Source organism: Halictus rubicundus, chromosome 4 (assembly GCF_050948215.1).
Source record: "Halictus rubicundus isolate RS-2024b chromosome 4, iyHalRubi1_principal, whole genome shotgun sequence".
Lineage (NCBI taxonomy): Eukaryota > Metazoa > Arthropoda > Insecta > Hymenoptera > Halictidae > Halictus > Halictus rubicundus.
The window spans coordinates 2616707-2853215 of record NC_135152.1 but is presented as its reverse complement, the minus strand read 5'-3'; the positions used below and the strand labels follow the sequence as shown (position 1 = coordinate 2853215).

At 43.5% G+C, this 236509-nt stretch overlaps 5 protein-coding genes across 21 annotated transcripts; 2 read left to right on the top strand and 3 right to left on the bottom strand.

The window, feature by feature from the left end:
- The first annotated feature begins 31177 nt into the window (after positions 1-31177).
- LOC143353179 (uncharacterized) lies at positions 31178-44478 on the top strand. The gene is made up of 3 exons (XM_076786303.1): positions 31178-31733; positions 44192-44323; positions 44418-44478. The coding sequence occupies exons 1-3, from the start codon at positions 31625-31627 to the stop codon at positions 44444-44446; spliced, it is 270 nt and encodes an 89-aa protein (XP_076642418.1). The 5' UTR covers positions 31178-31624; the 3' UTR covers positions 44447-44478.
- Rept (RuvB-like helicase 2 rept) lies at positions 36649-47262 on the bottom strand. 3 transcript variants are annotated; one of them, XM_076786301.1, is made up of 8 exons: positions 47152-47262; positions 46706-46819; positions 46191-46625; positions 45640-46072; positions 45278-45546; positions 45097-45202; positions 44996-45031; positions 36649-37342 (listed from the first exon to the last, which is right to left on the bottom strand). In XM_076786301.1, exons 1-7 carry the CDS (start codon positions 47155-47157, stop codon positions 45006-45008), a joined length of 1389 nt encoding a protein of 462 aa, XP_076642416.1. In that variant the 5' UTR covers positions 47158-47262; the 3' UTR covers positions 36649-37342; positions 44996-45005. The 3 variants fall into 3 exon arrangements, with proteins under 3 accessions (XP_076642416.1, XP_076642415.1, XP_076642414.1); XM_076786300.1 differs by lacking the exon at positions 36649-37342 and adding an exon at positions 44538-44760; XM_076786299.1 differs by lacking the exon at positions 36649-37342 and having other exon boundaries at positions 44612-45031.
- A 1136-nt stretch (positions 47263-48398) lies between these two features.
- Glys (glycogen [starch] synthase) lies at positions 48399-54017 on the top strand. Of its 5 annotated transcripts, none has more exons than XM_076786287.1 (12): positions 48406-48872; positions 49466-49656; positions 49732-49916; positions 50593-50789; positions 50852-51044; positions 51115-51377; positions 51443-51653; positions 51736-51872; positions 52150-52282; positions 52377-52763; positions 52923-53129; positions 53423-54017. In XM_076786287.1, the coding sequence occupies exons 2-12, from the start codon at positions 49518-49520 to the stop codon at positions 53453-53455; spliced, it is 2085 nt and encodes a 694-aa protein (XP_076642402.1). In that variant the 5' UTR covers positions 48406-48872; positions 49466-49517; the 3' UTR covers positions 53456-54017. The 5 variants fall into 5 exon arrangements, with proteins under 5 accessions (XP_076642404.1, XP_076642402.1, XP_076642400.1 ...); XM_076786285.1 differs by having other exon boundaries at positions 48410-48872; positions 49498-49656; XM_076786286.1 differs by lacking the exon at positions 48406-48872 and adding an exon at positions 49041-49369.
- Positions 54018-54137: 120 nt separating this feature from the next.
- Wdr62 (WD repeat domain 62) lies at positions 54138-220573 on the bottom strand. Of its 8 annotated transcripts, none has more exons than XM_076786276.1 (24): positions 220405-220573; positions 190759-190866; positions 155679-155830; positions 112262-112353; positions 86100-86322; positions 74824-75039; positions 74012-74194; positions 73190-73350; positions 72282-73110; positions 71783-71993; positions 71451-71700; positions 68976-69432; positions 68196-68264; positions 67728-67841; positions 67097-67266; positions 66741-67034; positions 66490-66661; positions 66246-66342; positions 62504-62638; positions 61628-61776; positions 61341-61542; positions 61131-61257; positions 59534-59727; positions 54138-58100 (listed from the first exon to the last, which is right to left on the bottom strand). In XM_076786276.1, the coding sequence occupies exons 3-24, from the start codon at positions 155760-155762 to the stop codon at positions 57715-57717; spliced, it is 4815 nt and encodes a 1604-aa protein (XP_076642391.1). In that variant the 5' UTR covers positions 155763-155830; positions 190759-190866; positions 220405-220573; the 3' UTR covers positions 54138-57714. The 8 variants fall into 8 exon arrangements, with proteins under 8 accessions (XP_076642391.1, XP_076642390.1, XP_076642395.1 ...); XM_076786283.1 differs by lacking the exon at positions 190759-190866 and adding an exon at positions 59194-59285 and having other exon boundaries at positions 57965-58100; XM_076786275.1 differs by lacking the exon at positions 190759-190866.
- A 1534-nt stretch (positions 220574-222107) lies between these two features.
- Syt20 (synaptotagmin 20) lies at positions 222108-233399 on the bottom strand. 4 transcript variants are annotated; one of them, XM_076786271.1, is made up of 10 exons: positions 233259-233399; positions 231704-231848; positions 227242-227373; positions 226343-226434; positions 226134-226265; positions 225575-225772; positions 224132-224284; positions 223947-224067; positions 223691-223863; positions 222108-223181 (listed from the first exon to the last, which is right to left on the bottom strand). In XM_076786271.1, exons 2-10 carry the CDS (start codon positions 231843-231845, stop codon positions 222975-222977), a joined length of 1350 nt encoding a protein of 449 aa, XP_076642386.1. In that variant the 5' UTR covers positions 231846-231848; positions 233259-233399; the 3' UTR covers positions 222108-222974. The 4 variants fall into 4 exon arrangements, with proteins under 4 accessions (XP_076642386.1, XP_076642389.1, XP_076642387.1 ...); XM_076786274.1 differs by having other exon boundaries at positions 227242-227361; XM_076786272.1 differs by lacking the exon at positions 233259-233399 and adding an exon at positions 232936-233135.
- Between the last annotated feature and the right edge of the window lie 3110 nt (positions 233400-236509).

Here is a 236509-nt window from a genome sequence, read left to right as displayed (position 1 = left end):
ACGTTTTCTCTCGAAGGACGGTGTCCCTTTAGATGGAAGGGCGAGGTCGGAGGATTTCGAAGCGAGTCACTGTCGATCGTCGAGAATCGCTCTCTCGTTCGAGGTAGAAGCGAGGCGAGTGACGAGGGACGAGAGAGGAGAGGCGAGAGACGCTGCCGTGGAACAACGAACTTCCACTGAACGGGAATCTATTAAACGCGATTAACCCCGTGCAGGGAAAGAGAGATAGAGAGATAGAGAGAGAGAGAGTAGGCAGAGAAGACAGAGAGCAGAAAGCGGGAGGATAGAGTACAAGAGAGAGGGAGAGAGAGAGAGAGGGGGGGGGGAAGAGAAGCATTTAACGGAGGCAGTTTTCTCGATGAGACGCGCGTATAAATATGCAAGGAAAATTACCCTGAGCGTTATGGCGCGAGCTACGAGCGAGGACACCTCGCATAGAGGGGCACGAATGCAATATAGATCGAGCCTGGATGGAGGAGGAGGAGGTCGGAAGGGAGACGGAAAGAGAGGGACGACAGTCGGATGGCACAAAGAGGAGGGTGCAGGCCGAGGATCGATAGGTATATAGAGGCAGATAGGAACACAGGAAGCGTCTGACACCGGAAAGCTCCCGGGGGATGGCTTCTTACGAGCTGGTTCTGACCGACGGACAATCGACCCACCCGCCTTCTGTTTAGTTTTTCCGTCGACCCCGGCGTCGATATTTTACAATTTTACCGATTTCCGCCCGCTAGGCCGAACGATCGATCTTCCTCTCGCGCCAGATCGTAAAAAGAATTTTACGACGCCGTTGCGTCGTCACTCCGCCGGATTTTCGCGGATCGCCACTCGAACGAACGTCTTCCTCCCGAGGAAAATGTTTCCGAAAATTCTCCCCTCCTCGGAATCGGACGGCGAAAGTCAATTAATCTCGCTCGCCCGAACAAAACATCGGCGAGAGGGCGACGAAAGCTGTTCAAGCCGCGCCCGGAAGTCCATTAACCCGTTGGCGCTTTGTCGTTTGTAATTTCCTAGAAGAAAGAGAATCCACGTTCATTGTACTCCTGTATCTTCGCCGACGGTTAAATACCGGCAGCAGAGAAATGGATTATTATTTCGATTTGAAAGAGATGAATAATCTGCGGCTCGAATCCGATTCGGTACTATGGGGCAGAGGGTTAGCGTTCTTTCCCGAGGACCCGGGGCGATTGATTGTCGTCCGCCAGGCGGAACAGAGAATCGGTCGATCCGGTTAATTGTAGGTAAATTAACGGTCGGTTTCCCTTTGATCTCTAGCGAATCCCTCGGGGGTGGAAGACAACAGGGGCGGGGGCGTTTTTTATCGAATGCATTAGCGGCACTCTTTCCTTATCCGGCTGGTATTTTACCGATTCGTTCCGAGTTCCGATTTCGAGGAATCGAGAGTCCACCGACCGAGGCTTTCCCTCGGGTTTGGACGCCGATCAGACCAATTAATTCGGCTCTCCGTAGTCTCGATCCTCTCTTCCGCGGCAGGTAATCGTCGTAAATTTCGAAAAGACCCGAAGACCGATTCGCCTCGAATTAGAAGCTCGCGATCGATCCGATCGATCAACTTTGATTCGGCGCACCGTGCCCTCCGGTTTCCGGCCAACACGCGCCCCTATCCGTCTCTCGAAAGGCTCGAACTCGTGTCTGCGAGAATCTAAAGCCCGAACTTAAACCCCAAACGACCACTCGATCTCTCCCGCGCTATCCGAAACGCTTGTCATTGCCACCCAGCGAACGAGGAGTTCGTTCACCCCCGCAGACTCGAAATATCGTCGCGTTCTCTGCCGATCGATCAAAGGAGGACAGCTTTATTTTTTACTCTCCTGCTCGCCGAGACTTCTGCACGGAAATTCCGTGGAAGGACGCCGTCGAACCGACAAGGGCGGTTCGGTTAGGGTGCGGTCATGCTGCCTCTCATCTCGTCCGCGCAACACTTTCGCAATTTTTCATCTACTAATGTTCAGTGCTGATGCGCTCAACAGCAACCTTTTTTTGGTTTATTGTCCGTCAGCGATTCGCAATTTGTTTTGCGATCGCTGTCACACTGAAATGGAAAAATTGTTACTCTCGAAGGTTCATACAGGGTCTTCCGATGAGAGCGATGTATCTTTCAATTGTCACAGCCGTCGTGTTCGTTGTTCAACTGTCAGAGCCGCGTGACATTTGCATTCGATGTTGCTCGACGAGTCATCATGGATGGATACACAGTTGCTCGACGCGTTGGAATTATTGAAATTTATTATCAAAGTTCAGCGACAGGATTATTTCGAGAAGTGCAGCCGATCATCGACATCTTGTGACTTGACGCGGTGAGGCTGTTTCATGTGGGGCCAATAAGTGTCACAGGAGCATCAAACACCGACGAAAAATAGGCAAAAATTCGAAGCAAGATCGACTGAAACGAAATGCGACGTGGAATCAGCGAAACGGTTAGAGTATGCAAGTTTGCGGAGTACTCGGACAGTTTCCGATCAACAAAACGGCACATCGTGAAGCTCGCACGCTGGAAAAATGTGTAGAAATACGGTTTCCAAGGAGGGCATAGGTGACGACGCGACGCGACGACGACGTGAGAAACTCGGCCGAGAAGCCGCGATCGAGTGAGGAAACGCGCGTCGGTCGTTAAATCTCCAGGGTTTAAAGGTCGATGCACCCTGCAGACCGTGCACGCAACCCCTACACGCGGATCAGGTACATCCATTGCTCCTGGTTGATGGTGTTCGGCTCTCGCGCGGTGCCGCGCCGGTGTTTACATTATTCCGGGAGATTCGCTCATTGAAATCACTGTCCGGCGCGGCATTCATTCGTGGCTGGCTGCGTGGTAGACCGCCGCTACACGTATCGTGTGCCCGTGTACATCGTAGAACGTAGCATAGCACAGAACATATAACCTATGTATAACGTATCTCGCATTACCGCGCCGAGCCGCGCGCCGCACACACGTTGCTGCCTTTCCAGTTAGCGTCAGAGCTTTCGCTCTTCGCTATTCACAATCCTTTGAAGGACCCTCGGTCCAACCCTCCGCGCCCTGCTAACTGAACTTTCTCGAATGAACTTCGAACGGGAAAGTCGGCCGGATCGATTCCCTGCTCCGTCGACAAGATAATCTTAATAACGACCCGCCTTTATTGCATCCACAATCGAATCGAAGCTGCATCTGGAACAAACGCTCCACTCGTAAACTATCGACTAAGGGAATAATCAAGGCGCAAATGGCCGAGCTACGTCGGCTTCCACTGCTGATGAATCTGACCCTCGATATTTTCAAGGGAAAGACGCGAAACACGGAGAGACTTTCCTATCGCTCTTATTTTAACCCTTAACTTTTACTTACTGGGTCCAATGCCAAAAAAAAAAATATAAATATATATATAATAAAATATAAATATTTTCCTTTCTATACTTGATATAAAAATGTTGAGTCCATTAAAAATAGCTTGCACCTGGTGGGAAGTAAACTCGAAATACTTCCGGACCGTTAAGGGTTAATTCTGAAACCAAATTTTCCTTCCGACCGATTTCCGTTCGATAGGCCGCGTGTTCGATGAATCTTCAAATTAATCTTCTTATTCTCGACGTTCGTTTTATCTTCAGCCGCGCTATCTCCCCGAGCTCATTTGCACCGGGAATTTTGCCCCGTGCTGCAGAGTTGCGCGCATATTTGAAAACCGAGGCGAGGGGCGCGAGCGAGCGAAAATACCGTTCTACGAGCGAAAAGAGTGTTCGCACGGAGTCAGGTCGGCTGAGCCGCGTGTTTTCCAGAAGTCGGGGGAGGGTTCGCAGCAATTTTGTCCGCGTAAGCGAGCACGCGCGTGCACTCGAGCGCGATGGACGCGCAACGTGTTGCACCAGAAGGGAGAGACTGTGCGCTCGAGGCCGGACCAGGTCCGTGCACTCGTCCGCTGCGTTCGCCTCTGTCGAGCACGATGCAAGTTACGCGGTGCGGTGGAACGAGTAAACAAAGTTCGAGGTTGGCACTTCGCCTGCGAGGCCTATTCAACGGCGTCGCTATTCGCAGCAGCCGACGCAGACGACGCAGACGACGCGACGCAGTCCCGGGCGCAATACCTGTGCTCCCTGAGAACCGGAGACTGGAGACCGGAGACCGGAAACCGAATGCAGTCTGAAGCGTCCCGAGGAATACCGTGTCCCGGGATCCACATTGTTCTACGCGCGGAACGTGCAGTTCGCAGTCTGCGCGAGAGTTTAATAATCGACGCTCATCTACCAGCAGCCAATAGCGTCGTTCGCGAAGACTGGCGTCCTGCCCCCCTCCCCCCTTTTTTACCCAGTATCGAGAAAAGTTTTTACGGTAAATAATTTGGAACAGTCGGTTTCAGCGGTGGGCAACGATCAACGTGTAACGAGCGTGCGTCGGTGCGACCGAGCGCGTGTACGCAGAACGGGGTAGCAGTAGGTCGAGGCGGAAGCGGAAACAAGCCAGATGCTCGGCCCGATACGATGGAATTGATTCGGCGGCGTGGCGCAGCGCATGACCTGCCGGTGGTTTGACCTTTATCGACGAGCAGCCCCTGTCGCCGCACGAAGCAAACCGGAGCGAACACCATCGGAGCCCTCGAAACGGCATATCACGATCAGCATTTGCCCGCGGAACGGCCAATCGAAACGGACCACCGGAAGAAACACCGGAGAAATATTAGGTATCTCGTGGGCCGCTCGACAGGCCTGTTCCCTCCAATATTTTTCCACTTGTCCCGATTCCTGCGAGCTCTCGCTGCCGGCCTCCGATCTTTTCCGTTCGAGAGCGAACCGTATCGCGCCTCGATAGAGCAGCCTACGATGCCCCACAATTCCTATCTGCGTGCCATCCGGACAAGTCCAACGCCGACAACTTAACCCTTAACGACACACGCCATCGACCTTGTTCGAATCGCTCGCCGATTGTTCCCTGATTCGATCGTCTCGATAATCTTTAAGCCGAGACTCTACAAAGAACAGCGACGCTCGCGCACACGTACAATGAATCCGGAAAGATGCATCGGCGAAGGATTGTTCGAACAACGGTGACGCAAAGCTAAGCGTTACATTGTTATGTTAGGGGGACCCATAAGTAATCAATTATTTTGAAATCTAAAACAAACTTTGTAGTGTAGGGTTATGAATGAGACACTGTATTAGAATGATTGTTTAGAGTGACTGTGGACGCGACATCGTGGCGCCAGCGTGTTTGGGTCCTGCGTGAAAGAAGGTCTGTTTGGACCGAAGTGTGAAAGAAGAGTGTTTGGGTCTCGGTGACAAGAGTAAAGTGTTTAGGGGCGCCAAGCGCAGGGCGTACGTGACACTGTTTGGGTTTTCCGAATGGATGTGAAACTGATAGAGAGAGAATGAGAGTGCAAGAGAGGAACAATGAAAGTGGGACTTGGATAAAAGGGACGAATGCGAGGGATGTAGTGTCAGTCGGTAGAGAGTCAGTAGAGAGAGTGTCAGTCGGTAGAGAGTCAGTCAGTAGAGAGAGTGTCAGTCGGTAGAGAGTCAGTCAGTAGAGAGAGTGTCAGTCGGTAGAGAGTCAGTCAGTAGAGAGAGTGTCAGTCGGTAGAGAGTCAGTCAGTAGAGAGAGAGTGTCAGTCGGTAGAGAGTCAGTACAGCGAGAGTCGCGAGCGAGTGAGTCAATGAGATACCGAATATTGAATTGTCGTTTGAGAATCGAGTTATCGAAATAGAATAAAGTACTTTAGCGAAATCGGTATGATATCAGTCCACCCGATACGTCACACCTAAGACGTAGGAGTTTCTCTTAAAATATTCCTACAGTAGTAAATTCAAGTTTTCATTTCTTAATTTATTATATAATCTCCTAATCATTATCAAGGACAGTTTGCCATCTTTCCTGCCAAATTTGAATCCCCCTCTTATAGAAATCCAGGCTTCATGAAGTAAAATATGACTCAAGGTGCCTCCTTACATCTTCTACAGAAGTGAATGTTTTATTTCTTAAATAATGCTCCAGAGATCTGAAAAGATGATAGTCAGAGGGAGCAATATCCGGTGAGTACAGGGTTTTCCTGAGTTTTCCTATTCTGTGGATAAAAGATGCCCTCTTTTTCAATAGTTCTGAATACACCCATTGTAATTGCTGACAATACAACTCAGAAGTAATTGTTTCTCCAGGTTTCAACAACTCAAAGCGAATTATGCCACGACAGTCCCATCAAATGATCAGTAACACCTTTCTAAGTGATAAGCTAGGTTTAGGGGTTGATATTGCGATTTGATTTGCAGAAAGCCATTGCTTGGAACGCTTTATGTTATCATAAAGAACCCATTTTTCATCTCCGGTAACGATTCTGCTAAGAAATGGATCTCTACGAAAACTGGATAGCAACGAAGTGTAAATTGATCGACGAATATTCTTGTTGGTCTCAGATAATTGATGCGGTACCCATATTCCTTGCCTACATGCCTTTCCCATTTCGCGTAGGTGCCTTTGTATAGTTGACCATGCGAACCCAAGGCTTGTCGATAATTCTTGTATACTTAATTTTGGATCGGCTTGCACTAGAGATTTTAGGATATCATTATCAAATTCAACTGGTCGTCCACTTCGAGGCCTGTCGGAGAGATCATAATCACCGGCAGCAAACCTTCTGAACCAACGTTGACACTTGTTGACCTTCAAAACATCTCCATAACATCGCAAATTTTCTTTGTTGTTACCGTTGCATTAAATCCCGTATGAAAATGAAAAAGTATGCAATGACGAATATGATCCTCGGAAGGTACGGACGCCGCCATTTTATTACAGGTTTGTAAAAAAAATTATACTTTTTAAAATATTGAGAACACAGGCTGCTTTACCGAAAACTGTAAAAGAATACGTGTTTCCTCTTCAACGATCGGTACAGAACTAAAGGCAAAATAAATTCTTTGCAAATAATTGATTTCTTATGGGTACCCCTAATACGAAGCCTTTTCTTCCCAACGAAGAAATTAACAAGTTACAGTGAATTCTCGTTACGAGTCAGTGCCAACCTTACTATTTGGAGTCAGTGGAACTACCCACACAACCGAGGTGAGTGGCCGAAGCTCGAGAGCCGCCTCTCGAACTACGTACAACATTATATGGAAGAAAGACATTTTGTTAGTAGTCATGTTAGTAGTCCATAGGCTAATGACTTATAGGCGGATGCGACTCTTAGGTTTGCAGCGTGCTCTGTGTATTTCAAATGCGACGCTCGGCGAGAACCTCAGATTTCGTTTAAGAGTCAGTCGCCAGAAACCGCGCAACTGACTCCTAACGAGAATTCACTGTATTATGTTACGTATACGAGAATCGTCCCGTATAAGAGGACATCGTGAGTCTATTCAGAGTAACTCGGATATTCCGTTTAACAGAACACGAAAAAATCTAGAATATGTCTTTTATCAAATCTAAACGAAGCGAAAAGAGCGGAGGGGCCTTAAAATATTGACGTTGCATAAAGATCCGCGAGTCTAATAGTTCTCTTTCCGTCGATTCCCAAGGGTTTGGAATGTACACGAGCGCTCGTTTGGAATACGTTATTCCTCGGTCGGTAGGATCCCGCAGCGAGATCGCGCGGCGTTATTACGAGCTCGGCCGAACGCGATAGCGATCGATATTCGCACGTTTCACGAGTAGAGCAGTCTATTGGGTAACGGAACTAGCACGCTCGATCTGACCGAGATCTGAGGAATCGACGCGATTCGTTTGCCGTCCGTGGAATCCGGTTAGGCTAAAACACGCGGAAATAAAGACTTCCATCGCGTTTGCTGTCGTCCCTCGGAGCGTGCCACGCCGCTTGCCGGTCGAAACAGCTCCCATTCATCGGGCCCGAGTAAATCACGGGCTGTCGCGCCCGACTCCCTTTCATTAATCCGAGAGACGCGAAGAGACGCGAAGAGACGCGAAGAGACGGCGTCGCGGACCGTCAACGTCAGCATCTTCGGACGTTTACGAACGGAAGCCGTTTGGGAATATCAGAGACTCGAGGAGAAGGTGGAGGAGGAATCCGTCGACGAGCTAGACGGCGCGGCACGATTGCTCGGAGCTCGGATTCCGGACCGGCAATCCGATCGGCCTATTCTTCCTCCTCTCGCCTCCATTCTTCCGTTGGCGAAACCAATTCCCGAGTCTCTTACGTCCGTCAACATCGGCCTCGATGGACTCGAGCGTCCATCGGAACGAGTACACGTTTCGATAACGCACACACCGTTCTCTGCTTCTCGAACGATCGATCGGACCGGCTTTGGAAAAAGCAGTCGAAGAACAGGAGAGAATAAAGAACAGCGCGGCTTATGTAAATGAAAATTCGCGCGGAGTCTCGCAGTCTGGTTGCGCGAATGTTATCGACCGACACCGTTACGTATACGCGTGCCCGTTGCCTTCCAGTTTGCTACTTTGCGCTGACAGAGGCACGTCGCGTCGTTGCCGCACCGCGATTACTTTGATCGTCGGAACGAGAGCAACAAACAGCTTTATCTCGGCCGTGACCACGAGACCAATTGTTAATTCGCTGCATATAATCGACAGGCAATCCGTGGATCGATAGAGGCGGCGACCGTTCGCGGCCGTTAAATCACAACGAAAGAACGGAACCGGCTCCCGGAATATCGACGAATTCCTTGCAATTAGCGGTCGCCCGTGGATATTCGGCGACGGTTCTATCGCGATTCGAGCCCGTGTCCCGTGAAACGCGACGTCGAACTGTCCCACCGACTCCCTTTCATCCCTACAGCGACCGGGGAGGTCATCGATGGAATTTGACAGTCCGCTGCCAGTTGATTCTCGCGAACGTTGCCCGTCCCGTCACGTTTCGATGCGTTTCTCTCTCTCTCTCTCTCTCTCTCTCTCTCTCTCTCTCTGTTTCTCCCCCGAGTTGTGCAATTGCCCAAAAATCGATATCGAGAGGCCTTATCCTGTCGCCAATACCATCGTTCGAATTTAGAGATTGACCGCGGTATTCAGCTTTCATCGGACAACAGCGTGCTTGAGAAATTGTTCGTGCAAATAAATGTATCCGATCAAAATACGTTTACTAACTTTTCTAACGCGAGCCACTAGAAAGTACTGTGACCCATTGACTAATACAGAGTAGGAGCTAGCTAGCACGCGTTCCGGTTGATCGCTCGCCGATCGAAAAAGGAGCCCGTTCGATAATGCATTTCAACTCTTTTAATCGTTCGGCCGACCAATTGAAAGGTGTTCTTTTCAACCGACGACAGCATGAAACCGCAACGTTGCGCTGCTTGCGAAACGCAGGGAAAATTGGCGCGAAAAAGGGGACACAGTGGGAACCGTATAATGCGTAACCGTGAAAGCCACGAATCGCGAATTTCCAGATTTGCCGGAGAGCGGCAGGACGCGTGCGCGCGCGATTACGCGTATCCCTGACAAATAACCGAACACAGCCATTCTGGCGTCCCCTATGAGCGCTCGAAGGGCTCGCGAGGGGACGATTCGACAGAGAAACCGCGCCGCTAACGAGAGACGGAACGAGAGAGCTGTACAGAAACGATGACGGAGGATCGAAAGCGCGCGCGCGAGAGAGAGAGAGAGAGAGAGAGAGAGAGAGACCGTGCAGAGAGGAACGTAGGGTGGCGTAAGGAGGGTGTGTACTACCCCTTGCAAGAGCCGAGTCTTACCGCGTTAATTGCAAGTACTTCCCTCGGGGTACCGCAACGGGTATACAGTTCCACCCACCTTGCAGGTTCCACCCCATCCAGTAGGGTTTAAGGGTACGCAGGGATGATTCGCGCACCCCTTTTTCCCTTTTCATGCTCACCCGGGTCCTTTCATTCCTCGCCAGTGGTTAAAATATTAGGATATCCCCGAGGTCTCCGTTCTCTCGCTCGTGTTAGGGCTATCGCGCGCGAACAACCTTTCTTCTTCGCTCCCTCTATCTTTCTCTCTCTCCCCCCCCTCTCTCTCTCTCTCCTAGCTCTCCACTTTCCTCTCCTGTTTCTCCAACGACTTGTCAACCGCTCAACGAGACGCTGTTCCACCCGATTCGATTCTCGAAAACTCGCGCCCCTCCCGAGAAACCAGACCGGCCAAGATTCGAATCAAAGCCTTTATGGCTACCTTCTGCTACCACTCCTGCTCTCGCTCCTCGGTTCCTGCGGTCTCAATCTCCACCGGCGTCTCCCATACTCTTTAAACAACCCGCTCGAATGCCTTGAAGAAACAAATCCGGGAACAAAATTTTCCTGCGGCTCTTCATCTCGTTGAACCCTTCGGAGAGCTCTTCGGAAATCCCTACATCAAAGTCTCGAATATGGAAAAATAGAGAAATCAGTACCATCTTCGCGATGCTTAAATAATTCAGTCCTTCGTTTGCAACTCTGTAGGGACTGAATACGGGATACGTGACAATCGCTCAAAACGCGTGACATAAACTAACGGCCCCACTGGAATCGATGCGTTTATGGCAAAAATGAGTAGGTACAATTGAAAGCAGTAGACAGATTAAAAATATACAGGGTGGGGCAATAACTATGTCCAGTTTGAATATTGCCATTATTTGTAATAATATTCTTATTCTAGCACATGCTGCAATTATCCGTTCTTTCATATTTTCTGGTGTAGTGGGTACTTCTTGATAAACAGCATTTTTCAATGATCCCCAGAGAAAAAAATCTAATGGTGTTAAAACCGGAGAGGGAGCTGGCCAAGAAACTAATCCTCCACGTCCTATCCATTTATTTGGGTAAAGTTCGTTCAGTGCATCTCTTACTCTCCGAGTTAATGTGCTGCACATCCGTCGTGTGCTGTAACCACATCATTTGGCGAACGTTTAGTGGTACATTTTCTAATAAAGTCCCCAATCTACTTCGTAATAAAGTGTTCATATCGTTCGCCAGTAAGATTTCCATCGATAAAATGCGGTCCGATAAGTTCAGAAACGATAAGACATGCACGTGATGCAGGGATACGAAGATTGCAACGTTGCATTGACGCAAACAGTCATCAATTCGAGCATCTCCCGTAATGTAATAAAGTTCATTTTACTACCATATTTGACCTTGCATGACCTTCAATGATAACTCGCTGAATTCGTCTCAACACTGGCTATCACATCGTGATAAAAAAACATAGCATTCCATTTTAAAAAATAGAGTTGACCTTGAAATCTCCTCTATCCCTCCACCCACGCAGAAAATGTTTGTGTCACAATATGTCCCCCTCTATACCGTTTTTATCTATAAGTTTTTTATATAACATTTTTTCATACTATTACAAATAACGGCAATATTCAAACTGGACATAGTTATTGCCCAACCCTGTATAAAAATGCGAAAGTATTCATTTCTATTTTGATCCGTAGTCTGGTAATTAATATAGAGGGTAGCAAAATGATCGTCCAAGCTAGACCGACCAATAAAATAAAGATCGCGCGATCGGTCCAGTAAAAAAAATTCAATTTGAACGGTTCGAATGCATCGCGTTGAGCACCGAGGGCAGGCGTCCGAGCGCGTCGTGATTTATGCAGCTGTAAATGCGATCTCTATTAAATGTGTATTCCGCACATGGACCCGGGAGCGTGGTAAATCACGAGGGTCCTGCCGCGCCGGCCTGCTCCCACGGGACACGCTACATGGTACACGCGGCCGGTTCCTTTAAGTAGCAAGTTCGAGTTTACAGATAAATTACACTGGCGTGATTCCGCTCTGGAACAACGATCGCTCGCTATCAGCCGACCATCGCCGCCTGGACACTTGCCTGGTCGCCGGTTTAATTGAATCCTCCCAGAGCCGTCGAACCACTTGAAAAACTTTCGCCGGAGTCGGCGGATCTTAACGAAATATGAGCTCCTTCGTCGCGGCGGTATCTCCCGGCAGACAAGATAATTCGTCTCGACCGGCTGAACCCTTCGAGAAGTTTACTCGGGCCGAAGTTCCGAATTCGAGGGTCTGAGTTTCGAGCCCGATGCAAACTGCTGGAAATTAGCGAATTTCTAAGCGTAAAGGAAACGGAATAGCAAAGACACAGACTGCTGCGCTATTTTACGCTCTGAATGTCCGTTTGATCCTTGTGGAAAAATATTGTCTTCGGTTCGGAAGAGTTAAAAATAACGTTGCTACGGAATACAATGGAACTCGGCCAGCAATATCGCCGCGCTGGCGAAGACTATACGTCAATGTTCCAGCGGCGAGCCCTGGAGGTTTCTTTGAACGTTTCCCGGGCTGGCGCGTAATTTTTCCAGATAAATTTGATCGCAATTTGTTTCACGGGAGGCGAGTCAAAGGGAGTGGAAGCGGCGGCGTGGCGAAGGGAGGCGGGCCGAGGCGGATTAGCGAGAGAAACTCGCCGACGTTTAATCCCTCCGCGGGCTCGTTAAGTTAAAAAGTAAGGAGCCAGATAAGTTTTTTTTCGTAGCGGCGCCGTGGAACCAGAGAGGCGTTCCCAGCGTTTTATTTTTGTTCGAACCAAAGGAGCCCCGCCCCGCGACAATTAGTTCTATCCCGCGGACGCGACTTATCGGCGAAAACTCGTCGAAAACGCGGTTTCGGAGCGGCGCGGCTTTCCCGATAATTTTCAGCGGCGCGCGCGCCCGTAATTCTGTCGCAATTACGCTCGTTTTGTAATAACTCGATAATTAGAGGCGTGCGGGCGTAACAAGCCGCGAACGTACGGAAGAAAAACACGAGCACTCGAGATGAAAGTAATTTAGTACGTTCTACATTCCGGTATCTCGCATCCGCCCGCCTCTCCCCCGGTCCGGAGCACCAGCCACCCTTCTTCTTCTTCTTCTTCTTCTGCTTTCTCTCCCTTATCCCGTTCGTTTTACACGCCCCTGGCCTGTAGCAAGTGGGAAGGAGAAGTTACGTTTTAGCCTCGAGATTTTGCAAATTCCACCGCGTCTACGGACGTTAAACAATTTCTTCCGTTAGTAAAACGAGCATAAACTTAAAGGGGGAAGTCTTCTCTGTACAATGGCGCCAAAAAAGTTGATGTACGATATCTTTCTGTCGTTTTATGACACTTTTAGCGGGAAGTCGAAATCGAAGGGTTGAAAATTGTGAAAATTTAATCTGTTGTAACTTCGCAAAAAAAAAAAAATCGGACGACAGTCTACCTCGGCTCATTTCGAAGAGCAAAGTCACAACTTTTGACGTTGTAAATTGCTTTTTTGTGCGCCTGGAACAAGGACCCAGCCCCGCGGAATTACTTCCTGGATGTTTTCTCGAAATTCGAGTTCCCGTTGGCAAGATTAGCATCTCGGGCCATTGCGCTTCTCGCAGTCTGCGGTTATGCCATCGCCGTCGTCCCCCATTTAACCCTCCGCTGACGAACGCAAGCTCCATTACTCGCGCTTGCATACCGAAAATTATAGAGCGTCCCGTTTATTCTCTCTGGGCATTTTTCTCGAGCCCCTGTTCCACAAGAGAGTTTTCATAGAAATCTAAAGAACAGAAAAACTTCTCTCTGTCGCCAACATATTAGGTCAGTGCAAACATTCTTGCCGGATATCTTGTTGTATTTTAATACGAAATTCGGGGCACGAACTTTTGCACCGACCTGACACACTGAAATTTTCACTGGCCGCCTGTTCAAGGTAGCAAAATCTCGCAGCCGTAATCAGTAACGCGGAGGCGTTCCGTTGCGAAACCCGCCGCGCCGGTCCGAGTGGAACAAGAAGCAGCAGCATCCTTTTTCCGGGTCTGAAAGGTGCAAAATCATCGTAGCTCGCGGACCGTGAATGTCTAGCTGCTCTCTCGTCTTGCGCGGGTAAAAATTCCTCGAGTAGAGAAAGCTCGAGCGAGGCGTGGGCGGGGGTAACCTTTGGCAAAAACGTCGTTTGCTCCCGAAAAAGAAATATTAGGGAAAATGTAAAGTAACGGCAGTTTGAGGAACGCGTAACAGAGAGAGGGAGAGAGAGAGAGAGGGAGAGAAAGCCGGAGCCGGGGAGAAATAGATGGACAAGCAAAAAGCCGATGAGAAAGAAGCGTCAAAGCGGGTAGCTAGGTGAAAAAGAGGGCGGTGGAGGGCTGCTCGGGGCGAAACGGGAAGCCCGGGGTGGTTGGAGAATCGGGAGAGAGGAGGACGCCGAAGACGGGGAAGAAAGGGAGAGGATAGGGGGAAAAGAAGGCAAAAGAAGCCTGCCGGAGAATGAGGATGAGGGGTGCGTCAAGTGTCTGCTGCTGTTCTGGCCTGTGTTAACACTTCACGCCTCCCTTTTACGTATTACCATCCCCACTTAGAAACTTTCGCATGAACTTGGACGGTCTCTGAGTCATAAAATACAGCCGCAACTGCTCTTACGCGATACGCGGTACGCGCTACACGCTCCGCGGGGCCGTTCAAATGAAAAAAGTTCGAAACCGCTGAAAATCGTGCGCTGCGTTTCGTCCCATCTTCCTTGGCCGTAGTGTTCCTTCTCGAGAAATTTTATAATTGATTATTTCTCATTTCTCGAGAAATTCTAGGAAAATTCTTATGAATCTCATTTATTTTATAACATATAAATTCTTAAATTCTCTTAAATTCTTATTTAAAACTTCAGAAAAACTGAATACTGAATTGAGTAATGAGTTTCTTGTTGTTATTAAAGAAGAAATATCTAAAAGAAGAGACAAGATTGTTGTATCCCTTATGAAATATCTGCATCATCCAGAATCTCTGCAAAAAGATTCAGAAGATACATTTTTTTATTTAACATCCAAGTCAGATATGTATGAAATGGCAAACAAATCCTAAGCAGACTTTTTGGAAAATATAACAATGATTCTTATGAAAATAGTGAAAAACTTTCAGATTCTCAGAACGAGGAACAATCACTGGAAAAACAGTTAGAATTAGAAGTTGCAGATAGCCTTCAAGAATTTAGTGTCAAGAGTTTAGCGGCAGAAGAAAATAAATTCCGGACTCTAACAAAGGAATTCCAAATTTTTGAGTCCACTGGAAAAAGGACACCCAATCTTCAGCAACTTTTGGATGTTCTGTATACGATAAAGCCAACATCCACACAAAATGAAAAAAATTTTTTCTACGGCTACAGATTTTGTTACAAGAAAAAAAGAAGTAGATTGTCTGATTCTACATTAGACGCATTATGCTTCTTAAGAAGTCATTTCAAAAGAAAAGCGTAATGTTTCACTTTATAAAAGTTTGGTAAAAGTTTCCCAATATTTCTTTATTTTATTAAAAATTCTCGAGAATTCTCGAGAATTATCAAGAAATATAGTCTTATTTCTCATTTCTCGAGTCTCACTTCTCACTTCCCCTGCAATCTTCTTTATAACGACTAATCACACCTACAATATTTTCTTCGTCCTTCGCAATTTCCTACAAGAAGAAATTTCCTCCTACTACATTATTTTTACATTATTTTGTGATTACAGGGGTACGGGTTGATTCACCGACGTATCAAATCTCGGATGAAAACGATCGTTTCCGCGCTACAGTTTTTAACGTGCCGCCGCTGCCGGACGATTACTAGACGATCCCTCGAGTTCGATAGCGAAATCGCACCTCGGGCGAAGCAATCTGCCGGAAGGGACTGGTGGAAACTTTGTCGCGACGATTCGCGTTCAAATGCCGTTCGATCGAGGTGTCAACGCTCTCCGGCGAACCGGATGTTCCGAGTGCAGACTATCCGCCAACTTCCGTGCGCCGCTCGTCGAACGGGAGTCCTCTTCGTTCGTGGTCTCGAGAGAAAAATATCGGATAGTCGATAAAAATACAATAAAATGTCTGAGAACCCGGGATCGAACGACTCCTGGAACTTTTTAATAGGTTCTATTTAAAACGCGGCCCGTAGAACTTTCCTTACAGAAGCGTTCGCACATTATAAGTTCCGATGAAGGAACGAATAACGAAAAATTCTTGAAAGTAAAAGTTTCGGAGGGAACTCGTTTCGTTCTCGCAACTTTGTGCTGCTTGGGGTCTGCGGAATGTCGTCATCTTATTAACATCTTTAATCTTCAATCTTCGGGGTCGCAGCTGCGATTTCCATCATTTTATAATTCCTTTCAACCCTCGTGCATTATTCCGATCAATTGGTCCCTTGATCGCAAGTTTTCCTGCGCGAACATATAAATTGATTGAAATATCAACTGTTTCTATTGTCACGTCCGGTGGTTCGACCGCAAATGAATAAACGCTTAGCTAAAGAATTAGTATTAATTGTTATAGAAAAACCCGATGATGTCACGCGAAAGGAAATAAAGTAAGATTAAAATACACGTTAGGAATTCTACGCAGTTAGGTAGCGCGTAAAAAGACTTCAACTTATCTTCCTGCAAGATACGCAGATGAAGATCAGTTTACACCTTGGAAACAAACAGGAAGGGTATCCAATTATGCCGAATTATAAGAAAAGACGTTTACTTCGTAAGTAAAAGAATCCTGGCAACACACAGCTGACTAGTCAGGAGACATCGAGAAGATTAAAAGATGCAAACTCCTGAGCCAGCACTTTTCAGAAACAAAGGACTGCCCACCTTATAAAAAGGGAATCAACTCCTCAAAATCAGTTCAGTCAGTAAAAATCCGTACATTAGACGCGTCGCGGCAGTAATAATAACAGTAGTTCTCTTCTAAAATCCACGAGTTTCGGCGTATAAGTTCCGCGAAGTGCTTGTGAGAGTCCAGCGACTTCGACCTGCGAGCCCTCCAAAAATCAGCGACTACCACTTCCGAGCGCCCTCCAAAAATCGGCGACTACCACTTGCGAGCGCCCTCCAGAAAACACCAACTCGATAAATTAATATTATTGTTATAAAGCGAAATATACTTGTAAAATCAAACTTTGAATATCTGATTCAGCACCTAATTCTGAATAAATCGATAATTTTGTTGTTTTTGTAAAAATACGGGTACAACTTATTTAACCGATCCTCAATTTCCCGAACCGTAGCCGGTGAATGCAGGTAGGTTCAAAACTGCTCCTTGTCCCCTAAAAAATTATAATCCGCCCCACTCGGGACGTAACGCTATACATTTTTCCAGAATCGAATGTCAACTGTGATTCAATTCGATTCGGAAAAATATAAATGTCTCGGGCAGTGCACGAGGCTCGAAGAAATGTTTCCAAGGAAAACATTTTGCTTGCTGGAGGCAGGTTCCCCCGGCACGAATCTCCGACGGAGAGCGGGATCGATCGGCGTGAACGGGACGCGAGTGATTCATTAAGTACATCAGCGTACAAATGATGCAACGCGTCGCCCGTGGATGCACACGCGAAAATCGTACCGAGCGAGGGATCCCTTTGTGTTCGAACGAGAGGAACGCGTTCAACCTGGCTCCTATTTACGAGCAGGATACGGAGGAGCGCGACCCGGTGGCTCTGACGCAGCCAACTTTATCGTCGCAATCATCTTCCGCTCGTCGAAACTTTCAACTACACCGTTGTTCGCCGAATCTACGAGGTCCGCCGCGGTTTCTGCTCGAATTAACCTCCCGGGAGGCCCTCCTTCGAAACCCTCTAGGTTCCCAGCCCTTTCCCTCCGCGTCCAGAGAATCCAAAAATTCTCCGGCAAATTGGTTTCCACGTGAAAAATACGCGCTGCCGTTCTCTCGCGATTGGTTCGCTCCCGAAAGTCCGTGTTTATCGTCGAACTGCTAGCCACAATTCGCTGTTGTTGTTTTTCCGTAAAAATTTTATTACAAGAACTTCCATAAAATACTACACGCCGCGACAAAAAGATAGCACATAGAGATAAATGGTATTTAGCTTTTCAAGTAGTACATTACATTGTTTGGGATCTGTATACTGCGTAATAAGAATAACCAATTACTTCAATATGTTTTAACGCGTTTATTACGCGAAGAAACAATTTTATTGGAGAATGTGTAACATTAAACGAAAAATCGGTGCGTCAAAATGATAGCACAAATTTCTTAAAATAGCTAAAATATAAGAATATGTATGAAAAAATAATGTTTTAATATTTCGTATCTCCGCCTTTTGTCTGTATAACTGCCACTAAACGTTTTGGCGTAGATTTATATAGTTTTTAACAAATTTCCTGCTTAACGCTGCCCAGTTTCGTTTAATGCAGATTTTTAATTCGTTAAGGGTTCGAAATTGTCTTTCACCGGCATATACTAATCTGGCTAAATGGGACCAGCAATTCTCTATAATATTTAAATCTGGAGACCTGGTTGGTCATTCCAAAATTTTAATATTTTCCCGTGTAAAATATTCTTTTACAATCTTGGCTATCTTGGTATCTACACTTGCATTATCTTGCTGATAAATAAAGTTTGTGCCCGCAATTTTTATAGCATGTCTCTTCAATTGTTCGTCGACTAAATCAATATACTTTGCACTATTCATTTTACTACTTACAAACTTAATTTCATTGTGTCCATAGTACCCTATTCCCGCCCACACCATTACTCCACCACCACCGTATTGCCGACTACATAAAATTTGTTGTACTTTACGCAAATTGTGGAAATAACATCGGTAGCCATCCGGTCCATCTAACGTAAATCTCTTCTCATCAGTAAAGATAACTTTTCGCCATTTTTTCTTTCAATGAATATACTTCTCAGCAAATTGTAAACGTGCTTCTTTATGTTGCTTTGTTAGCGGTGGTGTGCGCATTAATTTTTGGCGTTTTATGTATTTACACTCTTGTATAATACCCCAGGGTTACAAATTAATCTCCTTTCAATCACTTATAACCTAAAACGCTCTTATCCTACTTACACCTAACTTAACCTATATTTACACATATATCGCCGCAACCTACTCGCCAGAGAGAGAGAGAGAGAGAGAGATATTTTTTGTCTTCGTTGTCCTAATCTTATCTTAAGACTTAAAACTTAAAACTTAAAACTTAAAACTACGCAGTCAAATACATAAATCCAATAAAAATAAAAATAGAATCATCATAAAAAAACAAAATGTACATACAAAATGTACATACAAAAAAAAACGTTGTACATTATGTATTTTGGTATTTACTCCAGCTTCTGCTGCAATCCCTCTTGCAGTAGCAGCAGAATTTGATGCAGTTCTTCAAATTGCACGCCGCTGACGATCAGTTGTCACTCTTGGACGACCTGTGCTCTTTTTTCCCATATTCGTCTACATTTTTTAATAAATTGTAAATAACCTTGCGACTACGATTCAACAGTTACGCAATTTTACTGATAGAACCATTTTCTTTACGTAAATGTATTGTTAATATTTCAGGGCCAGTCAATCTTTTACCGCGAGCCATTGTTGAAAATTTCACAATATTTTAACACCGGAACACGAACAATCTTAACTACTCGCCGATGTGAACAGATTGGCGCCTTGACGCTGACGGAAAATACATAATTTGGACTTTTTGCTATCATTTTGACGCAACAGTCAGCACTACTGTTTACGTTTTCGGCTTAAAGTTCAACCTATAAACAGAAAACGAGTGTTTACCCTGAACAGATACAACTTATTGCTAACTGAACAGTGATACATAATACGGGAACTGTTGTTATTCGATTGTATTTGCGAGAATTAACAGAATTAGATAATGTGCTATCTTTTTGTCGCGGAGTGTAGCTCGATCCTCGATAACGGGCGAGGTTCCTTCGAGCGATCTTCCGACTCGTCTCGGGGAACATTTTGCATTTTATTCGGCCGTTTTTGCCATAAATGCATAAAATCCACGGCCTCGTTCTGATTCAGGAGGCTCGCGGATGATAAGGTCCGCAACCTTTCGGGGCCGTTATCAACGCCGCAGGCAACGTAGAAGGAAGATGCTCGTAACGTGCGTTATCAGCGGCTACGAGCCTGCTCGGTAAACTCGCTCGTCGCTCGGCATTAGCGCCTCTAAGGGTTCGGTTGTTTTCCTTAATGATCCGCCGGAAAGACCCTCGACTACACGGCCTGTCTCTCACCTGTTTACCGCTGAACCACCGCCCGCCATTTATCAATTGCTGATTAGCCGCTCAACAGCCGCCTGCTCTTAATTAATGCGATTCCGCCGCGTCAACGAGCACGGAGAGTAGACTGTGGATTTTACGCGTTTCCGCGTGGGAGCACGAGACCGTGAAACGGAAAACGGTCTGGGAAATTTCGGAAGAATTTCCGGACGCTGTTGTTTCCAGCCTCGTTAAGCTATGTCCACACCGAAGCAACTTTTTCTTTTGCCGACTGTTACCTGGCCGTCATTTTAGGCATCACCATAACAAGCGAGTCTTGCTATGGAAAACGTATGCGCTTTATTAACCCTTCCAAGCCGATTGGTACTCATATGTACCATCAGTGCTTTGAAAAAAACTGACTCTTCTGTTTTGCATTATTGGCGGTTTTAATGTGTACCAGTCCGTTCGGTAGTGTTTAGTGTTTAATGGGATATGGGTATATATATATAAAGAAAGCACACTCTTTTATAGCACACGGAATAGAGATTATATTTCAACAAATTCTCTAATAGCACGTCGTCAGACACGTCTTTACGGTTTGAGAGAAACGTCGCGAATGAAACAAGAAAACGAAACAGAGGAGCAACAGTTCAATATGAACATCAGAGGATCGAGGGTTCCATGCCGGGGACAACATACAATGTATATTAACTGCAGATACAATGTATATCAAAAGCCGATTCAAACGATCCTTCCTTCTAAAGAAATAACAGATTCATTTTGTTCTGTTTATGAAATAAATTCCAACAGTGTTTAATACCGTCTTGAAAGGGTTAATAGAGGAGGAGCTTTTATGACAAAAAGTTGCTCGATGTTGCTTCGGTGCGTACGTAAATTTTATTTGGGAAGTTTGAAACTTGCTGAGCGGACACTCTGTGCTTGTCTAAACACATTCAACCGGTGTAAATTGTTCGAAACGATTAGAATTTCTAGCAGCAGTCAACAGATCCACGATACACGTAGCCGACTGACTTCTTTCGTCATTTTCTTCCGGGTGGAAGCAATAATGCTGTCACGGCCATTCGTTCCGTGCAATCTGCCACGCCCGGGCCATCGGGAGAACGTATTTACTCTCGAGCGTATTTCGACAGACTTTCCACCTACCCCACTTAGATCGTACTCCCTCCGTCGCGTAGTATAGTATACATTTCTGAAAAGCTTTCTAATTATCAACCGTTAATGGAAATACGATCTTCTTATCGAATTCCGCAGGGGTTGGTACTTCTCGAAATTATATTATCCGCCGGCGATTGTTCCACAAATCTCGAAATATTGCACGTGGCTGCGGATTTTTTAATAGATCCTTCAAACCTCGATCGTAAACCAACGACTCAACCTCGACGACGTAATCTAATAATTTAATTTGGAATAGTCTATTAATAGACTTCCGATAGACAAAGTATTAACCCTTTGCACTCGAGTGGTGACTCTGCTGCGCGACTAGAGATTGTTGTGGAATTATTTCAAGGAAATTGCAAAAAATATTACAAAATATTTGCTACATTACAAAATTTGTATTTCATAGATTACAAAACATTTAAATATTACATGTGGAAATCAGATCAGTTTCCTATGAATAAAATGAAGATATTCTAAGACGGAAGAAAAATTTAGTTTTAGAATGAAAATAGCGCCGAGTGCAAAGGGTTAATACTTAACACTAGAACTATACAAGAACAACAGGATTGAATTTGTTACGGTAACATGTACTCGAATAAGGAGGTATACTAAACAATTTCTCAAGAAAATATTTCTGCGACTTCGCAAACTGTAAAGAAAGTAATCTGAAATCCGCCATTTTGACAGGCTCGCTTCTACCGTGAAATGGAAGGGGCATATCCCGCGTGCGATAAATGTTTCATATCGTTCCATTCGACCGTCACGTTCGCACGTGCCGTGCTGATCGATAGAAATTAATCTGGCCGAATAGGTAATTGCGCCGGCAATGGTCCGTCCGAGGAGTATAAACAGGAATATATTAATTACTCAAACGGCCAGCGAGCGAATCGCTTTCGGGACTCGAGCGTTCCCGGACGGCTATCGATTCCGCCATCGCGCCGCGCCGAGGAGAAAGGAAAATCGAGCTCGAACGGGGAATTGAAAAATCTTTCTGGCAGGAATTCGGAGTGGGCCAATCGTCGGAGACCGAGACTCGAGGACGGAAGGAAGCGTGAATTAGGCCGGAGGATTTTCTCTCGGTCGCCGTTCATTAATCACGCGGTTGTCGGTGGGTTAGGACGAGCAAGAGGGGGTGTGCTCGAGAATGGAAGATCTCTCCCTTATGCCGGAAACGCGGCTTAGTCACCGGCCGGGTGTCCATTGTGTTCGACTGAGTGCACATTCGTGTAAAATCCGTGAGGAACGCCGAGTATACCGAGCCGACGCGACACGACGCGACGCGACGCGACGCGACGGTTATGATATCCCCCTGCGTGCTCTCGCGTGCTTTCGCATGACCGCTGGATTTCAAAGGTGCACGACCCATAAATGTCCTTTTCGATCGCCTCGTATACGCCTCGCGTCGCTCGCTTGAAAGGGGATTACGGTCCCGGAATCGTAAACCGCCGCGCTGCTAGCCGCTCTGACACTGTTCTTACTCCACTAACCCTTTAACCGAGTCCTCGTTCGGTGACTACGACGATCAACGTCCTCGATCACCGAGAGATCGACGGGCCGAGAGAACCGCCGGACGAGTTTGGCTTTGGGACGGATTCCCTTGTTACCTGTGGCCGGGGATAGCCACCGTTGCGGCTACTAACCACCAATTTACCATAGAATACCCGCCACCGTCGCTTCAACCTGCGATCGCGTGAATCAGAGATCGGGGAAACTGCGCGGAGAAAACGATAGGATCGTCTGAAACTTTCTATCGTAATAGATACCTTCGCCCTATTGTTAAGAGCACTGTTATTCTCTCGTTTAACGAGTTAATCACCTCCGGACGAGCTTTAGAAGGTCTCCATTATCCTCAAACAAAATGATAGAGTAGCAGCGTTCGGGAGAACGTTGTAACTTGAATACACGTTGTGAGAATCGTTATCACTCTAACCACCGAAAGCCTGTTAACACGTTGACTGCCACGTCGGTCGTATGTGGGTGACACGATTCTTTACCTATCTTTACAATTAATTTTTCTTCTATAATAACAACTGTTTAACTCATTTGCATCATAAGGAAGTATGAAAAGAAGGCCTTTATCACGAAACTTTTCTTTTTATTATATTTAAGTAAAAAAATGACAAGTGAAAGAACTTCATATTTCAGCATTATAAGAAAAAATCAGAATTACTACTTTCATCTCCAACAACACCCTCCATTTCTATTTTTTAGCTATAATGATAGCGACCAACAAAGTTGAGCGTGTGCATACGGCTCCGGTGACAGTGACCAGGAAAATTGAGCGTATATATACGCTAATGATGCAAATGGGCTAAACCGTAGTTCATTTTGTACGATCTAGAAGTAATCTAAGAGATTGCTGCTAGAAGCAATCGCTGCGACAAGCTTCAACTCTGCAGCTTTCAATGATGTGGGTAACTAAATCACATTGATTTTGTTAAAATTTTTGTTTCGTTAAAATCCTGCAAGATTACTAAGTCGGTAATTGTCCATACAGGGTGTCCCAGCTAACTTGACCACCTTGAATATCTCGCTTAGTGTTAGTAATAGAAAAGAACGTTATAGGACAATATTAACCTAACCGAAGGGGCAATATAATGATTCGGAAAAAACTTTTTTCAAGGTCATTTTTTTCTAAATATCAAGGTCATCAATTTTTTTTTAATGGAACTATATATTTTTTTATCGCGATCTAATAGTAGGGGTGAAGACCTCTTCAATGACATATTATGCAATGACCTTCGTGTGACCTTGGGTATGAAAAATCCAAAAAACATTTTTTTTACTACACTAATTGGTTTGATTGAACTACTCTATTTCAATAAATGTTCGAAATTATGACCATTGTTTGTAATACATTGTTGTATACGGAAAATAAATGATTCTTTGGCTCTTCTAATAGTTTCATTGCTAATATTGGAACATGCAGTTCTAATACGCATCTTCATATCTTCGGCTGTTGATGGAACGTGTTCATAAACAATACTCTTAAGTGTTCCCCATAAACAGAAATCTAACGGAGTTAGATCAGGTGACCACATAGGCCATAAAACGTTTGCGCCTCGCCCAATCCAACGTTAAGGAAACTTTTCGTCTAATATTTGACGGGCTATTCTTGAGTTATGTGCCGCACGTCCGTCATGAAGATACCACATCTCGATCCTTCGAGCTAATGGTATTTCTTCCAATATCTGAGGCAAATCTTCAGTTAAAAAATTGGCATATTTGTTACCATTTAGTGTACCATTAACACCAAACCAATCAGGGTGGTAAATTAATCACTGATAATACCTATAATGCTTTTTGGATTTTTCATACCCAAGGTCACACGAAGGTCATTGTATAATATGTCATTGAAGAGGTCTTCACCCCTACTATTAGATCGCGATAAAAAAAGTATATAGTTCCATTTAAAAAAATTGATGACCTTGTTGACCAAAAAAATTGATGTTTTTTTCTATTACTCACACTAAGCGAGATATTCAAGGTGGTCAAGTTAGCTGGGACACCCAGTAGATAAAGCGTTAAGAGTGTTGAGTTGTACTCCTAATTTCAGACTCTGCTGACATGACGTCACGGTTTTACAAACCATTTGGCCGCTCCCGTCACGTACACCGGTCTGATCGGTAGCCGACACGGTCCCCCGATTGGCCAGGCTGGGACGCAGGGGAGGATAGAATAATTTCGGCCGGTGTATTTCGACCGATACAAGAACAGAGAACAGTGGCTGGGCAGGAGGAAACGGCTAGATTATACGTGGCAAGAACAGGACGTGTCATCGTGCATGCCTCCACCTCGGACCTATCCGAAGCATTGTCGTTGCAATTTCCAGCGGATCCGACGCGATGGCCCGAATCGCTGGTTCCATCCGGGTCACGGGATCCTCCCGAACGATTCGGAATTTTCGCGACAGCTTTTCTTCGCGAAAACGGGGCCAATGACGAAACTTCGCCGGAAGCGAGAAATCACGTTAGAGATCCCTTAAGAATCCCTGGAAGAACGGAAGATCGGGAAAACTTGAACTAGAATCAGGATATTTCCGAAGCCTCGTAAGGCTCGTGCGAGGGAATTTTCGAAATTCTCGAACGACCGGTGCACGCCAGAAGAATAACGCGCCGCCCGCCAATTGGAAGGTTTGCACGCGAAAGTTGCACGGAAGTTCGCGGCGGAGAGAATACGGAATATTCATCGCTGGGTGACGGCATTGTTCCGCGCGTGTATTGTTCCGTGCAATTCTCCTTTGACTTTCGAATAAAGTACTCGCGAAGTAGCTCGGACTGCCGTGCGCTGCATCGCCTCGCCTCGTCTAGGCGAATAATGCGAATAGCTGCGAGCGAGGACGCCCGGAAAAATACCGATGATGCATGTTTGCGAGCTTCCGACGAATCCATGAGAATCCGAACGTCCGCGATTAGGCCGATGATCCCTAGACGTCGGCTTTCTCCGCCTCCCTCGAATCGATTCGGTTAGCCCATTCGCGTGTTTAACGTTTACTCGTTTCTTGGGAAGTCCCTGAATAGTTTACCGTATCGTATATGCTAGTTTACTGTTGCCGTGAAACACCCTTTGTCCTGGGAGCAGTTGTTCGGAGCAAACGATAGACGATATGTTTCTGTATCTAATTTCATTCTCCCTGTATAGAACGGCATGAGTAGGCGTGGCTTCGTTGCTCTCGATCACGACGGAGCCACGGCCCTGTTTCATAGAGCAATTTGTACCTGCGTCTAGTATATGGAATATGTAAATTAATCCAAAAGAAATAGTGGGAAGAGCAATTAGAAGAATCAGTGGGCGTGGCTTCGTTGCTCTCGATTCCGGCAGACCCAAGTAAATGCCCCGCAAAGCAATTTTTGCCTGCATCAGATGTACCAAAACCAGACACGATGTAGAGCCTTAAACAGCAAAATTAATCCAAATGAGTTATAGGGGACGGGCAATTAGAATTTGAAGAATCAGTGGGCGTGACTTCGTTGCTCTCAATTCCGACAGATCCAAGTAAATGCCCCGCAAAGCAATTTGTGCCTGAATCAGATGTACCAAAACCAGAAATGACGTAGAGCCTTAAAGAGCAAAATTAATCCAAAAGAATTATAGGGAAGGGCAATTAGAAATTGAAGAATCAGTGGGCGTGATAACGTTGCTCTAGACTTTGACGAAGCTAGACAAGTGCCCTACAGAGCAATTTATACTTGTGTCAGGTGTGAGGAATACAGAAATGATGTAAAGCCTAGGAGAAGAAATTTAATCAAGAAGAAATAGAGGGAGGAATAATTGGACAGTAGGCGTGGCTTCGTTGCTCTCGATTCAGACCCAAGTAAATGCCCCGCAAAGCAATTTGTGCCTGCATCAGATATACCAAAAACAGAAATTATGTAGAGCCTTAAAGAGCGAAATTAATTCAAAAGAATTATGGGGAGCGGCAATTAGAATTTGAAGACTCAGAGGGCGTGACTTCGTTGCTCTCGATTTTGACGAAGCTAGACAAGTGACCCACAGAGCAATATATGCTTGCGTCAGGTATGAGGAATACAGAAAGAATGTAAAGCCTAGGAGAAGAAATTTAAGCAAAAAGAAATAGGGGGAGGAATAATTGGGCAGTGGGCGTGGCTTCGTTGCCCTCGATTCAGACCCAAGTAAACGCCCCGCAAAGCAATTTGTGCCTGCATCAGATGTACCAAAACCAGAAATGACGTAGAGCCTTAAAGAGCAAAATTAATCCAAAAGAATTATAGGGAAGGGCAATTAGAAATTGAAGAATCAGTGGGCGTGATAACGTTGCTCTAGACTTTGACGAAGCTAGACAAGTGCCCTACAGAGCAATTTATACTTGTGTCAGGTGTGAGGAATACAGAAATGATGTAAAGCCTAGGAGAAGAAATTTAATCAAGAAGAAATAGAGGGAGGAATAATTGGACAGTAGGCGTGGCTTCGTTGCTCTCGATTCAGACCCAAGTAAATGCCCCGCAAAGCAATTTGTGCCTGCATCAGATATACCAAAAACAGAAATTATGTAGAGCTTTAAAGAGCGAAATTAATTCAAAAGAATTATGGGGAGCGGCAATTAGAATTTGAAGACTCAGAGGGCGTGACTTCGTTGCTCTCGATTTTGACGAAGCTAGACAAGTGACCCACAGAGCAATATATGCTTGCGTCAGGTATGAGGAATACAGAAATGATGTAAAGCATAGGAGAAGAAATTTAAGCAAAAAGAAATAGGGGGAGGAATAATTGGGCAGTGGGCGTGGCTTCGTTGCCCTCGATTCAGACCCAAGTAAACGCCCCGCAAAGCAATTTGTGCCTGCATCAGATGTACCAAAACCAGAAATGACGTAGAGCCTTAAAGAGCAAAATTAATCCAAAAGAATTATAGGGAGCGGCAATTAGAATTTGAAGACTTAAAGGGGCGTGACATCGTTGTTCTCGATTTTGACGAAGCTAGACAGGTGACCCACAGAGCAATATATGCTTGCGTCAGGTATGAGGAATACAGAAAGAATGTAAAGCCTGGGAGAAGAAATTTAATCAAGAAGAAATAGGGGGAGGAATAATCGGGCAATGGGCGTGGCTTCGTTGCTCTTCACAGCTCCGCTTTACGCAGTCAATTTTCGCTTCGTGTAATAAAACAAACTGTTGATCGCGTGCCACTTCCTCCCGATCGATGCGATTGTTTGATAACCAAGTCTTGCGCCGAAGTTCTCGGCTCAACAAGTACATTCCTATTCCCACAGTCGCCGGTCGTTCCGAGCCTTCCGGGAATACATGTTGTTAACGAATTATTGGCGTGTTAACTTCATTAGGCGGTCGTGAGCGCATCGAGAATATCCGTCTCGACTTCATACTTCGTTCTTCGATGCGTGTTTACTCGGACTCGCTCGGCGATTTCGCGGCGCGAAGTATGCAAATAAATACGGTGGCCTTCTCTTCGCGAGTCGTTACGAACGACAGATACTATACGGGCAGGGGATAGTTTGCGAAGCGCAATGGACTAACTCTATCGAGCCGAGCCGTTTAATGCGCTGGAATAAACCCGGTTCCTTTCCGTTGGCGCAACGCGACATGCTTAACCGCTCGAATCAAGATCTTGAGATCGCGAGGAACGAGAGAGGCTAGGCGTTGCGAACGCAGCATTCTCGTTCGCGTTGCAATCTACGGGTTACAGGCCTCGTAACAGGAGTCGCGCGACGCGTCGCGTCGCGTCGATACGCGCCGTTGCGTTGGAAAGCGAGCGAACGGGAAAGCGAAAGGAAAACGGCGAAACAACGTCAGCCGTTCTCCGCCGAGATGAAAATCCGCTTTGAAAATTCGCCAAACGCGCGCGCGCGCAACGACCTACAGCAGCAGTAGAAACAGCCAGCCACGCACGGACAAGCCGAACGGTGCGCGAGTCGAATTTTCGTACAAACAGTCTTCCATCGTTTATAATCGTCATTTGTCTACCTTCCCCGTAATTAATTTCTAGTCTATCCTGTTCAACCATCGTTTGCAAGTTGCCTTAGATTATTTTTGCAAAGCCATCTTATTTTGGCATGGCGACGATATTATTCGCAAGAACGGAGACCGAAGGTACTGTAAGATGACAAAACGTTTCCGAGTAGAATAGACAACGCTTGCGTTCCGTTGAGTTTGTGGCGACCATGGTGCGTGGGAACGTGGAATTTTCGGACGCGAAAATTCCATCCTTCTCAAGTGCGTACCATGGGAGGTCGGGTTGAGGGCCTGGTCATTTAAGTGACGATTGCCAGAACCTCGGCTCGACCGTTACAGTATCTTTAAGAGTGAAGTCCCCGGATGCAATGTTTTGGGGGAGGAAACTTTCTCCATGCCCTTGTGGGGGTGGAGAACCTCCCCTTATTTTAACGGTTTTTGGGGACATTACTTAACGCGCCTCAGAAACGAGAACCACAGAAAGCTTTGGACTCTCGCGGAGAACGATAGCTCCAGAGAGTTTAGTCCGAGTATCGCGACGGTTTTATACACGAGGTTAAGTTACCGTATATTTTGTTCGCGTTTTCTCATTGACTCGAGTTTTCTCGTTTTGTTTTATTGTTGTTATGATTTGTTGATCATTAATTGTTTTCGTTAATAAACTTTATTTTTGTTATCCGTTAAATATTCGTACTTCATAAACATTTCATTTACCCCACGTCACCTAAAAGTTCAACATTGAAATTGAATCGAACGTATGTGAATATGTTTCCTTGAGCATGTCTGCTCCCACGGGAGGAGAATTTTTGGGTCCCGGGGAGTAATGAAATTCGATCGGAAACCGATTGGCACGGACGGAACCGCCTCGGGTTCCGCGAGCCGAGGCTGTCGCCGCGCGAATAGCGGCTAGAGCAGAGCCGAATAGAAGCCACGGTGTCGTTCCTCCTTCAATCTCGGGATCCTTTCACTTTTTAACCCAGTTTCCATTGTCGAGCCGACAAGCCGACTCGGCTCGGCCGTTCCTGTCGCAGTCACAGGCACAGAAACAGACGCGCGGGCCCGCCCCGAGTCCCGAACCAGCCGAACCTTCCCGTAATCAACGGTACATCGTCGGGTTTCCTGTCCCTTCTCGGCTCGTTGCTTTCTTTCCGCGCGGTTTTCCTCGCGGGAACAGATTCCCGCTATTGCGGAATCCTCCGCGGTGCTCGCTGGGATTTCCACCTTTGCCCGGAAACCTTTCCATCCGTTTCGAATTAGTCTTACGAGGCTAATTAGCGGACTGCGGATCCTTGCGGGATATAAAAGTGTTGCAGCTCGATTGCGACTGGCTGGTATAAAATAGAAATCTATTTCCTCGCTTAACCGTTCCGATAAAAAATGGAATCCCATTTTAAATTCTAATGTGTTCACTATTCCCCGTTTCACCTGCCAGCTTCTCTCGTGATTGCGTAAAGTCCGCGGTGTACTCGGGAAACTCGGAAAAGAAATTCCGATAGCTACACTGCGGATTTGAATTCGTTCATAGGAAAAGTGCAATGATTGTGAGAATTGAAGGGTATCGATGCATTGTTTTCAGCTTTTTCAAGAGGGAGAAGAATCGTTAGTTGCTCCCGACGTCTTGCAATCGATGTAGACAATTTTTATTTCGCACGAAGATCCGCAGCCCACTGATAACCGAGAGAGCAATCGACGAGATTACCAAAATCGGATTAACCACCATTAATCTATGGCTGCAATTTTCCCGCATATCTTTTTATTTGTCTTTTTATTTGAGAAGAGGCGTTATCAAAGAGGAGAACGGAAGGCGAACGGAGGAGGAGCGGGTTTATTTCGCGACACCGCGTTTTGCTCGTGTTTCGCGGTCGTTAGCCAAGAATCCGCGAGGCGGATCGCGAAATGACGAACGCCGGCAATGATTAATAGAAATCCTTGACGCGCCTTCGCGATTCCGCGAGGCTACCTGTCCGTCTCTCCTTCGCCTCGCGATCCTGCTCGTGCTCGCCTCGCGACGCGTCGGTGTGTCGTGGGCGTGTCTTCGTGTTCGTTCACATGATTCACTTTACTCTCGATAGTCCTTTTATTGGGCAAAAAAAGTGAGCAAGGTGCTCCCTCGGAAGAAATCCTCGTTTGCAAACGTTTTATGCGGCGCGTGGGGTGGTCCCTTCGGCAACGATCGAATTTGTTAAGCAAACTAACCAATAAATTCTTGAAAAATCCGTTTACGTGGGAAATTTGCCACTGGGAAGCACGAGGAACGTCGTAAATTTACAATTCTTCCTCCGCAACTAATAGTTTTTGAAAGAAAAAGCTGACTTCGTTGTTTTTTTTTTTTACATTACCTATACAGTCCGTCCGAATTAAAATAGGTTCACTTGGTGTCAACTTTCCTTGCAATTTACATTACAGAAGACTTAACCCCTTGACATACAATGACGTTTCGGAGACGTCATTCATTTCATGTGCCATTGTAGACTTTGACGTCTCCGAGACGTCAAGAACTGTCTTCGGCGAACAAAAGCTAAATTAAATGGTATCCTACGGATGCGTCGACGCGCATTTCATTTGTATGTCAAGGGGTTAAACATGAAAACGAGTCTGAAGCGAACGATTTTTCCGCAATCACAGCAGTCTCTTTTTCCTGCCCCGATTATTTTATATTCGATAATCCGAATGTCCGATATCTATTCCATCCAGAGCAATTAAAAGAACATACCATCGCCTGGAGAAAGTATCTCCGAAAATCTCTCCTGAATAATTTCAACATGGCAGCCAACTGAAAAATTTTCAAGACCGTATCTCGGTGTTTCGAAAAGAGAAACTTGAAGCGAAGTAGTGGGAACAGGATGGTCGAGTATTGCATAACAGGTGGCAGTAAAAGATCGTACGATCTTCTGCGAGGATTTTTACGAGGGTCAGAGTTGAGGAGGATAAAATTCGGGGTTGGAAGATGAAGGGATAATTTGGAAAAGTCGGGGACGTTTCTCGATCGGGTCTCGCGCGTCCGCGCTGGATATCCGAAGGTCCGAGGCGGCGGAGAGCGGCAAATCCGTTGTTTATCCACGGCTTTCCCCACTCGTGGCAAGTGTTTTCACCTCTTTGGTCTTAGCTGCGCGTAGTGCCGGTCCAAACATCGTCAAGACAACCGCTGTCGCGAAGCGTATCCTCCTCCGAGCGGTCTCGTGTCCCCTGTGAAAACGATCCGCGAACCGATTTGTCCACTGCCGAACGATGTCTCGATTCGCGAGGATCCTGCTGGTCCTGTTCCTCGCGATGATCGCGATCGCGCACGCGAAGCCGACCATCTACAAACGGAATCAGGACAACGTGTTCGAGCCGGGTGAGTCTATTCAGGTCCACGTTTCAACAGCTTTATACGTCGCACGAAACATTCATTTCATCCGAGACTACAAAAGACAGCCTGCGATGATCGATTCGTAGGATCTAGCAATGTAGTTTACTCGCTAATCAGAGTAATACAAGCACATCGTCTGCCAGAAAATGTTCTTCAACTGCTCGTTCGTTGTATATTTATTATTATCTTGTATCATTCACTGTACAGTCACAATTTTCTATTTTTTCCGCCGGCATTCCATGAACCTTTTACACCTTCGCGATACGATTATTTCTGTCTACAACTAGATTTTAACGCTTTACTTACCGGAAGCCTGTTCATGGGATTTTCAATAATTGTACTGTATCGAAAGACAAGCTTAAACATCTTCTTCGACATTATAATCCGAAAGGAAATTATTAGATGGAGTTATTGGGGGTGACTCGCTGGTTCACGATTGAAATTGATGTTGCTGTTGAAGGATCTATTAAAAAGGCTTTAACCCTTCGCACTCGAAGCCATTTTAACTCTGAAACGAAACATTTCTTCCGACCTAGAATATTTTCCTTCTATATATATTTTTTCATGTTATACATACGGGAATGGTGCAATTTACTCGTACAGTATTGAAACGTTTAGTACCTTATTAAATACAAACAAATGTATTAATGTAAACAATATTTTGAATAATGATAACAATTTTTAGTGGCGCCTTACAGTCGCCATTCGAGTGCTAAGGGTTAACCGTAGATCCACAAACTTCGAATAATTATAAAATATTCGCCGGTAGGCAATGCGTTAAGCTACACCGTGCCACTTGACATTAATATTTTGTCCAATTGAAGCTAGAGAAGAATCATTCGTCACATGTCCGCGCGGCATCCATCATTTTTTCTTTAATTATCGCGTTCGCGACCGACGATTTCTGAAGTGCGCGGTCTCGACGAAAACTCGGTCGCCGTGCGCTCTCCCGCTCGCGCACGAATTTCCACGCGTCGTTACGTGCGATATTTTTTAAACATTTCTCTCGCCGAGTCCACATTGTGCAATCTCGCCGCGAGCTATCTCTCTCTCTCGCACGCGAAAAATTCCGTTTCCCGGTGCTCACGCGAAACTGTGTCAACGCGTGCATCAATTTTTCACGAAGCGCAGCCTTTTAGCATAATCTTGAGCGTCCGCGTTGCCCGTTTACGCTTCGCGACGCGACGCGACGCGCCAACAAACCGCGGAGATGGCCATCGAAGCCAATTATTCACGGTCCGTGTTTCGTTCTACTTTCGGTTTATTACATTTGCCCGTTCCGAGGAGGGAGACAATGGTTCCCGTGTCCCGTCGGATGCACCGCGGACGGGCGTCCTCTTGTTTTCCCCGGGTTTTTTTTCGCGGCGTGTACACGAGATGCCTTTTATTCGAGGCTTTCTCGTCGAAATGAAAATACGGGGTGGCACCGAGTAACCGGCGAGCCAGTGTCAAACAACAACTTCCTCTCGAAATTATTGTTCGTTCGATACTCGAGCATTCGTAATTGGAGAGAGAACGATCGTGGACCGGAATCGGTCGATTTCATTTAAACGATCGAGTACGCGTCAAACGAATGCAATTTCTTTTGAATTCGACTTTCCCTGAAACGAAACTTCGCACTTCGAAGGTCACGGTTTCGCACTTTCAGATGTCCCGTGGTGCACCGCGATTGTTAGGACACCCGGTGCATGTCGCGCACAGCTAATTTCTCAGGAGTATTCTCCGAATCCGCTTCCACCTCCAGAATCAGAGCTTATAAGGCACTGTAGCATTAATCTAGGCAGTTTCTGTTCTCTTTCTCTCTTTCTCTATCTCTCCCCTCCACTTGTTTCGCTGTAAAAAATATTATTCCGTCGCATTCTTTTCCCATCCGCGGTACACGTACATCTCTCAGCTCTTATTACGGAGCTTCTGTGCTAGGTATATCTATAAATACCGACGACGCCACCATTTTTAGCAGGATGCCTGTTTATTTAATAGATAAGTGAGTCATCTGTGTAATTAACGTGCTGCCACGTGCATGCCATTATGACGCAATCGGGGATCGGTCGAGCGAATAAAGAAAAACAGATGGATCCGGAGAGATACGAGCGATCGCGATCGACGAGCGCGCTCGATCATTCGGATTAACGGGTCAGCGTTGACGCAACGCTATCCAAAGGTGTTTCTTCGCTTCGCTCGCTTCTCGCGGATCCATCGTTTGCGCGTTTTTTTACTGAAATCGCGGTCTGCTGTTACGAGCGCGCACGCGCGAACCTTTAATCGTGATAACGAGCTGGAAGGAGCAGCGTCTTTAAAAGAATCGAAAGTTTCAGTTTCTCTTTCTCTTTCTCCGCACTCGCTGGAGGTGAGATCGAGGTCTTGGTCGCGCGTGGATCCACGCAGAAAAACTTTCACCGTGATCGATACTACGATAGAGATCAGCTCCGCGAATTTTCATCCTTGTCGGGAAAAGTGAAAATACAGTCGCTGGGAAATTCATAAATTTTATATGCCCTCGATCTGCATATTATTACGATGTCCATGGGGCAAAGAGGGTACGCCAAAACTCAGCATTCTCAGATAACAAAAATTTATTTTTAGCTATTAGGACCTTGAATAAGTTCTCGCTGTTTCTTTTACAAAATAAAAGCTTTATTTAAATTATAAGGAACAAAAACATTTCATTCAAAGTATTGCCCATCAGTAACGACCACTTTCTCCCATCTTTCTGGCAGTATATGAATTCCGCGTCGGAAAAACGACATGTCTTTTGAGGCTATCCAAGAATCGATCCATTTTTTAGCTTCTTCATAAGAATGAAAGCGCTGGTCAGCTAGGCCATGTGCCATCGAACGGAATAGGTGAAAATCAGAAGGGGCTATGTCAGGTGAATACGGCGGGTGGGGTAGAACTTCCCATTGAAGCGTTTCCAGGTAGGTTTTCACTTGTTTTGCAACACGAGGCCGAGCGTTGTCATGTAGCAAAATCACTTTGACGTGTCTCTGCTCGTATAGCGGCCGTTTTTCTTTTAAGGCTCGACTTAAACGCATCAATTGAAGTCGATAGCGCTCCCCCGTGATAGTCTCATTCGGTTTGAGCAGCTCATAATAAATTACACCCTGCTGATCCCACCAAATACAGAGAAGAAGCTTCGAACCATGGATATTTGGTTTTGCAGACTATGTTGATGCATGGCCGGGCTTACCCCACGATTTTCTACGCTTTGGATTATCGTAGTGTATCCACTTTTCATCGCCAGTCACGATGCGGTGCAAAAAACATTTTTTTTTCTGCCGTTGAAGCAGTAGTTCACACGTGAGAAAACGCCGTTCGACGTCTCTCGGCTTCAATTCATACGGTACCCAATGTTCTTGCTTCTGGATCATTCCTAAAACTTTTAAACATTCTGAAACAGTTGACTCATCTACTTGTAATGTTTTTCCAAGTTCTGCTAGCGTCTGACATCGGTCTTGATCGAGTAATTCCTCCAACTTTTCGTCTTCAAATTTTTTCGGTGCGCCAGAACGTTCTTTATCCTCAAGTTCAAAATCATTATTTTTGAAGCGTCGAAACCAGTCTCTGCATGTCGTATCCGACAAAGCATTGTCCCCATAAGTCTCAACAAGAATTCTATGTGCTTCAGCTGCAGATTTCTTTTGAATAAAGTAGTGCAATAAAATTCCCCGCAAATACACTTTATTTGGCACAAAAGTAGACATTTTCAGAACTAAGAAAAAATTGCTTTGTTTACACTAAAGTGAACTACCATACACTGAAATTTAAGGTTAGATACACTACTACCTTGCATGTGTGTTACCATTCGAAATTCCACGAACGGGGTACTGCTATTGCCATTTTTGAAGAAACAGCGAGAACTTATTCAAGGTCCTAATATAATTCTCTCAGTATTTTTCCAGCTACTGTACACTTGAACAAATTCCCATTCCCGGTACAACAGAGACAAGGATAAAAAGCATGCACAGATGCATACGGGAACGTGTTAAACTCAAAATTCGATAAACCAACATCGCCCCTTTTTCCCATGGAACGCGGAACTCTCGTGTATCGCTGTGGATTATACCTGAGTGTTAATATGCTTCGACAGTGTCGAGCCTGTTTATCGAGGAAAATGTAATTTGATCGCAAATTGTCGAAGGGCCATTAAAATCGGTTGATTCGATAACCGACTCCCGTAACCATGAATAATCGTTGACCTGCAATTACCAGGCAATCCCGATGCGTTAATTAATTAACAATCATAGAAGCTAGCTCTCGTGTGTCCGCATTAACAGCTACGTTTCAATCGTTGTCGATGTATAATCGCGCGCAGTCTTCGTACACGAGCGCAGTCCCCGAGTTCGAGGGACTTTAGCATAGTAATTCCGATTTTTCTGGAAAGCAAATTGCAAAGCCGATAAGGATTATGAGACTTTCTCGACCGGAGGTAAACAGTTATATCCAGTGACAAAACAGTTATAGCAAGTGCCGGTGACTAATTCTTGCGGAGCACTGGGCGTTGCTCGGAACTTGTTTGTCTTGTTACTCAATTACAAAATGAGTAACGCGAGACGAGGAGCCAATAAATAGATTACAATACAGTTCCGAGATCCTATAAGGTAAAGGGTACGGGTTACCGGATATTCGCTGACGACTTGGAAGTTTTTTGTTCATTTGAAGGTATTCCGTAATTTATTATTTGTGATAAACGATTGATTGCCAACCTTTTCTTTTTGCACCGTCATATTTTTCCGGACAATTTCGTTAAAGGTAAATTGAATATTAACTAACTTTCAATCCGGACGCAAGAAATTGTGCTAACCAATTTTCGTGCCCTAGTTACCAGACGCTTCAGCCATATTACCGTACCGTACCGTACTTCCTTTTTAAAATCCGTCTGTAATTGAACATCTTTTAGTTCCGCGGAACATGTACACTTGCGTAACATGAAATAGCAATGTTGTTGTTTTTCTTGATATTTTACATGCCCAGGTGCACTACTCGCAAGACCCTAATCATAAAACGTAATTCTCTCTAAAACTTCCGTCATCGAAGCCGACTAGAGACACCGAAAAATCGCACTCCATTCTCGCAATAAAAATTGCAGATCGATCTCCAGTCCTCGTAGCTTTTTGTTTACGATTTTAATCGTTTATCGGCACTCCTCTCGAACGGTAAACCACAAAGGTTTTTAATATAAAACGATCTGGATCGCAGCAATGTGCTAGCTCGAAGAAAGCCAAGCGTTCCGACAGTTTTTTCGCGGGGTGTACGGTGCAAGCGGTAGCGCCAGCATGACGAGGACTCGGACTTGCTTCGCCAAATAAAGAGCGATCTCGGATCGTCCAAATTTCCTTGAGGCGACGTTTGACAGGTGGGAATAACGGGAAGATGACGTCAGTTCGCGCGCACAGCGTGGGCTTCGATTATAGCGAGGCTGCTAACACGAACGAATATCGTAGCCTCGGCTCGCCTCGTATCTGCCTGCTCCCTCTTTCTCTCTGGGATCGGAAAATCTTTGGGAAACTGCTCTATCAAATTTTTCTTAGTTCCCCAAAAATTGAAAAGCCAGTCGTCCAACGTTAACTGACTCGCATCCGACTCTTCTCGATTGCCTGCACACAAGTAGAAGATAAACGTGAATAAGCATTAGACAGCAGTCTCGCGATTGCTAGGTAACTATTTTTCCTAATCGACAAAGCTTGATTTAATTTAATTCACGAGGCTTCCGGTCATTAATATTCTAAACTGGTTCGAAATCGGTACCGGTTGCTATGGAACAAGACGGGAATGACGAAGTGGTCTAGCGACGATCGTTGACAAGACACCGATAGAACGGATGCGTTTCGGTTGCGCCCAAGTGGAAACCTTGGACCGCTGCGAGGCCTCCAAGAGCGATTAGTTTGTTAAGAAAATTGAGTTATCGGGTCACTGGCAACGTCGAAGCTACTGGGTCATTAGCGGTATCGAGTTATCGGCTTCTTAATAACATCGAGAGGCTCGATTATCGGTAATGCAGGGGCGCGAGGTATTCACATTCCGGCGAAGAATTCGAAAGGTAGATTAACCTCGTCCTAGACGGCACAGCCGGTTCCCATTAATCATAATTAGCTGCTATTCAGACGATAACATTCTCCCATTACCGCTCTCGGTTCAGCGAAGATAGCCGCCCTTTGCAATTCATAATTTTCCATATTACAAACGTAATAAACCTAGAACCGACGGAGTGAACTCACTTTCCGTCGTTCAAGTGAAATTAAATGTTGCATCTTCCTACGAAAAATCGAAATTAAATCTTGATGCAAGAGGTTAAAGAGCTAACGATTTACCTGATAATTGGAAACACTGGACTATGGGTCTTTATGCAAAGTAAAAATTGAAATAGGAATTTATTTCTGTTTTTAGTGGTTTTATACGAGGGTGGACTGAAAAGTTTCCGACCTCAACATGAAGATGGCAGTATTCGTCGACAAAAGTACTGGAGCGTGTTTGTGCATGCTTTGACAGGTACTCACCAAAATTTCAGCCATTTCGGACGCTCAGTTATTGTTTAACAGTCGTTTGAGTAAGTTGCTGTGAGTGTTTTTGTGAAAATGGAGAAACTCGAGTATCGAGCTGTGATTAAATATTTATTTTTGAAAGGCAATACGCCTACGCAAATCAAAGAAGAGTTAGACGCTGTATACGGGAACTCTGCACCATCATTTACCACCGTGAAATTTTGGGCAGCTGAATTCAAACGTGGCCGTACCAGCTTGGGTGACGATGAAAGTTCGGGACGCCCAAAAACTGCAACCAGTGACGATAACATCGTTAAAATTCACCAAATGGTGCTAGACAACCGTCGAATTAAAGTTAGAGAGATAGAAGAGGCCATGAATATATCCAAAGAACGTGTTTGTCACATATTGAATGAAGATTTAGGCATGAGAAAGCTGTCTGCGCGTTGGGTGCCGCGTTTGCTCGCGTTGGCTCAGAAACGTGTTTGAATGAACATTTCGATCGCTCTTTTGGCGCAATTTAGGCCAATAAATCAAAGTTTTGGCGCCGGCTAATTACTGTTGATGAAACTTGGATACACCATTACACTCCCGAATCAAAAATGCAGTCAAAACAGTGGACTGCTTATGGGGAATCGGCGCCAAAAAAGGCAAAGGCTGTTCCATCGGCTGGGAAAGTGATGGCGACTGTTTTCTGGGACAGTAGTGGAGTTATCTTTATCGATTATCTTCGAAAAGGGAAAACCATTACAGGAGCATACTACGCATCATTACTTGACAGGCTGAAGGCAGAAATTGCGGAGAAAGGCCACATTTGCAGAAAAAAAATCTTATTCCACCAAGACAATGCGCCGTCACACCTCAACGATTGCCATGGGAAAAATCTACGAATTACGGTTTGAACTGCTTGATTACCCACCTTACTCACCAGATCTAGCTCCAAGCGACTTCTTTTTGTTCCCCAAGTTAAAAGTTTGCACTCGGAGGACAGAGATTTTCATCAAATGAGGAAGCCATCACCTTTGTAAATAGCTATTTTGCAGAGAAAGGCGGCAAGTACTATTTGGACGGGCTGGAGAGATGGGAGCATCGCTGGGACAAGTGTATAGACTTACAAGGAGTCTATGTAGAGAAATAAAAATAATTCTGAGGAAAAAATGCCTTATATCTTTGTTAGGTCGGAAACTTTTCAGACCACCCTCGCAAAGTCGTGAGAAATGCTTAAAATTGGACTCGGCTATTTTTGCTGCAGATGCATTAAAAGCGGAAGTCCGGTAATAACGTGCATGATTTCGGGCAAATCCGCCGTGGCAATCTGTGCGACGGTATTATTAGAGTCGATCGATGTCGCGATACTGGTACCGTACTTGCAATTCCAGGTGGCAGAGCCCATTCATAATTCTCAGGTTCGCCAGCCGGAGGTTGAACCCGTCCGACTGGACTCTGCAACTTTGTCCGTCCATAACTTCTGCCTTAATCTGTTATTCGACCGCGATGCTCGGGGTCCGGAAAAGCGAATCCGTAAATCGTTGTGAGGACGCCCACGCGAGAACGGTCCACCGGAGGATATAAACGGAAGAAGTTCGAGGGCGGGGTTGTCCTTGGCTCTGTCGTTACGATTCCTCGCCTCGCCGATGTGGGGAGGCACGGTAGAGACAGAGAGAAAACAAAAGAAGGGGAACCAGGCAGAGGCCGCGGGGACGGTTGCAGCAAAGTGTTGTTGCACAAAGTGCAGTCGTGCACGCGAGCATGCGATTCGAAAGGATTTACCCGTGTTGCTCGACTTCGCCGCGACACGGGAACGCAACGACGCCCGACTGATACTCGTGTCAATTCTTACGAGCACCCTTTCTGCTTTGCAAAATACCACTCGCGATCGCCCGCCGATACGCAGCGACGGTTTCGAGTCGCTTTCGGTGCAAACAAAGCTTCTCTTAAGCGAAATGCATCAAATGCGCGCCGAATCGACGAGATCTCAAACTACCCCTTTGAAATTTTTATTGTGTTTGTCACATTATATTTTTTGAAGGAAGTTGTCCATTTCGATCCAATCATTATCAGCTCGTAGCATACACGTACATATGTACGTACATGGGTAACAGAACTAAGAATGCACAAGTGTTGTTTACCTTCTTTCGAAAGGCAAGCTATACAGTGAATTCTCGTTACGAGTCAGTGCCAACCTTACGATTTGGAGTCAGTGGAACTACCCACGCCACCGCGGTAGAGGGGCGAAGCTCGAGAGCCATCTCTCGAGCTACGTGCAACATTGTATTGGAGAAAGATATTTTCTAAGAGTCAGATTTCGTCCAAGAGTCAGTCGCCAGAACCGCGCAACTGACTCCTAACGAGAATTCGAACTGGGGCCACCAAATTGGATATTCGAGAAAAACGGAGTAACCACAAACGAGGGCGCAAACTTACAAACTACAGACTTTACACATTTATAACAAAAATCCGTCTGTAAAATCTAAGACGGTAAAAACTCTGTATCTTCGAAACCCTTCAGACTGGAAATAAGATTGTCTCTGCGTGGAAGTTAGCAAACGCGTTCGAGGGAGCTTTCGCAGAAATCACGTTAGATCGTGATATCGGTTCGAATTGGCGAGCGATTGGAAACTCTTGGCCAGCAGTGTACATTCCAGGGTGCGTCGCGTCGGTTGCCCGATTTACCAGCCGGTATGATAATTAATCCGAGTAAATACCAACTCTCGATAGCGTTTCGAAGGGGCATTCCAGTTGACGGAATGTCAGCGCGTTCGGAAACGTGCCACGCTCTCGGGCTCTTCGTGCACGAGCCTCGACCTTTCGATTTTCCGCCGAGGATAATTCCTCTCGGTGCACACCTCGCGACCTCGCGTGGCGCATTTAATTCGCGATTTCCACCGGGCCGCTTCGCCGTTCGCGCGTTTTCGACGCAATATTACGCAACCGGTGCGGCCGTATCGCGTGTCAACCGAACCGTTCGAATCCACTGTTCCCAATCGCGTGCATCCGCACGTCGAATGCGTCGCCTCGCGTGCGTGCGGTTTCCGCCGCGCGAACCGTTTTTAACCCTTAGAGCTCCGCGCGTTTCTCGAGTACCGCCTACCAGCAACTCCGGCACATTTTTGCCAAATAGAGTTACTAGATATTTCTTTCAAGTTTAGAACATTTTCTGCGTAACTGTTGGTTTCTTTTATAATTTCATTTACCAATTCGTCCGTGAAAAATAATTGAAAATATTGTATCGGCTGTTCAATATTTGTAGGAACTTGTGGTCCAATGACCTGTGGCAATGAACTAAAAGGTATTCTATCTGGAATATGTAATCCTTCCGTAACATCACGCCATTCATCTGTCTTGTAACGAATCTTCGCTTTCACTTTCAATAATTCTCATTCTTCGCTCTTTGGTAGTATAATTTCGCTACTACTACTTGAAATGTCAGAATCATAACCAACATTGTCTTCCACAATGTCTTTTAAGGGGTTATATACAGTCAGGAGGCCCAAAAAAGCGATATTTTAAGAATTTTTCCTGAGAAGACTTTTACATTTATTACTGTAAAAATTTGTACACAGATTATGGTAACTTTTAACTGTATTTTAACATTTTTTATTTGTGAAAATAATAATTTTGAAAGCTGCTATTGCTGATCTCCAAGAGCTCTCAAAAAAGGCGCTTTGCGGTGACCACGATATCTCTGGACTGGATCATCTAAAATGAAAAAACCAAACGGATTTCGTTAAAGTAATGTACAATCTTGTAATTAATCGAAGGAATAAGCAAAATAAAATTTTTTTACAAAATGGCGGCTTCTCAAAAAAAAAATCGATTTTTCACCAAAATTTTGGCCTTAAATTGTTTATAAAATGAAATATTCATCGGTGAGAAAAAACCTTCGATTAATTACAAGATTATACATTACTTTGACGAAATCCGTTTGGTTTTTTCATTTCAGGTGATCCTGTCCAGAGATATCGTGGTCACCGCAAGGCGAGAGGAGCTCCTGGTGATCAGCTGTAGCAGCTTTCAAAATTATTATTTTTACAAATAAAAAATGTTAAAATACAGTTAAAAGTTACCATAATATGTGTACAAATTTTTACATTAATAAATGTAAAAGTCTTCTCAGGAAAAATTCTTAAAAAATCGCTTTTTTTGGGGCCTCCTGACTGTATACAATCCCTTAACTCTTCAAAATCAAATACGTCTTCAGTATCACTCAGCTCTAAATTCTCATCATAATATTTATTTTTCTCCATGTTGCTGACCATAGAAAAGGTCAAAATATGGTTTAATCGTAATGGTACAGACTTAGCACGTTTTAACTACAGATAACAATTGCTAACGCCGACGATAACGTATGCTAAAAACATTTGGCTCCGTAGCGGAGCCAACGGAGCGCTAAGGGTTAAACATCGAACGTTTCTCCGACGAAGCCGCTGCACGCGCGCGACGATAACGACATCGAACAATTTCGCTGGTTAAACAAAAAGATCGTTCAACGTTGATATTACAGCTCGCGCGTAATGAAATGTTAGAAAATTAAAAGACCGACGTAGGAAGACTGTTTTAACGATTACGCTGTACGCTCAGTGTGACACGAAAAGATTTCAATTAAAATCGTGAACTCGATCGTGGAATACCTGAAGGTATAAGATTCTTGGAAAAATGTCCTCCATCGTTGCATCATTACACGCGCCATTATGACCACCTTTAGTATTCCTGAACAGACTGAAGAGACTTCGCAACGCAAAACAACGGATAAAAGTATTTTATATTGGGTTGGCAACTAAGTGATTTTTTGACTGATGATGTAAAATCACATTTAATTCAGTTTTTTGCTGGCAAAAATCAGAAGTTTTATGAACGTGGAATTATGACACTGCCTGAAAGATGGCAAAAGGTCATCGGCAAAAACGGACAATACCTAACTGAATAAAGTTATATTTTTAAGCAAAAATTTTGAATTTTCCTTCTGATTTAAAATACGCAATCACTTAGTTGCCAACCCAATGGAACAACGGACGCTCGATCCGTTTGATCGAACGATCTCTGCCGGAGGTGTACGTGCGCGCGAAATTGCAGTTTCTGCGCACAGCAGGAGATTAGCGTGGGTTACGCGGTACATTGAAGTTTTCATTCAAGTTTTGATACGGTCCCATTGACGAGCGCGCCGCACGCAGATCCTGTATCCGATCCGAAAGAATAAAAGCATAGCGACGACCGATCAAATATCGTTTGGCTCGCGTGTAAAACTGCAAACACGGAATATCTCGTACTCTTTTATTCATCGGGGATCGACGGGGACACTGGTCGATGTATTTCCTTCGGTGTGTTTCGGTTACAAAGTGACAGTCTCGCGACCGGTCAATCGTTATCCGTGGAATCTCGTCGATTGAATCGAGACGTCGGCACGCTGCGGTGTTCGGAATAACAGAGCGAGAAAGAGAGAGAGAGAGAGAGAGAGAGAGAGACTCTGGTACGCGGCCCGATTTTCACCGGACTAGCAACGGCCCATCAAGAGCCAATAATTAAACAACCAGCGGACGTCGACACCATCTGTTTAATGGATCGATATTCGATTAAGAGCGATAAGCAAATATTTCTGGTTAATTCTGGTGCGCGGGTGAACGTTTGATAGCGATGTATCGTCGCGTTTCGAATAATGTCCCCCGGAAAATCTACGCGGAAAGCATCGTGCACGGTCCATTGTTTTACGATGCTTAAATTTACCCGAGCGTAAGACGGAGCATCGAGGATCATCGTCTCGCCGAGAAACCTCGCCGCGTCTGCGCTCCCAACTTCTACTCGTTCAATGCGTCGCTGCCGGAACGAATACGTAATGTGTGGTCTAAACTACTATGTGTCCAAGTTACATGCAAGCGTTCGGAGTCTGACGAGAGAAAAAGAAACGAATTCAGTGAAATTGTTAAAAATTTTCTGACCATATTGAAATCGATATTATTTGTGTTTCAGTGATGGTGCCAGTCTCGTCTACGGTGATACCCATTCCAGTTTACAAGGTAGTATACAACCTCGGAGTTCTCTCAAAGGATAAAAAGGCTCAATCCTCGTTCAAGCCGGAGGGTGCCGTGAAACTGATCACAAGTAAGTCGATAACGATTTGAATATTTTTAAAATTCAAGTTGCCATTAATTAAGCCGGTAAGAGAATCCGTCTCATGCAACGTTTTAATTTCCAGAAAAAAAGGGACAGGAAAAGAAAACATAAAATCGGGGTGGATAGAACGCGCGCAAATCAAACGACAAGTAGCTCTTCCGTCAGCGAAGACCTATCATGGACGAGACGTTGTTGTAAATTTATTAGCATTACGCTGTGTTATGCACGAATGGAAGAATGAGAGAGAGATAGAGAGAATGCAGAGAGAGCATTTCCATAGATCGTAAGTCATCTCGTACGGATTTTCTTCGAAAGTCGCGTGTGTTACCGGCAAACTTTACACCAAAAACTTTTTTACATATACCTCTCTGTTATCCGATCAACGTCGATTAACTACGAGCACCGTCGCGCCAATCGTTTAGCGACTGTAAAGTATAAATTAGCGAACTACAATCATCGGGATGCAGGCGAGTTATTCTGTTAAGTTTTCATTGTATTTAATTCGAAATATATAGCATCGTTCTCGAAATCGCATTCGCCTAACATTCGCCTCACATGATCGCGATGCATCGGGGATACATCATATGGAATCGTTTAATCAAAAATTACGAACGTTTATTGAACATTGGTATCAGGAATAAGAACGAGTCATTTATTTACCTATCTATCGTTACGCTATCTCCATGGCCTCTTCCGCTGGAAAAACAAAAGACACAAGATTAGAAAATGCAGATTCCTGACGCGTTCGCGAATCTACTTACGTATTTCGTTAAACATGAAGTCGTCTTGGTATTCTTTGAGAAACTGTGCAGATCTGTTTTCATCGAGGAACAGCGAGTACACGCGCTTCACATCTTCGATGTTCACCTGGCGAGCAAACTCTTAATTAGAATTTTATGTTGGAATAGCGAGGAAAATTCGATTACAAAGTTTTCTGCTTACTTCGGTGCTCTTCCTTCGTCGGCTAACGAGGGAGGCTGTAGTTATCAATTGAATCGCGTATCTGAGCGACGTTTCCAGCGCTATTCTCGTCAACACCGTCAAGGCGTCGTCGGCCATCTCGCAATCCTCCTCCTCGCACCTGATCTTCAAAATCTCCTTCAGCTCTTTCTCCTGGTACGGAGTCGTTGGGACGATGATCATGCGGTCCAGGAGATCGATGGGAATACCGTGAGGGCTTCTGTAGTTCGTTCCTCTGATTCTCGTGATCCCTATAAAATCCAGAAATTAATCGTCTCTATTTTAGCAAGAGGCTCTGTACTTTACCGCAAGTATGTTAACTTATGGGGTGACCCAACATGTACCTCTATTCGTGGCCATGATGACAACAGGTGCCATTTCGTTCTCCAACGCCCGGTTGAGAAACGAGAAGCACTCGATGTCCAGCATGTGGACCTCGTCGATGAACAGAACGCCTGGGACGATCTCCGCTTTTCCCTCCTCCCGCCATTCGGCGACCTTTGCGTTTATTTGATCTCGCACCTCCGACTTGATCTCTCCGGTGTCCCCAGAAAACAATGCCAGGAACCCATGAGTCCTGCTATTTATCACGTCGACCTCATGCAGCGTCACCGTGTGCACTACCTCCTTGCGTTTCTGCAGCTCACCTTCGGGACACTGCACGAATCGTGTCTGAGAGCCGGTCGCATCGTAATCGCGAGCTCTGGTGAACGACCTACCCAGCCTGTTGATCTTCCCGGTGGCTTTGTCGATCGTTATCACGTCCCCAGCTTGCACCTTGAAAATAATTCAGACTTGTATAATAGAGTGGCCCTTAGCTATAGAAATATAGGAGCATGAGGAAATTGAAAATTAGAGACCACCCTGCTGTGTAATTGCTAATCAAATTACTAACTTTCTCTTTCATCAAACTGTCGATCATTTTATTCCCCAGATCGTAGATCGTTTCCATTTCTGTCGTTTTCAGCGTTAATTTGCCGACTTTAGCGCCAACACCAGTGGCAGGTCTATCCACTTGGATCTCAACCACCTCTCCCTCTATGATCTCCGTTTCCTCTTTGATCCTGACTCCGATAGATTTTCTAATGGCCTGAGTCAGAGCTTCCGTTTTACCCATCTCCAAGGAGTAAATTTCAGAGCCTGCCATCGAAGTGAAAGGAGTGTCCATGCCTAAGGCTTGAGCCATCGCCATGGCTATAGCAGTTTTGCCAGTGCCCGGCTGGCCAGCTAGTAGTATGGCACGACCCGCTATCTTCCCATCTTTTATCATCTCCAGGACAACGCCGGCTGCCCGACGTGCCATGAGCTGGCCAACCATACCCTGAGATACCTAATCAATTATATTAGAGTAGTGAGAACATGAACAACCTTGAATTTTTAAAGATAAAGAACACGAAGAAAATTAATTACATGGCGTGGTTCTAGGCTATCGTCCAAGCCTAAACCCCTAATATGAGAATGAGCACCGATCCTCTCTATCCTAGTGATCTCACGGACTTCCTGAACTTTCGCAGCTGCGACAGCCTGAAATAAATAAACATCGACGTTAGCATGGTACTGTGGAAAGGATTGATCAAACGATTGGTTACCATAGCAACTTGCTAAATTTCTGTTACATAAAAATAAAATCGAAGAAAAAATTATGCTACAATTTAATCGTAATGCTTTTATCGTAAAAGTACCATTCAACGTGAAAATGGAATTTATTGTCACGATGAACAAGCACGTAGATCTAACGCATATAGGTTAACCGGTGCAGACAAAGCATGTTCATGCAATTCTATGCTCGATGTCATTGACAATTGCAGCTTGAGCTATTAAAGATATATAAGATAATTTGTATAAACAATATTTACCGCCATTATTGCAAGTCGTCCACGTTTTTATGCCACACAATGTCAATTATTTTTATTACGTACAGAGAGTACTCACGCCCGCGGTTTCGGCGTTCCTAATACAGTGCTGCCCCCTACTCTGATTTTTAGCACGGAACAGAACCATGTCTACTTTCAGCATGGAACAGAACCATGCCGACTTTTTAGCATAGAACAGAACCATACAACTTTTTGCATGGAAGATTTTTGCATACGGCATTTATGAGTAAGCATAGAAAAGGTAAAAGAATAGATCGCGCACCTTGTGGTAGAAAGCGTTCTCGGTTAAGAGCCCTCTGTTTTTACGGGACGCTATTGTTACGTTACAAAACATGTTTATCATAGGAACGGAATGGCTGAAATCTAATCTCGGCTGCATTAGTTGGCATAGCAACCGGTTCGATCCGATCTCCGAATTTCTGATAAATTCTAATTATATCCGTGTTATAGAATCCAAATAAAAAACGTCGATCCGACGTCGTTAAACCGTTTTATCTTTTATCGGTCGACGTTCTCATGTCTACCGCATACTATACACTGCAGCATTATGCAATAATTCCACGCAACTTCGAATTCAAATATTCGTAATACTGTAGAATAAGTACCTTACGCAGACAGTTAAACCAGAACAACTATTTTTAAAAATAAAACATTTCTGATTCGAATGGGGAATGCTTTGCCGGACATCTATCTCAATAACACGTGATTTTATTGTGATCACGGGCCGAGATTTCTACTCGAAAGGAACCCCTTGAACACGAGGTCGACGTAGATGTCCGACACAGCTTCTCTCGTATTGAGCACACTTCGTTAATGTCAGAGTTCGTCGCGTTATCCAATAATTGTACCACGCCCTTGTTACACACTCGATCAGGTAAAAATACGGTAGGACCTCGTGTACAGGATGCCTCTGTTAAATAGGATACAATATTTATTGTTGCGTGGAAAAGCTTCTAAGAATAAAGTTAAGCTATTTCGAAGGGTACATGTAAAAGTAGGAAGAATCTCAAGGTCATCTTCAATGAGATTTCAGGGTCACGGATATTTGTTGTCAATCAAAATATTCGAAATTTTCAGGAGTGTACAATTTCTGTGACTGACTGTAGGCGAACCTGTTTAAATGAGATACCCTATACCGCAATCATAGAATTGTTTACGTTCCCTCTATCGCGTTACGCGGTGCCAGTGGTAATTCTTGATAATAAGATTCCGAAGGGGTTTATTGTAATAATAGCGGATTTTGCGAAAGCAAAAGTAACGAAATACATTATGAGTGTCCATGCGTCAGAGACCGTAGGCGAGCGTGGCTCGCGCGTGTCGATCGGGAGGAACGGAGGAACAGATGAGGAAAGGCTGAAGCTGAACACGAGCCAAAAACTGGTGACACGGTCCCGAGGAGATATCTCGTGCCATCTGTCGTTGCGAAAGAAATCCGTGTGTGTGATGCGTTTATCAGCGGGCCGACGAAGACTCGTCCGTCGGCCGTACAAAGTAGGCCGAGAACCCGACTTCAGGCCCTTGTGACCTTTCGTAGTTTGTGGTGACCTTCAGTAGAGGTTGGTCTCGCGCAACTCTGCGCGTTCTCTCCACCCGCTTCGGCTCGCCTTGTCTCGACGACTTTTCCTGTTATTTTCTCGGACGAAACCGCACCAGCGAATTCTTCCCGCCAAAAAGTCGAGTGTGTCTTCTTCTGCGTGTCCCGAGTAAGTCTCTATTTTTTTTTATCTCTTTCCCGTCGAGCGTCGCACGGTTCAACAGACCCGGCGAAACCCAATAAAAATGGTAATACTTTGGCGCTGTCATTGACCTTTGATAAACCCGTAGACGCAACGTGCTCGTCGCCGAGAGAGCACGACATTATTTCCTCGTCGAACTTGACTCGTATTCGCGACGGAAACGTACCTCCCGACGAATTCCGATCACATCGAACTTGATCTTGATCTTGAAACGGCACGATCCCGGTCACCAGTACGATTTAAAGGTGAAACGACAAGCTCTGCGATCCCGTGATTCGAACTGTGCCGTTGAAACATTGTTCCGGATCTTTCCTATTTATTTCAAAGTGATCGGTTCTCGTATCATACTTACGATCTTGCTTTTGAATTTCCGTAGATTTTTGTGCGTTGATTTTCCGTTGTTACTCCGTAAGTATTCGAGTAAAAAAAGTGTGAAGTGTATTTCGGGTGGATAGACACACTGTGTAAGTTTAAAATGTGGAAGAAATTATTGTAGAATTTTAAACATACAAGGGACGCTTCCTTGGTATAATTATTATTCATTATTACCGTTGTAACAGGCATTTATTGATTGAAATCTGTACGAACATAGATTGAAGAAGAACCGGCAAAATGTCAAGGGAAAGGGCATCGAGAAGATTCTATCGTATGGATAGCAGTAATGATTTGACTGAATTTATGGATCGTGGGTACAGCGCTCAACATGAGAACAGATGGAATTTCGAAGTCGCGTGGGAGGCAGCCAACAAAGGTATACATGCAATTTGTGGAACTATTGTTACAGGAACAAAGAACATTGTAACCAGTGTGTACTTTGTATTTTCAGTTGGTGGTATATACACGGTAATACGTTCCAAGGCATTTGTCTCGACTGAGGAAATGGGTGATCAATACTGTCTCATCGGCCCTTATAAAGAAAGCTCTGCTCGCACGGAAGTTGAAGAAGCAGAATTTCCACGCAATAGTCCTTTAAACTTAGCTGTTCAAGTTCTCCGTGATCAGGGATTCAAAGTAATCATAGAAAACATAGAAAGACCACATGTTTGCACTGGGTCATTTCTCTGATTGATCAGTACCCATCACAATAACTTTTTTGAAATTGAACCAAAGGACTTGAGAGTTTTTAAGAAACCAGAAGGATTAGTCTACTAGATAATTTGTAAAAAATTATTTTCACGTTGTTAGTAGAATAATTTTTCTATCTTCATAGAAAAGATTCGAGTTGTTCGGTCTAATTTTAAGAAATGCATCCTTTGTTAAACGGTATTGATCAATTACGTGAATCGCTGTGTCTTGAATCATGTATATAGTTTTGTGCATTTATTTTGAGACAGAAGTGTGAAGCGTCTAAGAGCTCGTATATGCGTCACCCGGTGTAAATGTGTTAATAACAACGTAACACGTGTAACAAGGAAGAAATGTCAAAGACAAACAGCAAACCGATTCGATTATTCAAAACAAATCAGTCGATGCGGTAGCGACAAAATTGTTTATTCTGTGCCAAGAATAAAGATTTGGCTACAGACCAAGTTCGAGGCCAGAATTAATTCAAGGGCAGTTGCCCCATTAGGCGAATCACGTGGTTCTTCCTTGTTTTACCCTGCTTGCTTTAAGTGTAGCTAAAATGTAAACATTTTCTTTGAGCCTATGCCACCTATATTATTGTAAAATAAGAGTCCTTGTTGAGGTGGTAACAGGAACCTGGCTGGTGGATGGAAACCCGCAAATAATCCTATTCGACATTGGAAGCGCAGCCTGGAAGTTGGATGAGTACAAGCAAGAATTATGGAATACCTGCAATCTTGGTATTCCTCATCTCGATATCGAGGCGAACGACGCGGTCATCCTCGGTTATCTCGTCTGCCAATTTATTGCCGAGTTCAGGTAGGCATCGCCGCATCGTGTAGTGTCTGATCTGTTTTAATTGAACCGAAATTGTAATTTAGGAAAGCCGCCGAGGGATATTCCGATGTTCCACCCCGCGTAGTAGTTCATTGTCACGAATGGCAAGCGGGGGTAGGTTTGATCGCCTTGAGAACCAGACACGTAGACGTGGCCACGGTTTTCACTACGCACGCTACGCTTCTTGGTAGATACCTTTGCGCAGGAAAGATTGACTTTTACAACAATTTAGATAAGGTATCGTATCTAAAATCATCAGGTGATCCTGTAAGCGTGCAATTTTTTCACGCAGACTTCTTTCGTTTAGTTCAACGTAGACGAGGAAGCTGGGAAACGCCAGATCTATCACAGATACTGTATGGAACGAGCAGCCTCTCATCTGGCCCACGTGTTCACAACCGTTTCGGACATCACTGGATTGGAAGCCGAACATTTACTAAAAAGAAAACCCGACATAATCACCCCGAATGGATTGAACGTAAAGAAGTTCGCCGCGCTGCACGAATTCCAGAATTTACACGCTGTCAGCAAAGAAAAGATACACGAGTTTGTTAGGGGACACTTTTACGGGTGAGTACGAATAATAAGATCTGACGAGTAGGTTTTTGCAAATATTACATCGTGTCTCTTTCTAGTCATTACGACTTCGATCTGGATAAAACTTTGTACTTCTTCATTGCTGGACGTTACGAATTCGGAAACAAGGGTGCGGATATATTCATCGAAGCGTTGGCCAGATTAAACCACTATCTAAAATCGTCTAAACCCGACATGACGGTGGTCGCTTTCCTTATTTTCCCAGCGAGAACCAATAACTTCAATGTTGAGTCGTTGCGAGGTCATGCCGTGAGTCGAATGATTTTTACCTTAAACCGGAAGATAACGCATTAGAGTGTGTTTACCGATGATTTAATTTTTTCGTGTGAAGGTCACTAAAGCGTTGCGAGACACGATCAACGATATTCAACAAAAGATTGGAAAACGCATGTACGAGCTATGTCTGTCGGGACGTATGCCCGAAGCTCAGGATCTTTTACAGAAAGAAGACACTATCAAAATCAAACGGTACGAAAATTAGTTAACCGATCAGTGATGTCAATACTTGTGCTGTACCAAAAGGAAGTTTTAAAACTTTGTTTTACGTAATATTTTCAAACGAAATTATTCAATTACGTTACTGGGAATGATTTGTTTTGCGATTTCAATTCCTATTGCTGTTGAAAGATCTATTTAAAATTCCTTAGCCATGGACCATAGACTTTTAAAAATGATGAAGTAGTCGTCGGTAAATGTGTTAATGGAGTTAAAAATAATATATAAAATCCACAATTCTGCGTACTAGGTGTTTATACGCACTACAAAGGAACGGCTTGCCGCCAGTTACCACGCACAACATTGTGGACGATTGGAATGACCCGGTGTTGAGCTCGATCAGAAGATGCAATCTGTTTAACACTGTTCACGACCGCGTGAAGGTAACATGAGACGCTATTATTCACGGCTAGACGTCGGACACGATATACACGTGCTGGCCGTATCGATTACCATTGTCTGTTTCGCAAATTGCAGATAGTATTCCATCCAGAGTTCCTCTCGCCCACGAATCCATTGTTCGGTCTCGATTACGAAGAGTTTGTCAGAGGATGCCATTTGGGAGTATTTCCGTCCTATTACGAACCATGGGGTTACACCCCTGCGGAATGTACCGTCATGGGTATCCCCAGCATCACCACGAATCTGTCCGGATTCGGTTGCTTTATGGAGGACCACATAGCCGATCCAATGAGCTACGGTATCTACATCGTCGACAGACGGTTCATTGGCTTGGAGAACACCGTTCAACAATTGGCTCATTACATGTTCGATTTCGCGCGACTCAGCCGCCGACAGCGTATCATTCAGAGAAATCGAACCGAACGACTCAGCGATCTTCTCGACTGGAGGAACCTTGGCATCGTAAGCTTCGTTGCATTTGTTAACCCTTAACGGTCCAGAGGTATTTGAAGTGTAATACCGCTGGACCCCAAGCTATTTTTCATACCAAGAGAAATTATTGGATCGTTAAGACCCACGTGCAACGAGACGAAGTTGTAAATCGTGTTCATTTTCTCGCAGTATTATCGTCAAGCCAGATTAAAGGCTTTAATGAAAGTCTACCCTGAACTGGCTTCGGAATACGCGGAAGGTGGCATAGGTCGTTTCAGTTATCCAAGGCCCATCAGTGAACCACCATCACCCTCGTCTTCGAGACACACTACTCCGGCTGCTTCGATTCACGGATCCGACGACGAAGACGAAGACGAGGTCGACGAGGAGAAAGAGGTTCGCGACTAAAGGCTTCTTTAGATTTTCATATTATTACTTTGCACTCAAAGCTGTTTGGATTCGGACATTTCATTCAATCTAGAATATTTTTGTTACTATGAATGACCATTTTCTTTTTTGATTTCCACATGAAAGGTGTGCATTTACTCGCATCACAAGACACAAAGACACTTAGCAATGTTGTAGGCATTGTTTTCGATTAGAGTGTAGTGACTTGTAGTGGTGCTTTAGAGGGGATAGTCGAGTGCAAAGGGTTAAACTGATTCAACTAAAATGATTTTTATTCACAGCTGGAGGAGCTGCGCCAGACAGGCACCAGATAAGAGTCGAACGATATCGGAGGAGACTAAAGTACGATCAATAATTATTTTACGCTAGATAAGTGCGTGGAGACTTTGCAACAGTAGTGCCAAAAATTTCACCGACGCGACGGGGTGTTTTTTTTATCTCCGCGAAGAGTCAATCAACAGAGCCTATTCATCACATATTCTTTTTTTATTCAGTATATATTCAGCAATTCCGCACTCATATTCTCAATGAATTTCCGCACCATGCATCGATCATATCGACAAACGAGACAGTATGTAGAACAGTATTTACACGACACGCAAAATTATTACGAACAACAGTCTTCCACGAATCGAACTCGCACCGTATATAAATATGTTCCATGAATCAAATGATGTTGTTGTATTTTGAAAACTATATTTCATGTTATGCATATACATATATATGTAGTGAGTGGAATGTCCTATTGTATAGAGAACGATTATATTTTTATGAAAATCGGCAAGCGAATGAGAATTTCGTAACGTTTTTAGGTTTATCCAATCACATTGTTGATGCATTGTTTTCTGAAAATAAAATTTTTTCGATGAATGTGTATATACATATATATGTTTCTTCGGAGAAGAAATCAATACATATATATACACGCACACATACATTTTAATGGAGTTTTCGTTTTTCGAAAGAAAAGGGCTGACGCTTCAACTCCGTGGCGACTTTAGTTTATAAGAATTATTATATTATTAATCGTTAACATAATATACAAAACAAAGTGATAAAAAGTTACAATTCTCTTACGATGAAATTATTACACTTAACACGTTTCTCACGATTACCAAAACTGTCTTGCTCCTTGCGAAAGTCGAAATAAATATTTACAATAATTAAGTAAACGCGTAACACATTACATAACAATACGCCTTAATATAACAAGTACAACAATATACAAAGCCACTAATAATCTTTGCGACCGGTTAAAAGTATCTTATTAATGTCTTTGATGATTATTACACTGAGAGACAGGGAGAGAAAGAGAGAGAGAGAGACAGTGGAAATTTGGAATGGTTGATTACCACGCGAAGCTTGGGCAAATACAAGGTGATGCATGAGACGAGATTCGATATTTCTCTTCGCGTTCCGCGTTCGTGGTCGCTTGCACGATTCACACGCGGACGATGACAAACGATGGTGATGCGTTAGAAAATGCGGACATCGAATAGAAAATATTTATGAGTCTCTAGAGTATGAGATCAACACCTTCACCGTCGAAGCCAAGGGTCGGTCCTCGATTGCGTGAAACGGTTGTCGTCTAACCGATAAGGATTAAGCTACCTGTATCAGTTGCGACACGGTATTATACCTCTATGTGTATGCGTGTCTTTAACGTCGAATGCGATAACCGATACTTTTGATTATAAGCAAATTAATCTCTATTAAGCGACATCGCGGCCACGCTCGCGTTTTAACGTAACTTATTGCTTCGACTATCTCGTTGAAGAACACAAATAAGTCGTGGCGAAGGTGTTGACCCATTGTTCGTCGTTCGAAGATGATGAACGTCGTTCTGTTTCACTGAAAATAGCAACGATCCTTGCGAAGCAATACCGGACCAAGTCATTTCACTATTTATCGACCCTTAAGCGGACTCTCAAAATGGTCTTCAGACGTGCAACTGTCTTAATTCATATTGTTGATATTAATTTTTAAAGAATTTTTAAAAAGAAATTATCGGCTGCAACAACCCCAGTAGTCCACTTAAGGATTAGTTACACTGTTCAACGCGTGTCTGAACTTCTAACTTTGAGTACGCGTTTTCAAAAAAGCCTACAGAAATATCGGCGCACTCTGAGCGTCCATATTAATCGAATCATATCATTTTGTCCGGAACCGTATAGTAGTCATTGGTCATGCGGGAAGATGTCCCCAAATTTGAAAATTCACATGTTTCTTTTAAAATTGATTAGAGACGCTTACTCGACGCGAGAAGTCCGAGAACAAGTTACAGTGTGTTGTACAGCGTTGTCATAAACGAACCGAGGGTATGTTACAAGGTTTCGTCGATGAGGATGAACGATACGCTAAAGGAAAGAAGCGATGAACACGTCTCTCGCGGACGGAGTACGCGGGAATAACGATCGTTGTAAACCTAGATGGCACGTTTTATACATTACATACAATCCGAAGTAACTCTACGGAGAGGGGAGGGGTATGTTAGAAAAGTAACTTTGGGGGAGAGGAATGGGGGAGGAAAAGGAAGAGGATTCACGTTAAAATTCGTTAATAATAATACGTGTTCGTAATACTTTGATTCCTCGATGCAATTCCTTCCTTCGAAGTGTCCGTGTCGCCTTCGAACCCGGCGCAACGATTCAACGAAAGTGAATACGACGACGTTTTTGGAACTTTCCTTCTGTTTCGCGCTTTTTCCCTTTTGTCCTTCGTGTACTATCGACGTTTAATCACGGTGTAAAAATATTTGTAATCCCTATGACAAAATATGCGATCGCTATGTAGCACGGCTTCTATGACAAAGAGAGATAGAGATAGAGAGACACAATCAATCCGTCCAAGAAAACTGAACTCCCCGGCCACCTATTGTTCCGTAGTTCAACGGTCAGGGATCCTATAGTAATCCTACGACAAACACCACGTGTTTCCGCGAAGTAAAATTATAGCAAGAGACGATATTCGTTCCGCACATCGAATTGGAAATATAAAATCACACACGTTTGAATCCTACCCGCGACGCACCGAGCGTACCTCTACGAAGCCTTTCTTTTGTTTTCTTCTTCGTCTTCTTCTTCTTCTTCTTCTAAACAGCTAGAAATTCTATCTCTTTCGTACTGGCAAGTTTACACCGCGTGCTAGTCGCTTTTAATTACAGTTTTTCGTCGCGTCCAAGTGTTATTATTTTGAAACGTCGGGGGAAGGAAGGAAGGCTCCTTTTAGACCGTAGGTACAGACAGCCTTTGGTTACACAACAAGAAGACTAATATTATGATATAATATCGCGCAGTAGTCGATATATATGTATATATATATATATAATATATATAATATATATACTCGGTTTGAAAACTAGTCTAAGAGTCTTTAGTTAATTGGCATTTCACGGCGTATGGCCTCAAGATACGAGTGTTTCACGCAGCCGATCTTCCTGTTCGTTATTTCTCTGTCAACAACTCTGTCGGATCGCTGCGAATTATAACCTGCCTCAGCGCACGTCTGTCCTCTCCGCACGAAACTGCTGATAAATATTCGCTAACTTTGGCTACAGACACCGTTCCGGTACACGTACACACGACATTCGCGACTACCGATCTCAATTCGGTTCTAGAATAATTAGGAGTTCGTCTTTCCAATCGGAAACTCGTCTCAATGGTCCGAGAGCATCTCGGCGAAAGATACATACATCGACATCCGTACTCTAGCGCTCGGTTAACCCTCGAACAACTATTCCTTTTGAAAATTGCTCTTCTAGACCAGTGTCAGAAGTCTTTAAACTGTGTCAGCGGAAACCTGAAGTTGTACGATGACAGTATACAACTACCACCTAATGATTAGACCGCGGATCACTACGCAAAACAAAAATTGTCTACATTTTTTTCTTTCGTTTTCTTTTCTTTAACAATTTTACCAGGTCGAAAGTAATATATTGATCTCGACCTTTACACCGTGACAAATTGCATCTATTCACATTTTTGTCATAAATGCATAATATCCGCAGTCTATTAACGATATGTATGGAATATTGGAGCCGTAGTTACTCGATAGTTTCTTGAAAGAAACTTCAATTCACAGGAATCGGTCCCAGGACTTCCGGGTGACATCCGTGCGACTTGATTATTTATATCTTCGAAACTGACACGTATCTACAACTAATACTTCATACATATCATTAAAAATTGGAGTCCTTGCCTCCAGAGGAAGAACCACTGTTCTAGAGCAATTCGACTGATGTTTTGAAGGTCGAGTGGAAACAGAGATTCGGGCAAAGTGGTTCGAGGGTTAAGCCGAGCGCGGATCGACTATCGCGACTCTTCGACCCTGTGTTTCCCGCAATTCGTAAACATTCCTCGACGACAATCATCCTTTGTGTCCTTTCATCCTGCGTGATCGCGAATCGCGTCAGACGTCTGGTAGGAAAACCGAGAGAGACAGGGAAGGAGAAGGAGGAGGAGGAGGAAGAGGGTAGAGCTGAGGATCCTCCGGGCGCAAACGCGGAGTAGTTAAGGGGACGCAGGTGCGTGGACGTCTCCTTCGCCCTCGGAGAAACTCGCAAGATGGACGGATTTTACGTGTGGCTCGACTGCGGTCCCCCCATCCTCTGTTGCATCATGGTCAGCAGCAGCTCGGAGTATTGCTGCATCATGTTGACCATTTTACCCTGATCCTGGCCGGCGAGCAGCTCCTGGAACGTGGCGGTCGCCTCGTTCAAGGCCACGTTGTCGCTGCTCGTCGGCGACGATCCGTCGACGCTCGCGTGTCCACCAGCGACCACCAGCCGCAATGTTCGCATGGTCTCGTTCACGGAAGACTGTAGGCCCCTCAGCATCGTATCCCTGTCGATGCTGGCTCCTTCGTCCTCCTTGTCTATCGTCAAACGCTTGTACAGCTGCACCACGTTGTCCGCCGTTCGCGTCAGGTCGTCCGCGATCGTGTTGCACAGCTGCGTCGATACTGCGGCCGAAAACGAACAGATCTCAATCGTGGGGCAGAGGTTGTTGCGAGCTAGAACACGTTATCGACCGTCCAGGTCCTTTCGAAATCGAAAGAGACCGCTCTCGACAACGCGTCGCAGCCTCTAACGCATAGTTTCCCAACGCGAAATGTACTGTGTTCTGCTCTGCTGTTTCGGTGTACAGGGTGATTCAGCCAAGCGTAACACCTAAATTACTTGCAAACTATTTGGTATATGAACAACGGTTGTAACGAATATTGTATAGTTCTAACAGTGGCATGCAATGTAATAATTATATTTTCTCCGTCTTGTTGTTTTCTATAACGAGCATTACTTTACTACTCTTGAAACCGTACAACTTTCGTTTCAACCATTTTGTTACCAAATAGTTTACAAGCAATTTAGATGGCGCAGTTAGGCTGAATCACCCAGCACCGATGACCATAATGACGTTTTGTCAGATGAGTCCTACTTTTCTATAGGACAAGGCTTGAACTATGCTTGAACACATAAGATTGTGAAGAGGGTCTGCGAGTGATTGGGAAACTATGCTCTAACGGATGCTAACACGGTCCCAGGAACGTGGCTTCCGGTCGAAGACGGGCCAGGGGATCAATGGATGAAGATCGTGCAGCGTGCAGGTTACATCGACTCTAAAATCCGTAATGAGACCATGCTATTGCGATCGTGACTTAGAGACTCGGGTAGCGACCTAACGATGAGGCGACTATATTCTCGAGGTCTATGCGATGATCTAAGTTCTTTTGTTTTTGCGAGGGTCTCTAGGACTTGTCGAATTCGTATATACATGTAGAAAAGTATTTACAAAATGAACCGGACAAGCGTCGGAAAAGTATTCTAGATGACCGGTTTTCCATTCCGAGATGAGCACGTAGAAAAAGCGAGGGAGAGAGAACTGCAATTGACGATGCCAACGACAACGTGACACACTCGGCGAGAGACTGTCGATGGCACTGTCACCCGTTCTATTCGTGTTTTATGTACAACGACGACCTACAGACTAGACGCTAGTCTGCGCTAGTCGATTCAGTTCGAATGGTTGTTTCGTTTGGTCATAGCATGATCACTTACAAATTTTCTCATACACTCAAAGACTTATTATTTTCACAGGACAGCATTCTCAATAGGCGTCTTTAGTTTACCTAATGATTTATCCGTGCCTACTGCAAGAGTAAAACTTTGATTAGAGCACAGATCACAGACAACAACGATCGCAGATCGTTCGAACAAAGAAATAAGTTAATCGATCGATCGGGTTGTGTTCCGTTCGCACCCTGCGCGAACAGGGTGTCGGAATCGTTAAGGAACCCCGACGGTTGCAATCTTGCATGCTTACACTTTGATGATCGTGAATCGTGAGAACGGAAACGAACGAGATAAAAAAACGCCAGAGCGTGTAGACGATAGTTACATTCGGCACTGGCTACATCGATGGCACGATCGGTATCTTTGACTGGCAGCTCCTGCGGGCTAGGGTCCAACTGACTCCGGTTCGCCGTCGATATCCTGCCGGCGCTCTGCCCTATCGAGCTGCTTCCGCTGCGGCCGTTCGCGATCACAGTCGTCGATCCTGATCTCCTCACCGTCGTGCCAGGCAGATTTAAGCTAAAACAGGTACAGCATTTCAGCCGTTTATCTTTAAAGTGGCCTAAGTCCACTTATACTTAAATTGAGATATTTAAGGGTTTGTGTTTCAATAAAATTATAAATATACGTATAGGATACCAATGTGTCATACTGCTTAAGTGTATCTAAAAGAGTTAAATTTACAGTTCCTATTCGAATAATAGCAATTATTAATTGAATAATACGTGTTTTCTTGCCACACATGGAGTTAAGCCACTTTCAAAGTTAACAACCAGATTCGTTGCAAAATTTGAAAGTGCCCAAGTCCATTCGACATAATTTAAAATGCTTCAAATTGAAAAAACAATACTCAATTTACTTTATATATCTTTACAACACTTCAAAAACACAATTTATGCAATTCAGGACATTTTCTAACTACATAAATTAGTTTCTAGTGCATAAATCTTACTACATAATTAGTTTCTAGTACATAAATAGTGCTCTGGGTGGTATGTATCATAGTAAGTCCATCATGTCCTTGTATTTCGCTGTTGTCATTCGTCTTATATTTTTATAAAGTAGTGTCAATATTTTCGAACTTTCTTGGTCTACCCCGACATGGTAATAAATCCAGGATTTTAAAATTTGCATTCTCATCCATTGATATCTTATTGAAAATTTTATATGGTTCATCTCAAAAGACGCATCCAGCATATTTTTAACCAATTTATTGTTTCTCCATTAGAATTCTTTACCCTTTTAAAAATTGCGTTCTCTAAAAATTTTGTTGATATGAAATCCTCTTGTTCCATTTCATTTAGAATAAAGTTATTACCTTTCCAGCACTTTTTGACCGAAGGACATTATCAATAATGGATTGAACTTAGGCCACTTTTAAAGTGATTGTTTTAATTATTGAACTAACTGCAAAAAACTTATGTCTCCAAAATTATCGTACATACTCTGAATATACTTAAGCGCAAAATGACAGCTAACTTGAAGTTGTACACGTAATTACGGGCAACAAAAAATAATTGACAAATGGACTTAGGCCACTTTCAAAATAAACGGCTCATTTATTTAAACTAATTTCTTCCTTGCAACTACGCTCCCGATGAATCTAACGAGTAGAATCAGTGCTGGATCAACCAACGAGGAACCATAGAAATTTTCTGAATTTTACATCTTTTACACGGTAATAATATTGCTAAATGTTTATACGCACGCGTGAACGAGCAAAACTGCTAAAAACACTTTTTAGTCAAGTTATCGAAAACGTCTAAGAAATCGAACAAGTTTAATCTACATTGCGCTGAAGTGATCCTGTACGAGGGGGCCTCAAAGTTTTTTTAAATCCTTAGGGTCTCTCTAAAGGTCTTAATTCGGCACTGGGTAGAATCCTAGCTCAGGAAGACAATTGAAGTTGTCAGTACTCTTACTTTGTAGCAGAATGGTCGATACTGATGCTGCGAGGTCTGGGAGGCAACGCTGGCTTGCCTCCGTTCCCATTCGAGGACGTGTCCTCCGAACTCGAGTCCTCTTGATTACCCACTTGACTTAGATTTACTGAAACACAAAGGTTCAAAAAAATGATCGATCGAAGAACCGCTTTCGGGAGTGGTCAACGAAGAACAAGGTCGTAGAATTACCACTCGAATACGCTCCCTGCATGCCTCTCCTCCTCAGGACCGAGGGTAGATTGCTGCTAGAAGATGAGACGGTCTTTATCTGATGGTTGATCTTGTTCTGCGAGCTGATCGTCGGTCTCATCAATCCGCTGATCCTGCTATTCGTCGTCTGGTTGTTCCATCCTCTTCCGGTACCGGCACCAACATCCGATTCCGAATCGCTCTGGAAAAATCGCGATCGAACGGTGAGCTCGCTTGCACTCGATGGAATAACGGCGACTCCTCCCCTCGCGAGAAAATTACTATACCTGATTCAAAACGCCGACGCTGCTGCTTCTGGTTATGTGGGAAGAATGATTCTTCGTCGAACCGTGCCGAGACTGGTTTCCGCTATTCGCGTTTCCCAGTCCACTTCGCGCCGAACCGTTCGCGTTCTTATTACCTACTTTTCCTGAAACTATTAACAATCATTAATGAGAAGCCCGGTCGCCGGACAACGGCCGGAGATCGAGTATCGACTAATTGCAAATGGATCTTAAAAAAAAAAAAAAAGAAAAAACGACTTCGTTAACGAATGTTTGATGCATAGAAAGAAAAAAAAAATGATGAAAACGTTGCTTGCAACATGTAATTAAAGAAATATCAAGTAAATGGACACATTGAACATATATGTGCTTACGCTAATCGAGGGCCGTTCCAAAATGCGCGCTAATCAATTACAAAAGTGTTCCATTTTCGAACTTTATAATTGGCGGAAGAGTCGTCGCGAACGCTCTACTATTAACGCTACGTTTGACTTTCAGAATGAAGAATTTATGTTTCTGGCAAATTCTGAGATTTCTCTGAAAAATGGTAAAAAGGTACGTCCAGTTGAAGGTAAAAAGATTGTTCGTTTCTCTCGACCGCTCTGAAATAATTTCTGTGGTATTATAAAAAAGAAAGCGGGCTTCACCGGTTTCTCTGCGACGACAGTACCGGGTAGGTAATTAAATCGTTGAGAAATCGACGGGGCCCGGTTTTTATTTGATAGCAGCACGTATGGTTTTTCTAGGGTACCAGTTTGGATCGTGCTGGTGACATCGATGGACGATATAGTTAATCGAGCGTTAATTGTCCAGCGAACGTTCGGCTCGATCGGTATTGGAAAGACCCTGAAGAGATCGTGGTACACAATGAAAGGGTACCTTGTATCGGGCCATGCAGTAACCTATTTGGCGGGCTGACGGAAAGATCACTCAGCGAGCAGGCACGTCGCATGCCACCCCCCTCTTCTTCGCTGTCAAAAACTTTTGACGAGATTCGCCCCCCACTACTGCCAACTGTCGACAACAACACGCACACACATGCACTAAGCTACGGTTCTTTCTCGTTTATTCGGTGTGTGTGTTTCATTTGTACATGATATCTTTATTCTTTTCACTATGTGTTCTGTCTTTTGCAAAACTTACCTCGTCGGATTTACGGGTTAAACCTATCTTGAGATTTTTATCAAAAACAAATTAGAAACAAATGAAATTTTTTGCACTATAATACTTGCTCGAGTATCTTTTCGTATTAGTGCGAGAGAGCCGTGAGCTTTTTAGTTCAACGATTTCGATAGCGCAAGAACGAACTGGGCTTCGTTTGGCTTTCGTGCTATTGCGGAAGCAAAGTGTTTGACACAAAATGAGCCTGTTGCGTATTTAATATACCATCGAGTTAATTGTAACGAAAGCTCTTCTTTCCGCGTCATTAAAATCTATCGAACTAGACAGCTGCGTAGCTAGCAATGACGACGAGCGTTTTGGAAAATCGTCTCTCGAACAATTCCAAGAGTCATCGCTAACTGCGAAGCTCCGATAAAGTGTGTATATGTTAAATGCGACAAGTGTGTAGAATATTCTAGAATAAATAAGTATGATGATCGTTAACGAAACGGATCGTAAAAGGATCGATGAGGTAGTCTGGGGAGGAAGCGGGAATCGAACTACATCGTGAGGACAAAACATGCTGCGTCGGCCGCGCGTCATTCCAAAAAACGAAAATTAAACTGAAAAGCATTCAAACTGAAAAGTACATGATCGCTGCCGTTCTGAAATCAAAGATAAAATGGCGCCGACGTCTTGAAAAGAACGCTAACATATATGTACAACGCTATCTATCCGATAATCGTACGCATTCACATCGAAGATATACTGGAGGAAAACGTAAACAAAGATACATGTTCGATGTCTTATGAATCGTGCGGCTGAAAAGCGTCGTAGACGTTGTACGGTAGCATACTCGCACAGTCCGTAAACGCTAAGATCGCTTCGAGGTTGTCTCAAGGTCATTCACAAGCGAACCAATCAGAGTAATCGATCCTTCGATCGGTCTTATTGGACTGTCCGAGGATGTCTCGTGCGAGAAGACGCGTTCAGTGTCTTTCCTTGCAGGATCTGCGCACAGTTCCGCAGAATTACAATCGAATTATTCCGCTTACTATCATCGCAAAGCGGTTCAATTGTAATTTGTGATTGAAACCTTAGCAGATTCGCAACGACAATTCACAGAGCAGAACGATCGCAGTTCCGCGCAACCGTGCCGCAGAGCAAGCACTGAAACGAAGAAGAAGAAGAAGAAGAAGAACATCGTCCGCGTTTCAGGTACCTGCGTAGAGATGCTTGGATGGCATGATAGCCTGATTAATGGTGGGCAAGGTTTTCGTCCACCTCATGTGGCTGTGGCAGCGCGAGGCCGGCGGCCACATTCTCTTCGGCGAGTTGGTGCAACTGGAGGCGGACGTCGACGAGCCGCTTTCCATGACGGATCTATCGATCGCGGACGTGTCCGCCCAATCGCTATCCTCCCCTCCCGAATGCAGCCTGATGTCGCGCCTCATCGCGACCCTGCCGTCCCTTTCGGCCTCCAACTTGGCGAAGTTCTCGCTGCCCTCCTGACAATGCGTCATCCTCAGGCACTTCTCTTTCATGAAATATTGTTCCCGCCTGACCAGGTTCTCGAATTCCCTAGACAACAGTTTTACCGTGCCCTCGATCGCTCTGCTGATTCTTAGATCCACGTCCATATCGTTCGATCTCAAACTCTGAGCGGTCTGAGGATCCGCGGAGGCTTGGGGGTCGCAGGTCACTCCGCTGGGAGGTTCCAGCGAGTCGTAGGTCTCCGGCGTGTCCTTCGTCGGGATCTGGTTCTCGAAGCAGCAGACGTGCGAGTCTCTCTGATCGTCCCTCGCGTCGAAGCCGTAGTTGTCTATCGGGCCACCAGCCTCGTACAGCTTGCTCTTGTCCGAACGTCTGTTTTGCAGACTATAGAACTTGGTCTTCGGGTCCGGCTCCTCGTTGAACTGCAACGAGTAGGCCGGAGACTTTAGGAACTGCTCGATCCTCTTCGAGTTCTCGGTCGTGTTCGCCGGTTCGGCGTCGGATTTCGCATCGTCGTCGCTCCTAGCGGAACGATTCTCCGTCCTCTGCTTCCCTGCATGGTCCTCGGTCTCTGACTTCGGTCGAGAGGTCGGCGAGTCGACGCTATACTTGTTCCAGGCAGGACGAGCCCTGTTCCGCATGCTCTGAGTCCGAGCAGAGTTTCTCTTCGGCTTCGGCGGCTTGTGCGCCACGAAGTCGTTCAGGAACAGCATCGACTGCGGTTCCTTCGGCACCTTCAGGCTGTTGCTCCTGGGCATGGTGTCCGACTTGCTCGTAGCCATCCTCATTTCCACGTTCGCGTCGTTCTGCTCGTTGAAGTTGAACTCGTAGTAGACGCAAGTCGCGGGCCGCGGCGCGTTGTCCTCCGAGTAGTTGTTCTCGTTGCCCGCCTTGCTAATCCTCGTGTCCTGAAGCGACTTGGACCTGAACACCGCCCGGCAGCTGGTGGCGTCGTTCGCGGTGTCCTGAACGGAGCTCGATGGCTCGATCACGTTGTTAGGATTGCCGCTGTACGTCTCCGAGTTCTGTCTCTTCCGTTTGTAATGGGAGTCGAAGAGTATCTCGAGGGGCGCGGACTTGACGAGGGAATCCGAGTCGTCGGTCAGCACGCTCTCCGTGCTCCTGTGGTCGTTGTTCTCGCGCAAGGGGAACATCTGGTAGTCGGACTCGTCGGTCAGGATGCTTTCCTGGCTCCTGCCAGCCTGCATCTTGCGCCGGGACAGGAAGAAGCTCGCGCTCGAGTGTCTGTCGTTGTCGTAGTGGTTGTAGTCGAGGATCTCGGCGCTACCCTTCGAGAAGGACTCGACCGACGCGTCCGAGAGTATGCTCTCCTGCGAGCCGGTCAGGATCCGCTTCGAGAACGCCTGGTAGTTTGAGTAGCCTCGATGACCGTCCTGCTGATTGTCCACGTGGACGTTGATTTGGTAGTCGCTGACGCATCTTCGAGGCGGGTTCTTGAAGTCCCCTTCCAGCGAGTCGTCGCTGAAGTTCCCGTTCCCGTCGTCGCCGTCGTCCATCGCGTCGTTCAGTATCTCGATGTTCCGCTCGTTCATCGCCGGCAGGCTCTCGAACGACTTCGCTATGTTCTCCATGTCCTCCTCGTTGTCGTTCAGCCCGATGAAGTAGCTGCAGGACCTTCGTTTCTGCGCGAACCTCGCGAATCGACTGACCACGTTCTTCTTGCACTGCTCCTTGAGGAGCTTCAACTCCTCGCAGACCGGCGACTCCGGCAACGATTGATTCGGTTTATTCAGCGACAGCTTATACTTTTCAGTTTTTTTCAGGGTCAAGGTTAACGGGCGTGTCAGCGACGGTCTCGTCTTATCGCTTATACACGACGTAGTCTGACTTTTGGACAAGCAGTTCTCGGAGGTTGGGGTCTCTAGCTTAGGCAGCGCATTACCCACACCACCCGACACTTTGTTAATCAGTTGTTGAGGTTTTAACGGGGGCTTGGGGTTTGGTATCGGTTTGCAAGGATTAATCGGTTTCGAGTAGTGAGTCTGTTGACCGGGTTTGTTGTTACCTGTGCTCAACCTGTTCGAACGATGGTGCTTCTCCGGTATGTGGCTGCTCAAGTCTGATATGCTTTGGCTGGTCTTTAGCGACGACCTGTAGCCGACCTGGAACGCGAGACACAGGTACATTCAATTTGCCGTTGCCTAACCATTAACGAATAGACTGCGGAGCTTTGTAACAGTTGCACTCGAAAATTGGACATTTCCTATGCGAAGGGTTGAAATCTTTCAAATCATGAAGAGGGGGCTCACGCTTTGCAATTTTCTCCGGGTCTCTTCTATTCTCCTCTGCAGCTCCTCGCGCTTCTTGGTCACGTCCGCGTCTCCTCTCGCGTGCTTCGTCGCGTTCACCACAGCCTGATTGCGAACCTTGTTGTTGCCGCTGCCATCCGTGCCATTGCCACCGTTGCCGCCACCGCTGAGCCTAGAAAAAACCATTAAGGCGAAGCTCGACTACCGTTCCAATCAGGAACCGTCTCTACTTCCGAACCAATTGGAATTACCTTCCGTGAAACTGAGAGCTGATGCTGGTCGCCTTTGGGCTCCTGTTCGTGGGCTCCTCGGCCCCGCTCAGAGATTCGAACGCGTTCTTCAGGAACTTCTCGCGATGGCTCTGCTTCGCCAGCTGGTCGAAGCCTTCCGAGCTGGCCTCAGACAGCATGGACAGAGGATTCCTCTCGGCGCTAGGAGTCGAGGCTCCGCCTTCGGAATCCGAGTCGTCCTGGCTGCCGGAAGCTGTCAGCTCGCTGGTTCGGCCGCTCTCTCCGTTCCTGGGCTTCTTCTGCCGCCTTTGCGATCTGCAACGAAACAAGTTCAGATCGCATCTCGATCAAACCTCGAGTCCAGGCGACTCACGAACCTCCTCAGCTCTTCCACGTCCATAGCGTTCACCGTGAACTGATTCGATATCGTGTCCTCCGGAGCAGGGTAGTACATCAGTCTGTGATGGGACTTCTCGGAGCCGGTGGTTCCGTTCTCCCCTTCGGAGTAGTCCTCCACGTCCCCATCGTGCTCCGTGCTCTCGTGATCCTACATGACACGGACAAACCGTTAAACTATAGCTCCAGAGCGTTGGTTCTTCGATACTTTGTTATTCGAAGCCGGTACGCACTATCGACCAATCGCCAGAGATTTGGTCGACGAGACACAAGACACTGAACACGTCGGACATACAACATGGTCTGTACAAGTACATAGAATCTCGTTACATTGTCTTAAGCCTAATGGTCCGGTATCAATGATTTTACCGGCGATCGTCCGAAAGTGCATAACGGCCCTAAAGCGTGAGTCTCGGGTGTCTGAACGCTCGCGTTCAGGGTTAGAGTGACGCGACAAATGTAAGCAGCAAACAAAAATATGATCGAGAAGCGGTAATATACGTGTGAACGATCGTGTGTGCGTGTACATGTTCGTGTCTGTTGCGTGTCGCTGTGCGACGATACACGTGTCTGTAATCGTCGGGTTGTGTCCGAGGCGTCGATCGGATGTACCTCAAATTTAAAGCTGCCAAGGCTGCTATCGTCGGTATGGTGACGACTCCTCGACTGACGTGTCAATTCCGTGATATTGCTACCTCTAGTTACCGTCACGTTACCACCGATCACCTACGCCATATCGGTTCAAAAATAAAATAGAGTCAACGAAAAAGAAAGAAAGTCGCGGGCAAAATCATTAGAAGGTGCGAGATGGAGGAACAATAATTAGAGATTGTTAAAAAGGAGAGATCGTGTTGTATAACAAGAATATGCAAGGCTGCGAAAGAAAAAGCTGATCGAACGAGAGACACAAACGACAAACAACGAGCGACGGGTCTCCTCCCATTTCTTTCATTCTTTCCATCTCCCGTCGATGGTTTCCCGTTGTCTCGCAAGCGCACACTAAACACAACATTCACGGGTGGAGGGGACACGAACAGAGATTACTGTAGTTACTTTCGGTCACTGGGAATCGGTTAGTACCTGCTTCGTGTCGTCCGCTAGTTCTCTGTAACTATCCGGACAAGGCTGGAACACAGTCTCGTCCTCGTCCTAGAATGAGTTGTCGAGGGTTAATGTTACTGATTAGATGATTAATTGGACTGCGTTGGTCCCTGGATCGCTCGAGAGAAAGAATCGTCTTGCTACTGGGCCGATGCACTAGTTCGGTTGCTTCTTTCACACGCAAGAGGTACAATCTAGTAGCGAACGTACGAAGATAGTAGCCACGATATCATTTTAATACGTTACTCTTCCTCCTCGAAAATGATCTTGAATTTTCTACTTTGAAAGTTGTAAGCAAAATCCTATTGCTCGACCAAGGCCTCTAAATACAAGCAACCAATTTATGCATCAACCCGATACTCTGCAGCTACGGTCAGTCTCATAATTGATGGCACACACTTTAAGCGAGAACAACTTTTTCATAAACTTCAGCCTTTTCTCTCAAGTTAGATGGATTAGTTTACTAGTCGGTCAATGTTGGAAGACTTTCTTTTAGCTGGGATTACGGAAAAAAGTAATAACAGTTGCTTCGAAAAGTGTGTTTTGTACATTCATATAACTGATGCCTACTATTATGAACGATTAAAAACAAAAGAGTTGTGAGAAGCAACTTTTAACTATGTTTTCTCGCAGTTTAGCGCAATTTTTCCAAAAATCGTCATACGAACTTTCATCTATGAAAGAGTTATTCCGATTTAAAGTGTGCGCTGTTAATTATGAGATTGTACGTAAAGCCGGAAGGACAGAGAGCAAACCTACCCTCTTGATGATGATGGTTTCCCGCCGGTAGTCGCTGCTGCACTTGGTCTCGGTGCCGCTGTCGATGGAGCTGTCTTTGGAGCCGCCTCCACCGCCACCGCCATCGGAATCGATGGCACCTCGAGGCGGAGGGAACGGTATCACCTCGTCGCTGTCGTAGACGGACTTGACGGTGATGCCGTCGCCCTGTTGCACCCTCTGGGCCCACCTGCCCTTCGGCAGATCGACGCCGAGGGACCTAGGGTTCGCGGCCAGGGTCGTCGTTTCGTCAGCGTTCGCGGTGTTTATCTGCTTCTTCGCCCAAAGCGGTAGCTGGCCCACGCTGAACCTATAATCGACGCCCACGTTCTGCGGCGTGGGATTCGCGTTCGGATCTAGGAATTCAGGCGGCGGCGATCCGAAAGTCTCGTTGTCCAACTGGACGTCTATTCCTGTACCGTTCACCTGAGGCGGCCTCCTGCAAACGCGCAAACACGGTATCGAGATTAGCTATCGAATCGGTCCGCGAATGACGCATCGCGAATCTGTACGCTTTGCGGAGGCAGGCAGGTTGGCTACTACCTTTAGTGATTTGCTACCCCCGTTCTACGCACTTGTCCCGATAACAGGGCACTGTTTTTTATTGCTCTTAACACATCTTGCGTGGGCACTTTGCCGCCAAAGTCTTACCGTGTTGCATTCATTCTTGCAACGCACGTTTTGTATTTTTGCAACGCATGTCTATCCGATTTTATTGTAAAAACATCACAAAAACCCATCGATAACAATAATCCATCAATAATCCGTGAAAAACGACTTTAGTCACTTCCCGCGCAAGATGTGTTAACACGTTGACTGCCACACGAATTTTATGCGATTCACACAAGTTTCGCATAGTCTAGTTATTTTGAACGTTAACACTTTACCGACCGGTAGCCTATTAGTTTATTAGTTTGTTAGTCTATCAAATCTGCTGACAGAATGTGGTTACCCAACTTTTGTTTCTAGCGTTTGTACACCTTCTGACCTGCCTAGCATAATCTGACCCTTAATCAGCTGGCACGGCAACCGAAACAGAGCCGGTGTCAGGAAAGTATTAGGGGTATCAATAAGTAATCAATTATTTGCAAAGAGTTTGTTTTGCCTTTAGTTCTGTACCGATCGTTGAAGAGGAAACACGTATTCTTTTACAGTTTTCGGTAAAGCAGCCTGTGTTCAAAATATTCTAAGAAGTATAATCTTTTTTTACAACCCTGTAATAAAATGGCGGCGTCCGTACCTTCCGAGGATCATATTCGTCATTGCATACTTTTTCATTTTCATGCGGGATTTAATGCAACGGTAACAACAAAGGAAATTTGCGATGTTTATGGAGATGTATTGAAGGTCAACAAGTGTCAACGTTGGTTCAGAAGGTTTGCTGCTGGTGATTATGATCTCTCTGACAGGCCTCGAAGTGGACGACCAGTTGAATTTGATAATGACACCCTAAAATCTCTAGTGGAAGCTGATCCAAAATTAAGTATACAAGAATTATCGAGAAGCCTTGGGTCCACGTGGTCAACTATACAAGGGCACCTACACGAAATGGGAAAGGCATATAGGCAAGGAATATGTGTACCGCATCAATTATCTGAGACCAACAAGAATATTCGTCGATCAGTTTGCACTTCATTGCTATCCAGATTTCGTAGAGATCCATTTCTTAGCAGAATCGTTACCGGAGATGAAAAATGGATTCTTTATGATAACATAAAACGTTCCAAGCAATGGCTTTCTGCAAATCAAACCGCAATATCAACCGCTAAACCTAGCTTATCACTTAGAAAGGTGTTACTGTGCATTTGGTGGGACTGTCGTGGCATAATTCACTTTGAGTTGTTGAAACCTGGAGAAACGGTTACTACTGAGTTGTATTGTCAGCAATTACAACGGCTGTGTTCAGAACTATTGAAAAAGAGGGCATCTTTAGTCTACAGAAAAGGTGTAATACTGCAAATTGACAATGCCAAGCCCCATACAGCGAAACTCACTCAGGAAAAAATCAAAGAATTGCAATGGGAAGTTTTACTACAACTCCCGTACTCACCTCACTGCTCCCTCTGATTATCTTTTCAGATTTTTGGAGCATTATTTAAGAAATACAACATTCACTTCTGTAGAAGATGTAAGTAGGCACCTTGAGTTATATTTCGCTTCACGAACCCTGGATTTCTATAAGAGGGGGATTGAAAATTTGCAGAAAAGATGGCAAACTGTCCTCGATAATGATGGAGATTATATAATAAATTGAGAAATAAAAACTTGAATTTATTACAAAGCTTGTTTTAGATTTGAAAATAATTGATTACTTATGGGTCTCCTTAATATTTGTGGTGGAATGACCGGTAAGAAGTGTGTAGGATGTCCAACCGGCACCGGTCGGTAATGTGTTGATAACAAATAAAATTTGTAAGCAATTTCCAGAGAGAGGTCCATAGTTGTGGTCGGACTTACTTTCCAGCTCGCATAGCTTGCTGAGCCAGGCGGGCCTGCATGGTAACGACCATGTCGCGAGGAACACGCCAGACGAATATGCACCCGTCTCCGCTGGCGGACACCAGATTCCTGCAATCCGGACTGAATCGCAGGCCAGTCACCAATTCCGAATGGCCGAGCATGGTGGCCATGCACTCGCCGCTGTAGTAATCGTACACGCACAATGTCTTATCTGTACACGAGGTAGCTACGTAAATTCCCGATGCATCTGGAACGCGAAACACACAGGTTACAGCATCGTATTCGTGTGAAATTGGATGGTGCAAGGGACTGGTTGATTTTCTTGGTACCTAGGACGACTTTGATCAGAGACCCGTCCTCCCCGACGGATCCCTTGAACGTTTTGCTGTGTTTGCCGGTGGCCACGTTGTACACTCTTATGTTCCTATCTTGGCAGGCAGTTAGAACGTGCTTTTGCCCGGAATCAACCTCCATGTCGTACAGAGTGGTCTTTCCCTGAGCGTTGTGGCCTCTGGCGAACTGAGGCGTTGCCCCCGGCGTCTGAAACCAACGAATTTGTCCGTTAAATCTGTCTGTTCTACTCAACGATGGAGAAACTCTAGCCTTGGATACCCTAAACCCCATAAAACCCAATTTAAGCTAGTCGAGTGCATGCAACTTAATTAGCTTAAGCAACTACATTTAATTAAATATAATAATTAATTAATTTTCCACTATATTTTAGTACACTTTCGCGTTAAAGGTGGTCCGACTGTACTCTTGCCAGAGTGGCAACCTTGTCGTAACAATTGCACCTGAACAACGACGAGATGAGGTGCACACACTCACCGACTGCAGCTGTCTAAAAATAATACTCTTGTCGGCGCCGCAGGACACCATCTGTATCTGATTGCTCTGGTTGCTCTGATTGAAGAATCTGACGGCAGTAATCGAAGAACTGTGATCGTCGAGCGTCTGCGAGAAGTTGTATCCCTGGTCGACGTTGAACACGTGGATCAGCCTGTCTCTGGAGGCGCTGGCCAGCAGTCTGGGCGATTCCGCGGAGTACCTGGAGAACTTCGAGTACTCTAAACAGAGGACTTCGGCGTCGTGCGCTTCGATCAGGTACAGTTCCTCGAGGGAGGACAGATCGTGGATCCTGATGTTGCCGGACCGATCACCGGAGGCCAGGTGCTTGCCGTCGGGGCTGACTCGGATCGATCGGACGCCGTTGCGGCCGTCGTAGGACGCGTCGCTCTTCTCCGTGGATCCCGCGGCTGCCAGATCCAGATCTTTCAGGTAAGTCAGCTCGGGATCGATGTAGAGGACCTTGAGCAGCTCGTTGCTGTAGATGTTGCGCTTGTAGAGCGTGTCGCTCGGCGCCACGTCCTTCTCCATGTTCCATACGCGGATCGTGTCGTCGCTGGAGCAGGTGATGAAGCTACCGGCGGGCACTGCTCCTACCGACTCGGACCCTGTCGGATACATCTCGACGCCCCAGATGCACGCCGAGTGGTACAGGAACGAATGCGACTTGCCCACCCGCCTGATGTCCCTCACGTCCCACACGTAGATGCTGTGGTCGTTGTACACGCACGTCAGCTTGTGGTTCCGTTCGTCGAACGCCAGCGCGATCGCGTCCGGGTACCTCGCGTTCGCCGGGTGCTGCGACATGTGACTGGAAAACGGAACGCGGTGGTCGTTCACCAACGGAAATCCTGGTCGATACGCGAGTCAGAGATAGAAGGGAACGCTACCTGATCGACAAACCCTGAGCCACGTCCACTCCCAGGTAGTGCGTCCTCGGCAACGTGGTGATGAACTGGAGAGTGCTAGGACTGAAACACCTGACGATGCCCTCCGCGCAACCGATGAAGATGTACTTGTCACCCACGGCCATGCAGTTCGCGCTGGTCGTCTGCAAGAGGACGTTGCTTTGGCAAAAATCGGACACAAACGATTGCTAGAAATACATTCGACCGGATCGCCGTTCTTTCGCAGCAGGATTATCGCTCCTCTAAAAAAACCTTCGGGCACTATTTAATCTGTAGAATACATTCCCCATTTAGTTGGCAGCTTGACAATCCCTGAAGATAAAAACTAGGTGACCAACGAAAAGAACGCGTCGATGAATTCTCGTATTCGCGCTTCTAACATGTGAACATGTTGCTTTGGTTTTCCCATTTCGGATGCACAAGAAACTGCAATTACGTCGTTGCTAGTAAATATATGCGGTGAATTCTCGATATAAGTCGTGTACCGTCCAGGAGACATAAGCGAACCGTGTTATGTTTACAGTCCTCGGCGTCGGAGGCCTCCCGTAGTGGGGATAATTCCGCGACGTTTGTCATCCAGGCCTCGGCGACACATATAGAGAAATCACTGTACCAGCAACGAGCTATTACTGGCGACTCGGCTCGATGGTTGACAACTGCTAAATGTATTTCTGGCCGATTTATCTATGCTGGCCTCCTCTTATCGTTTCGAGTAGTCGAAATTGCCGTTTCGCCGGGATTTGTTCGCGACAATGCAAACGGCGGATCGAAATAGAACGGCCGTCAGAGTAAAAGGGTACTTACGCGAAGCTCCACCCATTTGTCGAGCAGCCTCCTGTTATTAAACTCGCACAGAAGGCCCGTTTTGGTGATCGCGTACGTGGAATCCGCCATTTCCCCGCGGCCGCAGGCTACGTCAACGAAATCGTTGTTTCTCTGTTCTCCTAATATGGCAGACCGACCCATCAAAGGCACAGGTTCCTTATACTGTGCAACAAAATTGCCTCTATCACCACCTTTGCGTTACCGTTACTTGCCTCTTCTTTCCCCGCTCTCCTCTCTCTCTCTCTCTCTCTCTCTCTCTCTCTCTCTCTCTCTCTCTCGCTATTACTTTTATACGCTATCACTATGGCCTGCAAGAACCATCCCGGAAACGTTGCCATTTCTACCGAAGATCCGCGAACGAGATTCCTCGGAGATTCGGAAGGAATTCTTCGAGATGCACGTGCAAATTTTTAATCGAAACGCGTCCCATCTACTGCTGATTAATTGTTTAAAACTACTATTAATTTGCGTAACGTTGACGTTAAGTTCAACGATCCCCTAACGAGAGTGTTAATAGTATCGATCTTGCGACAAAGTTCGATTCATCCTCGTTATTTCTGTTCGCGCATTAGGTCGGTGAAATAGTTCGCGCACGATTCCTCGTTGTATTTCGATCCGAAAACGGTCACGAACTTCAGTGCTGACCCGATTGATTGCACGCGAAGCTAAGCGTCGGAAAGCAGGATGGTCCTCGTTTATTCCGGAAAAATGGTATCCAGCGATTAGCTTGGATCGATAGTCGAGGGAGCAGGACCAAGAGAGAAGCTGTCCGAAATTAAGAGGGGAATTACCTTGGCGCTGCGCGAGTACTCGAGATACCAGAACTTGACGTGTCTGTTGCCCACGGTAACAAAGTAATTGCCGTTTTCCGCGAAGCAGACGGCCTTCACTTTGCTCGAGACTTTGTTCGACGCCACCTTAACATTGTTCCTCCAGTCCCAGACGTTGACGATCATATCGTGCTGAGAGCCCACGGACACCACGTACTTGTTGCTCGGTGAAAACGCCTTGGGAAGAGAAAAGCGGATCAAAAAAAAGGAGAAAAAAAGGAAAAAGAGAACAAATAAAAGAAGCGAGGACCGCGGAAAGAAATAGGGAACAGAGACCCTGGATACGGAGACGTATATCCGGCATTTATCTTGTTAGCGAGAGGCATTCTCTCGCGGAATACATCGTGCGTTTCCGGGTTTTCAGAGAGGCACGTAATTCTCGCGAACACGGCTACTCGGCGCGGAATAATGCCGAGCTACTCTGCCCGAGCGGAGCGGAGCAGAGAGGAGCGGAGTCGCGCGAGTAACGCGCATAACAAGCGAAATAAAAGCGTTCAGAAACGGAAACGCGGCTGGCTCCGGCGCGGAAGTAACGCGAGACGAGAGGATGTCGTATCGATCGAACGCCGAGAGCCCGACACGCGAATTTGACGTCGCGAAAACACTGTAACGAGACACTCGGCTCACCCCGAACGCTTCAACCCTTCAATTCTCGCCGCGAACGATCCCTGGCTTCGCAATTTTCCGCGCGACGGTCGGACCGAACGGAGAAGCCTGTCCGTTTCGAAAATCCTACCACAATTATTTCGCAACAACAGTGTCTCCAATTACCTCTTCGAGGATCGTCACGGCGATTGTTCTCACTTTCTACAAGTTCATTGTCAGAACCAGTATTAAAGGTTCCTAAGAGCCCAGACTCCGTAGATTCGCGATAAGGTAGAGTAACCAGGTTACCGACAAAAATAGGCGAAAAATGGTTTCACGTGCCTGAACTTTTCGTCCTTGTATGAGAATATTTTGTCGCTGGTAAAGGGCTCATTCGAAAGAGGAAAGCTGACGAGATTATGCAGATATTTGGTAATATAAGCGTTAGAAGTAGGCCAAAAATTGACGATGTGCGTGCCGTGGATTCCAAGCATTTTTATACCATTGGATGAAATTGAGCTATATTTTGTCTCGATTCTCTGCGAAATAAAGCGAAAAACTTGAAGCACGTTTCTGGCGTCGGAGCTCAGAATATCGATAATACAGAGCAAAAAATGTGACAATTTTAGTCACAGACTTAAGACCAAGATGGATCTTAAGTCAGTGGCTGAAGGTTGTGAACGGAAATTATACAGCAGATACCGACCTGCTGACTTTGCAAAAATCACGCGACTACCCTTGGCTCTTAAAACGGTTTATAAACCCGCTGCATGGTCCCCGAGGCTTTAATTGGTTCTTGTTATTTGGGCAAAGGTGAATCGATCCATTGAACTATCAGAGAAATCGGTAAGATCCATTTTATGATCTATGCTTTACGAGTGTTCGTCGGTGATTGAAGTCCGGCGGATGTTCTTCATCTACGAGCGCGTTTTACGCTCTGTGAAACGAGGTATAATAGTATTATACTTGGTACTATTGGTACTGTTATACAAACATTTTGCCAAGATTGCGGACCGCGTGCAATTTGAACGGATTTCGTACAGGATAATTTAATGAATAAACCGCTTAGGCAAAGATTGACAATGTTCGTGTATTACTTCTTCAGTAGCTCGTGGATTCTCTACGGTTATAATAATATAATATGATATCCAGGAAAACGCAATTCATGTGCATTACGGGCAAAGTTCAACAATGTAAACGCATCCTTCTTCGGTAAATTGAGGATTCCGTGCAAGAGTGGTGTATGTTTCAGGACCGTTGCAGTTGATGCGTGTGTTGGGCAAGGTTTAACAAACTACGGGCATTACTCTTTCTTAACTTGAATGATTCGTAGCGAAATATTAATAAATGTTCATACATTATTCTTTCTTAATTCAAGAATCTTGTAGGTGAATATAATAAATGTATAGGTTGGTGAATGTTTGACAATGTCCATGAATGATTTCTTCTCAGTTCCAAGGGTTTTTAGTAAAAAACGATAGACATACAGTCTCGGACAAAATGATATCACATGCGTGCTATCTTTAATTTCTCGAAGATCATTTAGAATTTTTGTATGTAACATACAATATTATAATTGTGCCCATAATTATGAAAGTGGTCTAAGTCAAAATTAAAAAAAAAATGAGTTTATCAGTTATCTCACACCACATTATTTTAAACTAAATTTATTCAATGTAATTTTTACGATATCGTCAAAAATGAACCATTAATATCAACATTATATGGAATTCATTTAGTGTTAATTATGAAAGTGGTCTAAGTCAAAAATTTAAAGAAACTATATAAACATAACTTGAAAATGGCGCGTGGCCCTCTGTGGCGCGTTTCACCGCGTTTCGCGTCTGTGACCGTGATGTTGGGTTGATACAAATGAAAATAAAAAAAGCAAATTACTGATACAACCCTGAGCATTATTATGAATTGATAGAAAAGTGTAGAAGAAGAAATACATTTCCACTAAAACGAATGTCGCAGCCGGATTTTATTTCAACGAAATCACTAGAAGAGTCAATAACAAGAAGAGTAAAAAATACCGCGGGCGAATCTGTCTCTTGGCTGCAAATTCAATGGATGAGATTCTTGAAAAATGAACCTTATAAAATGTTCTATAAAACTTCTTTAGATGATTCTAAATTCCACGTTTTGGATCTTTCACCTAAAAGAGGAAGACCAAAAATATACGGAAATATTAAATTACTTCCATTATACACCACCACTAGACCAGTAACGGAAGAAAAACATAAAGATATTATGTGTTTACTACCATACATCCCTCCAGTTTTTCAGGAACATTTTAAGAATCTTAAAAACTCGAAATGATAAAAATGGATTACTTTTTAAAAATAATTAATAAATGTTCATGAATTATTTCATTAAAGTTATTGTTTCAAATAAAACTCAGTTCTTTATTGCTTTAAGTCATTTATAGGACATTCAGTTAATTTTGAAAATGGTCCAAGTCAGTTCAAACTTTAAAAACAACATTTTCGTATGAAATTCACACAAAATTTCATATTCATAATAAATTTCCATTAATCAAGACTAATAAAATTATAAATTAAAATGTCGCATAATGTAAAAATATTTTTTAATTTATTCAAATGCCATTCATTAAATATCTCGAAACAAGAAATATATGACTTAGACCACTTTCATAATTATGGGCACAATTGTTATGACGCACAGAGACGAAACCTCTTTGTAAATAAGATTGGCCTCGCTAGCTTTCTGTGCAAGCAGAAGAAATATACAAATGCTGAGAGCGAAATGATAGCACAGTTACAAAATTTATACATATATTTCCACAAAGAAGAAAGTTATATAATAATTAACAGCAAATTAATAATGGGTGTATCCGCCTTTATTTTCTACTACTCCGAGCATCCGATTTGGTAACGATTTATACACCTTTTTAATTGTATCTTGCGATAGATTACCCTATTTTACCTTAATAGCTTCTTTTAATTGTTGAACATTATCGTAACTGTTTTCCATTCTTATATACAGCTCGTGCGAGTTCTCCCCAACAATATTCAATAATATTCAGGTTCGGGAAGCGTGCGGGCCGTGGCATAATTGATACATTTTCTCTTTGAAAAAATTGTTCTACGACTTTAGCTCGGTGAATGGTAGCATTGTCATGTTGACAAATAAATTTACCTTTGGTAATTCGTTGTGCATGCTCGTTAATTTATTGCGAGATTAGATTTATATATTTCTGATTATTCATTTTTCCTTCAAGAAACTGTACATCTGTTTTACCTTTGTATCCAATTGCGGCCCAGATCACCACACCACCCCCACCCATTTGTCTTCGTTTGTTCACAATTCTTTCGTTTCTTAAGTCGTGGTAATAGAATGAAAATCCATCTGAGCCGTTCATATCGAACTTCTTTTCGTCCGTAAATAAAATACGTCTCCATTTCTTTTTCCAGTGAATACGTTCTTTTGAAAATGTTAATCGCTGCTCCTTATGATGTTTTGTTAACGGAGGTTTTTGCTTTATTTTCAATCTTTGAATAAACTTACACGTCTGAAGAACACAACGAACACTTCGGACATTTGCAGTGATGCCTGCTTTTTGAGCAATTTCGCGTGATGTCACTGTTGAGTTCGAAGCAATACGAATAATAGCCCTTTTATCCCGTTCTGATAATGTTGGCGGTCTCCCACAACTTTTTTCCTTCCATAATTTGCAGGATCTCTTAATAAATTATATACTATCTCGCGACTTCTTTTAACAATCTTCGAAATTTCGGAAACAGTAACATTTTGACTTTTTCGTTCAATAATCCTTGCAATTTCAGTGCGACTTAATTTTTTCCCGCGGCCCATGTCGACGTTTAACTTTAAAACTTGACACTTGCTGTTATCTGTTGAACAACTCGCAAACTATTGAAAGATATCAACATAAAGCACAAGTGTGCTATCATTTCGCCCTAAGCATATTTGTATATTTCTTCAGCTTGCTCAGAAAGCTAGCGAGGTAAACCTTATTTACTAACATGTTTCGTCGTAACAATTATGATATTATGTACTACACTCAGAAATACTAAGTAATTTTCAAGAAATTAAAGATAGCACGCACGTGCTATCATTCTGTCCAGGACTGTACGATTTAGGCAAAGCAACAGGAACCGCCTCTAAATCTTCAAAGTACCGACCACGTTAGCGAAGCGTTGACCTAAGCTCGCCGAGCAATGGCTACCAAAGAGGAGAAGAACGCGTCGAAGGGTCGGAGGTGGGTTTCGAGGAAAGATCGTCGCACTCTGGAGGTATCGACGGAGAGCAAACGCCGGAGAACAATAAAAGGGGGTACCGTTGCAGCAGGTTCAGAGAGAAGGTTGTTTCGTATTCACGCGGTTCGGCCTGTCGTCGACGCCTTGTAAAACAGAGGTATGGCGAGGCGGTTTGAGCCGTGACGCGAATGCCAAAGATCGTGCGCCGCGACGACGGAGTTTGCTTTCGTTAGCGGGGCAAAATATTCGAGAAATATCGGGACGGAACGAGGAAAACACTCAGAGACGTTTGTCCTCGGTTTTCCAACCGCGCCGTTGTTGCACCGAGCGCGAAAGCTGCGAGCCGAAAGGACCGCGTGGGCGCGATTATTGTAAAAAGAGGTTACGATGCCGCGAATCGAACCGCTCCGTTCACAGCTTGAACTTTCGCATTTGCGGCCGCGACGCGTCGATGAAATACTTTGCCGCGTTCCGGACCGCTTCGTCGATTTTTAACATTCAACTTGATTCCATTTAGACAGTCGTCCGTCAATCCTTTCTTAAATATACAGTGACTCACGAAAGTATTTGAACACTTACCATGAAATACTTTATTTATTCTAACAAGTATATTATACAATACTTACAGAAATATTATTAACATTGTAAGTAGGTGTGACTCTCTAGATTATAAAGGTCAAGTTTCAGGTGAATCGAAATATGTATACAATAGTTATGAATTATTTCTCACAAACATAAACTTTACTGAATGAAAACAAAGTTTTTCAGGTACTGAATGTAAACAAAATGTTGGTAGTTGTTCCACGTGCGTCAGTCATAGTCTAACATTCATGATGTTAATATTCTATTGAACATGTGTTCCAAAACGTCTGAAATTTCTGAAAATGAGAGAAAATGAATTGTGAAGTGGCGTAACGAAGGAAAGACGTATGGTGAAATAAGTAAACTATTACATATAAATAAATCTACAATACATTATATTCTTAAACGATCGAAATCTGAAGGAACTGTAAAAAACAAGTACCGTTCAGACCGTCCAAAAAAACTAACGGAAAGAGAAGAAAGAGCTTTGATCGATGAAATAAAAAAAAATCCAAAGATTTCTGCTGCACAACTTGCAACAATGGTTAAAGATGGTTACTTCGAGAAAGATGTAAATCCAGAATTATTTAGAAGGGTGCTACGTGAAAATGATTGTCATGCCAGGTTTCCTAGAAAGAAGTCGTACAATAGTGATATTAATAAGAAAAAGAGATTAAAATTCGCCAAGGAATTTATTAGTAAAAATAATGCATTCTGGAATAAAGTAATCTTTTCAGATGAATCGAAATTTAACGTTTTTGGATCGGACGGACGCAGTTTTGTTTGGAGGCAAGCAAATACTGAAATGGAAGTGAAAAATTTGCGTGCTACTGTAAAACACGGGGGTGGTTCAATTATGATCTGGGGATGCATATCAGCAGGCGGTACCGGGAATTTGGTCTTCATAGAAGGAATAATGGATAAATACAAATATCTGAACATTTTACAAGAAAATTTAAAAAAAGTGCAAGAAAATTGGGTATGTACGAACACTTTTACTTTCAGCAGGATAATGATCCTAAACACACCGCAGGAATCGTTAAGGATTGGATCATATACAATACCCCTCACATGTTGGTCACACCACCACAAAGTCCCGACATTAACCCGATTGAACATCTATGGGCAATAATAGGAAAAGGATTAAAACAATTTAATATATCATCTAAGGCAAGTTTAAAAGAAACAATACTCGAAGTGTGGAATTCTATATCTCCGAGTGTTACAGAAAAGTTAGTAAACAGTATGCATACTCGCTTACAACATGTTATGCGTGCCAAAGGTGGACCTACTAAATATTAAAGCTTTAAAAGTTACCTGTTCAAATACTTTTGTGGCATCAGTAAAGTTTATGTTTGTGAGAAATAATTCATAACTATTGTATACATATTTCGATTCACCTGAAACTTGACCTTTATAATCTAGAGAGTCATACCTATTTACAATGTTAATAATATTTCTATAGGAATGGTATAATATGCTTGTTAGAATAAATAAAGTATTTCATGGTAAGTGTTCAAATACTTTCGTGAGTCACTGTATTTTCTATGGTATTTTATCTAGATCCATTGATCTTTCTATTGCACAACTTTCGATTGAAATTTATCGCCAGGTGATGCCTTCGAAATTTCTAAATGTATCCGGATCCGAGCATCCAAGTGTTAACCAATTAAAACCAATTCAAAACTCTATTGCGGTGCGGTTGACGTTAATGAATTGTTAATTTCTTATCGAATAAAAATGTAATTCTTTCTCATTTTGCTTCAATTTTTTTCGTAAAATTTATAATAGCGGCATTTGGCCTGCGTTCGACGTGTATACTCGTCATTGCTTGATTTTCATTCCGCGCCCGTGAGGGATTTTTAAAATTAAACTCCGCAGTTAACTGGTTAAACGAACAAATAGCACGTTTCCGCAAGGAATCGACGATTTTATTTTTCACACTGTCGGTGGTTACTTATGGAATCCTCTTCGGATAACCAATGATTAATATCAAATTTTTCTGTGCCGGTAATAATACCGATTCGTCGAGCGAGAAGTTATCTCGAGCACGATCTAATACAACTTTCTTTGGCCGACTCAGCGACCGCAAAGACCAGGCGAACTAAAAGCAATTTATATAATGAAGGAAAAACGAAGAGGTCGAGGTCGCCGATATTAACTTTTCTCTTAATCGTTTCGCATTCCGTGGAGCATAAACAAAAGTGGTACGGTCGATCTATCAACGCAATAACGAGCTTTTAAAACTCGCCCATTTGTTCGGCCAACTTTCTACGTATAATATTTATTCTTCGTAAAGCGTAGATTGTCTGTGTGTTGGAACAAACGGTGAAATACTTTCGAGGGACTGTTTCTAAAAGTGCGGTTCGCGCGAGAGTCGCAGGGAAACGAAATTGCAGAGTGTTCGCTGTGGTGAAAATTTCACGGTCGCGGAAACGGCTTGAACGACGGACGCGACCGACTCTCGGGATTGCAGGCGGGCGTGCCGTAAAAGTATAAAAGCCGCGGACCCTAATTAACATGCGAGCAATGGCGTAACCGTAAGCTTGTAAGCTCGTCACGGCCGCGCATCGGCATCGGGCACGGCCCTTTTTCGTCGCGAGTATTCCCGGGAATGCGGCTCGAGGGTCTGTTTTTGCGATTCGAAAAGTATAATAGCACCGCCGGCGTTACTCTGAATTTTTGCTAAACGCCGCGGCGAATATCTTTCCACGAGCGAAATTGCGCAGGCTGAAAGAACGCTTAGGGGCAGGGTCAAGAACGCCGCAAATAGATGCGACGCACGGCGGACTCGAATCAAGAAAAGCTACAGAAAATTTGCGCCCTCGTTAATTACACGTTGTCATCGCATTCCTGACCCGCGATTTTTACGTGATTTATAACGGACGCAATAATGCACCATATAGTCCCGGCACGTTTACCGATTCGTGTTATTTATTTCATGGAAATGACCCGGAAGTCTCGCGAAACGAAAGCACCGTGTAATTGCGCTTCGAAATCGAGTTTGACGGGAAGCTCGGAGGCTTTCAATTCGATGCTACCCTCCACAGCCAGACCAGCTCGTTAAACTTCTTCCGCTGAAATTGGAAACTGAAAAGGCGGACGAAAACCAAGCGCACCGATAAACTCGTTTAGAAACCGCGCTCGCTCGCGAGGCGCGCTGTAAATCAAATTCTCAACCCAGTTGCCTTCCCGTGCGTGCCTATCTTTTCAAAAGAACGCGCGTCCCTGTCATTTTCGCATTAAACGGGCACGGGCGCCCCGACTACACTTTTCGGGACAAAAAGATAGCACATTAAATATTTTTTTCTCGTTTCATACCATAAACTGAAGAAATTTAGTATTTTAATATGTCAACATTTTTGGACATGTCCATATGTATAATGTACCGAGTAGTGCTCCTTCTCGAGAATTTCTCGAGAAATTTTATAATTGACTATTTCTCATTTCTCGAGAAATTTAAATCTAGGAAAATTCTTATGAATCTCATTTATTTTATAACATATAAATTCTTGAATTCTCTTAAATTCTTATTTAAAACTAGAAAAACTGGATACTGAATTGAGTAATGAGTTTCTTGTTGTTATTAAAGAAGAAATATCTAAAAGAAGAGACAAGATTGTTGTATCCCTTATAAAATATCTGCATAATCCAGAGTCTCTGCAAAAAGATTCAGAAGATACACTTTTTTTATTTAACATCCAAGGCAGATACATATAAAATGGCAAAACAAATTCTAAGCAGACTTTTTGGAAAATATAACAATGATTCTTATGAAAATAGTGAAAAACTTTCAGATTCTCAGAACGAGGAACAATCACTGGAAAAACAGTTAGAATTAGAAATTGCAGATAGCCTTCAAGAATTTAGTGTCAAGAGTTTAGCGGTAGAAGAAAATAAATTCCAGACTCTAACAAAGGAATTTCAAATTTTTGAGTCCACTGGAAAAAGGACACCCAATCTTCAGCAACTTTTGGATGTTCTGTATACTATAAAGCCAACATCCACACAAAATGAAAGAAATTTTTCTACGGCTACAGATTTTGTTACAAAAAAAAAAAAAAAAGAAGTAGATGGTCTGATTCTACATTAGACACATTATGCTTATTAAGAAGTCATTTCAAAAGAAAAGCGTAATGTTTCACTTTATAAAAGTTTGGTAAAAGATTTCCAATATTTTTTATTTTATTAAAAATTCTCGAGAATTCTCGAGAAATATAGTCTTATTTTTCATTTCTCGAGAAATGAAAAATGTTGAGAAATCAGGAACACAAGTACCGAGTATCATCCACAACATTTATGTCATCAGAATTCTAGGGACGAAAACGAAAATATTGTGGTCCGCAAACGGGACAAAATGATAGCACACTTAACGAAAAACTTGAAATATAAAACGATTCATCAACAAAAATCAAACCTTAATATTTTGTAGAACCTCCTTTACATCTAATGACCTCAAATATTCTGTTTGGTAAAGATTTATACAATTTTTTAATACCTTTTCGCTAATATTTTCCCACTCGTCCAGAATACATTTTTTTAAACCGTTAATATTTTGAAATTGTCTGCTACTTTGGTACGCGGCTCTGGCAAGATGTTCCCAACAATTTTCGATAACGTTGAGGTTGGGGGATCTTGCCGGCCACGAAAACACGAATATTCTTCGAAGAAAACTATTTCTGTACTACTTTTGCCGTGTGGACTGCGACATTATCTTGTTGTAATATGTATGTATTTCCAGCAATTCTTACAGCATATGTGTTTAATTGTTCATTTATCATTTCAATATACACTTCGCTATTCATTCGTTCTTTTATAAATTTGATTTCTGTTTTACCCCGGTGTCCAATACCGGCCCAAATCATTATGCTATCGCCTCCCATGGAGACGGCTTAAAAATTGTTGTTCCTTTTTCAAATCGTGATAGTAATAGCCTAGGTCGTTTGGTCCATTCAAATTAAATCTTTTTTCGTCACGAAGAATCATCTTCGCCACTTTGTTCCCACATTTACACTTTCACACCAACACTTTCTGCGATTTGTATCGCAGTCATGCTCGAATTTGATGCTGTTCTTAATATTGCACGTTTTTCACGAGCAGTTAAATTTTGTGGACGCCCAGAACTCTTCTTTTTTTCATAATTTTCAGGATTTTTTAATAAGTCTATAATTACTTTTCGGCTTCTATTTACAACTTTTGATATTTTTGTAACTGAATATTGTTCTTCCTTTAACTTCAATATTGTATGTATTTCACATTCATTTAATCTTTTTCCACGATCCACTTCTAACACTGTACTATGTTTTTTTTATCAAATAAGCACAAATAAACGACGTACACACGTTGTCAATTAGGTTGTACAATGCATGTATCCACTTCAGGATCTTATACACAACTGAGAATCGAAAATCTGCTACTTGTGCTATCATTTTGTCCCGTTTGTGGACCACAACATTTACGTTTTCGTTCCTACAATTCTGTTGACGCAATTGTTGTGGATAATACTCAGTACGTTATACATATTGACATGTCTAAAAATGTTAACATATTAAAATATTAATTTTCTTCACTTTATAGTATCAAACGAGAAAAAATATGTGATCTGCTATCTTTTTGTCCCGGAGTGCAATTACCGGTTTTACTGTCGAAGCACAATCCTCAGTTCCTCGGTTTAATATCGCCGAGGGTAAACGTTGAATTAAGAAATCACAGAGTTAATCGATTTGTCAAACGAGCGGTCCATATGTTGATCTTGTCACCGCGCCGAATTGAACAGCCTTCAAGGGTGAATTGATTGTTTCTTTAGAACGAAAAGGGTAATCGACTCACCACACAGTTGATGCCATACTTGTGCCCGGAGAATTCTGCGATCTGCACGGCATTGTACGGATCGGAGATGTCCCAGACACGGACGTTCGGCATGTGGCCGCACTCGCCGGTCGCCAACAGTCTACCATCACCGGCCAAAGCCAGAGAGGTCACGGTTTTGCGACAAGCGTTCAACACGTGGGCCTGGGTGTTCTTCCGAGGGTTGAACAACACCACGGTGCAGCTGCAACAGTCAACGATTTCACCATTAAAACGCGGTCAAGATTAAACTTTTCTTACAACATCAGATACAGCGAATTCTCGATGTATGTCAACAACGCGGGTCTTTGCCAGCGTCGTGTATCGTCCAGGAGACATACTCGAGCCGCCTTATGTTTACACTCCTCGGCGTCCGAGGCCTCTCGAGTAGTGGGGATAATTCCGCGACACATTTTTATCAGGCCTTCGCGACATACATAGAGAAATCACTGTATTGCTTTTTCATTTTCACAAAAATCGAAGCACAGCATAGATTTCTCCATCGGTTCCTGTTACCCTTTACTGAATCAGACGAAGCTACATATTTTTATACAAACGACACGATCTTCTTACGGACCGCAATGTCCAATAAATTCTCTCGAAATGTACTTCGGGGGTTTGCTACAATTAGAGTACTCTTTCTCAATTTGAAGCAATCTCCTTCGAGGAAGAACGCCGCGGTAGCAAAGTGCTCGAACCTCTTTTGCTCTGCGGCTTAGCTTTTTGCGGAGATTACGTCTGTTATTGTTCCGTTTGGGTAGCTGGAACCCGTCGGGTGCGCAACTGCCGGTCTCGAACGCGGAAAGAGAGCGGTCGGCGTCGATTCGTATCGGGCCGTAATCGCAATTACTCTGAACAGAGAGTAGAGAGAAGAGGTAGGTCCAGCAGCCCGGCCAGTTTCGTGGATCGGATATTAATTATCGGCCGTAAAGGCGAGCACCGTGACACGCGAAATTGGAGTTTCTTTCGAAGGGGAACGAACGATAACTTAATCTTCGATCCGCCGTGCCGGCTGCCAACCCGGTGAAAGCGAGTCGAGTAATTGCGGGCTTTGATCGTCGGGATCCAGATCGACGATCCCCGGATCGGCGGAATTTAGGCGTGTCGTCCCTATTAGCCCAGATAGGAATTTTTAGCTTGTTCCTAACGCCATTCGTTCCATAATGATCTACATACAGCACGCAATTACGTTCCGCGGATACAGAGAGAGAGAGAGAGAGAGAGAGAGAGAGAACCGGTTTGCTGATTGAGCATTAACCACGTTTAATTAGCTGCTCCTCGCGAGCGGTAGTTAACCGGACAGCAATTGCGCGCAGGGATGCAAGGAAAATTGCAAAGAAATGTTGTTCCTCCTTTTACCGTTTGCTCGCCGATATTGTCTGCCTGCGTCGTTTATCTGGAGGTATTCGCGATCTCGAAGATCTCATGAAAAGAAAACGCATCACGATAACTGTATTCTTGCGTTACGGTATCATTAGGAGCTTTAATTGCCTGTCGATGCGTCACGTCGGAGAAACAGAAGCTCCGAAACGGATTCGATACACGCGCAACGACCGTAGAAATGTTAACACAAATCAGCATCTATTCTCTAACTGGCTGCAACGAACGTGAAATCGTACTCGTTCAAGTTTTATTACTTCTATCGTTTCAGGATCTTACACGATGACTCTAAACATTGCCATGCTCGAAATATCGTACTACGGAGGAGAATCTTCGCGGCGGGGCTACAAGATTTATTGCGAACCGTTGAGCTGCTGAAAAGGAAGATGACGGCCGAAGGAGGCGCAAGGTTACGCGCATCGGCGTTACGCAATCGTTGTCCCGCGGCGTCAGGTTTAATGACGCCGGGGCTCTGCAGGTTTACTGCGATATTATTCCGCGCATGTAGTTAACGTCGCGACGAATCAATTAACCGGATAATTAAACTGTTCGCTTCCAGGTGAGTACCACTGAGGCGGGACATATGCAGACAAGAGTCGGAGACACAAGCAGCACACGCTCGGGTCTGCGGTGCGGCGCGAAACGCGAAACGAGAAACGCGAAACGACGACTCGTGCGGATCGGCCATCGGACCCGATTCACCCGTCGCTGCCCGCCGAAACCGCAACGTGTCAATAAACCCGGCTCCAAGGGATTGGCATTTCTTTCGCCGCGGCCACCATTTGTCCCGATATTACGCCAGCAAAACACCGACGCTACGTAATCCGGCCGCAACGAGGTCGCTCGACTTAGCGCCCGTTAGATAACCGGACTCCTCACCTCTTCCTCTCCTCTCCCCCGCCCCAAACCTCTCTTCTCCTCTCCTCGCGAAACGCACTGTGCGTCGTCTAGAGAACGAGAATGGAAAACCCGACTTTCTTATTGCCGCTCTGCTTGGGGACGGCTCGGTGCAATTTAGACAACCACTAGAACACGAACGCGTTAAGTTCCGATCGCGTCGAGTTCACACCTTTCAGTTGTGTATGAGGTAACACAATTTTTATCTTATAGAGAAGAGTGTTTGATGATGAAGATCGAACTAGTAATAAACCTACCATGAAGAACAGTGATTTCTCTATACAGGATGCGGCGCAAATTAGTCCCCACGATTTTTCAGCCCCTTCGGATGGTCGGACAGAAAAATGTTTCTTACCAAAATTAATCAGTATTTAAAAAATCGATTTTCAACAAAAAATCAAGGTCGCTATCATATCTTTTAATGGAACTGGGTATTTTTAACTCCATAGTATTGTAGACGACGTCGAAACGAATTCAACGACCCGTTATACAATGACTTTCAGATGACCTTGAAAGATAATATCGCCATGAATCAATTGTCAGAATATTTTAAATGTTTCGACGGTACGTAATAGCAACGCCTCGCATTTAGAGGTAAACAAATGAACGGCTGCCTAATCGGACCATATTTTTACGATGGAATATTAACAGCACATCGATACATAGATTTTTTGCGATATGAACTTCCAACGTTGTTGCAAGAGATCCCGGAAAACATCAAAGATATGTATTTCCAACACGATGGCTGTCCAGCTCATAATTCTGCAATTGTAAAAACATACTTAACTACAGTTTTTGGGAATCAGAGGATCGGAACATATGGTCCAATTCGATGGCCAGCTCGCTCGCCGGATATAACCCCTTTAGATTTTAGAAAGACCTGTGGATAATATGGAAAATCTTAAAAAACGCATAATTCAAGCGTGTAGAAATGTAAAAAGAAGTTCTCTAATGGAAGCTACACATGAAACTTTGTTACAAAGAGCAGAACTTTGCATTACACAAGATGGGATACGGTTCGAAAACTTAATTTAATTATTAATTAATTACATGTACACGTTTAACATTTGTGTTTTCAATGTGGCTCCGTATAAATTTGGTTTTTTGTGTGTTAAGTTCTGAAGCAATGTTTACGTTCATTTGTTTATCTTTAAATGCGAGGCGTTGCTATTACGTACCGTCGAAATATTTCAAATATTCTGCCAATTGATTCATGGCGATGTTATCTTTCAAGGTCATCTGAAAGTCATTGTATAGCAGGTCGTTGAATTCGTTTCCACGTCGCCTACAATATTATGGAGTTAAAAATACCCAGTTCCATTAAAAGGTATGACAGCGACCTTAATTTTTTGTTGAAAATCGATTTCTTTTTAATTAAAAATATTGCAATTTCTTGACGGTTAAATACTGATTAACTTTGGTAAGAAACATTTTTCTGTCCGACCATCCGAAGGGGCTGAAAAATCGTGGGGACTAATTTGTGCCGCACCCTGTATATGTCGCCAAGGCCTGGATGATAAACGTCGCGGAATTATCCCCACTACCGCGGGGTATACCGTGAGGGGCCGCGAAGCTCGAGAGGCCTCGGACGCCGAGGAGTGTAAACACAACACGGGTACGTCTCCTGGACGATACACTACGCTGACAAGTGTCGTTGACAAATACCGAGAATTCTCATTACGAGTCAGTGGCAACCTTACAATTTGGAGTCAGTGGAACTGCCTCTCAAGCTACGTGCAACATTGTATCGGAGAAAGACATTTTCTCAGTTTTCTTGTCACTATCGGTTAGTAGTCATAGGCTTATGACTTATAGACAGATGTGACTCTTAGGTTTCCAGCGTGTCCTGTGTATTTCAAATGCGACGCTCGGCGAGAACCTCAGATTTCGTCTAAGAGTCAGTCGCCAGAACGGCGCAACTGACTCGTAACGAGAATTCACTGTATGCTTGGAAATAGAGAAACGAATGAATGCACGGTCAGCCTCGATTCTTTCGCATTTTCCAAGTCGAGATCGAACTCGTCGCCATTGGACATTCATGATCGAGAAATACCATCGCCCAAATACGACTGGCAGGGCAGTAAACACGTTAACGGGTCAGCAGCCAGTTAAAGCAAAGAGCGTAAAGGGCGAACGGAAAGAACTCGCGTCGGAAGTTGTCTGAAAGAGCGTCTCGTCTAAAAATGTCCTCCGCGAAAGGTCGCCGGAAGGTCTCGTATCCGACGACGTTTTACGACAGTCTCTCTCCCTCTCTCCCTCTGTGACAGCGAAGCGTCGTGACCAGGTATTTAACTAGTCGATATCGAAGTTACGCTCGCTGTACGCTGCCATAAAAGCGTCTAGACTACGACGAGACGGGACGAGACGAGGCGAGACTCGACTCGAGTCGTACGAGCGAACAAAAGACACAGGGCCGCGGAGTTTCGACGACTGCCTCTCGACATTCTGCTGGATCGGGCCACGCGGTACCTGGCGTTGGATGCTGAAGAACCGACAGAGTTTATTGACACGAGTCGCTCGACCGTGCAAACACGGTCAAACGGAATGAATCTAGACGAGCGACAGACCGACGGCACCATGTTCCGAGGAACGATTAACTCCTTGGTTCGTTCCGACGATCGGTCACGTTCTTAATATCGATGGATCGTTATTACTCTAGTCTGTGCCGGTATTCAACAAATCCCGCTCCTCGGTGGGATAATTATCATGCTTCTTGAAAAAGAAAATGTTCTCTACCGTTTACGATGCGTAGTAACATTCCCTGCAAGTTTTAGGAGAATACACCGTACAGGTTTTATAAGTGTTGAGGATATGATAGGAGTGGAGTTGTTCTTATCAGAAAGCACAGTCTTAGTGAGTGAAGGAACTTTAATATTGTTCAGGATATGATGGGAATGGTGTTGTTCTTATCATAAAGCACAGCGGTAGTGAATAAAGGAACTTTAATATAAAAACTTGGAACTGTAAACTTGCTGCATATACAGGGTGGGTCACCACATTTTGCCATCTAGATTTACGTCATTATTATTACGCATAGCAAACAATGTTTCAGATGAAGTTGAATGGTTTTGAGAGGGGCACATTCTGATGGTACATTTTCTTTTTGTAGGTGGACGTGTAAAGGACATATGAAGGTCATTAATGTTTTTTTTAATGGAATCATATATTTTTTATTGCATCAGCTGATGGTCCTTCATATTCTTTACAAAAAAGTATTAATCTATTTGTGTAAAAAAATCATTAGTTTAGGAGATATTTTAATTGTACTGTCTCTTTATAGAAAAGGTTCAATGTGGCGACCATTTGCATCAGAACACTTTCTGAATCGAGAAGTTAATGACTCACTAACATTGCGTGGTGTATCTGATGTTATTTTGTTACACTCATTGATGATACGATCCCTCGTATTGGCCATTGTAGTCGGAGACTCAGCGTACACTTTATTTTTTAAGCAGCTCCACAAGAAAAAGTCGAGGGGCGTTAGATCTGGTGATCTTGCCGGAAAATGAATGGGGCCACATCGCCCTATCCAACGATTTGGGAACATTCGATTTAATGTATCCCTTGCTATTCTTGAATAATGAGCAGAGCTGTTGAATCCACATTATTTGTCGTGTATGCAATGGTAAATCATCTAAAAATGTCCATAGAGCATTTGATAAAAAATGTGCATATTTTGGTCCGGTTAGTGATCCTTCGATAAAGTATGGACCAATAAGTCTAAATTTCACAATAAGTACGAGAACAAGAATTATCAACACAGAAAATGTAAATATTTACATTGATAATTCTTGCTCTCCTACTACATTATCACATTGAATTCATAATATTGACCAGAAAGTCGAGATTATCTAACAAATTAGAATTAAAATATCTCCTAAACTAATGATTTTTTTACACAAATAGATTAATCCTTTTTTGTAAAGAATATAAAAGGAGCATCGGATGATGCAATAAAAAATATATGATTCCATTTAAAAAAACATTAATGACCTTCATATGTCGTTTACACGTCCACCTACAAAAAAATGTACCATCAGAATGTGCCCCTCTCAAAACCATTCAACTTCATCTGAAACATTGTTTGCTATGCGTAATAATAATGACGTAAATCGAGATAGCAAAATGTGGTGACCCACCCCGTATACCAGGTATGTCCTGCCTAAATCGACTCTTTCGTCGAACTGACTCTGGGCGGACGTGCAACTAACGTTTAACTAACATTTCGACTTCCGATCGTCATTTAGACTTGTAACGAACACTCCACCAGGCTTTTCCAAATTGTGACATTGTAACAGCCAAAGTGACGCCGACGCCCCGACAATCCTGGATGTGAGTTTTACTTACAATTTGACTATTTCATTTCAACAATAAGAATAATGCCTAAATATAAAGAACGAAAATTCCTATCCTCACGATATCAGCATGAACGTTGAAAAGAAAATTTCTTTCACCGTGTAACAAAAATCCCAAGTGTTTCTATAAAGAATGAAAATTCTGAGCGCGTCGTATGCTCTTTTAAGCGTTTGAACTTTGCACTGTATCGAACTTGAACTTTGCCGTCGAATTTCGTGCCGCATTGAACTTGAACTTTGCCGTGGAATGGAGCACGTTCCACACAGTCTCGTAGCTCCCAAAAAGCTCTATCAACTGCAACATAAAATCGGCGGCTAAAATTTGATGACCCGTTTTTTTACGGGAAACTAGCTCTCTAGCACTGTCCCCAGCTCCGCGTCCGCGAAAACGGAAGGTTCAACGAACTGGCGCATCACGCGCAAGCTGGAGCGTACGCAGGATTGTTGTACAACGGAAGGGAGTGTCCGAGGTTACGCTGAACGCGCGTGCGATCGGCTTTGTCGCGGTAATGCCGGTGATTTCGCGTCGAAACGGGACACGGGAATATGAAACTTGGACCATCATCGCCGGAGATACGGAGAGTTTCTCTAAACGCTGGCTTGAGAAAAGCAAAATGTGTTTCGACGAGGGAAAGGTCCCTCGTTAGCGTTGGCGTCGGCTCGGCTCGGCTCGGCTCGCGATGCGGCGCGGCGCGGCTTCGTCGTCACGCGCGGCGCGGGCTACTTTTACGCGTCTCAAAAGCTCGCGTGGGAACCGCTCTTCGAGCACGTCTCGAATTGAATTCTAATCTGCCGGCTCGCGGGCTGCTCGATATGAAACCGGCACGAGGAGCGACACGCGTGGAAACTGCAGAGAAATCGACGAAAGCGAGCAGAGACTCTGCTTTCCCGATTCCTCTTCGACACGAATCCCCGATTGTCGACGAAAAACGCACGGAAGCACACCAAAAGATCACGCCTGACCTCTGAACACCTCTTCGATCCTCGACCTCTTCGATTTGTCGATTACCAGTTTCTATGCTATGTCTAGAAATCATCGTTCAACTGCCCGATTTCTGGAGCAATCCTCTACCGTCTCACGACGTGTCTAACATTGTAAAGCAAATCAATTTTTCAATTGTCAATCAACCTTAAATCAATCAAGTCAGCTGTTGTATTTTTAATGTCCGCTCGAGCCCCCTTAACACCTTAACTGTCACGTCAGTCACATCTGACTGACAGTGATTTTTAACTATGTTTACAAATTAATCTTTATTGTGACATATCCAGATAAAGCGAATTTTATTGGGATCTTTAGAATTCAGAAGGGTTGATACAGCATCCCCTATAATACATTTTAACCCTTAACGCTCGAATGGTGACTGTAAGGCACCACTAAAAATTGCTGTGTCATTATTCAAAATATTTTTTACATTATCAAATTTGTTTGTATTCCAATATATTGTAAGTATGTATGAATAACGTGAAAAAAAATATATATATAGAAGGGCAATCTTCTTGGTCGAAAGAAATGTTTCGTTTTGGAGTTCAAATAGCTTCGAGTGCAAAGGGTTAAATTTCTAGTTTCGGTTTGATTAATTAAATTACACTGATTTTTGGCACTTAACGTGTTAATACAGGTGTCAACGCTTAGGAACGTCAACTGTGCTAACTGTTACCGAAGCACCTTTGCCTCGACTGTTTTGGCACAAATCTATGTTACTGATTACGAACCAACGGAAGGTGTATCGAAACGATGCCCTCTGACCCGGCGTTGGTGCGAGGCGGTTGTGAACGCGGCTTTAGCTTTTTTTCTCGCGAGCAGAGGCCTCTTTCGCGACGAGAAGAGACTCGTCGGCGCGATGCGACGCGACGAGGCCGTGCGAAGGAGGTGCACTCGCCGTACCTACGACCTACTGAATCTAGCACGCTGGCCACGAGCTAGGAATCGAGCCGAATCGAATCGAAACATGCGAGCAGCGTGCCTGTCTTGCATCGCTGCGAGCTCGAGCCGGTCGAAACATCTGCGATACCATCAAAAACACACGGAACTTCCACGGTTTCTCCGCCAAGTTGTCAGATGAAGTTTAACGACTTCGCAGATCGCTTCTCCCGTACCCTCGTCTGTCTCTCTGCCAAGCTTCGTCGACCAGCGAGCAAAAGTGCGACCACTAGACTACGAATTTTATGCGTTTATGACAAAAATGGATAGATGCAATTTGAAAGAGTACAAACGTTGGCAAAATTTAAGGGTATCCACTGTTTTCAGCATTTTGAAGTTGTTGAAAAGGGAAAGAGGAATTTCCACTTGCTACCGGTGTCTTGCGATTCATGCTGATTTTGCGCAGTGATCCTCTAGCGATCCAGGAACGCCACAGTGTGTCCATCGCTCTGTCGATTTGTAATCGCATAGCTCCACGATGCTAATATCATCCCTCATTCTCCAATTTCACTTTTGGAAATGAAAAAAAGAAGAACCGCGAAGGATACTTCAACGTTTCGAGCATCCCTAGCCAGTGTAAAATCATCCCTCAAAATCCAATTTCACTTTTGGAAATGAAAAATGAAAGAACCGCAAAGAATAATTCAACATTTCGAGCATCCCTGTGCCAGTGCTAAAATCATCCCTCAATCTCCAATTTCACTTTTGGAAATGAAAAATGAAAGAACCGCGAAGGATAATTCAACGTTTCGAACATCCCTGTGCCAGTACTAAAATCATCCCTCAATCTCCAATTTCAGTTTTGGAAATGAAGAAAAGAAGAACCGTGAAAGATACTTCAACGTTTCGAGCATCCCTGTGCCAGTGCTAAAATCATCCCTCAATCTCCAATTTCATTTTTGGAAATGAAAAAAAGAAGAACCGCGAAGGATACTTCAACGTTTCGAGCATCCCTAGCCAGTGTAAAATCATCCCTCAATCTTCAATTTCACTTTTGGAAATGAAAAATGAAAGGACCGCGAAGGATAATTCAACGTTTCGAGCATCCCTGTGCCAGGATTTTTTAAATAAAAACTTCGCTGTCATCCGCTGTGTTATCAGCTCCGTTGCCAAATCGCATACTCGGCCGATTAAACTTCTACCAAATTGCTAGCAACTCCGGTGAAAACGTTCAGAGCTCGACGAGATTTGGCAAAAGGATACGCGCGCAGGCGGTGCGCAGAAGCGACTCGCGAAGTTACTATACCTGGTCCGATGGAATCGCGGAGAAATTAACTGAATCCTCTTTCTTTTCTGATAGCGGCCTACCGGTTTGGATCTTGCATTGCACCGTTCCGGTGCGTCGCCGCGTTATTAATTCTAGCTAAAGTGAGTGGCGGGAATAGAAACTATCGTTTTTGCTCCGTGTCCTAGAACCTGAACTTCGGGGGCGGCTATCGACAAAGCAACGATGAAGTACGCTGCTGCGCGGAAGCGGCCCACGAGACGATCGCTTTCGAGCGGGTTTCTCCTTTTAGCGAGACTGTTCATTTGATCCAATGACTTTGCCTTTCGGCGCCGCAAAACGTTTACAAACGTTTTTTATAACTTTCTCCGTGGAAGCGCGAACAACGCGTTCGCTGCCGGACCAATGCCCCGAGAAGCTCCCAAAACTCGAAGCAATTTGGTCGACGAGACAGCAAAATTCCAGAGTTGAATGACCACCACCGGTACTTTGACTCTTCTGGATCCTGTGAATCTTAACACGCCGGCGTCGCATTCGTGTGGCGATCACGATTTTGTATACAGTGAATTCTCGTTACGAGTCAGTGCCAACCTTACGATTTGGAGTCAGTGAGACTACCCACGCCACTGCGGTGGGGGGCCAAAGCTCGAGAAAGACATTTTCTCAGTCTTCTCGTCACTATCGGTTAGTAGTCATAGGCTTATGACTTATAGACAGATGTGACTCTTAGGTTTCCAGCGTGCCCTGTGTATTTCAAATGCGACGCTCGGCGAGAACCTCGGATTTCGTCTAAGAGTCAGTCGTCAGAACCGCGAAACTGTTTACGCGAATAAATACAATAGACAACGGTGCCAGTCAACGTTTCGACGCTTGCCAGTGAGAACTTGGATCTTCCTCCGTTGTAAAGGCGTTCGACCATTATCTTTCTCGAAGCATTGCAAGAACGATGGCAAGAGAAGAGAGTATGTATTGATGTTTCAAGTTCCAGCAGCCGTCAAAGACAGTGAACTGACTGCACTGCCTTCGACACTGTTAAGCCGCGCGATTCGTTCTCCGGTTCCCGAGCAATTAAGAAAACTTTATCGCCGGATCGATTCGATTCCACGGCGCCGGGGGACGATTCCACGGTGAAGAAATGGATAAACGACATTCCAGCGGTTCAGCATCGCGTCTCGGCGAACCGTTACCGCGCCATCTTCGCGCTCGAGATGAAAAATTCCGGAGGAAAATCGCGGGATTCGTCGCGGCGTCAGGAACCGTGGCGAGACTCGATGATTTTTAGCCGGAGGTTGCGTGCAAAACGGACACCTAAACTCGATGCAGGCGTAAAGGTCACTGGGTCGATTATCGAGCATGGAAACCGGTCGGTGGGTCGTTCGGTCGGTCGGTGTGTCCGATAAGTTGGTCGACGGTGCCGGAGACGATTTAGAACGTTCCCGCCTCGATCTTTCCTGCCTCGATGACAGAGACCGGTCACGATACCCACTTCCGTGACGAATAACCCGCGCAGCGGAAAGGAGGATCCTGCCTCGGTGATCTATCGATCCGCCTGCGGCTCCGTTTCCAACAGGAACTTCGAAACTCCGACAGACAACGAACGGTTCTCTGGTATTTGTCGAAAAACTTTACAGTCACGGGAGAATGTCGATGCCGCAATCCCGGTTATTGGGAATTATGGCAGCTGCCAGATAGGTAGACATGGGATACCAGTCAGCAGAGTATGTTGGCCAAGCAATTCCTTGACTTCGCTTCGTAGAACTGCGCGGAGAAATATTTCGCAGCGTTGAATGTCCTTTTGGGAAATGATTTCTATGTTTTCCGACCTCCTAAGGGCTCTCGTCTTCTGATTGTCTAGAATTTAATTCAGTTCCGTGCCAGAGTTTGGAGGCTTCCACTCTGATTGCTCTTTGCAACTTCTCCAAATTCTTGACTTCCCTTCGCAGCTTCTTCTCCAAGCGTTCTTTCGAAAGAATTACCTCAGTCCCGTTAGTGGATTTTATGCATTTATGACAAAAATGAGTAACGGCGATTTAAAGCGGTAGAAACAGACGAATTCCAAAATACAGTTACATTATTTTCAACCTATTAACCCTTAACGGTCCGCAAGTATTTCAAGTTTACTTCCCACCAGGTCGAAGCTATTTTTCATAGAGGAACAAACTCACAGAAGTATCCTGGCACAATGCTTAACGCGTTCATTATGTAAATATGACAAAAAGATTGATAAAAATAATAAAATGATTTTTGCCGCCAACAAAATACGCGGCATTGGACCCAGTAAGTAAAAGTGCCATGCTGCTTATATGGCGGCATTGGTCCGTTAAGGGTTAACACTTTGACTGTCAAACTAGGAACCTCGAAAATTCCATAACATCAAAGTAAGTTATTCAATGAAATAAAAATTGAAAAGAATGAAATGTATGACGTTGAGTAGTCCTCCATCTCTCTTGCATTTTACAGATCCTAATAAAATTTGGTACGATGAATATATTAACGTAAGAATTCATTTAAAAACCTGAACAAATAATTCCGTCGCCTACATATGGGTGACATGGCAGTCAACGTGTTAAACATATCAAGAAAATAATTTTCTATTTCGGAACACTCCGCTGAATACTCCTACTCATCGGTGTATAATTTTAGAATCCTGGACAACATTGTTCTCTTATTTTTTCTAGTCATCCAGTGCCAAGTTTGGGAAGAGTCTGCAATCGATTAGGACTCTCTCGAGCTGCAGGAACATCGGAGACGTTGAAGATAAGACCCTGGCAGGGTGTGGGAGGAGAGTGAAACGAGCCGTTGTTCTCGGAGAGAAGCGAACTCTCGTTTTCTTGCTCATCCCGTTCGTGCCGCGTAACACGTTTGTTCGCCAGCCGGAAAAGATTGTCCTGCTGTCTCTGATCCGTCAGATTCGCGTGGTCTGCGCACGACAAAAGACTCCGGCGGTCGACCGCACCTCCTAATTACCGATACGAGAGACTTTCTTCGTTTCTAACGCAGGGAAAGATCACAGGACTTTCCTTTGCTTCTTCGTGACCGAGAAGAGATCGATGTTGCCGTGCGATTCGATCGAATTTCAAGAAAAACCTCAATCTCCGGACCATCTCCAGGGAATCGGTGTTCCACGGAGCCTTCAACGATGCGTCCCGCTCATTAATTAATTAGACCGTGGATCTTTATGAAAAATAAAAAGTGTAAACAATTCTACATCAATTCTTTCAATAATTTGTATAAATTGCGAAGGAGGTAACAATTATTCTGAATTTTTTCCAACGGCTTTACACTTTGGCATTTTGTCATTTTCAGAAAGAATTGGCCCAACGAGATAATTTTATTTGTCACAGAAATGACGAAATAAAAAAGTAGTAGGAAAATTACAGGATACCAAGAACGTTGTTGTACCATGTTCAGCCTATTAGGATTATCAAAGTAAGAATGAAACTTTCCATTTAACGGGTGTCGCAATCGATGCAGACACTTTTTATTTTCCATACAAAGATCTGCGGCCTGATACGCGTAGCTTCATAGAAACGGGTTCAATTGAAAAAATAAATTCAAGATGAATTCCGAGTAAGTACACGGGTTAACGAAGCGAACGGTGAGTACACAGAACTCGCGAGCGTTCGGATTGAATTAGCAGAGCATCGGATAGCCGCGAGCGTGTTGCCGAGGACGCGCGAGGATTCGCCGAGGAAAACGGCGACCTGGATATCTTCCGGTGGCCTTGGAGGAAAGTTCAATCTCGATTTTGGGGCGCGCGGATGGAAGAACGCTCGAGCGAGCATCGCGTAATTAGCGTGAAATGAAACGCTCGGAGGTTTTCGCGTGCTGGCGAGCGATCGAATCGGTTGCCGATGTATGCCACTCGACCTCGTGTGCCTCGGCCGTGTTTGCACGTACCACGCCACGCACACCGTCAAACGGAACAACTTCCTAGTCGAAACGCGAGCCACGAGATGCTTTCAGAGATAGCCGGGCGCGCTCGGCGCTCGGAGAAGCCAGAAAATCCCGAACAAATTCCGGGACAAAGCGCGACGACCACCGGGGGTCCCATAGAAACCGGAAACTGCAGCACGCCGGCGGTGTTTGCCTCGCAAATACTTCGCGCAACACAGAGCAGAGAGCTCCCCGGCACCGGTTGCATAATGGCTTCCGAAACCGAGACGCGTCCTCCGAAACGAGATCAACTCGGTTCGCGTCCGACAACTTTTCCCCGTTCCAGTTTTTCCCCGGTCGAAATCGTCCGATTTTCTCGCCGCGACCGGTTTGCGAAAACGACGAACAAAAAAGTTCCTGGGAACCGCCGAAACAAATTGGACAACGTGGCAAGAGGAGGAATGCGATTTCGCGGTGGCGAATCCTCGCGATCCCGTGAGATCGAGGCGACTCGCGCGACCCTCGGCCGTTCTTCGATCACGACTTCTTCAATTTCCATCGGTCCCGCCACTTTGTTGCATCCCGAGATTCTAATCTTCCCACCGCAACGCGGGCTAGCAGGGCTCTGCTAAACGGTGTCTCGTCTCGGGTTCTCGGTCGACGACTCCGAGACCGCGGTTTCATCTCCTAAACGGCTTAACGCTCGCTCAACCGTGTTGCAACGAGCACCTATCGACCTCCGGTTTCCATGCAACTATGTCGACTCGCATTCGGTGTGTTATCCAAATTCTCAATGGCCCGGGATAGTCACGCGACTTTTTCAGAGTCAGCAGGTCAGTAATTGCTGTATAATTTCCATTCACAGCCTTCAGACACAGACTTAAGATCCGTCTTGGCCTTGACCCGACGGTTCTTAACCCCTTTAGTGCCAGCGGGCCGATCTATCCGTCCGCGGTCCTTATGCGAAAACTGCCACGGGCCGATGCGTTGTGGCGGGCTTACGTGTTTATCAAATCGGCCCGTGGCATTCTTCGCATGTACTCCGTAAAACGCCTGGCACTAAAAGGGTTAAGTCTGTGACTAAACTTGTCACATTTTTTGCTATGTATTATCGATATTATGAATTCTGACGCCGGAAACGTGCTTCAAGTTTTTCGCTTTATTTCGCAGAGAATCGAGACGAAATATAGCTCAATTTGTAGCTGCAAATATTTTCTAGTGCGCGCTGCTCTCGATTTCATCCAGAAAACTCATCCAATGGCAGAAAAATGCTTGGATTCCACGGCATGCACATCGTCTATTGTTAGCCTACTTCTAACGCTTATATTACCAAATATCTGCATAATCTCGGCAGCTCCTGACCAGCGCGCGCTAGATTGAACCTTCCTCTTTCGAATGAGCTCTTTACCAGCGAAAAATATTCTCATATAAGGATGAAAAGTTTAGGCACGTAAAACCATTTTTTGTCGGTAACGTGGTCACTCTACCTTATCGCGAATCTACGAAGTCTTGGCCCTTAACACTAGAACTACCGAGCAATAAATGCGACTGACGTACATTGCTTTGTAACAGTGACAAGACTGTGCCCATTCAGACTTCATACAACTTTTATTGTAATATGTGCTTCAATGAAGAGTGTTGGAATTCAACGATGCCATAGCACTATCATGCACAAACATAAGGGATGGCACGAGGGGTCAGGTATAAGGGACGGTGGGATCCAGTCGGGGGCGTAAAGTCGAGTCTGTCGTCAGTCCGACTAAAGAAGTTAGCCCGTGCGGATCGAAGTAAAGTTTAGTCCCAAAGTCGCCGTGTCATATGCAGCACACTTACTGTTCAATCATTATACCGTGAAACACGCCGATACACTGCGGCGTTATTAGAATAACATTGCCATTTGTAATAAAGCATATATATATAAAGGGTGTGTTGTTTATTTCTAAAGACGCTTACAGTATAAGGATCGTATCCAAGTCGTTAGTGTTACTGGATAAAGGTTATTTTCTAACAAAGAGGTTCATTAAAAAATTTCCGATGAAAACATTTTTACAATTTCAGTAATTGTAAAAGAAAAAATTAGGAACCAATCGTTTTGACTGGTTCGGTAGTTCTACGAGGGTGGTCTGAAAAGTTCCCGACCTCAACACGAAGGTGGCAGTATTCGTCGACAAAAGTACTGGAGCGTGTTTGTGCATGCTTTGACAGGTACTCACCAAAATTTCAACCGTTTCGGACGCTCAGTTATTGTTTAACAGTCGTTTGAGTAAGTTGCTGTGAGTGTTTTTGTGAAAATGGAAAAACTCGAGTATCGAGCTGTGATTAAATATTTATTTTTGAAAGGCAATACGCCTACGCCCATCAAAGAAGAGTTAGACGCTGTATACGGGAACTCTGCACCATCATTGACCACCGTGAAATTTTGGGCAGCTGAATTCAAACGTGGCCGTACCAGCTTAGGTGACGATGAACGTTCGGGACGCCCAAAAACTGCAACCAGTGACGATAACATCGCCAAAATTCAGCAAATGGTGCTAGACAACCGTCGAATTAAAGTTAGAGAGATAGAAGAGGCCATGAATATATCCAAAGAACGTGTTTGTCACATATTGAATGAAGATTTAGACATGAGAAAGCTGTCTGCGCGTTGGGTGCCGCGTTTGCTCGCGTTCGATCAGAAACGTGTTCGAATGAACATTTCGATCGCTCTTTTGGCGCAATTTAGGCGCAATAAATCAGAGTTTTGGCGCCGACTAATTACTGTTGATGAAACTTGGATACACCATTACACTCCAGAATCAAAAATGCAGTCAAAACAGTGGACTGCTTATGGGGAATCGGCGCCAAAAAAGGCAAAGGCTGTTCCTTCGGCTGGGAAAGTGATGGCGACTGTTTTCTGGGACAGTTGTGGAGTTATCTTTATTGATTATCTTCGAAAAGGGAAAACCATTGCAGGAGCATACTACGCATCATTACTTGACAGGCTGAAGGCAGAAATTGCGGAAAAACGGCCACACTTGCAGAAAAAAAAATCTTGTGCCACCAAGACAATGCGCCGTCTCACACCTCAACGATTGCCATGGGAAAAATCCACGAATTACGGTTTGAACTGCTTGATCACCCACCTTACTCACCAGATCTAGCTCCAAGCGACTTCTTTTTGTTCCCCAAGTTAAAAGTTGCACTCGGAGGACAGAGATTTTTATCAAATGAGGAAGCCATCACCTTTGTAAATAGCTATTTTGCAGAGAAAGACGGCAAGTACTATTTGGACGGACTGGAGAGACGGGAGCATCGCTGGGAGAAGTGTATAGACTTACAAGGAGACTATGTAGAGAAATAAAAATAATTTTGAGGAAAAAATGCCTTATATCTTTGTTAGGTCGGAAACTTTTCAGCCCACCCTCGTAGTTGTAAACTGCGGGATTTTATAGAACGTCCAGTTTATCGATCGTTCCGTAAAGATCGGAACAAGAGAAACGCTTGCCCGTCAACCAGCTTTTATCGATACAGTGATTTCTCGTTACGAGTCAGTTGCGCCGTTCTGGTGATTGACTCTTAGACGAAATCTGAGGTTGTCGCTGAGCGTCGCATTTAAAACACACAGGGCACGCTGGAAACCTAAGAGTCATATCCGTCTACAAGTCATAAAAGCCTATGACTACTAAGCGATAGTGACAAGAAGACTGAGAAAATGTCTTTCTCCGATACAATGTTGCACGTAGCTCGAGAGACAGCTCTCGAGCTTCGGCCCCTCGCCGCGGTGGTGTGGATACTTCCACTGACTCCAAATTGTGAGGTTGGCACTGACTCGTAACGAAAATTCACTGTACACCTTCAAGATCGACGTGACAACGAATATTCAATGAAGTGGAGGTTCTAATCACTGTAACCGTAAAATAAATTGTAGCGCATCGATCGATCGAACTTTTTAGTCGCTTCACCAGTCTTATATTGATTAGCCAATCAGGAGAGGTGACGGGACTCGACGCGCTAACGCGATCAAATCGCAGACAGCTCGGCGAGGAGCCATATAATCGAAAGTGACAAAATGATGGTGTTCGGGAGGGAGGTAGCGGCGAGTTTCGCGCAGCAAAGGTGAAATTTCAAGAGAGTCGCCGATTACTCTTGTTCGCGCGCAGCGTTTTCTCCGGCGATTAACGGACGATCGTTTACTGCTCGATCATCCCCTCTCGATTGTGTCCCGCGCGCATCCGGAGCCTATGCAACTGGGAAACAGAGTAGATCGAGAAACCGGGAAAGCGGAACTTTCCTCCATCGCTCGTAACACGCTGCACACGCAATGTCAAGTACTTTCTATCCTCGGAATCGTGTCGTCGACGGTGTCCTGTGATGCACGGTGCTGCTCGACGATCTCTTGTCCGTCGAAACGTGTTCGTGTTCGTGTTCGTGGTTTACGAGAGAAAATAGATTTTAAACGATTGCGCGTTGTCCATTGTGTGGGAGCGCTATCGTTCCAGTCCGGTGTAATAAATCTGAGAAATGTGGACCGTTATCCGGGATGTAGGAGGGGGGGGGGGGGCAGAACGTTGAACCACAGAGGCGCGATCTTACGAACAAGCGATAATTGGTTAGCTCGCAATTAGTCGGACCGTGACAGGGATGATTCGCGCGGCGTCGCGAACAACGCCGCGTTCCGGTTACCCTTAATGCCACTATGGAAACGAGAATCGTCGTGCTATCGATAATCTGTCTCGAGAATTAGAACGTCGTGACGGCTAATGAAACGCGAAACGGTTCGGTATTCGTGCCGAAACCGCTCCGAGAATATCCCTGTGTGCGCACGAACGCTATGGAACGGAAGGCAGAGCCCCTGGAAATGAAATTAACCCAAGGAAAATAGAAGAACTAGGATATAGGACAATTAAGGATCGTGGGCGTGGCTTTGGAGCTCTCTTTTTCGACAAACCGATTTACAGTAATCTCCACAGTGGCTCGATGTGGAAACTTCGGACATAGCTGTAGAGTCCAAGAGAACAAATGATTCGAGAGAAGAAGAAGGGAAATCGGAACAAGTTGGACTTGCAGAGGGTAGTGGGCGTGGCTTCAAAGCTCTCTTTTTCGACAAACTGATTAACAGGAATCTCCACAGTGCCTCTGCTCCAGGTCCAAACTTCGGACTTAGCTGTAGAGTCCAAGAGAACAAACGATTCGAAAGAAGAAGAAGGGAAATCGGAACAAGTTGGGGTTGGAGAGGGTAGTGGGCGTGGCTTCGTCGCTCCGGTTTTTAACGAAGCCAAATGCACTGCCCTACGTGACAAAATGAGCACGTTGCATGTCTCGAGCTCGGAAAAAGTGGGTCTAGGAAAACAAAGTGTATTGAACAGAAAATAATCGGATCAATTTGTAATTAGAGAGGAGTAGTGGGTGTGGCTTGATCGCTCCCGTTCTGCGCGAAGCGAAAGGAACTACCCTCCATGACAAAATGTGCCTCAATATCTAGAGCTCAGGAAAAGAAACCGTCTACAAAATCAAAACGAACTCGGATCAACGAAGAGCGTCAGATCAATTCGCGATTGGGGGAAGTGGGCGTGGCTTGATCGCGCCCGTTCTCCGCGAAGCGAAAGGAAGTACCCTTCATGACAAAATGTGGCTCAATATCTAGAGCTCAGGAAAAGAAACCGTCTACAAAATCAAAACGAATTCAATAGAAAACGAACTCGGATCAACGAAGAGCGTCAGATCAATTCGCGATTGGGGGAAGTGGGCGTGGCTTGATCGCGCCCGTTTTCCGCGAAGCGAAAGGAACTACCCTGCATGACAAAATGTGCCTCAATATCTAGAGCTCAGGAAAAGAAACTGAGAACTCGGTTCAACGAAAAGCGTCAGATCAATTCGTGATTGGGGGAAGTGGGCGTGGCTTGATCGTTCCCGTTTTCCGCGAAGCCAAGGGCAGTGGCCCGCAGACCTAACCCGTGCTCCGGTTCGAAGACATCGGATCCAAGGTGTAACGAAAGAAGGCGGTCGCGTTCACAGCGGTCCTCCCGAGGAGCGTTTACGCGATCGGTTGCATAACTGGCCGGGCGAATCCGCTTTAATGCTTTCCATTGAATGGATTCGATGGACACCGGGCGCTCGAAGACATGAATGGGACTCGTGAAAACGTGAATCGGCCCGAATGGAAAGCGGACTCGGCGCGATTCGAAAGAATGTTCCTAAAAGCTATGACATAAGAAGGCATAAGGCGGTCTGAAGTAACAGGCCGGAGCCATAATCGGGCGGCCGGTCCGAGGAAAACCGAGCACGCGACTTCCAGCTACTTTCGAACCCGTTGAGTTTGTTCACGCACGCGTAAACACGCGTATTTGCGCTCGGTTCCTCGCTGAATGTGTCCGTTCTACGGTCTGTACAATCACTGCGGCACCGACATTAGAAGTATCATAATTAATCATTAGCACTCGAATGGTGACTGTAAAACCACTAAAAATTGCTGTATCATTATTCAAAATTGGCATTATTACATTTGTTTGTATTTAATAAATTACTAAACATTTCAGTGTTGCACGAGTAAATTGCATATTCCTAGAAAAATTGCGTTCCTAGAAATATTCTAGGTCGGAAGAAATGTTTCCTTTTGAAGTTAAAATAGAGTGCAAAGGGTTAAACTTGAATTGTGCATGAAATACTGTACGAATATTTACAAACGTTCCGTAAGTTTAGATTTTGAATCGACGATGCTGCTTAGAATGACCGTTTCCCGCATCATGATCTCGGAACAATGCTCTAGTCTTCCATGCAGAAAGAATTAGTTTATGACATTAGGAGTACAGTTGGCAAAGATTTCAAGTTTTTGCAACCTGTTCCGTACAGGTCTGGAATCTAGAAGATCTGAGACATCGCGAAGGAAAGAAGAGGGTCGTCGGTCGATAGGTTACTTGTCGTCGATACCCAAGAATCGGCAAGGCGAATCTCCGGCACAGAATCTTTTGGTCCATTCACCTCTCTCTTGACCCGATTTCCGTTCAAGCACCGTGCACACATAGTTGCTTGCATTCGGCTTGAGCGTGTTGCCACGGTACGCGCCGCGGCGAGCCGTCTACCAAAGCTGTGCTACATCGAACGTCGTTACAATACGCCTTGGGAGGTGTCACCTGACAGCATCAATCAACAATTCCGGTTCAATTCCCTACTTAATATTAATTATTCCGACCTGTGTTCCCTTACAACCAGACTGCTCGGATCTCTGTGCAAAACAGAAATGTATTTCCACCTTTAACCCATTTGCATCATTAGCGTATATGTATATACGCTCAATTTTCCTGGTCACTATCACCGGTGCGTATATATACGCTCAATTTATTCTTTCTTATAATGCTGAAATATGAAGTTCTTTTACTTGCAGTGATAAAGGCCTTCTTTTCATATTTCCTTATGATGCAAATGGGTTAACATGCGTGACGCACGGGAAAATAGGTCAGTGATCACTAAAATTTCTCGGTTTGCTTTAAATTTTTCTTACAAATTCGTCTACCCTCATTATCACAGACTTAGGATATCTTCAGAAAAAATATTAATTCCTTTCGTCTGTCGCAAGGACCAGAGACGTTCTTTTAACATGGATGACACTATTTTGCGAACAGGTTTCGAGATTAATTGTTACTGTAACGTATAGGAGGTTCGAGGAGTATCGCTGGGATAAATTTGATCTTCTTAATATTCGAGTGATTCTCCGCTGGTTGCGACGGTTGAAAAACGAGTTTCCCTTGGAACAAAAGGGTCAGAAAAGAGTAAGTGGTGTAAAGCGAACCGACTAAAAACGACGGGGACACGTCGTAGACACGCGTCGTCGCTGCAGGAAGCGCATAAAAGCTAAGGCCGACCGCTTCGAGGGCGGTAGGGTAACACACCGGGACTTTTTCAACGAACTTTTTGCTCACGGGTACGTAATTGGCGGCAAAGCGAGCCGGAGAGGAAGATAGAATAACGCGACGCGGACGAAACGGTTTTCTCGGGACGGGGTGTACGCGATAAACCGGCGCGGCGCGGCGCATAATCTCTTGATCGCACTTTCGCCATTATTCCATTCACGCGGCCGAACGAGAAAAGAGCCGCGAGAGGCTCCTTTTGTGCCGTCCGCGTTTATCCGTGACCGAGAGAATCGCGCGAGCATTTTTTCATTCCCTCCGGCGCGGTGTCTGCAGCGAGTTCGCGAGCTAACGAAGCCGAACTTTCTTTCACGGCCGTCGTCGTCGTCGTCGCCATCTTGCAGTCGTCGACGCGCGTCATTTATCCGCTTCGTAGACGCATCGGTTGCTCGGCGCGTTTGCTGCGGCCGCGGAAAGTCGGCCAATACAGTCCTCCGTCGATCAACAAAATTTTTTTCCAAAGCAAAACTTCCAAAATTGAACGGAAAGAGATGGACTGCGAATGTGTCACTTGCAAGTTACAGGAGCCGAAGTTTCCATCTTTCTTCGGTAACCTTGTCGAGAATAATGTTCCAATCTGTCTAGTAGCTTTCTAGGATTATAAATTGTGCCGATTTCGTCGTGAACGCACAAAATCCGCAGTCTTGTAAAAGAAGTATCGAGCGTAGTTAGAAATAAATGTATTACATTTTATGAGTTTCTTCATCTACTGAATAAATTTTCACACAGTACATAGCACGCTTGCGTCCTCAATAATTGTAGAACCAGGTTTACGACTTGTGTTCTAGCGTCGATCGGAATCTCGATCATAGATTGTATATCTTTATGCAAATTCCCACGTTCATATCTCTGCGAAAACTAGAATAAAGGAAAATGTCTTGCAACAAGAATAAAATATAAAAATTGCACGGAAAACAATACTTTATGTTGTACACCAGAAATGGAACGGATCTAACGAGGCAATATGTAATTATTAGACTGCGGATTTTATGCGCTTATGACAAAAATGGGCTCATAGGCGCCATGGGCTCATGGGCGTAGGCTCATTTTAAAATGCTGTTACATTATTTTCAACCTATTAAACATATTAAGAAAGAAAATAAATTTCTATTTCACTCCAGTTTGTTGCAATTCAGGTAGAAGATTTTTATCGTCCGTGAAGATCCGCAGTCTAGTACACTCCGCGACAAAAAGATAGCACATTATACAGATAAATGGTATTCAGCTTTTCAAGTAGTATATTACATTGTTTGTGACCTGTATACTGCGTAATAAGAATAACCAATTACTTCAATATGTTTTAACGCATTTATTACGTGAAGAAACAACTTTATTGGAGAATGTTTAACATTAAACGAAAAATCGGTGCGTCAAAATGATAGCACAAATTTCTTAAAATAACTAAAATATAAGAATATGTATAAAAAAAAAATAATGTTTCAATATTTCGTAACTCCGCCTTTTGTTTGTATAACTACCACTAAACGTTTTGGCATAGATTTATATAACTTTTTAACAAATTTCCTGCTTAACGCTGCCCAGTTTTGTTCAATGCAGGTTTTTAATTCGTCAAGGGTTCGAAATTGTCTTCCACCGGCATATACTGATCTGGCTAAATGGGCCCATCAATGTTCTATAATATTTAAATCCGGAGACCTGGCTGGCCATTCCAAAATTTTAATATTTTCCCGTGTAAAATATTCTTTTACAATCTTGGCTTTATGAACACTTGCATTATCTTGCTGATAAATAAAGTTTGCGCCCGCAATTTTGACAGCATGTCTCTTCAATTGTTCGTCGACTAAATCAGTATACTTAGCACTATTCATTTTACCACTTACAAACTTAATTTCAGTGTGTCCATAGTATCCAATTCCCGCCCACACCATTACTCCACCACCACCGTGTTGCCGTCTACATAAAATTTGCTGTTCTTTACGCAAATCGTGGAAATAACATCGGTAGCCATCCGATCCATCCAATGTAAATCTCTTCTCATCAGTAAAGATAACTTTTTGCCATTTTTTCTTCCAATGAATATGCTTCTCAGCAAATTGTAAACGTGCTTCTTTATGTTGCTTTGTTAGCGGTGGTTTACGCATCAATTTTTGGCGTTTTATGTATTTACACTTTTGTATAATACGTTGTACATTACGTATTTTGGTATTTACTCCAGCTTCTGCTGCAATCTCTCTTGCAGTAGCAGCAGAATTGGATGCAGTTCTTAGAATTGCACGCCGCTGACGATCAGTTGTCACTCTTGGACGACCTGTGCTCTTTTTTTTTCCATATTCGTCTACATTTTTTAATAAATTGTAAATTACCTTGCGACTACGATTCAACAGTTTCGCAATTTTACCGATAGAACAATTTTCTTTACGTAAATTGTGTATTGTTAATATTTCAGGACCAGTCAATCTTTTACCGCAAGCCATTGTTGAAAATTTCACAATATTTTAACACTGGAACACGAACAATCTTAACTAGTCGCCGATAGGAACAGATTGGCGCCTTGACGCTGACTGAAAATATACAATTTTGACTTTGTGCTATCATTTTGACGCAGCAGTCAGTACTACTGTTTACGTTTTCGGCTTAACGTTCCACCTATAAACAGAAACCGAGTGTTTACCCTGAACAGATACAACCTATTGCTAACTGAACAGTGATATATAATACGGGAACTGCTGTTATTCGATTATATTAGCGAGAATTAACAAAATTAGATAATGTGCTATCTTTTTGTCGCGGAGTGTAATTATAAACGTAATAGAGTGCAATGGAATTAAAAACCGTGTCCTTTTCAGGGCCACGGAGGCCTGAAGTAAACTGAACCATAAAAATTGCGTGCGATTATAATATCCGCAGTCTGTTTCACGATTCCCAATCACCTGGACAGAATCGATTCCATTGGAAACAAAGAAGCGTTTATCGGCTGTACAGAGACATTTCGCAAGTGTCGATGGCGAGCGTCGCTATCGGCGAGATCTCGATCCGATCGAGATAGAGAGTCTCGCTTCCGTGTGCCGCTCGGCGTTATGCAAAGGCTCTCCTCTCCTCTCGTTGCTTCCCGCGGTCGTTCCCACGAATATCGGCCGGCCTTTAACTCGGCAGATTTGTAATACGATTCGTGCCGTAACCTCTCCCGTCTCTCCGTCTCTGTTCTAATTACGATCGGAGCTGTTTCGCGTTTAACAAGCGCGAGCGCGCGCGAAGAAAAATCACCGCGCCGCGCAGTTCGCTGCAAATAGGACACCGAAGAACAGGCTGAAGTCTTCCTCGAAGATTGAGACGAAGTCTTCTCTGTGTCTTCGATGTAATACCAGTTTGCAAGCATTTTAATAGGGGCCACTTAAAAGTAGCAAAGACGAATGACGGACGCGCTCGGCAAGAGACAGCGAGGAGAGTCTTGTGCAACAACGCGAGCAGGCTGTGTAATCTTTGAAATTTTACTTCCAGCGACTCGGGTAACAAGCTGCGGGACAACCTAACGATCCCCGGCCGGCAAAAAGTTTCGAGTCCCGTCCCCGCCGTAAACTCGATAAACAGGGATTAGCCTCTCGGCGGAATCAACTTTGTAACTTCTTCTCTGGATCATCGTTGAGTAACGGCTGCCCGCGCGTACATCGTGTAGCGGCGATTCGCGATTATCCTGCGCGCGCAACCCCGTCCCGCAAAAATCGAGTCTAACGAGGTTTCGTCGCGGGCAGTTCTTGTCGCGAGGGGATGACGCGACGAGTCCTCCCTTTGCCTGCTTCCTGCTCGCCAGCCAATTACCGTCATTTCGCAATCGATGGCCAGCCAGCCCGAAGGATGATTTAAAGCTCCGCAGCATAATTTCGCCATGAACCGAGGAGAAATTGCTGCGCGGTATTTAAACACCGGGTGAGTCGCCGTTCCGAGCTATGATGGACGTTTCATTCGATCCGCGGAAGTCTGACCTGTCAGGCCGCAAAACTCGATCTTAATTTTCGACGTTAGAAAATGATTGTGTTCGCTCAAACATGTGCTCCTGCAATGGGTCAGATGTTTTCGATTGAAATGCAAAAAAGAATCGACCGGATCGGAGTAACAGTCTCCGAGATAAAAATTCTTAAGCACGGCTTGCTTTCACGGAGACGAGGAATGGGAACGTTCAGGCTTTTGTAGTTTATAAACAAATTCGAAGCGGGATCAACGATGACTTAAACTCCCCTTAATATTACTTGTAGAACACTTTACAATCGCTTCATTTAGTCCAAACCTTTTAGGTTATCTGGGCAGCAACAAATTTGGCTGTTCCGTACAAGCTCCACGAAAGGTAGACAAAAATGTCAAAATTCGAAACGTCGTAGTTTTTAAACAAACTGGAATCCAACGATATGATGACTTAAACTACCCCTAATTTTACTCGCAGAACACGGTAAAATTGGTTTTCTCCAGTCGAACATTCTAATTTAGATAATCCCCGCCGCGAGAAACCTGCTGCACCTGTTCCCTTGGAATATTCCAGAGAAAGGGAGAAGCTGCGAGAAAGTTTGGACCGATAGGGCAACAAGTACGATCGGCAACGGATCTCGATCGACGGCATCGATCGAGGAAAATTAACAGACCGGTCTTGAACTCACCCAGCAGGATAGGCGACCAGCTCGCTGGTCGCGTCGCAGTCCAGGGCTGCATTGCTGGAGACGGTGACGCCGAGCACGCGTTCCAGCTTGATCTGCAACAAATCGAAATCAGACTGATCATTAGGACGCTCTGGAAGGAGGATCGTCGAAGGCGGTCGATCACGACGCGCTAATTATTGCCAATCTAGGCGAGCAAGATCCCAGATCCACAACCAAGGGAAATATTTCCTTCGCGACTCCAAGCAACTTTCAGACAGTAGCAATTTTCTCTAAATTCTGCTGGTAATCTAGTAGACTAATTAACCCTTAGCCCTCGAATGGCGGCTGTAAGGCGCCACTATAAATTGCTGTATCATTATTGAAAATAGTTCTTACATTATTAGGCCTTTTAGTGCCGGGCGAAAAAGAGGTGCCTATGCGAAGATAACCGGCCGAATTTCACGATTTTACTAGGGTTTGGAAAAAGGCTCATAAAAACCAAACGAAAAGTAATATAAAGCAATATAAAAGCAATATAAATTTATTTTGAGATAGAGTTCTCTCGCAATGCGAATAGTAAAGCGCTACAAGGTGTGGGCCGATATATTATCGGCTCTGGCACTTTCCGCAAGTGCAGCAAGGGCCGATATATCGGCCTCCGGCACTAAAAGGGTTAAATTTCTTTGTATTTAATTGTTGCGACGCGTAACGACCCCCCAATCGCTCAACGGATTTCGGACCGTCTTTGGGCTACCTGCGCCCTCACTTTCCGGAACAATGACCTAGGCGAGCCGTCTGTCCGCCACGTGCCTACCGAAACAACGTGTTAACGCCACTACCGAGACGGGTCCGTTTTACAACCCTTGCAAATCTCAATAAATTACCGTTTATGACATAGCTACAATAAATCCTCGAAGCCATGGGACACAACTATTTAGCGTCCGATTTTTAACTACAGATTTCGTTTCCGGGCCATCTGTTTGCCAGCCCGCGCTATCCTACTCATCGCGTTTTAACTTCAATATGTCTTGCCTGGTCCGAAGCGCTTCCTTGGTTTATTGTCTGCTACGGTCATCCTCCAAATTCAATTCCGCCAATGACAGCCCCTAGGCCGCTTTGAAAACTCCTCCCAAAAATGACGAAGGGAGGGAATCGCAGCGAGCGTAGGTATAAGTATAGCCAAGCACTAACAGATAGATCAGAACACCAGAAATCGCTAAAATCAACTGAAATCGTAACGACCATCGTAACTCTAACACCGGGGCTGTCGCTGTACGACCAATAATACCGTTTGTAACGCCGTATCAGTTTTGTAAACGCGAAGAATAAAACGGGTAAATTCAACAACGCTTCCATTTATTTCAAACAGTTCAGTTTTTCGTTAATTCGAAAACGAACAAGAGCAACGCGAAACGAAAGTCGCGGCATCGCTCAACATTAATAAATTACTAAACACTTCAGTACTGTACGGGTAAATTGCACCATTTTCCTAGGTATAACATGAAATAGAAATATATAGAAGGGAAATATTCTAGATCGGAAGAAATGTTTCGCTTTGGAGTTAAAATAGCTTCGAGTGCAAAGGGTTAATTTAGCTCCTTGAAAGAATGCAAGTCTTTCCGACCAATTTTAGAAGTTTCAATTTCTATTGAAAAATTTCTTAACGTTTTGGTCGACCAATGGCAAGATTATTTTGTACAATTACTAATATGCGTTGATACTATCGAATACAACGTCACTGAACATCGCAGAAAACTTTGGTGATCGACACAAGGGTTAAAATCGCTGTACGTGCTGTCGATGAACTTTAGCGTTCCTGCTACCTTTATTCGCGGGATAAAAATGATGCTTTATCGCCCGGTGATTTAAACAAACAATGGCCCACTATGTTCCCGCGTTGGTCACGGTGGCAGGATCGCGTGAAAATTGCGAGAAACGCTTCGGCGCGACAATCGGTAATTCACCGGCAGCGTGGCAACAGAAGAGAGAGAGAGAGAGAGAGAGAGAGAGAGAGAGAGAGAGAGAGAGAGAGAGAGAGAGAGAGAGAGAAGAAAGCATTTCAAAGCAGCCGCGGCGGCACGGTCTCGCGCGAGTTTCTTAATCACGGTCGCGTGGAAAATCGGTTCGCCAGTGGGGCATCGACGCATCCGATCTGAGATGCATCGGCGATCCGAAGGCTGGCCTCTCTTGTGAATGCAGGCGTGCTTCCGTTTTTTCTTCCCGGTTGGTAGCAGAGAAACTCGCCCGATCGATATCTGCAACGTCCTGGCCCCGGAATGCTGCACGCTCCTCTTGTTCCTTCGGCTCGAGAGCTTTCGTTCTCGAAGCGGATTCGTGACAAGGCCGCCAACGATTCGACCGATTATTCGCAGGACGCTGCGAACACAATCGCGCGCGAGTATTCGCAGAGTTTACAGCTCGAGAGACGCGAGCACCGTGCAACGAGAAAGCCATTAGCTTTTGAAAGGAACACGGACACGTTCGGGCTCGAAGCGTTCTCTCGCTCTCCGAGTTATCGCTAATGGACACGGAACGATTGATTTAAACGCGGAACGACTTTCCTTCGTGCCGCGCGCACACTAGGCGATCGGTTTTCAAACATCTGATGGAACAGATCATCCATCGACGCCGATCCGCTGCCTCGGAGCAAACGCTGTTCTCGTTTCGCCATTATTCCAGATGGATCTTGATGAATTCGCAGGAAGCGCGACGGGCAAACAAATTTCAGGAGAGGACAGTTTCGCTGAAAGATGTACGGCCTTGCGTTTCCGCGAGTGGAGCTACTTGCTTTCAATCCTTTGCACTCGAATGGCGTCTCCGAGGCGCCACCACAAACGATCATACCACAATTCAAAACGATCTTCGTGCTTCTAAACTTGTCAACAAATTGCTAAAAATGTGTGACATACCATCTCATTTTTTCTCGGTTATAAAATCCTTTTTAGATTCAAGTGTCTAGGTGCAAAGGATTAATTGTCCATGGACGCGAGGAACGAACCGATATCGGGTTGATACGCGAAAAAATGTTAAGTAATTAAAAGCTGTGCTAATGCTTTAGCTTATGCATCCGATTGGAATTCTCGGGGAACGAGATTCCACAGGAGGAAGAGAATAAAAATCGAATGAAATTGATCGCTCGTGTACAAATGTTCCCAACAAGGTTTCATCAGAAATCGGTCTTTCAGAACGAGCGCAATTGTTTCAATTACGATTGTAGGTCGGCAACAGCGAACGATTACACAGAGTAACAGGCAATCGAATTACCGGCTACATTTTAATCGTCGTCGCGAATTCCAGCATCGTCGGCGTACGGTTCCCCGTGCCAACGAGCCCCGGTCGTGTTCGCGTTCCTTTTTCCGCGGGCAAAGAGCTCGGTAATGGTCCGCTTGCTTCTCGCATAGCCAATATCGTCGAGGAGGTTCGCGATTCGATAAAATTTGAAAGCGGCGGCACCGTGCCGAGCAGAAAAAGTTTGATTGCCGGTGTAAAACGTTCGATTACCGCACTTCTAACAGGGGCTCTAGAAAGCGGCGTTGATGTCTTCGGTCGAAACGAAAAGAGCCGGTGCGCGCTGCCTCCGTCGCGACTTTCCTTCGAGGCCGCGACAGACGAAAAGACACTTGCGCTCTCCCTGGAACTTTCATCGATCATTCGTTCCTAATTACGACCCACTGAGCCAGTTCTCTGCGAAAGCGATCTATTCTTCCAGGTCTTTGCTCCGCCGATCGCGATCGATCATTCCGTTTACGCGAAGACCACTTTTCTTTCCGCGAAACGGATCGATAACTATTTTTACCCCGCTCGACTTTCAATCATATCTGAGAACTGCTACGTTACAATTAACTCTTCGATTTTTTTTCAGGAATTACTTAATTGATGATTTTATGCATTCACGATAAAAATAGCTCGGTGCCATTTAAAACGGTAGAGACATTAAAGGGATCTGAGAATGTCAATGTATCGTCTTCAGCTTATTGAGATTGTTAATATGATTACAATTTTCATTTCGCATAAAGATCCTCAGCCCAGTTATCACTGTGATACATGCGTGACGTTCACGATCTCATAGTTTACGTGAAATTAGTCCAATTAATGTTTGATGTACGCTGTTATTTAAGATCGTGGAAGAACGTTCAGGGAATCCGTGGCTTTCCACTGGTAAATTGTTTCGATATTTTATGAAGCCGGTACTCACGTGGTATTTAATCGAACATTTTAACGATGGAGATAGACAGCGAACGCATTAAATAATATTTCAAACGAAAAGTGGGTTGCATGCACGAAGTTGGACTAATCAGAAGTGAAAGTGGTCTTTATCTGTTCGGAAAAGGTTCACGTGCCGAGAAGTTGTACGTTAAAATATGTTTCTAGCTGTAGGATAAACGAGAAACGAAAGAATCGAGGAAACTGAGAAGGGTGCCGACGCACGCCGTTTCGCAGTGGCTCGCGTTGGAAACGAGGTTACGAAGCGAAACACGTTTAATAAATTAATATCACGTTAGGTTGCACAACGCGCGTAACATCCGCGATGGTGGAAAGATCGAGGAAAGTCCGAGGAAAGGCTGGAACGCTGGAATGTTAGAAAACTCGGGCAAACTCCATCTTGATCATCTTCGAGCTTTGCGAAGACCGAAGCTGGTTGGTGTAATCCTCAAAATCTGGACACCCGATTTTTGCGCCGAGGCACAGTGTGTCGTCCAATGGAAAAAAGTCCGAAAATCAAAGTGTAAGATCTGCAAATTTATGTATCCTAAAATGTTCGTAACAAAACGTAGTTTCTAAAACTGCCTTAAATTTTAACTGAATAAATCAATTTGTTATTAAAATTGAGGCTGAAACTTCACTGTCAAATTCTGCGCATTTTTGAAAACATGCGTCCCTCGCAAGCTATTTGGTTTTTTAATTTGATTTTTACAGGGTGTGTTTAGCATTATTAGACCTTCAATCTCCCAAAAAGTTTTTTTAAATTATCGCAGTTTGTCCTAATTTTTTATGTTTAACATTTATCAACTTTGATTAGAGTTTTAAAAAAAGTACATCAAAGTACACCCGTGAATTTTTTTACAGTAATTGGTGGCACATTAAACTTTAATTTCGCATTGGTTTAAATCTGCTCACATTTGCTCAAGCGGACAAAATAATAAAAAACCATATTAAGACGCTCGCGCACGGCGGCTTTCTGCGTAGTCTTTCGAAGAAATTTGCTGCAATTATTTTTAGACGCATGCCATTTGATAAGTACTTACATATGTGTTCAATTTTATTCTTATAAATTATATATTTAGTTTTCAAATTGTTTAAATATTTACAATCTTTCAATTCAGTATTAAAGAAAGTACCCCAAAAGGTTCCTTTGAGATTTCGTATTATATTAATTTAAAGCACATCAGACTTGATATGACGGTCGACCTTAAGTGCATAAATATACACAAATGTTAAAAATAATAGAAAATGTTGACGTTGAGACGCGTGCGTTCGCCGTCCACGCCTTTAACGTAGTCTATCGAGTTCCCACCTGCAGGGATTTCCGCCACAGGCCTCGTCATTCAAGAAGCTAGAGAATTATATTTAAAACATTATAATTGGTATGTGATGCCGGTAACTACGCATAAATTACTTTTCCATGCAGTTGAAATTATTAAAAATACAATTGTTCCTATTGGCAAATTATCCGAAGAGGCTCAACATAAAAATATAAAATATTTTCGGGAACATAATACCCGCAAGACATCAAGAGAAAATTCAAATAAAGACCTATTAAATCGTCTTCTACTGGAGTCGGATCCAATTATTGCCCATTATAAAAAAAAACATACGAAAAAAGAAAAAAAGGATTTTGCAGATATAAGAGACTATTTATTATTAAATGAAACATCCTACTTATCAGATTCCAACTCAAACACTTGTTCTGATGATAGTGAAGCTGAAGTAGTATAGTACGTACACGTATTATTTAATAACATATTATCTATGTTAATTTATTAATTAATCCATTTATTCATTTTATTTATTTCTAGGTAAAATAAAGGAATTCTCTTAAGGATTCCTAAGTTTTAATTCCTCCTTGTGAAGATTTGAATAAGTAATGTATACAGTATTGTACTTTTTTTTTAAATTTTCGTTAAAATTGTAAACTACGTTTTATGCAGTAAAAAAACATAAGAATTTATTAAAACATAAGAGTTATCGCACTTAAAAAAAAAATTTCTTTTTAATAATTAAAAAAAAAATTTTTATATACCAATCGATTCGCCTTTGCATTTTATTTCAAAAAGTATTAAGGTACTTTACTCGAAAATTTCATAATTTAAGAGTTATGACTTTTTTCCCGAATTCCCATATACTCGACACACTGTGCGAGGTCTTTAACCCTTTGCAGCCCTTTTAGCACACTTCTTGATGGTTCGAATGTGTCCACGATCAGTGAAAATTATTTTTATTAGGGGAACCAATCAATTATTTTGAAACCTAAAACAAACTTTGCGGTAAATTCAAGTTTTTATTTTTTAATTTATTATATAATCTCCATTATTATCAAGGACAGTTTGCCTTCTTTCCTGCAAATTTTCAATCCCCCTCTTATGGAAATCCAGTGTTCGTGAAGCAAAATATGACTCAAGGTGCCTACTTACATCTTCTACGGAAGTGAATGTTTTATTTCTTAAATAATGCTCCAGAGATCTGAAAAGATGACAGTCAGAGGGAGCAATATCCGGTGAGTACGGGGGTGCGGTAAAACTTCCCATTGCAATTCTTTGGTTTTTTCCTGAGTGAGTTTCGCTGTGTGGGGCCGGGCATTGTCAATTTTCAGTATTACTCCTTTTCTGTGGACTAAAGATGCCCTCTTTTTCAATAGTTCTGAACACAGCCGTTGTAATTGCTGACAATACAATTCAGCAGTAACTGTTTCTCCAGGTTTCAACAACTCAAAGTGAATTATGCCACGACAGTCCCACCAATTGCACAGTAACACCCTTCTAAGTGATAAGCTAGGTTTAGGGGTTGATATTGCGGTTTGATTTGCAGAAAGCCATTGCTTGGAACGCTTTATGTTATCACAAAGAATCCATTTTTCATCTCCGGTAACGATTCTGCTAAGAAATGGATCTCTACGAAATCTGGATAGCAATGAAGTGCAAACCGATCGACAAATATTCTTGTTGGTCTCAGATAATTAATGCGGTACACATATTCCTTGCCTATATGCCTTTCCCGTTCGTGTAGGTGCCTTTGTATAGTTGACCGTGTGGACCCAAGACTTCTCGATAATTATTGTATAATTAATTTTGGATCAGCTTCCACTAGAGATTTTAGGGTGTCATTATCAAATTCAACTGGTCGTCCACTTCGTGGCCTGTCAGAGAGATCATAATCACCAGCAGCAAACCTTCTGAACCAACGTTGACACTTGTTGACCTTCAATACATCTCCATAAACATCGCAAATTTCCTTTGTTGTTACCGTTGCATTAAATCTTGCATGAAAATGAAAAAGTATGCAATGACGAATATAATCCTCGGAAGCTACGAACGCCGCCATTTTATTACAGGGTTGTAAAAAACAATTATACTTTTTAGAATATTCTGAACACAGACTGCTTTACCGAAAACTGTAAAAGAATACGTATTTTCTCTTCAACGATCGGTACAGAACTAAAGGCAAAAGAAATTCTTTGCAAATAATTGATTACTTATGGAAACCCCTAATATATTTTCTGGCGAGTGATCATTTCTCTGAAAACGATTTCTAGTCACAGAATGGTAAATTTGCGTGGGCGACTGTGATTTTCATCGAATAAAAATCTGCTAGGACGATACTGTTCGAAAAGTAGGGAACCAAAGACGCGTGTTCGTTCGGATCTCGATCGAGAAAACGGTGTGTGGGTTAGAGGAACTGATCGACGAGTCGGAAGAAGCGGTTGCGTCATGCCCGCCGATGGCGGATCGAGATCGATTCGAGGTTCGAGCGATCGGCGGAAGTTACGCGGCGAATCGAGATCGGCGTAGGCAGAGACAAGAGTTACGCTCGCGTATCCACAAGCTTCGTCCGACATTGATTCGTTACGCGGTCGACCGGTTTTCTGTTACGGTGGGCGTCTAAACGATATTATTTACAGAGGCAAGCTGCGAAGGAAAGATCGTCGACGGAGCCTCGTTCGACTTTGCTCCCTGGTGCCCGCTGTTAACGGCTTGCCGGTCGCGTACCACCCGGAGAAGCGTTAATTACTTCGCCGAGTTGGGATTTCAGATTTCGGTTGCAGCGTCCGAGGTGCTAAATTTCAAGGTCCTTGAAATTCAACGCGAATCGCTGGCCCGGCGTCTATCTCTCGTTACCGACTCGTTACATCCGGCGAAAAGAACCCCTTGGGTGAAAATCTGATTAATTTCCTTTCGGAGAAGTTTCCTCTCGGCGTCCGAGCGGCCGATTCAACGCTGCAACGCGGCTATAGTTCGCCCGAATAGGATAACCTACCCGGTGAATCAACGCAATTCGTGTTAGATGGAAAAATAGCAAGCCCTCTTCGTGTTGAAATTTAGGCGGTATTGGAAATTCGCTGGAGACGTAACTATTTTTATAAACTATCAGCCACTGAACTCCTAATTTAACTCTATTCGTTCGTTAAAAATTGATGTTCATTCATCGGTCGTTCGGACCAGTTTTACAACCGTCGAATATTGTTAGAATCGTGTTCTGGAATGTAAGAACTTAACAATGCCACAATTTTTATACAAGTAGCACTCAGGAAATGAAATATTGCGGATACTGATTTTAACAGACAAGTGTTCGTTCATTGGGCAGGTCAGAACACAGAGACTGCATCGCCTGCATCGCCTGCATCGCGCGAAGTTGAAACGGGAACTGTACATACCGGTGTGCCGAATGAATTTCAGCATACAGTTGCAGCGAACGATTCTTATCGCGGAATTAAGTCTACGGGATTACTCGGCGGTCGGATAAGATACAGCCATGATTCACCTTAACCTTTTCGAGACGCCAACGGGACCGTACTAACTTTTTGTAAATGTTGCTGTCTATGTGTTTGCTTATCTAAGGTACCGTATCTGCGGTCTTGTTCCTTTTGCAAAACGTTCCGCTGGGATTCCATTCTCTACACCGCGGAGATTTCACATTTTTCCGCAAGACTTTTCAAAAGCGTTTTCCCCGCGCAACGAAAGTGTGAACAAAGTTGCAATCGGATCTTCGAGAGAGTCGACGGAGCGGAGGCCGGATCTGGCCTCGACCAAGTGCGACCGAGCAGTTGCGTATTTGGGCTACCAAATCACTTAATTGGCCGTGATGGAGCCGGCCAGCGGAATTGTTGCAACAGAGCGCAACAATAAGGTAGCCACCTAGAGACTGGAGAAGGCCTGGAGAACCGGGACGCGGGTTTGGCAATGCTCGCGATCGAATAGGAGAACCGTTTCGAAAGGCGAATAGCCGATCGCTGCAGACGTATCAAAACGCGTCAATTTAGAACGCTGTCTATCCACTTCGGTGCGTGAGAATTTTACTAAACGTGGCTGTACATGGTCCTGTGCATCGTCAACTTTTTAGCTGTCAGACAGATGCGTCGAATGACCGGTTTAATAGTTTTGCAATTATTGAAATTGCAAAATAATGGAATAAATTTCCTTGTTCAAGAAAATCACAGACGAACTCGATAAATTTAATGTAACCATTTTTGTAAGGCAACCGGACACTTTTAATGCTTGGCAGGTTTTGCGTTCAAATCAATTATTTCATGTTCTACAATTTTTCTTTCACTCTTTTGCACGTCCATAGATCTATTTTCTTCTTGCAGCTCTCGGAGGAATACCGATTCGAATGAATCTCTAAAAAGTGATCACATTTTTAACTGGCAATATAGATACTCTGGGTCACGGGGATTAATCTGGACTCCTTCTAGAATCGATGGTGTTTGCGGGGCAGATCGGATAGATCGGATCGACGGCAGGTAACAACAGCTAATGGAATCGACCTACACCTGCCGACGCAACACGAGATCCTTGTCCAGCGTGCGTCGCCGCTCCATGGAAATCGTAACGCGCTGGATGTGGGCACGATCGCGCGTGCCACGGATTTCTGTGTATGTACATCTATGGTCGTTGTACGGAGTATTTCGCAACGAGCGCCGTTACGGCCGCCGTTTCGCGGAACACGCGTCGTTAAACGCGCCCGTCGGGTTTCGCAAACCGCGCGAGATCGAGTGCGTTCGGTGCCATAAAATGGCCGCTGGCCATCCTATCACCGGACGATCCTGATGACCGGACATCTGTGCGCGAGAAGGGACGACGAAGTTATCTCGTTAGGCGAGTCGGAGAGACAAAATAGAACCATTATCGCCTGCTGTTCGAACAATCCTGACGCTTCTATAGAAAATTGTATAAAATTTTGCTCCTTTAACACGTTGACTGCCATGTCACCCATATGTGGGTGACGGAATTATTTGTCCTGGTTTTAAAATGAATTCTTACGTTAATATATTCATTCTACCAAATTCAATTAGGATCTGTAAAATGCACGAAAGCTGGAGGACTACCCAATATCATACATTTAATTTTTTTCAATTTTTATTTCATTAAATAACTTGCTTTGATTTTATGGAATTTTTGAGGTTTCTAGTTTGGCAGTCAAAGTGTTAAACAAGCGTAAGCCAATATTTTCGTTTAACACAGTTCAAACGCGGCTGATTTTCAATGACAAGTGCACTCTCAACATTCTTGCATTTTGTACAACCTAACCACTAGCTGCAAATAAGGGTTGGGTAACCACATTCTGTCAGCAGATTTCATAGACTAACAAACTAATAAACTAATAAACTAATAGGCTTCCGGTCGGTGAGCGTCCGGGACAAAAAGCCGATTAATAGGCTACCGGTCGGAAAAGTGTTAACATTAATAAGATGTTCCAAGAATTCGACTGAAAAAGTTGTTGTAGTTTCTTTAAGGAGTTCCTCGGGAATGTTCGCGTTTTAATTCGATGTTTTCCACGCTGTATCGACGTGGAGCGAAACGGGTGATCGTTGAAAGAGGGATCGGCATCCCCGAGCGATTCGCTTCGGTGTTTGATGGCTGGAGGATATGGAAACGCGGCGAGATCTCGCGCAGTCGATTAACGATCGAATAACTCGTGTCCGGGGCGGAAACCGGTTGCGACGCTTTTAGCGATGATCCCAGCCGACGCGACGTCCTTGCGCGAGGATATCGCCGGCACGCAGCTTCTCTGCTCCTCTCCGCTCCATTCCGCTCGGACCCGCTCCGAGACGATGCACATTAACCGAGTTTTTGCCGCGTTTCCGTGTTCCCCGAGTCCGCGAGAGAGCGCGTCGCTGGCAAACCGGCGCGGCGGCCGACCCGCGAAGGGTGTTACGCTCTCGAAGGATGTTACGGCGGCGTGACCGCGCGAGTTACGCGAATTTTTGTTCGCGCGAGTGCGTGCGCGCGTTCAGCCACGCGCGATTTCCGAACGAAAGCGAAATTCCCGCGCGGAGATTCGCGTCGGTGATTTTTCTGCTCCTCCGCGAGCGTTCTCGCGTCGGACCGATCGTCGATGCGAAATTCTTCTTCTCCCGAGAAGGGGAATTCTCCTTTTCAGTCGGACGAAGCGATCGCTCGTTGGGCGTCGATTGCGTTAGACTGCTCGTTGCAAAACGCGGCAACGCACGCTCCGCGCAAGGACGAGGCATAAACGCGCCGCTCCAAGACTGCGGATGCATATGCAAACGCTGCTTCGAGCTTGGCCAACCGACGCGACGCGTAGCACGCTCGTGTCGTAAATTCGACTTTACTCGGCCTTAAACTATCCTTGATGTCTCTCGTCAACGATCCACTCGCCATCTGTGATTTACAGACTGCGGAGGTTCGTGCAAAAATTGTCAAAGTCAATCGTACGAAACAGGACCTAAACCATAATTCGTTTCCTCTTTTAATCATTCGAATAAGTCGAAAATAATCTAACAACATCTTTATTCTAGTGTCTGTACGGTTTTGTATTCTGCTAATCCATTTTTGTTATTAATCCACAAAATCCGCAGTTACGGAATAACGATCTCATCGCGGAGCATTTTACTTTCTCCGTGAATTAGGGGTGCAGGGTTCCTCCCGTCTTCTAATCTAATTATGGCCACCCTCGTCGCGTTACCCTTACTAATTTTATGTACTGTTACCAGATACTCAGCTAACAGAAAACCTCGAAAGAACTGTAGGGGACGGCTGCCCGTGAAAGCCTCGAATCTCTCAGGCTAAGCAACGTGCGTCGTCAAGTAAAAGTAAACGTAAAGTAAAGTAAAGTAAAGTAAACGTCCCAAAATGATTTTGTCCTAAACGAGGAGGTAAGAGTCAAATGTCGAGGCCGGGGGTCTAGGTCGCCTAGTATGCAGACGTGAAAAACGTCCGCTTTCCCAGGGTTAAAGGTTCCCGAGTGTATCTGTGTACATAGTTGCTCGCAAAGAGGCTGAGCCGAGCGAACTATCGATCCTAGCTTCGGATACATCCACTTAAAGAGACTCTTTCCCAGAGAGGGAGGGATAGAGAGAGTGAGAGAGAGAGAGAGAGAGAGACATGTCCAGTTTCGTAAGTCGGACTCTGTCCCAGAATCTCCGATGAAATATTTCGTAAGAACATCCACGGTACAGCATCTATTTTGTAGTATTTGCTCCAACATTGTTTCTTGCAATCGTCGCAGTTCGACACTTCGAACTCGTTCAAAAATTCTCGTCGACAGAGAACTAATCAATGATTCATGTTCCCAGGGGTCTGTATTCGTTGGCGCGTTTGTCTTCGGTTTTACTGTTTCCTGGTCGAACTGTCCGGTCGCCTGTCCAGGTAATACGACAGTTGGTACCGGAATCTTGACCATCGCATGTTTCAATGAATAAATCCACTGCTAAAAACGTGACTGTTCCATTCCATGTGCCTATACCGTCTCTTTGTAAGGTTAAATATTTTCACTGTGGAGAAGAGTTCAATGATATCAGTGTTCCTAATTGGCGTTGTCATTTGCATACGCACATGACAGCTCAGCTAGGATTAATCGTTCGACGTTTCTGCTCCACTTTAGCGAGACAATTTTTGCTTCCATCTCGAAGCTGAAAGCTCTTTTTCTAATACATGATAGGAATTTAATTATTTATTTGAGGCACGAGCGACGATGTTATAGTCGAAACCGTTCATCCGTTTCGCGAGGCTTTACTGAGGACGATCCTCGGCTAGAGCGCGGTGATCCGAGAAACGACTGTTGGCAAGGAAATCGGGTCCCGGTAACCGATAGGCAGGCATCGAACATGCGGAAACTGTCCGGGAGGATGCACGAGAGGCTGAAGGATAGAGAGAAGATTCGCGAGCGGCTCAAGAAGAGAGAGAGAGAGAGAGAAAAGATGCCGGAGAGAGCTAGGATCGCGAGTCGCGCGCCGATTTCTGGCAAGCTGGCAATCCGTTTGCGCGCTGACCGAGATAATGACGGGCTCGGGGAACGTTTTGTCGGTCGATACACAATGAAAAGAATGCAGAAATGCACGGTCCGTTGCAACGAGGCGGTCGCGTACCGCTTGTACGTCGGAGGTAAGTGGGCACGAGCCAAGTACGGACCTCGAGCCTTGCCTTTCCTGTCCTGTCCTCCGTGTACTGTCCTGCACCGAACTGTGTCGTCATAGAATTTCTTTACCTTCGCGAGAACGCGCGCAATCTTCGCGAAATTCCTCGACCGCAAACCGCAGATCGGAGTAACCAGATTCCTCGAGGATAACGCGAACGATCCTTCGGGACCTGGAGGAAAAGACCAGGTGACCGTTTCATTGCTACTGTGATCGTAGGACTTTGAGAAGCTGTCGCCAAAATTTCCTGCACTTCTCGATCCCCAATTTGCCTTTTATTAGCCACCTGACGCGTTAAACGAACGTAATTCAGAAATGAAAGAAAGTTCAACAACTCGTTCGTTGAAAATACAATCACACGAGCAATCCTGTTGGATTTTGTGCTACCTAATTTCGTAAGCCCTAAATTGTCCTACAAAGTAGTCCGATTGACTGACCCTTTCGCCTAAAATAAAGTGCGATCTGAAGAGGATTGAAGCTCTGTTGATTGCGTCGGCAGTTGCGTTCCGCTTAACACCGTCGGCCAGCGACCAAGGCGCAATAAAAAGAGCGAAAACGTTTCTGTTGCGGAAGCGTTCCCAGCGAGAGGAGGAGAGCAAAAACAGGAAAGGATAAAAACCGATTGAGACGCAATTCGCCGGACTAACGCGAGCGTCGCGGTAGCAGTTGGTGCAGCAGTTGGTGCACCGCGGTAGAGTCTCCGAGATGACGTAACGTATGTACGACCGATGGAAGACAAGGTCTCCTTCGCATAATACGCGAGACCTTACGTAACACCGGTTAGGGTTCGTCGTGTCTGAATGAAACGAGCCGAGGAACTCCGACGACACGTTTCAAGGGTACGAGCTCCTTCGCGCAGGACGCACAGAGAAATGCAACTTTGCGCATCGAGTTCGCACAACTCATTCAGCAGAGATCGACACGCGTTCGCCGATCGAACGTTTTCGAGCATCGCCTGCATGTAATTTTCTACACTATGGAATTATTCATTCGCTACGGGTATACATCGCCGTAATGAGAAATTCCTGCATTCGGAAATATGGAAACTAACTTCTACCAGGTATATAAGCAGAGCAAGATGCAACGACCAAGATGCAAATTGCATTTGTCTCAGGACTTCGTGGAAGTTCCGACGGACTTCGAGGACACTAGTTGTTTCGCGAGCTCTCGAATCTTCCTCCCCGGCTTTTATTTTCGGGATCGATACACTTTGATCCGAGTCGGCGAGAAAACTCCTAACAAGGTGTTCCGGAAGAAAGACAATTTTCACGGATGTTCTGGAAGAAAAAGAATTTTTATGGTAGAAGAATGGAATTTTAAAATTCCCTTCTAACTTCGTTCATACTTTCATCAGACTTTTTCGGCAAAATATTAGGGGGGCCCATAAGTAATCAATTATTTTGAAATCTGAAACAAACTTTGTAGTAAATTCAAGTTTGTATTTCTTAATTTATTATACAGGGTGTCCCACGTAACAGTTTTCACGATTTTTTAAGTACTTGCGATAATCTGACAAAAAATATTTTCAATAAAAGTTGATCAGTTTTCGATTGGCTATATATTGCAATAAAAAAAGTTCGAAAAACATTTTTTTTTTTATAGTATTGTCAAGATCAACATCATTTTTTGAATGGAATGTCCCATTTTTTATACAACAGATCGATAGAGTATTAAAATCTGAGTATAAAAGCGTTGACCTTGATAAGTCCTAAACCTAATAGTTAACGAGATATTGTCCAAAGAAGAAAGAAAATTATTTCGGTAAAATTATACTTTTTAGATTATTTTGAACACAGGCTGCTTTTCCGAAAACTGTAAAAGAATGCGTGTTTCCTCTTCAACGATCGGTACAGAACTAAAGGCAAAACAAATTCTTTGCAAATAATTGATTACTTATGGGTACCTAGTGTTCCTGATTTCTCAACATTTTTCATTTCTCGAGAAATGAGAAATAAGACTATACTTATCGATAATTCTCGAGAATCCTCGAGAATGTTTTATAAAATAAAAAAATATTAGGAAACTTTTACCAAACTTTTATAAAGTGAAACATTACGCTTTTGTTTTGAAAAGACTTTTTAAGAAGCATAATGCGTTTAATGTAGAATCAGACAATCTACTTCTTTTTTTTTTTTGTAACAAAATCTGTAGCCGTAGAAAAATTTCTTTCATTTTGTGTGGATGTTGGCTTTATCGTATACAGAACATCCAAAAGTTGCTGAAGATTGAGTGTCCTTTCAGTGGACTAAAAAATTTGGAATTCCTTTGTTAGAGTCCGGAATTTATTTTCTTCTGCCGCTAAACTCTCGACACTAAATTCTTGAAGGCTGTCTGCAATTTCTAATTCTATCTGTTTTTCCAGTGATAGTTCCTCATTCTGAGAATCTGAAAGTTTTTCACTATTTTCATAAGAATCATTGTTATATTTTCCAAAAGGTCTGCTTACAATTTGTTTTGCCATTTCATACATATCTGCCTTGGATGTTAAATAAAAAAATGTATCTTCTGAATCTTTCTGCAGAGATTCTGGATTATGCAGATATTTCATAAGGGATACAACAATCTTGTCTCTTCTTTTAGATATTTCTTCTTTAATAACAACAAGAAACTCATTACTCAATTCAGTATTCAGTTTTTCTGAAGTTTTAAATAAGAATTTAAGAGAATTTATGAATTTATATGTTATAAAATAAAAGAGATTCATAAGAATTTTCCTAGATTTAAATTTTTCGAGAAATACCGGAATTTCTCGAGAAATGAGAAATAATCAATTATAAAATTTCTCGAGAAATTCTCGAGAAGGAACACTATAGGTACCCCTAATAAAAACGTTCTGAACCGATTACAGGAAACAGGTGCAAAGTGAAACTGCGTAGAGTGAATGTACTAACTGAAAGAAAACCTATCAAATCTAACGTTGATCAGTGTAACGTTAAATTGAATGGGAAAAGTTAAATGAAATATGGATTTTACAGTTCGCAGCGCGGCTCGACGGGAGGGAATAAAAGTTAAAAGAAAAATGGAAAAGCGCGTGTCTCGAGGATTAAAACAACGGGCGTCTAACTCGTCTCGGAGGCGAGATATTCGACGAAGGACGTCCCAGAATAGGGAGCTATCCGCGATAAATATTTATCGTTAAACTCGTTCCAGGCGTCGCGGCAATCGCGCGCGAGAGAGACAGAGAAGGAGACGGCGAGGGGGGATGGAGGGGAAGCTAATTAACCTGGGACGTGCGCGGCGAACGACGCCAGATTGTCGCTGAAATAATTCATCCAGCGAGGTCTCCTCGAAACTGCGTTTCGAACAAGCCACCAGACGTAAAAAAGTCACGGACAATTTCCCGCTCGTTGCTCGTTGCTCGTCCTCGAAAGAGATCCCCCGCGTTTTTCGCTTTTAGTTCGAGACCGATTAATCGGCGAACCACTTTCCGTCGTCGATGCGCCATCGGATCGGCTAAAAAGCCTTTTCGCTTTGCGCGAGAAAGTTTACCAGGCGAACTTCCCTTCGCCCGTTCCTTCGGGAACAGAGTTTCCCGGCCTTTTTTGACTCCGCTGACTCTGTATCTCCATTACCGGCGTTCCCAATTCGGTGCATCCTAAAAAGTTCTCTACACGAGAATAAAGTAAGACAACGGAGAGCGGGAATGTTTAACCTTAGGTGACACTGAAACTATTACTATTGTTCGAAACAATTTTTACATTGCTGTATTTTCTATTGCTTTTTTATTGCTGTATTATCCGAGAAATTAACCCTTAACAGTCCGGAAGTATTTCAAGTTCACTTCCCATCAAGCTATTTTTCATACGAAGAGAAACTGTGGACTCAATATTTTTATATCAAGTACAGAAAGTAAAATATTTATATTTTATCTTTTTTTTTTATTTTTGCCGCCACATACGCGGCATTGGACCCAATAAGTAAAAGTGTCATACCGCTTGTATGGCGGTATTGGTCCGTTAAGGGTTAATATAAAATTGAAGTGTTCGAAGTACCAGTAATAATTCTATTTCTTTTGTAAACAGTTTAAATCATTAGCTATTTTATTCGATACAAGGTGGCTTCAGAAATATATAGAAAGTAAATGTATGCGTGGAGAACAATTGTAAGGACGCAGACCACGGCCAGGATTAAAAGCATAATTGAAAGCGGAACGTAATGTAGAACGATAATACGAAAGGGGAATTCTTCAAGTTCGAAAGAAGAATTTGGTCGAACAGAATGAATTCTCGCACGATCGGTCTCTGGGGGCGAATTAGACGGGAGAATTGGCATTTTCCGAATTTCCTCTGTGAGATAATTAATGGTGGTTTCTCAGGCAAGATCCTGTCCCTGTTTAAGGGGCGGCAAAGGTCGCGACTCGCGGTGTGCAAGCCGTTCGCGTGCATACATGCGTTACCATAGCAGATCGATCTAACGGGCTATTATGAGTTTCGTGCAAGACCGTTTCCGACAGGCGTGGAGTCTCGTCGCGTCTCAACATGTAAGCCACACCCTGGTACAGTTATACCGCATCGACGAAGGGAATAAGAATAAGGGAACCGTCGGTTGTCTGTTCCACGGCTACGGGAGAGGAAGCCGGTCCCCAGGTCTCGGTCTCGCTTCTTCGCCAGAGGATTACCGGTTAAACTAAGATTTACGCGTGCCCGATAACCACCGGTTCCCCCAGTCCTCTCGTCCACTCGTCCTCTCTGTCTCTCTCTCTCTCTCCCTCTCTCTTTCTCTTTTCAGACGTCTATAAACTTCCGCGACCGCTAATCGCCGTCAAACGAGACGCCGCACAGCGGTTTATTTCGCCTTAAACGCAGAATATGGCTTGCAACGCCCTGCGGATCTTGAACAATCCGTAAACACGTCATTGAAAATGGGTTCTATTAACACTACGGGTGTGCGAGAACCCGAAAATTTCGAGATTCTCGAAAGTGTCGGGATTCCCGAAAAAGTCGGGATTCTTGAAATTATCGGGATTACCTAATGGGAAATCGAAATGATTGGGATTCGCTAAAGGGAAATCGAAATTTTCGAGAATCTCGAAATTTTCGGGAACCCGACCCGACCTCTTCCCGACTCGCCCCGACCATCGGGTTCCCCTAGTTAACACATTATCGCATAATTTTTTAAAGTCTATGGCTTCGGGAATTTTTCAACATCAATTCAGGCAAATCAATCGCGAACCAACAACTTAGCCCCGATAATACGATCTAATAATTTCGGTATAATCGCACCCTCAATTTTTCGAGGACCAAAGTTTCCGGGAACGGAGATTAGGCACGCGCCTATTTAGTTATCGGTGTAGAACCGATCGAGCGCGATCCCCGGCCTATAATTAGCCACGAAAGTGGGAAGTCTTTCGATGAACTTTGCGACGCGCTCCCGGAGGACCGTTTACACGGTTACGGTCGTGAGAATGGCTCGGTCGGGTTAATTGCGAGCACCATTCGCCATCGAAACCCCTCTCGCGCAAGACAGAGAGAGAGAGAGAGAGAGAGAGAGAGAGAGAGAGAGAAAAAGAGCCGAGGTTTAATAGTAATCGAGAAAAGAACCTCTTCTTTCGGTTCCTCTGATTATAACCCGCGCCGGTTTTCGCAATTATTATTAAGAATACCGTTACGAGAGATCAAGACTTTCGCGGAGCCGCGAAATCGAGCGGAACACACGTCGATAGGAAAAAGGAGAACACGGGTTATTTGTTCGGGTTCGGACGATAATAACGGCGAGGTGCCGGTGTAATCGGTTTAATTTCTGCTAAACAGCCGTATACGGGACCGAACTAATCTCGTGCAACCCGCATGCGTTTTCTACCGAACGGATTCGATTCAACTATCCGGGGATTTTACCGTTCATAGTGCATATGAAATATTTTTAATTTAACCCTTACCACTCGAACGGCGACTGTCAAAATATTTTGTGCATTAATAAATTACTAAACATTTCGGTATTGTACGAGTAAATTGCACCATTTTCGTGTATAACATGAAAAAAAAATATATTGGAGGGAAATATTTTAGGTCGGAATGGAGTTAATTGGAGTTAGTTTCGTTTTGGAGTTAAAATAGCTCCGAGTGCAAAGGGTTAAGTGTCGAAGCACTTGGCTCAGTCGTATGTACGTTATTTCATCACATTTCTCCACTTTCTGTTTTATGCAGTTAATCGTTTTGGCAAGTGAGCGGCTCATGTATACGGGTTGCTGCAGCATACATTATAGAACGTGTTAATTTATCTGTAACCGACGCTCGAAATGATCATCAGCCGATTGCCCATTGTTCCAGCCGAGGTCAGGATAATCGTTTTACCTGGAATCAAAGCGCGTGTCCCCGAGCTAGGTTGCAAGGCTGAATCTAACGAGGTGCCTGCTAATCGGCTATCGATAATCCTAGTTTGCGAAACTGTTAATCATCTGCTAACCATTGATCATCTGGAAAAAAGGCGTGCTGACGACTTCGTTCGTCATTCAGAAAACTGCATGCCCTATAAAGAATTATGCGAAAACACGTTAACTGCCATGTCAGTCACATATGACTGACAGTGATTTTTGACTGGGATTAGAAATTCATTTTTATTATAAGATATCCGGATAAATCGAATTTTATTGCAGTCTTTCGAATTCAAAAGGGTTAAGACAACATCCCCTATAACATATTTTAAATTTCTAGTTTTGGTTTCGTTAATTAAATTACTCTGATTTTGAAAGAATCTCTGGGATTGATATTTGGCGCTTAACGTGTTAACGGTAATTTTAACCATTTTCAACGACCTAACGACACCTTAACGGCTGAGTTAAAAAGGATTGCAACTCCGAATTATTGAAATTAGCTCAGTTTATCTGGTCGAGGATAAACTCGCGGCTCCACCCAACAGATTTGTCACTAATTTCGCGGTAGAAACGTAGCCGAGTAACTTTTCCAGTCGGCCCCGTTGCAGCGACAAGATAGCAGAAGGCGGAATGCAAATAACGCGATTGTCTGCGGTAACAATGCGCAGGAGAGCACGCAGCGCGTGCGCGCGCTTTAAAACCGGTACTTTCTTTATCATCCCGGGAGAATAATTAAACCGGCACCGCTTCTTTCCCAGCTTATCGCACGGTCATAACTAATTGGAACTCCATTAAACCAGTTTTTTATCCCGTGGGGTCAAGTTCGTATCTGATACTTCTTTCCTTTTCTCTCTCTCTCTCTCTCTCTCTCTCTCTCTCTCTCTCTCAACTTTTATTTCTCGGATCGCAGGGAAGCGCCCGCCGCGCCGGGAGCAGAAAAAGGTGAACAAGCCTCCGCGGAAGGAACGATTAACCCACTAACCAGCCGATTTCTCGACCGGTGCGATAGCAACCCGTGTAGACGATTATAAAACGATCGAAGAACGATCGCCGTCGACGATTCACGCTGCAATAAAGCCGATTCGAAGTCTAGCTAATTAGAACATAAATTACGTCGTAGGCTCGTAATGCCAATAGCCGAGCGCCGGTGTCGAATGAAAATTGTACGCGCTGGACAATTATTAATTCTCCTCTTTTGACTTTTATCGTTCGCTGGTATCCAGCTTGAGAAATGCTCGCGTTAACTTCGGCGCTAAAATCTCAAAATCCACAGCCTGTACAACCTGTATTGAACATTTATGTTCACAGCCTTCAACCACTGACTTAGGATCCGGCTTGGTCTTGATCCGTCGGGTCTTAACACTGGAACTACCACACCAGTCAAAATGACTGGTTTGACAACTTTATTTTAAAATTCCTACTCCATGTTATATTTTTTCTCCGCAATGATGTAATGACTTCTGCAGGGATAGCTAAAGAATAATATAATAAACTTTAATTTTGTTTTATTCATTTAAAATAAAAGTAATTTTTTGTCATGGCTACTTATACCAGTACCAGTCAATTTGACTGGTGTGAACTTATTGAACCGTATAGTATGAAGGGAAGGACCATAACAACCGACAATTTTTTTACAAGCTTGTCGCTGGCATATAAATTATTAGCCAAAAGAACCACACTGGTTGGCACAATACGCGGAAACAAAAGAGAACTCACAAAAATTTGTAAAACGAAGAAGGATACCATGGCTCGCTTTTCGTCGCTGCTGTATCGATCAAATGAGATTACACTCACAATTTATAAAAGTAAGCCGAAGAAGAAAGTTTTTATCCTGAGCTCAAAACATAAAACCGTCAAAATTGGAAAAAGCGAAAAGGGCCTACCTGAGACGGTCGAATTTTATAATAAAACAAAATTTGGGGTAGATATAGCAGACCAAATGGCAAAAAAATATAGCGTGAAGTCGGGATCAAGAAGATGGCCACTTCAAGTATTTTTTAATATTTTAGATTTAGCTGGCATAAATGCCCGGATTTTATATAAGGAAACCACAGATGAGCAAATATCGAGAAAAGATTTTATGTTTCAATTAGCAGATGAACTTGCCGCTGATTATGAAAAATCTCGGATAGAACAAAGAGCATCTGAGATTCAAAGTACGTCAAAGAACTCACCTTATTCACGCAAATGGCGTCGGATAGGGTACTGTAATAATAATAAGACTACCACCATTTGCAATCTTTGTAAACAATATGTATGCGGAAAATGCACGCAGAAGACACTTTACGTTTGTAAGAACTGTGACGAATGATAACTTTTGTACCTAATAATTTAAGTTATATTTGTATTTGATTTATTCTATTACGTTCATTATTATTATTATATTATTATATTATACTTCTTATATTTGCCAATGGAGAGATTAAGATTATTGTTATTATTATAGTTGTTATTATATAGTTTTTATGATCTCAGAACATGCAGTTCCTTTTGTAAGATAATAATAAATCAATAAATATAAAAATATTCTACTATTACGTATTTTTTAAAGACCAGTCATTTTGACTGGTTTTGGTAGAGATAGCTACGTCTCAACTGTGTCGGTAATTCTAGTGTTAAGTCTGTGACTACACTTGTCACATTTTTTGCACTGTATTATCGATATTATGAATTCTGACGCCAGAAACGTGCTTCAAGTATTTCGCTTTATTTCGCAGAGAATCAAAACAAACTATAGCTAAATTTGTAGCTGGAGATATTTTCCAGCGCGCGCTGCTCTCGATTTCATCCAGAAAACTCATCCAATGGTATAAAAATGGTTGGATTCCACGGCACGCACATCGTCAATTTTTGGCCTACTTCTAACGCTTATATTACCAAATATCTGCATAATCTCGGCAGTTCCTGACCAGCGCGTGCTAGATTGAACCTTGCTCTTTCGAATGAGCCCTTTTCCAGCGAAAAATGTTCTCATATAAGGACGAAAAGTTGTAAAACCATTTTTCGCCTACTTTTGTCGGTAACCTAGTCACTCTACCTTATCGCGAATCTACGGAGTCTCGGCTCTTAATCGGTTTAGCTTGCGAATCGACTGGAACTTACAGCCGCGATTAGAATGAAATTAAAGGAAGTATATCGCGGCAGCAGACGATCGAAACGAGCAGTCACGCGTTTCCTCGTACCGTTGCTTGTTACGCGGAACACGAACACTCGAACCAAAGCAGGCGATACCGAACGAACGATGCATAAATCGAACACGGTCGAATTCGCAGCTCGGAAGTGCACGCGGCGTTTACGTAACCGAAAAACGTCGCGATTAGAACAAGCCCGCTATCTCGAACGTAACCGGGCGATACGCAAACAATGCATCGCTCGTGACCAACAATACTGTAGTTTTTTTTTTTTGCGCAAGAGATTGTTATTCTTTTTTCTCTCGATAGAATGCGTTTTACCGGTGGCACACTTCACGACCCGAGAGCAATGGCAGTCGAGTTTCGAATTATCGTGAAAAAAGACCGCGTTACCGAGATCGAGGTAAACGATCCGCACAATCATGGGAAGGTCCTATTATTCAACCTCTTCCCGGTGAATTGAATGCAACGCTAATTTCTACCGCTGGAAATATTTTTCACCGTGCGCCGAGCGCCGACTTCCGAATACCATTCGCCTCGGCGAAAGAAGGTCGCGAGAATCTGCGCGTTTAGATACTTGCGAAAAGACCGATACCAGCCGATCAGGATGTCTTCGGACAAACCGTCTCTCTTCGGTAAGAATTCGAAAAAATGTATTCATCGTCATCGGGTGACCGGCGCTACGAAATTACTTCGAAACGATCGTCGTAAAATTAATACCATTGAAATTGACTAGATTATTGCTATTAACACGTTAACTGCCGTGTCGGTCACATATAACTGACAGTGATTTTTGTCTAGGTTGAGACATTCATTTTTATTGTGACGTATCCAGCAAAACTGAATTTTATTAAGATCTTTAGAATTCAAAAGGGTTAAAACGGCATCCGCTATAATACATTTAAAATTCCTAGTTTCGCTTCCGTTAATTAAATTGCTCCGATTTTGTAAGAACCTCTGGGAATGATATTTGGCACTTAACATGTTAACTATTGCAGCTATTGACAACAATGATTGCTTCCACAAATAGTCGAATCGCGTGAAATGCATCAAATTCTCGTGGCAGTGGACGTGTTCAGTTCGATATTAAAAAGGGAACTCCGTTTCTTACGAATACGTGCACGAACACGAAAGACATTGATAAACGCTGATCCGAGGTATCCATTGTCAGCCACACCCACGCAATTACTCGAACCACTAACCTTTGCGCCTTTAATTAACGAGTTCACCTCTCGTTTTACCAAACCGATACTGAAACTGCGGACCTTTATGAAAAATCATTTGATTTGACATTTTTAATTATACGAATGCATAAAATCCGCGGTTCGGCAATAGCGATGAAAAACGACGGGCGAGAACACGGGACAGGTGTTGCAAGGTGTGCTGTTGCATTTGCCAATGGGCAGCGGGCATCGTCGAGGGGATAATCGCGAGAGAAATCGCGCCGCGTGCGCGTAAATAGGACTCGCGATACGTACGTCGTAGGCCGGGATGCTCTCCTTGTCCCGAACAACGGGCGAGCTGTTCCTGGACGCGTTTAGGGCCATGGTTCTCCAATTTTTCCAGCTGGTACGTCACGGGTGTTCACGGTCACGGGCCGACGTTCTCCAGCTGGCGCATCTCCCTTCGACTCCCTTCGATCTCCTTCGGCGATCCTCACTTTCGCTCTCGACTGGTTGCGGACCGCTCCGGTCACGAAACGACGATCGAGACCGCGTGTCTCGCGGCTCCAGAGATCCTTGCGACCGGCGACAGCCTCGATCTCGACGAAGGATCCAGCGATATCATTCTCGACCCTCGGAGAGCAACCGGAAGCAAGACCACATCCGACAGGACACTATCGGTTCATCGTAGTCCTTCTTGGGGTATACGCCGCGCGTGCACTTCCCGGCGAGAAGAGTGCGCGCTCCACATCGACGCTGCGCACCGTTCATCCAAAGCGCAACCGGCAAATGCAACGATGCTGCGTACGTGGCAAATGTTCGGTCCAACGGGACCGGCAAACTTTCGGACGATCCAGGAAACCTTTGGGGATCGCGCACTCACATTTTTCCGAGAACCTGTGATTTCGGTGCAGGAAGTTCAGTGCACTTTCGATTTAAAAAAAAACCGCCGCCTAGGTTGCGTAATCGAACGGATGATAAACGGATGATGGATTTGCAATGCAATTCGCGGAAAGAAGGACCGCGACGGTGGACGTCCGACTCTGAACTGAGGTGTTCCACCGTCTACTCGTCCATCCGACTATCACAGACTCCCCACTCCGGCGCATTCGACTATATCCTACCTGCCGACGCGCCACATGCCCCAGCCTTAGGCAGCCTAGGCCTGCACCACCCCCCTAATCCCCCTCGATAGACCCCCCCCCTCCACCCACTCACCCGTCGTTCGATTGTCTTTCTTCTTGTCCTTCCGCCGGAAAGTTTTGTTCCGGGATCCTCTCATGAGCGTATCGCGTCTAATGTGCCGTCAAATGTTGGCAAAAAGCGACCGCCTTCGAGCCTTCTTTTGGACCGCGGCCGACCAATCACCTTTATTCTCGAGCATCGATCACTGTTTCGAGACTATGCCTCTTTAATTCGCTGCCAGTGGCTATTAGACTGGTCCGTGTTCCTGGTATGATACCAACACGTACTTTTACGAATTTTTTCGTAGAAGTATTGCAGTTTCTCCATTTAGGACACGAAAGATTTCTTTATAAAAATTGTGTGTCCGTCCAACAAACTTCGTCTTTCCATCGCCTGTCTTCGACAGAACGACATTTCAGGTTTCTCAGACGCGATAAAATTTCCTTACAGCTCGAAACGCTCTCGCTCGCGCGTTTGTTTATGCCAGAACGGTACGTGGGCACTCTCCACTTGTCCTCGATCGTTAAGGTCGGCGAATACGAAATTTCCACCCACGCCACCGAGACGATCTCAGCCTTCACGGACGCCGGGAACAATTGGCGAAACGATCTTGGAAGCCCGTTAACCGATTAACCAGGCGAGACGTGTCGGGTTTCGTCGCTCTAATTATTCCGCACCTTCCAATGATCTTTTCGTTACTTAATCCTCCGCGTTCGATACAACAAATTCCATTGTACACAGAAATTTTATCGTACTCGTAACCGTTGTTGAGACGCAACGCAATGCGGGACCCACGAAAGGGTCTCTCGAACTTGACACCGAGTCCCAATCACTTCGACCACCCGACTAGAGGCAATAAATTAGCCTAAGAATCGAAGACTCTTGAGACCCAAGCGACGGGACTCGTCCCATTTTCTCTGCAAAGTTTCCGGCACGAGAACATAACAATTTAAGACAGCATCTGAACAACCTCTAAACACTCACCCCCAATTTTCTCCCACTACTATTTACCACCTCCACCACCAATTTCACATCCCTTAAAAACCCATTTCTGCGTGCGAGTCTTTCGTCTTCAGTTTGTCTTCAGTCAGTCTTCAGCTAGTCCGCATTTACACCACATCGTTGCACAGTTATCATTAAATTCAAAGTTATTGTTATCAACAAGTTATACTATTCATTGTACCGCTCAAAACACCTCACCCTTTAAAAAGAACTACCTCGCACGGTTTTAATTAACCAAGCAGGAGTGATAGATGTGAGAAAAGTCGACTTAACTGATCTTTTCCATCTACGCACGTACATAGAACCGTCATTCGCCAGGAATTTAAAACAATTTTTCACATCAATGTACCTAAGAAACTGCTGAGAATCTAAGTGCTGTATGTGGGAGTGATAGTAATAAACCTCGTGCGCATAAAAGGAAGTAAACAATCGAAATATGCTGAGTGGCAAAATGTCTTGTTTTTGGAGCTATGTCAGCTTCGAGTGCAAAGGGTTAGAGACACCGACGAGCTAATTGAGACGTTCGCAGCGCATCGTCCGGGTATTCTTTGCTCATGCAAATGGGGCTGATTGGCATTAGCATTATTACGCGACCCGGCTGGCTCCCGCGAAATTCACCGGCATCGATTCGGGCCCAGGAAAGTAAAAGGCTCCGAAAGCGAGATCGCGATCCCCGATTGAAACGCTTTGAGCAACCGGCGCGGAGAATCGCTCGCGGCCTAAGCAACCGCCGAAAACGCTGAATATGTATGTCCGAAAAGAGCCTACGAAAGCGAATCTGAAATTTCTGTGTATCTCCGCGATTCCGAAGAATCGTAATCGCCTAGGAAACGAGCAAACAGCGCGTGAACGCCGCTCCAACGAGACGGTACGCGCGATGCAATTCGAGAAATACAATTTTCCAACCGAGGATCTCTAGGAGCTGATCGTTTCCGCGTACGGAGATAAAACAGAAACGCAGCGAAACGATTCGGTGAACACTTGTCGTGGTTTTTAAGCGCGTTCGCGAAGGAAATCCGTGGGAAATTAAATCGGAATCATGTTCGTCTGTCGTACAAATAGTAGCCGTAAAATATAGCGATTCGCGGAGATGTGGAGAAAGTAGACGGCGGAACGAAGAAAAATTGATTCGAGAAGCTGATTATTTTAATCCTTGTGGCTGCCATAAAAATTGAGCAAAATCCGAGCAATGTTTTTTTGATCAAATGAAAACCGAGTAATGTACATAGACCTTGTCTATCGCTGCAGGAATGAATTTTTAAGTCTCGAGAACTAATTCCGTCACTGAAACATGGACGACACGGGAGTCAACGTGTTAATCTGCTTCTGTTTGTGAAGCGAGTCCGCTTCTTTAATTTGATGGTCTAAAATGTATCGTTTTTCAGGTCTACGGATAGATTCAGCACGGTAGAATGTGAAGGAGTAATATTGTAATTCGCGCCTTTATACAGGGTGGCCCACATAACTCTGAACAGCTCAATATCTCGAAAACTATGTCATCGATTTTACAGTTCTTAGCCTTAAATTGCATGGAACTGAAGGGCCTTTCTGACTACATAAACGTGAAGTGGCCTCCCTTCCCCTTTAACGGGGGAAGGGGAGGTACCTTTGTAATTTTAAATGGAACCCCCTATAAAATGTTACATATTTAGATTCTACCGGATAAAACAAGTCAATTTTGTCTGAAACTTTTTTGTCAGATACTTCCATGATGAGATATAACAGTTTGAAGTTTCGAGTTGTAGGTACTTGAAGCGCTCGGAAATAGCGTTATGGAATTATACGCGCTTGAGTCCTTTGCTTATTCGTGACGAAATAAAATGTACTTTAAATTAAATGTTCAAAATGTCCACCACGGGCTTGTAAACATTTATTTACTCGAAACATCAAAGTTGTTCTAACATTTTTTAACATTTCGGGAGTCACTGAAGCGCAAGCGTCACGTATATCATGTTTCATATCCTCTTTTGTCGTCGGTGGTTCAAACATAACTTTGTCCTTTACATATCCCCATAAGAAAAAATCTAATGGTGTTAGATCGGAGGATCGAGGAGGCCATTGACGAGGTCCCCCACGACTTATCCATTTGTTCCCAAATTTTTCGTTCAAAACTTGCCTGGTGATGATTGCAAAATGTGGAGGAGCGCCGTCTTGTTGGAACCATATTTCTCTTCTAACGTGCAGTGGCACATCTTCCAAAAGCGCAGGCAAATGATTTTTTAAGAAATCACAATAACTTGCAGATGTTACAGTTTCTTGAAAAAAATAAGGTCCAATCACAAAATCTCCTATTAGGCCACACCAAACATTTAAAGACCATCGATGTTGAAAGGGAACACATCGCATCCAATTTGGGTTTTCCACGGCCCAATAATGCAGATTATGTCTATTTACATGCCCTGAATTCATAAGAGTGGCCTCATCGGAAAAAAGTATTTTGCACAAAAAGTCATTTTCCACAACACCCTGCAGTCACTCACAAAATCTTACGCGGTGATCGTAATCTGCTATCGAAAGCTCTTGCGATAAAACCATGTGATATGGATGATACTTTTGCCGTTTCAACATTCGTTGCATTGATGAACGACTAATATGTGATGTTTGTGCAAGTGTACGTTGACTAATATGAGGATTTAATGTAATTGCAGCAAGAATACTGGTACTATTATTTTCATTAGAGACAACTTTAGGTTTATTGCGAGTTTTTTTACACAATTCACCGTGCTCGCGAAGCCGCTTTTCTAAATTATGAAATGTTGCATGACATTTTTTGATCCCATAACGTTCAAAAAACATCACTGCTGCACGCCGATAATTTTTTTGGCATTCACCTAACGTTAATAACATATTCACGTCTGTGTCAAAAGTAGCCATAATCACAATGTTACTGCTTGAATAACAGCTCTAAACTGAAAACGTTTTCATAGATAAGTGAGTCAAACTCAAGAATTGTAAATATTATTGTTTGTGTTTCTTCATGAATAAGCAAAGGACTCAAGCGCGTATAATTCCATAACGCTATTTCCGAGCGCTTCAAGTACCTACAACTCAAAACTTCAAACTGTTATATCTCATCATGGAAGTATCTGACAAAAAAATGTTTCAGACAAAATTGACTTGTTTTTTCCGGTAGAATCTAAATATGTAACATTTTATAGCGGGTTCCATTTAAAATTACAAAGGTACCTCCCCTCCCCCGTTAAAGGGGAAGGGAGGCCACTTCACGTTTATGTAGTCAGAAAAGCCTTTCAGTTCCATGCAATTTAAGACTAAGAACTTTAAAATCGATGGCATAGTTTTCGAGATATTGAGCTGTTCAGAGTTATGTGGGCCACCCTGTATATTCGGCAGTCATCTGACGTGAGCCCCAGAGTGTAGCTAGTGTGTAGCTAGATGCGTGCGCTAGAACAATAGACGACTACTCAATATGGCGATTTGTAACGCGGAACGTGCAGAGCACGTGTTTCTGTAATCTAATTTAATCTTTACTAGAATAAACGCATTCGTTAAAATATATATCCACGCATAAACTCTAACATAGAACATGAAGTGGCCATTCGATGAAAGGCCTGTCGCTGGGATTAAGCCACTGGTTTCGCTTCGATCTCGTTCCAGGCGTTTCCAGGTCTGTGTACCTTAGCTATCTCGCTACAATAAAACCGATATCGCGACTTTCCTCGCCTCTGAGCGTGTTGCACGAAGCAGATTATTCTGTTTTAACAAGCAGCAGCAGCAACTCGAGAGAGAGAGAGAGAGAGAGAAAGTCGGCTCCGCTAATCTTCCGTTTAAAATGTGGGAGTCGCCCAGCCACCGAGCCGATAAAATTTCGGTTTGCCATGCCGCACACGTCGCGCTATCTGCGATTATATTTTATAATACAATCGACGATGCGGGCGAGATGATGTAATATCCAGTTGCGTCGGTGGATCCGTCGAGTCCCGATTTCATCGGTATTTACATAGCAAGACGGTTCTCGACGAAGTAACGCAGAAACGTCAGGATAACGATTGACGCACTCTTTCAATCGTTCGTCGACGCTCGGGAAGCGTGTCACGCAACCTCGCGCGTCATTGTTTCATCCTAATTGGAAAAAGGATGAATAACGAGCGCTGAAAATTTATCGGCTTTTTGCGGTAGGCGGGCATAGTTCTTCTCGAAGGCAAGGAGATGTTTAACACTTTGACTGCCGAACTAGAAACCTCAAAAATTCCATAAAATGTAAGTTATTTAATGAAATAAAAATTGAGAAAAATTAAATGTATGATATTAACCCTTAGCACTCGAATGGTGACTGTAAGGCACCACTAAAAATTGCTGTGTCATTATTCAAAATATTTTTTAAATTATTAAACTTGTTTGTACCTAACAAATTACTAAACATTTCAGTATTGTAGGAGTAAATTGCACCATTTTCGTATGTATAACATGAAAAATATATATATATATAGAAAGGAAATATTCGTTTTGGGGTTAAAATAGCTTCGAGTGCAAAGGGTTAAGTAGTCCTCCAAATTTCTTGAATTTTACAGATCCTAATCAAATTCGGTACGATGAATATACTAACGTGAAAATTCATTTCAAAACCTGGACAAATCATTCCGTCACCCACATATTGGTGACATGACAGTCAACGTGTTAATAGACTGTTCTCAGCAAAGTTTGCTGCAGACCTACGCAATGCGATTTTTTATGTGAAATTCCTTTTCGAAATCGAATTGAAATCTGATCTGAATGCTGAAACATTCTGATCTCTAGGTGGGACCCAACTTGAACTCTAAAGAATATCTGTTTAGATGATCACTGCGTTTGCGTATTGAACTTGCTATTGTACATCAATCGTCAAAGACAAAAATTGAAGTAATAAAATAATGAAAAGAAGGAGGTTCAAAATTTAGAAGAACTTACACACGTTTTAAAGACGAGATCAAGGCGAAATTGTTGGAAACATTCGAGTAATAAATTTTGAGAAATGATTGCGAAAATATATGACCAGCTCGAGATCGGTGATTGAACCCACCCATATTTAATTATAAGAAGGCAGTGTATGGAAACCGCATTTGTTTGTTTTTTGTGAAGCGTTCGAGCAAGCGACAGATTTCCCGCGAATTTCCGAAAAACGAAAAAGTCGACGGTTCGACGATTCATAACAGGGCAGCGGTTCTACAAACCTTTTAGGCGTTATTACGTCTGGGGTTAATGGTTAATAAGGGGCGCGCCTTTGCTTGCCAACGGCCCTTTCACCTCCCTTCGACTATAACACGGTTTTACTATAGCAGCCAGGTTGCTCGCGCGCCGGCTTTTAGCAGAATTGCTTCTTATCACGCGACTCTCGGCGCTCTCCGATTTTTATTTTCCATTCTACGAAAGTCCGAACGTGTTTTACAAACGAAGGAATTCTCCGTGGTAATTCGACGCGTCCGTTTAACGGGTTCGATCTCGATTCCCGGGGCTCTCGAACGGTTCCAAATTGGTCTGCGAATTCGACGCTCCGGCGGAATACATAATTAAGAAGCTCCAGTCTCGACGATGAATCTCTCGCGGCTAACAATTTCCGATCGCGGAAGCGGAAGACGGACGCCGGAGATCGGCGCTTGAATGAATTATTTCGTTCGCTCCGTTTTGGTCGCGCGAGCTGGAACCATAATTTCTAATGTTCTCGGCCGAGCCTTCCGAACGACGAATGTCCCCCGTCCGTTAATTGACAATTTGACTGGCAAGCCAACAGTCTCGCGAATTTAATAAAATGCGAAATAATCTGTAAAGACTGAGTAGTCTAATATATTAGCACAACAAATTTATTCTATATAAATCCGAACAAGGAAGAACGGTCAAATTTAAACCAGCCCTTAGACATAGGGTTGACGATAACGATCACAGCAAGCAATTTCCTTCTTCAAGACCCACGCCGGTTCAATCCAGCGCTAACACGGATTTATTCCGATTTTTTCCCGAGCAAAAGATACTAAAGACACGCACGCGAAGCTCGTAAAACGCAAGGAGTATCGAAGCGATTGGTGGCTCGGGTTTAGTACCATTATTAGGGAAACTATTGCTGGTTTGTGTAATATGACGGACCGCGGCTGATGGAAACAGGCAAGAGAAACGGTTTCCACGTTGTCGAGTCACGGGGCAGGCCCGTAAGCGTTCATCGTACAGCGTGAACGCGATAAAACCCGGTGCACCCTGGTCTGACCCCGCCCAGAGGCTCGCCCGCCGACAACGCAGCATTAAATTAACGAATCGATTCGCGGGGAGATCAAAAGATCAGCTGCTGGGAGCGTCGAGGAAGAACCCACCGGTGTGTCGTACCGTTAGACAAAACAGGAAGTCGTGGCCGGTGACGATGGTCATCCGATTCTCTTGCTCTTTCTCGATTTCTCTCCCCCTACTCGCCAGACCGTTTCCTCCTTGATGTAAATTTGTTCGACACGATTCTCGCGCAATTTCCATCATTATAGCAAATGGCACGTCAGCGGAATTTATTAGCTGTACAAAAATTCATTCACACCTCTTTCCTCGTATTCCTCCAAAATACAATCAAGTTTTAAAAATGATTTTGCACTTACTTACCGGATACTGATCCGATCAGTAACCAATCTGAATTTTAAACGAAGTTGCAATTGATTGATTGTAAAGCGGTATAAAAGAGTCCAGTGCGGTTTATTGTACTCTGTTGAGATGTATAATTGGCGAAGCGTCTCTTAACACTAGAACTACCGAGCAATAAATGCGACTGACGTGTATTGCTTTGTAACAGTGACAAGACTGTGCCCGTTCAGACTTCATACAACTTTTATTGGAATATGTGCTTCGATGAAGAGGTTCATTAAAAAATTTCCGATGAAAACATTTTTACAATTTCAGTAATTGTAAAAGAAAAAATTAGGAACCAGTCATTTTGACTGGTCCGGTAGTTCTAGTGTCAAGGTTCACTTTGAGGTAGGAAATAAATTGAAAGAATTTCGCGTGAAATTTGTAGTGAAAGACGAAACGACAGAAATAAATTGGTACTAATTTGAATTTGAAAGGTTAAGCATTCGCGTGCCAGGAAACAGCCAAGGCACGGTTTGTCCTCGTGTCCCGGCAAAGTGGAGAATGCCACCGGCCCTTTCGAGAGAAAAAGTAAAAGCAGAGGGTTGTCTGGCTAAAGTGTGTCGAACCCGGTCAACGACCCGCGCCACCTGCGACCCGTGCACACCTGTTCTCCGCGACTGCGACGCAAATGAATTTCGCCGAGGTCTCGGCCAGAGCCGGGCGGCCGTTCTCCGAATTCTGGACGAGTTTCCAGTTTTCCGGGCAACGCTCCGGGACCTCTCGATTCTATGGAAATCGATGCTAACCGAATCGGCGAACTTCGACTCCTTCTCGGTTCAGAATTTCCTTTAATAAATTAGTTATTAGATGCTCGACTCCTAAATGGACCCGAGTGTTACGTACAGATTGCGTCTTTTGTGCATTTACTAGCGCCTTCAACTTCTGAAACGAATTTTGTCTTCCTTTTTTATTTGGTGAAAAGAGTAGCGTGGACCTTTAAAAAATGATCGCGAGACTTTGATCTTCTTCGGGGTATCGCGAATTAAATAAATTCGTAAAGTGTTGCGAAGTTGCGGATTCTGATCGAACGATAGGCTCGCAACGTATGTACAGTGGCGGCCATATACTTACGTACAGTTAATAAAATTAAATATTATTTCCTGTACACTTATACGTTAAACAAGTATACGAAAATCGATGATATTTTTTATAAGTTTACAATATATGTAATAAGATATCAAAATAGCTTTCCTTAATTTACTATAATTAAAAAGTTTTTTATATTTTTATACTGAAGTGTCAAATTTTCTGCGGACACATAGTTAAGTACACATCGATACACCTATCTTTTCACATGTTTCTTTAACTAATAATTGTAATACATCAATATTTCGTATGTAGACCCTTATTTTTGATAACTGCGACACATCTTCGCGGCATGGATTCGATAAGTCTAGCACATCTGCTAGCAGGTATGGAATTCCATGCTTCCTGTACAATAGTGTGCAATTCATCAATATTTTTCTGTTTTTGTTTATTTATATGTTTGTCGACATCAATCCACAGCACCTCGATTGGATTCAGATCCGGAAATTGTGCTGGCCACTTCATTACGTGAATATTACTGGCACTCAAGAAAGTCTTGACGACTTCTGCGAAATGTTTCGGATCATTATCCGCTTGATAGATCCATTCTTTTGGTATGTATTCTTTGGCGAATGGTAGCAATGCATTTTCTCCAATATCCAAATACACGTATCTGTCCATGATTTCAATTATTCGATGAATAGGACCTGTACCTTTCACTGCCATAGCCCCCCAAAGGAGTACCGAGCTACCACCACCTTTTACAGTCGGTTTAATTCAATTTTTATGAAATTCATTTCCTTTGCGACGTCTCAGGTATACTTTACCATCAGATCCAAATCGATTAAATTTCGATTCGTCTGTAAAAATTACTCTGCGCCATTTCTGGGGCATCCAGTTTAAATGTTCTTTCGCGAAAGCAATCCTAGCCCGACGATTTTTTTCTGAAATGAACGGTTTCTTTCTGGCAACGCGTCCGTATAGTTGAAACTCGTTAAGTCTTCGCTGGACAGTTCTAACACTTATTTTTTCATGGAGATCTATTGATATTTCATTGTGGATGGCAACTGCAGTTTTGAATCTGTCCGCTTCAAACAATCGGTGAATCATGCGATCGGTTCTTTGATCAGTTTTTCGAGATCTCGTTTTACGAGGGACGTTGTCTGGTGTTCCATGAAGTTTAATATGTTGTATAGAATAATGGCAAGCCATAACGAATATTTCTAATTTTGCGGAAATCTTTCGGTAGGACATTCCATCCTTCCGAAGCTGTTGCACTAATCGCCGCTGTTCTGGCGTGATATTTCTACCTTTACTCATCACAGCACAATTGTAATACATCTAACTGTAAACACTGCTCAACAAATATTAGTAAATATTGTTTACATTTGACTTAGTTGTCCGCTACAAAACCGACAGATCGCAAAAAAATATTTACAAAATACTTATTTTCTCGAAATAAGTCAAAGTTCTACTGCAGATATGTACACCAGGGTCTAACACTCTTAGAAATAAATTGTTGATACTACTATCTGAGTTCCGTAGAAATAAGTTAGGTTTTAAAGCTAAAATATGAATAAGTATATGGCCGCTACTGTATGTACCCGCCTGACGAATTATAGTTCTGTCGGAGATAGTGCTGAACTCGCCTAACAGGGAGCGCACGTTGTCATACGCGAATAGACCTAACGTCCTATGGACTATCCTAGCCGCCTAAAATCGACTGCCTTACCGACTTAGAAATACGGGACTGATTAGAGCGTCCTCTTCCCATGGATGACAGTCGGTTCGAGAACTATTGGTTGAGGTAGTATGCGAACGATGAGAGTGCCCGTGGAAATGAATGGGACTTCCCCCGATCGCGAACTGTGAATCGCGATACACCATGTTCTCGCTGACACCTGTTCCAGCCGCATCCAGAACTCGTGCGCCTAATCGTCTTCACTTTTCCCTCGCTTCTTTCATTCCCTAATTCCTGCTCACTATTTCCTATATCCAGTTTCTAATTTTTATTCGCTACGGACTTATTAATTTTTAGGAGTTATTAAAATTTAAATATAAATTATATTAATCTCGAATATAAATGAGCTAATATTTTATTTCTATTCTCCACGTTCTAATTCGTTTTTATTTCAATTTATCTACATTCTTTACCATCTCCTATTTCCTACATCTACTCTTCTATTTTCTGCTTTTATTTGCTATACTCTTCTCTACATACAGTGACGAGCAAAAGTGTAAACACACTTCGCTAGCTTTACATAAAACGTGATAATACAATCTATTTTTCAATTGAATGATAAAGATTAGGTACTAATAATTACAAAGTGAATAGGATAAACAAAATACAACAGTTTATTGTCGTTAATGTTAACAATATACGGAATATTTATCGAAAATAGGGATTGAAGACAATTTTTACAGTTTTGCACTTTAATTGTGCTCGACGAAATAAAGCTTTAAATTCATATTTTGTCCATTTTCCTTTACTTTTTTGTATCGCTTCTAGCCTGCGTGGCATACTATCTATTAAATTTTGTATCATTTCCGGGTTGTACCATTCTTGTTCCGTCCTTTTCCACAATTCATGAACACCTGAAGGTGGATTGTCATATTTTGCTAGCCTTCTTTTCACAATTGACCACAAATTTTCGATTGGGTTCATATCTGGACTTTGTGCTGGCCACTTCATCACAGAAAACTTTTGATCTCGTAGCCAGGTTTTTACTATCTTTGCGGTATGCTTAGGGTCCCCGTCTTGTTGAAATACTACTTCGTCTTCAGCAAATTCAATAGAATTAACAACAGAAGGTAAATTATTTTGCAACATATTTAAATAATGCTCTTTGCACATGATACCTCCTATCCGAACTAGAGAACACCCTTATGAGTAAAACAACCCTAACACATAATCGAACCACCCCCGAACTTCATAGTTTGTTTCATGCTACTTGCTTGATTACTATTTTCCGATGAAGTCCAGTACCAAGACCTTCCATCAGATTCAAATCTATTAATTTGTGTTTCGTCAGACCATACAACTCTTTCCCAATCTTCTGTTGTCCACTCTTTGTATGTATGAGTAAATTTCTTTCGTAGTTTAATATTTTTGTCTGAAAGAGCTGGTTTGCGTTACTTTTCTTTCGCCTTTAACCCGATTCTCTTTAAGGAGCGGCGAATGGTCCATTCGCTTGCATTTACTCCAACGTCTTGAGCCGCGATTTTTCGAGTTTTATGACTTGAAGGCGATGACGAAGACGATGTGCAATTTCACGCGCAGCTCTGTCAGAAACAAGTTGCGGCCTACCGTTTCTTGAAGAGGTTGACACACTACCATAGGTTTTCTTTATTCTTGCAACCATCGTATGACTTACACCACATTTTACTGCAATTTGCCGTAGTGAAAAACTTTTATCGCACAATGATATGATACTGTTTCTATTATCTGCACTAAGTGGTTTCATCTTGACTTACGCGTGTCAACTAACTTTCAAATAGGAGAAAAACTGTGTAAACATCAGTCTAAACGTGTCTTACTACAGTTGGCTACCGGTGTTTGTTGACAATTTCATTTCCCTAGCATTTGTGTACTATCTTAACGTAAAATATTATATGTATATAATAAGTTCATCCTTTCGTTCTTTAATTTATCTTGAGGAAATAATAACCAAACTGAGTTTCACTGTAAACACAAGAAACGACATTAAAAGCTATTATTCCACAAAGATTTAGGTAAGAGAGTGACACTTTATTCAGACAATCCTAATCAATTAGATTTTGTAATGCGCATCGCTTTTCTCTCTTTTGTCTCTACTCTTATCAGCTGTCAGTCCGCCATCTTGTTCTACAGACATGCGCAATACGTATCTAATTCAAAATGAGTTTTAAAAGGAATACGATAAATTTACATAACTTCTATCGTATTTCTTTTACATGTATTGTTAATATTTTCTAACATAAACTGTCATGTTTTGTTTATAACTTTCACCATACAATTATTATTACCTAAGCTTTATCATTCAATTGAAAAATAGGTTGTATTATCACGTTTTATGTAAAACTAGCGAAGTGAGCAGAGGCAAGATTTCATACCCTTCCTTATATCCTTTCCTTGTATCCTTCTCTATATCCTACTCTATATTCTTCTCTATATCCTTCCATGTACCTTTCAATATTCCCCATTTCCTATATCCTTTTCTGCGCGCTATAATATAGGGCTCATACGGTTTCCTTTATACCTTCCCCTTCCACCATTTCGTTCCCTATTCTTCTCCTTTTATTGCTTCATTTTCCCTTCCCGACTTCTTTATTACTCCACTCGTTCCCCCTTACCAAACACGAACTACGAGCTATGAACAATCGATCCAAGTTTCACAAACAGAACAAGCCGTCCGCTGATCCTAATATTCGAAACATGAATGAAAACTTCTACTTCAAGCGTACAGTGTGCCATACCTAATTCTCTAAAACCCTATTATTTTAAGTCGCTCGAGTTACAACAAACAACCTTTCGAATGAACTGGCGCAGAAGGGAACATTTCTCGGGGGTTGGACACAAGTTTCGTTTTGCAAATAAGTCTGTGTCGAATTACCTGAAAAACACGCCGGTGCAATCAGTCACAAAAGACTGCACGCGTCAAATTTCAGGAGGAGGAAACACGAACTTTGAACTCATTCGTTACCTACGTAACGCGACACAGCCTCTGAAAGGCTAATGACGTTCTTTGGCAGGGCGCGCGAAGGAAGCTGAAGGCGCACCGCCGTCGGCGACGCGATGCAACTGCAGCGGAGCAAGCAGTGCGTCAAGAAGCTCGCGCGCGAAGCGGTTCGCGCCGCGCGGATAAGTAACCCGATCCCCTCGGCGAGAAGCGTCGTCGAGAAGGGAAAGTGGTGCGTGGAAGCGAGCAATGAATTTTCTGCAAAGCTCCCCGACGAGAGACGACCGCCGTCGCGAGAATCGGTCGTGCGCGGTACGCAGAGCGCAGAATGCAGAATGCATTTCTCGCGACCCGTTTCGCCCACGTCCTCTTTGTGGCTCGCGAGGACCCCGGGTGCTGTCGGACTTCGATTTTAACGAGCTTTTGTGCGATGATAGCAGGCGAGTCCTTAACGACTCACAGTGGGGTATTTGGCCCGAAAAGCCGGAAAAAAGTCAATTTTTTTTTATTGCTCGAAGTTGTTGAATGTGTGGAGAACAATGTACTAAATTTTTTTTATTCATTTGTAAGTTTATGAATCTCTAAACATAATCGAAAGTCAAGAGATTCTATGACTTGTATTGCCTTTCCAAGCATGCTATAACATATCGTACACTCCCAGACAAAAAGATAGCACGCGTGTGCTATCTTTAATTTCTCGTGTTAAAATTATGCTAGCGTGGAAACTCTGTGCAGTATGCAAAACATACCTTCCGCGAATATGTAAACAGAACATAGATTGACTTCAGTTCAATGACGTCTTTTAGTTGAGAGGGAAACACATAATCCGACGCAGTCAAAATGATAGCACACTTGAAAAATAAAGATATATATTTCGTACAACACAACTGTATGTTTCATGAAACAAAAGTATACATATTTGTTATAGCAATATATACGCCAAACTACATTTTTTTAATAATGTGTGGAACCTCCTTTGTTTTCTACGACTTCCACCATCCTTTTAGGTAAAGAATTATATAGTTCTTTAATTTTTGCCTGAGCTAAATTTTCCCATTCAGTTGCAATGCAAGTTTTTAATTCATTTATGTTTGAAAATTGTCGGCCTTCAGCATACACTGCTTGCGAAAGCATTGCCCAGCAATTTTCAATGATATTCAGGTCGGGTGAGCACGCCGGCCATTGAAGAGTGGAAATATTTTCGTTTAAAAAATATTCCTTAATAATTTTAGCAGTATGTACTGCAGCATTGTCTTGTTGGAATATATATGGCGTTTTCGCAATGCGTTCCCCATATGTATAAATTTGATTTTTTATTAATTCGAGATATCGGACTCTATTCATTGTTCCTTGAATAAACTTGATTTCCGTTTTTCCTTTATATCCGACACCAGCCCAGACCATTACTCCACCTCCACGCATTTGACGTCGAATTTTTGTTATTGGTTTCTGTTAAAGTAAAACGTTAGGCCTTTTACCGTACCCTGTGGAAAACCCCACATCCTATGGTTATTGGGAAATACCTGATTCCCCGTTATTTTATTGAAGGTCGTCCTCACTTCAGGTATGAATGTACGCATCGCCGCCCTCGCGTTTGGGCATTAGTTCTAACTGTGCGCTCGTCTTGTAGACACCTCCGACAACGGCTTCTTCCGTTTAAATATATTTCTTCCACCGTCTTCCCGTATAATTATTTCCACATAACCCCTCAACAGTTTCTTACGAATATCATGATAATAATATTTACATCCGTCTAGTCCATCAAGATTAAACCTCTTTTCATCCGTAAAAATTACTCTTCTCCAAGTCTTCTTCCAAAGCGCATGTTCTCTTGCAAATAACAAACGTGCCTCCTTATGTTTGGCATTTAATGATGGTTTCGCTATTATTCTAGACCGGTTTATAATGTTACTAGTCTGAAGTACACGACGAATAGTTTGTATATTTCTTTCGACTCCAGCTTTCTCAGCGATCTCCCTCGCAGTACCACAAGAATTGGAAGCAGCACGTATAATTGCTCGTGTATCGCGTTCAGATAAAGCTGCTGGCCTTCCTGTACTTTTCTTCTTTCCGTATGCACTTGTATCTTTCAACAAATTATATATATCTTTTCGACTGCGACTAACTTCTTTTGCAATTTTAGTAATAGACAACTTTTGTTTTCTCAGAGCTAAAATTGTGCTAATTTCACTTTCACTAAGTTTTTTGCCACGACCCATTATGAGAATAGCAATACGACAAAGCTCTAGATACAACTTGAACACTGTAACTCCGTGCAAGCTCACGAAACACTGAAGAATATGTAAACATAGTTCCAGTGTGCTATCATTTTGTCTGCGTCAGATTATGTGTTCCTTTTTCAACTGAGAGAACTCATTGAAGTAAAGTCAACCTGTGTTATGTTTACATATACGTAGAAGGTACATTTTCCATATATTTTAGAGTTTCCATGCTAGCGTAATCTTAACACGAGAAATTAAAGATGGCACACGCGTGCTATCTTTTTGTATGGGAGTGTACATTTATGAGTGATTTGTACATGCTTTAAAACAGCTGTGTAATTTTTTGCATTATGGATATCTTTTAGGTAAGTATGGACTATGCTTTCAGATTGTTTTCATTTTTTTATTATACTTATTTATAAAGTTATTAATATCTGTATATGATCAATAATACAGAAATTATTTTTACAATTATGAGACTTCATTAACGATTTTATTATGGTTCTGAGTGAGTCCCGATGGTCTTTTTGGTCTCATTATATTCGGTAGAGATTTGTGATTCCAAGCTAATAAAGTTTGGTTCCGGATTTGTCCGGATTGACGTTTTATAGCTAATTTAGTATTAGCGTTTACAAGTGTTTTACGCACGCCTATACGTTCGGCTTCGTTGGGCCTCCGCCCAACGACTATGTGCATTAGTTTAGTGTATGTTTAAGTACTGTTCCTTTTCTCTTAGTCAGTCTATTATTATGTGTGTGTCATCTGAGGAAGACACTTCGACTATATTTTCTGATGAAAATTAATGGTAATAATTAAAAAATATTCGTAAAATACATATCTACTTATTAAAACATTTCATGATCTACATATTTTGTATTAAAATAATAATTTACATCATTTTAACATAATTTACGTGTAAAAATACTTTTTCCAGCTTTTCGGTGCTCGTACTCCACAATCGCCACGATTTTTCAAGGGTTTCCGATAATCTGAGGGAAAAAAGGTTCCAACAAAAGATTAATAGTATTCAGATGTCTACAAATTTCAATACATAAAATTTCGAAAAAATTTTTTTCTATAAAAAGTGGGGATCAATTTAATTTTTTAACTGTTAAGATATATTTTTGATTTCATAATGTTATAGCCGATGTTAAGACGAATTCAACGACCTACTAGATTATGGCATTGAGCCTATATGTAACGCTTAAATAATTTTTTCCGGCTTTTCGGGCCAAATACCTCACTGTGCGACGTGCAGGGAATATCGGTCGTGCTCGCTGGCTCTAAATAATTAACTCGGTGAGTCGACAAGAAAGATAAGTAAAATTTAGGCTAAATCTTGCTTGAGAAAGTGATACAGAGTCCTCGAAAAAAGAAGAACGCGCGATGTCAATCGCGAGGCTGCATCCGCGGCTGCATCGACAGGGACGCATAATGCGCATCCGGCGAGACACGGTCGAGCTGCGACCATTGTCTACCGCTGAACTCGCGCAACCGCTCCGAAACGCTCCGAAACGCGGCGCGAGTGTCTGAAAAGTCCGATCGGACTTTCCGATCCGTTGCTTTCTATTCCCAACGATCGAATGGACCGTCGATTCCGTCGACCGGCCACGAAATCGGAACACCTTCGAGTTTATATCGCCGTATTCCTCGCTCGAAAGTTTCCCCAGGACGACACGGGAATGCTAATCAGAGTAAAATGCCGCGAGAAATGATTTACGTCGCGATTGTTCCTATATTTCACGGCTTCTTCCGGCACCGGCTATCCCCTGACACATGCTCCAGGAAAAAACGATCGCAGAAAGAAATAGGAGCAAACTGACACGCCAGGCTCGACTGCTTTTCTCTTTCATGAACCTGGTCGGGAGCCTTTCGCCGCCAGCAGGACATAATCGCACAAGTCTACGGTGCTGTACCGACTAATTTTTAACGGTGAAGGAAAATTATGGGTTTGTAGATTTGATGAATGTTTGCTCGGTACTTGAAAATGTAATAGACTTCGACCAGGGGACAATGAATGGATTACTGTCCATAAACCTCTGCTCTTTTGCGTAAAATATCAGAAACTTCTTAGGCGTATGTAAACTGACTGATTGACTGAACGTATGTGTGTCGCATAAGGATCTAATGAATGAAGCTAATTAAAACACAGAGTATGCAAAATAAAGGCTGTCTGCGTCAATTACCCTCATTCAGGATTTAAATAAAACAGTACCTCTCCTCTTAACAATTTTAATGACTCGAGAACACAACATAACCCGTTACTTCTTCTGACGTTTTCATTGTTTAGCGTATCGTCTATTCATTGTCGTCATAAACGCATAAAACCCGCGGTCTGCTAATTAGACAACGTAACTTTCCCTGGTGGGAACTTTGAAATCTGAAATTCGTTCGTTCGGGTTGCGTAACGCCGCGAAGGTAATTAATTGGAACGGGAAGTTTAATAGGAAAAACATTCGCGATTAAACCGACGTGTCCGTCCGCTACCTTGTACATTCCGCGAATGGATCTAATTGAAAACCGATGAGAATCGAGATCGTTCGTTCGCCCACTCACCCTGTCCTGGATCCTGACGTTCTCCTGTCCCCTTTTCAGGCTGGGAGCCCGCAGGACCTTGCTCGTGACTGGTGGTTCCATCATGGTGATAGACTCTGCTCTCTCGTCAGGATTTCATCCCTGATGGAGACTCTGCTCTCTCACTTCATCTTCTGGAAAAACGAACGACAACAACATGGTCAGATTGGAGACATAAAATAAATAAATGTGGGAAAAAGGAAGGCTCGAATTTGAGATCGAGTTTCAATTGACCGTGAGAGTCGTCGATTAATTCGTGAACACAGAAAAAGTTAGGCGTTTTACTGTACTCTGTGGAAAACCCGACCTCCTAGGGTTATTGGGAAACACCTGATTCCCCTTCGTTTTATTGAAGGCCGTCCTCCCTTCAGGTATGAAGGTACACTCCCAGACAAAAAGATAAAATTATGCTAGCGTGGAAAATCTGTGCAGTATGTATAACATACCTTCTGCGAATATGTAAACAGAACATAGATTGACTTCAGTTCAATGACGTCTTTTAGTTGAGAGGGAAACACATAATCCGACGCAGTCAAAATGATAGCACACTTGAAAAATAAAGATATATATTTCGTACAACACAACAATATGTTCCATAAAACAAAACTATACATATTTGTTATAGCAATATATACGCCAAACTACATTTTTTTAATAATGTGTGGAACCTCCTTTATTTTCTATGACTTCCACCATCCTTTTAGGTAAAGAATTATATAGTTCTTTAATTTTTGCCTGAGCTAAATTTTCCCATTCAGTTGCAATGCAAGTTTTTAATTCATTTATGTTTGAAAATTGTCGGCCTTCAGCATACACTGCTTGCGAAAGCATTGCCCAGCAATTTTCAATGATATTCAGGTCGGGTGAGCACGTCGGCCATTGAAGAGTGGAAATATTTTCATTTAAAAAATATTCCTTAATAATTTTAGTAGTATGTACTGCAGCATTGTCTTGTTGGAATATATATGGCGTTTTCGCAATGCGTTCTCCATATGTATCAATTTGATTTTTTATTAATTCGAGATATCGGACTCTATTCATTGTTCCTTGAATAAACTTGATTTCCGTTTTTCCTTTATATCCGACACCAGCCCAGACCATTACTCCACCTCCATGCATTTGACGTCGAATTTTTGTTATTGGTTTCTTACGAATATCATGATAATAATATTTACATCCGTCTGGTCCATCACGGCTAAACCTCTTTTCATCCGTAAAAATTACTCTTCTCCGAGTCTTCTTCCAAAGCACATGTTCTCTTGCAAATAACAAACGTGCCTCCTTATGTTTGGCATTTAATGATGGTTTCGCTATTATTCCAGACCAGTTTATAATGTTACTAGTCTGAAGTACACGACGAATAGTTTGTATATTTCTTTCGACTCCAGCTTTCTCAGCGATGTCCCTCGCAGTACCACAAGAATTGGAAGCAGCACGTATAATTGCTCGTGTATCGCGTTCAGACAAAGCTGCTGGCCTTCCTGTACTTTTCTTCTTTCCGTATGCACTTGTATCTTTCAACAAATTATATATATCTTTTCGACTGCGACTAACTTCTTTTGCAATTTTAATAATAGACACCTTTTGTTTTCTCAGAGCTAAAATTGTGCTAATTTCGCTTTCACTAAGTTTTTTGCCACGACCCAGTATGAGAATAGCAATACGACAAAGCTCTAGATACAAATTGAACACTGTAACTCCGTGCAAGCTCTCGAAACACTGAAGAATATGTAAACATAGTTTCAGTGTGCTATCATTTTGTCTGCGTCAGATTATGTGTTTCCTTTTCAACTAAGAGAACTCATTGAAGTAAAGTCAACCTGTGTTATGTTTACATATACGTAGAAGGTACATTTTCCATATATTTTAGAGCTTCCATGCTAGCATAATCTTAACACGAGAAATTAATGTATGGGAGTGTACGTACCGCCACCCTCGCGTTTGGGCATCAGTTCTAATTGTGCGCCCGTCTTGTAGACACCTCCGACAACGTCTTCTTATAATCAAATATATGTGTTCCACCGTCTTCACATATAATTATTAGAACGGTTGTTGTCTAGCGAAACGAAAGTGAAAGAATTGAAGACGGTTGAAAGGGCGAGGCTGGGTGCAAAGGTGTCCGACAACGCCGAAACCTTGAATCAACGAAACCGAACTCGACCAGAGAGAGCTCTCGCGATTGGCGGAGCACAGGGGCGAACGACCGTGAAGCAATCTGGATTAAAAAGAAAAGCGAAACGGTGTCACCATCCTCGCGACTCGATTGGCAATAAATAGCAGGTCGTTGGGCGAAAGTAAGAGTAAAGGTGCGCGAGTGCGAGGCGCGATCGTTTGATCGCCCTCTCTCTCTCTCGCTCGCGATCGTGGGAGATCGAGACCTACGCGAATTCCTGCTCTCGGGCTCTCTCGAACAGGCGCACAGCTGGTCGTTGCAAACGCGAGGAATGGATAACGGTATGCAACGGGAGTTAACGGAAGATAATGCACGAACAGGTACAGGTACAGGTACAGGTACAGGTACAGGTACAGGCACAGGGAGCCAGCTCGCTCGAGAGAGGATTCCTCGAATGTCGACCCCGCCTCTCTCGATTTCCTTTGCCTAACGCCTCCGAGCATTGCAACCGGGAGACCCAGGGGAACTTAGGGGGGTCCAAGAGGACGGGGACGGGAATATCGCAGCTCGGAATCGAACCGGTGCAGCCTCCAGGGCTCGTGACATTCTTATCGAGCTTACGTCAACAGCCCTTGCCGTCGGGACTACCGATTTTCCTAGCCGACACACTCGACTATCCGCGTTCCACAATCGAATTCACCGAATCACCGTGCACCGTAGACATTCTCACCTGCGAGATGGAAATATTACAAATACGTCCAGCATCGCGATATTTACCTGGCCCCATCCTTGTCTTCTCTATTTACTCACCCAGAGGCAAACGGTGCACGGAACAAGGCTCTTTCATTGCCCTTTTCGTAAAAATGACGATCGGAACATTTGAACAATTTTTATTTCGCATAAAGATCCGCAGTCTAATGATAACTGTTCGGTATGTCAGTGTTCTTATTTACAACAATTGACTTCATCAATGGAAAAATCATCTTTCTTTAGACAGAGGCTCCTCTATTTCTTCTCGACAATTTTCTTTGAAAAATTCGAGCCCTCCGGCTAATTAACTCTTTGCGGCACGGGATTTCAGATAAAAAATAGACCCATGTTGCACAGGAATTTTATCGGGTTTTAAATGAAACGAAATTGGTATATTTGTATTAACATATTAACGTTTTGTGCGGATTTCATATCTTGAGCGGGAAGCGACTAAAGTCGTTTTTCACGGATTATTGATGGGTTTTTGTGATGTTTTTACAATAAAATCGCGTTGCAAGAATGAATGCAACACGGTAAGACTTTGGCGGCAAAGTGCCCGCACAAGATGTGTTAATAAAGGCGTAACGTCATGTAAAAACATAACAAAATAGTAATAGTTAATACACAAGTGAATACATTTTTAACATTGCTCGAAGACATTACCGACTGCTGTACGTAAATAAGACGAAATACAAATCTATGCACATGCAGCTATTGCAAGATTTCGAGGTGGGCCTAGAAATGTCGCACCATGCCGTAAAATACATAAAAAAGGTTTTAATCCTTTTAATCCCACCGTGTCCCAAAGGGTTAAAATATTGACACGACGCACGGTTTGTTCTTTGAGGAGAGGAAATCTGGTCGGCTCTTGACAGGGGAAATTTGCGAGTTGGGATTTCCAACGAATTCTAAAGGTGTTCGCAAGCCGGGCCGCGTGCGACACACCGTCGACCATGAACCACAAGAAAAGTTTCGCGCTACGGCGACTGCGAGAAGGGACACGGATACGGCTTCCATCGGCGGCAGAGAGCAGTTTAGCATGACACGAAATCGATAAAGCACGATATTAACCTCTCGTTTCTTATAGCCCTGTCAGCAGCTAATGGTCGCCGGGGCTGCCGTCCAGGAATTGCCGAGATAGGATCGGGGAGAGATCGAGCGGACGAAAAACTTTGTCTCCGCGAATATAACGGGTGACCACCAACGAAACCGCGAACAAAATACTCGAGAATTTACATAAACGATCACGTATACAACCTTTTCTACGCGAAACTCCGTGTCCGAGACAATTTCGAAGATTTTCCTCCGTTACATCGAGTAGAATAGGTCAGTCATGATCAGACAGCACTGTGACTAGTGTACCTCCTCGAGAATTCTTTCTCGAGAAATTTTATAATTCATTATTTCTCATTTCTCGTGAAATTTCAGTATTTCTCGAGAAATTTAAATCTAGGAAAATTCTTATGAATCTCATTTATTTTATAACATATAAATTCTTAAATTCTTATTTAAAACTTTAGAAAAACTGAATACTGAATTGAGTAATGAGTTTCTTGTTGTAATTAAAGAAGTATCCCTTATAAAATATCTGCATAATCCAGAGTCTCTGCAAAAAGATTCAGAAGATACACTTCTTTTATTTAACATCCAAGGCAGATACGTATAAAATGGCAAAACAAATTCTAAGCAGACTTTTTGGAAAATATAACAATGATTCTTATGAAAATAGTGAAAAACTTTCAGATTCTCAGAATGAGGAACTATCACTGGAAAAACAGTTAGAATTAGAAACTGCAGGTAGCCTTCAAGAATTTAGTGTCAAGAGTTTAGCGGCAGAAGAAAATAAATTCCGGACTCTAACAAAGAAATTCCAAATTTTTGAGTCCACTGAAAAAAGGACACCCAATCTTTAGCAACTTTTGGATGTTCTGTATACGATAAAGCCAACATCCACACAAAATGAAAGACATTTTTCTACGGCTACAGATTTTGTTACAAGAAAAAAAGGAGTAGATTGTCTGATTCCACATTAGACGCATTATGCTTCTTAAGAAGTCATTTCAAAACAAAAGCGTAATGTTTCGCTTTATAAAAGTTTGGTAAAAGTTTCCCAATATGTTTTTATTTTATTAAAAATTCTCGAGAATTTTCGAGAAATATAGTCTTATTTTTCATTTCTCGAGAAATAAAAAACGTTGAGAAATCAGGAACACTAACTGTGACCAATTCTACTGCCCCGGAAATGGAGATCTTGATTTATCGTTTCTTTGTTCCTCGGTTTTCTCTATCGACACGTTGCGCATTGATTGGCGGATCTCGTCGGCTAACGAGTTTTTAATTGCATCGAGCACAGCGCAACTTTCGGCCCCGATAGTTCGACTGGAGACCCTTAATTGCGAGACCTCGGATCTTTCCTCGACAGGCAAGGTCGACGGACTCCGTAAATCGAGTGCCGTGTCCGGAATTCCGGCTGCAGCGCGTTACGTTCGACGAAATAAGAAAACTACCCTCTCCGCAGCCTAACAAATTTGCGATTTGCAAAGATCCTGTCGAACCGTGTATCGGATTCCGATAATCAATGTATCGACTTCCGTTAACCCATATTTCACCTAACCGGCCTCCGTTTCGACTCTAAATATTGCAACGTAGGGATTCGAGTATCCGGTGGAAAAAGTCTGGCGAGCGGAACATTGCGGTTCCCGTTAATGAAATTTGAGTCGAACGAGTGATGCGAAGTTCTCGGATTGCAGAATGATTAAACTTGCCGGCTGCTATGATAAATTTTCTAGTTTCGGTTCCATTAATTTGATTATTTTGTGAGAACTTATGGGATTGATAATCGGCATTTATTTGAAGCATTTCATATCACAAGATTTAAATATAGATCAGCTACCCTGAGCAGGGTTAACCCTTTCGTCCCGAGCGGTACACATGTGTACCAGCCTGATTCAAAAATTACTGAAAGGCCAAGAAAGCAATGTGGGCATATAGCGATTGTACCATACCAGTCTTAAAAAAAAAACCCTGGTGGTGTGTACCACCTTTCAACCCCTACCCTTACTGTGATAGGAAAAATTTGAGGGTGAAAACTTATTATTTTTAGTCTAACTTACATATCCATTACACTGTAATTGTTAAAATTTCTATATTCAGGGACGAAAGGGTTAAAGCAGCGAATGGAAAGTTGTGGAGTTTACGGTCGTTCGGAGCGAACGCCGAAAAATCGAACATGGCGAGAGGAAAATCGAGAAAGGAGCAGGAAGACCGCGCGCATACCGAGCCAATTACCGGTCGCATTTTAGCGTACGCGTTGCCGGGTTCGTTGTCGAGCGGATTTATGGGCTGCGGAGCCTCGGGAGCGAATGAACCGCGTCGTTTTGGCTCGCGGCGTCGTTGAACGCGTCTTTAACAGACCGTTGATGAGGTTTGTCCATTAATACGTATCGGATGTCGCGGGCTCCAATGGGAAGAAGGGCCTTGCCTGCTCCCGCTCCGTCTTGTCCTGTCCCGTGCTGTCCTGGCGCTCCGCCAAATATTCGAAAATCGAGGGGACGAGGCTGCGGTATTTCGACGGGATCGAGTATCGTCGATTCGATGAAAGTTATGCCCCCGTTGGTTCGCTCCTTCTATAGCGTCGACGGTGCAGAGGATCGTCAAGGATCCCGAGGACTCGTCTAAACGATAAATCATCGGTCCAGTGTCGTTTCCGTCTTAAAATTGCGATTTCGAAGAATTTTCCCAGAAGGAGTTCCGCTTGGTGAAACGTGGTTCCGAGTCCTCTTAACATTTTATCCACCGGATACCATAATTTTTCGAAAGTTTATGATCGATAGACACGACTTTTTGCTCATGATTATTATATAGAGTTTCATTCTTAATCCTTAGCACTCGAATGGCGAATCTAGGGCGCCACTAAAAATTTCTGTATCATTATTAAAAATATTTTTCACATTATTAAATTTGTTTGTATTTAACAAATGACTAAACACTTCAGAATTGTACGAGTCAATTTCACCATTTTCGTATGTATAACATGAAAGAAAAATATATGGAAGAGAAATATTCTCGGTCGGAAGAAATGTTTCGTTTTGGAGTTCAAATAGCTTCGAGTGTAAAGGGTTAAGATTCCTTTCGGTGCAGCACAGTTCTTTAAAATCTTGTTAACAAGCTTCCGGTAGATAAAGTGTTACAATAGTGGTTCTACTAGAACGGCAAATTGCGATTGCAGTGACCTCCTTTTCTTGAAGCAGCGATTTCCAGAGAATTGTTCCAAGGTACAAAATTGTTCCCGGATAGAATTGTACATATTATGCGGGGGAAGAATGGCTCGTATTTTCGAAAGCAGCTGTTCGAACGGTTCCGGGTATCGTATCGCACTGGATGTGTTTAATCTCCAGCGTGAATTGCTCCTCGAGGAGGACTGATAAGGAAAGCAGAGCGGAGAGAGAAGAGAGAAGAGTGAGCACGCGACCACGTACCTATATCTATCGCGCGTGCCAAAGCATGCATGAGAAAGAGAGAGAGAGAGAGAGAGAGAGAGAGAGAGAGAGAACGACCCAGCGAGGAACACCAGCTGTTCGAGAAATTTCACGCGAAACTTTTCCGCGAATCCCTCGTTCTCCATTTCGTCTCGGTTGGAAAAACGGCGGAGTCACGCTGCTGCGACAGGCGTCGACCAAAATAAAGCGTCCTGAAAGCTTCTTCTTTCGGCTCGACCACTTAGGCGTGCGCCGAACTTCTTCGGTTTGCAACGAACACCAACCCTGGGCATTGTGCAAACAGACTATTCCAAAAGTAATCCCCAAAATAATATACAGGGTGTTTCACCTAACTCGTGTTTTTTATGATAGAAAAAAATGTCAGAGCAAAATATTAGTTGGTTCAGAGGGTCAATATTATGATAGGCAAAAAAATTTTTTCAAGGTTATATTTTTTGAGATTCCAAGGCTATTGAAAATTTTTCAAATGGTATGATATATTTTTATTATCGCTATATGATAGCCGAGGTCAAGACGAATCCAACGACCTGTAATATTATGACCTTCACATGGCCTTGAGTATGAGAAATTCATAAAAGTAGGGCACTTTATGTAAATAGTGAAATAACGATGACATGATCCCCCTAGGGTTCCAAGAAATGTTCTTGAACCTTGAATAATGACTGTAAACACGCTTACAATGAATTGTAAACACTGATACAAATTCTTCTCCTTTCGGTGACTCTAATCAGTACGTTTAAGAAATTCATCGGGATTTATTCGATTGTGAAAGATAACGTTACTTCTCTGAAACGATGGTGTACAGTGATGCAGAAAAGATAGAAATGATTTTAGTTTATGGTGAGGCTAAAAGAAACTCGGTACAAGCATCTCAACTGCACGCAGAACTGCACTCATCTTTCTCAACAAAGTTTTGATCGCATAGTTCAATTGTTTTGTAAAACGGGGAGTATTAAATGACTGGAAAGAAAACGATCAAAGCCTGCTACTGGAGAAGATGCCGAAACTTTTGTATTGGCTACAGTCAATATTGATCCTACTACAGGTTGTCGAAAAATTGGACGTTCTTTAGGCATTTCCGAAGCAAGTGTGTGCCGAATATTGCAACGTCATAAATTTCATCCATACCCTATTTCCTTACATCAGGAGCTTCATGGCAATGACTTTGAAAATCGTGTTCCTTTTTGAACATGGACATTGCAGCAGATACAAAGAAATGAACATTTCTTTTATGACGTTCTCCTTACTGACGAAGCTACTTTTGCTAACCATGGACAACTGAATACACATAATATACATTATTGGTGAACTGAAAACCCGAAATGGCTTCGACAAGTTGTACACCAGCGTCCATGGAGTGTAAATGTATGCTATGGAATCGTTAGTAATAACAAACTCAAGGTCACGCGAAGGTCATAATATTACAGGTCGTTGGATTCGTCTTGACCTCTGCTATCATATAGCGATAATAAAAATATATAATTCCATTTAAAAAACTTCGATGACCTTGAAATCTCAAAAAATATAACCTTCAGCAATTTTTTGGCCTATCATAACATTTGCCCCTCTGAACCAACTAATGTTTTCCTCTGAAATTTTCTTCTATCATAAAAAACAAGCTAGATATTTTAAATGCTCGAGTTACGTGAAACACCCTCTATATGTCGCCAAGGCCTGAATGATAAACGTCGCGGAATTATCCTCACTGCCGCGGTGTGTACCCCCCGAGGATTGTAAACATAACACTTGGCTTGTATATGTCTCCTGGACGATACGCAACGCTGGCAAGACCCGTTTTGTTGACATATATCGAGAATTATATATGGTAACAAGTGCACAGTGAAGGTATAAAGAACTGTGCACTTTCTGCCACAGTAGACAATAATTCTAGTCTGAAAAATACAATTTAAAATCGCATACGACACAGATTTATGGTGTAAGTAGTTTAAATATTGCTCTTCAATGTGTTCATAGTTGCCATTCAATTCATAGTTGTAGTCAGTTTAGCTCCCATTAACTGTTTGCATGAAGACCCGTGGAAGGATCAAAATTGACCTGAAGGAATTCATCATCACTGATCTCAAAGGAGCCAAATCTGTAAAATAGCTGCCCAAGGGTTTCAACGTAACCAACTATAATTGCTATCAGATCGTGAAAATGGTCGGTCGCGCGCAAGGGTTAATTATCGTTAAAGGGCGTTTCCATGGAGGCAGCAGCGTCGGGGAGGTGGTGCTCGTTATTGACGCGTGGCATTATCTAATTAATTATACGGCGGGTTAACGTTGAACAAATTAATTCGTCGACGGGCGACGTAATTTATTTCGCATTGTCCCGTAATTGGCCGGGGCTGAATGAAAGGGAAAGCTTTCCGTGAATCGCGCGGGGCCCGACGATTGAAAAAGGGAATGCAAATCTCGGTGTCTCGATCCCCGGTCGCCTTATACGTCGCACAACGCGCGCGCACAGAACCGCGCCGTCGAACCTTGTCGGCGACGTAATTAATCGATGCGGTAACATCGGTCGATTAATCAAACGGCGGAATAAGAGCGACGGTATTAACGACTCGTTAACGTCGTCGGTTGCGTCAGCGACAATCTTCGCGGAAAGGGGATGGGGTGCACGGAGGAGAAAGTGGACGTGGGTGGCCGACGATTGCGCTCGTCTCGTAAATCTCCGCGACGGTGACACGATGCGTCGCTCGTAAAATTACGAGTTCAAGGATGGCCGCGAAGGCCGTCGACGAAGAAGCTACGACGAACGAGACACCATCTTCGTCCCCGTGCGAATTCCTCCGGAGGAAACGGAACACCGTAAAACCCTGGAAAGCACCATGAACCAGTCAGTCTCGTTCACTTCCTATCGGGATCGTTAAGGAATCGAAAGAACGAACACGAACATATTAGAGGAAGCATTACCTGCACGAAAATTGGCGAAAGTAGCCGCAATTTTATTGGTAATAAGATTGCGTGTGAGACCTTAGTACCGACGCACAGTGGGGTATTTGGCCCGAAAAGCCGGAAAAAAGTCGATTTCAAAAATTTAACGTAAACTGTAATTTTTTTATTGCTCCAAGTTGTTGAATCTGTGGAGAACAATGTACTCAATTTTTTGTATTCATTTGTAAGTTTATGAATCTCTAAACTTAATCGAAAGTCAAGAGATTCTATGACTTGTATTGCCTTTCCAATCATGCTATAACATATCGTACATTTATGAGTGATTTTTACATGCTTTAAAAAAGCTGTGTAATTTTTTGCATTATGGATATCTTTCAGGTAAGTATGGACTACGCTTTCATACTGTTTTCATTTTTTTATTATACTTATTTATAAAGTTATTAATATTTGTATATGATCAGTAATTCAGAAATTATTTTTACAATTATGAGACTTGATTAACGATTTTATTATGGTTCTGAGTGAGTCCCGATGGTCTTTTTGGTCTCATTATATTCGGTAGAGATTTGTGATTCCAAGCTAATAAAGTTTGGTTCCGGATTTGTCCGGATTGACGTTTTATAGCTAATTTAGTATTAGCGTTTACAAGTGTTTTACGCACGCCTATACGTTCGGCTTCGTTGGGCTTCCGCACAACTACTATGTGCATTAGTTTAGTGTATGTTTAAGTACTGTTCCTTTTCTTTTAGTCAGTGTATTATTATGTGTGTGTCATCTGAGGAAGACACTCCGACTATATTTTCTGATGAAAATTAATGGTAATAATTTTAAAATATTCTTAAAATACATATCTACTTATTAAAACATTTCATGATCTACATATTTTGTATTAAAATAATAATTTACATCATTTTAACATAATTTACGTGTAAAAATACTTTTTCCCGCTTTTCGGCGCACGTACTCCACAATCGCCACGATTTTTCAAGGGTTTCCGATAATTTGAGGAAAAAAAGGTTCGAACAAAAGATTAACAGTATTCAGATGTCTACAAATTTCAATACATAAAATTTTGGAAAAAACTTTTTCTGGAAAGTGAGGATCAATTTAATTTTTTAACTGTTAAGATATATTTTTGATTTCATAATGTTATAGCCGATGTCAAGACGAATTCAACGACCTACTAGATTATGGCATTGAGCCTATATATAACGCTTAAATAATTTTTTCCGGCTTTTCGGGCCAAACGCCCCATTATGCGACGGATCTGCTGATCCTCGTCTCTCTTCTCCAATATCAAATTGATCCAACAAAATTTCCTTGTTAACACGTTCGCGGACGCAAATGCTGTAGCATTCATTTTCATAGTGATGCAAAATGACGTGAATGCTATAGCATTCAAATTTTAAAGCCAATTTTTATTCATTTAATTTTATACAACCTTAAGTTTTTCTAATTACTATACATTTCAAATTGAAATTTGTTTTTGTAATTAATATACATTTCATTTGTCATTTGTTGATAATCAAGAGTCAATGGCCGTCGGGCGCCCGCGGTGTTAATGCGAGCCAAAAAGGGGAGATGTCGCGGCGTGCGATTCACTGGTCGAAAGGATCGAGAAAATCTATTGCGATCTGTATGCGGTTTCTTTTCTTTGGTTTTTTACACGCGCTCGTTTTCGAGAAGCAACAAAAGTATCAGTTGTATCTTTTCCTTATATGTAATATTGTAAGAATAAAACATAGTTAATAGTGCAATCTAAAGCTGCCTAAAGGAGTGTTAATCACATCCGCTAATTTAACCACCCAGATCCAACATCATTACTAATGACAATTAACTTATTATTACTGTTTATTTCTAATCAGATTTCGGATAGTACAACTAGTTTCAAGAAAAATTGCCTGTCGATTTTTGCAGCTCACTGAAATTTTTACTGTCCGTGAACGTGTTAAGTGAAAACAGAGTAATCAGAGGGCAGACCTACTGGCTCGACTTTGCCTGACGAATATAATCCCTTGCTAGCATCTAGAGGGTCAGTAAAAGAAGGATATTCACTGTCTATTGCAAAATAGAATTGTCTTGTACCTACGTGTATTCAGGCAACTGCTAGATTAATATTCCGCGAATCAAGTTGGAACAAATTATGGGAACTGCAGGGTCAAGTTAAGAGAACTGAAGAGCGAAGTGAGCACGAAACAAATACCTCCTCGAAATACGGCAGAAACGAATCCACGTTTGCCCAGAAGGATCTCAGCAATCAGAGAAGGATCAACCGCCAAAGAATCGATCAACATAAATTCTATGGCGCTGAACGAAAAACCAGAATAGAGCCTCGGGTCAAGTATTCGTCGCCTTTCCATCGAAATAGCACCGGTAGGGTCTTATCTACGGCACAGCGAACAGAAGGTAGATGACACGTTTTATCGCCGAGACGGTGGCAGCGATAAGGTGACGCCAGCTCGCTGATACAATCGAGAATATCCTGGGATCGTTATGTAAAACGTCCGTATAGTTTCGGCGAGAGGAACCGCGAAGCAGCAGCCGGAATTCGAGCGGATTTTTCAATTTCCCTCCGGCAGTCGAAGAGCGAGAAATAGAGAGAGGGGGAGAGAGAGAGAGGAAATGATTGTCTCGTGCCAGAGGAATCGCGTCCCAGCTCGAATTCGATACGAGATCGCGGCACGTGATCCAATCTTGTCGTCCGAAGAGAGTCTCAGGAGAAGTCCTCCTCCGGATTCGAAGCACTCGGTTATAAATCGATTTCCGATCGGTTCTCGCTCGTTTTTCGTCCTTTTGCTTTCTCTCTCGATGTTTCGCGAGCCTTTTCGGGGACGACGGGACACAACAGGACACGACGGGACGCGACGAAAAGACGCCGTGATTGAACATCGGCAAACACCGACCCATTTCCTTCGAACCGAACGATCTTCCCTGCGGCGAAGCCCTCCGTTCAATTATGGACGAACTGGGTTACCGACGACTGGAAACATGGCACACGAGGAATTAGGTTGCATAAAAGAGACCCCGTTGAATTTTGCGGTGGTTGGGCCCTTCTGCTGAGAACAGGCTACGCTAAGGAATTTTTCCTCAAGAAACCACTGCTCGCGTTTAACCCTTCGAGAGCAGGGTCTCCAAAAAACGGGAGTCGAATTTGTTTGTCTAGATTTATACATTAATTCATCGAGCGTAGCTAAGATCAGCCGAATGCAAGGAGGAACACTCCCAGTATCGTGAATCTTAACATTTCAGGGTGTTCACCCTTTGAGTGCCTACCCAGCAGCCTGAAAGATTCCGTAAAATTAAAGTAATGTATTGAGAGGAATGAAAATCGAAAAGTGAAAGAATCGGGTACATGTACATACCTGAATGAGTAATTCTATCTACCATATCTGACAGACGTGGCGCTGAAAGTGTTAATTGAAGAACGAATTGGTAACAGAGATAATGTCATTATTACGGAGTAACGAACCTAGAAAGTTCCGAAGGGAAGGGAAGGGCGAGGACCAAGGAAAGATGGGTATGTTTTCAAGGCCGCAGGTGGCCTGTGACCGATGATCGGTCGCCGGTCATTAATTACACCGTAATTCGAGTTGGCCGAGTCATCGGAGAACGGATTGCCTCGAATTACGTGGAATCGCGTGAGCGATCGCACGCACGTAGGTGAAACGATCCGCCGCTCGGCAATTCGTCGCGGCTTTTCCCGTCGACGTCGACGTCGACGTCGAGGACGACCACGGCGACGATGCTCTGGGTCATTACGATTCTCACGCTCCCTTTACGACATTTAACTGTACGCCGCCGCGCTGACAGCGCGGACTGTGATAGACAACCGTTCACCAGGCGTCGTTTCCAGCGATACGCGAAACCACCGGTGTGTCGCGATAGTAAATCGTGCGATCGCGGTGCATTTACGCCCGTAAATCCCGTCGAAATCCCTCGCCGTATACTTTGTCCGCCGTTGACTAATGCATCGACGGTGGCTCGCGGCTCTCGTAAATTGGAATCGATAGGCGAGCGTAACTGGGACGAGGGAATCGTTTCCACGATCGAATCTCGATCCGCCGATCGAGCCTCGGACGTGCGCGCGATCCTAGATCTCGAAACGGTTTCGAAAATCGTTGTTTAACACTAGAACGACCAAGCAATAAATGCGACTGACGTATATTGCTTTGTAACAGTGACAAGACTGTGCCCATTCAGACTTCATACAACTTTTATTGTAGTATGTGCTTCAATGAAGAGGTTCATTAAAAAATTTCCGATGAAAACATTTTTACAATTTCAGTAATTGTAAAAGAAAAAATTAGGAAGCAGTCATTTTGACTGCTCCGGTCGTTCTAGTGTTAAAACTGTCGGCGAAAAGGGCAACAACTCACGAGGCAATTGTAATTACAATTACGAATACACTTCGGGACAAAAAGATGGCACATCACATATTTTTTCTCGTTTCATACTATAAACTGAAGAAACTAGATATTTTCATATGTAAAACGGGACAAACTGATAGCACACTTAACGAAAAACTCAATATTTTGTAGTACTTCCTTTACATCTAATGACTTCAATCATTCTGTTTGATAAAGATTTATAAATTTTTGAAATACTTTTTTGGCTAATATTCTCCCACTCGTCCAGAATACATTGTTTTAAATCGTTAATATTTTGAAGTTGTCTGCCATTTTGGTATACGGCTCTGGCAAGATGTCCCCAACAATTTTCGATAATGTTGAGGTTGGGAGATTTTGCCGGTCAATCTAAAACACGAATATTCTTCGAAGAAAAGTATTTCTGTACTACTTTTGCCGTGTGCACTGCGGCATTATCTTGTTGTAATATGTATTTATTTCCAGCAATTCTTACAGCATGTGTGTTCAATTGTTCATTTATCATTTCAATATACAGTTCGCTATTCATTCGTTCTTTTATAAATTTGATTTCTGTTTTACCCCGGTGTCCAATACCGGCCCAAATCATTATGCTTTCGCCTCGCATGGAGACGGCTTAAAAATTGTTGTTCCTTTCTCAAATCGTGATAGTAGTAACCTAGGCCGTCTGGTCCATCCAAATTAAATCTTTCTTCGTCAGTAAATATGATTCTTCGCCACTTTGTTCCCATATTTATAAGCTTTTCGGCAAATTGTAAGCGGAACGCTTTATGCTCCTCCTTTAACCAAGATTTGTTCTGCAATTTCCTTCGCATTAAATGCTTGCATTTTTGTAAAACCTGGCGTACACTTTTTATGTTAGTGTTCACACCAACACTTTCTGCGATTTGTCTCGCAGTCATGCTTGAGTTTGATGCTGTTCTTAATATTGCACGTTTTTCACGAGCAGTTAAATTTTGTGGGCGCCCAGAACTCTTCTTTTTTCCATAATTTTCAGGATTTTTTAATAAGTTTATAATTACTTTTCGGCTTCTATTTACAACTTTTGATATTTTTGTAACTGAATATTGTTCTTCCTTTAACTTCAATATTGTATGTATTTCACATTCATTTAATCTTTTTCCACGATCCACTTCTAACACTGTACTATGTTCTTTTTATCAAATAAGCACAAATGACGTACACACGTTATCAATTAGGTTGTACAATGCATGGATCTTATACACAAATGAGAATCGAAAATCTGCTACTTGTGCTATCATTTTGTTCCGTTTGTGGACCACAACATTTACGTCTTCGTTCCTACAATTCTGTTGACGCAAATGTTGTGGATAATGCTCAGTACGTTATACCTATTGACATGTCTAAAAATGTTAACATATTAAAATATTAATTTTCTTCAGTTTATGGTATCAAACGAGAAAAAATATGTGACGTGCTGTCTTTTTGTCCCGGAGTGTATCAACACTAAACCTACCGAGCCTTAAAAGTAACCGATACATGTTGTCTTATACAAATGGCGAGATTGAATTTATTTGAATTTTCTGCGGTTATAATACATGCTCTGCTAAATATATTTATTTAATAATTTCCCACGAAAGCATCTGTATACTTTCAGTAATTGTAAAATAAAGAGTCAGGAACGTTGTTAAGCAGAAAAAGTTGCGGACACATAAAGGGTGCTAATACAATCGAATCTTCAATACGGTGTCTTATCGTCCTGCTCCAATGGAAACTGTTATAACTGTAACTTCTAAATAACTGTTACGGAGAGCCTAGTTTCCCAACTACCTGTTTCAGTTCTACATATGTGAAATCGCTGTAGCAACAGATTTCGAGATCGGTAACGAGCTTTCAGCAACGCAGAGTGCGTCTTTAGAGGGCTCCACCGAAATTGCGAGCTCGTCGCCGGCTTACTAAGCAGACTCAACAGGTTCGCCCCGATAGGCAAACATCGATCTACCGTAGAATCGTGGAAATGCTATTCCGAATTCAGGGTTCGACGTCAAAGTTTCGTCGTCTGGAAACCAACCTCCCACGTTCTCCGAATTGTCAAGTGCTAACTCGCTGACGCCAATAGAACTACATATACAGACTGCGATCTCGAAACGATTTCGAAGCAATTCTTCGAAAATAATTTTTTAATCTGTGTCAGTGAAGAAAGAAGCAGAATCCTGCTCCTTGTAGGTAACTAACTAATTTTGATTGAAGCGGGTGCGAGGCTAGCTGTCGAGAGACACAGAATTGGTTCTGAAATCGTCGACCTTCCGGCGAACCGATAACGACCATGATTCGCGTCGCGTGCAGGGAATTGGGTTAGCCGCTTCCGGTTCCGGAGAACGGTGAAAGCCTTCACGAGTGATCTCTCGTTCGGCTTGCCGGTGTTCGCCGAACTCGAGGATTCCCACCAGCCGGAAGACCTACGCGCGACTTCGTTTTCGCGTTAACTTCTGTTCGGATCGTCGTTGCCCGAAAACTTTTTGAGGGATTCGTTCAAGCTGCTTCCCCTGCAAATACAGTGAATTCACGATATATGTCAACAACTCGGGTCCTACCAGCGTCGTGTATCGTCCAGGAGACATACCCGACCCGTGATACGTTTACACTCCTCGACGTCCGTGGCCCCTCACGGAGTATACCCCGCGGTAGTGGGGACAATTCCGCGACGTTTATCATCCAGGCCGTGACGACATATACAGGGTGGGTTGCCACATTTTGCCATCTCGATTTACGTCATTATTATTATTACGCATAGCAAACAATGTTTCAGATGAAGTTGAATGGTTTTGAGAGGGGCACATTCTGATGGTACATTTCTTTTTGTAGGTGGACGTGTAAAGGACACATGAAGGTCATTAATGTTTTTTTAAATGGAATGATATATTTTTTATTGCATCAGCCGATGCTCCTTCATATTCTTTACAAAAAAGTATTAATCTATTTGTGTAAAAAAATCATTAGTTTAGGAGATATTTTAATTGTACTGTCTCTTTACAGAAAAGGTTCAATGTGGCGACCATTTGCATCAAAACACTTTCTGAATCGAGAAGTTAATGACTCACTAACATTGCGTGGTGTATCTGATGTTATTTTGTTACACTCGTTGATGATACGATCCCTCATATTGGCCATTGTAGTCGGAGACTCAGCGTACACTTTATTTTTTAAGTAGCCCCACAAGAAAAAGTCGAGGGGCGTTAGATCTGGTGATCTTGCCGGAAAATGAATAGGGCCACCTCGCCCCATCCAACGATTTGGGAATATTCGATTTAATGTATCCCTTGCTATTCTTGAATAATGAGCAGGGCAACCATCCTGTTGAATCCACATTATTTGCCGTGTATGCAATGCTAAATCATCTAAAAATGTCCATAGAGCATTTGATAAAAAATGTGCCTATTTTGGTCCGGTTAGTGATCCTTCGATAAAGTATGGACCAATAAGTCTAAATTTCACAATAAGTAGGACAGCAAGAATTATCAACACAGAAAATGTAAATATTTACATTGATAATTCTTGCTCTCCTACTACATTATCACATTGAATTCATAATATTGACCAGAAAGTCGAGATTTCCTAACAAATTAGAATTAAAATATCTCCTAAACTAATGATTTTTTTACACAAATAGATTAATACTTTTTTGTAAAGAATATGAAGGATCATCAGCTGATGCAACAAAAAATATATGATTCCATTTAAAAAACCATTAATGACCTTCATATGTCCTTTACACGTCCACCTACAAAAAAATGCCCCTCTCAAAACCATTCAACTTCATCTGAAACATTGTTTGCTATGCGTAACAATAATGACATAAATCTGTATAGAGGAATCACTGTATCGTAGCTGGACACACGTTGGCAATCGGCAAAACTTGGTTCGCATCAGAACCAGGAAAATTCGGTTTCAATTCGGACAGGGAGCACCCGTGTGCTATTGCATTATTTTCACATTTAACTCGGTCAAGTCGCAATACGCAGAGGTACAGTTGCGAGCAGGTGTTCCGTAAAACTTGCGCGCGAGCGTCTGAAAAGTAGAGGAAATTGGCTCGGAGCAATTTCGAGCGAAGACGGTATTAGCGCGATGAATGGGATTAGCAGCGCGGAAAAATATATCTCGTGCATGCGGCCGCATGCGAGTACGTACGCATAGATTATGGCACGCAGTGTTTAACGAGTGCGAAATTGATGCACTCCGTTTAACCACTGCTCGACGTTTGAATATTAATATGGCGGAGGCTCGCGATCGGGATGTTCGAGATGCTGTATCCCTTGCTGGAGCTGGTCGGAACAAGCTGATGTACATCTCACACAAATCATTTCGTGGTACAGCAACGTGCTCCGAATATTACAAGCGGTTTGTATGTACTCTCGACTACTTGGGAATCGAATGCGCGATTCAGCTAGCGATAGAAAAAAGGGCCCGGTCTTTGTAGATTCGCGATAAGGTAGAGTGACTACATTACCGTCAAAAAATGATTTTACGTGTCTCAAGTTTTCGTCCTTAAATAAGAATATTTTGTCGCTGGTAAAGGGCTCATTCGAAAGAGAAAGGTTCAATCCAACACGCGCTGGTGAGGAGCTGCCGAGATTATGCAGATATTTGGTAATATAAACGTTAGAAGTAGGCCACAAATTAACGATGCGCATGCCGCGGAATCCAAGCATTTTTATGCCATTGGATGAGGTTTCTGGATGAAATCGAGAGCAGCCCGCATTAGAAAATATCTCCAGCTACAAATTGAGCTATATTTTGTCTTGATTCTCGGCGAAATAAAGCGAAAAACTTGAAGCACGTTTCTGGCGTCAGAATTCATAATATCGATAATACAGAGCAAAAAATGTGACAAGTGTAGTCACAGACTTAAGACCCGTCGGATCTTCAGTCTGTGTCTGAAGGCTGTGAATGGAAATTATTAATTAAAAAGTCACGTGATTATCCCGGGCCCTTAAGAAGATTTCTACAAATATCCTCGTACAGCGATGCGCTTCAAGATCAGGCCAGCCCGCGCCTAAATCTGGACCCCCTACAACAACGGAACACCAGAAGCACCAGCGAAGACAGTGACCGATGGCATTGTCGCGTTCGTCTCCGTCACGCTGTCGTCCGAAGCGCCGCGAACAGGAAGACGTCTCGCACCGAACAATATTTGACCCATTAATCCTGTACACGCGTTCCGAGAGAGCCTCGGTAACGTTTGTCCAGAGCATCATTGTCGTCGGTTTAATCCGCATCGTTCGCGGAGCGAGAAGTCTCTCGTCTCTCCGCGGTCGGATTAGCTGCAACGCGAATGGAGATCTGCCAAAACTCGTGCTAATGCGGGACCGATCCGCGAACTAGGCCGGCGGCCATTATCTTTAGTAATTAAAGTCGTTGAGTCCACGTCCGCGCTCGGACGATTCGAAGCCGGAGATTCGACAAACTGCTGTGATTGCTTCTCACGAGCACCGTTTGCCATGTTCTTTCTTGACCTTGGAGCAGACTTCCTTGGACAATATTGTGCAATAATGCCTAGAACGTTGTCGATTGTTTTTTAAGGACCTTCTTGAAAGCGCGATCTTCAACCTTTAACCAGTTAAGTGCGGAGTTTAATTTTAAAAATCCCTCACGGGCGCGGAATTAAAATCAAACAATGACGAGTATACACGTCGAACGCAGGGCAGATGTCGCTATTATAAATTTTACGAAAAAAGTAAAGTAAAATGAGAAAGAATTACATTTTTCGTTAACGTCAACCGCACCGCAATAGAGTTTCGAATTGACGTGTGCACACGTCGAACGCAGTTACCTGGTTAATCTAAGCCGTCGGAAGTTGATAAATTCCTGAAGGAATACATTCTAAAGTCGACTCGAAGAATCCTCTAAAAATTAAGTTAACCCTTAACGGTCCGGAAGTATTTCAAGTTTACTTCCCACCAGGTACAAAAATATTTTTCATACGAAGAGAAACTGTGGACTCAACATTTTTATGTCGAGTATAGAAAGGAAAATATTTATATTTTATTTCATATATATTCATATATTTTTTTATTTTTGCCGCCATATACGCGGTATTGGACACAGTAAGTAAGAGCCATGCTGCTTATGTGGCGGCATTGGTCCGTTAAGGGTTAATTTCGTCTGAATTCAAGACCGGGTTTTGTAGATTTTCGGACAGGATTTCGAGTTTCTTTTTACACCGAAGTGCGCCTATCCAAAAGTCCGATCTTTCGTCTTGAGTTTAAACCGTAGAGCGTTGAAAAGTTCCATCGAGAACAAATGTTAAAATCTCCTCGAAGCATCCTGTTAAAATCACGCGAATTCAACCGAGGAGCGATCGGCGTCGATGAAATTCGCTTCCACCGCGCGACATTTCGATGAATCCGCGAAACCGTGTGTTCACGGTTCGCTGGCGTGTCGCGGCCGTCTCCAACATCGTGTTCCCTTGACTGGAACCCGACAGAGCGACCGAGAACCGGCCTGTCTCGATATTATATTAGATTTCTACTGTCGGGTTGCCGGGAATGCAAATACGCTCCGGGTGAAAACGCAGACGAAACGTAACCACTTTGTCGGGCGACGGCTAGAAGGTTCCGGTCCTGGTGAGGTAATCGTACCTGTTTCTCGCGTCTCCCACGTTGGCCAAGCGTCGTGAGACTTTGGAGAACCGCGGACGCACACACATCGCGACTGCCGAGAATTGCGAAACCAATCTCGCCGTTTCGGCCAGGTCAACCAGGCGACACACAGTGGGCAATTTGGACAAAATCGGATTCAAAATCAAGGAACTTTCGATAGGAATGAGGTAGAGCGATGAAATCTTTTTTAAATGAAAGCTGCAACTTTGTAGAATATGGGAAAAATAGAGAGATTGTGGTAGGAACGTTTTTTAACCTCGAAAAAATTTGTTAAACGCGCACAAATTCAAGAAAATTTTAGTTTTTCCAATACCACGCGTGGAAAAATTTTTTTTTAACATGCTATACATCATTTCGCATAGATTTTTTCGCGCTGATTTGAAATCTGGTCTCAAAATTTGTCTACGACCTCAGGATTTTGCAAAAAATAGATTTTTGTGACAAAAACTAATGAAGTCATTTTTTCGTTGAAATGATTGGATGGTAATAATCTCTCTATTTTTCCCATATTCTACAAAGTTGCAGCTTTCATTTAAAAAAGATTTCATCGCTCTACCTCATTCCTATCGAAAGTTCCTTGATTTTGAATCCGATTTTGTCCAAATTGCCCACTGTGCGACACCGCGGCGTTTCTCGTTCGCTATTTTCACGCCGTCCCGGCCGGACATATTCGACCGGTTCGAGCATGAGCAGCTGGCCCGATGATCGGTCATTCGACACGCCACTGTCCGTTCTGCGATTTGCATTATAGCTTGCCGTCGCGTAACATCCACGTCATCCGGAGAAACAGTTCCGAGATCCGTGTAATCGTCCGACCGCTTTGACAAATCGGGGCAAAAACCTGCGAATCGAAATGCCTGCTTGCGTAATCGGTCAATAGCGGATTCTACGATTTCGCTGGAACTCGTTAGGCGCGCGGAAATGTTTGCAATTTCGCCGTGAGCGTCAAGAAGACGCAGACTTTGTAAAAGTCGAATTCATGGAGAAATCGTTGCAGCAACTTAATGGGAAAATCGATGGAACTTCAATTGAATCCGTGAATTGCAGAAAATTAAAAAATTGATGAAATATGTCACTGTCGATTTACTGGATAATTACCAGCTGCCAGATTACCAGTGCCAAATGGCCAAAAAGCGGCAAAAAATCTGTAAAAACGACACTATCCAACGAATTTGTTTGAAAATTTGTGGCGAGATTGCCACAGGTACGACGCTTATTTGGCAACACAAATTTTTGTAAAAACTTGTTAACATTAAGTAATATGGGTTAATCGAAAATCTCTGTTTTCTGCCCAGTTTTTATTTGTGGAAGCATACAACAAATCCTTTAATCGATTTTGGTCTGGAACTAATAGTTTTGGCAAGGTGTAATATTGATCTAACTTTGTGCAAAACATCATGAAACCCTTCGAGACCCTTTCGCCACAATTTAAGTTTAAATATCAACGTTCAGAATTTCCAAGAGTGAATCGTGCGGAAGTTACGATTATTTGATGTTTCAGGTGAAATTTTTTAGGAATATTTCTAAATAATAAAGAAAAATGTGAAGTGCATATGATTTATTAATTTTTTATATATAAAAAAATATTTAATAACAATTTTTTTTATCTTGCATAAATTATTTTTATAGCGTTCATTGGAGCACTACCAAAAAATACCTGTTGCATTTTTGCGACAGTGGTCCAGTAAACGAAAACTTTGTTTATTTAACATAAAAAATTGTTATTAAAAATTTTTTTATATATATGAATGTCACTTTTTTGTTATTCTCTGATATGTATCCCTTTAAAAATTTCACCTGAAACATCAAATAATCGTGACTTCCGCGAGATTCATTCCTGGAAATTCCGAAAGTTGATATTGAAACTTAAATTGCGGCGAAAGCATCTCGAAGTATCTCATGAAATTTTGCACAAAGCTAGATCAATATTATAACTTGCTAAAACGATTAGTTCCAGATCGAAGCTATTCAAAGGATTTTTTGTATTCCTCCGTAAATAAAAAATGAGGGTAACGCAAAGGGGCTTCAGGTTAGTCCATATTACTTAAAGTTAAACAACTTTTTTTGGACAATTTTTTTTTGCCAGTTGATAGTTGAAGCCATTTGCAATAGCCCATATGATTTGTAGACCCGTAAGTATTCAATTATAGGCGGAGTAATTACATAACTATCGCACTGAAAACTGATGAATTCCCAGGAGCGAGGAAATGGTTATTTACCATGCGTATATCTGCGTAAAAAAATTTTTCTTCATAAATCTGACTTTGGCACATCATGCACGCACTATTAGGCTATACAAAAATAATTTTTTTTTTATAAAAATCGAAAATTTATAAAATGAATTTTTCGCCGCCTTGGCACCACTGTGCGCCGTTCCCTCTCGAAAGGGTGAAACTTGGCGCGCATCGTTATCTCGTGAATCATAATGAGCACAGCGCTTTATCCCCGCGTTTGGCACCGGCTCAAAAAATCCCTTCTTGCCGATGGGAGAGCAACGCGACGCTTCTGTTACTTTTCGAGGGTCGGAGGATGGTGAGCTTCCTTCTGGCTGGCGTACAGGACTCGCGAATAAAAAAGGATGTTGTTTCGATATCGCGAAGTCAATAGTCGGTTGAACTGAGGGTGCGTGTTCATATGCAAAGACTGCGAGCAGCCTGGTTATAATTACCCGAAACTACATGCAGTTGTCTAGGGGTAACAAGATCTACTTGCGGCTACCTAGAGTTAGCAAGAACTACCTGCAATCATCTACGGCTAGCCAAAGCGACCTACAATTAACCAGGGTTAGCAAGAACTGTCTGAAATTACCTAGCCTAGAACCACATAGGAAAGTGATTCTTCTTCGTGAACAGACTACTGAGTTTAGAATCACCACTGTGGCAAACCAACTACCTAAAAACCCCCAAAATCAAAGTAATACATTCAGCGAAAGAAGAACTTGAAGAGCTATGATACTGAGTAGAAGATACTCTTTCAACCTTCTTCCATTTTACAGATCCCAATTAAATTGTATGCACAGAATATATCAGCTTACAAATAATTGAAATACTGAACAAATAATTTCGTCTACCTGCTCCGGGGAACGCGGCACGCAAAGTGTTAATTGACGCGAGTGTAAACTTGTTGAGAATCGTTTTATGTCATCGTCTCTCTATCTCCGTGAAGAGGGATCCGACTACGTTCTCTTTTAGCTCTCCGGTAGATCATACTTGAAGTCTCTCCATCCAGCGATTCGATTTTGCAGAAGAAGAAGTTCTTTTAGTACCAGAAGCAGTTTCATTCCCTTCGGACAGTTTAAGCCGAAGAAAGAGTCAGATATTCCACGCTCTAGTTGGAGAAGTGTTGCGAAAGGACGCGTCCCCGTTCGAGGAGCAAACCGTCGGACAAAACCAAGGAGAGAGCGAATATCTTCGGGGATCGTCTTCCTGTTCGATCCCCGACGACGACCAATCGAGTTAACGAGAAACCGTCGACCTTCGATTCCGAATGTCATCGATGCCTATCGTCACTCAATGCTCGGAACGAGCGGCGGCGTCCCTCATGGTAAATGGTGCATCACCGACGCGCAGCGCCGCGCCGCGCCGCGCGGCGTCTATTCTTTTGGTTCGAGAGACAGGTCGTCGTACCAGATACGAACCAGCCGACGTATTTACTCGATTCACTAGGCCAAGTAATAGGCGGTCTATTAATTTCGATCCGATGCAAGCGCACGCATACGATGCGCCAGATGCCTAGAACTATATCGATTTCCGGTTTCGACGATCCGCGGCTCTCGGCGTCGCATCCGTTTCGCGACCGATCCCTTCGACGAAAATCGTCCTGGGCTTGTCACCGAGACGGTTCTCGATCGATTTCGATTGTGCCGCGAGATCTATCGGCCTCGTTGTTACGCGACAAGGCGAAGTATGTCGATTCAGGGAGGAGTCCAGGACGCGACGGATATCCTCTTCCATCGACCCTTCGCTAAACTGCTCCGTCAGACAATGGATACTCTTCGCTGGCGGACCGATTCGATTCTCTGCGTCGAGAACAGACTCTCTCAGCTGACTCCGAGAAATGAGAATCGAATGGAAATATATGCTTGTTCCCTCGAATAAATTGTTATGAACAAGCACGGCGGAAACTCCGCCAGCAACGAACCAGAAGAGAACATCGGGGGTCGATTCGTTTCGTTAATAAAGAAATACAATGGTAACCCGTAAATGCGTTCGCACACAGGGGCGAAGTATATGCAATTTAATTTTAACACATTCGCACCGGGTCATTTCTGACACAATGACTCTAATGAATTTCAAACACTTCGTAAAGTTATAACTATTTTCAGCCTCTGTAGATCCAAAACAAATCAAAATCGTACTAAATTCTATCGAATTTTATATTATAACATTTTTTGAAAATTTTCATAAGCCATAAGTGCATAAGGAGCCGCAGTCTAATAATAACATATCTCGAGATAAATCAAATTGAAGGCGGAAGTTCGAGGAATATAAGAGGTTCATCATCGTTGAATATTGTCGATGAAGCCAACGTATGTAAATAGTTGTCGTCAATCCAAAGTTAATGTACACATAGACGGAGACCATATGGGGTGTGCTTCAATTGTTCCTTATCGTGTAAGAAGGTAAACAGGTGAAACAGCAACGATTTTAGCGTCGCGTTCAATATTCAGTTACAATCAATCGAATAGCTTAAAAACTTCACTATGTCCATTAAAGACGCATAAAAATGTGATTAAAAATTGATTTAGAGTTAAATCGGACGTCCCGCAGCTCGCTGGTTACCAGCTTCCGATTTCTAAGCAGAACACGCTTCCGGAGATGCTCGGCAGATTGATCGAATAGGAAAAGGGACGGAGGCGGCAGGGATTGAATCGCATCCTAGGAGCATAGTTAACGAGGGCGATTAGAAGCCTCGCGAGTTCCGAAGTTTCGTTGCGTCTCGTTGCGTAACGAGGCGGTAAATCGACGACCGCGTCGAAGAAACCGCTGCTGCTGCTGCCGAGCTATGAGAACAGAGATAGACAGGCGTACACGACCGCCGATTGTCACTGCCAAGGTCCCATAGGGGAGAGACCGATTGCCAGTCGAGCGGCTAACAGCTTGGTTAGCCGACGCCTTTGATCTGCTCTCTCGACCGCGCTGCTTTTATAGGACAACCGGCCGCCACCAGTTTACACGCTCGCGAAAATCTCGGCGCCCACATCTGTTCCCCAGAACGAGCCCAGAAGAATCGATTCGAGTTTTTCATACTAACTTTCCTGTGAAGGGCCAAGACTCCGAGATTCGCGATAAGGTAGAGTGACCACGTTACCGACAAAAATAGGCGAAAAATGGTTTTACGTGCCTCAACTTTTCATTTTTCGCTGGAAAAGAGACAGGTTCAATCTAGCGCGCGCTGGTTATGAGCTGACGAGATTATGCAGATATTTAGTGATATTAGGAGTAACCATAGGTAATCAATTATTTGCAAAAAATTCGTTTTGCCTTTAGTTCTGTACCGATCGTTGAAGAGGAAGCACGTATTCTTTTACAGTTTTCGGTAAAGCAGCCTGTCCTCTAAATATTCTGAAAAGTATAATTGCTTTTTACAACCCTGTAATAAAATGGCCGCGTCCGTACCTTGCGAGGATCATATTCGTCATTGCATACTTTTTCATTTTCCTGCGGGATTTAATGCAACGGTAACAACAAAGAAAATTTGCGATGTTTATGGAGATGTATTGAAGGTCAACAAGTGTCAACGTTGGTTCAGAAGGTTTGCTGCCGGTGATTATGATCTCTCTGACAGGCCTCGAAGTGGACGACCAGTTGAATTTGATAATGACACCCTAAAATCTCTAGTGGAAGCTGATCCAAAATTAAGTATACAAGAATTATCGACAAGCCTTGGGTCCACGTGGTCAACTATACAAGGGCACCTACACGAAACGGGAAAGGCATATAGGCAAGGAATATTGCCTTATTAATAATAAGGCAATTATCTGAGACCAACAAGAATATTCGTCGATCAGTTTGCACTTCATTGCTATCCAGATTTCGTAGAGATCCATTTCTTAGCAGAATCGTTACCGGAGATGAAAAATGGATTCTTTATGATAACATAAAGCGTTCCAAGCAATGACTTTCTGCAAATCAAACCGCCATATCAACCCCTAAACCTAGCTTATCACTTAGAAAGGTGTTACTGTAAGTTGTTGAAACTTGGAGAAACAGTTATTACTGAGTTGTATTGTCGGCAATTACAACGGCTGTATTCAGAACTATTGAACAAGAGGGCATCTTTAGTCCACAGAAAAGGTGTAATACTGCAAATTGACAATGCCAAGCCCCATACAGCGAAACTCACTCAGGAAAAAATCAAAGAATTGCAATGGGAAGTTTTACCTCACCCCCCGTACTAACCGGATATTGCTCCCTCTGACTATCATCTTTTCAGATTTCTGGAGCATTATTTAAGAAATAAAACATTCACTTCTGTAGAAGATGTAAGGAGGCACATTGAGTCATATTTTGCTTCACGAACCCTGGATTTCTATAAGAGGGGGATTGAAAATTTGCAAGAAAGATGGCAAACTGTCCTTGATAATTATGAAGATTATATAATAAATTAAGAAATGAAAACCTGAATTTACTACACAGTTTGTTTTAGATTTCAAAATAATTGATTACTTATAGGCCCTCCTAATATGATCTGCGCGGAAAAGGACTCTGCAGGACGCAAATTTTAAAATTGCAAGGCAGTAGGTAGTGTTCCTTCTCGAGAATTTCTCGAGAGATGTAAATCTAGGAAAATTCTTATGAATCTCATTTATTTTATAACATATAAATTCTTAAATTCTTATTTAAAACTTTAGAAAAACTGAATACTGAAGTAAGTAATGAGTTTCTTGTTGTTATTAAAGAAGAAATATCTAAAAGAAGAGACAAGATCTTTGTATCCCTTATGAAATATCTGCATAATCCAGAATCTCTGCCAAAAGATTCAGAAGATACATTTTTTTATTTAACATCCAAGGCAGATATGTATAAAATGGCAAAACAAATTCTAAGCAGACTTTTTTGAAAATATAACAATGATTCTTATGAAAATAGTGAAAAACTTTCAGATTCTCAGAATGAGGAACTATCACAGGAAAAACAGTTAGAATTAGAAATTGCAGACAGCTTTCAAGAATTTAGTGTCAATAGTTTAGCGGCAGAAGAAAATAAATTCCGGACTCTAACAAAGGAAATCCAAATTTTTGAGTCCACTGGAGAAAGGACACCCAATCTTCAGCAACTTTTCTAAAGCTACAGATTTTGTTACAAAAAAAAAGAAGTAGATTGTCTGATTCCACATTAGACGCATTATGTTTCTTAAGAAGTCATTTCAAAACAAGAGCATAATGTTTCACTTTATAAAAGTTTGATAAAAGTTTCCCAATATTTTTTTATTTTATTCAAAATTCGCGGGAATTCTCGAGAATGATCGATAAATATAGTCTTATTTCTCATTTCTCGAGAAATGAAAAATGTTGAGAAATCAGGAACACTAGCAGTAGGCTAGTGACCGATACATGATACGTTGAAGGGCTAAAATTATCGAGGAAAAGTTATCCGAAATTTGCACTACGAGTACAAATGATTTGTATGTCATATTGTTTTTGCCACCTGCAACTTTGTTATGTAAAGTATATAATGTACAGTTGAAGCTGGTGAACGCAACCACAATTTTCGACAATGTTCGAAGCACTGCAGTTTCAGGGTAGCATCTTCCACGTCTCTCGCGCGTCTTGTCCTGCGAGCCCGAGGCGCAATAGTCGGCGTCTGCTGAGAAGAAGCTGCCGCTTCTTTTCAGCAACGGCGATTATTTTAACCTTGGCTAGCCGACGAAGAAGAGGTGCATCGGCTAGTTGGCTCGCAGGTCACGTTCCTGGTCTCGTCTGGCCTCGACTCGATCGACTCTCGGCTTGTCTTCTCCCGGCTCTGACAACGCGGCTGCTCGACGGAGACACCGGTCCAGCCGACGTAGATCACTGCCGTGCCGGATGGTCGGTGCAGCCGGTGCATCGGCGCATCCTATGGGACCTTGGCAGTGACAAACTGTGCGACCGTCGTCCGGCTCCGCTCGGCACGGCTCGGCTCGGGTCAACCCGAACCAGGTCTCGATGCTCTCCTGGAATTCTTTGTTCCGCGTTGGGCTGCAGCGACGCGCTCGTTTCCGCGGGGTCAACGAACCGCCGCACATCTGCCACGCGATAATGCTATCGATCGACGACTCCAGGAGATAGCGGGATTTTTGATCGACTGTGTCCACCTGCTCTCGAATGTCCTACTCGCGAATAACAACAGACACTGTCACGAGCTTCGGACGTTACGAGCACTCCTTAATCCTTTCGTCATTATCTGCGCTTCTAATAAATCGAGGAACGCTCTCTGTCGCGCGTCAATCTTTATCGGAAACGATGAAAATCCAAGCTGTAATTAACCAGTTAACTGCGGAGATTAACTTTAAAAATCTCTCACGATGACGATGTGTACACGTCGAACGCAGGCCAAATGCCGCTATTATAAATTTTACGAAAAAAGTGAAGCAAAATGAGAAAGAATTACCTACATTTTTATTCGATAAGAAATTAACAATTGATTAACGTCAACCGCACCGCAACAGAGTTTTGAATTGATCGAACGCAGTTAACTGGTTAAAACGTTGCGAAGTCTGCGTTGTCCAGCAATCGACCAAGGAATGCCCGACATGTTAGGCGAAGATAGTGGTGGAAGTACAGTAGTGCATTTGTAAGATGGCAGAATCCCTTGCGAAAATAATTGCGGTATCACTGGGTCTTTGGGGTCACGGAAGCTAAGGGATCCACAACAGCGGATGATGCGTCGTAAATCTCGAGATGCAACACGTAATAGGACACGGATCGCCTAAGCGCGCGTCCCTCTTCGGTCGAGCACCCTTGCGGGCCACCCCAAAGCAGATTTCACCCTCGCAAACGGCGTGGATTAGTAAAGCTGCGGCCCACACCGGGAAATTCGATTTCTGGGTTGTTAGCTGCAATCGGCGCCCGAAATCACAGCGGTGCAATCGTTCAGACTTTCAAGCGGTGCAAGCGTTGGCCACACGACATCAGATGCTCTTCTCGTGTGGTTAGCTTAATGAGACGTGATTACGTTTCGTAACGGTTTTCACACTGATCCAATTCAACCGTGTGTCTGTCCACGTTGGCGTTCATTTTCTTTAAGAAGCGTTGTCATAAAAATAGAATTTCATTAATTCATTGAACAGTTTGACTGTCAAAGCATCGGCCCCGAAAATGCCATAAAATCAAAGTAATTTATTTGGTGAAATGAAAATTGAAAATTTAAAACGTGCGGATGCCGAGTAGTTCTTTAACCTTGTATTTTTCTACTGCAAGTTCGGTATAATAAATACATATGGGAAATTGCTGCTCTTTCACCGATTCGTTTGCTTTTAAATGACTAGACCAAATTTCGCTTTCCTCTAGAAATACGTTCCCTGAACATTCGTAACGATTACAGAATCATTTCTAACAGGGGCAACGATCCAGAAGATTGCCGCTCTCGAGCGAGCGAAGCCGAGAAACATTGATATCCTTTAACCAGCTGACGTTGCAGTAATTCCAACGACCACCAACGCGAACCCGCAACGTTTCTCCGGACAGGTGTGTTATACACAATTCGTGCGAAAAGAGCAGCAAGCCGTAAGCGAGAGTGCTCGCTGTCGGAGCGCGAGCGCGCGCGGTCATCAATGTGTTAATTATCGCTTTCTCCGAGTTTGTATCCCGTTTCCGTTGATGATCTATAGCTCTCGGACAATGGTCGGGAGACGTTGAGGGATTCCCCTCGGATCGTCGAAAGAGACAGAAACTCTGTTGGTCGATCCTCGAATGCGAGAAAGCGCTCTCGTTCTTCCGATTTCGCGTGAAATCATCGGCTGGTAATCTCCTCGTCGAGATTACGCCATCTCGTCGACGATACGTGTACGGCGGTCCTCGGAAATTATCAGCGTTACAATTATTTATCTATTTGCCTGTTAACGGGTAAAGAAACCCTTCGAGACTAGACTCACCAATCAGATACCGCCGGTGGACTTTGTATTCCGAAAAGATAAATGTTGCGACGAGAAACAATCTTTTCCCAAGGTCGTGCCTTTCCAGATTTCATGGTCCTCTCAAAGTAACTCGTAATTGCATCAACAGCAGTGTAGGTTCAGTGTCGATACTCTTAAGAAATATGGTTTTGAGTTTGTTTGGTTAAATTCATTAAAAAAGAAAAAAAAACAAAGGGAGAATTACCCATTTCATTTTCAGCAATAGCGTCCCATACTCTACTCCACTCGATTTGCGAAGATTTCGATTACAAATAGACGGTTCTGTTATCTCGATCACTTTTTGCATGTCTCGCGATCTCGGCCACCGTCGTACCGGCTCGAAATAGTAATTAGGCGAAGGAAACTTTGATTAGCGGCGCGAGAACGTCTCGGAGAAACTTCGCCGGCTGGACGAGATCCAATTTGAACACCGGTGTGCCGAACAGAAGCCTCGCGATCGCGATAATCGCGATTGTTCCGCGCGCTCGCGATTATATTCGCGATGGGGAATTGTCCCCCCTCCCACCCCTTCGTGCGATGCATCGACGTCCGCCGCCGCCGTCACGATTTAACATAGTTTCCAGTGAAAATGCTCTTTTCGGTAACGATCATTAGCATACTTCCTCGTCCTCGGCGTGCGCATCGGTTAACGCTCTGATTAATCGGAAAATCACCGACAGCTTTTGCTTCGAAACGGTTCCGAAACTGGTTGCGCGTTCCTTTCGATTCGATGGGCCTATCGAACTAACTCGATTATCCCCGTCCACTATAATTGCAGACTGCTATCGCGCGTTATGGCGTTCGCTGATAGTATTTTCGATTCGCGTGATTGTGTTCCTAGTACCGATAACGCGTCGCTGATAACGCGCTTAATATTCCAGTGATGTAACAAACATTTCTCTGGTGGCGTGTTTTCTAATAGACGCTCTTAATATCGGTATTGGTAAACCGTGAATTTTATGCATTTATTAGAGAAATTTCTGGACTATAAGGTCACCCTATTTTTAAGCGATTGAAATCGGTAAGAGAGCAAATCGATTTTTATTTAATCGTTTTATTTTATTTATCGTGCACAGTCTCGCGAAAAGCACTCGAAAGTACAGAAGAAAGGGTCCGGGCAGGTTGAACGCTTGTTAAATTATTACCGGCGCAATTTTCTTTTCTACGAAGAAATGCCAAGGGGCGGAAGGGAAGAGTTCCGTTTCACGATTAAATAAAGAGTATCCGGAGAAGGGAGAGCGTAGTTTTGGGTAATGGAATAGGAGAAAGGTTGCCGTGATCATGGAAAAGAGTCACGTAGAACCAGTCAGGGTTCTCCGAGTAGCTACAGCTTCCTCGTGTTTCACGACCTGAAGTTCACACATTCGGGTTTCACTCCTGGAAACTACTTTTCCAAACCTCGGATAAATATTAGGGCGAGCAACCGGTCCGAAAATATTCGGATCTACGCGTATTTATTTTGTCTACGATTTTTAAATACACAATTCTAATAGTTAGAATGTTCTTCCAGCTCGAATAGTTCCTATTCGAAAGCAAATGTATCGTTGACAGGTAAGAATTCCGAGCACAATTTCCGCTCCGATCCCGTTCAAGCGACTGTATTTCACGAACAAAATTACTTTTCAAAGATACGAATTGTGTCGCGCATGACGTTCGCAACGTGTTAATAGGGGACGTATGTTATACAGGGTGTCCCGGGTTTTAATGGACAAACTTGGGGAGCATATCCTACAAGTGGAAGTTTGCTCAGAAACGGTTTATTACAAAGTTATAAGCAAATAAAGTTAGAATTGATGACGGCGGATTTTACTTTACTGAACATTGAAAGGTCGAACGCGTTTATCTTATTTGTCTATTCATGTCATGTTTACTATTTTGATATGATTTGCAGTTAGTGTCAACGACCAGTTAGATCAAGAATACGTGGTGAAAATGCCTGGAGTGTTTTCAAATGAGGAATACGCTGATATTCATTTCATCTACGGATTTTGTGCAGAAGTTACTTCGTGTGAAGAATTAAAGCAACGGATTAATATCTCCGTTGCTGAAATGCAACAAAATAAGGAAGAAATTTATTCTGTAATAAGCTCCATGAAAAATCGATGTCAAGCTCGTATTTGCGCCAAAGGACGACCTTTCAATGTTCAGTAAAGTAAAATCCACCGTCATCGATTCTAACTTTATTTGTTTATAACTTTGCAATAAAGCGTTTCTGAGCAAACTTCAAATAACATTTTTTTCTTATTTCCACTTGTAGGATATGCTGCCCAAGTTTGTCCATTAAAACCCGGGACACCCTGTGGAATAGTCGAATTTTTTTAGACTTTCCGTGCAAAGCGAAACCGTGTCATTCGTCGTACTACGTGCAATTTATTCGAGCGCGAATCCGATAGAGAATCCGAAATTCGGGTTCTGCTCCAGATGCGCAGGCGAAAATCCCGCGAACCGGTGGCTCCGGTAAACGCAGGTCGAAAACGAGAGTAAAACGAGTGCCACTGAAAAATTACTCGTTTCGACGGACCGGGTGAAAGGAGATTAAGTGGCGTAAAGGCTGCACGAGTGGCGTCGTAGCTCGTCGGTGAGTAGCACTCGACACCGTCGACGACGCACGCACCTGGAAATAGCTGCAGCGTTAAATAACAGCGTCTGCTTGCTACACAAGCGCTTCTACTCGGCTCTGCTCGCTTCTGCACCTCGTCTAGACTATCCGAGCGATCGGGGACGATCTCTTTTATTTTTCTTCGCTGGTAATCTCCTCGAAAAGAAGCCTCCCATCGAGCGAGGCAGATTGCTTCGAGACGAGACGGAAATCCAGTTCCAATTTCACGAAATTCGGAGAATATCTACCGCAGAATTTTGTTCGTTTTCGTCTCTTTACCTCGGTTATAAGTACACTGCGGATTTGATGCATTTATCACAAAAATGGGTGAGCACAATTTAAAGCAGTGGACATATTAAGAAGATTTAAGGGCACCAGCATGTTGGTTTTAGCTTAATAAAATAGTTAAAAGAAGAAAGAAATTTTTATTTCGCTCCTGTGTCTTGCAATCGATGCAAATATTTTTTATTTTGTATAAAGATCCGCGGTCTAGTTATAAGAACTTTCACGCACCCGTGACAAAAATGGGTGGGCTCAATTTTGGACAAGAAATAGGTTCCTAATGTCTTGTAATCGATGCAAACAGTTTCTATTTTGCATAGAAATTAGCAGTCTAGTTTGAGCCGAATTGGTTATTCTGTTTTCGTTATCAGAACATCTGTACTCCCATTATCACTCTCCTGCTCCACGGCAACGCTCTTCAATTACACGTTAGCATTTTTCACGGGAACGTTCATTGTTCCCTTTGTTCTGTAGAAACGGTTTGCTAATGGGAGCTCGGTGTTGCAACGCGCCGTTCAAAAATTTACCGTGAAATTTCTGGGGACGCCACACGGCGACGGACGCAATATCCTACCGTGGTCCGAGACACGATCGAAGCAGTTATGGTTGCCTTATTCCATCCGGCAAGCGGGGTATGCTCGTCATGTTCATTCCAGGAGAAACAAAGTCGTATCGCGCGGCGACCTGCCGTGAAACTGAAATGCAGTAGCCACGTCGCGTCGCATCGCTAACGGAGAAAAGCATTTTGGCGTTCGCCGCGATTTATGTCAAGCCTTTAATTAACGTCACACTTTTTTACCCGCGCCGGCCCGTCAACCTCACCTCGAAATAGCCGGGGTCCAATCTATCTTCGCGAAACCGTCGTTTCCCATTTGCCCGAGACTCGGCTTCGAATTTCTGCTTGTCCCTTCGCCTTGCGATCGACGTTTCCTGTCGGAAATAATCCCATAATTTCCCGTTACTCCGTGTTACCGATAGTGCAAATTAGTTCGCTTCTATCCGCGCTAATTATATCAAATTTGTTAAACCTAACGAGACTGGAATCTCGGACGAAATTCTTCGAGTTGGAAAATGTCGAAGATACGTTATTTCTCTCGATTTAAAAAATTTCATAAATTTTTCTATCGTCGCACAGTGTGGTATTTGACCCGAAAAGCCGGAAAAAGTAAATTTCAAAAATTTAACGTAAACTGTAATTTTTTTATTGCTCGAAGTTGTTGAATGTGTGGAGAACAATGTACTAAATTTTTTTTATTCATTTGTAAGTTTATGGATCTCTAAACTTAATCGAAAATCAAGAGATTCTATGACTTGTATTGCCATTCCAATCATGCTATAACATATCGTACATTTACGAGTGATTTGTACATGCTTTAAAAAAGCTGTGTAATTTTTTGCATTATGGATATCTTTTAGGTAAGTATGGATTACGCTTTCAGACTGTTTTCATTTTTTTATTATACTTATTTATCAAGTTATTAATATTTGTAAATGATCAATAATTCAGAAATTATTTTTACAATTATAAGACTTCATTGACGATTTTATTATGGTTCTGAGTGAGTCCCGATGGTCTTTTTGGTCTCATTATATTCGGTAGAGATTTGTGATTCCAAGCTAATAAAGTTTGGTTCCGGATTTGTCCGGATTGACGTTTTATAGCTAATTTAGTATTAGCGTTTAGAAGTGTTTTACGTACGCCTATACGTTCGGCTTCGTTGGGCCTCCGCGAAACTTTAACAGATTCTCCTACGGAACTGATTACATTATTGGTACTCGGATGTATATGTGATGCACCAGATAAGACATCGACTCTACTTCCATTTGAATTCAGTTGAAATTGTGTTGTCAGACAGTTCAGAATGAGTTATCCAAAGCATTTTTCCCATTCTTCTGTACTATATTTTAGTTTTTATTCAGTTTACGTTTTGTTTTATATTTTTATTATTATTAGTACTATGTGCATTAGTTTAGTGTATGTTTAAATACTGTTCCTTTTCTTTTAGTCAGCGTATTATTATGTGTATGTATTTCTGATGAAAATTAATGGTAATAATGGTACTTATTAAAACATTTCATGATCTACATATTTTGTATTAAAATAATAATTTACATCATTTTATCATAATTTACGTGTAAAAATACTTTTTCCAGCTTTTCGGTGCTCGTACTCTACAATCGCCACGATTTTTCAAGGATTTCCGATAATTTGAGGAAAAAAAGGTTCGAACAAAAGATAAACAGTATTCATATGTCTACACATTTCAATACATAAAATTTCGGAAAAAAATTTTTTTTATAGAAAGTGAGGATCAATTTAATTTTTTTAACTGTTAAGATATATTTTTGATTTCATAATGTTATAGCTGATGTTAAGACGAATTCAACGACCTACTACATTATGGCACTGAGCCTATATATAACGCTTAAATATTTTTTTCCGGCTTTTCGGGCCAAAAACCCCACTGTGCGTCGCTTACGTCTCCAAGATCGCTGCTAAATTGTCGATTTTGTTTTTCCCACGGTACTGTTGAAGATATGGCAAAAATGTTCTGCCGATTGCTACAAACGAGAGTTAGACGCGTACCCATTTCCGTCAGAAACACACACCACTCCGGCAATCTAAACGTCCCACTTACGCCAGAGACGCGAATGCGCATATTCTCATCTTTTTAGTGAATGAAACAAACAAACGCTTACCTTACGTAACGAACGATATTCTATCGTAACGAAGCTTATTTGTACGATCGTGTTTCAGCCGAGTACCTTCGAACGGATGCTTTCCTCTCGATTTTCCGTCAAACAAACGAACCCGTGTCTTACATAACAACGCTGTTATAACCTAACTAAGCTCGATCGCGAACAACTACTTCAGCTGTTCAAACAACGAATAAAATGACGTTGCACGTCGCTGCGAGCGACGCAAGGCACCGTTTTCCGGGGAAAAGCAATTTCCGCGGTTCCCGGCGCACAAAAGGTGGATCGCTGTTCTAAAGGGGTCACCGCGAGACACGTCCGGGCAAGAAAGCAAGCGTATTTCCTTCGGCTAGGATGTTCACATGCACAGGAAAATTATAAAGACTCCTTGGAAAATTGTAGGACCGGCTACAACATTTTGGAGGCTTTTATGAAAATTCTAGGACCTGTAGAAAAATTGTAGGTTCAATAGAAAAATTATAAAGGCTCCTACAAAAATTGTAGGACCTACAGAAAAATTGTAGAAGCCCTTAGGAAAATTATACGACCTATAGAGAAATAGTAAAAGCCCTTACAACGATTGTAGAACCTATAGAAAAATTGTAGAAGCCCTTACAAAAATTATAGGACCTATAGAAAAATTGTTGAAGCCATTACAAAAATTGTAGGACCTATAGAAACATTGTTGAAGCCTTTTAAAAAATTGTAGGACCTATAGAAAAATTGTAGAAGCCCTTACAAAAATTATAGGACCTATAGAAAAATTGTTGAAGCCATTACAAAAATTGTAGGACCTATAGAAACATTGTCGAAGCCTTTTAAAAAATTGTAGGACCTATAGAAAAATTGTAAAAGCCATTACAAAAATTGTAGGACCTATAGAAACATTGTTGAAGCCATTACAAAAATTGTAGGACCTATAGAAACATTCTTGAAGCCTTTTAAAAAATTGTAGGACCTATAGAAAAATTGTAAAAGCCATTACAAAAATTGTAGGACCTATAGAAACATTGTTGAAGCCATTACAAAAATTGTAGGACCTATAGAAACATTGTTGAAGCCTTTTAAAAAATTGTAGGACCTATAGAAAAATTGTAGAAGCCCTTAAAAAAATTATAGGATCTATAGAAAAATTGTAGAAGCCATTACAAAAATTGTAGGACCGATAGAAAAATTTTAGGAGCCCTTACAAAAATTGTAGGGCCAGCTAACAAATTGTAGAGGCCCTTAAAAAATTGTACAGGCCTGTACAAAGATTGTAGGACCAGTTAGAAAGTTTTAGAGGCCCACACAGAAATTCTTGGACCTGCGAAACAGTTCTAGAGTGGGCGGTTTCCTGCGAGATCTCGTCTCGCGGTTCCCAGGGCGGTCTTTATCGAGCAGAGGAAAGTGTTTCCCTACAGGGCCGCGGGATTATTACGCAAGCGCGTAAACCTGCACCATAGAGAATTGAGCGGAAGCTCGAAGGGCTGGGTGGCGCGATTGAGAGGCGAAACGCGGCTCCAGCTACCTACGCACATTGGTGCGACACAGGGAATACGTTAGCGTGTCCGAGGATACTCGAATATACCGTCGAAATTCGTTAAAAAAGCTTTCGTATTCCTGGAACGAACGCGCGCGTGACCACTGGGAACACGACTTTATGGAGCCGACTGGTTGAACAATGTTTTCTGCGTCCGACGTGGGAAACCTGGTTGGTCGATGCACCGGGGACGTTGACGGAACGTGTTCGGGTACCCTATCAGAAATTTTTGGCTCTTTCACGACGCGGTATTATTGTAGAGTTCTTGCCGCCCGAGCTGCAAGCCATTTTCGAATGACTTCTGCAACGTTTTGCAAGCATGCAGCCTCGTCAGGAGTTAGAAGACACACCGATACCGACGTGTAGACGACTGCGGATTTTTCTGCAAAATTGTTTGCATTGATTCTAACAGGCGGGAGCAAATTAAAAATATGCTGCTTCCTTGAAAAAGTCTCCACATATTCTCACGTATGCATAAATTAACTGTTTTAGAACAGAGGAAAATAAAGCGTATATTATACACGTTAATAATGCAAACGGGTGAAGAGCAGAGTCTGCTCGAAATATCCGACTACCAGGCTAACGATAGACGAATTAGAAGAATTGTTCATAAGCGAATGTCTGGCACTTCCAAGTCGGAGATAAGAAGCAGAGTGACTCTGTGCGAATAGGAGAGGGAGGTCACAGCAAGGTTGCGGAGTCGGCGAAACCAGAAGCCCATGATAAAGCTATAAACGGCAGCAGAAGGTGTCTCGCGGCGGTGGCATCGGGCTTGCGAGGAGAAGGAAAAGCAAGCACAGGTATCGAACGTGCAAGCACGGACAGACGGACGGACGTTGCGACGGGGTCGAGGGAGAAACGTAGGCATGGCAACCACCATCCATCCATTCCATCCCGTCCCGTCCCGTCCCATCCTATCGGGCCGAAGAGTGATACGCACCACCGAGTTTACACTGTATCAAGCGTACAGGAAATCCGACACGGGCCTAGCTAAAAATAGGGGGCCGTTTATACACGGGTGCACCGTACGGTGTATACACACCTAGGCGGTCTCTCTAACCGTCTAACGCGATTCCGCGATTCCTGCACTTTCCCTTGCCCGGAGAACTCGATCGTTACCCTTACCGTTAGGGGATGATGGACGTTCAACTCTGTCCAATGATCGAACACGGTCATAGAAGAAACAGAGTCGAGGAAAAGTCGGAACCAACGGTGCAACGGTCTTCGCCAGCCAGCATTTGTTTCAACAACAGCCTACCTGGTGAAATATGAAAAATTTATTGTCACAGAACCGGTTATAAATTCTCCTGATATCAGTCTATGCGTTGTAATTGTAAACGGCGACGCGCATAAAATTAATCTGATTTTCTTAAAGTGATACACAAATCACATCACAGATTTTCAACGATGATAGTTTGCCGCTCGCGGAATCAATTATCCGCGCGCAAACGGTGCGTTCACGATATTGCAAGCGTATAGGAACTCCCGCATAAGGTCTCGGCGAAGAAGGAACGCCATGGACCGCGCAGGGGTGCCGTTAAACGCGGCCAGGAGAGCGAAGGCTTTACGAGCGCAGTTGTTCACGGTTATTCACCTCGAGGAGGAAGACGGTCTTCTCGCGCGTTCGTATCAGCTTTCACGATATATCGGAATCTCGTCTGTTTTTCCAGCGGACGGTTCCCGACAATTTACTAGCGGGACATTCTGCGAAGATTCGGATTAAAAATAATGCGCCGCGTGGGGAGCCGTGAGACACAGCTGCACGAAGCGCGACGGTGCAGCGGCACGCGCGGAAAATACGGCCGACAGTATTTACGAGCAGCCGGAAAAGTAATTGCGAGGGCACGTGGGTACAGGGGAGAACAGAAGCTGCCAGATTCTAACCTGTTAACCCAGTGTCTCCCAACCTTCTTCGAATCGCGAGCAAGCGTTCCCCTCTTCACCGCACTCGCAGTCTTGAAATTCTCGGAGATGGTCGCCAGAGAGATTCTAGCGTAATGCTGTCAATGTGGATCTAATCAGACCTTATCTAACATTATTCGAAACGTTTTTAAATTGATTCACCTACACAATCGAGCATGTTTATTTTTTTTTTTAGTCATTTGTTTCGATAAGCTTTCCGAGGAGTATCTTTTCACTTCACGACAGCTGTCCACAAGCAAATATGAGAGCCACGGTAGTCGGCTCTGTCCCGTTTGTCTCTCGGTGGTAACATTTTTCGATCATTTTACCAAAGTGAAAGGAAGACGTGTGGACCCTTTTAGAAAGAACGTTTGACCCTCCGTCTGCAAGCTTATTTGCACGCTGTCTGTATACTGGGTCGTTTGCTAATTTTTTTACTGTTCCAGGCTTTGAAGGATCAATTTGAAGCATTAATGGGAAAAAGTAAATATTGGAAAGAAACAGGTTCGAGAGTGAAATTTCGCTTCGGACATAAACGCCCGAGGTTGTGGACGGAGGGTTCAGAAGCACAAACACACTTGACACCGCTGAAAATCTGCAGGCTGGACTGTACCGAAGAAATGGTTTAACCCGTGACTGTGCAGAGATGATACTGATTTGCTTTGGCGTTTCTATCCGCCGGTCTAGAATTTCGTTCCGCGACGCGGCGGCCTCTAATTTACTTATCATCGCCGACTGCGTGACGCGAGGCGCGTCGGGATGGATCTAGGCGAGTCTAGGCGTAACCGTATCGCGTTTAGCTCGTTACCCGAGGACGGGTAAACCCCGTCGGGTGGTTGGGTCTGCGCAACGAGGTAACGTCAACATTACCGGGGCCGTTGCTTCAGCTCCTCTTCTGGCGCTCTCTCTCCCTCTCTTTCTCGACTTCGTCGTAATCTTTGCTCAGCAAACACTTCTTGCAGAGATACGCGAAGAGATCGCGTGTCTCCTCTCTCCTGGCCGATGAAAAAAGAGGCTGAGAGCTCTCGGTCGGCTAGATGGTAGTTCTTTTTTCCCTCTAGAACCTCTGAAAAGGTTCCCTGGGACTCCCTGGACGGCCACCCTGGACTCTGTCGGTCCTCCGTATTTGGTTTCTCATCGGCGGAAAAGTTTGCCCTCCTCGAAATGAACTTTCTCGCGCGCGTCCGCCTTCTCTCACCGTCTTTGCTCTCTCTATTAACACACCCCCGCTCTACGGGCCTGGGTCCACCTTGACCCAGAATATCGTTTTCTCATCAGATTATTGTGTTGCTTCTTCGCGTCCGCCTGCGAAGCTGAATTCTCGCCGATGATCATCACCGCCGTGTGGCCAACGCAATTATTTTTTAGGTGTAGCGAGAACTGTGACTATTGAAATTATTTCATTATTTTTAACAGCCCATGTGCGAAGGCTGAAGGGGCCGATTGCTCCAACAAAGCTGAATTTCTCAGCTTTCGTTTCGTTTCCGAGAGAACCAGTCAATTATTAGGGGTACCCATAAGTGATCAATTATTTGCAAAGAATTTGTTTTGCCTTTACTTCTGTACCGATCTTTGAAGAGGAAATACGTATTCTTTTACAGTTTTCGGTAAAGCAGCCTGTGTTCTAAATATTCTAAAAAGTATAATCGTTTTTTACAACCCTGTAATAAAATGGCGGCGTTCGTACCTTCCGAGGATCATATTCGTCATTGCATACTTTTTCATTTTCATGCGGAATTTAATGCAACGGTAACAACAAAGAAAAGGGCCCAGCAGGATAGGAATGGTGCAGCAGCCCCAGCAACGATCTTTATCAGTATTGTGTGAAAAACAATGGTCTTAGGTTGAAAGATAATCCCCCAAAATTTTAAGTCGCTAACCCTTCATTTAAGGATAATATGAGGGTAAATGACTGTAGGGATGTGAGTGTGACTAAGTCAGGATGTATGGTTGTAAATGCGACTATGTGTGGTGTGAGACGCTGAGCCGCGTCGATAGCGTTTTGCTTTTCGAAGGAACGTTTTTCTTCGTCGTAACGTTTTTGTTCTTCGTAACGTTTTTGTTCTTCGTACCGGAGCAGGTGCAGTTGAGCGAGAGTCGCGAGCGAGTTAGTTGTCGAGACCGCGAATATCGAATTGTAGCTTGAGACGTCGAACTAAGATAAAGTATTTTAGTGAAATCGGTGTCAATCACTTCACCCGATACGTCACACCTGAGACGTAGGAGTTCAACATATTCCTACATGACTGACAACGCTGTAATGGATTTTCCGGAAATGACTGAGAAAGATTTGAAAATCTTATTTACAGGTAAGGACATGCTTTAACACTAATTTTCACCCGTCTTGTATATGTATAACATTACCACATATAAAACTATATACTACTTATGTAATATTACGTACAGGTACCTATCAATTAACCCAGGCAGTATGCTATCTAGCGGAATTAATGAGGGATGACAACATTTTAAATATTGAATATTTAAAGGAAACTAACAATATTATAAGGGTGAAAGTTCATTCGAGGTATATTAATCGCAAAAGTTATCCATGCTACATTGAGTATGTACCACATTCGATTAGTAGTGCTAATGGTAACAGAACAGTAGGTTGCTGTTCTCATGTCGCTACAATTATTTACTATTTATCTCATGGGCGATTTAAATCGAAAATTGTAAAACCATCGGAGATATTAACCAAAATATTTGATGTAATACATACTGTACCAGTAATTGAGGAAAATAGTGACGAAGATTGAATAAATCTGTATTTTGATTCCCAAAATTATCTTTTACACCTACTCAATGTCTATTTATGAATTCGGGAAGATAAGAATAGAATATAATACGATGCGTCGAGTTTAAAAAGTAATAATTGATCAAGGAGGGACTTAATCTCCTGATAAGAATTATTAATTAAGGTCGTAAGAAACACTACACTAAACATTATACTATTATAATGGCGTAATTTCATTTGTTTTTCAATATCTAACTAAGTTCCACCAATCTCAGGATCTTGAAACTTTTGTATATATTAAATAGGTAACAGAACATTGTTCTTGAATTTTTTGGAAGTGATCACTCGAAGGGTTGCTTGCAACCTCCACCCCTAAAAAATTAAATAATTTTGTTCTACCCCTAATAATTTGATCACAATTGTGAAAAAAATATATGATATGAAGGAGGTAAGTTCGAATATTTTCGTTTTTGTTCCATCTGAATATCTTAATTAACAACCGAGAAAAAAAATGATACAGTTAAGGGTATTTACCCTCATATTATCCTTAAATGAAGGGGCTAGCGACTTAAAATTTTGGGGGATTATCTTTCAACCTAAAACCATTGTTTTCCACACAATACTGATAAAAATCGTTGCTGGGGCCGCTGGACCATTCTTATCCTGCTAGGCCCTTTGCCATGTTTATGGAAATGTATTGAAGGTCAACAAGTGTCAATGTTGGTTCAGAAGGTTTGCTGCTGGTGATTATGATCTCTCCGACAGGCCTCGAAGTGGACGACCAGTTGAATTTGATAATGACACCCTAAAATCGCTAGTGGAAGCTGATCCAAAATTAAGTATACAAGAATTATCGAGAAGCCTTGGGTTCACATGGTCAACTATACAAAGGTACCTACACAAAATGGGAAAGGCACACAGGCAAGGAATATGGGTACCGCATCAATTATCTGAGGCCAACAAGAATATTCGTCGATCAATTTGCACTTCATTGCTATTGATTTCGTAGAGATCCATTTCTAAGCAGAATCGTTACCGGAGATGAAAAATGGATTCTTTATGATAACATAAAGCGTTCCAAGCAATGACTTTCTGCAAATCAAACCGCAATATCATCCCCTAAACCTAGCTCATCACTTAGAAAGGTGTTACTGTGCATTTGGTGGGACTGTCGTGGCATAATTCACTTTGAGTTGTTGAAACCTGGAGAAACAGTTACTGCTGAGTTGTATTGTCAACAATTATTCTGTATTCAGAACTATTGAAAAAGAGGGCATCTTTAGTCAACAGAAAAGGTGTAATACTGAAAATTGACAATGCCCGGCCCCATACACGAAACTGACTCAGGAAAAAGCCAAAGAATTGCAATGGGAAGTTTTACCGCACCCCCCCCCCCCCTACTCACCGGATATTGCTCCCTCTGACTATCATGTTTCCATATCTCTGGAGCATTACTTAAGAAATAAAATATTCACTTCTGTATTTACGAACCCTGGATTTCTATAAGAGGAGGATTGAAAATTTGCAGAAAGGATGGCAAACTGTCCTTGATAATGACGGAGATTATATAATAAATTAAGAAATAAAAACCTGAATTTACTACAAAGTTTGTTTTAGATTTCAAAATAATTTATTACTTATGGGTCCCCCTAATATTTCATTCGCGTTTTCTTCGGCCAGAGATATTTCCTTACATCGGCGTGGCGATAAGATATTGCGAGCAATTTTATGGCAGCGGGAATATGACAGGAGCCGGTTAAACGACCCGTGCAATCTTTCCGGGCGGATTAGCTGAATCGCGTTCCCTGTTTTCTGGGCTGTCGGTCTGAAGTGTCTGAACTACCGAGACAGTGGCGAACGTTGTTCGCCGGGCCGCGGGGCCCGCGGGAAGAAACCGGCTAGGATAAATCGTTCTCGAGGATCTTTATTCGACCGTCTAGCCGTGTAATTGCTCAATTAGTTAATTTTCTCGGCGTTTTGTTCGCGGCCGATTCCGTCTGCCGAGCTGCCTGTCTTGGAATTAGGAACTGAATCGAAGGCTGACAAGTGTTTCCACTCATTAGCTCCTTGGACTCCGTTAATTAATGGGACAATGGCGAAAGAATCACGGTCTTCCGATCGTCTCTCGTTGGGACCAGGGTCGCGTTTCGAGTTTCCGCTTTCGTTGCCAATCGAACAGAGAACCTTCGACGATAATCGATCTTGTACAGAGCATAACAGGCCACGGAGGTTTTGTGTATCTGTACACGAGATTGTAAATACGAAATGTACTATTGATCGTATATTTGCGAGGTTCGTGTGTACAGGTTCGTGGATTTGTTTACAGGAGTTAGAATGGAACGCGTATTTGTTCGGTTCAATTAAACGGAGCGGCAATCTCGTTACGATCCATTAAGGGTTCGAACTGTGCGCGATTTCGATCAAGTCTACAATTGACTAGCAATCTGTTTTTGCAAACCCCTTCGTTCGTGATTCTCTTTCCAAATGATTAAAAAATGAACGAACAAAATTGCTAGAACTCTTTGCAGGCGAATGTCGACAGAAATGATTCAAAACATTACCGAATTAGTTCGTGTCTAATAAATTCATAAAAAAATGATATACAGAAATATTGTAGATCGGGAGAAATGTCTGGGAAAAAATGCGTGCTGAGGTTAAAATAGCAAAGAGTTAGCGGATAAAAAGGTTCAATTTCACTGCGCCTAAAAGAATCCGCTTCGATATTAATTTAAAGCACATTCAACAATTTTATTCTCATCGGATAACGCGTGACCGTTTTTTAAAACAGTTGCACGGTCCACGTCTCGAACAGAATCTCTTGAAACACCTGCAGTATAACTCTTTCAATCCCAGTTCGACACAGCAGAAAGATTCGCGCAAGTCGGTAGCCGTCGCAACAGTAAATCGCAATAAATCCGTTAAACGATTCGCGGGAATCGCGTCGTTAACGGCGTGACTCCATCGGCGAACAGGGTGCGGGCGATGAACAGGCATAAAAAAAGGTATAAAACGAGATAATTGACCGTCGCGTCTCCGAGATCTACGTTTGCGTAAGAGGACGGACGCTGTGTGTTCGTTTGCCGCAAGGTTGCCGGGAAATCGAACGCGAACCGATGATGCGATCGGGGGACTTTGAGCCAGACGCGAGCGCAAATACGCGAAAACCCACGCGCGCGTTACACGGGCGCTTTCTAGCCGAAGGTTGCCCGCGGCGGAAACGCAACTGGATATTACGACGACAGTCGTTTATTACGTTCATTACGCGCGGTGCTATGCTCAGAGGAGGAGCGCCTCGCGATTAGAAACGACCTCAGAGCGATACGCCTCGCGCTTCCTTATCTCGAGGGACGCGCGACCACTGTTTACGTTGATAACGACGCCCGACTCGAGGCACCTAAGCTTGCTTGCACCTGTTTCCACTTCTTTGTCACGCACCAACATTCGCGTGTTTATTTACCAGCCGAAAGTCGACATCGACGACGTTTGCCTACACCTCGTTTGAAGACCTATTTATAGAAACACGCGGCGGATCAATTACTGGACACTTTTTCCATTTTTAACCCTTTGCACTCGAAGCTATTGTAACTCTAAAACGAAACATTTCTTTCGACTTAGAATATTTCTCTTCTATGTATTTTCTTTTTTCGTGTTATGCATACGAAAATGGTGCGATTTACTCGTACAGTACTGAAATGTTTAGTAATTTATTAGACACAAACAAATGTAATAATGTAAAAAATATTTTGAATAATGATACAGCAATTTTTAGTGGCGCCTTATAGTCGCCATTCGAGTGCTAAGGGTTAATAACCCTAACAAGCTGAAAATGGTACATCAGCATCCTTGAACTCTCCGAGTCCTCCTATTGTTTTAAATTGCACAGACTCGCGTTTCTCGTAAACGCGTAAAATCCGCAGTCTACTAATTAGATCGCTGCGAGATTAACACGTTAACTGCCACGTCAGAGTCACATATGACTGACAGTGATTTTTGACTAGGTTTAGAAATTCATTTTTATTGTGTGATATCCACATAAACCGAATTTTATTGGAATCTTTCGAATTCAAACGGGTTAAGACAACGTCCCCTATAATACATTTGAAATTTCTAGTTTTGGTTCCACTAATTAAACTACTCTGATTTTGTAAGAATCTCTGGGGTTGATGTTTGGCGCTTAACGTGTTAAAGAGTGTCGAAGAAACTAAAGCCGAGGTCTAACGCAAAATGTGCATCGAAACGGTTAAAGATGGTTTTCGATCGGATGTAACAGAGGCAAGGAACGTAGGCCGACTCGCATTCGTAAAAGTTGAACAGGTGGAAGGTATTGCGCGATGACACAGTTTCTCCTTTTTCTGTCCGTCGATCGCCGGGACTGGCAGTGTAGCAACAAGCAGGCGAGCAACGCGATGGAACGCGGCCGCTCATACTTATTCAATAAGGATTCCCTTGATCGTAGATCTCGCGGGCTTGTCCTTCCGCGAGCTTCCGAACGGCCGGGTAAACACGCGGCGCGGAGTTAGCCATTTTCGCGAGTACACGGGCCCAGCCATCCCGTTTGTCGGGGCAAGGTGAACAGGAAACCCAAGTAAGCGACACGGTTTCATACGCGTTGCGTCGCGAGCGATACACTTCCTAGACGGTGGCCGTCGAAAGCGAGCTGCTGCACGCGTTTCGATCGCAGTTCGATCCGTAAAAGGGAACTGCAATGTTCCCTGTTCGGGGGACATTCTGTGGTTCCTCAGGCTTCAAAACATCGACCCCTACCCATTATCTTGACCCTCTGCGAGTAATTCATACTGATTAATTTTTTTGTTTTCGACCGGTAAAAAAACTAGAATCGTGGCGACCCATGTTTCCGGAAACATACTCCATTAAAAAATATGTAACTCGCGTAATATTAATTGTTTTTACTTGAAAAAAATCACACTTGTACATCAAATACCAAAAACTATGCGTGTAAAATCCCAATGCAAAGAGCCTAACAGCTCCCAGAGAAAAAATTCCTAGAACTTGGTAATAAAATGGCATTCGAAACCAGAACACTCCCTGGAAACATACTCTATAAAAAAAATATGTAACTCGTGTAATATCCATTATTTTTACTTGAAAAAAATCAGACTTGTACTTCAAATACCAAAAACTATGTGTGTAAAATCCCAATGCAAAGAGCCTAACAGCTCTCCGAGAAAAAATTCCTAGAACTTGGTAATAAAATGGCATTCGAAACCAGAATGCCCATTTGAAATATACTCTACAGAAGGATACATAACTCATGTAATTTTGATTACTTTTACTTTTAAAAAATCACACTTGTACTTCATATACCAACCAGCATGCGTGAAAATTCCCAACGCAAAAGGCTCGATACGTTTTCTGCAAAAATTCCTAAAAATTCACGCAAAAAGGCCTTGAAAATAAGAATACCTAAGCTTAGTATAACTTAAATCATCATTGCATAGTGTAGTCCTCTTCAAGTTTAAGAGGCTCTTCGAGTAGACCCTTCAAAGGTCCTTCGGGCCTAGACCCTGCTCGCAGTACAACATCGTTGCTGCACAAGTTTAGGATAGTTCGGATCATTTTATTACTATAGTTTCCCGTACATTTAAGTGGCTCTTCGAAACTATTCGTTGGCATCCCTCCCAGGACTTTACAATGTAAGATCGTTGTTTCTGTAAGACACGCGTTTGCCATATCGACCGAAGTATCAAGAATGCAGAAAAGCGTCCAATACACACCTCGCCTAGAAAGATGAAAATTTGCATATTTGTGGCTGCGGTATAAAAACGTGACGCGAAACAAAAACTTTGCAACAACGTCCAAATACCGTGTAATTTATACAAGGATAGATTCTTCGAAAGTGAAAGATTTACCAGTTAAATAAAGGGAATGAAGAGATCATGAAAGGCGATTACCAACACGCTATCTCGTGACTAATCAGTGTTTTGAACATTTCCTTCGAGACGCTATCTTTTAAACATAACAAAACTTTGACGAATTTACGTTTCACTGTGTTGAAAACTATTAAAGCACTCCTTAAAGCATTCGCTATAAATATGTGCGTCATTAATCTCCTTCGAATCGAAATAAAATTCCGCTTTGTTGTTTTCGTTATGCTATAGCTATTGCAGAATGTGCATTCTGCTGGCATGCAATAGACTGCGATTTTTCTGCATTCATGATAAAAATTGGTACATTAAATTCAGAATAGTGAAGATGTTTAACTTATTTCAAATACTCTGATATTACAGCTTTTACTCTGCATAAAAATCCGCAGTCTAGACACGAATTTTCTTTTCCTCGTAGGAAATCGTAAATGACAAAAAGTTTTAATGGCAGTACAACCATAAAATAAATGAATGGGTTCACGGTTCAAGCGTTTCGAAAGTATCAAAGGTTTGCGGGGAACGTTAAAGATTCCATTAGAGCGGACAGGAATCGAATTTATTTTGATTTCGAGACTCTGGCAACGTGTACGGTCGCGAGAGTAGCTACAGACCGGAAAAGAGGGAAAGGAAACTGAGGGAAAGGGAAAGGAAAAGGAAAAGGAAGGGTCTGGAAAACGGGTCGATAATCCGTAGGTTTATATTCCTCTGCAGTCTCTGGCCGCGCGCGTCCGGTCGTAGGAAATTTATTTGTCTAGCCCCGGGCTCGTAACGCTTTTACACTCGGACGGGATCCACCAAATAATTCGTCCCGCGTTTAAATAATATATCGCGATACATCCGCCGAAGCTATGCTGTTCTCTCCCGTGACACGAGGTTAGGCGAGTCTCGCGCGACTACATATGTACATATACTTTCCGAACGGTAATCCGACTCGACTGCGCCAGTAAACCGTAGCTCGCTTTTACGGTTCTCCCTCGACGCCATGGTCCCCCATAGGACGTAATGACCACTCCTATGGAATATATTTTTCCTCGTGTTACGACCCCGTTACGCCAACCACCGAGGAAACTCGCGAGTTCCCACCCTTAGGGGAAAACTACTTTTCGATCATACGCCTCGGCAATTTTCTACCTTTCTCGTTCGCCAAGAATTTCGTTCTTTCCGTCGCATCTTTCGGAAACCGAGACGCGAACTGCACATTAATTAGAGTTAGAATTTTTTCTTCAAAAAATTCGATACTCCTTTTCCAATATTCTTTATCCCTGCAAAGTAGAAAACTCAACGACCCTCTTCCATTTAAAAGATAAAAAGCTTGGAAATTCGAGGTAAGATGGCAAGAAAATCGAGTGGGAGGAACATAAAACAGTGAAAATGATAAATGTCAATTTTTATTTTGCCCGAAGATCCGCAGTCTAGTGATCAGTTAACCACAAAAGTATTAAGCCACTCCAAGCGTTACCTTGAGCTTGAGACTCACCTAAACACACTTTCCCATAGAGTTTGGTATTTTTAAACGAGAAGTTTCTAGACGTGCACGACGGTGATCCATTATCCATACGCCAAGATATTTTCTAATTTCACTTGACAAACTTTTTTATTGTCCATCCGTCCCGTTCGTTTCCGCTCGCAGCGCATAAAAGTAGTCGTGACATTTGCACGGCGAACCATAAATCTACGTGCCGCGCGTCCTTGCGCTTGTTTTACCCGCGAGTATAAATCAATTTTTATTTTAGCCGACGCGAGCGCGCGCGCGCTGTCGATTGAAATGCAGATAGTTCGATTTGTATGTAGCGTGAAACAGGGACGTTAGTTCGGCGTCCATTCGAAGAAGACGTTGCTGGCCGAGCGCGACAACAATGGGGACGAGTCGGATTGATTGTCGCTTACGTGAACCTGGCATTAACCTATTGGCTGCAGGCGGTTGTTAATCCCGACGTAGCTATTGTGCGTGCCTTTTTTCTGATTTGTACTGTTTTTTAAAACGTTCCTTCGACCTGTACGGTTCGGTCTTCCGGTTGTCACGTCGCATTTTTATCCGGAAATGCTGATCGTAGAAGCTCGCGTGATCGTTTGAACTTTCAACGTGCAATTTTTGAATTTTGAAGCGGACGTTGCGCTATTATAGTAGTACTCGGCCCGAAGGATTCCAAAGGATTTCTCTTCTTCCCAATCGAGCCAGCACAGAGGTTCCACGGCTCGCGGACGCATCCACGAGCGTGGAGAACACTTTCGCCGTGTGTTTTGCCGCGCGGAGAACCGGAAGACGGGACGGAGAAAGGGCGTAATTTAGAAACGAGAGGAGCATTCATCAGCATTCAGCCTGGATCGTAAGTCACGTCTGTCGTTTCGCGGGCAATTGTTCTTAGCCGCGGAACGACGCCGAGTTTCTGCGTGTTCAACTCGCGTCGCAACTCCGCTCTCGACGAACGTGGCTGTTCCGCGTGGGTAAAATTGCGTTATCGGTGTCCTAACATTTTCAGAAAACTTTCCAAGAGACCCTAACGGCTTTTAATTTCCAGCCTCTGCGCTCTTGTAACCCTTACGCATACTTTTATTTATCTAGACTTTACCGGGATAAACGATCTTCTTATCGCTCGACACTTTTTACCTGCCCGGAGATTTACTAACGCACTGTATGCCGAACTGACACGTTTTTCGTAAAGAGGAGAATTTAGTTTATCTGTGCCTTGTTTGTACGAGCAAGATTTTGTTTGCCCTCAGTTATATGCTATCTGAGACCTCTGTTAGTTGGAAATTGCTGCACAAGTCGACAATTTCTGTCACAGGCAAGTAACTCGCAGTGATAGGTGTTATCATAGGTCATTATCATAGGTATTATCTAAACGGGTTTGTTCGGAACAAATTTGGATAAACAAGGCTCTAAAGCGTTGTCAGTTGAAACACGCATATATTATTCCTCGCGGCGAGGAATTAAAAATATCAAATCAGATTTCACAGCGCGTTAATAATCGATAGACGATTGTAAAACAGCGTAAAGAATTTAAGAACATCTGAGCACTACGGTGAATTCTCGATATATGTCCACAACACGGGTCTTGGCAGCGTCGTGTATCGTCTGAGAGACATAGCTGCGCTTATGTTTACACTCCTCGGCGTCCGTGGCCCCTCACGGAGTGGCGACAATTCCGCGACGTTTATCGTCCAGGCCTTGGCGGCATATATAGAGAAATCACTGTATTTCCAACTCGCTGGAATTGCTAAATTGTGTTCCATCTGGCTGCCGTTTGCTAACGGAGAAAATGTTATACGCGAAAAAGAGGATTGGCAGAAGTTTGAATGGCCGATGTGAGTACCGAGTGTCGAAAGCGTCAAATAATATATAGATAAGTTGTTTGATAAGGTGAATGAAATTTCTATACCGGTGCTGGTCAAAGGAACCATGTATGGATGCACAAGGAGCTAACGGAGCGAGCCAGCGCGGTACAGAAATTTTTGCATGTTCCTTCACGCACCGACGACTCATCGCGCAATAAAAGAATTCTCGTGCTTTCCCGTTTCTTCCGGTCGAACGTCTCTCATTGTTTCAGCCAGTGAAACACGTTTCGAGAAGATTCGTGCCCGCCTTTTATTCCGCGTACGACTCTCTCGGCTCGGCGTTCCATTCGGCCTCTCGATCGCAAACAAAACCTTTCTTCGCCGTAATATTCGGATAGTACACTCTTGTCGCGCACGTTTGAAGCCTCGAACGTTGGACAAATATAAAAAAAAAAAACGCCGCGATACACGCGAGCTGGAGTCCCGCTATTCTCCGGTTGCGCGTCTATTGTCACTTTTCGCGCTCCACGTCCCGTAAAATGGAACTGCTACGATTGCGACTTTAATTTCTCGTATCCCGGAATCTTTGATTTCCACGCTTCTACCTAAATGCTGGATCTCCGTTACGGTCTTCTTTCGAGAATTCGTGACATCTAAGCAAGAGTGCACACATCTACGGAAATTAGGCATTTCGATGTAGGCAAATCGATGAAACAAATTTTCTCACTGCGAGGCGGATTATTAAAATTGGAATTTGCAGAAAGATTCGCAGTCTACGAGCTTCCAACCTGTGCCAAAAAAGATTCTGTTACAATATTTTTGTCCCTGCAATTTTTAATCAATCGAGATTTGTAGCTTGCGGTACGAAGGCTTCAAGAACTGATCGAACAATGTACCGATCAAATAGTTAATTCGTACTAGGATTGAATGCACAGATTGTAGATGATTTCAGAGATTTTCTCGTCGGCGGAAACGAGTTGCGACATGATGCGCATAATTTCTGTCCGGTTCGGAGGCTGCCTGGATGATGGTTCGGCGCTTAATTAATTGCAACAGTTCCTATTACCAGCGAGAGACTAAAAAGCGAGCTTACCTCTCGGATCTTTAGAGGAGACGAGAGAGAGATCCCGAGGCTCCGTCTGCATCCTAATTGAAAACTTCGACGATTAATTCAACTGGTCTGCGAGAGCAACTCCCGTTCCCGGGGTTTTCTTTTACGGACCAACTGCACGGCAAATACAATTTCTCCGCGTTAAAGGAGTTATAAAATCGTAGGGGATGGGGGCCGGGCAGCAGACTTGGCTCGAGAAACGTGGAAAATGAAATCGCGAAAGGGATACGCCGAGGGGGGAAAAACTCTAAACGACCGGTCGGTGCCGCCTTCTACGGGAATAAAGCGACTCTTCTCGCGAAATAGCGAGTTAGAGTCGAACACGATCGATATAAGGAACTCTCGTGGTCGTCCTCGTCGTCGTAGAGTCTCCTTTTTCCTTTCGGTTTTTCATTGACACCAGCGGGGAGACCCGCTGACGCGTTATCCGCGTCTACAAGTCTACGAGCGCACGTGTGCAACGAGGAATGCACCGGGCAAACGCTCTATAAGGATCGGCGGGTTTTCTAATTGCAGAAAAGACGATCGACGGTGCAATCGATTCGCGGCGAGAATCGAAAGCCGGCCTCTCTCGGTGGTTTCCGATGCCCTAGAATTCGGTTTTGCATGCCGACGTTGCGGAATACTTGATCACTCTTTTTAACGACGCAATTAACGGAGAAGTCAGAACCACCAAATTCATTCCAAACTTCCAGAATTAAGAAGGCCGTTGTAGTGTAAAAAATATCTTGAATAATAATATGGCAATTTTAGCGACGCCTCAATAATACACGAGAGCACTGTTGATTGTTTCGTAAATATTAACCAGTGAACGGCCGATTAATTATTAAAGAGATAAAGTCTGAATAAATGCACATTGTACTTTTATCATGAAATCGAGTCTACTCACTTTGATCGTCCACTGATTCTAATGTCAAACTTTTGTCTCCCTCAATTATGTCCACAATTATGTCTCCGTGTGCGAAAACGTGTTAATTCCTCAGGGCCTTTTTTGGGCAATTCCTCGACACACTACTCTAGTTCTTCAACGCGCGTGTAAACAGTCGATGTAAGATACGAAGCACTCGAGAGATACCCGACGACGCTCGCACGCATTGCTCTCGATCGCGAGGCGTACTAAAATGATTCGGTAAACGCGCGAGCTTATCGATGATACAAATCGTGACCTTCGTTTCCCGAATTAGGTATTCCAATGTTATTTCCGAGCTTATCGATGCTTATCGGCTCCAAACGGCTGGCGGAGAACTCAATAATTTTCGCAACGAATGACTGTACCGTCGTCGTTTCACCGGAGAAATGTGAATCACCGTTGTCAAGGTGTCGTAAGTTATCGCTATCGTGCAAGACACCTATTGTCCGAGCGCTTTCCGAACATCAACAAAGTTTCCCTTTAAGCCCGAATCACTATAAACGCTAGGAAACATAATTACTGTAACGGTTACCTCGCGCGACACGCCGGTACTATCCCCAACGATATAAAAGCAATTAACAGACGATTTTTAATATTTAACCCTTAACTTAACAACGTTCCCGCTATTTTTCATACAAAGAGAAACTGTGGAGTCAACATTTTTATATCAAGTATAGAAAGGAAAATATTTATATTACTTTAAATATTTATATTATTAATTAATTTGATTTTTGCCGCCATATACGCGGCATTGGACCCAGCAAGTAAAAGTGCCATCCCGCTTATATGGCGGCATTGCTCCGTTAAAGGTTAATAGAAATTTAATAGATATTTAATAGAACATAATAAAGCATGTGACGAACTTGTTCCTGCGTAACACTCGGTTCACGGAGCACTAAAAGTGACTATTACGCATTACGTATACAGCCAAAGAAATAAATTTGTTGAATTCATCGTTACACCCATCAAAAAATCCTGTGAACCTATATAGTGTTAAGATAGAACATTGTACACCCCGAAATTCGAAATAGAGTGCTCCAACTTCCTGCGAAAAATTGACTTTTCCTGCCGAGAACTGACGCAAAGCGAGACCAAAGATGGAGCAGGGAGCCTCGACTAGGAAAACTCAAAGATTTCCCAGGTTTCAAATCGCGAGATCTGCGAGACGCTTCCTGGAAGGCGGTTTCCCCGACGGAGATTATCGATAATGGATCGATAGAGCCTCCCGATAGCGCAGCTCGTCTTATCGATGCCAACAGCGCAGCAGAATCACTTGTTCCCGGCATACGTTCATTAAGACAGATAGCCTGGACGTGTTTACTCGAACACGAGGCGATTTGCAATGGAGATCGAACAATCTTCTCCGTGGATCGCGACGGCGGGAAGTCTGCGTCTTGTATCGAGAAACGGCCAACGCGCGTCCTCGTATAAGGAGGAATTCGATGCGATTCGGTGAAAAATATGGGGCCATACACGCGGACAACGTTCGATGAAATCGGCGTTGCGCCACGGTACACCCCGTAAAACGCGTATTATTTATGGAGCCAGAGAATGCAGAATGACTGCCTACATTGAAAACTGCATTCTAACCAACCTGCCCGCCGACGGCGACCCAGTTATGCATCGACGTACTCGAATTTCTACTATGCTCTCCGTCTACCGATCAAATATTACACCCCGAAACGATCTCTCAACCGATCCTCCTTACAACTGTGATCGAGATCCGACCAGGTGGACCAGAGGAACAATGAGAACACGCGAATCCGAATCTTGCGAACAGAGACAAAAGACCACGGAAGATGTGAAGTTCGACTAACAAACGCTCGCGTATAACGCACGAAAGCTCAGAACATGATGAAATTATTAGGACAACTAGAGCACGCGTACAACTAATTTTATTCTATAAGCGAACTGTGAGATTGTAGACGCCACATATCTGTGACTGTGACTGTTAACACTGGGTTCACGGTGCGCTAAAAGTTTTACATTACCTTATAAAAATAACAACGATATGTCTATGCAAATTTTTAGACTTCTGTTTCATAACGTATACACAAAGAAATAAATTTCTTGAATAATTCCTCACGGATGCATCTTTAGTATCTCATGAATCGTACATTAAAAATCTTGGAACCTAGCCTCGTAAACTTATAGTTAAAAATTTTGCTCTGTGAAGGAACACGAGGAAGTATCGATTAGGCAATGCACGAACGATTCGCAGATTTAACGAACTCCCTGGAATGTCGCCGGACGGTCCGGAGAGACGAGATCTCGGTAATCGCGAAACACAGTTGCTGCTCATCTGCATATTTTAATGAATTTTATTCGTCGTTAGCGCGGCCGTTCCACGGGACCGGAGAACAGCGACACGAAAGTTCGGATTTAGCCTAATGGCCTCCGAGGCAGAGAATCGCTCTGATGTTGGAGCCGTCGCCGGTCGATTCGAGCGTAAACTCGAGGAAAATGGTTCGTGTCTCTCTGCCGAGGAGAGCCCCTAACACGCGTGCCATACTCATCGACAAGCTGTGCAACGGGAACTGTCAGCAAACTGCTCGAACGCGCGACAACTCCGCGGGACACGGCTGTTTCGAAAGTTTAGCCACGGCAGCGTTCGAGCGAGCACCGAGTCGGTTCTAATCGATCGACACGGGTCCCAGCTGCTTAGATCATTTCGGAGCTACGGTCAAAATTTCTAGCTCCGGATCCTCTTTGATCCCTCTCGAACTGTGGTTAATCCTTCGGAGAGTTTCCGAAATTCTCGCTCAAACTGTCAGCTCTATTTAAGCGACCGTCCGAATTTAATTCAGGGGCCTGTGTGTCTGTCGAATTGTTAACCCTTTATTAGACAATCTTCACGGAATGCATTTATTCGAATAAAGTGCAAAATGATGTAAAGCTGGAAATGATTGCTGCGGGAGACTTTGATCCTTTAAGTGGAATTTGGCATTAAATTGTGTCGGTACAATTTTTATGAAACAGGAATTTTCATGGCGCCTCAAAGAGAATTGCAAAAATTTTTATATCGTTCAAGACGATCCTTAAAAATTATAAAAATCTGGTCAGTGGGAAAGTTCGATGTCTTGTTGTATTTTAATACTAAATCGGGCAGGAACTTTCGCACCGATACTTAATATTTCCTTGACGATATACGAGAATAATTCGAGACATAATTGCAGCGAAGCAATCATGTTACGATTTTTTCCTCGAATTTCGCAGAGCTCGGTACCTCGGTACAGAAATTACGTAAACGGACGCCTGCAGCGAAGAAACACAGCATTACAGCTTGGTAAAAAGTTGATTAACCGGTGAAATAAAAAGCAGAAGGTCAGGGTTATGTCAACAGTCCGCGCAACCGAACGATTTCCACTGCATTCGAGCCGGTGCATCGTGCATTTTAGAGCGGCGGCTCCGAAAGAGGATTTCTGATTACGACTGAAAGGTTCCCGGACGAGCGGCTGAATTTTTGTTCCTCTTTCTCGTTCTCTCTCGCACTCGGTGAACCGACGCGGAGAAATTAATTACACCGATGCACCGGATGCAGTGAATGCAACGGCCGCATCGACGATTAAGCCGCTATCGAGAGCCACGCGGGACACGGTCGGCTTTGCTTTTTACGCTTCCCTCTCGGCTAACCCAAATAAACATTATTTTCTCATGCCAGCGGATCGTCACACCGAAATAGTAACGGTGACGGTCTTGATCCGCGAACGTCGATCGCGCCAATCATTGTTCGATGGTATTTAGGAGACCAACTATTTACAGACCACTATTTTTATTTACACGACTATCGAGGCGTTTGCAAGGCCTGTCTCGGTTTCGATCGGACCGGTCCTCGAACCGGCACACTATTTCCCACCAATAGGAATTAATCAATCTTCAATATGTGTAGCATCATTGTACTCTTTCAAAGGGTTCTGTGCAGTTTCCACAATTGCCACATTCGCTAAATTAACACTGGAACTACCAAACCAGTCAAAATTACTGGTGGATGATTTCTTCTTTCACGATTACCGAAACTATGAAAACGTTTCCACGAGAAATTGTTTAATATATCTCTTCTTTGGAGTACATGTTTACCATAAAAATCGTATAAAACCTGAGCAAATTCAATCTTGCTGTTATTATAAAGGGATAAGTCTAGGTCACGTTTAGGGCTCGGTAGTGCTAGTGTTAATCGCAAATATATGACAAAATACAAGTCAAAGAGCATTTTACAGTTTTCAATTTTCTGGTGAAAATTGAATGATACCGCAATGGTATAATAGTATTTCGACGTTTGAACGTATGTAATAGAGAGCAAAGGAATTGGAAACCGAGTCCTTTTCTGAACATAAACTAATCTAACTACATGACAAAATATACAGAAATCGTTTCCGAAACGTACGATGGGTGCTTTCGAATGATGTATCCACTGTCTCGTCAGCTGTTTGGATAATCTGCAGCATGGTTTATAAAGTATGCTAACGCCTGTTATCGATAAAACAAGCCCAAGGTCCTTCGTCGACGGGAAGGGTCGCAATAAAAGTGGTATTACCGGGAAGAATTCCATCGATACAGAACAATGGGATTACACAATGGGGCTCCATTTTTGGAAGATTTCTCAACGGAATCATCGATCGCTGTTCCCGTTACGTGATCCCGGTGATTCATTGAAATTTTATTCCATTAGAGAAGCGAGCGAAGAGACGCGAGATCGATAACGATTGCATTAACATTCGAGCAATTTTCCGCAGCATCTCGCGTTTCCAGAGAGACAATGCGACCCCGAATCCGTACACCGGCAGAGCGTCGTTAGCGGCGTGAAACGAGTCGAATTTTGCCGTGGAATCGTCTATAATTAAGAGGGATTCAACGGGCGTTGCATCTCTCGCAGGGAAACAACAAGTATAATTGCCGGTTCGTACGATACGTTTATTTGCCTACGAATTTGATGGCGTTCCGCGAACGCGGTGCGCGAGCAACGGTACAAGTTCCTGCTATTGTTGAAAAACGCGAGGTGTTTCTCTCGGATCGATTCGACGGGGCCTCTCTGCGTCAGACAACTCGCCGACGACGGACACCATAAACGTCACCACGACCGGGCCGGACCCATAGGAAAATCGCGAGGAATTCGATGACGCGCGACCATCCAAAAGGAATCGACCGGGCGTGCATCTGCGACGTTGAGCAACCTCTATTCGCGATTAATCGGAAAGACAGCGAAAGATTGTATAACCGCTAAAATCACTCGAAAACGCGCAAGTTTTTTTTCTAGGATAATTAACGAAGCCCTAATCAATTCATCCTCCGTGCCAACAAACTTCTGCGATTATTACGACAAATTGCTAAAATCTACGCGCAGAAGCAAGTTGAAGATTTTCTCCTACGATGTCTTCGTTCTTAAATCCATCAATTCTTGATGTTAGCTTTTATTTACGATCGATCGAACAGACAGATATCCAACAACAAATTGCCAGAGTCTGCCCGTAGAAAATGCGTGGAAAACAGTCAGTTGAATATTCTTGCACGATGCTTCGCGTTCCCGAGATAATGGAGATTCAAGATTCATTCGACGCGACGTGTCTGTTCATAACAGTTTCTACTTCTTGCGTCAGCGCGTCAAACATTCGAAGCCAATCGCGGAGACGCGTCGCGTGAAAAACATTGTATTCCACGTTTGCGACAGAGTTTCGCATGCGGAACCGTTCCCTTTGCAGTTCTACCGTCGGATTTGTCGTCAACCTGCACGCAAATGAATTCGCCGAAGCCGAAGTTTCTTCCTTAACCCTTTGCACTCCGAAATTTTGTAAACACCTGTTAAATGTCGCCTCAGCCTCGACATAGGAGTGCAAAGGGTTAACCCTCGGACGACGGACCTTCTGCGCGATTGTGCATTGTCGGTGCTTACAACCAGAGTCGCCAGATCAAGACTTGTTCCACCACTCTAATTTCCCCTTCCACCGCGGCACGGTCACGTGACGCGTTTCGTCTCTGTCGTGCATACTCCGGTGCTGGCAGAGAGGGGGTAACTTTTTCCCCTCGATTCCTTGCTCCCTCCCCTCATCTGGCGACACTGCTTACAACCCTTCGCAGATTTAACAATTTTTTAAATACGGTTTCGGAGGCACCTCGATTCGTTCAATGAAACCACCAGAATTTGGGGCAATTCAGCTTTGGAACGTAGTTAGCTGGCGACGTTCGGACGAACGTTAGCTGGATAACTTTGCCAATGTTTAAATGTATTCTCCGCGTTTACTTCTTACAAAAATTTTCATCGAAGCGAATAACGAACGACCCGGGGAGAGATCGAATGTCGGAACCTTGGGATTAAATTGCAAAACCTCGAACCAACAATTGCACGAACGGTCGCGCACGGGTTAAAAAAGATTCAGGTTTTCAGGACGCGTCAGACAATCGCAGACTATTTACGTCGGCTGAAACGCATCCTGAAACGGCGCGCTGTAATTCTAAACTTCGTGAATCGTTGAAGTTCGTTGAACAGCGAGCACGGTAAAAATGATCGAAACACGGTTTCCACGAGGGAACAATCGAGGTGGGCGAGGAAAGGAGAGCGAGAGCCCGAGGATCCAAATACGCGGAGAAAGGGTTACAGGCGTCTCGGACATTCCGGAACCTTTTCCCATGCACGTGCGCCAGCTTCTATGTCCGTGTCCGTGTCGCTAGGCTCTTTCGTGATTGCGCAAAAATCATTTGCATGACAATGAAGCACGACGCTCTGTGTGCTTGGATAGTTTAGCTCGTCGCCCGAAATGAAAAAAACGCGGCGAGCAACGCCTGAAACTGTGGGAAACCGAGCGTCAACGCATCGCTCGACCGACTCTATTATTTATATAAACGGTATGAACAACGACACGCGCCAGCCTCGCTGTTCCGTTTTTACTCGACGTATTTACTATCTCGGGATTTATAATTGGATTACGCGATGATCACTGCGATCTGGAATTCGAGAATCACCGGTGATCAATTGTGCCTATGCGTCATGGAATTCTGATTAAGCGGAGAATCCCGAGAGGAAGCGGCTCGTCATGCTAATCCTTCCAAAATGACTGAAATAGCTTATCCGATGTCTATTCTTGCCAAACTGATCAATGGAAATTAATTCTGTATTATTACCGCTACAACGAGACAATAGAGAATTGTGGCTTTAATACTTTAAATTTCGCGTCTCCCATTCAATTATTTATTGATTTCTAAAACCACGGAATTATTCATTTTGAATTTCACCGTTTCAATCCAAACCGTTTCAATTAAAACTTTCGAACGCGGTATTATTGCCACATCTTTTGCGCGTACTCGGAGCGATCTCGTTTTATCGAAAGTGTTCGAAGAGTAACTCGATCCTTTGCGGAGCGGATCGAAATTCAGAAAACAAAGACCGAGGAAGATAAAGCGTTCTAGATTTTTGCAAACGTCGGACTCTTTATTCTCGGCTTTGCTCACGAATCGTGTTCCATTATCGAGAACCGTGCGAGGACGCCTATCGTGTCGAATCAACTTGGCCGATAATCTTCGACAGCGTGCGATTACTCGTTAAAGCTACCCGGTTTCGGGCAACCGAGACAAGACGTCCTTCGAACAATATGCAAACGAATCGCGTTTCAATAATTTTTGCGATACTCGAACGACCCCGGGACGCGATTAAACTCGGAGTCTGTTATTTCGAGAAATTTTCAGAAAACTAGAAAAACCGGATCGTTAACCGATCAGCGAGTTTCGAGAGTAGTCATATTAAAACGAGATGGAATAATCGTTATGGTTGCGTGATACGGTGTACATAGGAGCTCGCCAAGTTGCTGCGAGAGGCTATACGCAAAAACTTCAGCATGAGTTTTTCTGCGGTGCTGATGGCATAGCGAAGTGCTCGGTGACCATATTTGCGAGACGGATTCTAAATAACGAACGCGCGAGTATGTTAACGATATGTTTTTTTAAACACCTGCCGGAGAAAAATACACAAAAGTTTCTACTGTGCTCGGAAGAAAATTATAGCAATTCTATTTCACCGAGACTTGGTATGCGCATCGATACACAGATTTAACCTTCAGCAGTCGAATGGCGGCTCAGGGGTGACACTAAAAATTGCTATACCGTTATTCAAAATATTTCTTACACTATTGTATTTAATAAGTTACTAAACATTTAAGTATCTTACGTGTAAATTGGATCAGTTTCCCGTGAATAAAATGGGAAGAATTGTATAAAGTGGAAATAACCTAGGTCGGAAGAAAAAGGTGTTTCAGAATAAAGATGGCTCCGAGCGCAAAGGGTTGATAAATGAAAAATTTTATATCTTGCGAGTACCATAATTGCCAGAAATCTTTGTGCGCCCCTCGAAAGGGACACCGAACTGGTAATCACGGCAAAGGGTCAATTTACTCGATTCAAATAATTGGTTGGAACATGGCGGAGGCTGTAATTTTTTTATATAGCCGACGGCCGGTGAGAACACGGTGAACGGAATATTCAGGTGGTATTTACAAGGAATTTGAGGGAGCCGTTGGAGAACTAGGGGTCGAAGGCGCGCTTCTAAATTCACTTTGGCCCCACGGCAGCGGGGCGAGGGGATGGCAACAGAAAGAGCAGGTTGAAAAACTCGATTCCATTGGGGATCGACCGGCAGGTAGTCGCCGCCGTCGCGTTCTTTCTTTTGTTGGCGGTCGGGACTTGACAGCGAACCACGTGAACCGAAGAACACGTCATGGCAACGAGCATCGAATTTCAACGGGACACCGGAATATCCACCAAAACCCGAAAGTCACTGGGAAGAATGACTCCATCGGAGACGAGGCTTAAGTCAGCAAGTTCACTTCCGGTTAACCGGAAAGTAATGCCCCCAATGGCCTATCAATCGTTTTAATTATAGAAAAATTTCGAAAAGCGGAGGAAATCTTCATGTTTCAGCAATTTGTATACTCGTGCACTGTTTACTCAAGAGATTGTGGCACTGAAGTAGATTAATGGCGTCATTCAATTAAATAGAGTATTCTATCGCAATGTTATATACATTGAAATATAGGTACATAAAGTGGTAAAATTGAATTAAACTTCCTTTCACCGTTCTAGGTTTGAAATAATTTTTTAAATATTCTGGAATGCGTATTTAAGACCCTATTTTAATATAGTCGGGATGTCAAATGTTTAAAGGATTAATAGGGAAAAGTAAATATTGGAAAGAAAGAAATTCAAGAGTGAAATTTCCCAAGTTGCAGTCGAGGGGTTAATAATCGGTGTATTCTGACCGCACGGAGTGTGATTCAGAATAAAAGTGCACTGTTGGGCCATATTGACCCGCACACTGCACGAGGGTAGTCCCCAGGCTCGAAGCGGTGGTAGGATCAAGTTCAATATGCACTCAGGAATCTGAGTCAAGTTCAATATCAAAGTTCATCGCGAGCTTCAAATTCTACTCGAAATCGATACGGATTTTTTAATAGGAGTACCCTTGCAAGTACTCTGCGATGATACTATGTATCCTCAAATTACAAAGTATCACGTTGGGATATTCTAAAAACACTATGAGAATGTACCGAAATGCTTTTGGCCACATAACTCAACTACAAATGTTCCAAACAAACTTCGTATTACATTGCATCACAATAACGAACATCGATATAAAGAAAATTGTTCTAGGATCATGAGAGACGCCAGAGTAGCATTGCAGGGCTAAAATCACAGTGCATCATGGGAACACCATGTCCCGTCGGAAAGAACATTATAAAATGCTTTAATATCGAAGCCAGTCATTGTCAACCAAATATTACTTCTCGGTAGAAATATATCAATCATTCAACACGCGGAATAAATAGAATAATTTTCGAATTAACTAAGTGAATAGAAAATTGCCCGATGTATTCGCAAAACGATCGAAAGTGCCCGGTCGGAGACGAATAATGCTTGCAAGTTGCCGTCACCATTTCCCGAAATGTTTCTAAAGGATTCGGGTCTACTTCAAAGCATTACTCTTCCGTTAATATCGAAGTGATATTCGAACGGTCTAATAAAATACACTTGAGCTCGGCGACTATCCGAGTGCAGACCCGAATCGAGGCTCGGAGCGCTGCTATTGGCCGATATTCAAAAACGGTTGACACTGCCGCCGAGAAACGGTTCCGGCGAAGCTTCGTCCTTGTTTGAACACACGGGACACGTTCATCGACACCGGCTGTGCTCTATATTCGAGGAACAATCAGGCGAAAATATCGATAACATCGGGACACGATACATAAACCAGGGTGGGAGAGATGGAGAACAGAGCACGAGTGAGAGACAGAGAGAGAGAGAGAGAAAGAGAGATAGAGAGGAGGTCCGTTGTACGTGGAAGGACCTCGAGCGCCTTTGGAGGTTACATTTTCCAGCTCGCGACGCACCACTCTCCGCAAACCGTTCCAGGACCGTTTCGTACCAAATCGAACGAAATCGACTACTCACCGTTTCCGACGTGGACTCGCGACGATGTCCCGCTGCACTCCGGTACACTTCCTTTTGGTTCTCGGCAACTCTAGAAAACTCGCGCGGCGGAACGAAAAAGGATAACCGAATAAACTGAACACGACGAGGACGAACACAACACACTCACGAGTCACAAAACAGACTGAAGCTCGCGAGCTGGCCGGGCCACCTCTCCGGAGACGTTGCTACGAGACCGAGCGAAACTGCTGCCCTCCGCGCATGTCACGGGAACCTCGCCGGCGCTGCACCTGGACGCGCCAAAATTCAAACCGCGATTTCTTCCGCATCGCGATTCAACACACCGCGGTGCGTATAAATTCGTCGTATTTTAATAAATAACGTCATTCTCTGAATACAATTGACTATGATGCAAAATGTAATCAATTATTTGCAAAGAATTTGTTTTGCCTTTAGTTCTGTACCGATCGTTGAAGAGGAAACACGTTCTTTTACAGTTTTCGGTAAAGTAGCCTGTCCTCTAAATATTCTGAAAAGTATAATTGCTTTTTACAACCCTGTAATAAAATGGCCGCGTCCGTACCTTGCGAGGATCATATTCGTCATTGCATACTTTTTCATTTTCCTGCGGGATTTAATGCAACGGTAACAACAAAGAAAATTTGCGATGTTTATGGAGATGTATTGAAGGTCAACAAGTGTCAACGTTGGTTCAGAAGGTTTGCTGCTGGTGATTATGATCTCTCTGACAGGCCTCGAAGTGGACGACCAGTTGAATTTGATAATGACACCCTAAAATCTCTACTGGAAGCTGATCCAAAATTAAGTATACAAGAATTACCGAGAAGCCTTGGGTGAACATGGTCAACTATAAGAAGTCACCTTCACGAAATGGGAAAGCCATATAGGCAAGAAATATAGGTACCGCATCAATTATCTGAGACCAACAAGAATATTCGTCGATCAGTTTGCACTTCATTGCTATCCAGATTTCGTAGAGATCCATTTCTTAGCAGAATCGTTACCGGAGATGAAAAATGGATTCTTTGTGATAACATAAAGCGTTCCAAGCAATGACTTTCTGCAAATCAAACCGCAATATCAACCCCTAAACCTAGCTTATTACTTAGAAAGGTGTTATTGTGCATTTGGTGGGACTGTCGTGGCATAATTCGTTTTGAGTTGTTAAAACCTGGAGAAACAGTTACTGCTGAGTTGTATTGTTAGCAATTACAACGGCTGTATTCAGAACTATTGAAAAAGAGACAATGCAAATTGACAATGCCCGGCCCCATACGGCGAAACTCACTCAGAAAAAATCAAAGAATTGCAATGGGAAGTTTTACCGCACCCCCCCTACTCACCGGATATTGCACACTCTGACTGTCATCTTTTTAGATCTCTGGAGCATTATTTAAGGAATAAAACATTCACTTTTGTAGAAGATGTAAGGAGGCACCTTGAGTCATATTTTGCAGGAAAGATGGCAAACTGTCCTTGTTAATGATGGAGATTATATAATAAATTAAGAAACAAAAACTTGAATTTACTACAAAGTTTGTTTTAGATTTCAAAATAATTGATTACTTATGGGTCCTCCTAATAAAATCAAGTAGCTTCAATGTGAGAACAAGTCTTTTTATTGAGCACATACAAACGTTATAAAATAACAGTAGGTACCTGCTTTAAAAAAATGAGACTTTATTTACATTGACCAACCATAATCAGCATGTTATAAAATTTATTCATTCTTTCGTTGTACATTTGTTGAAACGACAATTGGGAACTACTCCATGCTGTTTTGTTAATTGGAGAACACACACGACGTACATAAAGAACGAGCAATAAATATGAACACAAATGTATTTCCTCCGTGGTTGCATGAATAAAACATGAACAACTTTTGTGATACATTTTTTAGAATAACGACCGGGAGCTACTCGATATTCGTTTACTAATTGGAGAACGCACACGACATACAGGAGGAACGCGCAGCAAGTGTGAACGCAAATATATTTCCACCGCGTATGAACACAAATATATTTCCTAGCTCTGTTACGCATTAAATAATATTGTACACGTGAACGAAGATAAATATAATTATAAGATCTACAATCTTTGGTTGCGATCGAGCGTATCGATAAATTACAGTATTACAAGACAAAAATTCGGAGATGTTCGAGGTAGAACACCCTAACGCTATCGCTCGGATCTACATTTTTATTTTCTGCATTGTGCAATGATCCTTTCCGGTCACGGCATTCCTTGCCTTCTCGTTTGCAGTCCTTTGCGAGAGGACAAAGGCACATAATCGAGGACAGTTTTTTACCTGTCGCGCAGGTATTATTGTTAGGCCCTTGAGGGCAAACAGATTTGTCGGGCAACCGTAGTGTCCCAATAACAAAAGCGCTCCAGGTATATATCCGTGCACGTCGAATACCGACAGTGGTATTTGAAAAACATCTCGTATACGAAAGTCGTCAGGACCTCTGAGGTCGTGGATTAGTCTATAACATTAGCTATTGCATTCATAAGTTAACTGTTTGTAAGTTCGATCACAACGGAGCTTGATTAGTTACGAAACATTGTTGTTACTTCAATGTATGCCACACGGTTACGAGTTTTCGCGGATTCTGGAGCACGGAGAACCAGTGCAACCTTTCTGTTGAGCCTCTGACCCCTTTTCCGAGGGCTACTTTGCCGATTGAGACGTCTTTGGGCCTGTGCACCGAAGAAACCGAGTCTTCGCTGTCGCTTTGGTGCTCCATCACGCACGCAGGAGCTTCGGCAGTCACAGACTGGAACATTTATGGAATTCTGTTAGCATGAGTACTCGTTTTTACCTCAACTTCGTTAAGGCTAGGGTAAGGGACCCAATTACTGTACCTATATTAATTATACTTTGCTTCTAATGCACAATGAATATTAAAAAAGAGATATTAAATCTTTTCATTAAAATCAGTTAATATATATCTTATATATCTCCTTATTAATATTCGTTATGTTTTAAAAATAAGTATAATTAATACAGGCACAGTAATTGGTACCTCCACAATAATCGGGTCCCTTACCCTAGTTGACGCTTTACATTGAAGATTGATCGATAATTATTTTGTACATAGCAATTTTCAGATCATGTGTTATCCTCTTTCTGTTGGTGCTCGTGTGTTTTTCGCAGTCGTGCACTTATGATAAAATATATGTTTCGAACGCGTATTTGTACACCTGATTGACAAGTTTACCATGTGTCACCGATGGCACACGCGGCACTTAACGCGTTAATTGTTTTAATTATCCCGTTCGTTACCTTGCTGCACAGTATCACCAGAAATTGCACGATGTCCAACTGATTATACGTCACGTCGAATGTCAAAGTCTCGTTGAATTCCGGCTGCGAGGTCGCACAAACAAATTTTGTCTTCCTCCGCTTCATTTTCTGGCCTGTCCTTCCGTTCAGCATCAACACTTTGACGTAAGGATCTGAAACGATCCGAGAAAGTGAAAACACATGTTCGATTATCTAATTTGTGTCGTCGCGAATAGCGTGCGCGATAGTGTCTTACTGAAGTGGTTTAAATTGGGCACCGCAGGCGTGAACTTGACGTCCCGCAGTTTCATTACATTTATAGTCAGTCTCTGTGCAGTCGGTAAGTAAATTATACCTAGTAGAACGTTTCCGAATTCCTGGAAGACGACACGGTGTTACTTCAATCCAATTGGCAAAAGCGAGAATGTCTATCGGGCTTACCAAGCTGGATGGCTTCATTCTGAAATTGAACATGTGGATCTCTGGGCTCTGCAGGATGTGCCTCACTTCCTTCACGGACACCTTCAGGGAACACAGTTCCGTGTCGTTGGCGTACCTGTCGTGATCGAACGCCGCGATATCAAGCATCCAGTCCTGCAAAATAGAGCATCAAGTCAGCAGATTTTTTCAGCTCTCCGATCAATTGAAAATTCGTGGAATTTTAGATCTTCAGGGGTTTTCAAATCCTTGGGGGCTTTTAGATCCTTGGGGGCTTTTAGATCCTAGGGGTCTTTTAGGTCCTAGTGGGCTTTTAGATCCTAGGGGGCTTTTAGATCTTTCGGGGCTTTTAGATCCTTGGGGGCTTTTAGATCCTAGGGGCCTTTTAGATCGTAGGGGGCTTTTAGATCCTTGGAGGCTTTTAGATATTTGGGGTCTTCAAATCCTTGGGGACTTTTAGATCCTACGGGGCTTTTAGAATCTTGGGGGTCTTCAGATCCTTTGGGGCTTTTAGATCCTAGGGGGCTTTTAGATCTTTGGGGGCTTTTAGATCCTTGGAGGTTTTTAGATCTTTGGGAGCTTTTAGATCCTTGGAGTTCTTCAGATCTTTGGGAGCTTTAAGATCTTTTGGAGCTTTTAAATCCTTGGGGGCTTTTAGATCTTTGGAAGCTTTTATGAATCTTGAGGGTCTTCAGATCCTTGGGGTTTTTTAGATCTTTGGGGTCTTTTAGATCCTCGGTGGTTTTTAGATCCCTGGAGGTTTCTAAATCCTTGGAGTTTTTAGAACTTCGGGGATTTTTACAATCATGGGGATTTTTAGAACCTTAAATTAGTAATTATAAGGTTGAAGAAAAATTCAGAGAACAATAATATAAATTAAAGAAGGATTATAATCCCCAAGTTCTCTATTAGCTTTTCCTCGTGCGTCCTACGCATAACATTAGAACTAAAATTTAAATCTGCCCATTGAGCTGTCAGGTTTCTTGCAAAAAGGACGCAGGCAACAATTGCGCAGTACGAAGTCGCATTACCGAAAGGGAAAAGCGCGAGGAACACGAGGAAAGGAAAAGCCACGTCACGTTTTTCGTAACCGCGTGACGAAACGGGCGAGCATAATTGCGCAAAATGTATTTGCATATGTGCACATGCGGGTATCGTCGCTTGCTCGTTAGCGGACTCGTTTTCCCGATAAGCGGCATCCGGCTTTTTCCTTCAAATTTGACTTACTATCGGTTATTTGTCTTTCCTGTCGTTAAATATGTCCGCGCGAGCGTTTTCCGCGGCGCAACGCCGACTGGCGGTATCGTGTATGCACAAGAGCGAATGTCGTGGATGCGTTTCGAGTTATGGCGAAGCAGCGTGACGTGTTCCGTAACCTTGAATTAAACGCGACGCTGAAACGGGACAACGGCGAGATAAAGAAAACAATAAAATGGTTGTATCTACCTTAAGCTCGTGCGGCTTTACGTTCGCGACCACGAACGTCTCCTTAAAAATCGGGCTGGCCGTGTGCCGGACGCCGCGAGTGCGAAAACTGTGCAGTTTTTGCCGTTTCCGGTGGCTCCAGGACTGCTTCATGATGGTCAACGCGACGAACGGCTCCAGCGTGCAGTTGTACTGCTTTGGAGGAAGCCCGGACAATGCCTGTGCAATATTTTAACCCATCAATTTACTAATTACTATACTCGGCAGCCTCGACGAGTTTCTCGAAACGATTTCCGCGCGTCTCGCGTGCTCGCGTATTTGTCCTGCTTTAACCGTGAGAGATACACGAACGGTTCTTACGTAGAACAATTCTGCAGACTCTTCCAAGCACAACGGTGTATTTTTTAATAACGTTATGAACGTTTGAACGGATTTGAATGAAGTTCAAGGAAGAGCCTTTAGCGCGCCGATTTTCCCGGACATTTTTCCACTGATTTTAATAATTCATGGCGAGTATACTCGTTACGGAGAAAAAGAGAATTTTTGTCGAGGGGTAGGATGAAAGGGGACCTTTTAATACCTCGATACCGATGACGAGCTTCCCTGTAATAGCCTCGTCCAACGGCGGCAGGTACTGCAGGCTCATTGTCAATTCCGTCGGGAATTCCCTTTGTTTCTTCTCCGGCTTTTGCTTATCCTTCTGCACCAAGTTCTGCAACGCGCCGATCAACAAAGAACGGATTAATACAGTGTCTCGACGCTGTTAAAAATTGGACGGAAGACAATTACCAGGGTGGACGAGGCGTTCGTGCCTTCGTACTGGCCGTTGTTAGGGTTCCAGGACGTTCCTTCGTCTCCTGTCGCATGCTCGGTGATCGTACCTGCTCAAATGTCAATAATTAGCAAATTACTTCGAAGAGATCAACCGCTTTTGAAAGAAACTACAAGCGATTTGTTTGATTTTCAACGATTGAAATGTCTAAATAATACGAAAGACTTCTAACACTGATCCTACCAAGGTCAAATGGTCGGTTTTACATTTTCCAAGTATTGAAATTATATAAACTCATTAATGAAAAATAATGGAATTTCCTTCTCCAAGGATTTGTTATGTATTGTTGCACAATCTCAATAAATCTAATGTTGCCATTTTAATAATTTTACATGTTCAGTGTTAGTATCAACCTTTGACAGACACAAAGATGCTACGGAAAACGATTGTGAACGCGTCATCGATTGAAGATAAATGCAAGTATTATTACTAGACAGCGGATTTTATGCATTTATGACCAAAATGAGTCGGTGTAATTTAAAACGGTAAGAACATTAGAAAAATTGAAATATACTGTTATATTATTTTCAACCTATCAAATACATTAGGAAAGAAAATAAATTTCTATCTCGTTCCTGTTTGTTGCAATTTAGGTAGAAAATGTCTATTTTGATTAAAGATCCGCTGTCTATTTATTACCGTGCGTTTAAGTGTCGTCAGTAAACGAAACGACGTGTCCGATGACTTAATATAAACGTGTCCACGGCGCTAACTTACGGACGACCTGATACAACAGTCGTAAGCCGTGGCCGAAGTTGTAAATTCTAATTCCCTGTTTCGAATTCATAGCCGCGGTAGGTATCGCGTGGTGCAAAGACAAGTAGCTCGTATGCGCATAGCTATAATGACACAGTACCGTTGCCGCTGTCTTCGTAGAGGCTACCCAATCTCCATGACCTGTAGCTGACATCGTTCAGCTTCACGTTTTCATTCGGTCTGTTCTTGACACGCAACGGCGCGCTTTTTGCATCTCTCTCTGCAAGAAATTCTTCGTACGTTCGATTATGCAATCTCGAAACAGCCGGACGACGGCCGTCCTCTCTCAAGATCCATCCCGGCCGCTAATTACTTCGTACGAACGGTGCTGGCTCCTAATTTTCTAGGGCGATGCGATTATTGAACATCTGCCATCGACGGGTTTTAACGACGGCTAATCCGTTACGCTGCGACGGTCGCGTCGATCGTATATGCCTCGTTAATTCTTCGAGATTAGAGCAACATCGTGGAAAAATTCGATACCGCCAGGATTCGGTATACAGTGTGTCCCACGAGCTCTGTCCACTTGAATATCTTGGTTATTTCACAATACAAAGAATACGAGAAAATGTTATTTACAGACGTTGTAGGGTTTAAGAAATAAAATAATATGGTATAAATGATATTCTTGCAAGTGGAGGCGTAGAGAAGGTCACCTTTGTTTTTTTAAATGGAATGTCCAATTTTTTATGCTCGATTTCGATAGATTGGCGTATTTGAGTCTAAAAGTACTCGAGTGTATTTGTCCTAAAACTTACCGTTGCTAAGATATTTCACTGTTTTCATGAAGAATGTTCGAAATGTCGGCCATCTGCAGCGATGCAACGTTGTAGTCTTTGAACTGTTGCGTCTCTTACACGTCTTATTGTTGGAGCGTCTATTGTAGCACACGCGGCGATAATTCGTTGCTTCATATCTTCCGGAGTTGTTGGTGCATCTCGATACACAATATTTTTCAATGTTGCCCACAAGAAAAAAATCTAGAGGTGTTCAATCTGGACTTCGTGTTGGCCAGCAAATAGTGCCACCGCGTTCTATCCATCGATTTTGGAATATTTCATTAAGTATACTTCTCACCCTTCGAGCGTAGTGTGTTGGACGTCCATCGTGCTGATATCACATTGTCTCACGAACGCTTAATGGCACGTTTTCTAATCAATTTGGTAATGTATTTCTTAAGTACGCATCATATTTTTGACCAGTAAAAGTTCCGTCAATGAAATAAGGCCCAATTATTTGTTGCCCTATGATTCCACACCACACATTAATGGACCAGCGTCTTTGATGATCAATTTCTCGTAGCCAGTGAGTATTTTGTACTGACCAATAATGCGTGTTATGTAAATTAACACGCCCAGTGCTGGTAAAAGTAGCCTCATCGGTAAATAGTATTCAAGTGAAAAAAAGTGGATTGATTTTTAGCTGCTCTTGAGCCCATCCACAAAATCTAACACGATTTACATAATCCATGTTACATAATTTCTGGTGAAGGCTAATGTGGTACGGATGATATTTGTGACGAGTGAGGATTCGTGATGCACTACTTTTGCTGACTTCAGATTCATCAGCTGAATCTGACGTACACTGATATGAAGATTATAATGTACCATCGCAACAACATTCTTCATCACTGCATACAGGCCTTTCTCAATTCATCTTACGAACAGTAAGATTTCCAGTTTCTTTTAACTTTTTACACAATCTTTCAAAAATCTTGTGTGAGGGGCATATGCGGTTTGGATATCTTTCACCGTACAAATTTCGAGCCGCAATTGCGTTTCTCTTAGTTTTTCCATCAATTAGAAGCATCTCTAATTGTCCTTCGAATGAAAATTTCATATTGACTATCTTATGTTCACTAACTGAGAAATTGACTGACACCGAGAGACGTCGAAAGCCTACCAATGTTTATATTTGACGTAGTGAGCATATCCTTGAATACGTTCCATAATGAAAGTAATAGAATGAACACAGTCAAATATCTCAGCAACGGTAAGATTTAGGACAAATACACTGTAGTACTTTTGTACTCAGAATACGCCAATCTATGGAAATCGAGCATAAAAAATTGGATATTCCATTGAAAAAAACAAAGGTGACCTTCTCTACGCCATCACTTGCAAGAATATCATTTATACCATATTATGCAGTTTCTTAAGCCCTAAAACTTCTGTAGGTAATATTTTCTCGTGTTGTTGAAACAACCAAGATATTCAAGTGGACAGAGCTCGTGGGACACACTGTATATTGATCGGAACCTTTTCGACAAGTACGCATTTCGGGACACGTGGTTCCAAATCCGTTTGTTCTTCCATTATTCCTGATGCAACAAAGTTTCGAATACTGTTTTAAAATTGAAAGGGCCAATTGCAACCGGCTTCGGATAACTGACTTGAGTGATCGAACGATAATTTTGACCCTGTTTGGAAGGGTTGATTAATTGATCTGCAGTGACAATTGTGTATCAGTATCAGTAGCTATAGTAAGGTTCATAGGCGATACGCGGTCGCAGGGCAGCGATAAGCAAAGTCTAAGCGTTTGCTTGTCGGATTCGCGAGATCCTTTGTGTGGTCAGGATGGGCGTTTCCTTCCGCGGCACGGCGGTGCTATCGGAAAGCCGTGTGTGGCTTGTTTGCGGGATGACATACCTAATTGCGTAACATCGCGGAGGAAACGAAGAAAACGCGGCTCGCGCGCGCGCGCGCGTGCGTATCGTATAAATATAAATCCGCGAACAATGGCGTCATGTGCGAGCGAGCCTTGTGGACACGCGGCACCGCGATTCACCACGGAGGAATCCCAATTTCGGAAATCTACTCGTTAGAATTATTAAGAGAAGAAATAAGTGTCTATGCGGCTCCTGTTTCTTGCAATCACATTTTGCACGGAGATCCTACTTATTCCACCGAGCGACAAAACCGGGAACCGAGTTTCTAGGGGCTATAGAGACAATGTGGAATATGGGGCTATCTTTCCATATTGTTCCACCGCCTCTGAACTATCTCCTAAGCTCCTAAGCTGTTCCGTATCCCGTTCATAGGTCAGCTGTTACCCTAAAGAAGATTACGCTGCAATTCCTGCCATAGACGTACTGAAATAGCCAAAGGACCAGTTTAATCTAGACGAGAACTAATTAGCATTTCATACTCAATTAGCACCACAAGTGACCCTGGGAGAGGACGACCGGGCCGGGACACGAAGGATCCGTCGCGATCAGGATCACGAGCGTGTCATACTCGCGGAGGCCTTTCAACGACCAGCATGCACCGAGAGCTCTTCGGAGCTAATCCAGCTGCCTCTTGTCATTTTACGTAAGCTCGGTTCAGGGATCCTCTACCGCGAGTGATCATACTAATCACAGGGATCCGCTCTGTCGAGTGAGCTCGTCAAAGGACCGGGGCCCGGCAAACCTATCGAAAGCGAAGCAAACTCGCGATTCTTTCTTCCGGCACGCGCTGCGCGCAAACGAAGCTCGCAAACGTGTCGGGAAGATAAATAACTGTTGGTCGCGGTTAGGTGACGGACGCCTCCGCGATTAATTCACAACAAAGGACTCGCGTCAGGCTTGCTCAAGCTTCGCCGCGGCCAATGAAACGCGTCGGCGGATTTCCGCGCGCGTTCAAACACGCCCGTGCGCTTGGTCTCGCGATTTTCTAGGTAGCAATTACACGCTTAATAGACAGCGGTACAAGGCCCGTTTACGTCGCAGCGATAGCGTTCACGCCGCGATACAAGCTGCAAGAACGTCGATCGGATGATGATGAGAGGCAGGGTCATCCACGTTGCTCGCTGTTTCGGTCTCTTTTGTTGTAAAACAATAGTGTTTGCACGTTGTCATCGTCGCACGGAACGTTAATCGCACGTAAGCGCGCCCTCGCACGCCGCGCCGTGAGAATTTCATTACAGCCCGACGGATTAATTGGCCGGCATGCGAAACACCTCTGCCGTCCCACTTATCGTTCGCCGTTTCAGGAAATTGTCCGAGTATGGGCGTACTCTTCGGCTAAGCCGTTGCACACCGGTGTCCGGATCGTTGCGAATCAATGCGATTGTAGCCGCGGAGTCTCGCATGCACGCTTGACTTGTGTTTTGAAAATGGTGTTTCAATTAGATCTCGGAACGGTCGCGTTTTCTATTAACATTTCCGCGAACTTTTCTACTAATAGGATTTACCATAAATTTAATTACGCTTCCAAAAAATATCCCTTCTCGAAGCCCCGTTGTTCTCTTTTTATGGCTCACAGTGATTCACGATGAATATCGCACGAATGCGATCGCTGAAATCCAGATAAACTACTCGATGACTCAAGAACTTCAAGGCTACCCGGCGGATCACTAATCAGTCTGCAGACTTAAAAAGTTTGCAGAAACGTTCTCGTTATAGTAAATCGCGTGTTACTAAAACCCGATGCGAATGTAGCTTCGCGTTTTTCACGGATCCCGACCGCTGTGCCGTCCGTGTGAACGGAATTTTAAGAGTCGAAGCGCAGGGGCAATTGAATTAGCTCGTAAAGCGAGCATTGCGTCGAATGGATTCACGCGGTAAGAAGATTGCAGCTTACTGCGTTTCCTGATGCACTCGTAGCCAAGACATCCTGGGGTGAGAAAGCACGCGATCACCAGCAATCCTGCGACGACCGACAGCGCGACCACCACGATGATGACAATTCGGCCCCACGGGCCAAGAAAGTCATCGTGCACCATTCACTGGAAACCCACGGTACGCTCAAGGTTACTATCGGTGCGCTCACGCGAACAGTGTGGCCGTCTCGATAGATATATCGGATCTATCTTTCAAAAATTCATATATTCTCTCTGAAAAGCTGAATCCGTTTCTTGGATCGTTTCCGACATAGTCGGTGATCACAGGGAATGCCGATCGAGTTTTCCGCGACGGCACACGTCTTCGCCAGAGTCTACAAACTATCTTCCGTTTCGTGGAAACGCGCGACGGCAAAAAGCTCGCGTGCAATCAACGATTATGCTGCCGTATACTTCGCTCAACGTTTTCAACTGGAAATTTTTATCGAGCCGAAAGAGGGCAGCTTGGAAACGGGAAGCTCGCGCAGTCCATGCAAGTAATTCATTTAACGAAATCAAATTTGAGAAGTTAAGATGTACGATACTGAAATTGCTCTTTCAACCTTCTTCTATTTGGCCGATCCTAATCGCGCTTGGTACACTTTGCGCTTCAACGCGAAAATGCGTTTACAAAGGCACTCTCGAAGTGTTAAACTTTGATCTCTGCGACGTTTAATTACCACGTCCAGCGCCGTTTAAGGTCGCCCGAGTGTCCATGGCTACGGCTCACGATAAAAAGTTCGCGGCACCATTTTGCTGCGAAAGAACTGTTCTCGATACGATTATCAATTGTGTAAAGTGCACCATTTAACCGTTTGCAATCGACGCTATTTCAATTCCGCAATCAAGGCGTTTCTTTCAAGAACACTTTCATTCTACGTAATCCCGTTTATGCACGTAAAACTGTTTTCTCACGCAACAGTCGAATTTTTAGCAATTTATAGAGCACTGAATTTCGTCAAAATTGAGTCATCGTCCGAGCGCAAAGGGCAGCAGCTAAACCGAATTTAAAATTTCTCCGTATACTGTTCGAGCAACATAGTGACCGTGGAAACGGCTGATGTCACTCGCGCACCTGTCGCGCGATAGGGGCACGAAAAATGAGCCACGTTGATGCGCCATAAAACCATAAGACACTCGTGTTTTCCTCGCGCTCTAACCGCTCGGCGAAAAAGTAAAAACAAAAAAAGAACGGAAGAATTGGTGCACGCACTTGGAGAAGCGAACCGAGAGACAAACGGAATCTTCGCGCTCTTTTTTCTTCCGTGTTTCGCGACGCGTCGTCCTTCGACCGGATAGAACACCTGTTACGTGCAGCAGGTACAATCGTGAAACAGCATATGGCCGTGTTCGAATTGAACTGAACGAATCGTGGATCGAATTGCCTCGACGACTCCGATCGGCAGCGTCACCGCGAGAGCATCGATCATTCCCACGATCACCGTTACGCCGGCTTCGCCACTCGCGCGATCCTCGACGATCGAAGCCAAGGGATCGGTCCGATCGATCCTTTGGATTTCGCGGCAGGATACTCACTCGGCCAAAAGACTGTCCCATGGCCAGTCAGGTGACATTCGCGCGTCCCTGAATAGCTGACCGTGCTCCACGGAATTAGGAAGGACGATTTTAATCGAGGCCCGTGTGTCCTTTAAACTTTGCAGTTCGCTGTTTGCGGAGCGCAGGTGAACGCGGCGCGCAGCGTCGCGGCGACTTCGTGCGCGATCGTCAACTCCCGGTGAACGACAAACGCCGCGGACCTGCATAGAACGAGAAACGAGCAATGCGCTATCTAAACTGCCCCTCTCCAGCCTTTGCCACAACGCGACTCTGCCTATTTGGCCGGTAGCTGGCGGTACGCGACTCGATCGACAATCGAAAACTCTTGCACAAAGCCGCTGATTAAAACGGTTCGGAACTTTTACGAAAAGGAACGCTTGGCGTCTCCTTTCGAAAGTGTCCCCATGGTACTGGCGTTCCAGAATCTCTCAAACTTCTACTTACGATTTTAATGGAATAAATAGTGGCGGTACCAATTTTGATCCGTTCTTCTATGAGAAAATTATACACACGGTTCCCAAAAACCAATTACTCTATCCTTTTGCGATTTTATTCTCGTCACGTTTAAGTTCGAACGATCTCGAGTCGAAAACGGTGGATCGTTCACGACGCGACGCTACGGGGGGCCCGCGTCCGATAAAACGGAACTTCCCATGCTTACTCGTTTCGGTTTCCGGTGGTCGCAACCATTCCCAGTCATTCCAGGTCGATTCGTAATCGCTAGTAAACCTGTTGGACTTCTTGTACGAGGGCTGTTCGGTAATTTCCAAAATTTCCGACGGTGATATTGTTTTTAACAAACTCCTCAAAATAGTGTCCTCCGAGCCCTGTAAGTTTTCATTACCTTCTCAAGAAAACGTATTTTCTATAGAGCCCGATTTACTGAAAATTCAATATTCGTGAATTTATTTTAAACAATGTATTGAATCTATCCTTCTGCAATTACAGAGACACTTTACCGCACTATCGAAGTGTCTAAAAAGTTTTTTAGTTTATTAAAAAGAGCTCTAAATAATGTACTAAACTCAAAAATATAATTCTTTGTGGGCGAGCTCACGGCGTGAATCGAATTTTAAGTTGAAACATTAAGGATTGGGGACACGTTGTTGTACCACTCGAGACAGGTTTCGCCGACTTTTCTGTTGTCGACGAGGAAGTCGCCGGGTTGCCGGTGATAACGTGCCCGCGATATCAGGAGCGTGTCCTCGCTCTGTCAACAGTGCTTGTTAGCTCATTGACGCGCGAGTGCTGTACATATACGGTTTTCGTCACCGTACGCAATTACTTGGAGCACGTGTGTACCTTGCGATAACGATCTTAATGCTGGCGATACTAAACAATACAGATTTGGGTTGCAGGTGCTAAAAGACGTAGCAGATCCCTGACTACCGGTCCGAATCTGGACCTCGTTGAATTAATTAAAAATCATGAAGACCTCGTCTAAAGGTTCCGATAATATCAAGCACAATACAGTGATTTCTCTATATATGTCGCCAAGGCCTGGATGATAAACGTCGCGGAATTATCCCCACTCGAGAGGCCTCGGACGCCTGAGAGTGCAAACACAAGACCCGTGTTGTTGACATATATCGAAAATTCACTGTATTTGTCCCATGTAGTCCTCGAAGACTCTAGCTCTTAATTAACTGCGATTACAAAAATGAGAGATTCGAGGCTCACTGCGGTCTGGTATTATACTGTTTTCACTATTCAGACCTTCGGGGTATAAGCTATCCTCTTTTGGAATTGTTTCCCCAAGGTTTCGCAAGCGTTGCAGCTAGTTTCATCAAGAGCGAGAAGATCCACGGTGTTTTTCAACGTTGAGGAAACAATTCGAAGAATATACCGCTTACTCTCGAAATCCCCAACAGTAAAAACTGTATGATTCACGCGATCGTTTGTATCCGGAAAAAGAAAGCCGAGGCGGCAGGCGATTTGTTTACGCAGTTCGAGCTTCGATTGCTGTACGGAACGGAGCGATCGGCTTTCGGTGCACGCACGTCTTCTATTATAACCGAGTATTGTCTTTCAATCGGCTATTCAAGCATCTGGATTACGACTCGGGGAACCGGCAACGGCCAGAACGAACGGCAGGCCGAAGGGAACGCATTCTATGCCGCTGCTGCTTCGAACGTTGACTCTTTACTTCGCTAAGCCGAGTTAAGGACTTATGTAAGCGCCAAGCTGGACAGGATGCTACCTTTTCTCACGCATGCTAAACGCTAGTACCAACGTAGTCGTTATCGAGAAGCATTTCTACTTGCCTCGACGCGGTTATGGCCACTGTGCCTTTTCAGTTTCTCGAAACTGCCGTGCTTCGACAAATACGTTTGTATGTACCAGCTGAATTTTCGAAAATTGTCACAGACTGTTTAACTGGCGACAGTCCTGTGTTCAAAATATTCTAAAAAGTATAATTTTTTTTACAACCTTGTAATAAAATGGCGGCATCCGTACCTTCCGAGGATCATATTCGTCATTGCATACTTTTTCATTTTCATGCGGGATTTAATGCAACGGTAACAACAAAGAAAATTTGCGATGTTTATGGAGATGTATTGAAGGTCAACAAGTGTCAACGTTGGTTCAGAAGGTTTGCTGCTGGTGATTATGATCTCTCTGACAGGCCTCGAAGTGGACGACCAGCTGAATTTGATAATGACACCCTAAAATCTCTAGTGGAAGCTTATCCAAAATTCAGTATACAAGAATTATCGAGAAGCCTTGGGTCCACGTGGTCAACTATACAAAGGCATCTACACGAAATGGGAAAGGCATATAGGCAAGGAATATGTGAACCGCATCAATTATCTGATACCAACAAGAATATTCGTCGATGAATTTGCACTTCATTGTTATCCAGATTTCGTAGAGATCCATTTCTTAGCAGAATTGTTACCGGAGATGAAAAATGGATCCTTTATGATAACATAAAGCGTTCCAAGCAATGACTTTCTGCAAATCAAACCGCAATATCATCCCCTAAATCTAACTTATCACTTAGAAAGGAGTTACTGTGCACTTGGTGGGACTGTCGTGGCATAATTCACTTTGAGTTGTTGAAACCTGGAGAAACAATTACTTGTGAGTTGTATTGTCAGCAATTACAACGGCTGTATTCAGAATGATTGAAAAAGAGGACATCTTCAGTCTACAGAAAAGGTGTAATACTGCAAATTGGCAATACCCGGCCCCATACAGCGAAACTTACTCAAGAAAAAACCAAAGAA

What these genes read in the sequence shown, in the direction of transcription:
- Rept (XM_076786301.1), bottom strand. An exon ending in ATAGCCTAGAACCACGCCAT is followed by an intron (nt 46,626 to 46,705) that starts GTAATTAATTTT and finishes ATAATTGATTAG; the next exon opens with GTATCTCAGGGTATGGTTGG. An exon ending in ACAGTTTGATGAAAGAGAAA is followed by an intron (nt 46,073 to 46,190) that starts GTTAGTAATTTG and finishes ATTATTTTCAAG; the next exon opens with GTGCAAGCTGGGGACGTGAT.
- Glys (XM_076786287.1), top strand. Translation starts at nt 49,518, where the DNA reads ATGTCAAGGGAAAGGGCATCGAGAAGATTCTATCGTATGGATAGCAGT. An exon ending in CAATTTATTGCCGAGTTCAG is followed by an intron (nt 50,790 to 50,851) that starts GTAGGCATCGCC and finishes ATTGTAATTTAG; the next exon opens with GAAAGCCGCCGAGGGATATT. An exon ending in CTGTTCACGACCGCGTGAAG is followed by an intron (nt 52,283 to 52,376) that starts GTAACATGAGAC and finishes CGCAAATTGCAG; the next exon opens with ATAGTATTCCATCCAGAGTT.
- LOC143353179 (XM_076786303.1), top strand. Translation starts at nt 31,625, where the DNA reads ATGTCTCGATTCGCGAGGATCCTGCTGGTCCTGTTCCTCGCGATGATC. An exon ending in GGACAACGTGTTCGAGCCGG is followed by an intron (nt 31,734 to 44,191) that starts GTGAGTCTATTC and finishes TTTGTGTTTCAG; the next exon opens with TGATGGTGCCAGTCTCGTCT. An exon ending in TGCCGTGAAACTGATCACAA is followed by an intron (nt 44,324 to 44,417) that starts GTAAGTCGATAA and finishes TTTAATTTCCAG; the next exon opens with AAAAAAAGGGACAGGAAAAG.
- Wdr62 (XM_076786276.1), bottom strand. Translation starts at nt 155,762, where the DNA reads ATGATGGAACCACCAGTCACGAGCAAGGTCCTGCGGGCTCCCAGCCTG. An exon ending in TTGGCAGCTTTAAATTTGAG is followed by an intron (nt 67,267 to 67,727) that starts GTACATCCGATC and finishes CGTGTCATGTAG; the next exon opens with GATCACGAGAGCACGGAGCA. An exon ending in ATCGACCATTCTGCTACAAA is followed by an intron (nt 59,728 to 61,130) that starts GTAAGAGTACTG and finishes TACCTGTTTTAG; the next exon opens with CTTAAATCTGCCTGGCACGA.
- Syt20 (XM_076786271.1), bottom strand. Translation starts at nt 231,845, where the DNA reads ATGGTGCACGATGACTTTCTTGGCCCGTGGGGCCGAATTGTCATCATC. An exon ending in CGAACGCCTCGTCCACCCTG is followed by an intron (nt 226,266 to 226,342) that starts GTAATTGTCTTC and finishes GGCGCGTTGCAG; the next exon opens with AACTTGGTGCAGAAGGATAA. An exon ending in TAAAGCCGCACGAGCTTAAG is followed by an intron (nt 224,285 to 225,574) that starts GTAGATACAACC and finishes TCTATTTTGCAG; the next exon opens with GACTGGATGCTTGATATCGC.